Source organism: Tyto alba, unplaced genomic scaffold (assembly GCF_018691265.1).
Source record: "Tyto alba isolate M040663 unplaced genomic scaffold, T.alba_DEE_v4.0 Super-Scaffold_28, whole genome shotgun sequence".
In the NCBI taxonomy this organism is placed as follows: domain Eukaryota; kingdom Metazoa; phylum Chordata; class Aves; order Strigiformes; family Tytonidae; genus Tyto; species Tyto alba.
In genome coordinates, this window is record NW_024881302.1 from 1,184,799 (window position 1) to 1,428,591 (window position 243,793).

The 243,793-nt window shown below is 54.3% G+C and overlaps 4 protein-coding genes across 9 annotated transcripts; all 4 read right to left on the minus strand.

Moving 5' to 3' along the window:
• Positions 1 to 6,781: 6,781 nt before the first annotated feature.
• RBBP6 (RB binding protein 6, ubiquitin ligase) lies at positions 6,782 to 37,973 on the minus strand. 4 transcript variants are annotated; one of them, XM_042798315.1, is made up of 18 exons: positions 37,371 to 37,973; positions 30,509 to 30,608; positions 28,504 to 28,542; positions 27,803 to 27,839; positions 22,853 to 22,897; positions 20,387 to 20,475; positions 20,170 to 20,266; positions 19,222 to 19,361; positions 18,156 to 18,328; positions 17,323 to 17,426; positions 16,514 to 16,878; positions 15,328 to 15,424; positions 15,169 to 15,247; positions 15,009 to 15,066; positions 13,526 to 13,891; positions 13,066 to 13,167; positions 9,915 to 11,663; positions 6,782 to 8,774 (listed from the first exon to the last, which is right to left on the minus strand). In XM_042798315.1, exons 1-18 carry the CDS (start codon positions 37,534 to 37,536, stop codon positions 7,205 to 7,207), a joined length of 5,376 nt encoding a protein of 1,791 aa, XP_042654249.1. In that variant the 5' UTR covers positions 37,537 to 37,973; the 3' UTR covers positions 6,782 to 7,204. The 4 variants fall into 4 exon arrangements, with proteins under 4 accessions (XP_042654249.1, XP_042654250.1, XP_042654251.1 ...); XM_042798316.1 differs by lacking the exon at positions 28,504 to 28,542; XM_042798317.1 differs by lacking the exon at positions 13,066 to 13,167.
• Positions 37,974 to 70,432: 32,459 nt separating this feature from the next.
• On the minus strand, positions 70,433 to 102,014 carry CACNG3 (calcium voltage-gated channel auxiliary subunit gamma 3). Of its 2 annotated transcripts, XM_042798651.1 has the most exons (5): positions 101,672 to 102,014; positions 75,297 to 75,380; positions 73,153 to 73,293; positions 71,671 to 71,917; positions 70,433 to 71,547 (listed from the first exon to the last, which is right to left on the minus strand). In XM_042798651.1, the coding sequence occupies exons 1-5, from the start codon at positions 101,880 to 101,882 to the stop codon at positions 71,406 to 71,408; spliced, it is 825 nt and encodes a 274-aa protein (XP_042654585.1). In that variant the 5' UTR covers positions 101,883 to 102,014; the 3' UTR covers positions 70,433 to 71,405. The 2 variants fall into 2 exon arrangements, with proteins under 2 accessions (XP_042654585.1, XP_042654584.1); XM_042798650.1 differs by having other exon boundaries at positions 70,433 to 71,917.
• A 9,358-nt stretch (positions 102,015 to 111,372) lies between these two features.
• PRKCB (protein kinase C beta) lies at positions 111,373 to 241,804 on the minus strand. 2 transcript variants are annotated; one of them, XM_042798552.1, is made up of 17 exons: positions 241,457 to 241,803; positions 241,171 to 241,202; positions 191,153 to 191,235; positions 177,670 to 177,781; positions 175,726 to 175,854; positions 161,236 to 161,392; positions 160,718 to 160,852; positions 158,697 to 158,793; positions 152,567 to 152,713; positions 146,415 to 146,588; positions 142,217 to 142,308; positions 141,382 to 141,444; positions 139,315 to 139,453; positions 135,468 to 135,548; positions 135,105 to 135,212; positions 128,967 to 129,107; positions 111,373 to 112,661 (listed from the first exon to the last, which is right to left on the minus strand). In XM_042798552.1, the coding sequence occupies exons 1-17, from the start codon at positions 241,624 to 241,626 to the stop codon at positions 112,509 to 112,511; spliced, it is 2,013 nt and encodes a 670-aa protein (XP_042654486.1). In that variant the 5' UTR covers positions 241,627 to 241,803; the 3' UTR covers positions 111,373 to 112,508. The 2 variants fall into 2 exon arrangements, with proteins under 2 accessions (XP_042654486.1, XP_042654485.1); XM_042798551.1 differs by lacking the exon at positions 111,373 to 112,661 and adding an exon at positions 117,874 to 119,247 and having other exon boundaries at positions 241,457 to 241,804.
• On the minus strand, positions 113,076 to 117,064 carry LOC122153969. Its single transcript, XM_042798553.1, has 3 exons — positions 116,806 to 117,064; positions 116,096 to 116,183; positions 113,076 to 115,815 (listed from the first exon to the last, which is right to left on the minus strand). Exons 1-3 carry the CDS (start codon positions 116,938 to 116,940, stop codon positions 115,169 to 115,171), a joined length of 870 nt encoding a protein of 289 aa, XP_042654487.1. The 5' UTR covers positions 116,941 to 117,064; the 3' UTR covers positions 113,076 to 115,168.
• Positions 241,805 to 243,793: the final 1,989 nt, after the last annotated feature.

Below are 243,793 nucleotides of genomic sequence, written 5' to 3' on the forward strand. Positions count from 1 at the left end.
CTGGTCAAACGAAAGGGCAAGAAGAAGTGCAGAGGCAGGGGATGCAGGGACAGGAATCCCGGGAAGAGTGTAGGGACAGTGCCCGGTTGTGTAGGGGTGGGGTCAGGAAGGCCGAGGTGCAGCTGGAGCTGAACTTGGCAAGGGATGCAAAGAACAATAAAAAGGGCTTCTACAGGTCCGTCGGCCAGGAAAGGAAGGTCAGAGAGAGCATACCTCCCAGATGAGCAAGACGGGCAAGCTGGTAACAACAGATGAGGAGTAGGCTGAGGTACTCAACAACTTTTTTGCCTCAGTCTTCACTATCAACCTCTCTTCCCACACCTCTCAAGTGGCTGGACCACGGGATGGGGACTGGGGGAGCAAAGTCCCTCCCACAGTAAGAGAAGATCAGGTTCGTGACCACCTGGGGAACCTGAACATCCATAAGTCTATGGGACCTGGCGAGATGCCTCCCTGAGTCCTGAGGGAATTGCCAAGCCACTCTCCAGGATATCTGAAAGGTCGTGGCAGTCAGGTGAAGTCCCTGGCGACTGGAAAAGGGGAAAAATTGCGCCCGTTTTTAAAAAGGCCAGGCTGGATGGGGCTTGGAGCACCCTGGTCTAGTGGAAGGTGTCCCTGCCTGGGGCAGGGTGGTTGGGACTAGATGGTCTTTAAGGCCCCTTTCACCAGAACCATTCTATGATTATTTTATTCCGTCCTCACGTGTAATGTATTTTTCAGTTAGGGAGGAACTGATAAATGCACATTTCTGGTGTAAGAGCACATTGTACAGACCGCAGCCCGTCTGCAAGGACCACAGCTGCGGTAGAAAATAAACAGATAAGGAAGAGGTGTTATCTTCATCAAATATTTCCTATCAGATTATATTTACAAATAATTTGAGCACACTGATGGTGGTTGTAGGGGAGGATGGTCTGGACAATAGAAACAGATATATGAAATAGAAAACAAGATGTGACAGTCATAATTGGAAGTAAAGATCACGTTCTGTCTGAAGTTACAGGCTAACACACATTCAATACCTGCCCCTCTCGGGGCAGCGTGGGAATGGGAAAGTCTGAGCTGTTTCCCCTGTTTTTCATGTATTTGATTCTCTGAGATTATCACAAAGATTTAATCAATATTGTTGCTGAAAATTGTATTACAAACAAAATATTCAAAACCAGCTCAGCAATATTTTGTCCAGGTTCATAAAAACAATTTAAAGTACTGGCTTAGATTCCAATTGAAATGTAAATTGCAACAAAAATCCTAACTTAATCATTTGCAAAGCAAGATTTACAAGAAAATAAGGATCTTACACGCTCCCTCTCTAGGCATAAGCATTTCAGGGACTGGCTCTGCCTGGGCAGATTAGAGCAGCGTTCACAAAACCACAGATTTCTGTTGTTACCTCCACAGAGGAATTCTGCAAACCCATTAATCGCTCACACAATGCAATTACACGGCTGTAAATGGGGCTAAATAACTTCAAAATTAAACAGCAAATGGAAAAAAGCCCTAAGATTTCCCAAACACAGAACTGTTTGCAATTTTTAACTTTGGTTCAGAATCACTAACTTCTTCCCATGAATTTTCCCTCCTCCCGAGACTGATCGCAGGTAATTTCAGCAGAATAACTCATTTGTGAGTGCGGGCAGAGCTGCTGCCCGGCGGGGTGGGTGAAGGCTGCGGGTGGCTCTGCCTGGACGGGCGAGATCGGCGCTCGGGCCGGCAGAACCAACACCTTCCCTTTGCCAAACCCGCCGCACCGCACGCTCGCAAGCTTTCTGTGATTTTGGAGGCACTCGGGGCCAGGGCAAGCACCCGGAGACGGGGAGGGAGCAGAGGGACCCCCCATGCCCCCCAGCTCCGCGCTGGCCATGGCTGGGGGGGCTGCTTCCCCAGCCAGAAACGGGGCCCGTGCCGGGGTGGGTCACCTCTTGCACCACGGGCTGTAACGAGGAGCTGAGCAGCACGACGAGGTGGCCCTGTGGCTTTTGCGCCCCAGCCTCGTCCCCGGGGGCAGAGGGGCCCCAGAAACAAGCCAGGGCGAGGGGGGTCAGGGCTGCCACATCCCCGCCAGCCCTCCCTCCGGGGCTGGGACAAGAGCTTTGCCCCTTCTCTGTGCCTCCATACACCAGCTGCCCCCCTTGGTGCCAGCCCAGCCGGGGCCCCCCTTGGGGCTGGTACCCCGGCACCCCCCGCCAGAGCCCAGCTTCCCGGCACCAGCCCTGGATTAATCATCTCGGCGCTGGAGAGCGGGTGCCTCTGTCCTCCCAGCTGGGCACGAGCTCTACTGCCCGTTTCTCGAATGAGTTAATTACTCATCAATCCCGGGCAGGAGTCCAGCTCCAACCCCGCTGCCATCACGCAGCGGAGCAGCTCGGCGAGAGCCACGTCCCCAAAGCCGGCAGAGCCCGATAGCCGCCACCAGCCCCCGCGTGCTGCTCTCCCTTTTTTAATTAGGGAGCCTCCTTCCCCTGAAAGGTGCACTCCCCCACCGGCTCACCCAGCATCCCCCAGCCCAGCGGGACTCCTGAAAGCTCCAGGCCTTGATTAGCTCTTCCTTTTAATTAGTCTCATTCAGAGGTGGTGCCTCTTTCAACCTTGGGCTGCCTTTGCTTTCTCTTCTGACCCGTTAACTGAACCCGGGGGGCAGCAGCTGCCTCCCCCCGCCGTGGGCTGGTGCCCATGACAAGGTGACCTTCCCTGCCAGGTCCCCTCCTCACCAGCCACCGACCCTACAGCGAAACCCTGGGGTGCAATCGCTGCCCAGAGCCGGCCCCGCTCCCCGGCCAGCCTGCTCCCGAGCCCTCGCGCCCCAGAGCTGCCCCACCGCCAGCCCCACGTCCTGCTCCAGCTGGCTTTGCAGACAGAATGGCTCGATGACTGCTCTATTCATGCAGGATCCCTGCCAAGTGGACAGCTAAGCTCACAATATGATTGTTTTATATTAAAATTCTTCCCAGGGAACCCAATTCCAGGGCAACGATGCAAAACCCAAATCTCAGTTGATCCCATTTCAATATAAAACCCAGCATCTAAAAAACAAGCCCCTCAGCTCGCCAGGCCAGAACACAAGCAGCAATTTGGCAACCACTTCTTTAAAAGCTGTGCTTTCTGCTTGGCATTTGGGCTCAGTCAGGAACTTAAAGTTCAGTAACAAACGCTCCAGTCTTGGCAGATACCAGGCTCCACACAGAAATTAATCTCCACTTCCCTCCTTCCACAGAAAGCAGTATTTGATCGAAGCTGATGAGCAGGGTTAGCTGCACATCTAACCCCGCCAGGGCGGAGATCGTTACCCAGACAGGATGGGCGTGCGCCGCTTTTGCTATTTAAGAGCACTTAAGGGATGCTAAGGAATACACAGCAATGCCTTTAACTCCGGTGGCCTCGCCATGGGGTGACGTGCCACAGGGGACTGAGGTACCTCAACCCCCGACAGCCAGACACCTCTCACCCCGTGTAAACGTGGAGATTTTGTGGACTCAGACCCGGTTGTGACTGGTTCCCAGTGCGGGGTCTGCCTTGGCACCGAGGACCAACAGCAAACCCGGGATCCTTCTGGTCTGTCAGTTACTCACACTGCAGCGCAGGCAGCGTGGAGCCTCTCCCTTAGTTTGTGCTAACCGCAGCAGTTTGGGATTTCGCACGGTCCGTTATTTTTCAGAGAATCTGCCAGTCGTAGACTCAAAGTGCCCTTCTCATTCCTTGTTCTGGGGCCGATCAGATGCCGGGCGCATTGCCCTCCATCCCCTGGCAGGTGCTTCCCGCAGCGTCTCCCCGAACCCGGTTTACTTCTTCCGCTGCTTCCCCGTCGGACAACACACCCTACGCCAACGACTGACAAAACCGCTGCCACCCTCTTCATCGTCACCCCTACAAACCCCGTTTTGAATCAGAAGCAGCAGCCGCCCCAGCCCTCGGCCACCCCCGGACGCCCCCGCAGTGTCCCCCGGGGCCCGGCCCCCGGCTAGCGCGACGAGGCGAAACCACGGGCACCGGCCCTATATACGGGTATAGAATATTCAGCCGCATTTGGATCGGTATCACAACAAATCCACAAATACATTCCCATCCTCTCCCCCTTCGGAGGAAGGCAGAGGTTCTGCTCTGCAGCCGCCCGAGGTGGAACGCCATCCCCCGGGTTAAAGGCAGCGCTCCGGCAGCACCCCGGCACCCCCGTTCCAGCAGCTGTTCCATCGGAACCTTGCTTAACGCGCTATTTTCTTTAGCCCACGATCCTTGTATTTTACTAAACTGAATCTCCCTAAAGCTGGCTACAATCAACCTTTTCTGGTGAAAACCGAGCAAAAGAGTATTCGCCTCTATTGTTCCTTCTCTCTCATTAAACGAGTGGAAGCTTCTCCTTCCTGGCCTTTACTTCTAAAATGCAAAACAATTATTAGGGGTTCCAACTAAAACTCATTTTCTGTTCCAGGTTTCTTATTTTCACCTCTACCCATTATTATCCCGTGCCTTCCGCCCCCACCTTCTCACACACTCCTCGATTTCTGAGTTGTGGATGACAACCCACACGTCTGTTGCTCGCTTTGGGGTACCTTTCTGCTTGGTCACTTCCACTTCAGATCTTCAAACCACCGCCTCTCCTGAGCGTTTCCAGTTTAAGAGTTGCTGCCTCTCTGTGTTCAGACCCCTCCTGCCCAGCCGACGAGGGGGGATGAGGTCTGCTGGCCCGAGGCTCCCCTGCAGACAGCCCTGCGATCGTTTCGGCAGCACGGACCACGCTCACCTTCAGCAGACGACCAAAGAGTCGTGTTCCAGAAGGAACATATGAAATCTGCTCACCAACATCTGTTCCTTATGTCCGAACGAGAGTCAACACGTACTCTGCTCTGCCAGCGTGCTTTCCTTCGCTGCAGCTAAACCCACATTCCCTGTTCCACCAGCTGAGGCCAAACGTCTCCCAGGAGCTTCCACCCTCACCCAGGGAGCCGCCTTCGGCCCGTCCCTTCACACCTCCACAGGCACTGCCCAACAGGCAGAAATTCAGCCAGACGACTTCTAACCACGACTGCAAGTAAAAACCACCTATTCAGGCCTGCACGTAACTGTGTTCCAGGTGTCTTCAGCTCAGAGAACTCGGAAAAAAAAAGTAATCATAAACACCATGTGCAGTGTAAACTAAACTCAGGGGAGACTGAAAAGTCATCAGTAATGCTGCTGCGGTGCTCTGGAAACAGGAGAGTTTGAGCATTAACAGGCACTGACTACAGCTTTGTCAGCACAAGGTTATATAAAAACATGCGTTTTGGCTCTTTTTATAGAGCTACTCCATAAAGAAACTTCCAAAATTTTACTTCCATGCAAGTTTACTAATTATTCTGAACCTTGCTAACAAAGCACGCTTAACACATTCCAACTCGAGTAAGAACCCCGTTTCACCAAGCCCTAAGTTTTCTGTTTCATCAGGCTGAAGAATGCTCAGAGAGAACGGAGCAAAATAAGCGGCCGGGTTCCCACGGCGGATCCCGAGGAGCACAGCCGAGGCAAAGGCAGGGCCCGAGGCTGCTGCACCTCCCACAGCCCCGGGGCAGGACGAGCACATTTAACCACCACTACCGACACGACACGTGGGTTTTGATTCTGGGAGGGAAGAACGTGAGCGGCTTCATTAGAAAGCCTGCTTTACTTTGTGCAGGGAACACCTGAAATCCACCCAGAACGCCCTGACGTGAAAAGGCACAGAGTTGCAAGTGCAAACCAGGACTAATTCTGGCTTGTTGTTGTTTTAGCCGTCAGGAGTGCAGGATGCTGCCTCTAACCCGACACTTAAAATGTGAGAGTCACCCCCACCAAAAAGCAAGACGAATTATTATTTTCCTATTCCTGTACTGCTAAATACCCCAGTAACAGCACCTACGTACACAGCGACACTTTTTGAACAAAATAGTCTCCGCAAGCAGGAAGCCCTGAAATGCTGCTTTAATTTATAGTACTTTCAAACAGAACTCTTTTGGGGTAAATCCCACAGCCAAACAGTCGAGGGCTTTCACTACCGAGCTCGGTTGTTACCGGGATGTTACACCCTTAACGCACAACGAGGAGTATTTCCTACCACACTGGCTTTCTGGCAGTTGAGCAACATCCACCACTGCCATTTCTTTTTTTTTTGTTTTAAATTACATCTGTCTTAAAATTATCATGCTAATTAAATTCACATTTTCTAGATTTCCTATCACTGTTCAAAGCAGAAGCCTGCCTTTCTAGTGGGCCTTCTTCTGCCAAACTTTTTTGCTGAACCCCACATTTAATGGGTTAGTCCTGTACCTGCTGGCACCACCATATGAAAATACTACTAATAAAGCTTCTATTTAAAAAAAACACAAACATCTTGCTGATCAGCATTGTTGAGAGAAAATACAGGTTACAGGGCATCTCAAAGTGTACATGTAAATGTTCGCTGGCAAACGACAACAGCTTTCTAAACAAACTAGAACAATGTTGAAATGTGACAGCTTCCTATGTAACATTATTTTAAAAGTCAGTACCAGCTGTTAATAACGGCTGTATTTTTGGGGCCATACACTACCTTTTACAGTATAAAAACAAGTCTACTTGGCACATGAAAAAAGTGCACCTCTTGGCAGTACCTCCCCACATTGCACCAGTTCAAAAGATTTAAAGTCCGACCAGTCTTTCCAAAATTAAACCCACTGATATGTTATTTTTCATACATGTCAGCCACCAGCAGGCATTTATGGGGAGCTTTTTTCTGCCACTGGCCTCTTCTCTGCTAAAGTTCGGCTATCGCTGGAAATCTCATCACATGGGATCGTTTACTGAAAATTTTTTATTGTAATCAAAAAGTGACATAACAGGGCTGTAATGTATTCTGCAAATCATTCTGCTGATATTTTATAACTGATACCAGCTTCTTCTGCCAGGCAATTAAAAAAAAATTCAAATGTGAAAATTTTCACAGTACAGTAAACTCCACCCAAACTAATTAATGGTGGTTAAAAATAAGATGCCCCAGCAAAACCTTTCATGTTACATGGTCACAACTCACAATTCTGTACAAAATGTTCACTTTTATAAAGCTCTGATGTAAAAATCAAATAATCAAGCAGCAATATTTTAAGTGCAGCACAGGGTCTTTCATGTCATTATTTACAACGCTTGAATTGGTTTACATTTTAACAAAATTTAATACAGATGACTTAGGAATTAAGTCATTTTCTTATTATCTGTCATTCTATGTAGTGACAGATTTCACTTTTTGGTCATCTTTCTCTTTATCTTTGCTCTTCTTCGATTTTTTCTTCTTGTGTTTGTGTTTTTGGCTCTTTTCCAATTCCGTTTCGTTTCCAACGTGTTTCTTATGCTTCTTATGTTTCTTATGCTTCTTGTGCTTCTTCTTCTCTTTCTTCTTTTTCTTTTTCTTGCTGTCTTGACTCTCTCCTGAGCTGGCACTGCTGCTGTGGCTTCGAGTCTGACTCTCAGAGGGGCTCTGACTACGGCTGCGGCTAACGCTGGGGCTGCTTTGACTCTGGCTTCGGCTCGCTTCAGGCTGGTCAGCCGCAGCCGGCGCTGCCGGGTCCTCCTTCACCTTATCACCAGCCTTTTCTTTGGGCTCCTTCGGATTTTTTCCCGCAGCTTCCTCATCTTTTGCAGATACATTACTCTCACTGTCACTTTCGTTGTAGTCTGGTACAAACGCAGCCTCATCAGTCTCTCGAGTTAGGTCGGAAGACAGCCGTGAGGAGCTGCTTACCTGAGGCTTGGGCTTGACGACATTTTTATCGTTTTGTCCAGTCACGTTCTCTTTCTCACTTTTTACTTCCGGTGATTCTTGTTTCAAAGGTGGTTTATTACCACCTGGCTCTTTCTCTTTATTGCTCTTTGCTTCCGGCACGTGCTTCTCTTTCTCTTTTCCTGAATTTTTGTCTGGAGGTTTGTGTTCCTCCAGCGCACGCTTGGAGTCGTGAGCAGCTTTGTGATCAGACTGCTTCCGCTCCCGCGGAGGACTGTAGCTGCTCCTTTTGGCATCTCCCGCGCCCTTTTTGGAGGGCTCTGCTCGTTCATCCCTCGGCTTGCTTTTCTGTACCGACGCAGATTCTCTGTTTCGAGAAGGGGAGTCTTTTCTCCTTGCTAATTCACTCTTTTCATCTCTACGCTTGGAACTAGAATGATCTCTGCTGCCATCATGGTCAGACTTTTTGTCTCTGTTGGGAGTAAAGTCTTTAGCAGTCGATCCACGGCCAGTATCGTGTTTCTCTGAAGATCTGCTGTCTTTGGAAGATTGAGAAATATTTTTTCCATTTCCTTGCTCAGCTGCACGTTCTGAGTGGTCTTTTTCTGGCTGAACACTGCTCTTTCTCTTCTCAGAAGAGTCCTTGTCTGACAATGAATGATCTCGATCTTTGGTTTTTCCTTTTTCATTCGACATAGAACTTTTTGAACTTTTTGCATCATGCTGGGAGCTTTCATAACTCACCTCTTTTGTAGTTTTCTGTGTTTTCTCCAAAGGCTCCATTTCTTTTTCATTGTGTTTTACGGGGTTTGGTGGCTTAGCACTCACATTTTTTATAACACTAGCAGGTTTTCCTACGTTTGCAGGCACCTGGGTAGATTTAATGTCTTCCTCTTCAGACTCAAAGTCATCTTTATCCCACTTTGACTGAGGGACCTGGATCATAATAATGACATCTTCAGCAGGGGCTGTAATATCATTATTATATTCCTCCATGGTCTTAATGACAGTTCGTTTTGTATCTGGCTTTTCTTCAGTCTTTCTAACGGGGCTTCCTCCAGTAGAACTAGTGCTAAAAGTAAAAAAAAAGCATACATTAGTAACGGGTGAGATACACACACTGCCATCTTTTGTAACATTTTATAAAATGACTTTTGTTTCAGTGCCAAATCTTCGGCATTTTTTCAAAAGATGTTCCATTAAGGGAACAGATGAGAGAAAGGATGAGTCCACTAGCTGAGCTTATGAGCAATCAATTAATTTGGTATCTTGCCACTCTGCATTTAATGAACAAAGACATGAGATTATCAGATTGGGGACTGTCTGATCTGGTAATTCCTTCATGTCCTATTTCTACCAATGGCAGATAAATTAGATAGTCTTGTTTCAACATGTAAGCAAGCAATTACGGAGAGGTATACACAACCAAAGTTTTATCCTCATGTCCCAGTCTTGTTCTTAAGAATTACGTACATTTTAAAAAACCTAAGATATTGTCTTGATATTCTAAAGTCTCTAGCAGGGTCTTAAATGTTTTGAGTTTGCTTAGTCTTGCTTCTTTAGACACTGAAATATAAGTAGTAACAGCTCCACAACAGATCACTTTTTTTTTTTTTTCCCAGATGTCACACAATGGAATATAGAAGACACACCTCCAAGGTAAGTGCCAAAAAAAGCTGGCACTCAGCTGGAAGCAGCGTACCTGTGTCAACATGGCACTGTGCTCAAAGCTGGAATCAGTACAATATATTGGCAACCAAGCTGCTATTTCTGCGAGGTATAATTGCATGTCATACTGACAAAAGTAATCATTACAGTACCTTGAAATTTTTAAAATGCAAAATATTACATGGTATAGACACGTCTGTTACCCTTGCCTTTAGCAATAAGCTGGATTTGAAGGAAGACAGAGAGAGGACACCTCAGAGAGTCACCGTGTAATGGATAAGAAGAGGGGGAAAAACGTCCCAGAAGTAAGGGTCAAACAACATGTTACCAATGATTTGACCTTATTAGCTTTCTGTGCAGTACAGACTGCTTGTTTTAACAAAATGTGATTTTGACTCTAGTACAGTTTAACAGGAGAGATCACATATAATTCACTCATTTAGCACAGTTTTCACCGTTCCTTTCATCAGTCACCATGAAGTTTACATTTTGAGGGGGAGGGGAAAGGAGGAAAGGAAGAATAGGAAAAGAACTGTTGAGGTACCTGGTGTAATCTACAAGAGTTGAACTAGATCCATCAGCTGCTGTGACTTTTCTTCTCACTTTTCCCTTTGCTTTTTCTTGTTTAACTTTGCTGCTGCTCGGCTCAGGTTTCTCAACAGGTTCTTTTGCAGGTGGCACATTTTCTCCACTCACAATCTTTTTGCCAGTTTCTCGGTTAAGTTTAATTTTTTTTGCAGGGTTGTTAAGAAAAGCAGATTTATCCTTTTCTGGAGTTCGCTCTCCTTTTTCACCATCAGGCTCAGTCTTCCCCTTCGGCGATGTTTTTGATTCAGCAGTTTCTGGTTTAGAGGTCTTCACTGAAGTGGCTTCATGTTCTTTATCAACCTTTTCATCTGCTTTTCTTTTTCTCTTTTCAGGCTTTGCATCAGGAGGTTTGCTTTTTTCAGCAGGTTTTTTTGACTTGTCCTCTTTGTTGGAGGGCTTCTCTGACTTGGCTTCTTTTGGATGGTCTTTCTTTGCCTTTTCCTCCTTGGCTGGTCTGGTTTCTGGGTGATCTTTTGTCACTTTTGGGTGAACTTTCCGCGGGGTACCAAGAGCCTTCTCATCCTTTTGAGAGGAAGATGTTTTAACACTGTCTGTCTTTGGCAGCTCCTCCTTCACTTTTTTCACAGGAGGTTCTGTTCGAGGAGATTTTTCACGATCAGTGTCCACCTTCTCTTGGGAAGCTTTAGCTGGTTTTATTATCGTGTCTTTCTTAGGAGGAACAGCCACTTCCACTTTCCGCTTGGTCTTGTCGATTTTTGCTTTTGGCTTATCCTTCTCTTTTTTCTCCTTTTCAGACACTGGTTTGAAAGCAATAGAATCTGCTTCCATAGGCTCGTCTCTCACAGGGGTGGCATCATCTCTGCTTGGGACCATGAACAGAGAGTCCGTTTTAACGTCTTCTGCTGCAACTGGCTCTCTTGGTTTCCTCACGCCTTCTAACAAGTCAGCATTGGGAAATCCTTCACTCTCATCCCCTTTTCTTCTCTTCCGGTGTTTTTTATGTTTATTTCCTTTGCCATCTCCCAGTGGATTTTCCACCTCCTTCTCTTTTGACTTTGTAGGATCTTTGACGCCATGGCTCTCTCTTCCAGAAGGTTTTTCAGGGTAATTTCCAGCTAGATTACGATTTCGGTGGCTCTGCCCACCAGGATAATCCTCCCTACGTCCCCGAGCATATGGCGAATTCTCTCTTCTGGTCCCAGGTGGACCAAACCTATCCGGAGAAAAGTTCTCTCTGTTTACTGGAGGTCGGGGCTGAGTGCCAACAGGATAGCCCTTGTAAAACTTTTCATACCATTCTCTGTAGTTCCTTTCCCATTCTCTGTATCTTTCCTTTTCAAAGGGATCTCTAAAGTCAACAGATCGGCCGTAGTAAGCCTTCATATCATATGGTGGCACTTCTCTGTATCTGTTAAAATACTCCCTTTCTCCTTCTGTTTGAGGTATAGTCCGTTTAGTGGGAGACTGGCCTCTAAATACAGGAGACCTTGACCGTGAATGGTACCTTCTGTATGGGGGTGACCTTGACCTTGACCGGTGATAACCATGTGACCTTGACCTAGAACGATAGTTACGACTCTTCCCTTTGCCTCTTCTTGGATACGGCGGTGATCGTGAGTAGGAACGAGAATGGGAACGACTGAACGACCGAGAATAGGAGCGAGAGCGGGAAGAACCTGATCTTGACTTGGAGTAGGTGTATGAACTTCTAGAGTAAGATGAAGCACTATAGGGAGACTTGGACCTTGAAAAAAAAAAACACAACACAAAAAAAAAATAAATGAAGTTAATTCAAAACAGCTACTCTCCCCAATTTTTTTCCTCTCCATATGCTTATGTCAAAGCTTCTTTCAGCTGCTGACATAATGCTACTGCAAATTGAAGAACCTGATAACATGTAAAAGTTTCTGCTTACAAGACAGAACAGCTGCTGCTTTGTTAGTGTAAAAACATACAGGAAGGGTGAGTCTATTTCCACTCACTTCTATCACATGAACTACCACAGCTATTGACTGATTTAAGGTGGGGTATACTGGCCTCTACTGGTACGTGAACAAGCACATTTTTCACTACTCAGCAACTACATGCAGTGCAAGTCATTTTTGTTGCAGTATGATGTAAAAAGAGCAGGTCTTAATGGCTACAATGCAGTTTCAAACATCAAGAAAACACGATTTAGCCTGAAGACTGTAAAGCTCAATTTCAGAATGCCAGCTTAGCCTATTTAACTTCACTACTAATTTGGCAATTTGTACAGGATGCAAAACACTTGTACTGCAATCTTACATGCAGGCCTATTTAGTCCACTTCTGGCCACACGTCCTAGAAAAATTTTGCACATATGTCTAGCTCCAACCAAGCCCAGTGACTGCATTTCAAGAAAAATCATATCTAAAAGCTTCTAAACTCAGCCTCTAGTAATGTGACTCAATGTCGTTACTCTAGGAAAGATGCTGACACAAACAGCTTATTCAGACTCCTGCCCAAGTGATTTGTGGAGATAGGAAACATCTGCTAGCCTGAGTTTTTTCTTCCTAAGTTTTGACTTTATTATTTTTTAAAGAACCATTTCACATTATTCTGCATATGTTCATTAGCATCATTGCTCCTTCTCAAAGTCCTTCACCAATTTAAGATTTCATTAAAAACAAGTCTGATCTTTTAACACCTAAGAAAAATTTAACAATGCCAACAAAATACTAGCAAGAGTCACCACTCTGCAGTCCAGGTTAAAATCTCTCCGTGTATCCACATGAGATAAACAACAGAGGAAATGAAGACAATTTCTCTCCCCTATCTCCTTCGAAGTGCTTTGAGGTAATGGTTACAATCAGAATAGGGAGACGCAGAAAATCCAGCAACTGCACCTATTCAGGCTCTAGCCCCCTCACGGCTGTCAGGGGAAGGATGTTATTGGAGAGTTGTTTTAGTAAGAGAGACACCTGCTCCTTAGCAACTGCTGCCAAATTATCACTCTCAGTCAACTGTAATCTCTGCCATATTCGAGCTAGTAACCTACACATGAAACTCCTCTCACTGCTAATCCCTTGGATCATCCAATCCAGCTAACAATAGAGGTGGAGTGGAACTCCTCCTGATTCTTCTAGACAATCTGCTTCTCCATTACGGACATGTAAAGCAGTTACCTGGAAAACGAACGCCTACGCTCCTTTTGAATCTTTTTATATTCCATCAATTCCTTAGCAAAATCATTTGTAAACTCATCAAGTTTGGACTTTTTCTTTTCCCTGTTAAAATAAGTTTGACCTTTATTACAATTATAGTTTGACCTTTATTACAAAAAAGACATAAAGAAACAAAACATGGCCAATATGAGAAAATGTATACTGCATGCAAATGCAAAAGGTGAACATCCTATTTAAGCAAAAACAGTTTAGAATTCCTACAAGTTTTAGGGAAAGTTTTAGAATTACATTTGTCTCGTTTTAGCTTTGTATGTTTACCATCTGCAACGAAAAAGTATATTGAAAAAAACACTACGTCATTTTTGCTTATGTCAGATGTACTTTAGCGTAACTGCAGTCCGATATGCTATTGAAATACAAAAATGAAAAACAATGCGACTTCATTGAGCCAAATACTTACTCCTCTTTAAGTCTCCGCTGTTCTCTGTAAAACTCCTCCCTAGATAAGGGAGGTGCTTGTGTCGTTGGGATGGTATTTGAATGAGCCGCTGGTACTGCTGTTGGCACCCAAGCTGATGACATGTTTGCAGGAGCTGGGGGATATCCTGGAGGGGGGACAGTGTACCCAGCCGACGGAGGCTGACCAGGTGGAAACTGAGGAGGAAACTGTGGTGGTGGTACCCCCGGCGGAAGAGGAAGTGCGTGGGGTGGTGGAGGGTACAAGGGAGGTGGAGGCACAGGCACAAAGACCGGGGTCGACGCTGGTAGAGTTGGGGCCTGAGTCCTTTGGGCACGTTCACTGTGCGGGCGTCCTCGATTTGTACTTCTGAAGAAACCCAAAACCACATGTCACCGTTTGTTACGTGTGTAACGTTTCAGCACGGCGGCGAGCACTCCTTGTTCTCAGCTGAACCGTTTTTCTCCCTGCTTTCTGTTTGTTTGAGACTACACTCATTTCTCGACCCTCATACTTGCCCTCCACACCCTCACCCCCAACAGGTCCCTCAGTCTTCTCTCCTCACACTCAGCTTTGTGGCTGTGGATGGAGGCCGCCCGTGCCCGAAAGACTCCCCCCTCCCACGTGCCACGTGCGCACTGTTCCTCTGCCACTCCTGGATATGCTTAATACTTCACACTCCTGATCTTTGAAGTCCTGCAGATATTAACTCATCTTCTCTCAAATTTCTCCTAACTTCTCCCATATACACTTCCTACGTTGTTGCCTCATGACGATGTACTTGGCCTGTTCTTGCCCCTGAATTTCTATTTCCTTGCTTGATGAATTTGAGATTTTATATAATCTGTGGGATGGATCCTGCTTTTTGGTTTGATTTATCATTAAGATTTTATAAACACAATACACTCTCTTACATCTATCTGTAACAAATATATACCAAATCAAAGGACTAACTTGACACTGCAGTAATAGATAAAGCAGACTCTTCTCTAACTGAAAGCAGCTTGGCTGTCCCAGATGACTAAATTAAGGAAATTCAAAATTGTCATAAAGTAACAATGTTGACTTTTCCAGTAATTTGCTCAATCAATATCAACTAAGTTGTTAAAGAATGCTTGAGACTGATTTCTATTGGGAAATCAGTGTATTCAGCCAGTAACCAAAAGGGTAGCTTTCCATCTGATCTTCTAATTGTATGTGATTTTTACATGTAATTATGGTTTTCTCAAAAAGCGTTCATTTTTCACAGTCCTCTTTTCAATTATGTACTGGAGTTTTGTTTTAAATACTCTTACTGCAAGCACAGATCCTCTTTGTTAAAGCTAATTCAAATTAAGCCACTTAAAAATTAATTATCACTTGTATTCTCCACGACTATATACGCATACTTATTTCATTATAAATAGGCTGTTGCATAAGTTACGTGTTATGGCCTAATGTAACAGGTTACAAGTAGTGATATACTGAATTTCTGTAGAATACTTACAGTTCCCAGCCTGGTCTGCCACCTGCTGAGCGAATGGTACCGGCTCTCATTGGATGACCTTTTGGAAGCGTGGAGAGGAAAAATAAAAAAAAAAAACAAATCATTCAGTTTATCTGAAGATCATTTTTTTAGAAGAAACTCTAAAGTTACAGTTACTTACCAGTTGTGGGTATTGATTGTCCTTGAGGGCCCAGAAGACTTGGTAATGCTGGTTGTCTTAGCACAGGAACCTGATAGCCCTGGTGAGTAAATGCAAACAGTTAAAAAATAAGCTCTACTGAAACAGAAGAATCATTGAGTATGTTGAAATAAAATTTACCTTCTCTTCCAACAAACTACTGATTGACAGAGAGGAAGATTTAGAAAGTTCAGCAGCAGTCACCAGAGCAGCAGGAGGTATAACAGTGTCGGCATCACTACGACAAAAAAATTATATTTTTATTATTCAAACGTTGTTTTGAAGTGCTACTTTACATTTCAAGACCAAAGTGAGAAAAGGCTGACTACTGTACATGGAAAAACAAAACAATAACCTTCACCAGATTTACAACTGTGAAGTTGGCCGATTCCAAATGAAGCACTGAAGAGAAGTCAATTTGGACTACTGGCATTTCAAGAGGAAGCTCTCTGGAAAAATATTTTATTAAGCTAGCTGCACATGAAAGGATTAGAGCACGTATGACTTACACACCACACCTCAGTTCTGGAAGATTCAAGAACTGAAGTTCTATTAGGAAATGTTTATGTGCTAGTTCAGTGGCTGCCTTAGAGGCTCTTTTGAATTGTGATCCTTTGTATTCAGTGGTACAGCTGAGCCTGACAGTCTTCTGGACAGAGCGGCTGTTTGCATTCAAGGCACAAAGTTGAAAGGATATAAGCCCTAAACAATAGTACAGATTTTAAATGTATTTTCATATGACTTCACTGTGTTGTGAACTCAGACTTTCATGTTTGCAAATACTTCAAATTGACAGTGTTTCAGTGTTTATTATGCAACACTGACTACACCGTGTATTACCAAGGATGACTGATTTATCATAATATTGATGAAAGAAATACCGTAGAAAAAAGTAACGTGAAAGCACTTGGTCAATTTTACCTCTAATTGTGTTTTTACACTTTTCACGAAAATATTATTTCCTCAGAACTAAAGAGAAATTAATGCGGCTCAAGAAGGTTTGACGTAACTAAATGGTTACTTTAGGAGCTGCTAACCACGTAAAATCAAAGGGCTCCTAGGGAAAAAAAAGCTCCTCTTTCGGGGTAAACATGTACTGAATGACTGATAAGGGAACCAAACAAGAAACACCTCTGAGAAAACTCTTGCATGAGGCACACTTTTAACTTATTGAAGTATCCTCAAAGCAAAATCAAAACCCAGAACTTCCACGATTATCTGGAAATGTCACTCATGATACATAAATCGCTAGCTGAGGAGCTCAAGAAGAATCTAAGTTAAGCATTTCGGTGTCTGTTATATTTATGCTACCTACAGATTTACTCACCGAAAAGGCCCATCTGGCTTCTCACCACGGAGAGACAGGGACACTGCTGGAGGGAGATCAGAGACCACGACAGAAGACGGATTTACTGGCAGCCCAGCTGCCACAGGTGACTGACCAGGGGCCAACGACGACAAAGCAGCCGCAGAACGAGAGGCCAGAGAAGCCAACGGAATCATCAGCGGGTCCTGCTGCCTGGAAATTGCTGGCCGGAGTAGAGGCTGCAGGTTGCGCGTTATCGTCTGTCTCATTAGGGGTGGTGGAGGTGGTGGCGGTGGCGGCGGCTGCTGCTGCTGCTGCTGCTGCTGCTGAATCTGCTTACGGAGCCTTTTTGTATAGCCGGTTTCATTTTTGAAGTTGTTCACAGCCTAGAAGCAGAAGAACATTTACAAAAAGGTACTCTGAAACTTCAGTAGATCCACGAACAAAAGCCTCCACAGAGTAAAATTACTTGCGCATTCCTGTAAATGCTATTCATCCTCAAATAAATCAACATACAGATATATGAACATATCACATTAAACACTGATAGCAATGACTGGTATCTCAGAGTATCTGTATTTAAAGCATTTCAGTGCCAACACTAATTTCAAAAGTAAGGGAATCACATTAAACAAAAGTGTGACCTGAATTTGCCAGATTGTCTCTAAAGAGTTGTAAGCTCCTGTAACAGTTAATGTTTCTGAAAAGTAAACTTAGCCTTATTCAATTTAGCCTTGCTTAAACAGATGTAAATTTCTATTTTCTTCCTTTACAGCTTTTTACAAACAGACTTTTCTTACAAATAGTTTATGTAAAAGTAATCATGTTACCTGGCGTAGGAACTTGTTGGCAATTAAAGCATCAGGAGAAACATCTGTCTGATGACACGTTGGGCACGTGTGTTCCTCAGATTCCAGTAATGCTGTTCTAATACCTGTGAATAATTAGAAACATCGAAATACTCAGTAGCTAAACTATGGAATTTTGGGGGTTCTAATTAATTATAAAAACATGTATATGAATAATGGGTGAATATGGTCTTGAATTGAGAGCATGAAGCTATAAACGTTCAAGAGTGTAAAAAATTTATAGTATTCAGCAAATAACTATACAGTTTTGATATTTCACTACTGTAATATCTGAGAATGTAGAGTAGGCTGTTTTGACTAGTCTTGTTTTGTGATGTTCTGACTAGTCTTTTTTCTACCATCTAGTACAGTGAGAAGTTACCAACCTCAAGGTTAATGAATAAAACACCAGTAGAAGCTCTGAGTTCTGAAGGTTTTAACCAAATGCCTAACTAGTCGTTTGTTGCGGACCACAGTAAGTCACCAGAGTTGGCCACAGAATTTTGTACAAGGGCTGTGGACAAACTAAATGCATTCAGTTTCCAATGCTGTCATCACCTGCACAGATTACACACTTTTCCCATACTCATCCTTCTGTATGTGAAGAAGACTCAACTAGATAAGTAAAAAGGGAAAAAAACCTTTTTTTTTTTTGTTTGTTTTGTTTTTTCCTTTCTACAAGAAGAGTGCTTTCTTATTCAGGGTATACTTAAGTATTAAATAGAGCTGGTAAAGTAATTCCATTATCTCCTATTCCTGCTTTCAGAAGACCGGATTTGATGTTTTGAATTAACAAACACGGGAGGCACACTTACATTCGTCACAGTAACTGTTTCCACAGCAGGGAATAACTACTGCATCAGTCATTATATCTTTACAAATGAGACATAACAACTCATCTGGAATAGGATCGTCTTCTTCTGAGGAGGACGACGGCTCCTCTGGTAAAAAGGGAGGCTTTTCCTTCTTTCCTATAGCGTAAGCTTCCCTGCAGGGGGTTGGGGAAAGAAAAAGAGAAACGTTAAAGATGGCTAAAGGAAATTTTTCCAAGTTTTTGGATTTTAGCAAAGAAATATAATAGATGGAATACTTATTGCTCCACATCAGCCTTCTAAAACACAGTCATTTAGTTTAAACAACTTTTCTATAGCCACAACACTAGAAGAGTGAAGAGGGAACAATCTTTCTTCTGCAGAACTCTCCCAATGATTGGATCAACTAAGAAATCAGCTCAGATGAGAAAAATATTTTTCTGACAGCTGGAAATCAGATGAAATTAATCCTCTCTCTCCTTTGCCAGAGGGTAAATGTAAATTGCAGGCTCAGCATAAAGCTAGTCCCCAAGTAATTGCATTTTATAAATGAAAGAAGTCTATGGTACACCTTCTACAAAAGGAGATCCATGACACAAAACCAGAAGTGCTACCAAGTGCATTTTAAAACAGCCACTGTTCTCAGCACACAGGAGTATTTTCTTAGTTTACAGCAACAGGAAAACTTCAGTCTGTTTCCCACATGGGATCTGACAGAAGTCAGAGGGGGAAGAAATCTCAGCCTGACAGCTATTTGTTAAATTTTGCAAGAAGCCTTTGAAACACGAAACAGATACAAAACAAGCTTTCAAAGAGAAAGATTCCAAGGATAACCACTACTGAAATGTTTTGCAGAAATACAGGTTTTTAGCATACCACAAGTTTAACTAACTTCCAGGGGTATGAGCAGTAGGGCCATCCTATTTTAACATTAGACTGGATCACAGATTTGAAGGTTTTTAATCCTGTAATTACAGGTGCTGGCCAGCTTGGCTGCACTGCCACTCAGGCATTTAGGCATACTTTTTCTCGTTCACTTTTTGGTCAGTCCCATTCATTCCATACTTACGCATCAATAGTTGGTATTGCATATTTTCCAGTGTTTGTCAGCATAGCACCCTTTGTATTGGGATCTTTCACCTCCATCATGAAACTCCTTGGAATTCCTGTGCTCTTTTTAATTCTGGGAACAGACTCAAAATTTTTGTCCTGTTAAGGAAAGAATTGCAGACATATCTAAAGACCCATACTTCAAATGAGATTTCAATGATTAAGCAGCAAAAGCCTTTAATCCTCTCTTTTTACCTAGCATAAGGGTTACTTGACTAAAATAGTTATTTTCCTAAATGAATATAGCCAGAATGCTCCAAAGGCTTGAGCAGTGTTTTGAAATTCTTTGGCTTAACTTCAGGTTCCTTAAGGGTGAAATATCCCTTAGCTCACCATCCGCTCTGGGAAGACACAAACCCGCCCCTCCTCCAAAGCACAATTCAGACGGAGAGCTTAATTCGGTGCTCGGAATCAGTCACTGGGGAAACTTACATTCACCATCTATATACAAAGGTTGAATTCATACCTTGTGCATACACATCCCGTGACTAAAGTTACATAGCACGAACACTTAACCAGAGACTTGTATAATTAAAACATACAAACATTCAACAGATGGGGTCAACAGAAACATCATCTTTTATATGAAATACTAAAAATTGTGAACTATCGCCAAAAAAAAAGTTACAAACCGAAAAATTTCCACTAATATTGAAATATATCAAAATATACATGAAAGCTTAGAGAAAAATCCATAGGCCTATTTAAAGCCTATGGCCTAGAAAAAAAGAAAATTTCACATTTATAATTCCACGTTCCCATTGAAGGGCTTTGCAACACTGCCATATAACTGCTGCACTTCACCCCAAGAGACACAACTTTTAATATGAATATTCATGTATTTAAGTAAATGCTACAGTAAAAAAATTAGAAACCAAGCAACACCAAACATCCCCCACAATCTTACCCCATTTGTTGGGCAGTTCTTTATATAGTGGCCAGGTTTTCCGCAACGAAAACAAGTATATGATGGTGGAGGTGGACCCAAGGGTTTCTTCATGTAACTAAAAGGTTTTTTTGGGGGAAAAAAAAAAAAGTATGCATGTGTGTTTCCTGTTAAAACAAACAGCTCTACAATATTTTCATAATCTTCAAAGAACAGATCTGATGCTATCAACACTTACTTGATTGGATCATATTCATGGCCAGACTGTGTCATCATAGCTTTTATTTTATCTTCTTCAGAAGCATTGGCTTCAGCCAGATTGGCAGTCTGTTTAACAGGTAATTATTTGACACACACATTAGAAACACATTTAAGCCCACACAGCCAAAGACAACACCACTCATCCAATCCTGTAAAGAGCAGCACAACACTAGCTGAGGTTGCATGAAAACAGCTGCTTATTTAAAATATATTTGTCCTGAAGATGTTCTGGGGAGTCCTTACGCCATTACATGATGTTTATGTGCCTGTTAACCTACTTGAAAAGAGCATTCTTGGGCACTCAAAACCTTAGGCTCTGTTTGTACCTTACATAAAGACTTGTGTAACCAATCCAATTTTCTTCAAAGTGGACTGAAGCTATGTGTAAAAAAAAACATACACTATCCGGTATTTTTAAACTGATTTTTAAGCTCCAGACTATTTGAAGGAGAAGATATCCACTATACATTTAATTGAGAAAGATGTATGCAAGTATTATTTACATTTTGCAGCATTAAAAGGACACACAAGAGTCAGGGAAGTTGTTTTTGCTTGCTGAAATTCAGCTTCTGACACAGAAGCATTAAAAGGAATCTTTTTATAATCCCTCAGCAAGACAAAAGATTCTTTTCAGTAGAAATTTGACCATCGTGTGCTGTAGGCAGCCCAAACTGCAGGTTCCCACTCTAATAACTTCTTAATATTAAGTGATTTAACTACGGTAAGCAAAACATGCAGTTTTTCCCAGTTGACTGTGTCCTTTTAACATACAAATTGTAATATAAACCCTATGCAGAACTAGATCTTCAAATTATTGAAGCCAGCTGATTAAGCAGTATTTGTTAAAATATTTTTATTACACACTAGTCCAGATACAAGCAGGGTCTAAGGGAGTGACTGTAAATGACTTGGACCTTCAAGCACCTATCATTCAGATCAACCACTCATGTTTTTGTTTTTATATGCATTCATTCACAAAAGCAACCAACTAGTTTCAACATTTTATTAAATGGTTGTTTCATATACACAGTTTTTTCTCAACAGTAACATAATCCAGATCAACAGCTATGAAATCATTTCCATTAACATTTACATAAAACTTTACAGATACTTGACTAATTTGTTTGAACCCAAACGGTTTACAAAACACATCCAAAAACCACAAAACATTATTAGGAATAGACCAAAATTCAAATATGGCATTTAATACATAGTAATAATAAAACAGAAAACTGTTAACACATTGCCTCCATGCTAAGCCAAGTCTGCACTAGTGAGGTTATAACAGTTTTGAGCTGCTTTATTGTTTTGTTCCTCTATTTTTCTGGAATATTTAAATTTTCTCAAAAGCTTAAATGTGTACACCACTTGGACAGTTTTTCACATTTTAGAGTAAAACTTCACATGAGTTTACAGAACCAAGGACATGTTTAGGGACAGCACTAATGGAGACCAATTTCTTTTGGTGGCTACCTTCCAAACTCTTTTTTTCCCCCCAAACGTACACAATTTAATTTCTGCAGTGGGAGAGGGAAGAAGTTAACAGTGGGAAGATATTTTGCTTTCTTGGAAATGAACTGCAGCCTTTATTTCAGAAGAAAGATCTAGCTACTCTGCATTAGACCCTGCCTTCTCTAATCTTTGTAACTTTAAAGACTAGTAATTTCCCTGGCTAACACTACACCTTTCCACAAAGTGCAATCACTAGTGCTTTCCCAGACAAAGTTACACATTGTTGAGCAAAAAATGCAAGCAGTTCCATAGCAAACCATGGCATTACAACAGTTTCAGAAGGTCACATCTGCTAATATGCCACACATACACATTGGTATATTCCTATAAACAATTAGGTACATTTACACAATTTACACAGTCTGCGTTCAAACAAATTAGATCATGTTGTCCACTGTATATATATATATATACCACAATTTATGAAATTGTGCAGCATTCAAAGAATGGATCTGTAACTGTAATGACTAGAAATTCAAAAATAGCCATGCAATTGTCCATGTTACAGAAACGCTTCTATTTTGGCTGTTGCAAACCCCCTTGGAATGTCCATAACTTACAGCCAATTAAATTCTTCTGTAAAAATTGTTAGTTTCCAACGCAAAATTAACAAAACGTATGAAAAAACGGTAAACAGCTTCTGAAGTGCTTCTTCTTTGTGTCTTGAAGATGAGTAATACTGCAACATTATGTTGAGGCTGATAAGGTACTCCCCTTCTATCTTCCCAAACTGGGAACTACTCTTTACAGGATAGTATCAAAATATACACACATTTTAAAGTTAAAATAAATACTTTAAATTATTAAAAATTAAATTAAAAGTTTTGTTCAAATTACAACAGTTATCCAGCTATAGATCACAGCAGAAATTTAAAAATAGGAAGCAAACACTTTTTTTTTTTTAAAGTATTTGACAAGAATATATATATACCTTAGTAAGCTGGGCCAGAGAAATAGATGCAGAAGAGTCATCAATCTGTTCACAAAAAATTAAACACATATTCAAGTTCTACAGTCAAAACATAGCAATAGTTAACCTCTACTGTAGCCTGAACATCTGCACTATATCTTGAGTGTTACTGAAAGAAGCATTTCCAACCTAGTGTAATTTGTATTTATTCAAAACAAAGTCCAAACGTACGACAGCTTGAGAGTGCCTATGTGGTTAATGAAAAGACACTAAAATAACCAAAAGCACTTGAGATCAACTTATTGCACCAGAATATGTCAGAGAGGGACCCTCATCAAATGCTCATAAGTGCTTAAAAACTGAAGGGGTAAGGAAGCCATCAATTTTCAGCTAAAAGGGATTAAAAAAAAAAAAAAAAAAAAAGGTTTATTTGAGAAGGAAGCATTGCTATAGGAAACTTATTTTCAGTGTAGCTTGTAAATTAATCAGTTACTGTTTCATAATTTCTAAATGCACACAGTTATGCTTTTATGAACACAGCAGCTGCCTGTCAGCATAAAGCACAGGCATATGAGCCCTGAAACATGAACTCTGCCCCCCCGTCAGCAAGTTTAAAAATGCCAAACTCACCATACCCCAAAAACCCAAATAAAAACACCAATCTAAAATATCAGCCATAGAAGTAACCCACCACTTTGTCTATGAAAAAAACCCAAACTGCTTAAATTATTTAAATAAATGTGTTTGTCATGACAGAGTAGCCTACAAAAACTGAGAAAACTGATTTCTTCTATATTATGAGACCACAGGCCACACTATCCAAATTAGCTGCAGAAGTGTGAGAATTTAATATTTTCCTTGCTATCAGACCAAAACCATTTTTCAGTAGCAGCCTGGTACTAAGTGAACAAAAGCAAGAAAGTGTAAAGCATACTCTTGATGATGAAAACATGGATTCAGAGCACAATCCCTTTATCTTTTTCTCCACTGCAACCATATTCCTCCCCCCAAGCTCCCTGCAGGAGCAGCTTGCAGGAACAAAGCCTCCAGACCACCAGTCAGTAATGGACTTCAGTGTTTACTGAGAACTAATACTGAAGTGCAGTTTTTCCACAAGTAAAAAGGGCAACTTCTATCTAGTTCCTTTTCCATTATATTGAATTATATTATGCCATGAGCAGCAGTTACGTTTAGACTAGCAAAACATTATCAGAAAGACAGTTAAATCACTGCTTATTAGGTCTTAAATTGTTCAAAAACAGAATAAAATTTCACAATGTAAACTGAACAGCTGTAGTCAAGAGGTCACTAAATTTATCAGAAAAGATATTAAAACTCTTCCTTGATTTATCCCCCAATGTAGTGGAAGAATTCAAGGGAGCAGTTTTAGCAGACTCTAGGGAAAAAAGGTATCTGCATGCAGAAAAGAATTCCTCGATTCAGTTATCATTCCTTCTCTATGTGTTTAGGAAAGCACACACAACATTACTGTATTACTACCTAAAAAGTTATTGAAAGTGTGCTTTTGGAGAGGAACACCCATATCTGGAAAGGGAGACCATCTTTCCATTGCAAGTCTTACCAGAGCCTCAACTTTCCTTCTTTTAAGAACATTTTGTACCTAGTTACGTTAGCAAGGAAGTCTGATCGAATATTTTGAAGCTTCATGCTCCATATGCCACTCTCTCACATGTGGAAAACCAGGCCTGTGTTCTCTCACGGCAGGCACAACCACTACCACTCAGTGGTTTTTCAGAAGCAAACAAAAAATTAGGAAAGCTCTCTACGGGAGTCTAGCCTTAAGTAGTCTAGTATTGACCAGCAGCTGAACCATAACAGTTAATAAACTATTAATTAGCTCTTACATTTTTTTTAGGAAGCAGCTGTTATATGGCCTGCAGGTGGCAGTCTAATTTCTTAATGGAGGTGATAGCACTCCTCTCTACTGAACAGTTATCAAAAACAGCAAGTAGATATGTAATTTACTAATTAGGACACTTTCCCAATGGCCATCTTCCAATGACCCTACATTCTTGTGTCTTTTTTTTTTTTTTTCTCCCTTTAAATTTCTACTGAAGCATTTCCTGCCATTCCCTCAAATCAGTCAGGTAGAAACATCTCCATTAAGCTTGTATAAAATACTAAGACAATACTGCAGAAGAATAATAAACAAAACAAAACAAACAAAAAAATCAAAACCAAAAAAACCCAACCAAAAACCTAAACCCAAAACCCCACTCAAAACAAAAACAACCCCCCCAAAAATAGAATCAACAGTCAATATATTCACTCCCATTTCATGCAGAAGACTAAACAGAAACTAACAAAGCAAGTGGGAAAGGCGACAGTATATAAGAGGAAAAGACTAATCTCAGTGCTGGAGTGCTACATTTAACTGACAGTGGTTCCTAAAACCTGACAGCTTGGCTAAACGACAAATTCAGCCAGGAAGGATCACAGCTGTGCTTGACAGCACTGAAAGAATGGACATGACTTTCTGCAGCCTCTGAGGACAAATGCCAACTAGGGATCCTTGCAATTACTGAAATAGTAACACTAATCCAAAAAAGATCCACTTTCTTGCTTTGGCTGTAGGAACAGTAAGACAGCATCACAAATTTGCAAGTGTAGAATGACCACCAACAAAAAACAAGACAATGAAAAAATATTTGAAGCATAAGCTTTTGTGCATCCTTTCAAAAAAATCTTAACTAATTTTAATTTTGCTGCTTACTGTTTTATGCTGCTTTACTGTTCAACAATAACTGCCAATTGGATTGATTTATTCCTCCTACACTAAGATCCAGATTCTGCTTTGAAATATATACATAAATATGTATACTTAAAAACAAAATAACAACAACAAAAAAACCCCACACTTTAGACCAAGACCTGAGTTTACTTTAAGAATAAAATGAAATGTGTCTCCAACATTGGAAGCACTGGAGGCTGCTGTGCTTTTCCAGCAAGAGGGAGGGCTTTTACAGAGATGCGAGGCTTCCACCCTCCCTATGGCTCCCCACAACCCAAATCAGGCACAGTCAGAACAAACAAGAAGGGAATGCTTTTGCTTTGCCTTTCATTTAATTAGTTCTAACTAACACTAAGTCTTCCCTCCCACTCCAGGATTTCTCTTTTTTTTTTTTAATTTCTTTTTAATTTTATTTTTTGAGACATCTATGTTAGCTTATGGTAAGATGCTACTTAGAAACATAATACAGACATGCCAGGGAACACACGAGGCTAAAAGAATGTTAACTTTATTTATGAACATGTGATTTGTGTTTATACACATGCTAGTAAACAAAAAGAAAAATAACTGTTTTCAAGAAATAAAAACCCATCTGAATTAGATCAAATACTATAAACGTGGTTTACATAAATGCATTACATTAACTACTAGGGTCACTGGGCCAGTTAAACTAACTCAGACTCAATGAGAGGCATTCATGTCCAAAAAAGAATCCGAACCAATCAGTGATAGAATTATGGATGCAGATTTAGACTTAGTGTTTTTAGACCTACACACAGAAAGTTTTCAATTTTAAGTTAATTGTATACCATTTCACGAGATTAGAGGCTGTATTCTTCACTGAACACAGACCCAGAGTTCATGAATTTCTAGATCAAGTTATCCTAACAGCTTATCAGTGATCAGATCCAATGATCCAGGGTTAGTGTAATGCCTCATACCATTCTAGTGAAGAAAAAGCAGTTATACTTAAAATAAAGATGAAAAATAAAAAGCACCACATAGTAATTTTTATACTATAAGGACTATTTTGAAATGCGTAGTTACACATAGTATTTGACCCAAGCGGCAAATCAAGATCTAGACCATTACCAGTCAAGTATTTCTGTGTGTCACTTATATTTTTAGCAGCAGAACGACAGTGATTTCAAACCTGAAGAAAAATGCTGCCCCTTTTCCAAATGTAAAGTCAAAGTGGTGGTATACTAAAGAAAGGCTTAACCTTTGAGAAATTAAAGCAGCATCTAACCCTGAAGTCACTCAGATCCAAAAATATACTGCAGGCAGAAGTTAAGAAAAATGACAGGGATTTTACCCACAAAGGCACCAGGCTCTGACCTTTTGCCAAAATTTGTATTATTTTCATTTGCAGACAAGCTATTAAACTAAACTGCTTCATCAGATAAAGTGGAAAGATCAAATGCAGAACTTTAGAATACCACTTTGTGTAGAACGATATTTAAATTCACGGCGATCTATTAAAGACATTTCTGTACTCAGAGGGGCCCAAACAATATCACTTCAATTATACAGTTTTATGAACAAATACCCAAGTATTTAAGGACATGAAAAGTAATCATTTAGCTGCACAGAACTGTCCTCAAAACATACGGGATATGTTGGTTTTGGTATTTGTTTGAACCCCCAAGTCAAAAGTAAGAAACAGTACCAAGTTTAACAATAATGGTTTCTCAGTGGTTTTTGATAACATTTTCAAAAACCATTAGGCAAAAAAAAAAAGTATTTAAAAACAAAAGCTAAGTGATACAATGTGAAAATGGCAAAAAATACACTCCAAACAATTTTTATTGCAAGAAACAAAAAGCACACAACAACCTATACAAACATACATATTACTAGCTATAGACAGACAGATGTAGAACATGGCACCATGTTCAATTGTGCAAACCTTGAACCTACATGATCTAAAAACGATCATACATTATCTGTACAACACAAAGTCATACAGGAAATATTCTAGTGTATTCAATATGAAGTACAATGCATTACTAGGCACAAATACCAATATTCACATTAGAACTGTGCAAATAATGGCATTATTCAGTTTTTACTATGCTCAAATACATTATATTTACAACATATACTACGTTTTAATGGAAAATATATTATGTTAACGTTTGGAAAATTAATAAAAGGCTACATTGTTTAGAATTAAGTGCAGTGTGTAGAAAAAAGTGTGAGATTGTGTTTTTACATACTGCTTTTGATGTTCCACTCACTGGCTCAGTTCGACTTCTAGAAGAAGAAATAAAGGTGATCAGAATTTAAAATAAAGCACCTGTACCCAACATAAAGCAATGAAAACAGATTATAAAACCTGAACATCAAAATATTACGTTCCAACAGTCTAGTGGATGTGGAAATTAATTAATATACATAAACTGTTCTCTTGATACATTCTGTACCACTAAAAAAAAACCCCCAAAATCACATTTCTACTTTGTCACAAATTACTCTAAAACTTAACAGATATAGAACACAACAGTGCAAGAAGAAGTCCTCAGATATTTTATCTTTGCTATGTAAGTATCAAAAATATCAAGTCTGTACTACAGTTCTGTGCTCTTAAATAATCAACCATCAAAACATGAAGGCAGCTTTAGCCAATCTGTATATCCCTAGTATTACAAACAGAAATTAGAGTACTGTGTCTGGTACCTAAGAATGAACAGTCATAGTCTAGACACTTTGAAGTGCAAGTTTACTTAAGTGAAAAAAGATCAGTCATCTGACAAAGGAATAACATAAAAATGTCAGCAGCACAGTCTTTAGAACAGTGTTTCTTTGTGGAAGCCCAAGCACTGTGTTCAGATATCTACTATATTTAGCCATGAAAGTGCCAAAATACTAAACGTGTTACATATGCAATATTGACTAAAAATAGTAGTAGAAATGTCACCTGAAAGCAGTTTCTAGGATTTTGTGCGATTTAGGAGTCCTGTGACAAAAAAAAAGGTCTTAATTGCCAGAATTTTCTTTAAAATAATCTTGAAAATGCGACAATATTTTAGGAAATATTTATTACATTTGAAAACTTGCTGAGATTCCACATACTCATTGATCTGCATCTGCATGCTACTCGTCATGAATCAGACATGCAACCCCGATATTGTTAACAAACAATTCATACATCATCCAAAGTGTCCCATGAGCAAAGGCAACTCAAAGGCTGCTGTGGAATTTACGTATAAATAGAAGGGCTCATGCTTCCTGCTACTGCTAGAGCACCACCAGCCTCACAAGCACAGCCACGTACCTCCCGAAGACCAGGAAGTACAAGGAAATACTTTAGATTACCACACAATGGTTTCTTCATCCATCTACCTTGAAGAACATACTACAAGGCAAGTAATGCATTTTTGAAGGCCTCTCCACCATCACAGCACACATTCATCATTCCCAAACATTAACGACTATCGGCTGTCTTTGCAATGTTTCCAGGTGAAGGAATGGAAAGCTAATCAGCCTAGTTAATTTTCAGAGCTAGAACAGCAGTGCCATTCTTTCCATACGGGTATTGATTTGATCTCTAATGCTAGCAGCATCTCTCCTCTCATTTTAGGGCAGCATTACAACACCAGGAGAGGGTGCCATCCAACCAGAAACGGACGATGTGTTGACAAGACAGCACTAAGCATACATATTTCAATTCATCCCCCAAACAAGGCCATGTTTAGAAGCACAGCACTGCGGTGTCCAGAATTACCAGGCAGTGCCTGAAGGCACTGCAACAACTACTGCAGTATTAGGCCCAAAGTTTACATGCAGAGCCACATAAATCCAGCTTGTTTTTTTTCCCTTGGAAATGCTTCATGGGTACCAGGATGATGCTGTACTGTTTGTTTGAGAGACACTAACTCATCAGTATACTTTTTTTTTACTGAGAACCAACATGAGAAAGAAATGGTAAAACCACTACCTAATAACATCTACTAACTGTGGTAGAGAGGCATATCTTTAAGAGGGCTGGAAAACATGACCATTCACACAGTGCTAATGTAGCTGATGCAAATTGCACTTGCATGACTACATAATGACAGCAATAATCCTGTAGACAGGATTGCATTTGAATATCTAATTTTAATCAATACATCCGATTTTCTGTCCTCCGTAAATCTTAGGAATACAGAATTAAAGCCTGGAGAACAGATACCAGCTTAGAGTAAAAACAGACTTGGAAAGATAACTAGTAACATAATGTGCTAAACTGCTTACTGAGTTTTCAGTTTGGAAAGGATTAACTATTCCTTCATCATACTCACACAGAAGGCAATACACTTAAGGACATTGTTCTTTTTCTCTTGCCTGACACAGACATTGTCTTTAGGAAACTAACAGGACTCACTTAGGAAATGAAACTTCTTGTTTGCACGGTTCGCCAGCTGGCAACCCTTGGTCTTTTCTCTACACCTAGTATGCAAAACCCCCAGATTTGGGGCATAGGAATACCTGCCATACATCATTCCCCATCCCCCAAATGCAAGAAATAGTAAAACACTGAGCATCAGACTCTTCCAAGATGGGAACAAGTAAGTTTACACTACAATACGTATCTGTTTTTACTGTAAAAGCAATAAAAGCAAACATATATAATAAGGAATCTCCCCACATAGAGGAAATAGGATCTACAACATGTATCTCAGAAAAATCAACCCCAAGAACAAACTCAACAGAATCACCCTAAAAGTCACCATTGTTGGAGTCTGAACTCCATGCCCCAGCAGGACTAAAAATTTAAGTCTCCTTTGGGACAGATATATTAAAAACTACCCCATTACAACAAAAATTAACAGCAGCTTTAACAACAAAGATACAACCTGAATGCTTCTGTAAACTAAGATCAATTTAAGAGGTAAACACCCTGGAACCCCTCCCTAAGAATATGATGCATTATGGATACTCACATAACATATGTTTTGCTGGTAGCTTTAACTCCTCCAATAGGGATTCTTCTAACAATTACTGATGAGTTCTTCGGAATCAGGGCGGTATCATCGGTGTATTCTGAAAACAGCATAAATACAGAAAAAACATTAGCCAATTCATAAGAATGTGTATTACGATGTAATTACATAGCACTTCACAGAATACCTTTACAGATCTAAAAGCAAAATTTTTTATGTAACACCGTGCTTTTATTGTCTCAACATTCAGTACATTTCAAGAAAGCTTCAGGTTTGATAATCAGAAACAGCGAAATTTTTTTTTTTTTTAAATAGCTTGAATGCCAACAGCAAAATGGCCTCAAAGGTCACTAAAGGACAGTCTGCTAATGCATGAGGTTCTTTCCTGATCGAGCTTAAGTTGCTTTTGCTTCTGTTAAGCTACAAAACCAATAGATCTTTGGAGAAAACCAAACCACAGCAAAGTCTCACCTACATAAACCAGATTCTAAAGCCTGACTATCTTGCCCTGCAACAAAACCAGCACTTGGCTGAAGCACGAGAAGTCTGTGCCATTGCTTTCAGAACTGTTAACTAAAAAACGATTCCCCTATGCTGAGAATGCTCAAGACTGACAGAACACAGAAGACAGCTCACATCTCTATTTCTTGGAGCTTCATCCATCAACAACCACACTTCTCAGCTGCTCAGTGCTTTACATTTAAATGGAAATGAAACTGGCAGTGCTAGAATTTGGATCACAGAAATTTGGGGGGTTTTTTGAGCTCCATTTCACAAGTAGGGCAGAATTGGCTCAAAATGAAGCGGTATCTCCCCACTTAAGGTAATTGTCTAGTTTGAATTAACCAAGGGGATGTGAATTCTTTCAATTCACTTTTTGCAGAGCAGAGAGACTCAAACAAAATTACTTATGAAGACAGCTTTGAAAAGCTTTTTGAAAACAGTGTGTGCCTGAAGCTATCCATGCTTTGCCTTGGCTTATACCACCTTAGTCTTCTGAAGAGGAGGAAAACCTTCTGACCTTTTACATAAGGCCTAAACAAAAAACCTAACTACCCGAGACACTTTGACTGAATAAGCTTCAAATGCAAAGATCTCTCCATGACAATGGCTTTTATATTGTACTTATACAAGCTGGCTATGACTAAGTAATTTAAAGCGCTATCAGCAGCCATTCCCTGTAATCTGCCTTCAGTTTTAATATTTAAAACTCCTTACCTTTGCAGACCAAATCAGAACAATGGTCTGAAAAACAAAGATGCTGTATATCTAGTCAAGCTCTGCCAGGGTGGTTTTGCCCAGTGATCTCATACAAAATATGAGTATTTCGCAATTTATGCTCCATTGTTCAGTATAATATTCCTACAGACAGGAACCTCCCTTAGACCAAAACATACCTACCAGAAGGCATCACTTCAACTATGAAAAGAAAATTTTACTTCTATTTCCACATGACAGAATGATGCTTCAGAAAACTGAGAAATCATTTAGCTGAAATTAACTTCCGATCTCCCCTCTCCCCCAGGAAACCTAACAGCGAGGTTCCTCTGGACTTCAGAGTAGCTTAGAATTGTAGGAGAAAGGACTACTAATGAGGAAAATAGAAACTTTTACAGAAGTCATATCCTGAAACCAATCCCTAGAGCTCCTCACAAAAGGCACATCTAACCCTTACACTGCCACCTGCCAAGAAAGGCCTGCGCTAGGACCTTCTGATGGTGAGGCAGCTCAAGCAGCACCGAGGCCCAGACAAACAGGGAGATCATGCCAGCTGCAGCTCTAGAAGCCCAAAGCAGCTGTTTCTACCTGCTGAGCAGAGTCATACAGAGTGTTTGTTCTGGTCCAGATCACAAACAACTGGACTGAGACTTCAGAGATACAGCATAAGCAACACTGGCTCCACAAAGGGCAGGAGCTTGCTACACCTGAGCTGAACTGAGGACTGTGGTAGGTCTGCAGATTACAAGTAGCAGCACCTCTCCTAGAAAGAGACTGTATATATGAGGATAGCAGCCAGTTCATTTATTCACAAATTATGTAAGCCTGCAGAGGTCAAATGGAACATGCACAACAGGTGTATGATCCAAAAAAACAAGTCCTCTCTTAATATTCTGTGACAATTCACTGACCATTAGAAGAGAAGCACTGTCTTCTGAAGAGCCTATCCTTGCACATATACACATACATGTGTGTTTTCAATCCACTTGTTAAGCACACAGTGAGGAGAGTTCTAGCCATCTAATAACAGATTGATATAAAAATTAATTCACTCGAGCTACTGTCAATCTGGCCTGTGATTAAAAATAAGGATTCAATTAACTCAGAAAGCTTGCGAAAGCAAAGGAAGATTTGGATGTTACATTAACGTCAAGAGCTGGAGAGATATAACAGTCTAAAACTTCCTATCTATTCTGCAAGAAAACAGTAAGTTTGAAAGAGTCAAGGGAAAGAAGTATTTCAAGGAATTAATGGAGGCAGACAAGTTAAACAATAGCTACTTTAACTGCTGCCTCTCGCTGACTTAGAAATCTTAAATCAATAATTGCATTAGTGTCCACAACCTTCTTCCTGCAAAAAAGTACAAACAACTCAAGTTACGCTCTGAAGTTTATACTGCTTTGCATTTAATGTACAATTTAAAAATCCCACTTTTAAATCTGCTAGTTTTAATAATTTGTGCCATATGTATGCTATAAATGAGTTACTGAAAAACGTTACTACTTTATGGCTTGTTTTAATCCACCATTTTGAGTCTGACAGTGCTCAGAGGTGCTTTTGCCGTGCTATCTAGAGAAGTATTCTCACCCAGATAAAGTACAGAATCTTACTGCAACAGAAGCTCATCAGAAGGGAAGCCTGTATGTGAAATGACAAAGAAAAGCCTTCATTAGCCTTAGATGCCTTGCTACCAGCTATTACGCTACTGGGGGAAGGATCTGCAGAGTAGTGACTACTAACGTGCCAGACTGTCTCTACCAGAAAAGGGTGTAACTCCCAAGAACACATTTCTCCCTAGCGCTTAAAAATGTACTTTCTCATTATGTGAATTTTTTTTTTTAAATAAACTCTATTCTAATCAACACCACGTGCACACTTTGCAACAAACAGTTCATCTATGTAGCTGGCACTGAAAGCACTGCCTCAAAACACCCTGATTAACAGATTGGACTGCTATTTCTGGATTTTCAGCTTCCACCAAAATAGGTATCAGTGATCTCATCTACAAGCAGTATACTATATTTCAGTAGGTCAAACAGTTCATGGAACTTTCATTTGCATTACTATTATACAGTACTGTGCTCCAAGAGTCCCTCTATTGCTCTGAAAGGATGTCAATAACATCTAACATACTTTTAACAATTAATCTGATTATACAGACCGTCCGATGCCTTAACGTCTTAGGACATTATCATATAAATAATATAATATATAAATAACATTTAAAACATTAATATTCAACAGCACTGCTTGTCATTTCAGAGTGTGACTGGGAAAGCAAAAGCAATGCTGGAGACAATGTGGTGATGAGCCAAGGGCAGCCTGGCCTAAGCGCCCAGCCAAGGGACATAACCCGAGCTGACAGCGCACCCCGGAGGGGTCCCAAACCTGCTGGTGACAGAGCCAGAGCAGCCCACTCCCAGACAGGGATTGCCTGAGCTCCACCCTAACACCGTGTTTTTGTGAATGGGTATGTGACTTACCCTCCACTCGACCAGAGCAAGAGGGAACTCCCTATGCTTTCTGAAAGCCCCACACAATAATGCTGTGTGACAGCCTAAGAATTCACTGCACTCTGAGGTGTGACCAAAGTAATCCCCCATACTAGCACTGCAACACAAAATGGCACAGTGAAGGGCAAGGTTTGAAAGTTGCTTAAATTTCTTCTCTAAAAGGCTACGTTTGCAGAGTGTTGAAGACATTCCAGTAGACAGACATCAGCTGTGAGGCCAAATGACATCATTCAGCATTAGCATGAGTCTGTTTTGAAGACATCACATCCTGGCATTACTAAAACTGTCATGTGCATGCTGTGACACTGAACTTGACCAAGTTCCGAGTTTCAGACAGTCTTGTAAGAGCACTATTCTTCCTTAAAACTATTAAATGAAGACCAGTTCAGAGTCCCGTTTTTGGTTTTATTTTTTTCTGTATTTTGCCTGATAAGCAGAATAACACATTGTCCAAGTGTTTCGAGTCAGAATCTTAGAGGGCAGGAAAGAATACTCAAGAAACCAGAGTTCTGGAGTTTGCAGTTCTTCCACAATATCGTGAGAACATCTCTTACAAGAGACAGGACAAAGAATTCAGATCAGACTAAAAGGAGGCAAGTTTAAATGCATCATTCTTGGATATAGGCTTTTTGAAGGGAATTTTGCCCTTAGAGAACATGCCTCTATAGTAAGCACAGAAGAAGATGCGCACACTCCCTTTAAAAACAGGTCCCAACAATCCGGTTTGCCTTCCCAGCATCTTAAAGAGAGTCCATAGCATTTTTTTCCACTGATAACTAAAATTCTGTTTACTTTTAGCTTATATTAGCATGGCTTTTATTACTAGATTTCCATTATGAAAAGTTACAGTTACTGAACTGTAAAAGGTTAGAGTACTCTGGGAAATCCGAACAAGTAGGCCATCTTCACTCCGGGTTCACTTTGTTCTTTCCAAGATCATTTCGACACTTAGTCAGGACTCCTGCACAGACAGTTATAAAAATAAAAAACCCCAAACCCCAGTACTTTATGTGTATATGTAAGAATTTCAAACATTCCACTTAAGCAGAATATCCTGGTCTAGTTTTTTTGTTTATCTTCTGAAGGTGTGTTTAAGCATCTTCATCTGATTAATAAAAACTGAAATTCACGGTTATGCAGATCAACCAAAAATATACATACTGTACTGAAATGTCTTCCCTAGCTTTGCTCTGAAAACCACTGGGGGTTTTTTGTGTTTTCACATGGAAGAACACCCTTACAAAAACTTCAATAAGCATCTGTGCCACTAACATATAATTTAACATTTCATACTCATTTTACAAAGTGCAACACAACCTACCTAGAGGAGGATCTTGTCACTGTTAAACAAATGTCATGCTCTTTAAAGTATGAAAGACAGTACTTTTTTAACTCTGCCTTTACGCAACACCATATTTAACATAATCTAGTTAAGGAGATTTTTTTTTCTTCACTGGTTTCTGATTATGTACAAAACGAAAGCGACACGCTTTTAAAAATCAGTATTATGTATATTACAGTAATGCTCTATGGGGTAACATATTTATGAGCACAATTTTTTCTTCTAAAAATCTTTGCTTTCCGTTCCTCACCTACTACAACAGAATCCACGTGTTTGGCCAACTTCAAAACATTTTTTCCTTATGGTGAAAATAGTTGGGCTCCATCACAGTTTATTACCATCCAACATTATGGTTTTAAGACTGTTTTACACAGACCCAACTATTATAGGAGCAGCATCAGCCAGCTGGCCACTCAGTGTGCTAGCATTTGTGAAGCTGAAAGTACATTTGCAAATGAAGACAAAATTCAATGACCCTTCTGCAGCAAAGCCATTAAAGCAAATCAAACATTTTCCAAAAGCTTTTGACAATTTTATTCAATGCTACTAGAAAATTCAAGACATCTGAAATGTATCTCTACCTACGTATGTCATGCAATCCAACTGCAACCCTAAGACCCCTGATATTGTGCAGTTATGCCTTTTTACATTCTCCTGAAAATAGTTTAAATATCTTTAGATAAACAGCTGTAGGATCCACCACTTTAAAGGCTAGTGGTGAAGTTACAGCTACTGCAGCATACACATCATTGTTTAAGTTTTAAAAGAAAAAAACACTAGTATACATTGTAATAAAAAAACTGTTGTAAGAGTGTCATAAGACCACGGGGGGGGGGGGGGGGGAAAAAAAAGTTAATGCTTAAGGAATGGAAACACTTTCCAATTCCTTTACTTCTGAAAATTCACATCCCAAAGTCTAATCGCATTCAAACCTATCAAAATGTCAGATTACCAAACAGAAATATCATACTAATTAATAAAAACCCATTAGCATCTCTGACAAGCAAGCACCGTTTATTACACTTAAAAGAATTTATGACTTCTCTTAAGGACATTTCTTACATATATTCACTATAAACGTTCTGCTATAAAACTGCAGTATTGCCCTGATATGGTTTAACACGTAGTACCAGGACAAAAAAAAAATTATAAATGAATGGTGAAATTATGCACAATAGCATCTGAATGACAATGTGTTTCGCGTAGAAAAGAAGTTACATTAACAAGAAATTCCAAAGTCTAACTTAGATACAGAGAACACTCATGTGCAAGATGGCTTTAAAGGGCCTGCGTAAATTCTAACTCAGACACGCTCTTGATCCAAACGGTTGCCAGCGAGCAACTTCTGCAACGGGCACAAACCCAGTTCTTCCAATTAAGTGGGACAAAAGATGGCAAAAATCAAGCCATCAAAGCCACTTTCTTCAAATTAGCCCCCTAGTCCGCATCTACCACTTTCCGCTCTCTCCGCCAGATTTCAGAAGAAATCCGGCAGATTCGTTATTATAGTAACGTGTCCTGCCCGTTTTGTTATCACTTTGCCTAGAAGACTGGCAGGAAACCGAAACTCCTGTAAGGACTGTACGCCGCGCATCAACCGCGCAGCCTGCGCCCGCCGCGCGGACCCGCAGGCAGTTGCCAGCGCACCAACGAGCGCAGCGCAGGGCCCCCCCCCCCGGTCACCGCTCCCGCCTCCCGCCCCGCCGCACGCCGCTCGCCCGCCCCGGGCTGACTCACGCCACGCGGGGCCGAGCCCCGGCGCGCAGGCCGCGGCGGGGCCCCCACGCACCTTCTTTGGTCTGGGCGTTAGTGATCTGAAGGTCGCAGTCGGCCGCCTTCAGCTTCTCACGGCCCATGATCTGGCGCTTGAGGTCGCACAGGGAGATGTGGAGGCCGTCGAAGGTGACCGTATCATAGTTGAGCTTGGAGGAGAACTTGTAGTGGACGCACGACATGGTCGGGGCCGGGCGGTGCCTGCTCCGCGCCGGCGCCTACCGCGGCAGACGGTGTGGTGGCCTCGGGCCCAGCGAGGGGGCCGGGGCGAGCGGCGCGGGCTGCGCTGGGGCGGGCCGGCGGCGCTCAGAGCCCGCGGCGCGCCGCCATGGCCAGGCCCCGCGGCCTCAGGCGGACTCAGCTGGCGGAGGCCTCAGGGATTCATCGCGGCCGCGGCGAGGCCGCCCCCCCCGCCCCCCGGCCCCCGCCCCCGCGACGACTCCCGGCCCGCGGCCCCTCGGCGATCGGCGGCCCGGGCGGACGACGGGGAGAGGCCCCCGCGGCCGCGGCTCGGCCCCCGCCCGCGCTGCAGGCCCCGCCGCTGGCGATGGCGACCGGGCGCCGCGGCCTCCGCGCTCCGCCGAGGGGTTTCCCGGCCGCCAACCGCACGGGCCGCCGCGAGCCGCCCCACTGCGCACGCGCCGCGCCGCGCCCACGCCCGCCTCTCCTCCCCTCCCTCCGGCCTCACGTGACCCTGCGCATTATGACAAAAGGCCCGCGTCACGTGGGCGCGCTGCGGCCCCGCCCTCTCCGTCCCTAACGCCGACCGCCCCCTAGCGGACAGCCGTGACCGGGCCGCGGCACCGCCCGCCGACCCCGGGCCCGTGTCACCCCCCCGGGGGCCCGTCACCCCCCGCCGGTCCCTCCTGCCCCCCCCCCCCCCCCCCCACCGGTCACTGCTCGGTGTCCCGTCACCCCCCCGGCTGTCACCCCCCATGTCCCTCCTGTCACCCCCCAGGTTGTCAACCCCAGTGTCCCGTCCCCCCCACACTGTCTTACCCCTCAACGTTGTCACACCCGGTGTCCTGTCCCCTCCGACTGTCACCCCCGGCATCCCTCCTGTCACCCCCCCCCGGCTGTCATCCCCGGTGTCCTGTCCCGCCATCCCTCTGGCTGTCACCTCCCATGTCCCTCCTGTCACCCCCAGGTTGTCACTCCTGGTGTCCTGTCACCCCACAGGCTGTCACCTCCCGTGTCCCTCCTGTCACCCCTCAGCCTGTCACCCCCAGTGTCCTGTCCCCCCCAGCTGTCACCCCTGGCATCCCTCCTGTCACCCCCCAGCTTGTCACCCCCAGTGTCCCATCCCCCCTACCCTGTCACCCTGGTGTCCTGTCACCCCCCCAGCTTGTCACCCTCACTGTCCCGTCCCCCCCACCCTGTCACCCCGGTGACCTGTCACCCCCCCCGGCTGTCACCCCCGGTGTCCCCCCCTGCCAGCAGCGGGCTGTGCCGTGTGGCGCTGGGCTGCCCGCGAAGGGAGGGGACATCCCCCCCTGGCACTGCACGAGCTTTGGGGGGCTTTGACCTCCCATCCCCCCCGGACTCAGCAGCTTCCCCTCATTCCCTCCAGCAGCAAGGGGCGCTGGGTTTCCCTTTCTGCTCGGGGGGGCCACACCAGAGCTGCAGTTGGGTAAAGCCCCCACTGCCCAACACCCCACAGCACCCACAGCACCCACAGCACCCGGGGCGGGAGCGTGTTGGTACTCGTGAACAGAGCACAGAGGACAAAAACGCCAGGAGAAATTAATACCGTCATATCTTTGTGTCAGCCTCTCAAAATGTCCTGTGAAAACATAAATGACTGAATTTACAAAGCAGTTATGCTAGTGACACGCAGCCGAGCATCACCCCCGTATCAAAGGCATGTCTGATGGGGCGCCTGATAAAAGAAATAAGAGCAGATTTCAAACGGACTAGATATGTTCTCTTTTTCAAAGGGAAGAATGGTTAGTCTGGGCTAGAAATGAGAAAGAAATTAACTGAACAGGGAACAGAACTTGAGGAGCAGGAATAAGGAAATTAAATACTGTGTATAAACAGCAAAATAAACTGCACGAGGACAGAAAAAATCATTATCATAGTTTGCAGGCAATGACTGCAACTTAAAATATCTATTAATGTTTTATTATGCAGATTATTGCTTTTTAGTAAAGGAGCTATTTGTTATTTCCACAAATCTATGACGCATACTTTACTTGCTTTCCAAGCATGTAAGCTTTTTACAAGATCAAGTAATTTATACCATGCACGCTTCTGTATGAAACCTCATTTCTCCTTTACCAGTTATTTGCCCATGAATATGCTGCAGAAAATTTAATTACTCAATTAATACTAGTCATCTTCTTGTGGATTTCAAATTTTTATTAACGTCATGATTAAACCCCCAACTGTTTAAAGTTAGGTACTGGTTGCACGTCCAACCAATTTATTCAAACTTCCAAAGTACAATCTTTCACTTTAAAAATATTTATTTTCTAATCCTCTGGCCACAAATCCTTACGGAGAAAAACCTTCTGAACATCAGCTGGCACAGTGATATCTCAAACAAATCAACCCCAAAACAAGCACATTTTTAAAGTAAAAATAGTGAAGGCTTGGAAAAAACGCTCCTCCTCTAAAATTTTAGTCTAGCAGACTTCTGATAGCGGAACCCTACAACTAACATTTAGGGATTTCCTCCACTCCAGGGGAAAAAGGATCTGTGTGAACAAGGGGACTGTCAGGTATAGAGGGTCTCCAAATTACATTGGGTCTGTGTAAAAGAATTTGCCTCCATGAGAAAGGGGGGAGTGGGTTGTCTCTGGTTCAGTTTCCAACAATTAGAGAACGCCAGCATCCCCGTGCCTTTTGCTGCCCGCCGGCAGGCAGGTGGTCCCTGAGCTGGATGAAGTCTGCTGGGACAGAATTGACTCTCCGATGAAGTCCTGGAGCCGTCCGTATCAGCAGTTTGTGCCAGGTCGGCACACTGCGCCGTGCGGTCCCAGCCCTTCTGGGCTGGTACGAGCTGTCGGCAGCGGCTGAGGCGGCCGGGCCGAGGGTCTGCTCGCACAGCCGGGACAGGCTGCACCCCAGCCGGCCGATGGCCTGACACCCCCCCCCCGCGCTCCACCGCCCTGCCCAGCCCTGCCCGGCCCCAGGTCAATCCCCCTCCAGAGTCCAGCAGAACCTGCTTGGTTGCTCCTCCGAGCGTTTCAGCCCAAATGGCCTGAGCTTGGTGGTGACGCCGCCGCTCATTTGGTCCGCAGCAGGGGAAGGGATTGCTCCCACGAGCTGCGAGGTCGGAGGGGTAACCTCTGGCAGGAGGGTGGTGAGAGCGGTTGGAGAGGGTAACCTGGGCAGCAGGCACCCAGCTGCACCCAGAGGAGGATGTGCCTGGGAATGCTGCCGTAATCTTCACTTGCACAAACTCATCTTGCACGAAAGGTTTGACGTGCCTGTGAAGCAAGGTTTACCACACTCAACAGAAATGCTCATGTCATAACAAACAATTAGCTTGCTGTTGCAGCGCACAAGAAAGTATTCTCGGTTACTCACATTTATAACTCTAAAAAACAATTTGGGAACCTGCGAGGGGGGCAAGGAAATACCCCCGTGGCTTTCTGAGGGAGCTGGGCTGTGTTCTGAAAGTAATTCAAAAACAAGAGCAGCATTACGGCTTGGTTTTCTTTGCACACCTGGTAGCATCAAGACTGTTTTTGTAGCTTTAAGTCAGTTCTGTAGCTTTTAACTCTTTTGCTTTCAAATGCATTCAGTAGTAAAATGTTCTGTAAGTTCTGCAAAACAATCTAAAACGTAAGTTACCCAAGTTGTTTTGTCACTTTTTTAAGTCATAACCATTAGTTTAAAAAGAGCAGTAAAGAGAAACTATTTGCTTTAAAATGTAGTTTCAGTGGATTACTATTACAGATTATTAGGAGCTGTGTAGGGAACTTCATCTCATTTAGCACCTCACTGATTTAGAAACAGCTTATTTATGTACAGTTCTGCTGTGCTGAACTGAGCACCTTGTGCTGAGCGCAGTTGTCTGTGCTGCTTTAATTCTGAAATACAGAAGCGCTTGGACTAAGGGCTGAGACAGAATTGTTCCTGAGTGCATGCAGAGGAACGTCGTGAATGTTGTACAACTGAGCGACACAAAAAGAAACAAAAATCCCCTCCTCAGAACCAGGAAGGACAAATTATTTCTGATAGCTTCCGAGCCACATGAGCAAGTCTGTCGGAAAAGGACATGCAAATAAGCAGGTTGGCACAGTGGGAAGGTATGTATTTGCATTTCCTTCTTCAGTTTGTTTTGTCAGGAGCAAAGACTCTTTTTTTTTTTTTTTTTTTTTTTTTTTTTTTCACTCCAGCTGTGTTCTGTGCCAGAGAAGAAGACGTTGCATTGCCATGAGCACCCGTGGCTGGAGCGATCCGAGAGCCCAGATCACTGCCTGCCGAGCCGAGGGCCCACGGGGCCCGTTTTGCTGGAATATCCACATTGCTCTGTAAGTCACAGTTCCACAGCTCGGTGTCATCAGTCCAGCTTCTGAGGTAGCACAGCTTCTGTGGGCAGGCACTGGTTAAAGCTAAGCTTTAATTAAGAATGACAGTGTCACTAACACACTTAAAAAACCAAAACCAAACCAAACCCAAAACTCCGATTCTTATCTGCTCCTGCTCTCTTCTACTTATCTCCTCTGTGCTTCATGTACAGACACACCAAACCACGTTGCACCACCACATCACACCAACTTATTGCCAGTGATAAATTACTGTATTTTGAGCACAATAATCAAAACTTGGAGCCTAGGGGGTGCTAAATGAAGGCATCTAATTAGACAAGATGAATATAATGCAAATGTCTGCACTTTTGCATTGCTGAATAAAGGAAGAAAGCAGATCTTGGAACCAGCCAACATCTGTACACAGTCAGTAAGCACATTAGGAACGGCAACGCATCACAGTCACCAAATTTCCATCTTAGTCTTCATATTCACAGACAATTTATGCTTATTGCCATAAACTAATATATTTCCCAAGTGTGGCACATCCACAGTTGCTTGAACTCTGGCTGTCGTTGCTCAAATGATCACAGACCTTAAGAACAAGTAGCAAATCATTATAATTTTGTATAATCCTCTGCATACTGCATTAAACCCCTGAGCAGCGGATGAATCACTCATGATCTTGACCATATTCCTCCACCTCTAAGTCTTGTCCTTTGGGCACGATGAGGACACTTCAGAGGCTGCGAGAGGTTTCGGTGCTACTCCTTTTTGGAACCAAAACCAGCACTTGGGTATGGTGTTGTGGTCTTCTGTGAGAAGGTCCTCACTTGAGCTGCATCTACCCTTTGCTGGTTCCACTTCTCGACTGTAGCTATGGGATTTAATTTTGGGACAATTCTGTTGATTTTCCTCTCATCTGCAAGCTTAAACCTCCGATCATGCTGCATCCGAGCCAGCCTCACGCAGCCAGGACCTCCCCTCCACGGTGGGAGCCCCCAGCTCTGCGCAGCACACCTTTCCAGCTACAAAGCAGAAAAGCAGAGTTGGGTCTTTCTGGTTTTGTCTAGGACTTTTAAAAGCCATTTTTGCAAGGGAGAAAAGGAAGGGGATTTTGTCAAATAAAAGACAAAGAACAATTAGCATTAGGTCATGCTCTGCTGATGAGAACAGGAGAAATGATAATCTATTTGCAGAGGGAGTAGAGACCCCACTTGCTCTGAGCACTGCAGAGCTCCCACCACCTGCTTGCATCTCCTTCGGGCACCTTTCTGGGTTAGAAAGGAGGCTGGGATTCCCAATGGGGCATTTTTTAATCCCTGAGATGTTTTCCAGGGGGAGTCGCTGAAGCTTTCTAACTTCTGGCTTCATGATTCCCAAGAGAGAAATGCCTTTGCAAGGGCAGAGGGAGAACCTCAAATGCCAGCGCAGCACGAAGGAGGGGAGGAGCATGCCTTGCCAGAGCACCCCGGGGCCACCCACCCCTCCAGATTTCTTTCCCAAGACAATAGCATCAGCTGAGAAAGAAATCCAAACTTTTCCTTGTATTTGCCACTGTAACTAGAAGGAACTTTGTCAGAAACAGACCAAAGCTAATCAGAACACATCCTCTTGTTTTTACTAGCTGTCCTGTGTCATTGCTCTGATTCAATACTGAAGAATGGTGTTTTGGGCACTGCCTGGCGAATACATGTGAAATGTGCTGGCCTTATAGCCCAGCTGGGGAGCTGTGAATCCTCCAGTTATTCTCAGAACAATACAGAATAATTACTGGATGAAGAAGTAGAATTCTCCTGTGTTGTGCCCTGCCAACATTCCTAATTGAATCATCGGCCCTTCTGCTGGGAGAGTGAAGGAGCTCGGCTGACATTTGTACCCATGCCTGGGAGCTGGAGAAAGCCTGCAAGCTCCTTTTACCCCGGAGTGGTAGTACCCTACGGTTGCCCTGTGGGTGCCCAGCTTGGCCGTTACCTACTTGTCTGAATTCAAACAAATTACCCAGATGTGGAAGCTGGTTTTGTTAAAGCTCCTCAGAGCCCTCTCACCCCCCAGTATCTGCCTGCCCTCCTGTAAACTGTCCAGTTTCTTTCTCAGGAAAAAATCCATTACAGTTCCAGGACAATCCATTAAAGATTAGGATCTGTCTGACTCGTTCGTGATGGTCAGGGCTGCACCACCAGCCAGCCATCTCTACCCGGAGCCGTAGCCCTGCACGGAGCACTGCACCAGGGTGCCAGTGCTCGGGTGATGCACCAGCATCGTACATCATCACGCTGCCATTGCTCTGCTGATGGGTGGCTCCTGGGGTGGCACTGGCCGGGCCAAATGGGCCCACGGGCCCAAGAAAGGTGTTATTTATTATTTTAAATGCTAGTATATTTTACAGATATCGAAAAGGAACTGTTGTTCAGTTTCTGAAGCAAAAGGGAGAAGAAATAATTAGCAGGCAAAGGAGAAGGACCTAGAGATCCTAAGACACTGAATAGCAGTTTGATTTCACCGGACCATCTTTGGTCTTTTTGGCAATGCCATGTGTATTTCTTGAGATTAACGGGGGACTTAACTCTCCCCACAGATTTAGTACTGCTCTCACAGATCACCAGAAACGCTCAGATGTTTCTGGGAATCACTTGTGCCTACAACTCCTCTGCATTGTAGCACATGAACAAAAATACAATGCCTCTGCTGAAATCTGGCATGCCAGGCAGAGGGGAAGAGTATTTCGTGTTGATTTTGTCCTGTTACTGCACAGAGGCAGATGGGAGCTGGAGGGGAGCAGACACTCATTTTGGCCAGGCTGTGCTTGCATGGGCAGACTATCAGCAAACATCTAGCAAAGCATCATCACGGGTCAGGCCTCTTCCTGACCAACCTGTTTATTGGCATTGTTACATGTTTGTGCTTTTCATCTGTAAATTGCTTCTCAAACGTTAATTAAGCCTTGAAGTGCAGTAGGAGACAGGACAGCCTGTAACTCCGGCACTGCTGAGAGGCACGGGTGGATGGTGGCAGTGCCGGACAGCTTCACAGGGTTCCCAGGCTCTGCATCGTGCCTCCCTCAGCCTGTAAATTTGGGCTCGTGAGTCCTTGCCACCCTGCATGGCACCGGTACTTCATACCTGTGCGAAACAGCCCCTGGATGCAGAGAAAACGACAGCTTCCATCCCCGCGCTGCTCCTGCTTGGCTTCCCCAGGAAGCGCCTCTGCAGCCTCTCGCTTCCCAGTCCCTGCTCCGTTCACCCAGGCAGCTTTACCGGCTGAAATAAAATCCAGGTTTTTGTCTCGGCCTCCTCAGGTGGAGGATTCAGCGAGCAAGTGGCCCGGTCTCCATCCCCAGCTGGGCACCAGTTGCTCTCCAGTGGCTGGGAAGCCTCCGAGCCCCAGGAAGCAGCGGTGCCCCAGCCGGGGAGTATCGTGCTGGTGGTGTGCCCAGACCTCAGAGCTGATTGCTCCCCCAAACTTTCAGGGATACCCGTCCCCTCCCAGGTGCCCTGCTCAGAAAATACTTTGGATTTTCTTAAGATAGTGTCCTTTACCGTGGTTAGTGTCCTGCCCTGGCTGAAGATGCTCGTGGGCTCTTGTTTGCAAGAGGTCCATGGGGTGGGGGGGTGGACTCAGACACCTTGGTGGCACTGTGTCACCCTGGAACGGTCTCCGTGGAGTCAGGATCTTCTGGTGAGCATGGAGAGCCTCCTGTCACCGTGGCACATTCCCAGGAGCCCCACGGCCGGGTGAGACCTGGGCTCACAAAGACCCCCCCAACCAGCCCACAGGCGAGACCAGAGCTCGCTGCCCCGCAGGCTGCTCTCAGGGTAGCACCGTGCAAAGGGTTTGATTTTTAATTTCTTTTTTTTTTTTTTTTTTAAACATGTTTTGTCATGTTTTAAGTTAATAATTAAACATCAGACCATGTCATTGTGACAGAGACAGGCATGTATTACATCTCTTTGCAAAAATGTCACCTAAATACCAGAGGATTATAGGAGGCAGAAGAGGCGAGGAGCCTCTCAGCAATTCAGATGTGATACCAAGATGAAGTGAGGTTCCACTACGGTGCCAAGCCAGCAGCACACCCCGACAGCCCCTGAACAGGGTGGGCATTGCCCAACACAGGGCTTACGCAGCCGGGCTGCCTTTTCCTCCTTTGTTCTGTTTGTAAAATTTTGACACCTTAATAAAACCCATGGTTTATGCATTGTTCCTGCCTATCGTCACCACAGGTGTTTGAACCCCAAATGACAGAAGTGTGGGGAGAAAACCAACACTGCTGCACGCTGCCAGCCCCATCACCCTGCCACAACCAGGCAGGGAAGAAGGGAGGCCCACTGTCATGAGGAAAAATCCTAGAAATACGTGGAAACACTGAACCAACGTTTGACCAGCAGTGGAAACCTGACCACAGCAGCCATCCCTTTGGGCAGAGCATGCCTGGGTGCTAGTGTCCTGGAAAACAGGGAAATTCTTTCAGCACAAGCCTGCAAGCGCAGGCACAGCCCATCTGCTCTGTTTCCTCAGTCGTTTTCCAAAGTCCTCTCGCAATTTGCAATCCACTTCAAGTTCCTGATGTTTGCCAGCTCCCTCAGGCTCGAGGGACTCAGAGCCGAGGGAAACTGCCAACGCTGTGCCGAAACACGGCAGACAAATCCAGAAACCTGCTTTTATGTCATGGGAAGCAAACAGACAAGGAAGTAAACAAGCAAAGCCCCAGCCTGTAATTATGAGGAGAGCCTGCAGGTCCTGGGAGCTGCTCCCTCCGCAGCTCCGCTTACACCCTCCAGCACGCCGGTGCAGAAGAGCCTTGGAGCTGGGCTGTGCCGGTGGTGGGTGGCTCTCGGCTCTGGGCAGTCCCGCTGCAGCGGGAGCAGCGGTGCCACAGGGGCCCACAGTGCCATGGCTCAGTGCCGGGGGCCCACGGTGCCATGGCTCAGTGCCGGGGGCCCACGGTGCCATGGCTCAGTGCTGGGGGCCCACGGTGCCGTGGCTCAGTCCCGGGGGCCCACAGTGCCATGGCTCAGTGCCGGGGGCCCACGGTGCCATGGCTCAGTCCCGGGGGCCCACGGTGCCATGGCTCAGTCCCGGGGGCCCACGGTGCCATGGCTCAGTCCCGGGGGCCCACGGTGCCATGGCTCAGTGCCGGGGGCCCACGGTGCCATGGCTCAGTGCCGGGGGCCCACGGTGCCGTGGCTCAGTCCCGGGGGCCCACGGTGCCGTGGCTCAGTGCCGGGGGCCCACGGTGCCGTGGCTCAGTCCCGGGGGCCCACGGTGCCATGGCTCAGTGCCGGGGGCCCACGGTGCCATGGCTCAGTCCCGGGGGCCCACGGTGCCATGGCTCAGTGCCGGGGGCCCACGGTGCCATGGCTCAGTCCCGGGGGCCCACGGTGCCATGGCTCAGTGCCGGGGGCCCACGGTGCCATGGCTCAGTCCCGGGGGCCCACGGTGCCATGGCTCAGTGCCGGGGGCCCACGGTGCCATGGCTCAGTCCCTGGGGCCCACGGTGCCATGGCTCAGTGCCGGGGGCCCACGGTGCCATGGCTCAGTGCTGGGGGCCCACGGTGCCATGGCTCAGTGCCGGGGGCCCACGGTGCCATGGCTCAGTCCCGGGGGCCCACAGTGCCATGGCTCAGTGCCAGGCACCACCGCAGCCCCGCTCCCCTGCACCCGCCAGCTCAGGGCCAAGCCCGGCCGAGCCCCGGGTGCACCACGCTGTGTGTTCACGGGAATATAAAAACATAAAAGCCCTGGAGGCAAACCACGACAGGTAGAAGTAAAACAGTGCATCTCTCTGGTGCAAGGGCCAGCAATTCTCAGTCTGGGCATCCTTTGCCATGAATTTACATGGATGTCTGAATTTATCACCCTTTGTACTGAGGAGAAGAAAACTGACCCAATCCACTAGTCAGAGGGAAGATGAGAGCTCATTCCTTGGCAGGGGTTTGCCATCCCCACAAAGTGAACCAGGAGAGGTATAGCAGGACAAACAATTCCTCCCTGCATGAACAGTATTCTGGAGTAAAAGTAACTTTTTCCAGAATAATCAGAGCTAATTCATCCAAGAGGTCATACAAGCCATATAAAGAATTTCATCAGTGAGTTTCTCCCTAAGGAGCCTGCCCTGGGACCACTGCTGCTCACGCCTGAAGCATGCAAGCCTCACAGTCCCAGCACCGCGCAGCCCAGGAGGGGGCCTGTCCTCCTGGGGACGGTGCTCTCCCTGGGTCACGATCCCACCTTAGAGCGAGATCTCCTCTGCAGAGGTTTCTCCTTTGATCCTATCCCAAAATGATGCCACGAGATGAGCCCACCGCTGGGCCGGGCATTGCAGCACAGACCTCCGCGACCCGACACAAACAGAGCAGCGCTTCTTCCCAGCTTGGCAGAACTCAGCCCTCCCGCCAGCTCGTTGGGCTCGGAATTTTGGGTGCAAAGAGGGATCACACTGCTGGCAGGGACATCTCCCCTTCCTCCGGGGATTCCACTGGCGCTGGGGAGACACCAGCTCATTACCTCGCCCTCACCGACACCGCTCAGCACCACCCCTGAACCTCGTCCCGGCTCTCAGCGTGGAGAATGCCAGGGGTGACCTTGCTGCTCAATGAATCCCGTCACTAATTATTCTGCCCAGTGAAAGAAAAGTCAAAACTAACTCACCATTGCCACCTCGTGAAAGAAGGAGCCTAACGCTTCTCAGCGACAGCAGCAGCAGAAAATGGCTCTAGCGGCTTCCAGCCCCACCGAGCCCGGAGAGCGGTGGCCCACGGCCAGGAGGACAGGACCCTCACTGGGGTCTGCCCCTGCTCCAAAAGCTGTCAGCAGCAGAGGGGGGAATGTCTTGCTTAGAGTTTTGCCTACCTAAATCCTTTGTTCCTGTTCCCCTGCACGCAGAGCTTTGCCATGGCCCTGCTGGGGGGCAGCCCGCCGGGTGGAATTGGGTGAGCCAGTGAAGGGCTCTCCTGGGGGTGGAGGAGCCTAATGGCCCAGAGTAGAAGTTCCTTGGTTTCTCCTGAAAAGGGCGAATGTTCAGAAGGTGGAGATGACCCGGTGTCCTCAGCGTGAGCTGACCAGACCAGCCATTAACCCCGTGGCCATGGTGGCGAGGCTGCTGCGGTGTTGGGAAGAGGGACAGGCAAAGGTCTTGGCACTTGGACAGCAGTCATGAAGTAATGCAAGCTATCTGTCACCCCTCGGTTCAGAGGCTGCACTCTCGAGCGGGGCTCTTTCCTGCCTCCTGCGTGGACAGGGTCACTTCTGCACCCAGCCAAGGATGGAGGTGGAGGCACCGGAGGGAGGATGGAGCCGTGCCTCTCATCACGCTCTTGTGGGACTTGTGCCTGAGCTGGGACGTGTGGCAGCTCTTCAGAATTCACTGCCACTGCAACACTCCTGGGGAAGGACTTTTGCAAGTGCCCGAAGCCAAGTCTGGGGAGTACCGGGCAGGTCCTGGAGGAGATGGTGCCTGTCCACCTCCTCCTCCTGCCCCTCTGCCTGCCAGGAGGGAACTGGGCAGGCTTACCCAGCACAGGGTGATGCTACTCGAGCAGATAAACTTATTCCAAAACGCTCCACAGCAAAGCAACCAACAGTCAGCCCCACTGCTGATAGCGCCGTCAGTAGGCTCCAGAGTCACCACGGCACTGGGGCGAACGAAGAGGAGCCACGGTTCATGGAGTTGGTGTTTCTGCAGGCTCCCAAGCCTGGGCAGCAGGTTTGGCACCCGGACAGCAACGGCGAGGGGGTCGCACTTCGCACCACCCTCCTCCCCCTCTTTTTTTTTTAAGATAACGACCCTTCTTCCCCCGCCGCCTCAGCCCCCTCTCCGGGCCCGCTGGCCGCCGGCCGGGCCCCGTCCCCGCCTGCCACTAGAGGTCATTTTAGCACCGGGATAACGACCGGCGGCAGCCCCGGGGTCCAGCCCTGCTGCGGGGGCTCGGGGGCTCGGGGGCTCCGGGGCTCTGCATCCAGGGAAGAGCCGTTTCCACCTGCAGAAGCCCCCAGACTCCGGGTGGGAGTTTGCCCCTGGGTGACCCGGGGGTTCTGTTTGCTGGAGACCCGCGTCCCCCCACCCAGCTCCCGAGCCCGCCGCAGGCGCGGGGCCCGGGGTGGTGGGGTGGCAGCCACCGGCGGTCCCTGCGAGCTCCTGCCCCAGCAATCACTGCTGGGAAAGGTGCCGGTGCCCGTTACGGGTGGTCCTTTCGGTTCGGAAGGGCTGAAAACATCCCCCTCGGTAGCAGACAGTCACGCCTAGCAGCAGAACCACGGCGGGTTTCTGCAGAAGGCAGCCCCGCGCGCGTGGCCGTTCCCCGGGGCCCTCGTTCAGGCGAGCACAGGGAACACGGGAGTCCCCTTGGGATGGGGCAGACGTGGCTTTGCTGCAAATTGCTCCCCAGTGCCACCGCGCTCCTCCCGGGCTCCCCTTGGGAGCACCAAGGGCTCTGTCCCCACCGGTGCTCATCAGCCCCTTCTGCTCCCAGCTCCTCGCTCCAACCCCTCCTGCCTCCCCTAATCTCTGCCCTCTGTGCAGCCTCTTGGCCGCATCCTCCCACGCACATCAAAGCAACCCCAGCTTCCCTCTTAATTCAAAGCTTCATAATACATTTTAAATCAGAGTTAATTAGCGGGATCAAAGGCCCCTTCTCTCTATCCTCTCGAGCCCGCCTTTCCCAGCCCCGGCCAGGCCTGGCTGGCTGTGCATGGCAGCTATCACAAGATACAGACGCCAAGTTTTAGGAGATGGAGAGCCAAACTGGAGCGCTTTTCCTCTGCAACCCCCCTGTGCGGTTGTGCTAATCACTCAGGAGATGGTGCTGAGTTTGTGGAATTGGCTGATGATGGGACTGTGGTGGTTGACTTTATCCCTTGGATGCTGCCTTTCTTTGAGTCATCTTAGTTCTGAGTCACCACCAGCCATAATCCCTTAGAGATAACGGCCTCATCCAGCTCTTTCTGTGCAGGTACTTTTCCCTCTGTGCTTACACTTCAAAAAAGGGAATAAGCATGTGTGAGCTGAGGTCCTGGTGGGAGCACTCCAGGACACGCTGCAGGGTCACTCATCACTCCAGCACTCGTGTCACCTTGCAGAGCCAGCACTGCTGGGCCAGGGCTCTCAGCCACCCCTGCTCCAGGGGCTCGGGGGGCTCCTGCCCCCCGGGAGCTGCTGCTTGTGTGGGATCACCCTGGGGGTAAACGCTGCCTGTCCCCGTCCCCCCCGAGGCACTGGTCTCCTCTCCCCCCAGCACAGCTCTGCACACCAGAAGCAGGACCTCACCACGCAGCCCCCCGAGCCTCCCCTGCGATCGCCACACCACCTTCCGTAAGCTGAAATCGAGCATTAGTTGTAGCCTGCATTTTAAAACCTTCCACGCATCCTGCGGTAAATGGTTCCCAGATTAATTTCACAAGTGCTTTACTTCCAGCTTAAATCTGTCTCAGTTAAACAACTTGTTGTGCCACCCATTATCAAAAACTTCCACACACAGGTGCTTGGAGACCACGATCAAGTGATCTTTTAACCCACTTTTCAACAAGATACGTAGGCTCACCTCTTTAATCTTTCACTCTGTGGCAGATTTTCACACCTCGAGCAGCTCTTGCAGCTCCTGCCAGGACTCTGCAGTTTCTTAACACCTTGCTGGGAGCACGGACACCAGCACTGGCCACTGGACGTTACTGGTCTGATGGACGGTGTACAGAGATAACATCCTCTCCGTGGATATTGCTTTGGTATTTCCCTGTTGGTACCCAGGAGCCACACTGCACCCAGCATGGGTGCAGGGGTCCACTACTTTTTTTTTTTTATTATTATTTTTACTACCTACAGTTATACACGAAGCATCTGCTGTTTCCAGGAGAAGTATCTCTCTTTCCAATCTCATCCGAGACCCAGATGCAGAAGGCTGCATCCTCTGCTGCAATAAGGCACAGCTGAGCATCAGCTCTGCCTGCTCTGGTCCCAGCCCATCTGCGCTCCCCTCAGCACCCGCCCCCGGCAGTGGGCTCAGCACCCCAGGGATGCTGCTCTGCCAGTCCCCAGCCTTCCCAGTCAGCCTGCAGGGTGGGAAATCCTCCTTTGCTGGGGCTGCCCTGCAGTGGGCTCCCTGGAGCTCAGCTGGACTGCGTCGGCCTCACCCATCTCCGAGGGATGGCTTTCTCCTCCTGTGTCATGCTCTGTAATCCAGGGAGCAGAAGCCACATTTGTATGCAGAGTTTAAGAGCTACCGGGCAATTAAATTGAATTTTAATTATTGTATATCACATATTAGCAATTTCTACCATGCTAATACTAATTGCTAACAAGGTGATAAGGCATATCAGACAGTCATGATGGAGCATGCTGTTGCTTGCTTGGGAAGCTGAGTGTCTGCAGTGAGATGCAGAAATCACTGCAGACGTGGCTATCCCACAGCTGGAAGCCGTTGCCTGGCCTGGGAATGCTGGAGTTTGTCAAAAGGCTTCAGCCTTCCCAGGGCTGGAGTTCAAGCAGGCTGGAATTTCCAGTTCTCAGGCTTGACTTCCTCAAGAAACAGGAACATTTACAAGGTCACACCGTACACAACTACGAACTGGTTGTGTTGGAGATGCGCACGAGCTCTCCTCCCCATCTCACGCTGTTGGAGTGTACCTTGTGGCATTTATGGAAAGCTCAGTGCAAGAAGCCCATGACTGTTTGGTTCTCAAGATGCGGCTCCCTCTCCCCTGCCCTGAACTTCTCTCCCAAACCCCCCCGAGATGTTCTTCCAGACAGTGACAGGGAGACGGCAGGATGGCTGTGGGGCAGGAGACCCATCTTTTTGTCCCAATGCCATCACGCCTGCCACATCTGAGGCAGTTGCTGTAGCGACCTTCACCTCTGCCAGGCTGGTATCACGATTAAAATGCTACCAGTGCCTGTGGGGATGGATACTGGTGGCTGAGGGGATGGACATGGATGTCCAGCTTCAGCCGAGCGGTTGGGCTGCTGCTCTGGTTTAGCAGGACCTGCTCTGGGCTCACCAGAGATGCTCTGGCAGGCGCTGGGCTGCCAGAAAGTCCTTGCCCTGTCACAGCCATGCTGAACAGCCTTACACCACATGGGGAAAAGCAAAGAGACCAAAGCTCCGGCAGCTGGGGCAGCCCCTGTGGATGAGCACATCCCTCTGGAGAGTTACTCAAGGACAGAATGAGCCCCGGCAGCTGTGAACTTAACCCAGCCAGAAGTCTGGAAAGGGCCTGTGGGACCTGAGAGCTGTTGGCCTGGAAGGAAACCCTTCCCGAGGAGACGGGCTCGGCGGCTGCTGCTGCGAGCGCCCGTCCCTCGGTGCCCCCGGGCAGCGGCTGGCCCCGGGGCCGAGCTCGTGGGGGCTTCAGGGAGGAAAGCCGGCCAGCCAGGAGCACGGGGACATCCCCGATGGCCGCAGCGGCAGCTGTGATGGTAAAATCCACAGCACGTTTCTGTGCCAGGAGGGAGGAGCGGCTCTGGAGGCAGACGGAGAGGGCGGTCGTGCAGGGGAGGCCGCCGGCACGTGGGCAGAGCTGGGGCGAAGCTCGGCGGGCGGCGGAAGGGCACAGGCTCCTCCGAGCATCCCCTCCAGGACCTGCATCTCCACGTCACTCAGCCTGGGCCCCTCCTGCCTCGGCTGCGGGCAGCTGCCCTGAGGGGGCTGCCCAGAGCAGGCTCTGTTCACCTGGAACAATAATGATTTAGTATCAGTTTCCTTTCAATGAGGTAATTTTGTCCCAAGGGTTATTTATCTGTCTATTGAAAAAAAAAAATAAAAATAAATAGCCCTGTGTGAGTCAGACAGTCTGCACTACAAACCCATGATAAATTATATTTGGACATATGCTAAATGACATTTACCAATAAATTTATGCAGATTTCTCCTGTAATGCTTCTCCTCCATCAAAAGTAGTAATACTTTCTCTAATGCAAATGCACTGCTAGAGCCTTGCCACATCAAACAGGAGCTGTACTGAATTGTTAAGAATTCTAAATGATAATCTTCATTGTGCTCATGAATAATCATTTCCTATAGAAGATTATTTAACAATGCCTTGGAAGAGCCTGACAGCCCACGCCTGAGCCTCCGTCAAGGTACGGCTGTTCCGGCTGCCCAGGTCCATCAGCTCTGATGAACCTTGCAATCAGATTCCGTGCTCATTTCCCTTCTTGCTTCACGCATTACTTGTGTAGCGTGAGATTTAATGGGCTCCACTAATGAGCCCGGAGAGGGAGCGGAGCAGCGCGCTCCGCGCTGCTGCAGCAGATTCGCCGTCGCGCGGGGTCCCTGGCCGCCTCGTCTCCGCCACCAAACCCTTCCCTCGCAACCCCAGGCCAGCTCGCAGGGCTCCGTGCCGGCTCCACCACGGGATCACACAGTAATTAAGACAGGGAGAGTCCAACACATGGCTCAAACCATAACCACGGCACGCATCCACATTCTTGACCCAAACTTCCGACTTCTTCTGAAGACCCCGCAAAACTGTGTCAGCAGCTGCTTCTTCAGCTTCTAATTCAGTTGTGTGCTCATCGGCTGTGTTACGAGGAAAGGCTCCGGCTCTCCGGTCCCTTCTCGGGGCTGATTTCCAGCAGCGGGTGGGAGAAAGCAGATGGAAATGTGGGGACGCCGGAGCTGGAGGCTCGGTGACACCTCAGGCATCCAGCGCTGGAAGCAATTACCCCATAAATTTGCAGGGTGTCTGCAGGTTGGACAGAGCAAAGATCACAGTCAAAACCCCAGGGTGCGGGTGGGTGGCACGCTGGGAGTGCAAAACCCTTTGCCACTTCTTATCAGTGGGGTTTATATTTTTAATCATTTTTAAAGATGATTACATTTTGAGCAGCAATGATCTAAGCTAATGAGCAGCCTGCCACTTTGTGGCTCGGCAGGAAAAGTTATATTGCTGGAGTTGTGGGTTTTTTCCTTCAATCCAAAACACAGACATTATGGAAATAAATGATTTCTTTTCGCAGTTGTTTAATAGAATTTTCTCTGTGCTGGGTTTTATGAGATGCTGCAGCTCATTAAAATAATGATCAGACCTAGGAATAGGACGCAGGCAATGAGCAGCAGCTGCAGCAAGCGCTCAGTGTGTCACGTAGGTTTTACAGAAAGGCTTTGGCTCTGCTGGTGCTCGGTGCTGGTGCTGCCAGAGCCCTCCTGCCCCTGGCAGCGGGATGCTGGGCTGGGCACCGAGGCATCCCCGGCTCCGGCAGCAGCGTGGGGCCCCGGGGGAGCAGCCCCTGACCCGGAGCGGGGTTTGGGGGGGACCAGCCTCCTCGCACGCCCCAGTGCGTGTGGCTGTGAGTCCTCTGTCCTGCTGTCAGTCCTCAGCTCGTGCTCCTGCCCGGAGGACTGATGCCAATTAGCCGGCGACTTGGCTCTCCGAGAGCGAAGGATCAGAATAAGCTGCTGATCTGCAGTTCTGGTGGTGGAAGGAACCAGGACTCCCGTGTTTCTTTGGTCTCCTTCTTGTCTTGTTTCCCTGAGAGTTCAGGGCCCCACGAGCACCAGTGTGCCAGGCAGAGGTGTGCCCACACCTTGGGAAAACACTCTAACAGAGCTACTTGAATAAAACCACAAAAAACATCCAGGCTGCAGCACAGCAGTTGGAGACACCTATCTCAGGCAAGAGACACCAATTGCGGGCCACAAGGTCGCAGTTCATTATTATCCACAAATTTTTGGAGCCACTATCTGCTGCCAGAATGGCTTAAGGAGCACTGTGGGCTGGGTGCTGCCGGGGGCCTGGACTCACCCACTCGGGAAGCTCCTCCTGGGCCCCCCTGTGCAACCCCACCGCTCCCCACGGGGCCGGGCAGCCTCCGTTCCCATTCTCTGCCAGTTTTGCCTCAAGCTGCGCAGGCAGGCGGTTCTCCCTGCAGAGTTTGAGAACCACAGTTATCTCGGGCTTCCATTGCGGCAGCTCTTCATCGCTTTGCACCCCAGCACCTTCAGCCAAACAAACCCCCGTGCCCCTCCGGCGCGTGTCACGGGGAGCTGCTGTTGCACCCCTCCGGGATCCCGCTGGGACTCCAGCCGGGGGGCCCGGGGGAGAGCAGGTGCTGGGCAGTGTTCAGCAGGACCCCGCTATCGCCCCTCAGGGCAGGGGCCGGGGGAGGCTCTGCCACCTCGGACCAGCGGGTTTTCTCATCAGAGCCATGAGAATAAATCTTCCCAAATTTGCCTTTTTCACTGAAGAAACAGCCTAAATACGCCCAGGCCGGGAAATCAATCCCATGCTTTAGGGGCGAGCGAGGTAAGGACATGACAGGATTTGCAAAAAGCACCTTCCCCCTCCCACTGCAGGCAAAGCGAGGCTGCTGCCTGCTCTGCACAGCTCCCTGCCTGCTCGCTGCCCCGGTGCCCGGCCGACCCGGTGCCCCTGGATCGCTGCTGGCACCGTCGCGGCATGTCGTAACCGTCCGGGCACCCGGGGGGTCTCGGTGAACCCAGGGCAAGGGGCAGCTCCTGCGCCCCAGGGAGCTCCCTGCTGCCCGAATCAGCGGCGAGGAACGGGGGGAAGAGCTGCAGTTGTCCCCGGGTGCTGGAGGGGGTGGCCGGGTCACGGGCCGCGGTGCTGGCTGTGCTCCGGGGACGGGCAGGGTGGGCGCAGCCTCGCCGGGGGGGCTCGCACTCCCTGTCTCCTTCCTCGGCGAGGAAAAACTGCCCCCAAAGCGCCTTTCTGAGCTCAGCAGCACAGGCTGCAGATCTGACCTGCTGCTCAAAGTCCGCTCCCGTTTGTAGGAGAACTGGGATTTCTGCCTTCCTTGCTGCCTAAAAAGATCACGCTTTGTAAAACGCATTTGATCGCCCCTTTGAGGATGTTTAACCAGTGCTGAAGGTGATCCTGTATCCCCCAGGCAGCCTCCACCGAGGGCTTGCAGCCTGGGTTTGGGCTGTGAGACACTTAAAGACCTCACGGTGGCCAGACAAAGAGTTCCTGGCAGGCTTCCGTGATCTGAGAGGTTAAAAGGCACTTGAACCCCAAGGTGAGAGCCTCTGGGATGCACTCTGAGAGTGATTTATAGCTTCTCCACCTGCCTAGAGCCAGCTTGCTTCCCTTCTTCTGCTGCTTTTTTTTTTTTTTTTTTTTTTTTTTGTTATTCCTGTGAAACAAATATGAAGAGGATTTAAAATTCAGACTCTTGCCCCAGATCCTCCTGCTGCAGGGAAAGCCACAAAGCACGAGCAGGCTTGGGGGCCCCTGATTTTACAAATCAGAAGATATTTTTGTATTATCTGCTCTGCAAAGTAAGTTCTTACCTGCCATAGTTGGATGAAAAATAAGCTTGGAAATGTGCAAAAACACCCCAGGAGGTCTGGGGAAAGGGAGAGCCCAGCAGGTACTTGCATTTTCTCAAGGGAGGAGCACGCTGCTGCGGGGGAGAGTGAACCCCCAAGGGCTGGGGCCGAGCTGGGGAGGGGGTGGGGGTGTCTGTCCTGGCCCCACGGGCAGTGGGATGCCAGCGCCTGCGGGGCACCGGGAAAAGCCAGCAGCAAACCTCAACAGCAGCAAAAGCAGATTTAAAAAAAAAAAAAAACACACACACAAAAAAACCCAAAAAAACAAAAAAAACCAAAAACAACAACCACCCCCAACAAACTATGAAAGCAGGAAGACGAATGGGCGGTGTGGGGGAGCCGTGCTGCCGTGCCCTTGCAGAGGAGCAGAGCCGGTACAAATCACAGCAGCCCTCGAAGCACTTTGAACTGACTTGAGTTCACAGCTCCACAGTTCAGCCGAGCCGCGCTCCCCCTGACGATCTCCCACTGCAGATTTACTGCTGCTCCTGCAAGAGACCATCCCCAGTGTCCCCAGAGCCCCCGTGGGGTGGGAACCCCCCAGTTCCGAGCCCGCAGCCCAGGGCCAAGCCGCTGGGACACACTGGCCGCCCTTGGGGGCAGCTCCAGAGGCCTCTCACCTCCGGAGGAGCGTTTGGAGACGTCCCCAGACCCGCAGAGGTGGAAGCAAATGTCCAAGTGCCAACAGAGCCGAGCTGGGGCACATCCCAGCATCACGCCGGGGCTGGGTTATCCCTGCCTTGTGCGGCGGCCGCGGAAGCCCGGGCAGCCTGGGCTGGGACCCTGGCAGGAGCTGCATCGCCTGACCGCTGTCCTGCACCCTCCGGGCACGAGGGCTGGGCGAGGGCTTTCGTGCTACGAAGCTCCTGGGGCTGCTCCAGCCTCCCAGGAGCTGCTCTGACACCCTGGACCATGGTGCCCCACCGTCCTGGGCTCCCAGTACCACCCAGAGAGCCACAGCCAGCATCTACCCAGTGACAACTTAACCTGGGCTGCTGATGTCTTCAGCAGGGAGGTTTCTAAGGACGCAGGCTGTGAAATCTTGGCCTTTGTATAAACATTTTAATTACAAGTTTCTGGGACTTCTTTCCCAAGATAAACACATTTTAATTGCAAATTACTTCTGCTGTCTTTACCCATCCCCTAATACTGTGAGCAGCTGTTTTTAATGTTTAATGAAATTGTCTTTGGGACGGGCTGGGATGTGGTGGCAGCCCCGCTCCACCGGCGTGGGGGGTGGGCTCCTCCGCACGCACTAGGGGTGCTGGGTGACACCGGAGAGCCCTGGGCTTGCACGGGGTCACCCCAGTGACAGTCCGGGAGGGGGGCAGCTCCCCTCGTCCTGCCGAGCCACCCGCAGCCGGGGGGGGGTGACCCTGGCACAAGACACCCGGCTCTCCGCGCGCAGTAGCTGCGCCACGTACCCCTGCCAAAAGGGACGGGGTCACCTGCGGCGAGACACAGCCCACCCAGCCGGGCTCGGGGGGGCTCCCCTGCTTGCAAAACCCGCCGGCAGCGCTTCTGCCCCCCGGCCTCGCCCAGCAGGACCTCGTACGCCCCGTGCCCCTCCCGCCCTGGGAAGGTCCTTCCAGACTGGTGTGTGCGTGGACGCGGGCTGGGCTCGGCCGCCTCCCACCGAGCGGCATCGATGCAGCCGTGGGCAGGGGCACCGCGTCCCCCCTGCCACTGCTGCCCGCTCCAGGGGCCGCCCGGCGACGAGGAAACGCAATTAGCTGTTAACATGTGGCATCCCGGGTGCTGCCACTTGTAGGTCAGGTCTCTCAGCGATCAGATTAGCACAGAAAATTGCTGCGGCGGTGGCGGTGACGGGGGCTGCGCTGGCTCGGCCGGGAGAGCCGCGAGGGCTGGGGGCTGCCAGACACTGAATTTCACTTGTAAACCTCGCAGGGCTGAGCAGCCTGCGTGGGAGAGGGGCAGGGTGCTCCTCCCCGCCTGTGCCAGCACCGGTGCCATGGGTGCGGGTCCCCATCCCCGTCCCCATCCCATCCTCTCCTGGCCAGCACTGCAGCTGCTCGTCCCCTCTCCGAGCCGCCCCAGCCTGCAGCCCACCAGCACCCAGCCCCCCGCCCCCAGAGCCCGGACACCCGGAGGGTGGGGGGGCTGCAAACACATGGAGGTGATGCCACCACCTTGCCCCTGCAGCTCAGTTTTGGGGGGGGGGGGCAACACCCCGCTGCCTCCCACAGCCCCGTCGCACCAGCAGCCACCGGCTTTGCCCGCACTGGGGTGACACCAAACCTCACCCCAAATCCCTGGAGCTGTGGGGTGCCGGGACGGGGATGGGGTCTCACGACCGGAGCGGGACGTGTTGGGGCTGTTCCCATGATGAGGACAGGGTTTGTCACTGGCCAGAGCTACAGACAGCAAAGGACAGGAGGAAGGTGCTGCCTTTGCAGTGACACCCGGGCAGAGAGGTGACAGCAATAAAAAGTAATTAGCTGGCTGTGTATTGCTGGCAAGGGGCAGGACAGAGAGGCTGATTAAGAGTGGGAAGCAAAAGGAAATCACCTACCTGCTTTGAGCTCCAGAAATAAAGCACAAGAAATAAAGCCCCCCTGTTAAAAAAAAAAAAGGTTAAAAAAAAAAAAGAGCCTGCAGTTTTAAATATTTGCTATTTACTTGGAGGTTAGAGAACGCTTGTTAGCCTTTTCAGTTATTTTTGCTGGTTTGCTGCTAGGTTAACTGGCTTGAAATTCTCTGTGAAGATATATGATGCATTTAAAGAGTCTCTGAAAAGCTCGATTCGGCTCCCCGGGGCGCTGGGCAGAGCACGCTCCTCATTCATCCCGGCTGGTGAAAGCGCTGCTCATTGTGCTCGCGCGTTCCCCCTGGTTTTATAGGTTCAAACAGCAACCCTTTACCTGCTGCCAGGCTCTTGCTTTTCTGTCTGCTGGAAGCCTGGGCCAGTTAAACTGGCGCTTTCCGCTCAGCCGCATCCCCGATACCGGCAGTGCTGGCAGAGCTCTCAGCGGAGCGGGGTGACCTGGGGCGAGGGGTGCCCCGAAGGTGCGGGGGCACCCAAGGGGATGCAGCAAGCTGGATTCCACCTCAGCCTCAGCTGTGTTTGCTCGGGCTGCACCCCCCCGCCCCGCCCCAGCTGCCCCCACCCCTGGGGGCAGCTGCAGCCACTGCTGCCCCGATTATCCCCCACAGCCTGATGCTGCTGTGCTGGGGGTCCGTGGAGAGCCCCTTGCAGTGTCGGGGTGGTGGTGCCAGGCCGGGGGGGGGCACCCATACGGTGACCTTAGGATGGGCTCCTGCTGTGCTTTAGCTGCTGGGACGTCTCGTCCACAGCCTGTCCCAGGGGACTGGGACACAGCCCTGCTCCCCACATCCCCCCTGAGTGATGGGACACCCTGCAGCCCCCCCAGAGCAGCACCCTTGGGTCACCCTGACCCCCAATCCTGGCTGCTGCCTTGTCCCAGGACCAGGCTGTGAGGCTGGAAACTGCCTGTCAGTGACTGGTGTGCTTTTGCCTGGCCGCCCCCGGGGGACAGCCCTCCCCAGGGCTGCTGGGACAAACATTAGGATGGTCTTTACTGTGACCCCCACCTGCCCGCTGGAACCCCCATCTGCCCAGCTGCTGGAGTCAGGCATTTCCCCCACACCATCACCCCTCGGCGCTGGCTGCCCGTCCCCGGGGATCTCACGGGCTGCGGGATTGCTGCTCAACTCCCATTCAGCTGCAGAATTTATATGTCGGGTGTCGGTTTCTCCTGCCAAGTTTCATGGCTACATATGCTCTTTTTTAAGGCTGGTAATAAACCACAGCGGTCACGGTTTACATCGATATGCAGGGGACATCCCCAGCACACGGATCTGGGCTCCTGGGGAGGCTCTTCTCAGCTGCTTTCTCTGTCCCTCCGTGCTGTTAACAGGGACCTGCAGCTGGAGCCGGCAGGATTGCTCCGGCAGAGCAGAGGGACGTGCAGCATCGACACACTCAGCAGCACCGTGCTCCCGCAGGGAACGGGCCACAGGCGCTCACCATCCCCCCGGGCCTTGGCAAGGAATAGATGAGGCTTTAAAGTCTCATTGGAGTATTGCCGATTGTTTTTAATTGGTGAAAATGGATGAGCTGAAATACAGAGCTCCGATGGCATTTATTGCCAGCCTACTAACTCTGCAGGGATTGCTAGGCGTCACTGGGACAGAGCCAGTGATTAAAGGGTAATAACCACGTTCACGTTTGTAAATCGTGCCCTTGATATAGAAGAGGAATATTTTTAAGTTGGAAGTTGGTGCTGAGAGCTCCGGTGCGGGAACATCCCCCTTTGCCAGCACACGGGGGAGCCCCCCCCGGCTCTGCGAGGGGCTGGTGGCTGCTGCTGTGGCACCGGGCGCTCGGGCTGCCCTCCTTGGCCATCTGTGCAGCTCCGGAGTCAGACACCCCCACGGCTTCGCCCTCCGCCCCGCCGAGCGTCAGAACCCCGCAAGGCTCCCGCAGCAGGTCCCGGGGGGGGGGACATGTGGGGGTTATCACCGGTAAGATGGCAATACGGTTTGTCCGGTGACCCCCAGGCTGGGCAGAGCTCGGGGCGTGCGTCGGCAAGGGGGAGCGCAGGGCCAGCCCCCCGCACACGCAGCCCCCCGGACGGCGCAGCCCCTCGGAGCAGCTCCCGGGTCGGACACGGGCACGGCGTGCTCTGCCCGGGGGGTGCACGGCCAGCCCCCTGCCCCGCTCCGGCCGCACAGGTCCTTTACTGGGTTATTTTGCTTTAAACCCAATTTCCGCAGCCCTGCAGGCACCGGGATCTCGTGTAGGAAACCAGCTGAGCGCTCCCAACTGCTCTGCTCAGAAGGCGGTGACAGCGTGCTGCCTTTTTTTCCTTTGCTTTTCTTTTTTTTCCCTTTCTCTCTTCAAATCTTCCTTTGAAACCAAAACTTCCTGTAGTTTGAAATGGACAATCAGGCCACTCCGGCAGCTGCAGCCCGAGAGCTTCAGCTCTTGGCAAGAGGATCAGAACTACAAAACTATTTCTTTGAAGCAAATTATGCATTCATCTAGCTCATTTGAAACAAAATATGATTTGCAATTTAACTTTCCATAATGAGCTCCTGCTATTATACCGTTTCCATAATGGCTGGTTTCATTGGAACAGATTGTTGGTGCACATGGTTTACAAAACATTTTCAATGCAAGCCCCGTTTTTTCTTATTTTAAATAGCAACAGCTGCTAAGCATGATAATTATTGTATTTCATCAAAATAAACTTACCAAGTTGCTTCTTAATGCTACTCATTGCAGTTTTCCAACGGACCTACGGGTTATTAAAGAAGCAGCAACTTCAGTTCTCCAAAGGGAGAGTGGCCCCGCAGACGTGAGCTGGTCTCCCGGAGGGTGGGGGCTGGCAGGGGCCAAGTCCTCCCGTGGGAACGGTGAGCTCCCGCTCCTCCGCCCCTGTCCCCCCGTGCCTCCGGCTGCCCCTCTCTGCCAGGCCAGCGGGACCTGTCCCTGCAGTGTCACCTGCAGCCTCCAGACACAAGAACTGCTGTCCTTGCCTTTGTGGCACCAGTGATGCTCCCACGCTGGCCTCGCCCGCTCTCGCCGCCTGCTTGACCTGGCACCGCGTCCCGAGCCCCCGCTACCATCCCCGCGCTTGGTGTTTCGTCCCCAAGCGGCGGCCACGGCCACCTTCCCTGCAGAGGCCGGCGGGGCGTGAGATGTCACCTTGTCACCTCCCGGCGCTGCCCCGAGGCTGCTCATCCCCTCGACCCCGGATCACACGGCTCAGCCCCTGCTCACCCGCCCAGGCTGCTCCCGCCCCACCCGTGTGCCTGTCCCCAGGGCTGGGCACCGGGGGGGGTCCCGCGGCTGCTGCCTTTCCTCCTCCACTTCCAAACGGCTTCTCGGCTCCCAGAGGAGCCGCAATCCCCCCCGCCCAAAGTGCCATCACAGGCCAGAGAGCCAGAAACCTTTTAATGAGCCGCGGGTTGCCGGCTGGTTGCTGGAGCCAACAGCGCAATGCCAGGGTGACGGAGGCGCGAAGGGCCCGGAGGGTCCCCCCGGGAGCACGGGGGCAGCCCCCCAGCCCTGCCCCCCCCGCTTTGCAGGTGGCAACCCACAGAAAAGCAGCAGCACCGTTTGCTACGGGGCGAAGCGGTGCCAGCCCCGAGCGCTTCCCCCGGGCAGCTCCAGGCACCGCCGCTCTCGCCGAGGGAGAAGCACACAACCCACGGCGGCCGAGGCTTTTGCAAAACCGGCGCCGCTGCAGCGCTCCAGAACCACAGCTGGGCAAGAGCCCTCCGGATCCCCCGGCTCCTCCTGGAGCCGTTACAGCCCCCGGGGTAGTTCTGCACCCCGGCAGCGGGGGGCTGTGCACGCCGGGCCCCCCGGCACCTCGAGGGGACGTGCCGGGCTGGCGGTGGCCGTCCCTGCGGGGTCCGGCTCTCCCGCCCACGGCGACCGACCGTCCCCGCCCAAGTCTCTGATGGAGCAGGAGACAGCCAATGCTGTGACAGTGGTGTGAATGCTAATGAGGCTGGAAGGAACGAGAGTAACTAAGGAAACCAAAAAGGATGGAAGGAAAGTTGCTTAATAGGAGAGCCAAAACCCACTGCAAGTGGATAAAAAGAGAGCAGGAAGGTGCAGCCGGTTGGCCTGGGGGAGGAGGCTCACGCGAGCGAGGACATGGAATCTTCCACTCGCTTCAGTTACTGGTAAATCTGATCCTCTGTTCATTTAGACACAAACTTTGCAAATCAGATCATCTGTACTGCATGTAATGCAAACTCCTGTCCTTCCCTGCACCTACGGCTTGGTCTGTGGTTGCCTCAGGCCGATGCCCCTGGATGCCACCGAGCCTGGTGCCAGGAGGCTGCTGAGCCAACAGAGACCGTCCAAGAATTATAATGACAAACCCCCCAAAAGACAGAAAGGGAGGATGGTTTGTGCAACCCTGGCACTATTTATTGTCAGCCTTGTCCTGCACTGGGCAGGCTTGAGAGTAAGCCTGGAATAATTTATATCCTTGGCAGGCTTCTTCTGACCAGTGACAGAAACTGGCCTATCGATTAAAAGGAAAGACTGCTCAATCAAAAAACAAAAACTCAGTGGCATCTACGCAAGGTGGCACCTCGGAGAAGCATCACGTACAAACGCTCCCATAACGCTGCTCCCTCTGATGCTGTCTGGGCACTTGTCACCAGGGACCCCAACACCAGTAACTCCCACGCGTTGTCACCGGTTTGCAGCATCGCCTGCACCGGGGTCCCGGCAGGGTGAGATGGGGTCGGGCAGGTCCCCACCACTGACACCAGCCGACACGCAACCGGACGGTTTTTCCCCTCTGCGAGCGCACGCCCACACCCGTGGGACCCCACGGGGGCTCCTGCAGCAGCGCGGGTGCCTGTGGGCTGCCCAGCAGCCTGCGATAGCCACGGGTGCTTTATTTGGGGCTGTTTCCTGAAAGATTCAACCTCCTGGAAGCCCCCAATACCCCAAACAATGCGCATGAGGGATGTAGCAGAGGCTGCAGCGAGAGCTCGGGCGCGAGCCCAGGCCCCGTGTTAGGCTTGGCCATAGCTGCGGACCTACAACAGATGTCAGCAGAGGGGCTGCCAGCTCACCCGGGGGCAGGCAACGAGAACCAGCAGTTATTAATTCCCCATTGCACTTACCTGCGTCACTCTTGCCCATGGCATCCCCAGGGTACCCATGAGGCAGCACCGCGGGGGCTCCTCTGCCTCGGGGGAAGCTCCAGAGGTGCAGCCGCAGGCACGCAGCACCCGTCCCCCCCCCTCCGAAAACACCCCCAGCTCCTCATGACCTTCTCTAACACAAACCCAGGTGGGCCAGGGAGGCTTTTCTCCTCTAGTGACTAGAGAGAGGTTAATGACAGAGGGACAAGTCTGTTAGCAAAGAGACTTTACAGTGCGAGCAGGTGAAATCTTATTTGTTGAAAATTTTCTGGGGAAATTTTAAGAGCTGGTTTTAGTGGCTGTGGTCAGCTGAAGATCTATGGGTGTGCAGGCACTCGCAGTGGATGATAATGATGCCGGAGAAGCTATTCCAGCCCCTGAATGAAAGGCTGCCCTTTAAAGCATCTCAGTGCTTGGATTTAGATGACATACAGTAATGGCACCACGGAAGCCATTACTGTCCATCAAGTAAATAATAAACATGCAATATAAATTGCTTGGACTTACCTAGGCTTTCATGAGCTATTGCAAACAGTAAAAAAACCCCAACAAATCAAAGCAAGAAAGGACAAAGGACAATGTTGAGAAATGAACAGCCAGAGAAGCGGCTGCTCTGCAGGAACATGGACGGAAGCAGCTTCCCTTGCAGCAAACCGTGGGGAAGTCTGCACGTTTATGCTGAGGTAGACTTGGGCTTGGGTTAAAAAAAGGGCAAAAAGAAAAGCTATCTGCTGCAGACACGACCCTGCTGGCATCTCCCCTCCACGGCTCCCTGTGCGGGAGCCAGCTTCTGCGGGCTGACAGCAGGCGGGTCGCCGCTGGGTTGCCGTCTATTCCAGCACCAACGCAGCAATTAAAAACCTCCCCCGAGAGGTAAACGGGAAGGGAGGCCCGGGACGCCCAGCAAGTGAAAGCCCCAGCGATGACTGGAAAGCCATCTCCAGTTCCCCTCGCGACAGCCGGGCCCCCCCAGCTGTGTGCACAGCCCCCACGATGCGGGGTCCCCTTTTCCCCCCCGGTGAGCTGCGAGCGGCCCGTGGCGACAGCCCCGATTACATCTGACACTGAAACAACAGGCACTGGCCTCGGCGGACACGCTCGCTGTAGTACCATCACTGGAGAGATGGTCTCTGCTTTTCCCATCCAGCGAGACTGTTCCAAGGGCAATGGCTACATTACCCAAGGGCTTTTGCTCCGGCCAGACGAGCCTACAAGCTTTGCGCTCACTTTGCACTATTTACAGCAAAACAGCATAAAGGCATTGCAGGATAAATACGGAGCCCTGCAGCACCCTTAAATCAAGCTGCTCAGAAGCAAGTGTAGGAGAGGGCTTGTTTGTGCGATGTGGGTCTGCTGGCACTCGGAGAAGGGGGGAGCGGGTGCGTCCGCGCGTGGCGCCCGGCCCCCCCATCACCGCCCGGGATGCCGTGCCCGTGGTGGAGGTGGCTTAGGGCACTGGCACAGGGATCCGTGCCCCGGCACAGGGATCCGTGCCCTGGCACAGGGATCCGTGCCCCGGCTCGGCCTCGCTCGCGCCTCGGCACGGGATGGCACGGCTTGTGTCGGGCACGGCGCTGGGCACGGCGCCGGGAGCCACGCGCTGACGGTGGGCTATCGTACTGTTTATCAAGGTCTGGCGGAAAGAAAACAACGTAATGGGGCATTTGCTGATTCAATTCGTTGAATTTGAACAAATCTCTTTAATCTTCCTCCCTGAAGGATTGGAAAGGTCAGGAAATAGGCAGAATGTGCACTTTCAGGTATTGAAATTAAACTTGTTAAGAAATCCATATTGATTTGCACTTCTCTGAAAAATATTGCAGCCTCCAGATTTAGCCCGGGTATTGATTTTCTCTTCCAGGGGAAAGACATCGGCACGAAGGAAAGATATTACACGTGGCAGTAAACACCTTCAATCACCGCCCGCCTGCTCTCCCTTCACAAACAAACGGCCCCAGTTTGCCGGGGGAGGCTGCGGACCGCTCCCCGCACCGCGGCACCAAGCTGCTCAGCCAGTTCCAGAGCTGCTGCTGCCCGGGGGGGGGGGGGGGGCTGCGGAGCTGCCACCCCCGGGGCACGAGCCCCCACCACTGCTCCCTCCCCTCTCCCCAAACCGGCGTTGGATGCTTCGCCCGGCTCGGCTACGTGCCAGCGTGGAACAATCCGATGCCGAGCGCCGCGGTCCCCTCCGTGCGTGGGCCCGTCGCGCTCTGCAGCTCCCTGGGGAGGGGCCGTGGAGAGGGAGGTGCTGAGCTCTTCTCCCTGGGACCCAGGGACGGGACGCCCGGGAATGGTGCAAAGCTGCGCCAGGGGAGGTTTCAACCAGACGTGCAGAAACATTTGTGTACTGAGAGGGTGGTCAGACCCTGGCACCGGCTTCCTGTAGAAGGGCTCGATGCCCCAAGCCTGCCTAAATTAAGAGGCATTTAGATAATGCTCTTAATACCCCGCTTTAGCTCTTGGCCAGCCCTGAAGTGGTCAGACAGTTGGAATAGATTAATACCCACTGTAAGTCCCTTCCAGCTGAACTAAACCTATTCTATTCATTCTATTCTATTCTATTCTATTCTATTCTATTCTATTCTATTCTATTCTATTCTATTCTGTTCTATTCTATTCTATTCTATTCTATTCTATTCTATTCTATTCTATTCTACTCTACTCTACTCTACTCTACTCTATTCTTTCTATTCCATTCCATTCCATTCCATTCCATTCCATTCCATTCCATTCCATTCCGCTCTGTCCAGGAGCATCTCACACAGATGCTGCACAGGGACCCCAGCACCAAAGGCACCACTGATGCAGCAGCTCCCCGCTCATTTATCCACCCCAGAGGTGTTTTTACGCCGCCAGCCCCACAGCGAGCCAGCCGCGGCACCCAGCTGAGCCGTGGAGGTTGGGAGCAAAGGGCAAAGGCACTAGAAGGAGCCGCGGCCGGAGTTGATGCTGCCTCAGAAACAGTCATAAATTTAGCCTCAAGTGAGAGAAAACTGTCCGCCGCCTGACTCTCCGGCACCCACCTGCCTCGTGGCACCCGGCACGGCGCAGGGGAAGGTGCCAGCCAGCACACAGCCTGGGACACCTCCTGCTTCTTTTCAGTTACTTAGGGGAGAACTTGGTTAACTGCAGAAAATCAATCCTCTCTTGGAAATGGAGCAAAATCCTTCCCTAACCAATCTCCCGCCTCACTGGCCCTCAAGAAAAACACCAGCACCCCGAATTGCCCTGAATTTGGCTTTAACAGCACCCGAAGGCACCGAGTGTCCCGTGTGTGCGCAGGACACGGCACGGCAGCATCCCGGCCCCTGACAAAGGGTTGCTCTGATTTGCTGCCACAATAGCAATGACTATAGAATGACGGCAGTATCGATAATGACAAAAGCACTTTCAGCTATTTTATCAACACTTGCCATGCTGCAGGAATTACTTTACCAGCAGCTGGCCAGGCATCTTCCTGGGCAACATCTGCACCCCGATGCCAGGAACCAGCCCTGTCCGGGGATGGGGACAGCTGCTCAAACTGCCAGGGAGGGCTCAAACGGCGCTGGGCTGCTCCGGGACGAAGCCCACTGGGGCTCTGCTGCTGCTGTTGGGGGGTTTGGTTTTAATTAGGAAATGTAGCCTGTTCACACGCTCTGCTTTGCCTGATTGAGACAAACAGGGTTCCTTACCTGCAGCAGTCAGTGACTCAGCCCAAGCCCGCTTTCTGGAGATTTAATTCTGAAAAAAAAAAATGCATCTTTCCTTTAAGCCGTGAAGTGTGCACGCATATAAAGATCTAGAGGTTGGCGATGCCTCTGCAGTGGGGCAGGGCTGTTGTGCCACCACGGCAGGCGGGCTGCGGGCAGGGGCTGCTCGGCGCGGTGTCGGAGCAGCCGGAGCTCCCGCCTGCGGCACCGCGTCCACTCCCGGGGCTGGCACCGGGACAGTAAACGAAGGTCTTGGTGTGGCTTTTGTGGTCAGAGCCTCTCATGTTCTGCATGAAAGCGCTGCCCCGCGTGCATCGATCCCGGCAGTCAGCCCACCTGAGCTTCCCCTCCGAGCATCCCTCGTTGGGAACCGCCAGTCCCAGCCCGGGCTCCCACCGCTCCCCTCCGGCCGAGCTGCGGGCGCACGGACTCCCCAGCAAGATTGCTGGCTTAATTTATCAGTAAGGGTTTAATTTCAGGTCTTTGCCAAGGACAGGCAGAGCTCCAGGGTGCATTAATAGGTTAATAAAGCAAACCCTGCGCTTGCTCAGAGGCTGTTTTCACAGGGCCAGCCCCTGGTGACAGCGGGGAGCTGGGCAGGAGCCCCGGCCACACACCAGGTATGTTAAAATGCAACTTATTCCGTATTTTACACTACCAGTCTTTTCACTACTTTGTTTTTAAATATTTCCCTAAGATCGGAGCACTACACTTCCTCAACTGTTTTTAATACATGCAACCTAGCAACTATGGCAATTAAGAGGCCTAATCAGCATCTGGATCTGTCTTCTCACACAAGCCCCTTCACCGTAGTAGCAAATAAACAGTAACAGAGATGAAGACCCTGTACAGAGTCTGCACCCCGGTGCAGCAGGGACCTGCCGAGGAGCAGACGATCCTTGTTGGGATCTTTGAGGGGCTCTAGGAGGGATTTCTCTTCGGCACAGCTCCCACGCTGGGTTTCCCACAGCCCGTTATTCCCGGGAAGCGTTAGGCCATGCCCCATGACCGGCCACGCTCCGGTTTTGGGTGGGAGAGCCGGGGCAAGGCTGCTCCAAGCAGCGCCCACCAGGCACCAGATGTTTCCCTTCCGCAGCGAGCGTGAGCAAATGAGAGCTGCGCCGGCCGCGCATCGTTACCTGCGGCCGCCTAATGAGCCCCCCCAGGGCCTCCGTGGGAATCCATCACTTTTGTCAGGAGGTTAAATAAGATTTCAATTAAGCGACACATCAAATCGTAAGGGCCAGCTGCCTGGAAACCGCCTCCCTTTAGACAAGCTCTGGCACAGAGGAGGCGGCTCAGCCTTCAAAGCCAAACCTCCAGCTGCACACCTACGGCCGGGCTTTTAGAGTGGCCTCCCCGCTGCCAGCCCGGCCGGTGCCCAGGCTGGGACACCCCCCGGGCAACTGGCACGGCCCCTCCGAGCAGCTGGGGGGGGACGACAGGCCCCCACTGGCACCCAACAGCCCGGAGAGGTGCTCCCCCAGGTCTTGCAGGCTTTGACCTTGGCCCTTTTCCCCAGGAGAGGGGTCTCGCCGCGGCTGCCCCAGGATGCCTGGCTGCCCCCCGGGCGGGGACACACACACACGTCACCCCACTGCAGCACTTTTTTTGGGGGGGGAAATGGCTTTCTGAGCCGCCCTCTCGCAGCGCTCGCCCTGCCAGCGCCTGGGCTCAGGGGGGCTGCACGTGCACCCACACCTTGCCCCCACCCCATGCACCCCCCACCCCGTGCACCCCGGCTGAGCACCAACCCCCCCGGCCATGCAAACCAAAGCAGCACCGCAAAGGGCAGGAGAGCAGGGGGGAGGGCTACGGGGGGGGCTGCTCCCCCAGCCCCCCTGACCCCAGGCACCCCGCACAGCCGTGGGAGAGGTCGAGGCTGCCGCGAACCACCCCTGGGACACAGCGCGCGGTTTTCCAGCCACCCGCAGCAGGGTCAGTGCGACCTATTCAGCCAAGTAACTTGCCAAACTGGACGATTTTATTGTTATTTTTCTCATCGATCTCCCAGCCATTATAGAATCATACACCACCCGCACGCAGCCCGCGGCCGGCGGCCCCAGCCATCAACCCAGCTTCTCCTTCAGTACTACCAGGTCAAGCGTTGCCTCCTTGGTTGTGCCCAGACAGTAATTTGTGACTGTGTGTGTATTAATTTTAGGGAATTAATTAATTTTCTTGCAACATTAGAGGTTAATTAAATGCTGGCTAACTGCTACCAGTCATTGGAGGAATTCTGCTCCTGAGTCCTTTCATGGCCTGAATGCACCAAAGGAAGAAAAAAAGAAGGAAAGAAAGAAGCCCTTTCAAGACCACAGAAAATTGCAAAAGGATGTTTCTTCCAACCCGACATGACAAAATTGAATTCCAAGCTATTTAATGCATGCACGAAACGCCATAGAGAAACCCAGCCCGAGCACTCCGTCCATCACGACAGGGAAAGGGGGTTCGTAACACGAGCACTCGCTACGGCACCGACTCAGTGCTCCAAACTCCGGACTTCCAGGCAATTTCGCTTAAATGTAACTACCAGATTAAGGATTCTCACAGACAGGGCTATCGCCAGCATTTCCATGGGACATACAGCTAAGGTAACACTGCGGTTATGATCAACATTAACGATGGAGACCTCGGGAAGCCACTGTCCCGGGTGGTGTTGGAAGCCCCGCTCAGTCCGCAGGGGCACCACGGCCAGGGTCACAGCACAGCCCCCGTCCCCTCCCCGCCGGGGGGGGAGGGAAGGGCGCGGGGGTCCCCGTCCCACCGCGGGCACAGTGGCCTGGCCCGGCCAGTGGCATTTCGGGAGTGAAAAAACAGCCCCGCGGGTAGGGGCACGGGGAGCCATCTGGGTCTGTCCTTAAAAACGGGATTTCACGGGTTACACCGTCACGAGGATGATGTCATGCAGCCTGACAAGACGCCCCTGCCCGCCTCAGACCGGCGTGGTTCGTCTGTTGGCCGGGTTGTTGTGCAAAGACTCCTTGAACTCTTTGGGGATGGAGTTATGGACCTGTAAAAAACCGTGGTCCCGCTCCGAGTTGAGCAGCGTCCCCATGGTGACCTTGGAGGGATCCCTGGAGAGGGTGAACATGGAGATGTCGGTGGAGGGGATGGTGCTGAAGCCCTTGCTGACGGGTGACATGTCCCGGGAGCGGGGCTCGGTGGAGCGGGAGCTGGACCGCCGGCGGAAGCGGTACCTGTAGGGGGGGAGGCGGGTGAAGGCCGACTTCTTCAGCAGCTCCGAGTGGGACTTGGCGCGGATCTGGCGGTGCTTCTCGATGTACATGTGCACGGCGATCACCCCCACCATCTCGGCGATGATGAAGGACAGGGCTCCGAAGTAGAAGGACCAGCCGTAGGAGTAGCTCTTCTTGGAGTCGCTCTGCCCCGGGTCCCCCGCGTTGGCCGAGATGTAGACTATAATCCCAATGATGTTGCTGAGACCTTTGGGGAGGAGGGGAGGGAGGGGCAGTCATTTGAGCAGCAGGGGAGGGAAGGGGGACAGCAGCACCCCGACCCCCTCCCAGCAGCGGAGGGGCGCAGGCTGGGGGAGCCCCTGCCCACCCGCGGGGAGCCCGGCAGGCGGGGAGGGTGCCAGGGGCTGTGGCTGCGTCCCCGTGGGGCACCAACCCCTCTGCCAGCCCACCAGCACCAAACCCCCGCACAGACCTCTGCCGCTGGCCCCAGTATACATACATATTCCCATCCACCCAGAATACAGGTATATTCACATATATTACAGGGGAAGGAGGGAAAAAACCACTGCTTTGTTTAGAAAATGAACATTTCAAGAGCGGGGTTTGCTTTGCAGAGCTGCTTGGACCGCAGGAGCCCGGCCGGAGTCAAACCCCGGGGCACGGAGGGGATCCCTCCAGCACCAACCCCGGCTCGCCGTGGCCCCGGCAGCACAGGGGATCGGGAATGGCTCCATCTCTTTTCATTTCTGGTGGAGCCTGGAGGCGTAATTTGGGATCTGGGCAGTTTTTGCACCGCCAGCAGCGCCGCGGGGCTGTGCCGCAGGGCCGGGGAGTGGCTGATGTATTCCTGGATTTACTTAATGAATCGATTATGTTCTTTCTGTTGTTTTCTCATCTGCATCAGCAGCTCCTGCCAGCTGAAGGAGGGAGAGTAATTTGTCTCATTGTGGGGAGAAGAAAAAACACAAAATAGAGCAGTTCCTCGAGACAAAGACATTGTCATACGAGAATCAGTGGAAGCGTTGGGGAGCAGTGCACAGAGAAATGAGTAATCCAGAAGGAACGGCCTCGAGAGAGAGTGATTTTCCTGGCAGGACTGCGGCAGCCCCTCTGCCTGGTCCCGGCTGCTGCCAGCGCCGCGCCTGCCCTCACCTGGTCCTGCGACCCACTGCCTGGAGGTGATGGAGGGCAGAGCCCCCCAAAACCTGCCCCGGGGCTGGGTGCTCACCCCCCCCCCCCCGGGCTGCAGCACCCGCACGGAGGCCGCTCAGGGTGGATGCTTAAGGTGCCGTCCAGCGCGGTGACCGCTTGCCAGAAACCGCTGCTGTTTTTTTTTCCCTGCTGTGAGGATTTTTCCACCGGGTCGGGACAGCTCACGAATCCCAGGAGGACCCACAGCCCAGTCTCTGGCTCCCCCGTATCCTCCCACACCTCTACACCAAGAGAGCCGCCCCGCTCCAGCCCCCGCCGGGCAGCTCCTACCTGCAGAGACGAAGAAGATGCCGGCGCTGAGGATGACGTTGTGTTTGCTCTTGTAGAACTCGCTGGCCGCCACGCACAGCCCCCCGAAGAACAGCAGACCCACGCTGAGGATGGGGAAGATGCTGGACGCTCTCACCGCACCTGCAGGACAGGGAGCGGGGCAGGGTCGGCCCCCGGCATCGCTCCTGCCGCGGGGGCTGCCGGCACCTCCCGCGCCAAGCCCGGAAGGCACTGCTGCGGTGCCACGCTCGGTTGCTGCCCGAGGAATGGGGGAGACCCAGCACCGGTGCCCCCCCGAGCATCCTCTGCTCCGAGCTTGCTCCGGGGCCCAGCATCAGCCCTGCAAACCCCGTGACTCAGGCCTCCTGCCACAAAACCAGCTTAAACCCTGAGTCTCTTTTTTTCTTTTTCTCCTCCTAGGCTATCTCTTCCAGCCTCGTCACAGTCAGCTGCAGCAATTTACCTTCCCATTACCAAAGGCCCCACTCATGGGTTTTGGCTGTGGACGTCACTCTGGAGTCAGGGGTTGCAGAACCCCCCCAGATCTCCCCGGGCTGGCGAGGGGCAGCGCTGCCAACCGCAAGGTCAGGAACCTGTCCCTCGGGTCCCCGAGCTGTCACGGCTGCTTCGAAAGCCAAGAACTTACAAACAAACACCCCTGAAGCTCAATAAAAAGTTGTTTTCTGATGCAGGGGAGGAACAGTATCAATATGAACAAAAAGCCCGAGCCCCCCGTGCGTGGCGCTGTGACCCTGGCGCTGGGTTCCATCCCAAGGGGATCAGCTCCAGCAGTGCCCGTCTCTGCATGGTCGGGAGTCACTGACCGAGAGCCACACAAAGAAGGGTCTTTTCTACATGGCCTAGCAGAAGTTCAGTTTCCAAAATGGCAGTGAAGAGTAATTAATGCAGCAAATCACTACCTGCTGCACCGAAAATACACTGTGCCTTGGTTTGGGCTCTCATCCCTCTATTAGAGCCTTTATTAAAAGCACAGAAATGCAGAGAAGCCCCATTAAAATGCCATTCTGGGGGCTTTAAAATAGACTTTTTATTTTAAATGTGGGAGGGGGTGGGAGAAGAACTTAAACGCTCATCTACTAAAATTGCAAACCAATTCCATTAAAGACGTTCCCCTCTTCGATGGGTGAGCAGAGCTGATGGCTCCCTACAGAGCTAGAAAACGGCCTGTTCACAGCAACATCTGGATGAGCAGCAGCTGCATCAGGCAGGAGCCGCTGCCGGGCCCGGGGGTCCCAGGGCGGTGGGGGCTGGGGGTCACTTTGCCCCCGGGGATTCCTCCCAGCTGCAGCAGCTCAGAGCCCAGCGATGCCAACACTTCCGAGGCCGCCACGTGCCCCCGCTGCCTCATGTTCTTGCTTGTTTGGGAACGCGGGTGCTCACACGAACCTCGGGCCGTGCAGGCTGCGCAGCCCGTTGCTCACGCGTGCGTTTGCCACCATGCCCGTGTTGCTTTGCGTGTCGGGGCGTGTGTCATTTGTGCCCAGCCTCTGCCCACGTGCACCTCGCTGCCCCAGCGCCGTGGCTGCAAAGTGCTCAGGGGGTGGTGCCGCTTCTCTGCAGGGTCTCACCCCGCACCCAGGCTCCCCCATGCAAAAAAATAACCCGCAGGTCCTGCGCCGAGGCTCTGCCGCCCCCGAGACAGGACCCCGCTTTTCCCAGGGGAGCTGCCAGCTCCACCTCCCCTCCGTCCCCCTGCCCTCGGCCGCTCCGGCAGAGCGCACGGCCGATGCTCATCGCGCTCTCCCGGCGAGCACCAGCAAACCCAGCCTGGCTGCTGAGACTCAGGGAACGGGGAGACCAGCACGAACACCCCCACGGTGCCACGCCAGGGTCCTGTGGGGTCCCGGTCCCCCGTGGCCCTTGAGCCCCAACAAGCTCGGGCTGCACGGCAGCACCAGACAAACGTGCCAAATCTGCTGCGGCGTGACGCGGTCGCACTCGGGTAACGCGGGGGGGGGTCACCGCTGCTGCGCAGGGATGCTGGGGGGCTGCGACCCATCAGCCTCCTGCCAGCGGTGGGGGGAACCGCTGGGTGAAGCCCCGGGTGCTGGGGGACCGGGGGGGGGGGAGGTCCCCAGGGAGCACGCGCGCAGCTCCGCCACGCCACGGGAAAGCAGACTCACGGAGGAGATACTCGGCCGTGTCTTGCTCGTAATCCGCATCCTCGGGGAAGTGGTCGATTTTCTTGCACACTCCTCGGAAGGTTCCTGGGGAGAGACAAGGCAGGAAACCTTTGAACCTGCCCTGCGCTGGCAGGAGTGCTGCTGCACGGGGCTGGTACAGCAGCACCCTGGGAGGCGTGTGGGCACTGCTCAGTGTGGGGCTGTCAGGGACCCCAAACGCTGCCCTTGATCCCGGGGGACAGTTTGGTCCCCGGCTGCTCCGGGCACTGCCAGTCCCCTGCGGAGGGGCTGCGCGTTTCTCTCTCAAACTAAGTCCCACGACTCACGTGGAGGAGATGCCCAAGCTGCTCCTTGGCTGCGCCCACGGGCACGGCGAGGCTGGCCTGGCCCCCGGCTCCTCCGGCGAAGCAGGGCAGGCACCCGCTGGCTCCCAGCACCCACCCACCCAGGCGAACCCCTCATCGGTTTGGACAGAGAATCGATGCAGCTGTAAATAAACCTCTGGGCCGCCGGGTCTGAGCAACCCCGTGCTGAGATGCCCGAGGGAACGCGCTCCCGCTGGGTTGGCGGGGTCATCCCCTTCCACATCAAATTCCTGCTGGGGGGGCGGGGATGACATTGCCACGGGGGATCAGAGAGACTGCTTGAGCAGAGCCCCCAGCCCAGGACTCCGCAGCACCAAGAGACCAGCCCAGTGCTCCCAGTTGGCCCCAGCCCCTCAGCTGTATGAAAGCTTTGATTTACTGCTGCACCGACAAGGACCTGCTCAGCACATTCGCTAAAGTAACACCTGGGCCTCAGCTTAACTTCTGAGACGTGATTTTTCTTGGAGGCACAGATAAGTTAATTTAAATGACTACAAAAAGTTTCCAGCCTGCTCACCCGTTCCTGCAGCTTCACAGCCCTGCTCCGTGCCTGCGGCACAGCAGCTGGGGTACTGGAGGAAGCACGGAGCTGCCAGACGACCCGTCCGTGCCCCCTTTCCAGCCCACCTGTGCGTGTCCCCCACGGCACACACACACACGCATGTGAATACCCACACCTGACCATGGATAAGCATCCAGTGCCACGGGTGGGCACCGCAGATGAGCTTGGCATGGGCAGCAGAGCCACTCGCCCCATGGCACGGTCCTGCTGGGAGCCCCCGGCCACCCCCATGGGCCATCCTCCCCCTCCCACTCGTGGGTCCCCCCCCACAGCACGACTCAGGAGCGGGGGTGAGAGCAGCCCCACTGCCTGGAAGGCCCAGGGAAAGAGGCAGATGCTCCGGCATCTGCTGGCCTCCCACTTAGCATTTGGGAAAAAAAAAAAAAAAGACTCTTTTTCGCCTTTAAATGCCTGACTGTTTGCTTTGCCTTTCTCCTCGCTGCGCTTTCGGGCTCAGTGCTCTCCTGTGCCAAAGCCCTGCAACTGTGTCGTGAGAGGAAAGAGCCAAGGACGAGTCAGGCTCGGGCAGGTGACACACTGGGGACTCAGTGACACACTGCACGGCGTGGACGTGGGCTGAGAAGGGGGCAGGGTGAGAGCCCCGTGGCTCAGACACGTTTACGGGACAGCCCGGGGGAGGGACCGGCTGCCAACGGGCTCTCGCCTCTTCTGCCCACCCAGCCCTCAGCCCCGTCCGTGTGCTACCGGTGGACACGGAGAGGGAAGTTAAAAGGCCTTAAAAAGTAAGATAATAATAAAAAATAGTGCTGGCTGTGCCCAGTTGCGCTTATGGATTTGTGGTGATGGATGCAGCCCGTCACCTCCCGCGAGCCTGCTCCCCGGGGCAGCCCGCCAGGACACTGGTGCTGAGCGCGGCTCGTCCCACGGGGCTGGGTGGGAACGCGGCTGCTGCTGCCCACGGGATTGACAGAGCCGTCTCCTCCGGAGCAAGCAGCAAACTCTAACGCAAGAGTATGCACGGAGCTTCTTCCATGGGGCTGACAAATGGTGTCCTTGATGTTATAAACGGGGAAACTGAGGCACAGCCTGTGACTTCTCTGGAGTGGCAAGGGGCAGGGCAAGGTGGGGGGGGAATTCCCACGGCGTTTCCCTCAGGAAGGGCAGCCCCCTCGTGACAGTGCTTGGGTCACGCTGGCTCTGTCCCCTCTCCCGTGGGACCAGAAAGGACATGCTGCCAGGGGACGGGGCTCAAGGCAAGAGGAGCCAACCCGCCTGGCGGCACGCTGTCAGCCTGCGCTCCGGCTACGGGCTCGGGGGAGCTGAGCATCGTGACAGGCATCAATTAAAGCCTGGAGCTGAAGCTCTGGAGGTGGCAAGCTGTCATCCAAGCGGGAGACGCGGCATCCGAGGGAGAACCGCCTGCTCCTGTTGCTTTGGGAACTGCGGGCGAAGGGGGGGCTGAAAACGGGAGCCACGAACGGGGCTGGGGAGGCACCGGGCACGGCAAGGACGGCAGCTGCACGGCACAGCCCCCACCCTCCTCCTCCTCTCAGCTTTCGGGTTTCCACCCACCTTCTCCCCATACCTCCCAGCAGGGCTCTGCCCCACGCACCCCAGAGCCGCCCCCCGTATCTGTCCCTTCGCTCTCCAGCCATCAGCACACGCTGCCAGAGCGGGACCGCGCCGACCCGCAGCACCCCAAAACCAACCCCCCGACAGACCCAGGAGGACGTGCAGAGCCATCGTGGGCCTGGACGTGCCAGGTCCCCCCCCCCGGGCACATCTCCAGCCTCACCCAGGGCAGGGGTGTCACCCCTGGGACAGCACCGAGGTTTCTGTTTCCAGTGGGTCTCCAAACACCCCGGTCCTCGCTCTGCCACAGAGCCCTGACCCGCTTGGGAGGGACAGAGCTGCCCTTTTAACGGCTGCAAAGCTGCTGCCACAGCAGGGGACACCCATGCAGAGCTTCTCCAGAGGCACCGTGACAGCACAAGAACATCCTGCTCCGCAGCCACCGCCCGGGTAGGGTCATGGGGCCGGTGTTTGTCGTCTGATTAGCCAGGAGGAAACTTTCCCTCGGTGCCATGTGGGACAGGAGTTTAGAGACTGAGTCAGCTCATCCGCACAGCGTGCAAATGAGAATGCTAATTTCCTTGGGCTCGATCTCTTTGAAATGCTCAGAGGCTCCTTGTGCTGCTGAGCCCCCACACCAGGGCCGGCACCCCCCTGCCCCCAGCAGCAGCTGGACGAGCCAGGACCCCCAGGGGCTTTGCTTCTGGCGTACACAAGGCTTAAGGTAAATCCGTGACCACGAGGGACGAGGACAAGCCTTGGAGTGGGAGGCACCTGCGGGGGATGCCCTGTTTGGATGCAAACAGCCCCCCTCCCGCTGGCTGTGGGCTGGCAGGGCCGGGGCGTGGGGCTCACCCCTCCATCCCTCCCTCCATCCCGCTGCAGCCGCCTGGGCTGCACCCAGCTGCGCTGCATTTGCTCTCCCCCACCAGGATCTGTAACCTCTCTCCTCAGCCCTGCCCATCCCACCCAAACGCCTCCTTTGCAACAGAAATGGGATGAAAAAAAAAAAAAAATAAATGGGATTTACAAAAAAAAAAAAAAGAAAAAAAAAAAAAGTGACTTTCTGAGGGCAGGGGCAGAGCATTGCTGCTGCAGGACCCAACACCAGCTCCCTCCTGCTGCCCGTGGCCGAGCCGGGTGGCATTGCTGATATTTGCGGATGGCTCTGGTGCTGCAGCAGGCGTAGGGCAGCAGGTCCCTGCGGGCAGAGGGTCCCTGGAGCCAGGGGACAGGGGGGGGCAACCTGCCCACGGCTTGGCGGGGCCAGGGGCTGCACGGTTAAGAGGCAGAAGAGCCATGGCTTGCCATGCTCCTCGCTCACCAGCCTTCGCCCTGCACCTTGCCAGTGGTTTAACAAAATCTGTCACACCCGCCCCCCCCCCCGCCCCCTCAAGGCAAAGGGGGTCCCAGCCCGATGGGGGACAGGCAGGAGGGGGCAGCCCCACTGCCCCCCGGCTTCACCGCATCTATTTCACGCTCCGACATTTATTTTGGCTCCTTTACTCCCTCTGTTCATTAACCGATGCTCGTCACCATGGCAACCGCTGAGTCACCTGACACAACTTCCCAGCCTCCAAACAAATACCACCACAAGGCTTAAATCGCAAAATAAGCCCCCTCTGATCCCCAAAACGCTCCCTGGGGATGGAGCCCTGCCCGGGGAGCTGGGGAAGGATGGGGGGGCGGCTCCGGGCCCTGGCCGGGTCCCCGTCCCCCCGTGATGGCAGACGCAGCGGTGGGCTTTCCTCTCCTGGCGTTACAGCAAGCCCCTGGTAAAGGCAAACAACCAACACCACGGGCATAAAGTCCTCAAACTCCGGAGCCTCCCTTCCTCTGCCCACGTTTTCTTCGCAAGGACCCGAGGCAGAGGCGATGCCGGGTTGCTGCCCCCCCCCGGCTGTCCCTGACCCCCTGCCAGGTCTGAGGCCGCTGCGCTGAGCCCAGGCACGAGATGCCTCCCACCCCAAAAAATCAGAAATCAGCAGGGAAGGACCAGCCAGCACGGGACTCCCTGGGACGCTGCCCTGGCGCGGGCAGCACCGTGCCCCTCGCCAGCACCCCGCTGCGAGCCCTTGGCGTGCAGGGACGGGCTGGCCGGGGGGCTGCTGCCTCCCCCCACGCTCACCGCTCCCGGCCGGGCTCCTCTCCCTTCGCAGGAGGAAGGGCAGAGCTCCCACCGGCCGGCAGCACATCCCAGCCTGCTCGCGAGTAATTTCCCCAGCTGATGCCCGTGCCAGCGATGCAACTCTGCGCTGCGTGCGTGAGTCACCCCACCTCGGGTTTAATTCATCTGCGGGCCGGGAGAGTGCCGGCAGTGCTGCTGTGGTTATTCACTCCCCGCTCAGCTGTCTCCGTGGTAGAGCTGGGTAATTTTCTCTCCCTATTAGTGTGAATCCTGATTAGCCAACTTAGCTTATTACCGCACTTCCCTGCCCGGAGCCCAACGCGGCAGCAAGCAGCTTTGCTCGTGGCAGCTCAGCCCCGCTCCGGCGGCTGTGCCGAGGAGCCCCGGCCGGCCGGCACCACCTCCCCCTGCCCGGGACAGCTTCTCCCTTCACCTTTTTCTGTATCGAGGGACCAGACCTGCCTGTCCCCTGCTCGAGAACGCACGGGACTCATCCAGCACGCAGGGCTGCCGGCGAGCCCAGCCGCCCCACGCGAGCCCACGCAGATGCACAGTCAGGCAGGGATGGTGCTCAGCCACGGAAACAGCAGTGCGAAGCTGCCGCACGGGTGCCAGCCGCAAAGCCTGGGAAGGGTTGTGACCCTCTGCCACGTTACACAGCCCTCCCACCTCGCTTTCCTCCTCTCTTCCCCGCAGCAGCATCTGCAGCTGCACAACCCGGTGCTCTCCCGCGGCCGACACTGCTGCCAGCGCCTGGAGCAGGGAATTCCGACCCCCCCACGGCTGTGGGTGCAGCCCCGGCACCTTCCACACCCACGGCTGAGCTGCTCCCTTGCAGAGCAGCGGCTGGAAGAGCCCAGCCAGGAGCTGAGCCATCCAAGCCCCTCTCCCTGGCCCTCCTGCCTTTGGGGGTGCCGGGGGGCACCCTGCCATGCCTGGGTCAACGCGGGCAACCCCAGCTCTGCCACCAGTCAGGTGCCACCTCTCTCCTACTCCTTCGCAGCCGCCACAAGCTCTTGGCCAGCAGCAGAGCAGCATCCATCTGTGCTCTGCACCGGTCTCCGCGAGCTTCGGTTCAAGCTCTCGATTGAACGGTCCCGATTTAATCCCGGGGCACCCCGAGCGTCCCCAGGCACTGCAGGGAAGCCTGCTCCAGCTGGCAAATCTTCCAGGGCATTCTCCCCGTGTAAGCGCCGTACGTGGCAATGGGACCATCCCTGCCCAACGGCTCCAGGCTCGCTGCAGCGAGCCCTGCCTTTTAGGTAACACCAGATTTAATTTGGAAGAGATGAACTCATAAAACGCAGTTTGCATTCGCTGGTTTTGTAAAGGCATCCCTTCCCCTCCCCTCCCGCAGGGCTGCTTTCCATCCCGCGCACCGCGTGATTCTTCGATCCGTCTCATGCCCACCAGATCAGAGCATCCCCGAGCCGCACGTTCAATAACGTGACTAACGCCCGCCGCCTCCGAGTCACCCCCTCTCCCCCAGCCGAGGGCTGCCTTACACAGGGTAACGTTTCCTTTCAGCAGGGTTTTGTCGCTGCTGCTTTAGTTCATTCGTGTTTCGATGTACGCACTCTCTGCACAGCATTTACTGGAGAATGCAAAGGCAATTAATTGATTTGATCTCAGGTCTTTTTCCTCTCAAAGCCGTTTCCCCCAGGGAGGGCGAGGGGGAGCAGGGAGGGGTTGTGAGGGAAGCGCGAGTCTCTTGATGGTGGAAATATGGCTAAGAATATTGATCCTAACCCAGAGCGCCAGAAGACTAAAGAGGTCTAGTTATGGTTTTAAAATCTCATTACTCTTCATCCAGTGGAACAGTTTTCCAGGGACTATTCTCGTTGTTACTGCTCTGTGTGCAAACCAAGACTCAGGCTTGGGAAGATGAGCTAACGCTGTTCTGAAATGAGAACAGAATTCCTCTCTCCCCTCGTGGTGGTTGGCTCAGCCAGAAGTCCCAGGGCAAGGTCACATTCCAGCCCCCAGCTCCCCGCACCTCCTGATGAATTCAAAGGAGTTAGCTCTCAAGTTGTGGTTTACAGTAATGGCTTTCCTAAAGACACCTTGCCACGCCAAATCCATTTGGAGGAAGTGGTAGGGTCATTATGGTTTAAGTTCTCTGAAAATTAATATTCACTGGAGAATCAGAGGTCCAAGCTAAGCTGGCAAGTTCCTGGGTACGAGCCTGCAGCACATCAGACACTCTCAGGCTCTGCGCTCCCTTGAGTAACAAGAGCAAGTTACCTAAATATCTCCAACGAAATAAAACTTCAGGGCTCATCTTTTTTTACCTCCCACCCACCTCCCAGATGCTTGGAGAGATGGAAAGAAATTCATCCTTACTCCCTCCCTTCCCCAGCTTCACGCTCTGCGAGGGATCCCGAGGCTCTTTGCACGAGGTCCCCGGTGCGAGATTGCAAAGCTCCGGGGTCTCAGGTCCATGTTAGACCCGGCCACCACCCAGAGACCCCTGGCCACCACCCAGAGACCCCTGGCCACCACGCAGGGCTCGGCTCAGCTGCCCCAGGCTGGCACCAAGCAGCAGCTCTGTCCCGTGTCCCTGGGAAGGGCCGCTGGGGTCCCAGCCACCCCCCAGCATCTCGCTCGCCTCCCACATCCCAAAGTCTTCGACGCAGCCCGGTTTCAAAGACAACACAAGCAGCTCAGAGAAGCGTCAGGAAGGGCCAGCGGGACGGCTATGGACCCCCAGACCCACAGCGTGGGGCAACCCCGCCGGGAGAGCTGCTCGAGCCGAGGACAGGGCCCAGCTTAAACTCCACCGGAGAGCGGCTAAGCTAAGGCAAAACTCGTGTGCTGGCTTAAACCCCTCCCTGCACCGTGTTACTCTCTGTAGCCAGCAGCTCTCCCCCTGTTGGGATGGATGCTGGGCTCCCCACCACCTGCCAGTGGGACAAATCCTGCTCCCCAGGACCCAGTTCTCCTCCCCAGCACATCCCCATCGCCCCAGCAGCCCCACGCCAGCTTCCCACCAGGGTACTGCCGTAATCTGGCTCCAGCTCTACTTCACACTCTCTCCCCCTCTCTGCGGTGGTGGTTTGTGTCTGAGCAGAGTCACCTACACAGATATGCCTTTTCTGAAGGATTTTTTTTTTTCCTGTTGTAAAAAAAAAAAAAAAAGCCACCAAAAAAAAAAAAACCAGTGGAAAAAACCCAAGTCAAACGAAACAGGCACAAGAGCGAGGAGGCAGCAGAGGTGGGCTCTGCGGTGCTGGCTGGACGCTGAAGCCACCGCAAACACACGCACGGCAGCACAAGAGCTGAGCCCCCCCCACCCCCCCCGGCACGTCCCCAACAGCTCAGCGGGGTTTGGGGAGCAGCACCCAGCTCCACCCTGCCCGTGACGGGCATCCCCACGGGGGACACGTCGCGGCGGTCGTGGGCACAGCCCAGGCACTCGCGCCCAGGGGTGGACTGGGAGCTTCTGCCAGTTTTAGCCTGTGAGGTGATGGTGCTCAGCATGTGTCGCAGAGATTTTACTCCCTCAGCATTGCTAAAAGGAAAAAAAAAAAAAAAAAAAAAAAAAAAGGAAAAAAAAAATCTACATTTTGACAGTGACTCATCATCTCCCATTCTGGAATCTGTGGGGTTTTTGCAACCCACACAAGGCAGTTCAGCAAAGCAAAACAATTCTGAATAATAGAGGAGGAAAAAAAGTTTGAAAATGATGGGTAATTTCTAGCACTCTGCTTCCAGGGTTTAGCTTTGTTTTTCCTCATTATAAAAGTAATCAAGTAATGCACTGGAGCTGCCTTCCAGGGTCTCCCCCCGTGCTCTCCTGCATTTCCTTCCTCCCTCCATCCTTCCACATCAGCGGAGCTCCCGGCACAGAAACGCCCCGCTGCCAACCCCGCTGCCAGGAGGAGGCCGGGCTTTCCCAGCCGGGCTGGGGTGGGAAGGGGCAGGGGGCCCAGGGTGGCCCCTTCCCTGCACGCTGCTGCCGTCCCCACCGTGGCACGCCGGCAGCGATGGGCACCCAACCACCAGCGCCGGGAGCCCTCGGGTTGGGCTGGGGAGGAGAGCCCCTCCTCGGCATGTCTAAGGAAACCGTTTCATGTTTTATCTTGAACAGTGAATAAACATTGATTTTTATTTTATAAGGTAATTGACATTCCTGTGATAGCGAAATGAGTGCTGGAGCAGCCAGAATGAGCGTAAATAAGCCATGTGCTAGAAATTAATGAGCTTCACTGATTGAGTTTATCTGTTTAAATTAATACAATTCTAGCAATTAAAAAAAAAATAATAATCCGGTTTGTTTGCCTGCTCAGCGATGTTGAGGGTAAGACATGGGGCAGGAGCGGGAGCCCTGGCCCCGGCTGAACATCCCCGTGCCCGAGGTGCTGGGACCTCCCTCCGCACAGACAGTCAGGGCAGGATCCCGCTCTCATGAAAGGAACATTTTAGATTCCCTCGGGTTAACCGCTGAGCTGCTGGGAAGGGTTTGCCTCCCCGCCTCGCCTTTGGCTCTCGGTAACAGGGGCAACAGCTCAGTGCCGGGCGATTCCTGGATCACAAAGCCTCTGACCAACAGGACCTGGGGAAAGCGGGTCTGTCCCCTGCCTGCCAGACACCCGCCCTACGGCAGCTGGGGATGTGTTTGAGAGTAAAGATTTTATTATTTCTTTTTATGCCTTCAGTGAGTTGTTCTTCATGACCATTTCTGCCTGCCTTACAATGGCTCTTCATTTAACTTGTCAAAATTCATGCCCTCTTCTGCTCCTCTTATTTGGACGCAACTTCCACGTGTCAAACGGTGCCTTTCTCTCTCCTTTGCTCTTTCACTATAATGTTTTTTTCAGTCTTCTTCACTGTTGCTGTACCTGCAGCCCAGCCCCTTGGCATCTGCAGCCATCGCGCCCATCAGCCCGACTAACCCGAGACTCGTGGCCCAGCACCTCCAGAAACAGCAAAATCCACAGCGCCCGCGACTCCCATCTCCCTGCACACCTGCGCGGAGTAACAGAAGTTTCCCGGTGAGCACGGTCCCTTCTCCAGCACCGCGCCGTGCCTCCTGTCAGCGAACCACCAGCGGGGACCTGAAGCTCCCCAATCCGCCCCAAAAAGGCTCCCGCGATAGCGGCCTCGCCGGCAGCGATGCCGAGGAGTTAAACCAGCAGAGAAAGAGGAAGGAGGAACCGGGGGACAACCGAGCCCTCCTCCAGCACGACATCGAGATGGTGAGAACAGAACTCACCAAGAAAGCAAAGCGCAGCCCCTCAGGCGCCTGCGCATCCCGGCCGGGAGCCGGGATAATGAGCGGAAGGATGAGGGATCCCAACCCGCTCGTTTGTTGGAGTGAGTTTGACCCGAGCGGCATTTGAGCCCTATGAAGATCCATATGGCCAGAACACTAAAAATCGGTGATAAAACTTGCTCAGAAGGGACCAGGTGGGAAAAACAAGGGTTAAGAGTGTGAAAACCTGGGACCTTCTGGTTAAGCAAGTTGCCAGTATTTCCGACAAAGACAATCTACAGATACAGGGTGCTCTGGTGTTGGCTTCACACCCCGAGCTGTGCCAGAGGCCAGGTGGTACGAGAGGCTGCTTAAGCACCTATTTATAATAAGTAGGAGAGAAAGCTGCATTAGGATGGGAAGCTGGAGGTTTCACTTTGCCAGTATTAAAATGTCCTCTGAATTTCTAAAAAACTATAAATGATAATTTCATAGCTCTGAAGCGTGGCATCTAGCACAGGGGAGTGCTATTTTAGACTCTGTGTTGACAGCTGAAGGGGAATGGATCACAGAATTAAAAACTAGTTGCTGCTCAAGTCCAAGCAATCATGACTTGATTACACTTCTTATGGGCAAACAGAGGCAAGTCCAAGGCACTAGCATATATTCTTAGTGCTTTGAAAGGTCAATTCACAGAGCAGAAAACAATTATAAGCCAAGCCAGTTAGGAGAATGGATTTAAGCATAAAAGCACAGCTGTGAATAGAGGATGATTTAAGAGTGGTTTACCTCAAAACTCAGAACCGTGATAGGAGTTTGCATCAGTTTAAAAACTGCCTGGCTAATATGTAAACAGCTATAAAAATAAAAACATGCCCAACAAAAAGAAGAAAGGAGATATTCATAACTCCGAATATAAATCAGCAACTAGAAATTGTAGAGCACTGATAAAGGACACAAACAAACAGTAAAAAAACCATCAAAACATCCTTCCCCAAAGCATTAGGATGAACAACAACAGAAAGGAGCAATGCTATCGCCCGTTACCAAACACAAACGGCAGAAGCGTTAGTCACAGGACTGAGAAATGTTAAATAACTGTTATTACAACTGTGACATTTCATATTCAGCATATTCACATCCTGGAGCTTAAAGAGACGCGCTGAAGGGGCTGACGGAGCAATTAACAGCGAAGCTCAGTGCCTCGCTGGGCAGCTCGAGGCCCGTGAGGACGGAGATGCTCCCAGAGGGCAGCTGCGGTGCCCGACGGCACGAGCGGGGACTCGGCGCCGGAGGGGGAAGGTCCTGGCCACCCAATTTCCTTCGGTGCAACCGGCGGCCGAGCGTGGGAATGCCGGCGGCGGGAGCCCCGAGCTTGGCAGGCAAGCAGGGGACAACAAGCCCGATGGCCAAAAGAGCTGACCTGGTGCTCTGATGCACAGCAGCCAGGAGCAACAGCTTCAAAAGTTTTATTCCCTATTTCAAGGTGAAGCAGCTGCTCAAACTTGTGACTAGTACCACGGTCCGTTTTTGAAGGAGGAAGTTAATAAACCCAGGGAGCGTTCAAAGAGCCAAGGTGGGTTGTAAAGAGCCCGACAGGCGAGCGAGCAAATCCCTCCGTGTCCTCTGCACAGCCTGATCTCAGCCCAGCGCTGCAGATGCCGAATTGCATTGAGGGCTGTGAAAAGCAAATCATTTTCCAAAGGAGCCCCACAGTGCAGAATATCAAGGCTAAAAATATGTAAATCGCCACGGAAAGCACTGTCAGAGCTTCAGCAAGACTCGCAAGTTGCTAAAAGGCAATTTCAAATTTCCGAGCTTGCTGCACAAGGCATTAAAAAGGTCACTATTTCTGAAATAAGGATCTTTACAAATAAACACATTTGCTGAGGACTCTGTGAGTCATGCTGGAGCGGAGCACCGAGCATTTCCAACCTAATGCTTTTGACAGGCCACGAGCAGGGCGATCTTTTCATGTTTACAGTTCATCAATAGTTTTTACAGCTGCACAGTCAATCTTTAAAGCACATTTAGCCTGGAAGGAGGCTCAGCAGGTTGTTTTCCTTGCAAAAGTGATATTAAATTTATTTTATTTCTTCTTCTTTTATAGCATTGATTTGAAGGTAAGTATTTGAACTTCAAATACGTGACTGCCACCCAAGCACCTGTCTTGTCTTTTATATATATACACTTCTGTCACATCTCCCTAATGATATAAATATTTGAAGTTTTCAGCTGATGCGCTAAAAGGGACTCGATCTGTCAGAGCCTATTTATTCCAGGGAACCCGGCGGGCATCGTGCTGCACACCCGCTGGGGCGGGAGCGGGGGCGCAGGCTCCCCGCGGGCGCGGGGCTTGTTCGGCTCGGTGCAGCCCAGGGTCGGGGTCCGGCGCTGCCCCGCTCGAGCGCAGGTACCGGGGAGCAGCCAGCACCGACGGATTTAGCTCGCTGCCTGCTGGAGGCAGAGCCGCCTCCTCACCATCTGCGGGAGGGGAAGAGAGCCCCGGGAAGCCGGTTCCAACGCCCCAGATGGGGGAAAAGCGATATTCAGGAGTAGCACCATAGTTTCACTCTTGGCTTTTTTTGGAGAACAAGAAGGGACTATCCTTTAGACTGAGCATTAGGAGAGGATTTTGCTGGTGAACGAGCGATGCCAACCTTGCCTTCCCCCTCCAAGAAATAAAAAAAGCCTACCTAGACCCTGGTAAGCTTTCCAGAAATTCAGAGCAATTTCCACCGCACAGCGCTCGCTCTGCCCCGCTGCCTCCGGGAGGGCTTTGCCACGGGAAACTCCTCGACGGTGCCGTACGGGCAGCGTGCTGGGCTGAGGATGGCTGCAGGAGGATGGAGCGTCCTGTCCAGCACCCATCCCTTTGGGATGTCACAGCACCGAGAGACCCCAGCGCATCGCAACCGGCTTCCCTGGGCCCTCGAAACGCTCCCCTGCCCACCAGCAGCGTGTGCGACTCCTCTGTTTAAGGTTCTCCCTCCCGCTGCCCGCGCCGCAGCCCCAGCACCGCAGGCTCTGGGTCCGGCCACCCCAGGGCCACAGCCCTGGCTACCAGCCTGCTCCGCTTTGACACGGGTCAGACCCGGGCAGACTGCCCCACGGGTCCCCGAGCTGCTCGCACCTTGGCCATAAACCAGCCTCCCCCAGCTTCCCAAATCTGACTCAAAGCACAAACCGCTCTGCCAGAATAACTACCCGGGCTTTGAAACAACCCCAGCTCCCACGTGGCTCTGCCCTTCCAGGCGGCAGCAGAACCCAAATGGGGATTTGTAGGGGGAGAGAAATAAAAGGTGCCAAGACCCCGAGACGGGAGTGTAAGCAAACAGCTTCACAGCTCACACCAGTGCTTTCCATCTCCTTCCTATTTTGCGTTAAATCCTGCAGAAGAGCCCATCCCACCGCTGTTGGGGCCAGGTGACATTTTCCTATCAGCTTCAAGGACAGCAGGACCAAGCCCCACGGCACAGCACAGGGAGCCGGAGGGCTTGTGCCTGCCAGAGGCACAAGATCCCCCCGAGCACAGGGAAATCCTCCTGGGACACACGTGGCCACCTCCGCGCTGGCACAGGTCCCCCCAGCCCTACCTCCCCCCCACTGCTCACCCGGGGCTGCGCCGGTGGGTTCACTCCCCCATTTCCAGCTCCGGCTCGGTGCCAGGGTCCATCCTCTCACCCTCGGCTCTGCTCAGCCCCCACTGCCCATCCCTGGGGGGGGGGAACTGGGGCCCCGTGCAGCCCTTTTAACGGGTCTGGCCCAGCTGCAGCCCAGCAGCTCCAGCCTGGCTAATGCTCAGGACACGCACCTGCGTGGCTCCTGGCGATGGTTTGGCTCAAGGAGCCCATGAAAGCTGTGCTGGGGGCTGAGCTGCGGGGCCGGGGCAGCTGGGGACCAGCCCCCAGGTGTGTTGGGTTACCGGTATTTGCTGCTTTATCGCCCTCCCCCCTCGCCTGCTCCCAGCTCCCTCAGTGATTTCTGCTGGAGCTGTGGCTGTTGCCTGTCCGCAGCGTCCAGCCCCCGGCCCCACTCACCCCACGGCTGCCAAAAGGGAGCTGATCCCACGCCGGGAGCATCTCTGAGGCTCCTCCAGCTCCCGCGCTGAGCTGGGGCAGGTGATTTTCTCCCCAGTTTACAGAGGGGTAGTAGAGGACTGGAGAGGTGCAGCTCGCAAGCAGCGGTGTGGTTTGGGTGCTTGGCTGGAGCTGCGCAGAGCCTGGGATTTCACAGCCCAGGAAAGGGGCTCCGATGTGTGCGGGGCTGACTATGATGAAACCCGGACCCCGAGGAGCAAAGCTCCTGGGTGCCAACGGGACATTCTGCTTCTCCTCTTTTCTGGAAGACTTTTCCTCATCCTGGGGGGGAGATCAGTCCAATATTGACAATGCAAACAGCTTCTAAACAAGTGACTGAACTTGCATATCCCGAAAAGCCGTTGCTTAAGACGCAGGGCTGCTTCCGAGATCCTCCAGTGCTCAGCACAGACGTGATACCCGACGCGCACCGAGGTGCTGCGGTTCCACATGCGCGGCACGTGCGCTGCGCTGCAGGCGCTGGAGACCCGCTCGCACCTTCCAAACGCCCGTGGCAGACGTGGCCGCCGCGCGTCTGAACGGGCGGAGAGGGCCAGTCTGCTGCAGGGGCCCTGTGCTGCACCGCGCTGCACCTCACCGCACTGCACCGCACTGCACCGCACTGTGCCTCACTGCACCGTCCCACACCATCCCGCCCTGCACCGCACTGCGCTGTACCATGTCACTGCACCTCAATGTACTGCACCGTACCCCACTGCACTGCACTGTACCATACTGCACCGTACCTCACTGCACTGCACCGTACCTCACTGCACTGCACCGTACCCCACTGCACTGCACTGCACTACACTGCACAGTACCACACCGCACTGCACTGTACCCCACTGCACTGCACTGCACTGCACCGCACTGCATCGTGCCTCACTGCACTGCACCAAACTGCACAGTACCTCACTGCACTGCACTGATCCACACTGCACCATACCGCACTGCACTGCACCACACTGCACCATACAGCACTGCACTGCACCGCACTGCACCGTACCTCACTGCACAGCACCACACTGCACCGTACCTCACTGCACTGCACCGTACTGCACAGTACCACACTGCACTGCACCACACTGCACCATACCTCACTGCACTGTACCTCACCGCACCATACCACACCACGTTGCACCGTACCGCACTGCACCGTACCGCACCATACCGCACAGTACCACACCGCACTGCACCGTACCGCACTGCACCGTACCACACCGCACTGCACCACACCGCACCGTACCATCCCGCACCGCACCGTACCTCCCACTGGACCGCACTGCACCTCCCTGTGCCGCACCGCACGTCCCCGGGGCCGAGCGCTCGCTGCCTGCAGACGGGCTGCGCGGCGGGAGCGCGGCTCAGGGGCGGAGGCGCTGACACGTCTGTCTCTCACTTCAGCCGCGAGCGAGCTGGGACAAGCAGGGAAGCCAAACGGCACATGCCTAGAGGGATGCACCGGAGCTCAGCCCCGAGGGTGGCTCTGCCCCGAGGGGACGCGCTGGCGGCCCGGAGCGGGGACCTGCCCTCCTCCTGCCGCCGGCTGAGGCTGGCGGGCAGCAGCAGCTCTCGTGCTTCCCGCAGCAGCAGTGGGAATCGGGGCAGGTTTGGGGCAATATGCAGAGCAGATATTATTTAAAAACCGATGATTACTATTTAAAACGTGCACGCCACCTCCCCCTGGCCTCAGCGCTGTCCCCGTGCCCTCGCTGGAGCACACTTCCACTGCTCGGTGGCAGAAGCAGGAGACCCAGTTCCCGCTTCTCCCCCAGCTGAGGTCTCACACCTCGGGCTGCAGCTTCCCCACTTCCTATGAAAGGCGCAATCACTCTTGTCTTTCTTCAGCTTTTCACATCGGAGGGAAGGCCAAAGATTAATGTATAGAAAATACTTTCATCCTTGGCTGAGTGTGCTGAGGAATGACAAGAGATTCTCCCGGCATGAAGAGATGGAACCGTGGGGCTGCAAGAGGCTTCCAGACACCTACGCCGGGGGCTGGCAGGGGGGAGCGGCAGGTCCCCATCCGGGGGGACCCTGCCCCGCTGCCTCCCGGGGTCCCCGTTTCCCCAGCCCGCTCTGCAGCCGAGCTGCTGCGCCACGATAAGGTTTGCTCGGCTGAGCCAGGCTGCCGAGGCAAATGGAGGATTTGGCACGGATGCCGGGTAGCCTGGCAGAAACGCCTGCCTTGGCTGGCTGGTAAGGCAAAGCCCGAGCTGCTGCGGGCTCCGGGCGGCAGGGAAGGTCACTGTGAGATCACAGCCTGTCTCACAAAGTGACAATGACCTTCCCCGGCCGGGCGAGCAGCCCCGGGGTCGGGCTCGGGCAGGAGGCAGCCCAGAGGGAAGGCAGCCGCTGCCTTGCAGCCCCTCGCAGCTGCTCATGCAATGACGTCGTGCGATGCCATCGATGATGCTGAGGCATCAAAGTGCTCTGCGGGTTGCAAAAAATAATTGTCAGTTGGTCTTTTAACATCCAGTTGAGCATCAGCCAGCCTGTCCCGAGGGGCTTCTGCTCCCGTGTCAGGGGGGAGCCCAGCCTCTCCCGGGGGCTGGAGGTGCCATCCCTGGGACCAGGGGTAGTTCTGCAGGACAGGAGCAGCTCGACAAAGGTGCCAGCAGCATAATCCAACCCTGATTTTAAGAAGTTAAAATCAAGAATACTTTAAAAGGGTAGTTGCTTGTTGGTAGCCTCTTTGGAGCTTGCTTTCCCCTCCCCTTGTGATTCCAGGCACGAACTGAGAGTAAAGGTCTAACTAGGGGACAATTACCAAATCACCAATGAAATTGGAAAAGCGAGCATTCGAGAGGCACAAACACAAATGTCACCCTCAAATGCTGCCTTTTGTCACTGCTTTCCACCGCCCGAGTCCCACAGGGTGTATTGCCAATGCCAACACCCTCGCGGGCTCCCAGCGACCCCCCAGAAAGGCCGGGGGGTCCCACATCCCCCTCCACTCCCTGCACCCACCCCGGGGCTCCTGGCCCAGCCCAGTTCTCCTCCTTCAATACAAACCGGTTGGCAAAAAGCAAAGGCAGAAAGCCCCCAGCGAGGGCGGTGGGATGGCAGCGAGGTGCTGCTCCTGCTCCCACGCCTGCCCTCTGCCTGCCTTATCATTTCTTGATGACTCTGTCTGTCTCGGTATGATAAAACAACACAGTTCCTAATAACCTGACGTGGGAACGGCCAAGCCATCCTCTGCAGCCCGACAGCGCCAGGTTTGTCTATAGATTGTGGTGTCAGGAGATAAGAAACAGGCAGTATCTGGGAAAATCATCATGCAATATCAGCCGTCCAGCAGCCACAATCATTTCTCCTGCCTCTCCCCATGATGACTGTGAAAAACCCTGATGTTTTCAAGCCTGTCAAACGCAGTCACTCGCCCAGTGTGCGAGTGATTTTTGCAAGGGCTGGGGAGCCAACAAAAGCCCAGGTGTCCTGCCACACATTTCAAAAGGGAGTAAAAATCCTGTTGTGAGAAGACCTTTCCATCCCTTCTCCTTTGGGCAAGTGAGCCGTGGGGCAGCAGCAAGAGCACGGCCAAGGCAGCAGGGAAAGGTGGGGTGGAGGAACAGACCGCAGCAGTTTTAGCACTAACATCCTTTTAAACCCTTGGAACTGAGCTGGCGGTGAAACGATGGCGAATCAGCCCTGCTGCCGAGGCTGCCTGCCACGGGGCGCGGTGAGGATGGGAAACCCACCTCTGGGAGCCTGATTACCAACGACGTGCAAACAAATGCAAGACATCAAGTTGCCATAAGGGCAACTCCATTGCAAATCTGGCCCTTTTGCCGGCGCTGGCCCAGAGGCCGGTTGGCTTTTCGGGTCCTCCCAAAGGCAGCTGGCTCCCCGCCGGCTGTGGAGCAGGAGCTAACCCCAGCGCAGAAGCCCCACGTTGTCCTCATGTTTCTCCAGAGACCGCCGAGCGAGCAGACCCTCGCTTGTGCCAGCTGCTCTGCATCCCTCCCTATCTCGGGCGAGCGAGGGACCGGACCAGGCAAGCGAAGCCGTCGCTCGGCAGCTTCAGCGGGGAGGGCCCGTGGGTGGGCTGTGCCTCCGGCCCAGCACCACCGTGAGAAGTCGGCGTGTTTCTGCCTCTGAGAGAATCACCCCAAAGGACACGGGACGGTTTAGAGCACGAGGCACGCCCTGGCCTGACTGAACTCTTCGTTTTGAAGACACTGTTAAATACCTGCTGCAAGCCGAGGGCTAAAAGATAACACGGATATAAAATGGGAAAGTTTTGGAAAGCATCCCCAAGCCCCCCGATGACACGAGCAGTGCACGCTGGGTGTTGTGCAAGATGCGGGGTGCAGTGCTGCAGCCCGCTGCTCCTCCTCGGCGCAGGCTGCCGGCCCTCCCCTCGCCGGAGCCGCTGCGGAGCCGTCACGAGCCGAGGGAGAAGACACCAGTTGTCACCCGGCACTGTCATCCTTTATCTCAGCAGGTGTCTTCTTAATCAACGACGTATCTCGAGCTGCCCGCCGCCGCGGTCCCCCCGAGCGAGCCGCGGCTCATTACAGCCCAGCGGTGGGACCGCGCAGAGGGAGCAGCGACGGATGCAATTCCCGGGGTGCCTCACCCCAGAGAAAGGCTACAGAAAAACTCTGGTGCTGAGCTGGAGGTGTCTGCCAAAGCAAAGCCGCCCATGAACCCTCAGGAAGGGGCGTGAGACCACCCCCTCCACGCCAAGCGCTAACCCAAAACGCAGCCAAACACCGGCTTCAAGGACTCTGCTTCCAAGCGTGATGTGAAAAAACTGAAGTGAGTTTCAGATGTTGCAGCACCGCTGCAGCCCCTACCAAGGGGGGAGCAGGGCAGCGGGCGGGCAGGAGCCCCCCCCGGTTCCTCCAACGTTGCAGGCGTGTGGAGAAAACCCTCGTGGAGAAGCTCCCGGCTGCGCTTCCCTGCTCACTCCCCGAATCCCTGCGGGCGCTTGGGAGTGACTCAGTAAACGGGGTGGGCACCTTTCCCCTCCGATGCCTTCGACTAACTCACCCTCGGCACCTATCAGCGCTGCTGTGCATTAATGATAGTGGATACGTTACATCTGCATCCTGCCAGTGCACGGCTGTGAGTCAGCCAGAGGCACTTGTCGGCGAGGGGAGCCAGTGATTAACGCCCCCCAACCCCCCCCAAGCGGGACCCCTGGGCAGCGGCTGAGCAACCCCCCTTATACTGATGGCTTAGCGCATTTATATAATTGTAAGAGCAATTTTGACTTTTCCTAAAAAAGGAGGTTATCGCCTACTTATGAAGCGCACGCTGCGTTCATTAAAAACCCCACGGTGAAATCCATGTGGAAAGTAACCACCGGGACGCCAGAAGCTCGGAGCACGTTTCAAACTGCGGCCGTCTCGCCTCATCTCATCCCAAACAGCACGGGCAACCGAAGAGCGTCCCGGGTCTCCACACCGGGACCGTTGCTCCGAGCCGCCGTGCCCGAGGGTCCCCACGGGCGGGTGGGCTGTGCCGGCGAGCAGGGCAGGGTCCTGCCCCCACAGCCCAGCGGGAACGGTGCTCTGGGCCGCTCCAGGAGCCGTGTGAGAAGCCAACGGGTCCCGCCGGCCCCGCGCCGCGAGAGGCAGGACTCGCGCAGAGAGAAGGGAGGTGATTTACCAAAGGCCACGGATCCCCCCCGGCAGCGGAGCCAAGCATCTCTCGCCCGTTCCCTGGCTGCTCGCAGCAAACATCATCCGCTGGCACCTCCCGGCCAGCCCGCGCCAGCCTCCCACCCCCCCCGGGGACCGGAGGATCCCGCATCAATCCGTGGGGCGTCCTCCCCCAAACCACGGCCACGCTCCCAGCCGCCAGCCCAGCACCGCGGCTCTCAGCCTTCATTAGCCATCCCTAATTATTTACAGCCATAATGGCGATAGTGACCTTGCATAGGGGAAAAAAAAAAACCCACTTGAGCCTCATTCAAATTCAGACTTCCACCTCTATTAAACAGTAACAGCTCTTGAGATGACAGACTCTGCACCACGCCTATGCAGCAATAAAATGCCTGTTTCTGAGCTGTTCACAGCATACATTTTACTCATCACGTGCTGCTCGCAGGCAATGTGGGAACCAGCTCTCTACGCCACCCCAGAAGACAGAATTTTTGTCCAGCTAAATGCTGCAGCATCCCAGGAGGGTAAATTCTGCACCCCCTGTTTAAAGCGACAGTTTCTGAGAGCAGAGCTGGCGGCGGCGAGCCGAAGCACGGCTCCTCTCCGGACACGTTCCGACCGGCAGCAAGATCCGAAGGCACGGCTGGCAGCGGCCGGGGCCCTCGCTGGCCAGAACCATTTTTATGGCTCTTGGCATTTGGCCACGTGCCACAGGAACGTGGGTCTGGAGCAGACCGAGGGTCCAGCCAGCCTAATTTCCATCTCTATTAGAAGACAGTAATTAATGCTTATTCAATACCTCCTCCACCAAGCCAAGGTTCAGGGATTCCCTAAGCCAGAGGTTAGGCCCGGGGCATCGTACGTGGCACTTTGCAGAGCCCCCTGCTCGAAGCGTTCATTAGATCCTGTTTTGACCCCGGTGACACAACTGGCCCCAGTGTGGGGCGCGGGGCCTGCCCCCCCTCAGTGCTGTCCTGCTGGAACGGCTTGTCAAGGGCGGAGGGGAAGGGCTCTTAAACCTGCCGTGTGGTAATTTCGTCGGATATTCTCCCGTGAGTTGCTGGTCCCTCTTCACCCATCGCTAGCATCTCAGGTGCCTCCGCCGTCTGCTTTCCATCACACGAGTTAAGCTGCTGCCTCCGAGCGCTCCTATGACGAAGAGCAGACAACCCCCCCCCTCCCCACGCATCTCCCCACGCTGCCGCAGACCTGTCCTGGCTCCCCCAGCCCACGCCGGTGGGCGCCCATCGGCACGGCCGTCGTCCCAGGGCTGGCGGGGGTCCCCGGGGCAGAGCCGGGGCCGTGCCGGGTCAGGGGGCCGGAGCGGCCGCACCGGGACACCGGCACCAGCGCTGGCACCGCCGGCAGCCCCGCGGGGCTGGACCACCAGCAACGTGGAGAAGCGTTCAACTGCAAAACGGGCTGTTGATGAGAATCTATTACAGACACCAACCAGACAGAGGAACAGGATGAGCAGCTCCTTAAATACCTACCTATAATGAGTAGCGAGAAAAAGTGCTCTATCATGGATGATTGCAATCTCAGGGACATTTGCTTGGCGCTTTTAAAAATTAAAGATAATAACTTTCTAACAGAAACAATATTGCTGTCACCTTGGGGAAATTCTCTGCTTGGCCTCACTCAGAAGGACTGAGAGGAGCTGAAAGCAGGGGAAAAGCTGGTGGCAGTCCAGGGGCAGCTGCTTCCAGCCCAATTTAACGCCTCCGGTGCGAACCAGCTCAGCGCAGCAGAGCCAGAAGCAGCCACAGACGAAACCAACTGGGGGAAAAGCGTAAATGCAGAAGCAGGACTGCTACAAGGGCGGAGCGCTTCCCTGGAGCCTCACGCTTCTTTCTGCTGGGCCTGCTGAAAGGGGAACTGAAAATTGCAATTAAAAAATTAAAAATCAGAGCGCTTGCTATTGGAAGTAGCAGTTAGGACATGCACGTGGCTGGTGAGAGAAGCAAACGGGCTCAGTTAAAATAAATCTGCAACCAAAAGGCTGAAGCAAAGGAAGGAGGCATTCTTGTAGTCATGTTAGAAGAAAGGAGCTTCACCGCCGATGTAAATCACTACTGGATCATGACGGTGCAACTGTCAGTCATGAAGCAGAAGTGACACACAATTATTTATTCATCAGATACTCCTGTTCTGTACTAGGAGACAAATAGGCTCCTGTATTCCACCCGGAGTTCGGGAGGATGCCAAACAGCGACTGTTAAGTGTAAACATGAAACTGGAAGGACTAGAGAACTTTCTCCCAAGAGCGTTCAGAGAACAGGCTGAGAAGTTTTCTGAAGATCTAAAATGGTTTTTAATAAACCCTGGCATTCTGTTGAGTTTCTAGGAGACAGGAAAAGCTGGTTTAATGCCACGAGTGATGGTGATGGTGGGAGCTGCATCCCCAGCATCGCCCGTGGGTTAGCTGAGGTGGGCAGCAGCAGGGAGGAACCAGGGGGGTGAGATAAATGTCAAAAAGCCTTGCGGAAAATAGATTTATCAAACTTCATAAATTTTTCTTGATATGGTTACAAATTCGGTTGATAAAGGAAATCAGTAACATAATACATTTAGAGTTCCACAGGGTATTTGATTCAGCTCTCCTGAAAAAGACGGGTGTTATGCAGAATCAACAGCGCTTTATTAAAGGGACTGGGAGGCAGATTGCAGAGACTGTACATTGTCATCTGAAGGGATATTTCTACAGAGGATCGCCTGTTACCAGAACAGTGTTGAGCTAGTACAATGTCTTTATCAAGAGTATTAAAGTATTAAAGAAAACATGAAATAATTGTGGGTAAAAGAGGCAAACGGCAGAGCAAAGACTGGCTGCAACGTTCATGGATGATGGAGGTGGGTCAGGCGGATTTGGGCAGCTCGGGACCGTGGACTCCGTTAGCAACGGCCGTTTTCATATGGCCAAGTCCAAGGGTTTACAGTTAGGAACTAGGAGAGCAAGTCAGAGTCTGGGTGTAGCAGATGCCACCCTGACACTCAGCAGCACCGAAGGGGCTGGGGGTCGTGGGGGGACCACCACGCGCGGGACCTCGCTGTGGGATGCTGCAGCTGAGAGGGCCAGACTAACAACACGCAGAAATAAGGAAAAGCAGCTCGCAGGGCTACGTGAGACCTAAGTATCAGAGATTATTTATGCTCAAAGGAAGTTTGAGGGGTTCATTTCTCTTCCCAGTGCAAGAGCTGCCTAGGGACAGGGCAGGTTGACCCTCAGCTGCAGCCTCCAGGGCCGACCAGCGATGTAAAGCGCACCAGGAGCCAAGCAGGAGCTGCAGCTCAGCTGCAGAAACAGCTCGGCAGGGGCCGGTGGGCTGGAGGGGGGGGGGGGGGTCACAGCTGAGAACCCCCACAATACTATGTTTTAATCTAGACAGGATCCCCCCCCCAGAAAAGGCCAAAACCCAAGCAAAGCTCTCCGGGTTTGGCAGGGAGGAATTGCTGGCTTGGCAAAGGCTGCACTGATGCTGCTGCGGGGGGCACTGGGGGGGACTGGGACATGTCTGAGCGGGACAGCTCGGCCGAGGAACCGCTCTGAGCCCCCGCGTCCTCACACGGTCACGGGCAGACACGTCCCCTGCAACACGGCCCATGTCCCCTGCAAACCATCCCGTGCCCCCTGCAAACTGTCCCGCGCCCCTGCAAACTGTTCTGTGCCCCCTGCAAACCATCCTGTGCCCCCCCCGCCCCCCCCACAACCCCCCCGCGCCCCAGCCCAGCCCTGGGGGGCAGCAGGACACTGTGCATCCCCCGGCGGGGAGGCAGGCAGAGCAACGCTCACGGTCCTCCAGAAATGACAGAGCACTTTGATGAGGGAAATGAAGGAGGAAAGGAAAAGTACCACAGCGCCTTAAAATACGGTATTTCAAGCAGCCTTGGCCAAATCCTCCTGCTACTCCTGCCTGTTTCAGATCCACACGACACCACGGAGCCAGTCCCAATCTATACCACGCAGCAGGGAGGACAAGGAGGCTCCCTGCGTTTAACGATGCTGAATTTAATTAAGTTTGATGAAAACCAAAGTTCTTTTATGCTCCTAAAAACAACACAAGCCCGAGCAGCTATTTCTCATCTTCAGCTTTCTCCCTAAAGTGCCGTGCACTTCCTTACCTTTTATATTAGCAAGGAAGTCACAGAGGAAAACAACTGACGGTAAACAGCCACGGGGGACGCACACCGACAAACGCCGGTCACGTTTGAGCGGGAAGTACAAGAAGACACCTACTAAGTATTCACATATTGTAAAAGCGATAATTAGAATTCAAACGCTGCAGTTTCAAAGAGAGGCTGTCCTAGCACAGCAGCCTGGGAACGCCTGCCTGGGCTCCAGATATTGAGTCAACCACTAATTTGTGTTTTCCAGTGTGGGTGTCTCTACATGGGTCTGCGGCGGCTTCATTCAAGATTTATCCGCTCTCGCCTTTGGGCTTTTGCCGCTCACGTGGTGCGAGCGGCTCCCACGCAGGCGCTGCGCCTGTGACTGACACGGATTTAAAGAGCAGCTGCGACGGAGCGTGCACCCCGCGCTCACGTCGGCCGTTTTAATAATCTGCCGCGCACACTCCAGCCGGGCGAGCGACTGGGGCCGGCCACTTCGTTCCCCCGTCCTTCCACTCAATAAACCCCCCCCGTTAGCAGCGGAAAGTTCAAGGCCGAGGCGCTTCCCGCCGGGCAGAGAGCGCTGCTCAGCGCCGAAAGCACCTTCTGCACCACAGAACCGGCCCTTTCGACCGGGCACGTTCGCTCCTAACGCAAGATGATAAAGCGCGACCGTGGGCCGTTTTTCAAGCCAGATACCGTGAGTGCACGGAAATTAGAGACGCAGCGAGGCCCCGTCCGCTGGAGTGAGCGGGACCTGCTGCGCGCAGAAGCACTGGCTGCAGGGGCTCAGCACCCAGCGCTCCCCCGGCGCGGGGTGCGGGCAGAGAGAGCGGCCGAGCGGCTGCAGGGCGATCCTGGGCCCCGGGGGGACCTCAGCCCCCGCTGCGGCACCGTCCTTCCTCGCGGGGAACGTGCGGGAGCTCGGCACGGTTCGGCTTGGGGGGGGGAAGTTTCCCCTTCCCAGCATCGCATCAGTTAACAGCCTGTGAGACACCAGAGCTCCAGCAAAATCCAGGCGGGCGACGAGCAGCCCCGCCACGTCCCCCCAGCCCCACATGCTCACCCCAAGCACTGGCTGGGATCCCCCCCCCCCCATGTCACCCACCCGTGCAGTCACACGTGTGCAAGGGGTGCCGGAGCCCGTGCCCAGCGCGAGGCCTCGACTGCGCCACGGGCACGGCCGAGCAGCACCGGCACGGCTCTGCGCAGAGCTGCCCCACTCCCACTCCCACCCCGGCAGCTGGGGGAGCACCGGCCGGGGGGGGGGGTGGGGGGGAAGGTGCAGTGGGGAGCGAGGAGCCCCACAGGGAGCCCGGGGCCCCGCTGCTCCCAACCCCGTGTCCAGGCGCAGGGCGATGGGCTGTGATTCAGCTCTGAGCTCTGCCACGGCACCGTTAAGCCCTTTCCTGAGTGTGCTGTGCCCAGGAGACCGCGGCCTCACCGGCTCTTTCCACAGCAGTGATTTATCGCAGTGAGGGAAACATAAAGCATTCGCTGGGAAAAAAAAAAAAAAAATACGGCCAGCAAAACCAAGAATTTTGGAAATTACTCATGCCTCCAGCGATCCCATCTTTCACAGCCCTGGCTGCTGCCTCCTTGGCTCCTTCAGCCCAAGAGGGGAGACAGATTATCTCAAATTATTTATTATGGAATTAGAGCATGATCCAAACCCTCCTTGAATCAATAAGAAAGCTCCGACTGACTTCACCGGGTTTAGGACCGAGCACCAGGAACAGACAGGGTATTTCTGCATCCGTGGCCGTGACTCACCGAGAACTTTCCAACGTGGAGGGAGCAGCTCGGCCACCACGGCTCGCTTGCCCCCACCGTCGGAGGCATCGCTCCCGGGCTGGGGGACCCTGACGGCCCCGGGGCCCCGCAGGGCAGCGGGGCAGGTCCCCCCACATACACAGCTCACCAACTGCTGTCTCTAATTTTAAAAGTTACGGCCCAGTGCAATTCCATCAGCCATTTTTTGCTGCGCAGGTACCAGCACCTGGCTCCGCTCAAGCTCACGTTTCAGCACAGCCTGTTGTTGCTCGTATAAATCTCAACCAGTAGCTTGGGGTCAAAATTGCCCCCAGAGCGTGGCCTGTGCTGGGGGGGAGCAATGGGGCATGAGCCCGGCCGTGGGGCGCAGTCCCCGCGGGACAAGCTGCGGTGGGGCAGCAGCAGCGCCCCTTGCCCCACTCGGCTGGGCAGAGGGGAAGGGCTGGCCCTGGCCGTGGGGCTCGGCTCAAAAAACACCGGGTGAGGTGGGATTCCCCGTGACAGGGACACGGAGCGGGGAGAGGCCGAGGGGCTTTGCTCGCCGAGCTCTTCCCATTAGAGGAGCCCCCGGGGCCGGTGTCCCTCAGCCTGGAGCTCGCCGGGGGGGATGCTGAGCGCGGCTGTGCCCCCCGCCGCCGCAGCTCCCCGGGCTCAGGGGGGACCCCGGCACCCCGCAGCCGGGGCCCGGCTCCCCGCGGACCCCGCATCCTGCGTGTAGGACCCACCCGCGAGGTCTCCCCCTCGCCCGCGGCGGTGCCACGGCAAAGCGCCGTCTCCGTGCCCGGGGAGGGCGGCAGCCTGGGGCGGGGGGGAGGGTGGTGGGCAGCGGGGAGGGCTGCTCCGCTCGGGTGCCGGGGGGCCCGGCTCTGGGCGCGGGGGGCGGTGGATCCCGGGGTGCCCCTGCCCTCCCCCGAACTTTTGGGCAGGCCCCCCCCCCCGCGGGGCCGGAGCGGGGGGGGGGGGGGGGGGTCGGGGTGGGGTGGTGGTGGGGTGCACCCCGGCGGGGCGGTCGGTACCTTCCAGGCAGCACGTCCTCCAGAGCCCCGAGTGGGTCATCACCTCCTCGTTCTTGCGGCTCGTGTCGTTGTCGCTCGTGGACTTAGTCCTGCACACGCCGCGCGAGTAGAGCCAGTAGTCGGTGCCCACGGCGATGGTCATCAGGCTGAAGGCTGCGAAGGCTCCCACCGTGGTGATGAGCATCTGGACGCCTCTGTCACACATCCTCATGCTGCTTCATCCTACGGCGGCGGCTCGCAGGGGAAGGGCCGGCGCCGCCGCCCGCCGCCGCGCTCCGCGCTCCGCGCCTCATGCCCCCGCGGCCCGCGGAGAGCCGGGCCCCACCGGCGGCGGAGCGCGGGGCCGCCGAGCCCCCCGGCGCCCGGCCGGCATGGCCCCACCGGCGGGGCGGCGCGGAGCGGGGCGCGGAGCGGGGCGCGGAGCGGCTCCGCCGTGCGCCCGCGGCGGGAGCGCGGCTCCTCTCCCGGCGCCTCCCCCGCGCCGCCCGGCCAAAGCATCGGCGGGGGGCGGCGGGGGCGGGGGGCAGCGGAGGGCGGGACGCGGAGGGGGGACACACAGACACACACACACGGGTGGGGGGGACGCGCCACCAGGAAACCGCCCCCCCCCCCCCCCCCCGCCCGGCCGGCGGTGGGGGCACCGCCCGGGGATGGGGACACAGACACACGCACGGGGAGCCCACCCCGGGGTGCCGGGCCCGCGCGGGGGAGCACACCTCGGGGGTGCTGCCACCGGGACCGGGCGGGGGACCCCACCCCGGGATGCGGGCACCGCCCCCAGCCCCCCGGCACGGGGCAGCTCGGCTGCCCGGCCCCCCCTTTTTCCACCCCCCCCCCCTCCCCCGGTACCGGGCGCCGAGCCCCGGCCACCCGCAGACCCGGGACACACACACACACACACACACAGCAGCAGCGGCTCCGGGGGCTGCCGGTGCCCCCAGCCCGCGGGCACTGCCCGCCCCGGGGACACCAGCTTTTGTCACCTGCCCGAGCGCCGTCAGGGAGCAGAACCAACGCGGGCGGCAGCAAACAGACGCTGTACCTTGGGGGGGGTTCCACATCACGCTCCTTAATTGTTTGCCACCAGTTAAAGCCCTCACTCGCGCTCTCTGCACCTCTCGGCTGTCTCCTCATCTCTCTCAAACATTTTTACAGCCAGCTGGATGAGCTTATGACTCATGCGACCTTTCAAATAAGCCCTATAATATACCCACCTCTTAAATTAATAGTCTTTTAAGGGCTACAGATGAGACAGGAAAGCATATGATTTACCTGATAGTGTGTACTTCCACAGTTCTCCTTCCTATGCGCTCACATGTAAATACTAGTGATTTACTCCCAAAATGCAAACAGAAAATTATGAAGGTTACCAAAAACCCAAGCAATGAGTGCGAAAATTAAGTAGCCTCCTCAACCTTAAATCACTTTCTCTGTGCGCACTCGTTATGCAGGGCGTGCTGACGGCAGTGCCACAGGCTGCCCAGCACCCCGCCACGGGCACTGTGCCCCGCGGGACCGGCCGTGGGTCACCCCGGTTTGCTCCCCCTGCTCCGTTACGGGCCCTCGGCTCGGCTCACCGCCTCCGGTCGGAGCCCAGGCTGGAGGCAGAGGCAGGTCTGCCCAGGCTGTCCCGCCTGCACAGCACTGGTCCTGCTTTTCCAGCGTTTCCACCCGGAGAGCTGCAGTGCTGGGCGGGCTGGGGGACCCGCTGGTGAGGGTGAGGATGGAGACTCAGGGACTGTGGTCCAAAGCATCCAACAAAGCTGTATCACAGGGCGTTTGTCTGAGTATTTTTTGAGGAGGGGTTATAGTTGCCTGGTTTCTGTGACTGGTGCTGGCCACGGCTCACGACGGCCACAGGTCTCACCTTGGTATCACAGGCTGGATGACGAGATGAGCCCCACGCGTGGCTGCACCGGGATGCTGGTCCCGAGTGACCAGGCGGGTACCACGAGTGCAGCTCGGGGCAAGGTGCAGGGGCAGACTGTGCTTCCCCGGGCCGGCTGCCTCGGTCACGCTCCCTCGTCCTGCCACCCCCACGGCTCCCACCGCCCGTCCCCCAGCCCCTGTGGTGCGTGGGGCAGAGCCTGACACCAGCACCCTGCCCGGCCCCCATCCTGCGCACAGGCAGGCGTCCCGGGGAGGAGGCAGCAAAGATATCTCACACCTACAGCGAAGGGGCTGCAAATTGCATTCCGAGTGGGGGATTTTGCAGCCTTAATTGTGTTATTTTAACATAGTGTGTGTAGGTGTGTGCAGAGTGCACATGTACCGTTTCCTAGGCTTTTAACAAAGCACGCTCAAACAGAAGCAAAGTCCACGGCAGATCATGTTGGCCCTTGCAGAGGTTGGCGGCAGGGGCCAAGCCCTGCACCCCTCTTACCTCTCGTTGTATGGAGCACCCCATCCCAGGAGCGAGCCCGGAGCTCTGCCCAGGGCAGCCACCCCAGGGGACACGCAGGGGATTCACTAAGATTTGCAGCCAGTGAGAATTCGGGGACCTTGCCATCCCGCTTTGCAGCTCAGGCTCTGGAGGGGCAGCATGCTCCGGCGGTCGCAGCCAGGCACCCTGCCCCACACAGCCTGGGCACCCCCCAGCTCCGGCCCCCGTCACCCCTTGCTCTTCACTGCCTAATCCATCACCATCTGCCCGCTCACAGATCCCAACCCTTTTGAGTTGGGCAAAGTGGGAACAAATGACAGAAACCAGCTCGTGCTGCAAAGATCATACAACTTGTCCAAAAAAAAAGCAGTCCTTGCAGGCAAAAACGTCCTAAACTGAGCTCTGTTAGGCTTTGTCCTTCCAAATCCAGTGATGAAAGCTCTGCTGCATTTAAATTGGCAAAGCGACAGAAAGTAAGTAGTCAGAAATAATCCCTAGCTGGATTAGGTTTTTTCCTTGAAGGAAGAGAGGCTCTGATACAAGGCGAGTTTAGGTCATTAGCAATGCAGCGAGATGCTGAGCTCCAGCCTTGCCTAGTCCTCACTTCATTTCCCCGCTCCCGGGGGCTGCAAGGGGGATAAGGACTCCGGAGCCTTTGGCACACGTGTTCATCCTTCCCCACTCCTACGAGGGGATTATTTATATCTGCACATGCTTTGGAAACGCTGGTTGCAAGCTACTGGCTCTAAGAGGACGCCAGTGGCGAGGCCGCTGTGCCCTCACGCGATGCGCTACCGAGTTCGGGGAGGGTCTCCTCGACGGGACACGAGCGAGCGGTGCCACCCGTGCCACCAGCCCCAGCGCACGTGGCACGAGCTGGCTCCCTCCGTGCGAGCTCGTGCCGTTGCCTCCCAGCTCTGCAGCTCCCCGCTGGACTTCGGCAGCTCGGTAGCCATAAAAATAGCAGGGGAGAGAATCAGAAATCCATTCTTGGGGAGGCTCTTTACTGTGGGAAACGCAAAGGGAGGGCGGGAGCGGCGGCGCACGGGCCAGCGCGCAGCCTCCCGGGGGAGCCCGGTGAGCGCGTTCGCAGCAGCCGCACGCTGCAGCCCACCTCCCTGTGCTCGCCCTCTGCTCCCGCACACACCAGCTGCACACGCTGGCACGCCCCTCCAGTCCATCTGCTTTTTTTTTTATTTTTTATTTTTTTTAGAATTATTTTTTTCCCCTGTACCAATACCCTGGGTAGACAAAACAAGCCCAGGAGAAGGAAGGGGATGGCAGGGGCCAGCAAACGTCCCCCCCGGCAGCCCCGAGGGCGCGGGGTGCTGTGCGCAGGCCAGCAGGTCCCCACCCCAGCAGCCCTGCCAGGGCCACCCCCTCCCAGTCCCGGGCTGCGGGAGGGAAGCCGAGGGAATCCCTTCCCCAAGGTCATACAAAGACCAGCCTCTACACGGGGCGTGTCTGCATGGGATGGGTGGGAGAGGAGAAAGGTTATCAAAGGGGCTCTACGAGGCAGTGGTACCCCAGAAGTAATAAAAGAACAAATAGCAGGAGATTAAAAGATATTTTGTAGTCTGAGTCCAGCCGGACCATGCTGAGCCACCATAAAAGGTTTGCTGCTGCTCCGATCCACCGCAATTTAATTGATTTGATTTAAATTCTTTGAAGAAGAAGTGGATAACGAATAATGAGGCAAACAGGATTGTAATGCAAATGAAAGAGATGAAAGATGGCTTCAGGGAGACGGCTCTTGAAGGTCAGAGCCTAACGCAAAGCTGCTTCTGGTCACTCATTCAAACATTAATGAGGCTGTGTTCCTCCTGATGCCTCTGATGGATGGAGGGATGGCTCGGGAGACAAACGCTCTGCTGATGTCTGGCCTTTATTCTCCTCGCTCCAAGCCGATCATCCCCTCGCAGCGGTGGGAAGGATTTTACCTGGCGTGTTACAGGGACTTGGGTTTCTGCTGCCCGTGTTACACTGGATAAGCAGACTTCTTAATCGGGTTTTTCCAGATACTCCGATGGAGACTCTAACTTCAGAATTAATTAACTTCACTAGCAAAAGCTGAGTCATTTGTCACAATGGTTTTGTCATTAGCTCCCGTAATTAAGGAAAGTGTCACAAAACCAAATGTTTCACTTACACAAGCCAGGATAACTGAAGCTCAGAAGCATTTCCGACACGCTGGGAACAGGCAGGTCAGCGAAGCTGGGGAGGGGCTCGAGGGGCCACCCCAAAACCCGGGGCTGGGAGGGACCCTCCTGGGCCGGCCCCGCAGACCACCCTGTCCTGCAGCTCATGCTGCCCCACGGCTGGGGGCTGGGGGGCGCAGAGGGGCAGCGGGGGTGGCAGCAGGGGCGGCTGCTCGGGGAGCGGGGCCACTGTCAGGACTGTCCAGCCCGGGGGGAAACGCGCCGGGGGTAGGAGGGCAGAGCCGGGGCTGGCAGAGCCGGGGCTGGCCGAGCCCCACGCAAACCAGGGTGGTCCCCCACCAGCCAGGCCAAGTGGGAGAGCCGAGGCCATCTGCTTGGCTGAAGCCCCCGGGGGGGGGCAAGGAAGAAATGCCCTTCCAGACACACTCACCAGCTCTCGCAAGGGCGCTTCCGAAAAAAGCCGAATTTCCTCGATGGAGGAAAGCGGGTACGCGGCGTGCTGCCCTCCACCTGAGCGAGGGGAGAGCGGTGTAGGGGCCGGGAGACCCTCCGCAGGCTGAAGAGCCCGAGGGGACACCGGGGAGTCACAGAGCTCCCCCTGCCTGGCACCCACCCCCTGCACCGGCCAGCTCACCCCCCAGCCCACCCTGAGTTACCGGGCCTGGGAGTCAGTGTTCCTGGAGTGGAGGGAAGAGCATCTGCAGTGATGTTAATTAACTCATCTTAATTAGCAATTCACTGAAGATACAAACAACCTGCGCCTTCCCTCCCCATTGGTCCATACGTAGCTTTAAGTGCAGCCACAGCTGCAGGTCCCCAGTCTGGGGCCTCCGTTTGCTAATACTCTCTAGCTGTACAGATATGCAGCAAAGCTGCAACATCTCGGCATTTGCTGCAGTAGCAGGGCTCGGCGGGGCCCCTTCCGTGGCCACGCAGGTGGACAACGGCCAGGACCAGATTCCCGGGGATCCCTCAGCGCAGAGAGCCTGCCTGCTCCCCCCCTGCACCCCACTGGAGCCTCACAGGCAAGAGAAGTCAAGCTCTCAGGGTTTCTTTAAAATTATATATTTTATTTTTTCATACATGCAGCAAATAGAATAAAGAGTATATGCCCATCTAAAAGGAGGTCTTTATGAGAATCTTTTGACAACACATAGCAGGTAGTCTAGGATGTAGAAAAGTCATCAAATACTTGCAGGTGAAATCAAATTCACAAACACAAACTGTTCAACAATAAACATTTTTTTTTTTTTTTTTTCTCCTTGTTTTCATTGCCACTTTGAACGTGATCAGAAATAAACAGCTTGGATGACACTTCCATGCACGGAGCAAGATGCTTGTTGCTTCTTTTGCTGTTGCAGGCTCAGTGGCTCACCTGCTTCTGCAAAAGCAGAGAAGCTGCAGCACTTGTTAGTACGAGTTAGTTCCGCCCTCCAGATGTAAGTCCTGCCTTTTGACCAGCTGGATCATGCACTCTGTGCCAGAACCCACCCCAGGCCTTCACTTGTACTAGAGCTCCTGGGATTTAGAGACATCAGAGCACATCTACTGCCCCGAGCGCTCGCTCATCTTCCCATCCCTGAGACTACCTACGTGGGTTGGCCACTATGCAGACTTGCATTTATTTATTAAATGGATTCAATGGATCAGTAACTCCTCTGGTGACGGCTCTCCTACCAAGAGAAGGCTGCTCCGATGTCCAGCCGGGGGACACAAGAGCAGCACCAGTAGGTCCCCGTGCCGATGCCACCGCGCTGGGGACAGTCCCCCCGCACACTCTGGCTGGGGAGCAGCCCTGGCCGGACCCCAAACGGCCCCACGCAGCTGCAGGACAGCCGGGTCGGGGCAGCTCAGGGTTTCCAACACCACCACCCCCTGCCAAGTCCTGCCCACAGCCCCCAGCAGAGCCCTGAGCCCAAGCAGCCAGCCCTGGCTCTGCCCTTCACAGGTCCCTGCCAGGACTCCCCTCCGCTCCCTTCCCTCTGCCACTGTCCCCCCAGGCCACGCAAGCTCTCTGCCACTGCGGGCACCCGGCAGCCTCCCCACCGCTCCCCAGCTCAAGCTGGGCTGTGCTCTGGGCCAGGAACACGGACAAACAGCCCCAGCCTCTCTTCTTTTCTTTGGCAAAACATCCAAGTGAAAGATCAGGGCATGCCCAGGGAGCATCAGCATGTGCAGCCCTAACATCCCTGCGGACAGGAGTGGGGATCTGCTCCTGCACCAAGGCAATCCTGGAGTATTTCCAAATGCCAGTGTTGGGAAAGAAATCCTTAGCCAGTGGGTAAACAAAAGCAGTTATTTCGCCTCTGGGAGCCTCAGCCCTCCTGCCCCGTGTCTCCACGCAGCACGTGTTCTCCTTTGCAGAGCCCCGGCTGGGTGCAGGATCTGGGCAGGTTCTGCTGCCCGGAGCAGCCACCGACCAGCAGCAAAGGGGCCAGCACAGCCCCTGGGGGGGGGCATCTAATCCATCCCATCCCACGGGGAACCCCCTGAGGAGTCTGAACCCCACTCACCTGCAGCGCCCAAGCAAATCTAGCCTGCGAGAAAGAGCCAGGACTTGCCATCCCTCGCGAGGGGGGGGTGGGTGACCATACGACCTGGCTCCTCTGTCCCTCCTCTGCCCCCCCCTGGGGATGTGCAGGGCTCTGGGGCCCACCCTGTCATCACCGGACCCTGCTGCCAGCCCCACCACGGCCAGGCTGCTCAGCATGGGACGCTGCACCTGCAGCCAACTCTCCCCCCGAGCACGCAGGCGAGGGGTCAGGGTGCACCCCAAAACCGCCGGGGGATTTCCCTCTCCTCTGCAGCTGCAGGCTGCGAAGCCTCCTCTGTCCCCCGGAGCATCCTTCTCCTGCCTCACCCGCTGCTCACTCGCACTGTCCCCGTGTCCCCCGGCCACACGCAGCACTGGGTGCACTGGGCGCTGGCAGTGCACACACGTATCGTTTTACTGGTTTTACCCACGCGACAGAGCACCCGGGGACCGGCTAACGGGGCTCTCCTGAAGCCTCTCAGCTCCGAGCACCTTCCTGAAGCACTGTTTTTCCCGTCCGATAGTGAATATTAAATCATCAAATTACAGCAAACAGTGAGTCAACCCCTGTCACTCTGCCCTTCCCTGGAAGGGTTCGTATGAACCTTGGCGTTTGTGCAGGGCCAGGCAAATCCCATTTTACATTTTTCCACAGAAGAAACAGGTCATCTGGAAATAAGAGTTTGGCAAGTAGTAGAACGGACAACATCAGAAATACTCAAGGTAGGAGTCCTGCAGGCGGGACTGAGCCCTCGCTAAGCTCTCCCTGGAGCAGGGATTTTAACCCTGCGGATCCCGGAGCTGCCCGGCAGCACGGCCGTGTGCCAGCCCGGCTTCCCCGTGGGGCCCTGTCCCGGGCTGCCCGGCTCGCCCACGGGTCAGCAGCGCCTGCTCCATGCAGAAGTGTCACCCCAACACACACACACAAGTCCCAAACAAAAAAGACATAAACCCCCCCCCCCCAAGCAGCCCTGGGTGTAACCATGGCCCCGGGGTGCCCCTCGGCCCGGGAGACCTTACAGCAGCATCCTGGACAGACCCTGGGAGCGGCTTCAGAGCTGAGGATACAGAAATTAAAAACACTCACCACTGAAGGAATACTAATTCTGCAGCAACAGGTTTGAAAGTTACAGTAACGTACATGCTCTGAACATCGACTGTGGTCTGCAGAGGATGGCGAGACGTCTTCTGAAACGTGCACCGGAGCTACGAGAACCCTCACCAGAAAGGAGCCCGCGCGCGGCTTCCCCGGGCTTCGTCTGATGCAGGGTGTCTCATACGCCCTCTCGTCAATCTGGCACAATTTGCAGTTTTTTTCTGGGTTTGGTTTGGTTTCCTCCAGCCCAGGTCAGGACCCGAGGCCACGGCCTCACAGCTCGCACCCCCAGCACGCACAGGGCGCTGCCGGCAATTTAACGACGGGGCGAGGACACCCGGCCGGCCGCTCCCTGCCAGGCAGGACAGCAGCCTTAGCTTCTAGCAGCAGTTTTTCCTCAATGAATCATTAAAAGAAGAAGAAAATAATTTCAAAAGGTAGAGTTTGATGTTTATAAAAGGTCTACAAACCATAATTTCCTTTATAGGATTCCTTGTGATTCATAAAATTCCACCCCCATTTTCCCCTATAGGCATGGAGTAATGTGTATTTACATTAGAATTAGTAGTGGTTTAGAAAATATACATATGGGTTTGAATTTTTTTTTTTTTTTTTTTTTTTGCAAACCAACTGAACTGGTGTGTAATAAGAGAGGGCTGACAGCCAGCGACTCAAAGGATTCTCAAACCCAGGGCTCACCCTGCTGCGAACCCAACAGTGAGTGAGCTGCTGGCTGGCCGCCGACGGGCAGCTCCTGCCTGTCCTTGCCTGATGTCCCTGCCTGTTCCTGCCTGTTCCTGCCCGTCCCTGCCTGTTCCTGCCCATTCCTGCCTGTCCCTGCCCATCCCTGCCCGTCCCTGCCTGTTCCTGCCCATCCCTGCCCGTCCCTGCCTGTTCCTGCCCATCCCTGCCTGTTCCTGCCCATCCCTGACTGTTCCTGCCTGTTCCTGCCTGTTCCTGCCCATCCCTGCCTGTCCTTGCCCGTCCCTGCCCATACCTGCCTGTTCCTGCCCATCCCTACCTGTTCCTGCCTCTCCCTGCCCGTCCCTGCCTGTTCCTGCCTGTCCCTGCCCATCCCTGCCTGTTCCTGCCCATCACTGCCCGTCCCTGCCTGTCCCTGCCCATCCCTGCCTGTTCCTGCCCATCACTGCCCGTCCCTGCCTGTTCCTGCCTGTCCCTGCCCATCCCTGCCTGTTCCTGCCCATCACTGCCCGTCCCTGCCTGTCCCTGCCTGTTCCTGCCCATCCCTGCCTGCTCCTGCCTCTCCCTGCCCGCTCCTGCCTCTCCCTGCCCATCCCTGCCTGTTCCTGCCTGTTCCTGCCCATACCTGCCTGTTCCTGCCTCTCCCTGCCCATCCCTGCCCGTCCCTGCCTGTTCCTGCCCGTCCCTGCCCATCCCTGCTTATCCCTGCCTGTCCCTGCCTGTCCCTGCCTGTTCCTGCCCGTCCCTGCCCATCCCTGCCTGTTCCTGCCCATCCCTGCCTGTCCCTGCCCATCCCTGCCTGTCCCTGCCTGTCCCTGCCTGTCCCTGCCCGTCCCTGCCCGTCCCTGCCCGTCCCTGCCGCTGCCCGCACGGCGCGGCTCTGCCTTACAACCAGCTGCCGGAATTGTCTCTTCTGATTCAGTAATTTTTAAATGATGCAGAAGGCCCTGGATTACTGAATAAAACCCCCAGGAATTTTGGCTGAAGTCAGGTAAATCAAGATGTCTGTAAAATTCATGGGTTGTGAGCCTTTAAGATAATAGCAGAGGGTGTAAAGTAGAAAAGTTACCTTTATAAATAGCCCTCGGTACAGCCCTTTTGTAGCGGGCATATTTTCAGTTGGTAAATTGTAAACTGAGAATATAAATCTGTTTTGTTTTGGTAGAATATTAATATCCTTTACAGAGCTGTTAAATTTTGACAGTGTCTGTGAAAAAACAGGAGAAAGATTTATGAGAGTGCTGACAGAGTGTATCAAAACTGCAAACTGTTCCAGATGTTAAAAAAAAAAAATCCCACCTTTCACTTAGAAAAAGATTTGCTCTGATTTACAAGAACTGGCATGGAATTCGTTTGGAGTCTTAATGCCTGAGTGTAGGAAAGGCCGTATGGCGAGGCGCAGGCTTGCGGGAGGCGAGGGAGGAAGACGGCTTCGGTGAGCCAGGCTGACGGTATATACAATGCATTTAAAAATATATGTCTATAAGCAGACTTTTCCACACTGATCAAATGTATCCATGTCTTGAACAAAAGGCTCCTCTAAGACAAGCTCACAGTCATCGCAAGCTTCAGCACAACGGTTTAAGATATCAACCATGCTTAGCATTCAACAGAAACGATTTGTGAGTAGCTAGGGTCACTGGAATCTCAGCATCCGATTTCAAAAATTACAAAGACTGTAGCAATTTGGTATATTTCTGTTCAAAAACTCTATTAGTCACCACCAACTATAGTTCCTAGAAGTATTACTGACTGTTAACTCGAACCCCAAACATCTCCAGCTAGGGAAACCAAGCTAGCAAGTGACACAGACATGGAAAGGCCTCCTAAACCAAGCGGTCGGCGTGTTTCGCGTGAGGGTATGTATGTCTGCACTGCTAATCCCGGAAGACTAGTGTCGGTATGTACAAGGCGATCTGGAGTTTCGGACTGCGAGGAGAGGGCGGGCGGCGGCGGCGCCGCGACTACACGTTAATGACAAACTCGGGGTTAGTGTAGGAGAATCCAGCAAACTCGTTCTGGTCCAAGTTCATGATGAAGAGTTTGTCCGTGGGCGTGAGCTCCACCGGCTGCCGGGTGAACTCTTTGTCGAAGTTGGAAGTGTCTCGTTTGTCCTTCTGTTAAACGGAAAGCAGAGAGTTAAACGGGGGGAAAGGGGGGAGCGCGAGCGAGGGACTGGCGCACGGCTGGGAGAACCGAGCTGTCCCCAGGGGAGCCGAGCTGTCCCCACGAGAGCCGAGCTGTCCCCAACAGAGCTGAGCTGTCCCCAAGAGAGCCGAGCTGTCCCCAAGAGAGCTGAGCTGTCCCCAGGGGAGCCGAGCTGCCCCCAAGAGAGCCAAGCTGTCCCCAACAGAGCCGAGCTGTCCCCAAGAGAGCTGAACTGTCCCCAAGAGAGCCGAGCTGTCCCCAACAGAGCTGAGCTGTCCCCAAGAGAGCCGAGCTGCCCCCAAAAGAGCTGAGCTGCCCCCAAGAGAGCCAAGCTGTCCCCAAGAGAGCCGAGCTGCCCTCAAAAGAGCTGAGCTGCCCCCAAGAGAGCTGAGCTGTCCCCAACAGAGCCGAGCTGTCCCCAAGAGAGCCAAGCTGTCCCCAAGAGAGCTGAACTGTCCCCAAGAGAGCCGAGCTGTCCCCAACAGAGCCGAGCTGTCCCCAAGAGAGCCGAACTGTCCCCAAGAGAGCTGAGCTGTCCCCAAGAGAGCCGAGCTGTCCCCAAGAGAGCCGAGCTGTCCCCAAGAGAGCCAAGCTGTCCCCACGAGAGCCGAGCTGTCCCCAAGAGAGCCGAGCTGTTCCCAACAGAGCTGAGCTGTCCCCAAGAGAGCCGAGCTGCCCCCAAGAGAGCCGAGCTGTCCCCAACAGAGCCGAGCTGTCCCCAAGAGAGCCGAGCTGTCCCCAACAGAGCCGAGCTGTCCCCAAGAGAGCCGAGCTGCCCCCAAGAGAGCCGAGCTGTCCCCAAGAGAGCTGAGCTGTCCCCGGGCCTCACGCCCGGCACTCGAGGTCTCCACACCAGTTTCCAAAGTGGCCGCCAGTGAGGGGCACACCCCCCGCCAGGCAGCGGCAGCCCCTGTACAACAGAAGCAACCCCACACCGCAGGGAAGAACAGAAAAACACCAGTTTAACGCCTTAAAACACACAACGAGATCATAAAGGGAGATGATGAGAGCAGGGGGCGTCGGGGAGGGCTGCGGTGCTCCCAGGCTGAGCATCCCTCCTCTCCTGGCCGCTGCAAGAAAGAGCAACAGAGCAGATCCTCAGCATGCAAAACCATCACTGCAAACACAAGAGTCGCAATACACAGGAGGAAGGAGCCTGGAGGAAGTAACGTGCCTCAAAATGGAAGGAAGCGTTCCATACAATTTCAAAATTTGCACAAAATTATCAGCTGCAAGAGCTCCTTTTGCTTTAAGCTTGGTTTGGTTTTTTTTTGTTTTTTTTTTTTTTTTTTTTTTTGTTTTTTGTTTTTTAAATTATGCTATGATATGGTATTGACCAAGGCAGTGTTTTATTGATTTGAGGATTTGATTTGCTCCAGGGTTGATATATAGAAAATACACAGCAGTTCAAAACCTCAAAGAATGAAAATTCCACATACGCAACCTTTTATCATTTTAATTTCGTAAGAAGAATGACTTTGCGGCTACATCCAACCCAAAAAAGAAAAAAAAAAAAAAAGTTAGTCATGATTAGCGCTGGTAACCTGCTCTTGGCACCGCAGAGCTCATCGGTCGGGATCGTTTGGGCCATTTTTATAAATGGGTGTGCAGCAGAGATTGCCCAGTTTCTGGCTGCGGGAGGTTCCGGGGCCTCGGCTGGCTGGGAAGTGGAGCGCTGGAGATACCACACGAGCAGCCAGGAGCCTTCACCAGCACAGCCAGCCCGTGCAGGGACATCCCGCTCCCCGCAGAGGCGTCACCAGCCGGGACCCCGCTCTGCTTCATCGCATCACGGACGAGGCAGGGACAGGGGACATTCCCCGGCTCTTCTCCCGAGGCTGCAGGGGGCCGGGACGCTGCCGGGGGGTGACGGTGGGTGTCTCCCCGCGTCGCCCCGTGCCCGGCCCAGCCTCACCCGAGGGCACGGCACCTTCCACCGCTTCTCCATCCCCACCGGCAGGCGCAGCCACCCCTCTGCCCGGGCTCCGTGCTGGGGGTGACCCTCCCCTGGCGTCACAGCGGCAGGACCCTCTCGCAAATTTGGTGCCTTGCAGAAATCTGCAAAACGTTGGGGCTTTCTGTGGTTTGTTTTGTTTTCTTTTCCCAGATTCTGTCTTTGAACCGAGGCCCTCGCACCGCCAGGAGCTCGACTGCAGATTTCATGGGGACGCCGGGGCAGAGCCATTGGCACCTTCCTGCCTCAAGCAGGAGCACGGCCAGGACGCGGCCGAGAGCTGGGGCCTCCCTGTCCCCCTCCTGCCAGCCCGGCACACCAGAGCCGCAGCCCAGCCCAGCCTCTGGAGACGAGCACCGGTGGCACCAGTGGTCCAGGACCCCCACGGCCACTCAGAGACTGCATGCCACGGGAGACATCCCATCAGGACAGCTTCAGCCTCGTTGGGAGGAAGAGGAGAGAGCGAAGAGAGCCAAAGGCGGCTGAGAGGAGACGAGGTGGGAAGAAAAACGGGGCTGGAGCTCAAGGAACAAAGAGAAAAGCCAGAAGAGCCAGGATGTGGCCGTGCCGTCGAGCCAGCGAGGATTCCAACGTGCAGCGGTGCTCAGGGCACTGGCGGCCGCAGGTCCCAGCCTGTCCCTGAGCACCAGCCGGGTCTCTGCCTTCACTTTCGGACAAGTGACACTCGGGAGCCGGCACCGTCCCTGCAGGGCTGCGCTCCCCAGCACAGAGAGGAAGAAGAGGCAGATTTGGGGGGGGCACGGAGCGGGGGAAAGGCAGATGGGGTGAAGGAGCCGAGTTCAGGTGCAGAGTTCTGCCAGGCAAAGGGCGAAGCGGTTGAAATGCGAGTGTAAGCCCACCTCGATGGAAGGCAGCATCCTCCCTCGGACGAGAGGGGCCGGCGTGGAGCAGCGGCACTGCCCGTCGCGGCGAAGAGGCCGTTTCGAAGCGGCTGCACGGGGTGTGGGGGGGGGCGTTTCTCTCTTGCAGCCCCAGCACGTGCAGGAGGAAGGAGCTGACGGTGGCACCAGGTTCCTGCCCCGCTCCCGGAGGGATGCTGAGCCGACCAGGTGGTTCCCAAAGGCCACATCCACCCGAACCAACGTGTGCCGAGACAACATCGTCCCAGCAAGCCAGGAGCCCCTCCCGAGCGGGAATGCTGTGGGATGCTGCAAAGGGGAATGAAACGTCCGTATCTGCCGCTGGTGGGAACTGCCACCGCGGTCCCCAGCCCTTCGCAGTGGCCTCTGCTGAGGGCACCAGAGAGGGCGAGCGCAACCTCCTGCTGCTTTTCGGCAGCAGAAAGCCCTGGCAAAGGCTGTGACGTGCCTGGGAAGGGGCTCAGGGCAGCCCACCTCCCCCCGCACGGCTCCCCCTCCTCCAGGGGCTCGGCGTCACGGGGAGGCCCTCGCTCTGAGCGCAGCAAAGCGGGGTCTGCTGATTTCTTACCTTGAATTTTTTCTGAAATTGGTGGCAATTTGGCCTCTGTCAAAGATGACGAATAGCCTGGGAGCAGGTAGGGAACGGCTACGTGGATCTGGTAAACAGAGAGAGGGGAAGGGCGGGGGAAATTCAAGGCTGAAAATCCCTCCAGCCAAGGGCTCACTGACTCTGGGAGGTGATGAGGAGCACCGGAGGGATGGTGTGGCAGAGGCACCCCGGGCTCTCGACCGGCCGGGGCAGCGTGCCCGCAGGGCACATCTGGCCCAGAACAGCGTTTGTGCCTGGAGCGCGGGGGCCAGGAACCCCCCCGGCCACTGCCCCCCAGCCCCCTCCCCACGGCAGAGCTCCGCTCCGGGGCTGCACGGGCGCAGGAAGCCGGGGAGCAGCTCCTGCCGGCGCTGCCCGTCGGGGCCTTTCAGAACGATCCTGCAGGGTTCAGAACTGCAGCGATTCAGCAGAAGTGGGTTTCCAAAGACAGAAGGGAAATTCTGCGTGCACTCAGGAGGGAGGTTAACAGGAACCTGTAATCCCTCTTTAGCTGAAACTGCCAATTGCTTTTAACAACTGCTCCTCAGAGAGGGCGATGAGTCACCGACACACGGCACTGCCTCGCCGAGAGCCTTGCCTCTGCAGTCCCCAGCAATCTGAAGCGCATACCGCAGTCGTCTCTGATCGAGGCATTCAAAGAGATCCCCAAGCGGCAGAGCTCCGCTCACCTCAGCAGCGCCGTCCCGACGCCTCAAATCATCCTTCCTCCGAGGGACGCCGGCGAGAAACTCCTTTCCCATCCACGTTTGAGCGAGCGGGGCCCCGGCTGCGCAGCGCGGCTGGGGCAGAGGACGTGCAGGCATCTGCTCTCGGCGTCCCGCGCGTCGCACCTCGCTCCGGGGCCAAACGCTGCAGCGGAGAACGGGCCGGGGCTCCGCCGGCGGCGCAGGAGGCTGCGCTGGGATGTGGGCTGCTGCCTGCACTGCTGCCTGCACTGATGCTGCCTGCACTGCTGCCTGCACTGCTGCTGCCTGCACTGCTGCCTGCACTGCTGCCTGCACTGCTGCTGCCTGCACGGCTGCTGCCTGCACGGCTGCTGCCTGCACTGCTGCTGCCTGCACTGCTGCCTGCACTGCTGCTGACTGCACTGCTGCCTGCATTCCTGCCTGCACTGCTGCCTGCACTGCTGCCTGCACTGCTGCCTGCACTGCTGCCTGCACTGCTGCTGCCTGCACTGCTGCCTGCACGGCTGCTGCCTGCACGGCTGCTGCCTGCACGGCTGCTGCCTGCACTGCTGCCTGCACGGCTGCTGCCTGCACTGCTGCCTGCACTGCTGCTGCCTGCACTGCTGCTGCCTGCACTGCTGCCTGCACTGCTGCTGCCTGCACTGCTGCCTGCATTCCTGCCTGCACTGCTGCCTGCACTGCTGCCTGCACTGCTGCTGCCTGCACTGCTGCTGCCTGCATGGCTGCCGCCTGCACTGCTGCCTGCACTGCTGCCTGCACGGCTGCTGCCTGCACTGCTGCCTGCACTCCTGTCTGCATTCCTGCCTGTGCTGCTGCTGCTGCCTGCACTGCTGCCTCTCCTCCTGCCTGCACTCCTGCCTGCACTCCTGCCTGCACTGCTGCCTGCGCTGCTGCCTGCGCTGCTCCCCCACAGCCCTGGGGTCCCGCCATGCCCCGAGCCGGCCCCCCCTGAGCAGCCGGGGCGGCTCTCAGCCCGGGGCGCTCCTGGCATCTCTGAGCCCAGAACTGCAGAAACTCATTATTGCCAAACAAATGCAGGTTTCTTTGACATTATTTCTCACTTTTTATTTCATAATCAGTATTGGAAAAAAAAAAAAATGGCACGTTACAACTTAAAGCAGATTGATACAGTGACAGCCCACGAACATCTGCAGATTAGTATAAAAGGAAGCTGCATGACTGTTATTGTTTCAAGAGAAATTCATCCTTCCTGAAACCTTTCCTTTGATGCCAGAAACCAAACTTAGGTCATTTAAATATCTAGCGGCATTTTTTAAAAGTAGGACTATTAGTTGAAACAAGTTTCTTTACAAGCTTCGTATCCGAATTCACAATACTGTTCAAAGTTAAATAGCATCCCATTTGTGTTAATACCATTTTTTGACACATTTAAAGCGCAGGTAACAAACTCAATCGATTACTTTGGCATTTGAAAAAAAAAAAAAAAAGAAGTTTTACTACGAGAACTGATGTTGTGTGGTATTTACTAGGGTGACCATGGATTCGAAAGCATCTGCAACAGCTCTTTCCAATTTCCCGTTTGCAACTGGCTATGGTTCTTTTCATCTTAAAAACGCACAATCAGGAGAAATCTTTGCAAACAGCAGACCCGGCTTGCCTAACGCCTCATCGGCGCTGCTGGAGCCGCATGCAGGAGCCTACGGCGGCACGGGCCCGGCGAGGGCCGAGGGCTCCGGCGAGGGGCCCCGCGGTGGCTTTGCTGCACGCAGCAGGACAGAGCTACAAAAGCAGCCAGAGTCGGCACTTCAGCTCCCCGGAGCGACCGCTCGGCTTTGGGAGGAGCTGAGGGGCTCAGCCGGCAGCACCCGCACTGCGGGCGGCTGTTCACACCAGGAAAGGATTTGTTAAAAACACTGGTCACTAAGGCTAAGAAGGCTCAGTAGTGAATTTTCATTGTTATATTAAAAGACTGGAAAAAGGGAAGAGCGGGAATCAAAGCAAATGCCGAAGAGATTTCTCCTAATTGTCACAGCTTACACCTCTCCATTTTACCTCCAATGAACCGTTTTCATTTTCTACAAATCAAATGTCATAAAAGCATATTTGCAGTGCTCACGGCACATCACCCGCCCTTCAGGCACGCCCCAAATCATGTGAAGACACTTCTGGCTTTGAAATATGGTCACTCTAGTAGTAGTAGTACTAAAGAAAAGCCATGAATGCAAGTTTTGCAATGGAAAATGTCACCACAACAGCAGTTGGGACCGGATGATAGAGAGGCAGGAATGAGATCTACACAGCTACTTAGCTCTTGGCTTCAGGCTTAAAAAACTCAGAGTTAACAAAGGAAAATCCTTCGAATTCTGACTGGTCAATGTTCCTGATGACTTCCTGGTCAGGAGGTGTTAAGACGGGTGGATGGCGAGTGAAAAACCGGTCGAAGTTTTCAGCATTGCGTCCACACTATGAGAGGGGGAGAAAAGAACGTACGGTGGGTGGAGAAAGCAGCGTGGGGGCCGCGGCGGCAGCCACCCGCCCAGCCTCAGCGTGCCGCTTAGCTCGGTGCAGCAACGGCAGGAAAGAAAAAGGCGCAAGGTGTGTATGAGCTTTGTTAGTCGCAAGGCGATGCTACCTCATGGCACGGAGACCGGCAAACACCCCCCCCCCCCCCCCCGGCCGTGCCATGGCAAGTAATCGCAGGAGAGCGATGAGATGGGAGTGCAATTACTTGCTGTCGCTCCCTGCCCACACGCAGCACTGTGCCTTCTCGCAGGCTGCGCCACGCGCGGGGCAGCTTCTTCCGAGAGCGGTTTCGCCTGCTCGGTCAGCCCTCTCTTCCCGGGAGCAGGACGTTTTCGTCAGGCCCGGGCTGCTCAGCGGCTTCTCCTCGCCCCCGCTCACGGAGAGAGCTCCTCGCCTTCCGCCGGGCTCCCGGCAGCCGCCGCCGGCCCAAGGCTCAGTGCAGGCACCGGTGCCTGGGAACAGCCGGGGCTGCCCCGTCCCTCCCCGCCGCGCCCGTCGGTCCCGGCCGCTGCACGGGGTGCTGCTCGGCCGAGGCAGGTGGGAGCTGGGGCGCCGGGGGTGCTCCCGGCCACCAGCTGTTGGAGAATGGCTCAGAGACAAGGGTCCTGAGCCCACCGAGCAATTGTATGATCAGAGCCTGCTCCAGCTGCTGATGCTGGGCCTCACCAGGGTTTGCCTGCAGCTGCTCGCAGCTGCTGATACAGGAGGAATGTCAAGGACGCTTCAGCCCTGTGTACCGTGGTGTGTCGAAAACAGGTTAAGGGGAATTAGGAATAGGGGTCTGAGAAACCCAGTGTTATGGTACCGGTGGTCTGAGAAACATTGTGTTACGGTACTGTCGTGTATCGAAAACAAGTCAACAGGAATCAGAAATAGTAGCATGAGAAACTTAGTGTTATGAGAAGCTTGTGCTGTAAGCTAACTGCAAGTAGGTGGACCGTGCGAATACGACCTTTAGAGCTTAAGCCAATCAGCTAGTGACTAGTAGGCATAATAATTATCATTGTCTGGATAAATATATGTACCCTGGACCAATAAACACACACGTTGATTGATGCTCTATCACCCACACTGAACCCGTCTCGGCGTGTCGCTCGTCCGCAGCTCCGCAACCAGCCTCCTGCTTGCGCGGCAGCCGGGCGATCCGCACGGCGTCCCCCGGAGCGCTCGGCTGCGGCCGGGCAAGGCTGCCTATCCCGAAAAACCCTGCTCACAGCGGCGTTTTTCTCGCTTGCCCCCCAAGGCAGGCAACGACAAGCCCTACGTCAGGCGGGGCAGGAGGCCACGAGCACCGGCGAGCTCTCTGCAGCCGGCAAAGCCAGAGGAGAGAGGAGACCAAAAGCTCTGGGGTCTGGTCGGGGCACCACCCTGGCTGGCACGGCAGGAAAACACGGGGCCTGGAGAGCCCCCGGGAGCCCCCGAGGAGCCGGAGCCCCGGGCGGCATCCGAGGACCCGGCCGGCTGCAGGCTCCGCAGAGAAAGGCGGGGTTGGGCGCAGGAGGCATGCCAAACGCCTTATTTAATTTTCTCAGCAATCAAAACAAGGGTCCTGTAACTTCCCGTGCTGCAAGTGATGATTTAATATAATAATTGCAATAGGGAGTAACAGGTGGATACGGGGTCACTGCAGCAGCTACGTGCTGTGCTCAATTACTGCCTATCACACGCGTGTCACCTCCCAGGAACTGCGTGTGATGACTTTGCTCTAAGGGCGGGCGAACCCGCCCCGCTGCCAGAGCCGCCACACAACCGATGCTTCCCTTCTCCAGAGAGCTGCAGAGGCCATCACCTCTCGGTCCTCCCCTTCTACTTCCCCATACATACGCCTCAAGTGCTGGGACAATCTTTCCTGGTATATAACTTCCATTTGCTAAGGAAACAGATTTACATTTTTAATAAATGTCAGACTAAATATAATAAAATATTAAAGACAAACGCTTGTAAACTTCAACATTTCCCAGTTCCTTCCTCTGAAAGAGAGGAGGTTTCAGGGAAGACAACGCGAACATCCATCAGCCTCCAATGGCATGTTCCTCTGGCAGCTCTTCTATGTTCTTATAGTGCCAAGTGAGACACTTATTATCCCCAAGTCTCTAGAAAAAGTTCAACCGGCAACATCTGAGTTGATCTAACTCCAGTTACCGCTGAGCCGAAGCCTCTGAGCCCATCCTTCCACGCCACTGTACCTCTCCTATTTTGTAAGGCCATGTCTCAACCTACAGCACATTTCTAGTCTGGATTTGTCAAGCTGCTGCTCCCAAGCGCATCTCCTGTCCATCACCGTGAGCTCCGCGCAGTTTCTAACTCCACACTCAAACTCACTCACAGGCCTCGGGGGCAGTTTTTCCCCCCCTGCATCTCTCCTCGGCTGCCGGGGCCGCACGGCATCGGCCCCTGTGAACACAGCTCCTGCCTCCGGCCCCACGGCCGGGCCCACAGCTGAGCCCAGGCAAGAGCAGAAGCTGCTCCCGGTGCGGTAGGTTGCCATGTGGTTTGCTGTTTTTTAAGTATTTTGATGCAAAAATGACTTGGTGCCGCCCAAGGGAGGCGTTAAGCAAAAAAAAAAAAAAAAAACCAAACAAACCAACAAACCAAACAGAACCAACCCAAAAAAAAACAACCAACAAAAAAAAAAAATCCAAACCCAAGCAAAATCCCCCCGAACCAGACTTGCAAGCACAGTGCAAAGCAGTTCACCAGGAGGGCACCGAAGATGAGGGCTTCCCAAAATGGGCCTGAGAAGCCTTTTCCTGCAGCCGATGAAGAGCATCGTGCTGGTGGGGGAGAACCTGCCATCTGCGTCGTGGCCCTCCAGGAACAACCTTTTGGAAATCCCTGGTTTCTAGCCCAGAGACCCAAATGGAAAACGACCTCTCCAAAGACAGGGTGAGGGTCCCTGCGCCAGAAAACACGGAGCCCAGGTCCAATTAACAGAAAGCCAGTGAGGGGGTGGAGGATGAAGACACAAGCACAGCGAGCAGACCGGCAGCGACCCTCTGTGAAAAGCCCAAGTTCTTGTACCTTGCTGATCCCCGACCGCCGTACGGGTCGCATCCTGCAGCCATTCTCCCCGTTTCGGCTTCTCTCTGAGCACTCTGCTCCCGAGAGCAGCAGGCGGGCGCAAACTGTCGGGGCTGTGCTCATCTCCTGGGCGGGGGGAGGCTCTGCAGCACATCAAGAAGTGGCCAAACAGGGACCTTCTGGGTCCCTTCCCCGCGGTTCCCCCGGGGGCACTGCGCTCCCCGGCTGCCGCTCCGGTCTGACCCCAGCCCGCGGCCCCTGCTGAGGCCGGGGCAGTTGGGGAGCAGCCCCCCAGCCGCGCACGGGGACCCCAGACCCTCCGGCTTAGAGCAGGCACCGGCTCACCGGAGGGCTCCAGGGCCGGCAGATACCGGCTCTCCAGGGACAGCAGCGAGGCCCAGGGGTGTCCAGGAATGAATAGCGAGGTTATCTCCGGGGGAGCTGACAATTCCCACCGTAAGGAATTTGACCAAAACCTGTCACAGCTCCAGTTTGTTTGGGAAGAGCTCCGGACCACACAATCAAGTGCAGCTTTAGAGTCTTGCAAGAGCATGCTTTAGATGCTTGACAAGTCATCAACAGTCAAATGCCTTCCTGAAAGCCGTCACAGTAACATCAAAATAGAAAATAAATTCCCTGAATTGAAGTTGCCAGTTCCACGAAGCCTGGAAGCTAAAGTCATGAAACAAGGAGACGGGCTTTTCGAGGCCACGTTGTCACCAGTCTTTCCCCTCAGCGCCGAGATAAAACAAACTATGAGCAAGATTACCGGGAAAGTCTGCAGGGCTTAAGGGTAGCGGTGCAGTGCCACAGAACATAGCAGGGTTCACCTGCTAATAAGCCGCTCACCTGCAGATTCTATCAACTCCCCATGTACAGTGAAAGCCCCACAGTGCTTTGAATATAAGCTGTCACTGCCTATTAGCCTCATGAGATCTTGGTGGAGCCATGCAAGGCGGTTCCTGTGAAATGTCTGACAGCACTAGCCTTTTTGCTATAAAGAAATGTGCTGTCTCTTAAAAAAAAAAAAAAAAATCAAACAACCCCAAAGATTTTAAAACTAATCCTTGTGAAATGCTTTCAGTTATTGGAATAGAAGATACAATTATATTTTAAATAGGTATATTGGCAAGGAATAATTCTCCTCATAATGCAATAAGGCAAGAATATGCAGACGGAAAATTTTAAGTGTCGCATCTATCCATAGTATTCCATGCCCAGGTTTGTGAAGTTTGCAGACTTTCTGTTCGGACGCGTAAGAACTTGTCCTGGTCGGCAAAGCAACCAGCACATCCTCTTCTCTGGGAACTTCCACGTGGATGAAATATACACTTCAAGGCTGGAAACTGGGTTTACAGGAGCCCCAGCCCAGCCCTGAGCCGAGGTCTGCAGGCCGCGGCCGTGCGCCTGCGCTGCCCTGCTCGCCCCGGGCCCCGCGGCCGGGCGCTGCCCCCCGGGCACGGGCCAGGGCTCGTGCAGTGGCCAGGGCCCGGCACTGCTGGAGTTTCACACAAGGTCTGGCCCACGTGTGTGAAAAGAGAGGGCGGGAAGGATCCGAGCCGCTCCGGGCAGCCAGTGGCCACTATCTGCAGGAGCACCATCTTCAGAGCTCCCGAAGTTACCTTCCTCGTTAAAGGACAGGAGACATGCTGTATAAATTTTTTACATTTATCTAAAGCCACGTTGTGAAAAATCTGCCTCATTTTAGTACTATATTAATGTACAGGCATCACTCCGTCCTGAATGGAGAAAGAGGGAGGGTGGGAATTTATCTTACATAAATCCCCAATGTGTCCTGTCTAATATTTATAGCCAGCACAGAATGACTTTTTTTTCGAGCTGCAGAAATAAAACTGTCAGCTTAGAAGATAGCCTTTTTATTTTATCAGTTTCTAGCTTGATTTCAAATAGAGAAAAAAGGCATAATAAAATATTTTCCATTGATCCCTGAGATGCAATCAAAGATCATAAAAAGCCAAGGATGGCTCTTCTCCTGCTGCGACGAAGCCCTCGTTCCCAGCGCCAAGGAGAAGGGGTGGGCTGAACAGACTCTCAATTTCCCAGTTTTTTGGCCCAAACCAGCGGCACAACCATGATCCCACTGGCCTCACAGGCACCTCGTGGCCAAGTCTGACCTTCCCTGGTGCTGCTTTGGGTCAGAAACCTGGCTCCTTGGCACCCGAGGGGGGATGAGGGCTCTGGGACGCTGCGGGAAGCAGACGCACTGCGCTGGGCGGAATTTGGCTCGCAGCAGGAACCTGGGGCCACACCACGGGCCCCCTCCCACTGCCCGGGGAAAGGGGAACGAAGCTGCTTTTCATTCACGGGCGTCTGGCCACCGATGCCAGATCCCAGCTCCGGATGCCCCAGCACCTTCATCCTTGCTCCAGGCAAAGGCTGGGAGCGTTCGCTGGGAGGGTTCTGCAAGGCAGGACCCCGGCTTCCACCTCCCTCCCATGAACAAAGGCAAGTTTCTGCTCAATATACTGAAAACACTGGCTGAAAAATCAGAGGGGAATCTCAAAGAAAGTCTTTGCGGGACCCTGAGGCTACCAGAGCAAATCTTGACTCGATTACGAGAGGAGATGTTTAACCTCAACACATTCAGCCACCTCCCCACGGCACGCTCCTGCCCGCTGTTGGCCCTTTCAATCCTTAAATCTCATCTAATTAGGAAATTACTTATGCAGACATCTGAACTCACCTTGTAAAGACTGAAACCAAGGCTACAAAAATGCACATGAAGGAGAACTGGAGCTTCTACACATTGAGGCCCACAAATGGCATTTTAATATTAATTAATTTAAAGCAGTTAGAAGAAAATTAATTTATGCAATTAAAAATTATTAGATTAAAAGCAATTTTTTTAAACCACTGTCCTGTTGTGAGTAATCCTGCGCTCTGCTGTATGATTTCAACGCTTTCAAAATGAGGAGACTTTTCAAATCACTAGGCTTTATGTAAAGTAAAGGAGTAATTAGATACCAAAAACAATAATTATCTCAATGAGAGAGAGAAAGGAGGCAAGTGTAAACACGCTTCCCAGGGTAAATGCAGACCCACGAAAGGAATTGTTATGCACAAGCCAAACCGCGGAGCAGCCAAGCACAGCTCCATGTCAAAACCGCCGAGTTTCTGCACACCAAAGACAACCCGGACCCTGATCTGTCTCGTTACCGTCTCTGTGATAAAGGTTAATCAAGCACAAAGCAGGAAGCAACACACGAACTCTTGAGAAGTTATTTTCAGCTCTGGGTGCGTAACACCCACGCTGGGCAGAGGGCTGAGCGTCCGTTTTCCCGTCGGCGTAGAAGGGGGCAGGTTTGGGGGCTTGGCCCCACACTCCCCCCCCCTCCAACGTCACGGAAACCCGGCCAAAAAAATTGCAGGTGCTACAGAAGAGAAAACGAGCCAAGATGCTCCGGCGGAGGCCGGGTGCGGACGGGACCTCCCCAGCGGGGAGAGCTGCGGGGGCCGCGCCGGCACGGGACCTTCCCGCCTCAGCCGCCTGGCCGCTGCGCTCCCGGCCGCAAGAGGAGGTTCTGTGCTCCCTCAGCCAGGAGCTGACATCAGTTAACGGCACCTGCCGACGAGCAGAATTTGTTGCCGTGATGCTGAAGACAATTTGGCCGGGGCCCTGCTCAGCCCTGACTTGCGTTCACGGGGCTGAAGCGCTCGGGCACCGCGGGAGGGCTGGGGGCGTCAGGGGGGGCAGACACCGAGCCCAAACTTGCGTATTATTCCGTATTTCGAAACTTTGGCTTGCGGACATTCTCTGTAACCTTATCTTTATAGAAGGTAATTAAAAAAAAAAAAAAATTAAAAAAAATAGACTTAAGCCAAAGTAAAGAGCCAGGCTAGCACAAATCCCTCACCCCAGCAGGCGCCCGAGCCCGGCAGGAACGGCTGAAGGTCAGAAGCAGTAAGCAACGTCTTTCCTCGTGACCCACCCAAGCACGTTGTAAAGTTGCCCAAACCCAGGTTTTTGTTTCCGTGCTGCTCTGATCTGCACACACAGCTGGCATGAAAGGAGCAGCGTTCTCCAGCACAGATGCACTGCTGTTGAAATACCAGCTATCAGCAGGTACCTGTGTTGTCTTAATCCTACCTAAATCCCGAATCAGCTGCGCCTAGCTTTCTGTTAATCTTCTTGTCCTATCAAATGTGAATTTTCCCCAGTGCCAGCCATTAGGCAAAACACAATGGATGGCAGCTTACTATCCTCTTTCCGAGGTCCAGCATCAAAAGGATTTTTAAAGAAATAAGATGCTTAAAGCAGGACAAAATTTGCACATTTTAAAACGTAAAAACAGTAAGAAAGCGCTTCTGACAGAATTCGATTGGTTTTGACGGCAAACCACCAAACAATAATGCTATGCCACAGACCAAGGCAAACAGCATCGCTGGGGATCTGCTGGGGAAGAAAGGGCAGGCGTAGAGGAGGGAGGCAGCGACAGCTTCATTAGCGAACGAACCGCGGTGGGAGACAGCAGGAGCTACGGGCTGCGGGGAAACGGGCTCTGGCAGGACCCCCCCCCCCCCCCCCAAATGTGCTGTGCCTCTGACGGGCTGTGGAGCAGCCTCCTCCCCCCCCAGCCCTCACAGACCACCCGCCTCGCGTCTCAGCATCCCGCGCACAAAGGTGGGACCCCCCCCGCTCGGCCGACAAATCGCGGGGTGTTCAAACACCCCCGGACACTTCTGCACCGTTACGCTTGGATACCAGAGTTACCGCCTTCCCCGCAACGCCCTTCCTGCCCGGTCTAACGGCTCGCAGGTCCCACTCCTCCCGAGGGAAGGGAAAGCAGGCAGCAATTCCGATCCCTGTGCCGGCAGCCCCAGGTGCTGCCCAGCAACCTGGACCTCCACATTTCGGAGACGGGCAAGGAGAATGGGACGTTCTTCTCTTTGCTGACGCAGAGGGCGGCCCGCGATCGCGCTGCACAGAAGCGGCTCTCGGCCGCGGAAGCGAGGGGCTCTGAGGACAGTACAAAGGCATCGCTGCGCAGGAGTGAACTTCGCAAAACCTTTTGTCTGCCATCAAAATACGCGGCGCCAAGCACACGCAGGGCACCGCTGGCAGACCTGGGGCGAGGAGCAGACCTCCCGGTCGGCAGCCGCTCCCCCGTCAGTACTGCATGGCGGGGGGGCAGCCCAGGCCGCGGAGGCTCCTGCCAGGCCCAGCTAATGGGGGCTTTATTCATATTTGATCAGCCAAGCAAGGAGCTGTAGAAGGGAAAAGGCTGCTAGAGCAGAGAGGCATTGGGAGGGAGGAGAGCTAAAGGAGCCGAGCACCCTGCACCAAATGGACTCCCACTCCATGTTTTCCCTGAAAGCGGAGTTTTTCCAAGCACTGAAGGGCTCCTTTCAAAAGAACAAGTTTACTGTAAAGCAGAGGAAAAGCAGACATTTCCCACGTTTTGAAGGGCAGCGAGGCAGGGGAACGCTCAGTTGAACACACGGAGCATCTCTGGACTCCAAGCCGCGATCCAGGATGAGGGATTAAGAGAGCGTGCAATGTCCCCACCGTGATCACTGGACAAAAATATCAGCTCGTATCAGCCATGTAAACCAGATTTAACTTTGGAGTCACGCTTTCCTGTAAAACACCAGTGCCCAACTAGGACACAGCAGCTAACAGGCACGCAGGAGGTGGAACATGTGAACAAGTCCATGCCTTAAGCACCTGGACCTCCACAGAGAGACTCAGACATAGCTGTGGCCCTGCCGGTCCCAACAGTGGCAAAGAGAGAACTCCAGGGAGAGGTGGCCCTGTCCCCGAGTCTACGTGGTCGCTGCTGCCTGAGCACCCTCTCTTGGGAAGGGCAGAGAGATGCAGCCAGCCAACACAAAACCTCAGCTCGCCGGCTCGTGCCCCCGCGCTGCCTCAGCCCGGCCCCCGTACCCAGCAGGCGATGGCACCGGCTTTGCGGCGTCCCCCGGGCAGATGTCACCGCAGAGATGGCCGGCCCGAGGAGCAAGTCGGGTAGTCTCATCTGTTTTGACAAACAGCTCTGAGATCACTCGTGCTTCCAGCTCGGCTTCGCCACTGGCAGCTTATCTCCCCCTCCAGCCTCGCGCTCCCGGCGCACGCAGCAGCCCTCCCGCTAGCGGAGCCCCCAGGGCCGGGAGAGCAGCCCCGGTCCGGCTCGCCGCCCGCCAGCCAGGCTCCCGCCTTCCACCGCTTCACCCTGGAGAGAAACTGCGGAGTGAAACACGGCTCCACGGCCGATTCAGACAGGCTACGGCGCTGAGCTGGAGGTTGAAAGAAAGTCCGGATTAAAAAGAAGAGAGACCTGTTCAGCTTAAGAGGAAAGGAGGGAAAAAAAAAGCAACAGACCCCTGGGATAACAGACAGGCAGCGCTGCAACGCAATGAAATCCGTGAGCCGGGCGTGTGGTGTTTCTACCCCTGCAAGTCAGAGCGAGACAAGGCGTCCGAGTTCCCCTGCCGCAGCAGTGCTCTGGCATCTGCCACACCTGAGGGGACGCGAGGCTTTAAGCAGAGAAACGGCGCCGGCGCGCCGCGGGCAGGACGAGCAGCGCCTGGACGCGAGCCCGGGCGAGAGCACCCGCGGGCACGGGTGGGAGAGGCTGCGCAGGAGAGGGGAGAAACACGCTTAGCGCAGCCACACTTACAGCCTTTGGCTTGAAGGGAGGCTGGATCTCCTTGCGCTCCAGCTTATCCCAGTCGATGTAGCGGAAGAACGCGTGCTCCTTGATGTCCCGCTCCCCTTCTGGGCCGCATCCCAGTCGCTTGGCAGGGTGTTTGGTCATCAGCTTGGGGAGAGGAAGAGAAGAAAGAGTCACTCACGGGGTGCCCGGCTGCTTCCCAAAACCTCCCCTTCGGGAAGTCCCCAGGGCGCTGCGATACCCAGCACCACGCGGCCGCCGCTGCCGGGCACCCCCTGGGGTCTGGACCCCGAGAGGGACTCCCACCTCCTCTGCCGGCTTCTGGAGCCCGAAACAGAGGACAGAGGGGGAGGCTGGAGCAGCTCCAGGGACAGGGAAGGTTGGCAATGGCTTCCAACAGCAGGCTAAGTGGATCGCAGCGCTGCGTGGGATGAGCACAACCCCTTTTCCTCCGGGAATGAAACTGGTTCACCAAGCAGCAATGTCGGGGTGCTGGCAGAGCTCCCCGTACTGCTGCAGTCTCACCAGCCTGCTGCAGCGCGGGGAGCAGGAGGCATGCAAAGCTGCTTAGCGGTCCCTTTGCTTGGCAGCAAACTTCTCAGCATCTGCATAATTAATTTTAAAGGCCACTACCCATTTAAGATGAACAATCTGCCCTCAGAAACTGTCATTAGCCCTAGCAGCAGAAGCCCCACTTCTCTGGAGCCACGGCTGCAAAGACAAGAGCCCCGTTTCTAATGAAAGGGTCAATTTGGAGAAAAAAAGCGCAAACAGTCCATTAATGTCGCTTATCATTTAAACTTCTCCTCTTCCCTGGCTCAATAAGAAAAGTGAAATGGGCCATGGGAATTAAGGGCGGCTGTAGAAACATTAATATCCTGGGGGCATTGTGTGAGCTGTGTTCAGAGATCAGATGGAGATTCCAGAGATTTAGAAGACGTTGATAAGCAGGGAGAATATGAGCCGTACACCTGCAACAAAAGGACTACTTTATTAAAAGCAGGGCAGTTCAAACCGATCCCAGAGCCGTGCAGAGGTTGCGGCAAGCCTGACCCTGTGTCCCAGGGCCATGGGTCTGCAGGAGCCCCCGCTGCCCTCCTGCCAGCCCCCGGGAGGGACCCGCGGCTCTGCGGGAGGTGCTGACACTCCGGCCGGAGAGCTGAGAAACCTCCCGACCCCCGAAAGACAAGGTTTTTGTAAGCGAGCATCTTCTGCCACCAACAAACCCAGCAGCCCAAGCACCTGCGTCCAGGCAGAGCTCCGCTGCCCCAGGCTGTAAGTGTTTTGACACAAGTCAGCCCTGCCATCCATGACCGCACAAAAACCCGCTCAGGGGAGCTGGTCTTTAAAAGTAATGCTACAACAGGGAGCTGAAAGCAAGGAAAGCCTGCCAAAAAAAAAACAAACCAAAAAAACAAACAACCTTAAAAGAAAAACAAAAAACCCCACAACAAATGTGAAGGAAGAGTGGAGCTGCTAACTGCTTGCTAGCAAAGAGCACCACATCCATGGCCAGCCAGCTGCGAGGGCAGCCGCCAGCCGAGAGATGGATGGAGCGAGGCTTCTTCAACCCCTTCACCCCCCAAAACCCATCTGCAAACAGCAAGGGCCCCCCAGCTCCGCAAGCTGGACGGGGGATTTTCCAGATGGTGAGACCTGCCTCTCCCCAGGGCAGGGATGTGACCGGCATCAGCGTCAGTCCTGCCGCCCATCCCCACGTGAAGAGATGTGCTGGGCCGCTGGTTCTGGGCCACGGGGGACCCAGGCGGCAGCAAAAACTAAAGCAAGATTTTTTTTTTTTTTCCCTACCTCATGTTTTACTTTTTTTTGGTAAATAACAGTTTCCCTTGGTATTGCAGCATATTTTTTTATAAAAAAATATGAAGATAAATCCCAGCGTAAAAAGCCTGGCAGGGCGGAAGATGTTTCATGTCTTGGTCTCCTGAATGAGGCGGCAGCGGCACGGACAAGCAGGTGAGGCTGGATGCGGCCGCGGTCCCTGCCGGGGGGGGGTGTCACCCTGGCAAGCAGGGACCCCCCCCCTCCCCAGGGATCCCCGCTGTGCCGGGCAGCTTCCGCATCGCCCTCGGCACACGGACAGGCGTCTGTCCGCTCCGGCTGCCGTCCGTCCGCCGGCAGCCCGAACCTCGCCGCCCCGGGGCTTTCACTACACCCGCTCCAAGCTGACTCGGGCTCAGCTGAACAAGAGGATCTTGGCAGCTCCTCGGCGGGCTCCAGAGAGCGTCCTGACAGTGCAGTCGGGTCCCGCTTAGCCGTGCTAAAGCAGGAGGATAAAAAGCATCCTGTGACCCCGACACCAATGCCAGAGCCTGAAACGCGCTCAGCAACTGGTTCGGTGATTTGGCCGTCGCGGCAAATGGCTTCGTTTGCTTTCAGCAAACGTGAAACCCGTTCGTGGGTCTTTCCTGCTAAGTGCTGACCCTGAGCACGCTGACACACCTCTAGATTTTACTGCCCGGGACCACCCGGGGCAAGGTGGGAAAGCAGGTCTGGGTCTGCAGGATCTGCGCCCCCGTCGACACTGTGGCTCACAGGCTCCTGTGCCTAAAATCCAGCTGTGGAATCGCCTGCGAGCGCTGGACAGATGTGAGGTCCCTCGGCAAGGCCGTGCAGAATCCCACTAAATCCAGTTTACGCTCTTTTTACTAATTCACTTTTCCAGCCGGAGCCCAGGTTCGTACCTGCTGCCCTGTGCTGGAAACCGTTTGACACACACCCGCCCCCCGAACTGCAGTGTCGTGGTTAACCCCCCCACTTCCTCGGTGTAACACAAATGCACACCAAATTCAGAGCAGCTCGGCCAGCTAATGAATCGTAAAAGATTTTCTACTTCATGTACCTGTCTGTAAAGCTGAACAGAGATGTACTACAGTGCGGTTATTCAGTATTTTCAATATACGCACTCAGAAATTAAATTTTCTTGTTTTCCTATTGTGCTTTTATGCGTGTGAGCATGAAGGCGCCATCTGTTATTGATATATAGGACCCCATAAACATGCAGATTGATTCTCCTGGCTTACATAGGATAATCACTTCGCTTTGTTTGTATTAAACAGGAACAAGTTGATTTAATCCCCACACTGACACAGTAAAAAACCTTCAGGCTTCTGCAGATAAGGAAGGATGCTTTAGACCAAACCACCTGTAATGGCAGGTCTGATGTTTGGAGCTCGGGAACAGGGAAGTCCAAGCCTGGACTCCACCACTTTGCTAAACCGCAGCTTTATTCTTTGTCTCGGGAAGACAAGCGGCCGCCGCGTGTTCGCGGGCTTCGTTTCACGTTTTGCACCCAGAAGAGGTAGAGCTGATCCCGATGATCTTTGTCCACGTTTGATGAGACCACGTGGCTTACGGGCACAACCCCCCCGGGACCTTCCCGTCCAGGCACTGGTGCCCCCATCGTCCCCCGCCACGGCCTGGGCCCGATTCTGCTCGGCAGAGCCGTGCCCCCCCCCCCCCCCCCCCCGCAGCCGCGCTGCCCGGCCCCCTCCCGCCCACAGCCCGGCGTGTCAGCCAGAGCCAGCAAACCCCTCGGCACCCCGGGGGCTCGGCCCCAAGTGCCCCCCACCTCCCAGGAGCCCTTTGCACACCCGCGGCCACCCAGACACGGGCAGCCCCGCACCCGGGGGGCTGCGGCACGTGGCAGCCGTTACCTGCTTCTCCCAGGCAGCCGTACCACTGGGAATACCCGCGCGCTTCACGGCAGAAAAACATGCCACTCTGTGCCTTTGCTGCCGGGCAGAGATTAAAGAGGGAGCTTGTATTTGCAGGCAGCCTGTTCGCCCGGCCAAAGGGCTGCTCTGCCCGGGCCCCTCCGTGTGGGATGGGAGTGGTGGGTGGTTTGTGCCCGGGCGCACGCACACGCGTGCGGCTCCACAGGTCGGGCCCAGGAGCCTGGATCCCGGAGCCCAAACCCAAGCTCCAGGGAGCAAAGCGAAGCTACCTGCACCGCAGAAAGAGCAGCTCCAAAGAAACCCGAGATGACAGCGGAGGAGGGAAATGTTCCATTTGATCTACTAATTGATGCCGGCTGTCGACTCAAGGAGCTGTGCTCTGGTTAACTCTCCATTTTGCTTCCCAGCCAACGATCTCTGATTAACGCTTGTTTCTTGGCTCGGGCCGATACAAGGCTTTCAGGATCAAATGCTTTTCATCTCTGAGCTGTGCAACTGCAAGCGATGACTGGCGCCGGCACGCTGGAGTGAAACCGCGTGGGAATGACAAAATTGTTTGGGAGAGCATGGCAGTGCAACACCAAACCCTTCACATTTAGGAGCAGAGGTTCCCCCAATTGCTTGTTCTCTGCACTGGTATAAGGCTGAGTTTGTGCCCTCCTGGAAGTCTGATCATGTACCAACACAACCAGCACGGACTCAATGCCCCTGCATTTAACTGAGACATATTCCACTGTGTTCCAGGGGAAAATGTAAATGCTTTGTTTCCAGCTTACTGACAGTTCTTAAATGCCACACATATGTCTAATTAAACTTTCCGGTGTAGCAGTTTGGTGGCAGCAAAGAATGTAATGAGTTTTTGTGCACCTCCCCGAAGCAACAGATGTACAAATGGAAACACCACTTCGCTGCAAAAAAAATACAAGAATTTATAAGGGACCGAGATCTCCATCCATGGCTAAATGTCCTCCCATGCAGCCTCACATTTCCACAAGTGAGAAAAGCCATTACAGCTACACCCAGCGCACGTCTCAGTCATGGTCTCCTCCTGTCTATTTACAGCATCCACATTTTGACTGATGCAAAAGCAAACAACGCCGACAGTGAGATTCGTCCCTGTTCCAGCCTCCGCTCCCGTGGGCACGGTGGGGTAACGCTGTTCAGCATCACCAAGCACCTTCCCTCCCTGCTGCACCGGCCAGGGACACAGTGGACCTTCCCCTTACGTCCCAGCCACCAACAGCAAGAGGAATAAGAGAGGGTGGGACAGTTTGTGGACATTCCCCCTTCGATCACCGGTGTGGTTTCTGAGTTAAGGATGCAATTTTCCCACATTCTGCTGAAGGCGAGTGCCAGGTGGCCCAGAGAGCATCCTCCCCCCGCACCCCACTCTGGGCAGGGAACACCTCCAGCAGCTTCTCCCCCGGGACAAGCCCATACTCCTCTTTAACACCAGCTCTGAATCCTGGCAACACTGGGAAGAGGCTTTGAAATGCCGCAGTGGGAGCGTTAAGCACAAGATGTGTCATTTGTAGATGGAAACACTATTTCGAGATAGAGAACATTCAGATATTTTGAATATTAACTATTAAAAGCAAACATTTTTTAAATTCCTACACAAACACGTATTTATAGTCCTGTTTGACACTGGCTGGCTGAGATGAGGCTCAGTCCCAAGCAATAACCATACACATAATAACATCAGGACCCAGCCAACCTTTATTCATCCCAAGCCAAATTAATTCAGATTGCATTTAAGTCTTGCCTAGAGCCACAGAGAGCTCAGGACACTGGGCAATGCAGAGCTGCACTGCAAATTAAGAGATATGATAATGAAAATACTGCCCTGACCCAACCGAGAGGCACACCAGCACCGAACCTCAGGTGGTCCTAAAGGGCGACGCGTTGTAGCTACACGGGATAAAGGCTTTGTATCTGATCTTAGGAAAACCATTCAGAAATCCCATTCATTTTCTCTAGGCATCTTTTTTCTTCTCAGGCGAAGATGCGGAAAGCTCAGGGACCATGCCCTCAGCTCCCACATCCCATCCAAGACTCCAGTTTTCTCCTGACCTTCACCTGACCAAAGGCAGGCCAGCCCTCAAGACCCACCTGCGTTTCTGCTCAGCACCGCGTAGCGGCACGGAAAGGATCTAGGTGTTATTTTTACCTGGTTTTAGTGCATATACACGAAGCAGTGCACACCGTAGCTCTCGGAGCAGAGCGCACGGGCACCAGTAGGCAACCGAGTTCCGTCAGATTCCCGTCGTGCCGGGCGCCTGCGGGCTGGCCCCGGGCAAGGGGGGCAACGGGGGCAAGGGGGGCAACGGGGGCAAGGGGGGCCTGGGCCCCCCCCCCGCGCACGTAGGACTGCCGGAGGTGCTGGGACAGCACCGTGCCCGCCGGCCCCGCTCCTCCCCGCTCCCAGAAACCGCAGGCCAGCCCTTACCCCTTTGCAGATTGCCACTGCCTCCTTGGACATGGACTTGGGGTAGGCCACGTTGTGCTCCATGATGGACTGGAAGAGCTCGTCTTCATCCTCCCCCTCAAAGGGCGCCTAGAGCAAAGCAGACAGAGGCTCAGCGGCACTTCTCCATCTCTGAGCTGCCGGCGGCTGCCCCGATCCTCAGGCGCGAAGCCAGCCCCCCCCTGCGCTGCGCAGGGACTCGTGTCTCAGCATCGTGGCTCCCTCTCCAGCACCGAGGAGATGCCCCCCCCCGCCGTGTGCCAGCAACAAAACAAATTACACGTCAGCATATGCTCGCAACGGAATTTAACACGATCCCATAGGAATCAATTAAAATTCAATTACCTGGCCAGCTAACATTTCATAGAGCAGGACTCCGAATGCCCACCAATCCACAGACTTCCCATAGGGCTGATAAGCAATTATCTGAAAACAACACAAACAGCAGGATTACACTCCCGTTTTTAACCTGTTGGCACAACGCAAACTAATTTCAAGCTGTAGACCACACCAAAAGGGCAAGGTTATTTAATGAGACACCGGTCCCTGAAATGGTGGGAAACTGCAATTATAAATGAACACACAATAGGCAAAAGAATTAAAAAAAATCATCAGCCCTCAAACGTGCATTAAATATTAGAAAGAATCCCCAGAATATTCACTACGATTTGAGACAGATTCATTCTGCTTCAGATGAAACTTTAGCATATTTGTTGTGCTCTTGCAGACTCGTCACAGCCAGGCACGTTGGAGCAGGAGCAGCAGACGTTCTTGCTTACCCTGATGCACTTTGGGATTTTTTTTCCGCTGACTTCAGTGCAGCTGGTTTGAAAGAACACAGAGCGTGGCCCTCCATGGATGGTACGTGGCCCTTTAGAAGAGACTTGCAGCATATTTGTAGTCAAAACTCTCTGCATTCCAGGCTGCCAGTTTGCTTTTTATTATTTATTGCAGAGCTTCCCTCACAAGATAACCCAATAACCGATGGCCCTACCCTTACCCAAGCAGTGTGGTTGTTTTGGTGTTAGGATGTAACTTTGGCTCTTTGGGTTTTTTTAAATTTTAAAATACCAACATTTATTTTGGATATGATGAATTTTTGTATTTTTCCGTGATTTACTCTGCAAAATCCAAAATACCCGGAATTTCATAGTCTTATGACCCTGCAGCAAAGCCACCCAGCTGACCTGCCTCCGTGGAGCAAGCGGTGGCACCCGTGCGTGCCGGTGGTTGGGGTACTGTCCTGGGTTTGAGTGAGCGGTGGGGTTTTTTGGTAGCAGGGGAGGGGGCTATAGGGGTGGCCCCCTGTGTACCTACAGCCGAACCCAGCCAGGGGTGGGTCCCTGCCAACAAGACCCCACGAACAAACATGACAAACGGACCCAGCCCTGGGAGAGCCCGATGGTGCCTCTGCCTTCGGCTCCCCAGATCCTGGGGATCCCCGGGCTCTGTGGGACTCCCGGGTCCCCGAGCTCTGTGGGGCTCCCGGGTCCCCGGGCTCTGCGGGGCTCCCCGGGTCCCTGGGCTCTGTGGGGCTCCCCGGGTCCCCGGGCTCTATGGGGCTCCCCGGGTCCCCAGGCTCTGTGGGGCTCCCCGGGTCCCTGACCTCTATGGGGCTCCCCGGGTCCCCGGGCTCTGCGGGGCTCCCCGGGTCCCTGAGCTCTGTGGGGCTCCCGGGTCCCTGAGCTCTGTGGGGCTCCCAGATCCCTGGGCTCTGTGGGGCTCCCCCGGCTCTCGCATGCAGCCAGCCAAGGCAACCCCCTCCTACCCCGCCTTTAGCACGGGGGGTCCCGCCGCCCCCCAGCACACCCTCCTCCTCAGCCACGCCTGGAGGGGAGCAGTGACAGCTCCGACCCAGGGACCGCAGACGGAGCCGGGCTCCCGCGGGTGCCTCTCTGCTTTGAAGGGTCTTTCAAGCTCCGGCTGATTTGCCGGGTTGCTGCCGATGGGCGTCATTTCAGCGTTTGGGGTTTGACAGGCCTTGGGCTTTGCCATCTGTTACTTAGTGCAAAACAATTACGCAATTTATTCATCCTAATTACAGAATTCTATTCTGCAAAGATTCCTCTACTCAAGCGCAAATGCAAATCGGATGCTCATCACAGGAGAGCGTACACAGCCATCCGGCCCCAGAGGCCGGCTCCTGCCGTCGCTACCCCTGCTCCCGAGCAAGGCTCCGGTCCCGCGGCTCCGGACAACGCCGGCAGCCCCCGGGGTCTGTTCGGCTGCCCCTGCCCCTGCAAAAGGCCCCGGCAGTCCTGCGGGACGTGAGCAGGAGGCAGGCCAAGGTGCTGCCCCACCTAAGAAGAGACGAGTCCCGCCCCGCGGAAGCGTCAGCACCGAGGCGCGGTTAGAGAACACGGCGGACACCAATCCGCTGTCCCGGTCCGGGTCCAAACGCGGCGGCACGACTGTGCCCCCCAGCGCGCCCCACGGCCAGCCGCCGGCGTTCCTGCCTGCGGGGAGGGGACGCTGAGCTTCGGCTCCCAAACCCCTCCACCCGGCGCACCCGAGGTTCCTCCCACTTGTTCTTTAGGTGATTTGGGCGTGCTCTGGGAAATCGAGGTGTGAACTGTTCACGCCAGAAAGGCCTTTAGAAGAAAACAGTACTTAGGAGAAATCCTTGCAGAAAAGCACTCTCTGTACATTGAAGTCGTCAGCTGCACGTTGGGGAAGGTCAAAGCCCAACAGCTGAAGAACAGGCTTTGGTCAGAGGAAATTACACAGGCGGGGTCATTTGCACTCAGTCCCTGTCACCTTGGCACGCAGAGCTGTACCTTAGAATAGAAAAAGTCCTAAAAATGGGTCAAGCAAATCACAGGACATTTTTACCCTGAAGTCATGTTGGTTTGAGAACACCGCGGCTTCCGAACAGGAGGAAGCACAGCCCAGCAGAAGGGCCCTGGAGCGGAGCTACACGCAGGGACCCCGGTTCTGCCGCGGGCTTGGCCACCTGCATCCCCCCTTTCCCTATTTACAAAGTAGGGGATGTGTATATTCCCTTTTGGAGACCCACTGGCAGCAGGCTTTAATACCATTCCTGGGTACTGTAGTGATTTGCATCCTCATTTCCCATTTTCTGTTTTATTTTGGTGGAAAATAAAAAAAATAGGCCAAGCAGAAGAAAAGAAGAGTTTAAGCGATGATGATCAGCCAAATACCAAGAGAACTGGTCATCTGTTCTGCTCTGGAAGAGTATTAACCACACGCAGCAACTGAGCTACGTACCAACAGGACACCAGTATTAATCCTGGTATGCTGAGGGTATGTAACACACATTTGAGTGAATAGTTAAAAAACTCTCTGGCTGCAGCAAAACACAACGTAGTTTAGCACAGAAGCGCATCTAACTATGTCCTAGCAAAGAGAATCTCTTTCTCTAAAATATTTAAATGAATAAATATTAATCTCATCATTGAAAATTCAGCAGGGTGAGAAGATTTTAGAGGGATATTTTTATGTTAAGGGAACAGAGATTTGGGAATAATTACCTACCTGAACTTCACAGGTCTGACATTAAATTGCACCCATACAGCACTTTATGTAAGTGTCAAATGTGACTCCATCTCATAAGTAATAACCAAATGCAAAGTAATTTTGGAGTGATCTAGAGCTGTAGATAGGGAGCCTCTCCTCATCAGACACACAGCCCTTCGCTGCAAGTAGCAAGCTGGAGAGATCTAAAGATTTCCACATCACATGGAAATACCATTCACTGATAATTCCATTTTTCCCACCGGTCATGTTGCGCTGGAAGCGGCTGTCACACGTGGCGAGGGGGCTCATCTTTCCCGGGAGCAAGGAAGCGTGCGAGGAGCAGCCCGTGGAGGGTCTGAGCGTGCCAAGGATCGGGCAGGCACGGTGATGCCAGCGGGGCCGGCATGGGAAAAACACCCAGAGAGGGAAAACACACTGCGGAGAGGGAGCCCAGCACGGAGGATTTTCCGTGCTTTGAGGCAGAAGCAGGGCACGCCGCCAGAGAGGCAGATCCAGCATCGCTGCTTCCTTAAAGGCAGCACTGGGGGGGATGCACAGGGCCGAGGGGATGAATTTTCCAGGCCGACGGTGAATTCACTGACGTCCCTGTTTCAGTCAGAAAGCTGCCCAAAACAAGGGTCGTCCTATGGAAAAGAGCCCCGGGCTGGCTGCCGAAAGGCGGCCGGAGCGTCTACCGCCCTCGTGCATCCCCTACCTCAGGTGCAATGTAGTCCGGAGTGCCGCAGAAGGTCTTGGTAGTCACCCCGTCCCAGATGTTCTCCTTGCACATGCCAAAGTCTGCGATCTTTATGTGCCCCTCGCTGTCCAGCATCACGTTGTCCAGCTTTAGGTCTCTACAAAGTGAAAGCAAAACAGTGACACAAAAGACCTCGCGGGAAGCCACCAGCAAAGACCCACGTTTCCTGGCTCCACGTGCTCTCCTGCGAGTGAGCTCTCACACCCGGACTCTTCGTCGGATAACGTTTGGGGAAATGAGTAAAGATAAGTCAGAGATCTGGCGGGATGAAGTGTTTATTTTACTTTTAACCCAGAGGAACACCATGCTGGGCAAATTGCTTTTAAGTGTATGATGGAAAACACTCTCATCTAGCAGGGAGACAGATTTAATAGATTTTTTTTTTTTTTTTTTTTTGTGCCTATGAAAATCTAAGTGTACTTAAAGCTTACTAGCAGTGAGGAAGTACCAACTCAGCAGAAGCCCCTGCATCACCCATGCTACGCTCCCCCATGAAAATCCAAATCAACCATGTTTCCCTCTGATCCTCACCCACAGAGTATCTGTTAGCTATACCCAACCCCGCAGGAGCTTTGCCCTTCAGCACAAATTGTGGAGGCAGTTCCAAGCTGCTGAGCTCCGGATCCGACCCTCAGCCCTGACCAGTCCCTCCAGAGGTGGGTGCTGCACCCTGAAGGACAGTTTTGCAACAAGCACCCAGTATTTCAGGTGCAATTTATACCATGTAATTACCACGCAGTTCTCCGACCCGTGCATTGCCTGCCTTGTGCTCTATACAGTAAACCATTACTCAGAGGTTTCCGTTTCAACAGCGGAGCAGGTCTGCAAGATTTCCCTCGCCCGAGGGTGACATGAGGTGACCCAAGCTGTGCCCTGCCCGCCCACCAGCTCAGCCAGCCGGGGCTCTGCAGCTCTGCCCACCTCGGCTGCAGGAGACGAGCAAAAAACGCAGCTCACCTGGCCTGGAGCTGGGGTGGAGGGCACAGCACCCGCACCCTGTCTGGGCGACCCCCCTTCTTAGAGACCCCCGGCTGACCCACCCGGCTGGGAACAGCCTGCTCAGCAGAGCCCTGGGGCTGCACGGCACTTAACTGTGCTAAGTAAGAGCTCAGTTAGAGGAACAGCGTTAATTTACAACTTCTTGTTGTTCTCTAAGGCTGTTTTCATTTATTGTGTCAGTGCTTGGAACCCTGACGGGCCAAAGGCAGACGGACACAAGCCTGGATTCGGATTCGGAGGAGGGAAGGGAGAAGGGGCACTGGGGACCGGCAGACCTAGAATCTCTCTGTAGCAGCTGATGGCAAAAAACCACCCCTCACATCAGGCTTGCTCCGCTTCTTTCATCTTTGGAACAGTCTTCAGCATCTCATAACTTCAATAGCACAGCCGGCGTTCCTTTTTGCAAAGCAGTTAATGGTATCTGACACTCATTAGGATGCTCCGCTCTACCCCGGGCTCTGGGAATACTCCCGAGCAGGGAAGCGCGGCGGCACGCTCGCTGCAGCGCTCAACCAGCAGCCTGAGAGCCCGGCCTGGCGCTCGGCAGGAACCCGGCTCCCTCCGGACGCTGCAGTCGTACCGTGAACGGGACAGGAGTTTTAGCGGCTGAACCAGAAGTGACAAGGCTTGCACTGCAGATCTCAGAATACGCCATTCCTAAGCACTTACTCTAGTGTCAATGGTAATAAAATAGTGCCCCGCAGCAAAATACGTGGCTCAGAGTCGGTCCGTGCTGCCAGCGAGCATTTGTGTCATACGAAGAGAAAGGCATGAAATAGAGGCAAGGGAGGAGCCAAGGCTGCCTTCCCACGAAACGGGGACACAGGCAAGAACCTTCGCCGACGCCAGCGACGCTCCGAGGCTCCCGGCTCCGCCTCGGGCGCCCGTGGCCGGCGGGCAGCGGCCAAAGCCGACCCGTGGGCCTGGCAGGGAGCGGAGCCCCGCAGAGCATCGCGGCGGGTCCACCGCCCCGGCTGGGGCTGGGGCTCTCTGGGGAAGAGAGGAAGGAGGAGCTGGCTCACCTACCGATAAATGATGCCTTTGCTCTGCAGGAAGAAGAGGCCGATGGCGATTTCTGCTGCGTAGAATCTGAAACGAAAGATTTAAAGGGAAAACCGATAATGAAAGGAGATGAATCAAAAGGAAAGCCTCTCAAATCCCATCCGCGCTAAATGGGCGTATGTGACCAAAGGATAAAGAGAGCCACAACATAAAAACATGAGACGAGTATCACACGAGAATAACAGAGCCCACCCTCCGCTCGTGTCGGGTGGGGACGCGATCGGGTCGCTGATGGCTGGCAGGGGGCTGCCACTTCTTGTTACACAAAGTGTCATGAAGCGAGAGCCGGGATCCGTGGCCGTTCGTTACCGTGGCTTGCAAAGTTACCCGCTAGCTCGGGGAGGCCGAGGAGATAACACGCACAGCCACCGCTTTCTTTAAAGAATATTCTGGGTCTCAGAGGACTCTGCCAGAGTGCGAAACACCGGTTCAAACCCACCTAGCCTCTGCTCACTGTTTGTGGTTTTTATTTAGGCACACGAAAGCTCTCCCAAACACATTCTGCTCTGTCCAGATTACAGGGAGCAGGAGCCAAAAGCCAGCAGTTAGCACTCGGGTTGGCGACCCCCAATAGAGGAACCAAAGACCCAACGTCCCTCTGACATCCTGGGGAAGGACACGGGGCACCAGGCGAAGAATCATCCTGCATCTGCTGATTCCTGCTGTGCTTCCTTTCCCGCCCTTTCTGCCCAGGACTTGCACCATAGAAGCCTGTGGCTTGGACTATATTTCCAGCTGTATGACAAAGGTACATCAAATACCTACCCTGAGGGCGCCAAACTAGGGCTACTGAACTTACACAGCATGTGGCTCTTTAAACCTCCCAACCTGCTGGATCTGGTACATTAAGTCCCCACCATTCACGTATTCCATCACAAAATACAAGCGATCCTAAAGAAAAAAAAAAAAAAAAGTAAATAATTAGCAGGATTATTAGAGCATAGAGCAGGGAATCTGCAGGGGTCAGAAGTAAGGACCACGGCATCTGACAGCTCCAGTCTGTATTTTTCATGGCAACACAGTTATCAGCACTGCCCTCCCCGAGGGCTGCGGGCAGAGCTCGTGTTCACACGGAGCCCGTAAGAAAGATGTACTAATTCCTTTGCAGCGCCCTGGACTTAAGCTCTGCACCTCTGCAGAGAGACCCGATGGAGAAGGCGAGTGGAGAAATTCCTAAACCAGAGGTTTCTCACTTCCCACAATAAATTTTCTCTCTTTCCTCACCGCAGCCATTCTGCAGGGTGCCTGATCGCCCAGCTCCTTGCTGGTGCTTCCCCCGCTGCCGCCGGGATGCACGAGGGACGTGAGCGGTTCCTCTGGGGAGGTTTGGCCAAGCACCAGGAGGGGCTGGGTGACATTCCCAGCTCCCCAGCCTCGCCCCCCCGGGAGCAGCCTGCGGCAGTGCCGGGGATGCACCCACCTGCACCAGCGACCAGCAGCCCCCAGTCAAGCCAGGGAGGCAGGGGGAGGCTGCATCCTCACTCCTCCCAGCCCGGCCTGAGGGCACACCTGATGTTCGCACACGGCTAATTAATTAATTAATTGTTAAGAGTAGAACAAACAGGTCAATGGGTGACTTTGAATCAAGGAAAACACTTGCCAGTAGGTGCAATCACAGCCACCTATAAGCACACGCTGACTTTGCCTCTAAGGTGTAAAACGCACTTTGCTTTCATTAATTACGGCTCTCCAGATCAAAGCACCCCTCCCGGCCCCACAGTGGGGCAGCCCCGTAGGTGTGGACCCGAGAAACTCCCCAGTGGGCTTCTGAAGCGACCTGGTTTTTTTGGGGGGGGGCAGGCTGGGGCTGGCACCGTGCCCTGCCCCGGAGCCGCGGCGGGTGCCGTGAGCGGGCGCCCGGCCCCGCGCGCGCCGCGGCCCCCGCGCTCCCCGCCAGCCCCAGTCCCGCTGGGTGGAAGCCCACTCCTCTGAACGCTGCTAGGAATTTCAGAAAGCGCGGGCCGTGATCAACCCCGCGGAGAGCAACAGGGCAAGAAGCAAGACCCAAGTATGCCCACCAAGCTCAGAACCGTGGATGAATAAAAGAAAAGCAGCTGGATCTCAGCAAGGCGTGTCCTGAAGAGCTCTGGCATGAGCCCTGCAGGTCTGGGGAGACACTGGGTGTGAGCGAGCGGGAGGTCTGCATCAGACACCTTTAACCCGGGGAATCCGTGCCCTTGAAATGCCACTTTCCTCTCACGTTTCACAGCTCTTTCCTTTAATGGGAAATGGCTGTGAAGAAAATCGTGCAAGACTGCCAAACCCACCAACCTAAACCCTTGCAGGGCGTTTCTCAGGGAGGGAGAAGCAAGGGCTTCGGAGCAGCGGGGTGCAGGCACGAGCGGGACACCGGCTGCCGTCCGAGTGGGTCTGCCCTGCCAGCAGACGCCGGCGCTCCGACCCCTGCGCGTCGCTTCTGGGGGAGAACGGCAAAGCGCTGCGTAACATCAGGCCCGAGTCGCCCTTCTTGCAACAAGCAACTTTCTCCAGCCTTCAAAAGCCAGTTGGGGGGCCTCAACGGCTCAAAGGCACCCCCGGGCTCGCCCAGCCCTAGGCCACAGCGACACCAAGGCTGGAGCACTGCCAGAGCTCCAGGTTTGCAGCATTACATAATAACTCATAATATTTCCCATTCCTCATTTCCTCTTTAAATAAACCTTGCCCTGCTTTTAAGACAGTAAGGACAAGGAGCCCAGAAGATATGCAAATGTGAGCATTATCATAATAAGGGCTATGGAGTAATTCGGGTAATCACCTCCTGCACCCTGGGTGGTGCACAGCCCACCCTGACCGCGGGCAGCCTCAAAGGTCACTAAATACGGTACCTAAGGGGCCATCAGGCTGTGTAAAGCACGTGGCACTGATGGGATAGAGAAGAGATTTCGGCTTGTCAGATGGCTGGGAATTTCGGAGCGCACCCCTCTGTACGTGACTGCCTCTGCCAAGGCAGTAAGGCACAGGGCAGGCAAAGTCACCTTCAGCAGCCACCGTCACGCTAGTCATCCTGTGGCAGTAACTGGAAGGCAAAGCAATATTGTGCTCGTTTGCAGCTGTTTCCTAAATATATCGATCAACTTCAAGAAGGAAGAATATTAAAAAGATGGTCTCTTGAAACAGCCAGCTGAGCTCTAAAAGCAGGATCTGAGCTTTCCTCATTTGGGTGGAGGACAGAATGCTGGTGCTTCAGAGAAAAAAAAAAAAAACATCGTGAATAAAGCAGCCAGATGGCTGGCCAGCCCACGGGCTGGGTACAGAAAGCTGTCCTGGCTCCTGCCCGTGGCAGAAAAGGACGGGGCCTGTCTAAGCCCGGAGCATCCCAACGCACTGAGCAACAGCAAGCTGCAGATGCGTCAATCCCCCCGCAGAGATGTGCACGGAGCTGGTCAAACATGCCCGCCCCTTCCTTGGGCAGCCACGGCGCGACTCCTGGGGCTCCTTCCGACGCCCCCCTCCTCCTAATTCACCACTGGACGGGTCTCCCTCCTGCCTGACTCCCCCCTGCCACCAAGAGCCCAAGCCAGCAGCCCAGTTCCCCACCCAGCCGTTATTTACCACTGCCCAGTGCCGCGGCTGCCGCTGTGCCCCTCGCTGCCGAGCCCCCGAGGAAAGGGCACAGCCCACCCAGGGATGCCCAGCTCGCCCACCCTCCCAGGAGCCCAGGCTCTGATCAGGCTGGTTTTGGGGCAGAGCACCCCAAAATCCTTCAGCCAGACCAGCGCGGGGTTTCTCGTCCTTCAGGCCCACGCAGGAGCTGTCTCATTGCTCATCTTCACTTACTCTTTAAAATGCAGATTTTGGGCTTTTCTCTCTCTCCCACCAGTAGCTGAACTAACAGCCCCGGTTGAGAAGTGCGCTCTGGACTGTGCTCCCAGAAATCAAAGTGCTTTGTGCCAGCATTTGATAATACACCCTGCTATACATTTTGATTACATTACAAATACGATTACTATTAAGCTACTATAGGTCTGCCAGGAATAATCCTGCGCTGACTCACTTCAGATGCCAGAGAGATGCTGTGTGAAATAGCTTCTCCTGCCACATTTTGATTACTGTGCTGCAAAGCCGGTCTGCAGGCTTTAAATACACTAAATGTGTTTGGTAAATGAAATTTCTGGGACAATATTAAAATGTAATCCTCCTGGATGGCATTGTCATCGTTCTAAAGGACTCTGCTGATTCCCTCTCCCTGCTCCCACTGACACGTACCTGGATGTTTTCATTCACAGGTTGCTCAACGGCTGGGCAGAAATTGCTTTAAAAAGCTTTAAAGCAATAAAGGGCACCCCTGTCCCCATCCCGACACCCCCTCCCTGCTTCCGATTTGTACAAACCCAATCACATGCCCATTTCAAACTGAATCCCTGCGGTTTAAATTGGGTTTTGCTCTCTACTCAGGTTTTTTGACCACAACAGTGAATCCGGAGAAAAAGCACAGCACTTTGCTATGGAATTGTAACAGACATCACCGGCTGAGGGGCCACCCAAGGGGCTGGGAAATCACATCTAACACCATCCAACAACTCCCCGATGAAACAATCTCAGGGCTGCCGATACCGTGCGTTACTGCCGCCAGTTTAACACACACACGCGTTGCTCCCAGAGGCATTTTTGCAAGCAAATTGGACAAGTCGTGAGGTTGCCAAGGCAGAAAATACATGGTCGCTTTCGCAAGTGTAATGATGTATATCCAGAAAAGAAACACAGAATAAAAGCAAAGGTATGCTTTGCAGAAGTTAAAATGTGTGACCAGGGCAGAAGTCCCTATGGCTCCATCCACACAGCTCCCAGCACCCTGCAGCCCCCCAGGCAGGCACTGGGCCTGGATAACTGGTGACACTGGGTCACCAGAAGAGGGTTTGTGCCCACCAACTCGCCACTGAAGGCAAGCGACTCAAATGCATTCTGCCAAGTGTCAGACTCCCCCCGCTCGACGTTCAGGGTCCGGGCAGGCCCCCAGCCCACTCTGCGCGGGGCCAGGCTGCGGCTCGGGCACTTACCATCGTCTGAAAGCAGGAGTGGAGCTGGGTCAGGAACGGCGGCTTCCCGGAGAGAGCCAGGACGCGTTTTTCAACCATCGTGCACTCTACGTCGTCGTCCTGGATAACCACGTCCTTCTTCAAGATCTTAACGGCGTAGAGCTCGTCCGTGCCCTTCCTCTCCGCCAGCATCACCTGCACGGGGGAGAGGACACGCGTGGGATAAAGGAAAACGTGGCTCTGCAATGCTTCCACCTTGCTATGGCCAACAGTTAAAAACAATAGCTTGCTTCTTATCCTGTGGCTCCCATTATAAACCTGGAAAGAGATTCGGGTGCCAAATGATGCAGAAAGCCACCAGTGGCATTTCCAAAAGCATTTAGGAACCTTAAATCTAACAAGTAACACATCTACTTCTTTATTACTTTATCGCCTCGAGGAACCCAGACCAAGGGGCTTGCTGACGTCTGAGCTACAGATCACACTTCACCACCTCCCACCCCTGAGCCGGGCCCCGGGTCAGCACCCTCCAGGTGCAGGCAGCATCGCAGGAGGACGTTGAGAATCCGAACACAGAGTCCATCAAATTAGGAAGTGGTAAAAACTTAAAGTGGGGAAGAGTCAGTATACAGCCAATAGTAAGAAAGAACCAGCAAGATTTCTCTGCCTCGCACACCCCTCCAGAACACGAGCAGTGACCAAAACCCAATTACGTGCCCGTCCATCACCCAGCCAAAGCCTCTCTCATGCAGAAGAATCCATTCAACCTCCCATTTTAAACCAGTTTCACCCGTTTGCAGGTTTATTTATTACAATAAATGGGATATGCTGCTCCTGCTGGTACGAATTTCCCTCATTAATCGCCTCAGCCCCAGTGAGGATCCCCAGACTGATCCACCATGCTCCATCAGCCTAAGCTGCTCCTCGGGCTGCTGGCAAAATAAATGGACTCTGAAACCACACTTTGCTTTCCATTTCCCCTCCTCGCACTCTCTCATCACGTTAGATCTCAGCGCTCAGTAGAAATGAATTGCTTTCCCTTTGAAAGAGTCTGCGGAAATCCTCCAGTCACATCAGGAGCAGGAGCTCGGATGTTTTGAAATAAATTATGAGAAGTCAACATCAATAGGGTGGAACCGAAATGCATTTCATAAGGTAGCAGACTGGCAGAGGAAACGCGGGCAGATGACTTCAGAGACACTAAGGACAGCAGAATTCACCCTCGTTGGCCCCAGGCAGACGACACGAGGCTGGAGCCCACCACAACATGCCCGGGTCCCCCGCGGAAGCCCCGAGCCCCCCTGGGGAGCTGGGGCAGAGCAGATCTCTTGGGGCTCGGGGAGAGGGCAGCGGCGTGCCAGCCCCTGGGGTGGCAAGGCAGCCCGAGGCCTGGGGACAAAGCAGGGGACCCAGCCCGAGGACTCGGGTCTTCGGTGCCCACCCACTTGTTAGAGTGAAAATAACAGCACAACCGGGAGGAGCGCTTTCTGAAAGCATATGGCTCTGGCTCATCTCAGGCACTTGGCTGCGGCCCTGGAGAAGCTGGCTGTCCTTGACACGCTGCTTGTCAGGATTAGCCGGGAAAGGCAGCGGGGCTCCTCGCGCCAAGTGCTTTGGAGAAGCCACTGACACTTACATTTTCATCAGCGGGGCCGGAATTGCAGCGGCCACACGCCGCACTCCTCCGCTGGCAGGGCTAAAAAGCAGACTGACAGCACGTCAGGGACTTCGGGAACTGATTTCTGTACTCGCTGATATTTGAAGAAAGTTGAGAACCAGGAGCGCAGAGCGGCTCAGCGTGCTGCTGTGATGCAGCCCAGCAAGGCACAGGCACTGGCACCAGATTTGCGCTTCACCCTTTCCTGCTACCACTCCCCGAGGGGTCTTGCGACAGCCCTTTGCAGGGAGCTGAGCTCGAGCTCGAGCAGGAGTGCCCGTGGGCACGGAGGGAGCGATGCCCTGCCTGCACCCGTGGGCACGGACGGGGCAATGCGGACACAGCGGCTTCACGTGGAGCCCGCACCCCTGCCCTCCCGTGTGAGCCTGCAAAACCTGAACCCCTTCAGCTCATTGCCTCAATTTATCTTCACCCTTTTTGCGTGGGCTGAGCTTTACAAGCCACCACGCACAGGTGCTAAAGGGCTGATTTTTAAGTGGTAAGAGCAGACGGGCTTTGGCCATTCAGAGTCTGTGGAAAAAGAGAAGCGACCACCCCAGGAACACAGTTTGTGGGCAGATGAAACCTGTTACCTGGGAGTAAGTGCGTTACATGCAATATCAATTATTTACAGACCTACCTTGCTACCTGTAACCCTTTCAGAGAAAAAGTAATTAAACCAGGGAATCTCTGAGCCCGGCATCTGCTACTGCCCCGGATGGGACCATGCCAGGGCTGGGGGTGGCAGCAGGGGCCCCCTTGGGAGCAGCGAGCGCGGTGCCAGGCAGGGCTTGGGAAACATCCCGGTGCTTTTCGAGACATTTTGCTTGGAGAGTCTCGGGGCAGAGCGCGTTGCTGTTGGTAACGCAGCGTGTGCAGAGGGATAAACGCCCCAGGAGCCTTCCCTGGGGGCACAACCGAGATCAAACGCAAAGGTGAAACCGGCTGCTGGGGAACGGGAATCAGCCGTTGTAAATGACTCTGCCGGGGCGATCGGAGCCCGTCCTGCACGGGAGGAAACCCCAGAGAGAGCGGTGGGTGCCACCGAGACGGTGCACGATTCCCACCCGACGGGGGCTGCAGGCACCACCACTCCAGCACGCTCGGTCCCTGCAGCGCAGCGAGAGGCAGCCCTCAGCCGGTGTCCCACATTAAATGCACAAAAAAAAAAAAAAAAAATCTGCTCTAGGGCATATATGGACTGTGAATGTTTCATGCAGGAGCTTCCCAATGACACGGCAATCCCGAGCCACAGCTGAGCCAACCAGCCCTGCTTTGCTGAAATGTAAAAGGCAAAAGGACTCTGCAGCTGCCTAAAAATCAGCTGCAGTACACCACAGCAAAGAGGCCAAGCGTGAGAGCGTGTCTGGGCGAGCGCGGAGGGATGCTGCAAACCACACGTTGCTATATTTTTCTCTCACATCTGGGCTGGCGAGAGCGAGCAGCTCCAGAAGTGCACAGTGAGCCTAACGCTGTTCAGGATGTTGTAATCACTGTGAATTTGCATATGCAGAAGAGATTGCAGGCTCTGGTCGGCGGCCAATCGCGAAAATACCTTCTGCAGCCTGAGTGACAGGCACGAAATCTGCGCAGGCATTAGCAGGCTTGGCCTGTTCTCCGAGCAGAAGACGGGGCTGCTCGCAGCCTGGGGAGGGGGGGGGGGGGTTCTGCGACTGGCTCCGGCGCCGTCTTGCTCCGACCCTGCCCGCGGCAGCTCGGTGCCAGCGCGACAGCTTGCAGAGGAGCTCGGGGCTCTCGCTGTGCCAGGGGCTGGCTCGGAGCTGGCTCCGGCACGCTGGCATCGCAGCTCCTACGGGGACTGCGGCACGGCCCCGGCCAAGAGCTCAGGAGAAGGACAGCCACTGACGAGCCGGCTTCAGCAGCGGCGGGTAACGACACAGAAAAAAGAGTGGGACCCGTTGCACTGCAAATACAAAAAAAGATTCATTCAAAGGAGCGAGCGCACCCAGCGCGGTTTGGCACAAGGTGCACCCTGGCGAAGGAGGGAGCGTGCACCCGAAGCTCAGCCCGGCCCCAGGGGCCAGGGCTCAGCTCTCCAAGTCAGAGACAGAGTGTGCCAGCTGCCAGCCCTGCTGCCACGCTTCACACCAAGAGAAGAGAGGAAAGCGTTTTACGGCTTCAAGATTATCATAGGACATGAAAATTGCCTCCCATTGCACTGTAATCCATTAACCGCAGAGGCAAAAGAATCAGCCCCGCTCAGAAAAACACCATAAAACCCCCAGAAGAGATTGACAGCTTGATAGCATAACAGATTGATTAACTGCAAAAATATGAGCAAGCCACATAATTTAACTTTCCTCTATTATATTACAGCCAAGCAAACCCAGGGTGGGCTGTGCCAAGTGCTGCTGCCTTCAGTCAGGGACATCTCCCTTCCCCTTGCCAGCCCAGCCCAGGGCTGTCACCGGGGGCACGAGGGACCCCGCGGCGGGGACCAGCCCAAGGAGAGCCAAGACCACCGAGGAGCACCGCGGGTCGCCCGGGGCTGAAGATGCTGAGCCAGGATCACACACACCCGAGCTCCTGCCCCTGAGCTGTTTCCCAAACCAGAGCAGTTTTCCATCCCCTAAACCTTGATGCCTGGCTCTGTGGGGACCTCCATCTGCCAGCTTGCTCTCCGGAAAGTAGACTGCATTCTTTTTTTAATTTTTTGTTGTTGTTGTTGTTGCAGAAAAAGCTGATGTTTAATTTGATTTATTCCTGTAATATAGAGTATTTGTTTGGGAATGCTCCAGCATAATAACCGGAGATATTCTGAATGTAGAGAAAGCAAGTTTATTAAACTGCACCCAGGCCAGCACGTAGGTACTCCTGACCCTGGATAGCTGTAGTGGTGGAGAGAGAACAATACTAAGCAGTAAATCAGAGCTACTGATGCCAAAGGGTTAATGAGTTTATGCATGAGACTCACTGGAACAGTTTGGTGAGGCTGGAAGAGCTCGGGCAGCCTGCCTGCCCCCCAGCACCGGGCTTGGCAGGGGGGAGGCAGGCGCTGGCAGCCCCGGGGAAGGACACACTCGGCCCAGGGAGCCCCCCCCCCCCCCCCCCTCGGGGCCTCTGCCCGGCTCCTGCCAAAACCTCGGGCACCCCGTGGCCAGCGCAAAGCCAGCGGGCAGCAAAGCCCCCGCCACGGGTGGGCCCCCTCGGGCGGGTCACCCCGGTGTCCCCGTGGCGGGGGGACGGGCAGCGGGGAGGCGGGAGGGGAGCCGCGGGGGGAGCGGGCACGCGGGAGGGTGAGCCTGCATCTAACCGTAGAAACCAACGTGCTGTTTTAATAAGCGCTAATTAGCATATTTATAACATTCTGTTCCAGGGAACAGTTTCTGTCACACATTCCCTTATATAAGCCGTGATGCCGACTGAAGAGTTTGCTAATGTTTCTCAAATTAAAAGAAAGAAGGAGGGGGGTGTGGGGGGGAACACAACTACCGAGTTTCCAGATGCCAGGCACAGACTTTAAAAGGGATTAGGTGTTGGGAGGGAGAGAGGAGGGGGCAAAAGCGGTGCAGAAACGGGGATATTTATACATTATTGAGCGAGAGCAGGACGGGCATGAGGCACGGGGCTGCCCTGCTCCCCCAGGCTGCCACCCTGCAGCAAAGATGCGACCCCCAGAGCAAAAGCAGCTCCCCCCCGCCCGGCAGCGGGAACCGCAGGCTGATGCTCTGGGTGCTGGGGACCATCAAGACCCCCCCGCTCTCCTCCTGTCGCAGATGTTTCAGTGGATCTCTCAGCCCTCCACCTCCAGAAAGGCAGCAAACACCCGTCTAGAGAGGCTGGGACCCCCCCCTCCGAGCTCCAAAAGGGGGGAGGGCACAGGGACCAGCTGTGAAAGGCGGGTTCGTCCCTTGGCGCTCAGCAGGCGATGGGTGAGCGCCGCTCCCCCCGGCACTCCCCGCTTGCCTCGGCTGCCCGCCCAGCCCACAGACCTGCCCGAGAGCAGAGCAACCTTCCCCGCAATTAAGGCGATTCACTAATCAGGGCGGTGTGGGGCCGCCCCTCACACCAGCGCAGCCGGCGCCCACCCAGCAGCCCCCGAGGACTGGAGTTTCTAATGGAAAATCATCACCAAGCTGGCAAGGCCCCAAGAAAAACGAAGGCTCCAAGTCACATAATCACTGGAAGAATGAAATTCTGTTACTACTCATAACCAGTCTGGAAAGTTAATTAAAACATTCACATACATGTGTAATTATCAGAGAAAAAAAAGTGGCCACATCAAAAAAGGGCTTTAAAGACGCAGCACACCCCCTGCTTCCCCAGAAGAGGCCATCTGGTTTTTGTGACGGTCTGCTCAGACATCTCAGGTCTCCGCCACTGTGACCCAGCAGTCTCACAGTCCGGAAGGGAGCCAACAAACCGGGCTCCCATCCCTGGGACACCAGTGCTCCCAGGACAGGTCACACTGGGGTAGCCACGCGGCCGCAGCTCAGACATGCTAGAAACACGCGTGTTGAACACAGAAAGTGCAAAGGCATATGCGGTACCACACCTTCCCAAAGCTTCCTTTTCCCAGCACCATCAGGAAATTGAAATCTGAAAGTTTCATCCGATCTCTGCTCCCATTGTTGTCGAATTTGGAAATGGCATTTGTTGTCTTCTCGTCCGCAGCCTTCGACCCTGTTCCAATCTTGGCTCTCTGCAAAGATGGAGATGGGACGGGGAGAAAAGAGAAAAAATTACTGAAACCAGTGTGGAGGAAGGTCGTTATAAAACCAGCCAGTGCTCCTGAAACCCGCCGTTAACCAGCTCTTTTCCGGGGCAAACCCCACCCTCAGCCACGGGAACCTTTCCCATGGAGTGCCGGGGAGAGCGCCGAGAGGGGCACTGGGGACACCACCACCCCAACACATTGCCCTGCTCGGCTGGGCACCAGTCGCTCCCGCAGAGGTTACCTGGGAGCCACATCTGCCCATTAACCCCTTACCCCCCGCCCCGCAGCCTGCGTGCCCGGGGAGCGGCCCGTAACATGCCCTCGGTCACCCCAAGTATAACACGGAGGCTTAAATAAGCTTCGTCTTCTCAAAGCTGACTTCTGTCTCTCACCTCACCAGGAAAGTACTGGTGAATATAAATATATTAAGGTAAAATACAGAACTTTTTATCCAGCTCCACCTCCATTACTATCTGATATTGAAGAGAATTGCACTCCCGTGCCAGTTCAGGCTGAACGTAGGAAGCTACAAATCCATTTTGAACAAACCAGAATAGAAAGCACTCCTCCTGCATCCCCAAGCAATCGCGCAAGCTGCTGCAATCACAATTGCTTATTAAGGAGCCTCACAAAACCCCCACATTTTTAAACACAAAATCTCATCAGCAGCTCGGCACCTCCTCATTGGTCCAGGGGCTATCTAATTTGCTGAACCACAGTTTGTAAAAGCTATCTCACAATTTATTCGGTTTTAATTTTTAGAAATATGCGACAGTGTAAGGCTTGCACTGAGCTCAGTCTAGCGTGAAATTCCATTAACCCGATTCCAGCAGTTCAATTTGGCTGCTGCTCACAGCTCCTCCAGATAGGAGCTTCACAAGTAATCTCCAAGCCTTTGCTGCTGCTAATTGGTTCTTGCAAGGTTCTCCGTGCTGTAAAATCCTCCATTCAAGGTCACCTGCAGCACCTACAAACATCTGAAAAACTCCTGCACTGGAAACTAAAGGGATGGTCTCCAGGATTTGCAAACATCACAGTTGCCACCGCAGCGCTGCCCCGGGGAGGGGGCTGGAATCACCCGGCAGCCACCGGCCCCTGGCACTGCCGCGAGCGGAGCCGCGCGTGCGGCACGCCGGCTGTCCGACGGGGAAAACGCGCAAACACGGAGAAGGAAACAAAGCCACCTCCCCCGGAGTACGAGGGGTTTCCCTCGTTGCACTCTTCAGGCGTTTGCAATGTCCCCCCAAAGACAGGGGTGCCCAGCCCGAGCATTTCAGTACGAAGCAGCTCGGGTGATGAGCAGCAGAGGCCTGGCTGGTCTGATGCTCACCCCCCTGCCCCCGAGGAGCTCCACTGGGCACATCGTGGTGCACCAAGGGTGAAGCGGTGACCGCACCGCGTGGCTCAGCTTGGCAATCTCCAAAAGTTCACCCAAGTAAAAGGTATTATCATCTCCGGTCAGAAGAGTGCACAGCCTCGGGCGCTCCGCGCTTGACCCTTCGCCATTCGTGAAGCCGAAGCCTTCAGCTCTGGCACCGACCGAAGCTGCTCATTGAACTTGGCCAAAGAGGGATCCGAACGTGAGCAACCAAACAAGAGCAGCCTCTGCATCCCCACCAAGCCAGCCCTGCGCTGTGTGACTTTGCCTTCAGCAATCCCCACCCCACTGCATTCCAAAAGAAACGTGTACTTATCAGCAGGCAAAACAGTGATATTCTGTGAAAGCTTCCTAAATACTCTACCACAGATGGAAAACAGTCTTGTCAGATCAGATTTGACACTAAATCAACCTCTGTGAAAACAAGATGTAATAAAATTCAAGGGCAATATTATGCTTCTATTAAGCGACACCCAAAAGCACGGCTCTGCATTTCAGATGAGCCCGCATCCTCCGCGGCCAGGGGGCACCGGGCTCGGCCACGGGACGCTGCGCAACACGGACCAAAGCGGGGGGAGGTTTCCAGTCCTAAGCAGAGCGGGAAAGAGCAACACAAAGAGCGGGGGAGGAAGAGGATTTTCATTTGCTTCATCGCAGCGAGCCGGCAGCTGCAGGCAGAGCGTTACCAGCAGCGCTGGCTGACACCCGGGCGAGCACCCAGCACCCAGCACCCAAGTGTGAGAGCGACTTCAGGTCCCTCCCGTTGCCTACAGCTGCTCCCGGGCCTGTGTCTGAAGAGGGGCTGCTTCAGTCACAGTCGCTCGTGCACTTGACCTGAATTTGCAGCATCACCGTACGTTCACAGGAGACGAGATGAGGAATTGAACACAACGCGACTTCCCCGATGAAACAGGCTCAGCATGCAGCTCGGCCAAGGCGGGGAAAGGTCTTCCCAGAAAAGAGCCCAAAATAAGAGTCGGGGAGATGGAGGGATTGTCACTCCCCAGTGGGGTGTCTTTGAGTGTCCCCAGTGTCTAAGCGAGTACCAAAGTCCTTTAACTTGTTTTTAATGCATTCCTGATGCTCACACAGTCTCAAGACCTCTAAGCTTTACAACTGCAGCCTGCCAAGTACCGCTCACAAAATTTTTCCGAAAAGCACTTGACCTTCGTTATCCAGCTCCATTTGTCACAGCTAATCTGCTACGTCTGAATTTATGCAACAGCAGCTGCCGTTCGCACACCTACCAAGCCGTCCCGGCGAGCGGCTGACGAGGCCCCAGCAGGTCGGGCGGGCGAGGCAGCGCAAGGCTTCGCGCCCGGTGCTTTTCCCCGGGACGCGCTCCGCGAGGTGCCGCGGCGGGCGTTCGGCTGCAGGACGGCGGCCGGGAGCGTTGCTGGGGGCAGCCCCTCGGCCCCTTCACGGGGCGCTCTGGCGGAGCCCACCCCCGACACAAACCCGCTTCTCGGCTTCGTGCTGGCTGAGCCGCGGTGCCCAGGAACCGGCAGGACCGAGCGGCACTAACGCAGGTCGAGTGAAGGGTTCTTTTTTTTTTTTAGCCCTCATCATCCAAAACACCGTGAGAGCGCTCCTCGCCCCCCCGGGCCGCCAGCACCCAGCCCTCGCCGCCGGCCGGGGCTTCCTCCCTGCCAACGCCGGGGGCTCCCCAAGGGGGGTGCGATGGGGGAAGAGGCGGGAAGGTGGGGGTACAGATGTGCAGAGGGAAGTGGCACCTCTGGGCGATGTATGCTCCGATGTGTCGACAACTCATCATCTGACGTCCAACAGGCATGAAGTGTTAACACCGCCGGAACATCACGAAATACGACAAAAGCAGGCAGTCAGTTCTTTACAGAGCTGACAACCGTTGGTTGTATGCCAACTGTTGTATTAAAACTGTCTTCTTTTCTTGGCTATTTTGGGAAGTTATATATAAATGAGATAAACATGAGATTAAAAAAAAGAAAGGAGGAAAATGAACTAACTCTCCAGTGCTGTGCTACAATTACGGAGTTCACGCTGACAACCATACGGGCAACTCTTTTATTTTATGTATGGCTCATTTCACGTAAGCCTCCAGATGTGCCACATTCATTCTTGGGGTTCTGCGAAGACTTTAGCTCTACTGAAAAACGGCAAAGACTTACTAATTCAGTAATAACCGGATCAATCATTTGGCAAGATCTTCCGTGGCTTATTGAGCAGTAAATAGACATTTCTCCTTGAAGCCTCTTGGGGAGTTGGGCCCAAGCATCACTGAAATCTCTCAGGCACTGGCAGGGAAAAATCCCTCAGTTTTGCAAAAGCCCTGGTGCTGCTCTCGGATGCTGACAGCAGCTTAGCTGGGCCAGCTCCTCGGGGAAGCCCAGGTGTGATGACGCCCTGCAGAACCTTTCTGGCTGCCTGAAATCCCCTACCCGCAGTCACTCAGAAAAGCCCATCGCTCTTACGTCCCCGGCTTTTCACAAGCACCACCAGCGCTCTCCCCGAGCGACTGCCCTGAGCTCCCACCCGCACGGGCCGGAGCTGGCAGCAACATCAAGCCCTGCTCTCCATCTCCGCCCACCTCGGGCGTTAACCCGGCAGCACGGATTCCACATGCAAAAACCAGGAACGGGCAAGCGCTCTGGATACGCCAGATGAAAAGGGCCGAGTCCACACTGAGCCCCCCGGGGGGGGCTGCCCGCCCCGCTGCTCCCCTGAGCACGCTGGCTGGTGCTGCCGGCTGTCCCCTCCAAGTTACGGGCTGGCTTCAGACACGGCACTGTCACCCGCCCCACCTTGCTGTCGCTCGGCCGTATCAATTAGCCCGGAGGCCAGTTAGCACAGGCTGCACCCCTGGACTGCCCGCTCCCCGGGCCGAGAGCAGCGCCGCGGGAAGGGTGGATTACTTCGGTCCTTGAAAACGAAATCACCGGCTCGCACGTGTCGCCGGAGCGTCCCAGGCTGGCGCCTCCAGCAGCGCCCGCGGCGGTGCTGCCGGCAACGCCTCGGGAAAAAAACACCCGGGAAAAAGCACTGGTGGGAAAAACACCCACTGGTGCCACGTGCCAGCTCGCCCAGCCGTCACCCGCTTAAACACCCAGCCCCAGGGCACCAGGCAAGGTACAGAGGCCGCCACGACATTTAACGGCTAAGAAAGGGTTTCCTTCTGAGATTAGCTCCCAATCCAATTATATTAATATCTTAAATTATCTTAATTATATTAATGCATAATCAGCAGCATGACAGAAAGACCGGATGAACAAACCCTATTACGTGGCACCTCGGAACGAGGGTAGAACTGCTGCCCCAACAACACGGGCACGTGCTGACATCGGGAGCACGGTTCCATCGGGTCATCCCGGGACAGCCAGGATCCTCACGGTGGAACACATCAACTGGAGTATCTCCTCTTCCAGCTACGCTATGCTCATTTTGGCAAGCCCAAACTGCGAATTATGTCCCCGTGACAGAAAGACAGACGTCTGAAACAACGCAAACGGAAGGGGGATGTTTGCTATGCTGGTTTCTTTGCAGTAAGAAGAAACAACTTCTTAGAAACAACGGGATTTCAGAGTCCTTCCAACCCGCAGGTAGCAGGGACACGGGAGCAAGCAGGCTCTTAGTGGAGCACAAGGCGCCAAGCAAGCATTACACAAAACTCTGCATTGTGCAATATTCTCTGTTGTATTTTCACGCTGACGTAAGTGCCAAAGATTCATTTAATCTCTCTCAGCTCCTCATCCACCAGAAACGACTGTTCCCTTTCCCAGCTAATCCACAGCCTGCTTCTGCCGCACACCGTCAGGCACACACATGTGCAGGGAGGTGACTGCGTTTTCAAATCAGAAGAATATTCCAGAAGGGCCAGATGGATGGCTCATTCCGTGTCCTACAATTAAAAACCACCCTGCCAATCCCATCAGAAAACTCCATCTGAATGAGCCCTACAGTTCCCACCCCTGGTGTACCCGAATCCTTTTGCCTGAACTTGCTCCTCTGCAAACCTCTACCAAACGATGCTCTCTGGCCAGCCGGCCCAGCTCCCCGCCGCTCCTCGGACCCTGCACAGTTGCTCCCGGCCCCCCGTGTGCTTCGTGCTGGGGTGGCCACGAGGCTGCAGCGACCCAAGGAGTGACCAGATCCCTGCTTGAGGCCCCCGCGGTCTCCCCTGCCCTGGAAGCACCAGCCTGGCGCAGTGACACGACCCGGGGCTGCAGGAACCGCCTGTGGATGCACCACAAACTTCCCGTTCCCCTGTGGTCCTTGTGAATTATTTAACGTAGCCAAACCATTGCTGGAAAGCTTCACATCTTCGGAGTGACCTTTTTTTTTTTGTTCAATGTAACTGCACAACTTCCCTTCTGGAAGCACCACTGGAAGCTCGTGCTCCCGAACCAGGAGTGCCAGGGAGAGGCTCGGGGAGGAGCGGCTGAGGGCAGGGGTCCCCGGCAGTGGGGGCTAAGCAGGGAGAGTGAGGAGTGATGGGCTGTGCCCTGCTCCGTGCTCCCCGTGCTAGGAAAGCCCCTTGCCAAGGACAGGGCAGGCAAGCAGCGCGGAAAAACCCCTGAGTTCCCAAGAAAAAAAAAAAAAAAAAAATCAATTCACCTCAAATTTCTGCCTCAGTTCCTCGTTTCCTTCTTCTCCCTCGGGAGGCACCGGGACGTTGAAATACTCACCCTCCTCCTGGCTCAGCAGCTTAAACCTGGAGGGACACAGTGAGAACATCAGGGTGGGGTGGCCGGCAGGGCCACACTGCAAGCACAGCTCTGCCTCCCCCGGACCCAGGGTCGGACACCCCCCGAACCTCGCCCCCCCCAAACCGGCCCGCTCAGCAAGCTCCCAGCCGCGCGCCCGAGCGGAGGGTTGTTTCTGGGGACCCCAGCCCCCACAACCCAGCAGGCACAGCCGCTACCCGCTGTGGCAGACACCACGAAGCACTGACGCCTCTTCCAAAACTCCAGCCCGACCCAGAAACCCAGAGGAAAAGCACATCTTCCTCGCGACGGCCACGGGCACGCGGGGGGGGGGGGGCGAGCTCCAGCCCCGTCAGCCGCCCAGGTGCCAAGGGGAGAGCACGCAGAGCCGGCTGGTGCCGACAGCCCCCCCGGCACAAAGCCAAGATGCTCATCAAAAAAAAAAAAAAAAAAAAAAAAAAAGGGAAAAAAGTTTAAGCGACAATTATCGTAAATCATGGAAATGTCATTCAGATCTGAGGCGTTTCACAGAGCTGCAGCAAAGCCCTGGCTCCATCGGCGAACCCCCCCGGCAGCCGGAGGACAGTTATCAGCTGGGTGTTATCTACAGAGGCTGCGCTGAAGGAACAAAGCACTGTTTGCATAATACAGGGCCAGACTCTTCCTTTGAGCTTGTTTCCTCCATTAACTGAAGTTGTTTAGATATAAAATATACATCAGAGCTCCTTCTAGAGTTTATTCGAGCCAAATGCTGTGACAAGGAAAATGACTTAGATCTCCACTTACATGATTTCTAAAAGGCTGGAAAAACGATCAGGCTTTGGGCTGCGTCAGAAGCCGGCAGCGCACCAGCCCCAGCCGACACACACGCGTCCTTACAGGTGACTGGAAATTTGGGGGGGAAGTGGCAGTTTTCGTCTTTTTCCCAGCAGAGGAGCCGTGTCTCAGCCAGGGTCTGGGTTGTGAGCGGTGAGGCTCGCAGGCTGAGCCCTGCCACACGGCTCTGCCTGCACCCCCCAGCTCTGCCCCCAGCCCTGGCTGTGCCGGGGGGGGCGGTGGGTGCCCCGCAGGGTGCCAGCCCTCCAGCCCCCCTCCCCGTGCAAGGGACACGCGGCCCGGGCCACCCAGCCCGCCTGCCAATTCCTCCTCCTCTCCGCTGTCCGCTTGAAGCGAGACACGGACAGCTCCCAGGGTGGAAAAGACGGAGTCCGGGGGGTTTGCTCAACCCGCGGAATGCAAATTAATAGCACGCAGGTTTTGGTTTCCAAAAGACATATAATATCTATTTTCAATTATTACACTTGACATGGAAAAGTAACACAGCTCTCAGGCATCAGTGGCTGTGGAGAAAAAAATGGGAAATAAGGCAGCATGTGTCCTGCTGGGGGAGATAAAATGGAAATGAAGAGACGCATTCAGTGCAGGTGTTAGGGACCCACCGTGCTCATCTTTCGTATGGTAACGAGCGACGGTAATTACACACTTTGGTGGCATTCCTCCTTTTACTGAACAGGGCCCCTCAGCACCCGCTCTGCTGGTCTGCTGCCCCAAAACAGCTGCCCCCGCCCCAAACCACGAGCCAAAGCGCGTCCCCCCCCCCCCCACCCCTCCACCCCCTCAGCGCCTTGCCCTCCCGCACGCCTGCCGAAGCCACGCTGCCTCCCCTGCACAGAAACCGAGGGACACGCGTCCGCGCGGGCCCCCGGCAGGGAACAGCCCCCCCCCCCCCCCCGGCCACCCCTGGGTGTCCCGTGGGTCACCCCACAGCACCAGCCGGTGTCACCGGCCCGTGGGGCAGCCCGCCCGGGGGGCCACAGCGAGCAGAAGGATGCTGGCGAGGTACGGCAGGCTGCCGCACCTTCCATCGCGTACCAAAGGGTCAGGACTGCTTTTTGCCCGCGGTGTTTTTAAAACAACCGCAACTCCTCTTACCATCCGTCGACTCCCGACTTCTGCAGCTCGGAAATCCCAAAGGACAAGGAGCCCATGAAATCATTCCTGCTGGTCAGATCCCAGTCCCAAATCTCCACAGACAACCGCCTGTCTTTGTCCGTCTCTTTCAGTTGGCTGGAAAAGAGGAAAGAAAAAGGGATGGTTTTATTCGGGAAGCCACTGCTACACCACCATGTCCCTCCACGCTCCTTAAGAACACGGATGCAAACTGAAGAAATGGTCTTCGACGACATTCAGCTCTTTAATATTAAATTTCCTGACCACATCCATTTCAAATGGAGAAGGCAGAGTTCCTGCCCTGAAATCCTCAGCTTTGATCCGGGTCAGGGCAGAGGTTTGAGTGTTTCTGAGTCACACTTACAGGAGTGAAAAGAATTATTTCTCAGCTGAATCAGCTTAATGTCTCTGAATAATTAAATCAGAGCAAATACAATCAAATTAATTACGAGGGGTGAGAAAAATTAGTTTACAAGTTAAAACATCTTTCTTGTACTTACAATTTAAATGTCTCGTTCCACTCAGGATTCAGGGAGCACTTGATAGTTTTGGTCTTCTGCTTGCTTTCATTTTTGGGGTCGGGGATTAGTTTAAGCTTCACATAGGGATCTGACAAGCCATTAGGATCCATAGGAACTAGGTTTTTAGCATCTCTTACTGAGGAAAAGAAAAAGGATTAAATTCAGTATTCAGACTATAAAAGTACCAAATAATTGATAACTTCCCTGTCTGCCAAGAGTAAGTGTGAAAATAGTGATTAAAAACAGAATTAAAACTGATTACGTGCAGACACAGACGTTACAGGAGAAACGACATACAGATAGTTATCAGTGCAAAGCGAATACAGCTCTGGTGGACAAGGGAGGCTGCAGGATCAGCTCAAGACATTATGTTCGCTTTAGTAAGATGATTTGTGGTCGGCTCTCTGATTTAAACAGTTTAAAGCTGTGTTGGTTCCTCTTGCACCTTGGTGAGCAGAGCGGCCCTGATTTGCACCGTTCCTTCGGGAGAGGTGGGAGCACGGGCACGGTGCTTTCCACGGCGAGTGGAAATAGCAACGCAGCAGCCGCGAGCAGGGGAGGGAGGCACCAGGCAGCACCGGCACAGCCGCCGGACCCGGCGCCGAGCTCTCCTTTCGGGGCTGCTCGGGATATGGGGGGCTGCCCGCGGGGACCATCACCCCGCTCCGGGAGCCGGAGCAGAACAAGGAGCCGGAGATGGGGGAGCAAACCTGCGGGCGAGCTCGACTGCTTGTAACTGGATTGCAGCTTTGACAAATTAAACACAACCAGGCTGATCTAAGCCTCTTCCCCCAGATTGAGTCAAAAAGGGTCTGTCTTCTGGGAGAAGAGGCTTGGTCTTCCGTCCAGCCCGAGCAAAGGGATCAGAGGTGGAAGGTTGTCCTGGGTTGAGTGAGTGGTGGAGTTTTTTGGTGGCAGGGGAGGGGGCTATCGGGGCGGCCCCCTGTGAGAAGCTTCTCGAAGCTCCCCCAGCTCCACGTCAGCTCCACTTCTGTTTGGGAAATTGAGCCAATCGGCTGCGCCTCTGCGATAACGTATTTAAGAAGGGACGTGGTGACGGGCAGGGGGACTTGTGAGGAGGAGTTGTGGCAGCTGCGTGAACACCAAGGTCAGTGGAGGAACGGAGGAAGAAAGGAGGGGGGAGGTGTGCTGGAGCAGAGACCCCCCTGTATCCTGTGGTGAGACGGCAGGGCGGCCCCCCCCTGCCACCCATGGAGATCTACGGTAGAGCAGACATTGATTTATGGCCTGTTGTTCCTGCTCGGATGATCAAGGTTCTGTGCCCAAAGAAGGCCAGGGTCTCGTGGGAAAAGGCAGCCCTGCTGCTGTAATTCAGCGCTGGGAGGACTGCAGCATGCGGGGGAGTCCCACGCCGGAGCAGCTCGGGAAGGGCTGCAGCCATGGGAGGGAATCCAGTCGGAGGAAGTTAGTGACCCATGACGGAGCAGTGTGGGGAACGCTGCGGCCCGTGGGAGGGACTCATGTCAGAGAAAGTTTGTGGAGGACTGTCTCCTGTGAGAGGGGGACCACGATGGAGCAGGGGAGAACAAGTTTTGGACACTCCCCTCACCGAAGATAAGGGAAGTGGCAGCGCTGACTGCACCCCCCATTCCCTGCCCCTGCGCCACTGGGGGAGGAGGCAGAGATATCGGGAGCAGAGCTGAGCCCGGGAAGAAGGGAGGGGTGGGGGGAAGGTGTTCTCAAGATGTGGCAATGCTTCTCACTGTCCTACTCTGTTAGGTGTTGTTAGTGTCTGTAATAAATGTATGTTCTTTTTTTTCTTCCCCTAACGAGTCTGCCTTTTGCTCGTGATCATAAAAGGGGAATTTTTCCCCATCCCAGTCCTATCTTGAACCCCAAGCCTGGCTCTCTGTCCCTTCTCATTGCCGGAGGGGAAGGGAGAGAGAGGTGCTGCATTGGGGTTGGCTGCCAATCAGGCCTAAACCACGACAAAGGTCTGCTGGGACATGATGGAGCACAGCTGTAACCAGGGGAAAAGCTGCTTGCAAGAAAGCCCAGAGCAGAGCCCCGCCGCTGCGTGCAGCCAGCAGACACAGCTCCAGCGGGTGCTTTCGCAGGCCTTCCCCCCCCCAAACCGCCCAGCGCTGCCCCAGCAGCGGCGGGGGCTTCCCTCCTGCCAAGGCACGGCGGTTACCGAGCCCCCAGCCCCCCCCGGGCACGGCACGGTGCCCGCCGGCAGCCCCCCGGCACGGCACGCCGTCACCTCCCCGGGCCCAGGAGCTCGGCGCTGCCTGAAATCCCGCTGGCTCGCACCAGCAGCTCTGCCGCCAGGCTCCCGGGGGCACAGCCTCACCCCATACACCCCCGACCCCGAGGAGGAGAGGAGCCTTGCTGCACTGGAAGAGATTTTCAGAGCGTCAGCAAGAGTAAAAACAATTGCTCACTTCCCACATCCCCAGTAACGTGTTTCTGATGCAAGGTTGGGAGCCAGATAGTTTTGAAAAGCAAAATTAACGCTCCAAAATCTGCGATCTACTGCTGTCCTCCTGAATCATCGCCCAATTTCCGGCTCCACAGAACACAACTTGTAGCCAAAACTCAAATCGGCATTTATAAACTAGCTCATTTATCAAACGTGACACCCTTGACAGCCGCTCGCGAGACGGAGCGGGGCAAGCCTGCCGGGAATCGCCTGCTGCCCGGCTACAGGTGCCGGGGCAGCCCCAGTGAATTCGGCAGCCCCAGATACTCCTCAGACTCCTGGGACGAGGCGGGCACGGGAGCCCGAGCCGCCTCCTGCCCTTCCAGCAGAAGGGGAAGGAATGATTTCATCCCGCATGCCGTCACGGCCCCGACAGGTCGGATCTCTCCGCCGGGAGGTCGAGGGGGGGGGGTCAGGGATGCAGCCGCTGCTCGGCATCGGCGCTCCCCAAGAGCTTTCTGTGCCCGTGCGCTGTCTGGCCGCGGGGGAGGACACGCGGCGGGGCTCCGGTCCCTGGGGCAGGCCCGCTCCCGCAAGCTGTTTTAGACAGCAGCCATCTCGTTTTCTCAGCAAACTCCCTGCTGGGACCTGGGGACCCCGGGCACCGCTCCGAAACCTGCCGCCGTCCCCCAGGAGGGTGCTGAGCACACCGGAGCATCCCCAAAGCACTCGGGAGAGGAGGAGGGACTCGCCCTCCCTGCGCCAGAGAGGACCGAGCCTCAAAATCTCTTTAAAAGCACAACAGGTACCTCCAGAAGACAGTAACACACCAGACCCGAGCTGCTTTCAGCTAATTGCCCACTCGTTACGTGTTGCACAGGCTGTCGCTGCCGCAACAGCCGCATCCACACCCGGAACACGCGCAGCCCCGCGCCTCCCGCCTGCGACTGCTGTGACACAAGCAGCATGACTTCATTTCTATAGCGTCCTAACAATTACTTTCATGTGTCAGTTAATACATCTTTTTTTTTTTTTTTTTTAAGTTTGTATATAAATGCCAGCTCTGCACTTCAGAGGATACACAGTAGATATTCTGTGGCTTAATTTGGACTCTCTGTCAAAATATTCTGTGGAAAGCTCTGTACTATCCAAGCACAAAGGCTTGTGCTCTGCCGTGTGAAATCTTTAAGTAATGAGTTTAATTTCCAAGGGCCCCGCCAAGGCTCTGCACTGACACAGCCAGAATGCCTTCCTCTCCCTCAGCCCTTATCAGAGGAGAACACATATTTTCTCATCACCGTTATAAGCTTTTATCTGTGCCTTTTTGATAGGAAAAAAGGCAATCTTTACAAGCACGTTCTTGAATTATAAAACACAAAAGTGTATTAGAGAGAAGTCCCACAATAGGTCCTGCCAAGGCACTACCCGACTGGCAGCGAGCCCGCCGGGGAAGCAGTCTTCATAGGCTTTGTAAATAAAAAACCGGTAAATAAACCGCTTTTGCTGTTCGCAGACGTGGGAAGTGCCTCGCAGGGGGATCCCCCGCCCCCAGCCCCGCCACACGCCCCCCCGTCCCCCCGTCCCGCGGCCTCTGCACAGCTCCGTCCTGAACCCCTCGCTCGGCCCGACCCCGGGGCCCAACCACAGGCGACGGTCCCACTCAGGATGCTCCCCAGCCGCTCCCGCCCGACCCAGGCTTTTCACTGCCTTTTACCCCCTTCCTGGCTCTAAAATTATTATGAAAACATATTCTCAGTGACCCTGGGAGGCGTCAGGGCCTGGGGGGAAGATCTCTCCACGCCGAAAGCGGACAGCCCGGGTGCGGCACCACGCGCCCGGGGCCGTGGCTCTCCATCGCCCCGGGGGCTCGGCGGGACTCCCCCCACCCCGGGACTGCCGCCAGCAGCCGCCCCGGGAGCGGCAGAACTACCCCAAGAGGTGGAAGAAGCCGCTCACTCTCGGGGCTCTGCCCGGGCCGTGCCCCCTTACAGAGAGAAGATGCCAAATTATGTCACAGGGAATGAGCGCTCCGACTCTGCTTCACGCTCCACCGTCCCAACGGCCAGCGGAACCTCCTCTGGAGACAAACAAATAAGCCTTTGTCATTTATCAGGCCATTGTTCACTTCTTTAAGGAACAGGAAAAGTAATTCCTGACCCTCACAGTCAATCAGTTTATGCCCTGAAGCATGAGATTTGATTACCTCATGTTATTATCTCAGCATGCAGACCTAAAAATTTCATTAATGGGAATAATTTTATCTATTCATTTAAAAAAAACAAAATGCTTCTGCTTGACCTGAAGTAACTTTCTGACTTTTCAAGCAGAAATCAGCAGTTAAGTGGAAGTAAAATAAAAACCTCAAGAAGCGCAGTAGTGATACCTCACGTCGGGAGAAATGTGCTCCCCTCCAAATGAGATTTCTCTGACAGTTAAATTTGATGTAAAATAGTTTTACATCTGTCATATTCTGACAGTTTTGTGCATCATTAAGAAGTAGTAACATCATTATTAATAGTGATGAGTAAGAATATTGCAATACCATTTAAAGCAGCTGCTCTTAAATCACTTTGGGTACCAAGCCCAGCTGCGGCTGAGGAGAAGCCGCCCCGGGCTCAGGCTGTGCTCAGGGAGAGGCGGCGGCGAAGTCCTGGAATTCCCTGGATCTGGGGGGATCCGGGGAGGGGGGCACATCCTCCTCCTCCTCCTCCACACGCTCACGCTGGGAGGGGACACGTGGGTGTGCACACGCGTGTGCAAGCGAGCGCGCGGCGCAGGCTGCGGCTGGGCGGGTGCGGGGAGCATCGTGGCACCAACGGCCGGGCTGGCCCGTGCACCCCGGACACCTAACCCTGATTTTACACCAATTCCTTCCCCCGCTCCCCCTCCGGCTGCCTTTGCAGATGCTCAGGGGGATTTCTGGGAGGAAGAGCCTCTCCCCTGCCCGGGGGGGGGACACTGCAGTGCTGGCCTGGGGACACGGCTCCACTGCCATGGGAAGATGTCACCCGTTCCGCCAGGTAGGGCCAGGGCAAGTAGAGCTGCCTGAATGACACTTGAATAATTTATTCTCCAAACTTTTGCAATAGTTTTCAAATAAATTATTCAGACAACATCTTTTAATTGCTCAGCCAGCCGTAACTGCAGGAACAGGCCTGGGAAGAGAGGCTTCAGACACCCACATCTCTGATAAAAAAACACGGGGAGCAATATCAGCCCAGGGCCCGGGGGGGAGCAGCGGCAGCTTGTTCGGGGAAGGCAGCGGCTGATGCCGACCACAGCCCAGCTGCAGGTCTGCTCCCCCTCTCCGGGGTAGGTTCCCAGGGCCACCCCGCTGCCCAGGCAGCCCACCCTGCCCCAAAGGGCTGCGCTGGCCTCACACCCGGGGCCACGGGGGGATGCGCCGCAGCCCTGCCCGAAACTGCCATCCCCGGCCCCGACACCTGCCTGCCGCCGCGAGCGGCTGGGACCCAGGCTCCCATGGGAAGGCAAAATTAACGTGCTGGATAAATAAAGACCAGAAAGTTCTTTGCTGAACACGCAGTGCCATATGGGGGTTCGCTTTTATGTTAAAAAGGAAAAAAAAAAAAAAAAAAACCCACACTCTTAAAGACAGCTTACACTGGCTGCCAAATCCTTTACCTTCGTCTCTGAGTAAGCAAGGCCGTTAGGACACAGGCAGCGTGGACAGTTCTGCCTCCCATTGCCCATCGAATTAAAACACCCTCCTGAGCGCCCTGCGCAATGCGAGGAGGGGCCAGAGCTCAGCCACCCCAGCCCAGCCCAATCGCCTCTCCGGGGCCTTGGCCAGCAAAACGCTGTGCTGGGCGGGTGGCACCCCCCACGTCACACCCCTTGGAGAGGATTTGGGAGAGGGGAAGGCCCTTGGGGCTGACCTGCAGTGCTCACCTTCCCCCCTCCAGCAGCACGCACCACCCCCGGCCGGGAGCAGCTGCACCCAGCGAGCACCCGGCGCTCCGATTAACACCCTCGTGCGTTAAAACATTTAATTAATTTTCTGCAGAAGAATATATTTGCACATGCTTATACAATAGAAAAAGCACAGGACTCATTATGGCTGCATCTTCCTGGGCCGGTGATTATTAATTAATGCACTTCCAGCTCGTTTATCTAATCACAGCATAATTGGTTTCAGTTTTGGTCAATGTTTTACTTCATCAGCTCGGTAAATAGCAAGGCTGCGGTCTCGGCAGCCTCTGCCAACGCTGCAGCCACAACGGGGGTATCGGCTGGAACCCCGAGCCGGTGCTGCCGCCCTCGGGTCCTAACGGGGGTCTCGGCTCTGCAGGAGCCACCACGGGCATCAGCACGTTGCCGAGACTCCCAGGAGAGAAGGGGGAACCCGACATGGTCCCCCCGCTCCAGCAGCCCTCGCACGAGGACAGGGCACGCTCCGCTTTCACAAGCGCCTAGGTCAAAGTCACCTAAACACGCTGAGCAGCCTCCGCCTCCCACAGGTACCCAGTAACTTCCAGCACAGCCCTATCGCAGGGGGGTTTCTGCATTTTAGTCCCCGTAGGCCACTGCTTCCCTAAGTGACAAACTGCCCGACCCCCAGCTTGGTGCAGGGAGCTCCCCGCCGGGACACACGGACACACGCCGGGACACACCTCCCGCCCGAAGAGAGCCAAATACCACCCGCCGGAGAGCAGCGATGCACAAACAGAGTCCTCCATGCAACCCACTGCCTCACCTTCTCGGAGAAGCGACAGATTTAATGGGCTCCGAGCCTGGCCTTCCTATTCTCTCACTCCTCCATTTCCCAAACTCAAATATTCATGTCTCTTAATATGACAGGTCCAGAATAATCTGCATCAGGAAGCTCTTCTATTATGGAAGCAAAAATGTGCAACGCCTTGACGACATTTTAATTTGCCACAATTTCCCACTTTATTCAGCAGTCTTTTCCCGCTAATCAGATACTTGATCAAAGCCTAGGCCAGAACACAGGCTGTGCATATCCATTTGCTCTTGCCCAACACCAGCCAGCCGATGCCCCACGTCTGCCTCCCACGCGGGGCGGTTCAGACACCCACCCCACGCCGGTCCCACCCCGCACGCCCCGACACCACATCTCAGCCAGACCCCGCACGCCGGCCGGTGCAGACGTGTCATCCCACGCGAACCCAGAAAAAACTGTGCGTTATCGTTGGCTCTGGGGTCAGGGGAGAGCAGCACCTTCCTTGCTGCCCTCGGAGCCGGCGGGATCACAGGCAAACTGACACCGACCGGCTCCAGGGAACCCTCTGTGTATTTAAGGCAAAGCCAAGAGTCGTAACAATCTTGGAGCCTGGAATGATGATGACGAGTATCTGCAGACTTGTTGGGCCTAAAGGACCAGATTCCCCGAGAGACCGGCGTAAAGACCATGCAAGTCAATTCAGCAACTTTAAGTAGCATCCAAAGGGAATAAACTTGTTTTGGCAATTTGACACATCTCGGAGCACTGCTAGGTACCCAAATTTTTTTTTACCAGGCCCAAAAGATGACTTGTCTTTCGGCAAGCAGCTCATGCTCAGTGAACCCAGCCCACGCCACCTACTAAGACAAAGCCGGGAGCGGGAGTTTGCCGTGGCTTGCGCGGTGGGTGAGCCACGCTGAGCTCTCGTTGGCCACGCGAGGAGAAGCAGCGGAGCCGTCCCGGGGCCGGGCTGCCCCGGCTCCCCCGCCCACGGCTGCATCCTGCACCGGCCGGCTCCCTGCGCAGCGATGCTCAGCTCTGACAGCCGCCCCGGCTGGAAAACGCCGCGCAATTTGCACCCGCCTTTCCAAAAGTAAAAGAGAACCCCCCAATACCGTGTTCTGAAAAATCACGATATTGATGTAAGGAAGCCCGAGAGCTGGAGAGAGCCCTCCCCGGGGGCCCCCCCCAGGAGCCGCTCGCTCCCGACGACGCTGCTGGGACCCGCTCCCGGCGGTGCTGTGCACGGCACCGACCGCAACGATGCTTTATCGCGATTTAAACCAACGCATTTAGCTAATGCCATCAGCCACTTCCAGCCAGCTGCTCGAGGTCTGCCAGCCTCCTGCGCCCATGCCCCGGGCCCGGGGCGCTCAGCGCTGAAGAGAAGCGCTTGGAACACCAGCCAGCCCGAAGGCGCAGGAGTGCCGGACATCCGAACGCATTCCTCCCGCTGCTCAAATCCATCTTGGCTAATTAGGCTCTGAGCCAAAGCCTGCCTCCTACCAGGACGCTACACAGGATGCCCAGCACAGCCGGAGCCGGTCTGTGCCAGGCACCGGCAGCCAAAGCAAGCCCACCGAAGGAGCGTGCCCGAGCCAGGGCTGTCACCTGCAGCTGCCCCCCCCCCCCCCCCCCTCAACCTTGCACAAAGCAAAACCCCCCGGTGTCCCCGAGGGGAGGCAGCGAGGGGGGTCGGGGCCATCCTGATGGGCTCCACCTCGGGGGCCTTGCTCATGCCCCGGGGATGCTGATCACACAGTCCCCACGCCGCTCGCGCTGATGCTTCTAAAGAGAAGAAGTGCCGGCCAAGAGCGGGCATCTACGCGCTTTGCTGGATGAGATGCAGATTGGTTTGTGCCCTAATTAACAAGGCCCTTGGAAACCTCCTGTATTTGGGAAACCGCCGCTGGCTGGGGGAGCTGCGAGCCCCAGCACGGAGCCGGGGGGACACGCTCCACAGCCTCCTCACCCCACCAAGGGCACAAACCCACAGGCATTGGGAAGGTGCCGCTTGTTTGTCCAGGTATCTCATCATCAAAGCCATGCATTTTTAACCACTGGGAACCCCAGTAAATCCCAGTGCTTCAGCAGCCTCCAAGCAGCAGCAAAGGCAACACAGGGCTCTAACTGCAGCGCGCAAGGCTGCGCTCCCGGGTGCACCCCTGACACAATTACACTCAATGCACAGCATGAAGGGAACTGTCGTGGAGCCACAGACCAAGAGCTGGGAGGCTAATTAGGAGGGGCAGCTCCGCAGGTTCCCACTGGTGCTGCTCTGGGCACGGCCCTGCAGACTGGCAAAGCTGCGGCTGCACTGGCCCCCCTGCCCCATGGCTGCAGGGGGGCACCAGGGCCGGTCCCCACTGCCCCCCCCCAGCAGGCATCAGCCAGGGACAACACTGCTGGCTTATGAAATCACACGCAGCTGATGGCAGTCAGCCTCATCAGGAGCCAGCCAGGGCTGCCTTGTGCATATTTTGTGGATTTTGAGAAACCTGGGGGTTTGGCTACTGAATTTCAGTCCCCTGCCCTGCACTGCCTGAAGCCTCACCGACCTCCCCAGGAACCAATACAGATGCTCTCTCCAGTTTCCTACCCTACAGCTTTGAGGTTTATCTTGGTTCTTCAGAGCTAAGAATGGGTTAAAAATATTGACATTTGGATCTTTTTCATATTATTATTATAATTTTTACAATCTCAGTATCTGGCAGACCGTGCCGTGGGCAGGCACGCACTGTGCCAAGTGCTGTAAAAAAGCAAAGTGGGAGCACAGCCCTTGCTGAAGGGAAGCACAACAGCCTAGGGCTGACCCCGGGACCGCTCCTTCCCTGCAAACCACCCCCTCCCTCCCCGCACCGCCGAGTGGTCTGGGGTGAAATCACAGTGCCAGTTTGTGTCACGTTTAAACACGTCTCCTCCTTTATTGATCTTCGTTCTGCGAGCTGGAGACGGGGAGCAGTCACTGTGCTGGAAGCAGCACCGTCTCCTACCATCACGCAGAGATAACAGAGCAGGAGCGGGGAGAAACACTGCTGGGGCAAGTCACGGTCATCTGCAAAAAGGGGGATGTAAGTAGATGCAGTTTTTCAGGCTGCTAGCTAACCAAACAAGTCATTCCAAGTCAAACACCATGCTGTTTAACCAAACAGCTGTGTTTTCCCTTGGGAGGAAAAGGTTAGCTTTACAAAGGAAAAAAAAAAAAAAAAAATCTAAAAAAATCAGAGAAGAGAAAAACACATATGGCAAATTCCTGTCCAATTTGTTGAGTCGATGAAAAAATAAAAGTGCTGAGCCCGTCGGCTCCCTTGGCTGTGCCTGTGCTGCCACCTGCAGGCACTCGTCCCTGCCCGGCCCATGCTTGGGGACCTTGCACACTTAAACCTACAGCTGTGACGCCCTTTGCCGCGGGAAAACTCACCACAATTCCAGGCAAGGGTCCCCACGCCCGGCGGGACAAAGAGGTGGCCTTGCCTCAACACCAGAACCTGCATTTTACCGTGCAGCTGGGACCAAAGGCGCCCGGGCACCACGGAAAGCCCCTCAAAACCAGAGCCCTGCCCTCCATCACCCCAACAGCTCAGCAGAGAGGGGTAGGTAGGAAAAACACCGAAATCCCGCTGTCTGGGGTGGCTGAACTCTGCCCGCCACGGCGGGCGATGCTGCCCGCGCTCGGCTGCCGAGCCCTGCCCGCTCCGTGCTGAGGTGGGGACGAACCTGGCACGGGGAGAGCATGTCCAACAGCCGAGGAGGCTGACGAGGATTTGGGATTGGCCGCAGGGGTGGCGGGAGCAACGGCTCATCCGTCCCTTAGTGCCACCGGGCCACGGAACCCCGGCCACAAGCTGGACGGGGTCCATCTTTAAGTTGGTTTCTGGTCCCGCGGCTCACACCGGATCTCCGCGCTTTGTAAAAACCTCTTCCCGCCAGTCTCTGTGCTCACTTCTGCTTTGACAATTAGTTGCCCCAGGTCTCCATCCTGAACAGCTTCCAGCCCCACGGCACCCCTGGAAGGGCGGACGGGCGAGCAGCCGGGCTTCCAGCCGCAGCCCCAAACCCCCCAGCCCACGCACCCCAGCGGCGGGGCTCCCCCCCAGCCAGCCCTGCCCACTGCCAGGCTCGGGGTGCTCCGCTGCCCACCCGCCCGTCGCCACGCTGCCGCTCCCGTCCTCGACAGAAATCCACCCCCCTGCCCGCCCCAAACCGAAATTTCTGCAGGAGACGTGTAAAGGGCATTTCCCACCAGAAATCCGTTCCCAGCAGAAGCCTGCCTGCTAGCTCAGCCCGCTGCCTCCCCGGGCCAGGCTGCGTCCCCACGGGGTGGCTGAGGTGGGTCCTGTGGGAAGAGACCCGGGTGGTTTTGTGGCACAGACCCCTGCGGGCAGCTCAACACCGTGTCCACGGCTGTGTCTGAGGAGCAGCTGCCTCCAGGAGCAGCCTCCAGCCAGGCCACAGCTCTTCCACCCAGCCAGACCCCCCGTGCCGCTCTGCCCACGAAGCCCCCGGACGCTCGCAAACCCAGATCCCCCCCTCCGCCGTGCTCTCCGCCACCACTGCAACAAGCCCTGGCCGCACCTTGAAAGCCAATTTTTCAGGATCTAGCCTCTCCCTGTCGAAAACCTGGCAATACAACCCCAGCCACTTTGCCTTTTTGAAGCAAGCAGTCGCCGGGGGGAATGGAAATCCCTGCTGACCCACCAGCAAGGCGCCAAAGCGGCTCCAAGCACAGCACCCAGGCTGCGGTCTGCCCCGCACACGGCTCCCACCGGCTGGGTGCCCACGTTTGCTTCGGGTCCGAGCAGACCTTTCCACCTCCCCTCCAAGTTCTGGAGCGAGAATCCCAAGCCCCCAGCTGCCTGGAGGGGCAGGGGGGCAGGCAGGGCTCCCCACCTCGGCAGCCAGAGCAGCCTCTCCTCTCTCCAAGTGCTCCCACTCCTTCATTAGCTATGCGGCAGAGCTGGAGAGCACAGTACGTTTCCCTGCCTTTCTGGAAAAGCCAACAGATGACATGTTTTCACCAACACCTCCATAAAGGGCCAGAAATAAAACAGTCTTTCAAACCCAGCTGAAGAAAAGAAAATCCAGCTGCACAGAGAGGGGCCGGGGGAGTTTCTCCCCTGCCTTCGGCGCTGTGGGAACGCGGTGCTGGTGCCAGCGGGAGGGCGAGCTCTGCGCCCGTCGGCTTCCGACGGGAGGCTGGCTGGGAAGGGAAGCAGGACTTGTGAAAGGAAGTTCTGTGTGGTTCACTGAAGCTCTCCTTTAAGGATAAATAAACCAAAAAATCGGTTAAAAACCCCACACACACAACGTTTTTTTGATTTTTCATTAATATTTTCAGTTACTTGGCGGCTTCCTTGAAAACATTTCTGAGGGCTCTCTTGGGCAGAAAGGATGCTGGCTCTCCTCCACACGCCCAGATCACGCCTCAGTGTTTCCTCACCCACACCACCGCCTGCCCACCCTCAGGCACCTCACGGACCAACACTCCCCTTGGTCCCCCCTCACCCTGGGGGGACCGGCTCGGGCTACCCCTCGCCGGAGGAGAGAAGGGGCAGGCGGGGCTGGCTTGGGGGGCTGCAGCCCCCCGCCGGGACCACACACGGTGTAACTGTCTCTGTTGGGACGCGCTCTGCCGAGCTGTCCCCCCGAGCCAGGAGGAGCCAGCCCTGAGCAGCAAGATCCTGGAGAGCCCCCCCCCCCCCCAGCCTCCGGCTCTACCTGGGGGGGATCAGGCGCCTGGGAGAGCGGCGACGAGCACAGCGGGGACCCCCAGCCCCCCCGCAGCAAACCCCGGGGCTGTCACGATGCTGCCTGCCACAGGCTGCGGCAGGAGGAGCCAGCTGAAGATGGGGGGGACGACAGAGCAGGAGCTGGTCCTTGTTATGGGTGCCAGCGGGCTGGAACCCGCTCGGAGGGGCGGCTGCCCTTGGCAGCGTGGGCAGGTAAGTGGCATTTTACACCCCGGCGGTCTTAACTCATCCTGTGAATAACCCTGAAGAGCTCGGCAGCCCCCTGCAGCGACCGTACCCGCCCGGAGCTGCCTGGTTACCCAGCGTGGGCAGAAACCTCCTTCCCCAGAGCAGCACGGGGCTCAGCCTTCGCGAGGCAAACGGCAGCTCTTCCGCAAGCTGCCCGCCTGCCTCGCCCGCCGAGAGCTCTCCCTGCCTCCCACCCCTGCCAGCACCCGCCCCACGAGAGGCCGGTCACCGGCACGCAGAGAGTCACATCTTCGGTCTGATCTCTCCAGGCAGGGGACAAGAGGCTTGGCAAGGACACGGCTTACGTTTCACGAGATGCTTACAGGCCGTGGGGGAAGCAGGATCGTCTGGGGAGTCAAAATCCGGGCGGCAGAAGCCATTAGAGACGGGATAATCCTGTTTCCTGCCCCAAACTGAGAACAGAGGAGTTCCAGGACAGAGGAGACGGGGATGGGGGACAAGGGGCTCCCCTGCGGGTGGCTGCCGGGTCCCTGGGACGCCCGGATGCCTGCAGCTCCCCCGGCCCCGTCTCCCACCGCCTTGGCACATCCCCGGCGGCGGATGCCGCGAGATGGCACTGCCACTCCGTGCCTCCCCTGGGGACGTGCCCACGCGGGACGGCTCCTGCCTGCCCACCACCCATCGCCGGGGCGGTCGGATCCATGCCAGACCCGCCCCCCCCCCCCCCCCGCCACCCCGGCCCCGGGGTGTCCTGTGAGCACCAGGCCACACTCCAGCTCTCCGTCGGGGCTGGGAAACTGCAAGGAAATGTGGAGAGCGACGGTTGCCTTCGCCAGGGGAGTGCGGAGGGGCTGATGTCCCGGTGTGCCCCGTAGCGTGTGTGGGGGGGGGTCCGACGTCCCCATGCCACAGGGACAGCCTGCCCCAGCAGCCCCCGAGCACCACGCGGGAAGGCAGCACCCGCCCCAGAGTCCCCAAAATCGGTGGGAGAAGGTTGCAAAAGCTCTAGTCAGATAAAAGGACCATCCAAGACACCCGTCGAGACCTGAACGGGCCCAGGTAGCACCGAGGGCATGGGAAGAGCAGCAGGAAATGGCCGGTCACCCTCACACAGACAGCCCGACACGAGCAACATTTTCACACGGCGTAGCTGAACGGAGGAACTTTGCCACCCCCCTTCCCGGGGTGCTGTGGATGCTGAAATTTCACATGATTCAAAAAGCAGTTTGAAAAGCCCGTAACAAAAAGCTCCTTAGAACAGATGGCCCCTGGAGCCCCAGCCAGTGCTTGCCAGCGGGCAGGAGCGCGCCTGGAGCCTTGTCCTGCCCTGCCAGGCGCTCGCTCCTGACCCCCCCCTGCGCCCCCCGCCCCCGCTGCGGCCAGCACAGCCCACACCAGCCCCGAGGGGCAAGCGGGGCGTCCCCGGCGCGGGGGTTTGCACCTACCTACGACGGTGAGCACGTCCTTCTCGATGTCGGCCCTGATGTATATCCGTCCCCGGCGCTCGGTGTGGTCCGTCCCGCAGAGGCTGGGGACGTTCATCACGCAGCGCTTGTGCACGTTCATCATACAGGCTGCGGGGCGGAGAGGAAGGAAGGAAGGAAGGGACACTGGCACTCCCGTCACCTCTGCCAAAGCCCACGGGGCGTTCAGAGGGGATGGCAGGGGCGGGGAAGAACCCGTCCTCATTTTAACTGGCGATGTGTCTGAGGGATTCGGGGATGAACACGCAGCAAACTGGACCTTCAAACACAGCCGGAGACTCCGGCAGAGCCCTGCCCGCACGCAGGGACCCACCGCCACCGGCAGATCTGGGCCCTGCCTACACAGATCAGGGCTTTTAGCCCTTACTCTAATTACAGGAGGTTTGCTGATTTATCAAACTCCCCTTCCGTCACACGCGTGGTGCAACGCTGGATTCACCAGGAGCTGATAAGGGGCACTAAAAATGACCTGTGTGTGTGTAGATATATACACATATAAAAATTTATATAATAAAATATATAAATATATATATAAAAATGTATATTGTAAAGAAATCCATTTCCACTTGCTAACATTTTAAAGGTGATAATGAATACACTGTTCCCACAACAGTCAGCAAGCTTCTATATTTATGAGAAAGCCAGCACATGGTGAACAGCAGAGTATGCTGTTCCCCGCAGGCAGCGCTGTATATTCACAGTCCTTTTAAAAAGCAATGTACAAGATTAACTTGGAAAATAACGGATCTCTCCCCGCGTCCTCTCCCTCTTCTCCCATCCTCCATTTTCTCCTCTCCGAGCAGAAATTCCCCAGGTGCTCCCGCGCCCCAGCGCCAGCGTGCGCGGAGCCCAGCGCCCTGTGCCGCCGCGGCAGGGACGGCCACGGCCACGGGGTGTCAGCCGGAGCCGGCGCTGCCGAGAGCGGGAGCGAGATGATGCTGCTGGGGGGGTGGGGGGGACACACACACACAAGGAGGATGATGAGGGGGGACGGTGCAGGGAGGGACAAAGGTGATGCTGCAGGGGGGACATGGAGGACGCTGCTGGGGGGGAGAAGGGGGATGCTGGGGGGGTGGGCGAGGGGGATGCTGCAGGGGGCACGCTGGAAGGGGGGACAAGGGGGATGAGGGGGGACAATGGCAATGAGGGGGACAGTAAAGAGGGGACAAGAGGATGAGGGGGACACTGCAGGGGGGACAAGGGGATGAGGGGGACGCTAAAGAGGGGACAAGGGGATGATGGGGACACTGCAGGGGGAACAAGGGGATGAGGGGGACACTGCAGGGGGGACAAGGGGATGAGGGGGACGCTAAAGAGGGGACAAAGGGATGAGGGGGACGCTAAAGAGGGGACAAGGGGATGATGGGGACACTGCAGGGGGAACAAGGGGATGAGGAGGACACTGCAGGGGGGACAATGGCAATGAGCAGGGACACTACAGAGGGGATAAGGGGGATGTAGGGGACACTGCAGGGGGTACAAGGGGGATGATGGGGACACTGCAGGGGGGACAAAGAGGATGCTGTGAGGGGGACAAGGGAGATGAGGGAGACACTGCAGAGTGGACAAGGGGGACACTGCAGGGGGGACAAGGGCAATGCTGCGGGGGGGACAATGGCAATGAGGGGGACGCTGCAGGGGGGACAAGGGGGATGCTGCAGCGGGGAGGCAGGCAGGATCCCCCCCCCAGCCAGACGCCCTTCCCTCCCCTCTCCCTGCAGCACTCGGGGGGCTCCCCACAAGAGGAGAGGAGGTGCCCACTCGTGCCCAGCCCCTCGGGTGCCAGCAGCGTGCTCCGCACTGGTGGCAGAGGGGACAGGCTCTGGGCTGCAGCCCCTGCCCAGGCCCTCGGGGGGCCAGAGTCCTCCCCCCCACTGCAACCGCAGCCACCGGCACGTCACTTACTGTCACATTTCATCCCCTGGTGAATGAGCCCGTACAGCAACGACCCGCAGTGGTCACAGAAGGTGGGGCTGGAGTACGTGTGGATTTTAAATTTGTGTTTGCTCCGGGGATCCTAGGAGGAAAATAAAAGATAAAGATTATAAACTTGCATCAAATATTGGCAAGACACCACCGCTCTCCGCGTTTCAGCTGCCAGCTGGCTTCGGAGGTGCTGTTAATGGACTTCAGTCAACTGCCACCGACTGATGTGGACCTTTTCCAACAGTCGCCAAGATCCAGCTTTATTACTCTTTATATGTGTTGCCATAACAATGAAAAAGCAATGCATGGGCTTGTCTGGGGATTTATTGTTTTAAAATAACTTGGGTCTTAGCGTAGAAAACACCAGGTGAAATTGGTACGTAAGAGCCAACATAAGGGCTGGACACTACTCAGCTTCCACGTCAACCCAGTGGGGTAAAGCAGAAAAAACCACCCATGGTTTCCATCTATATTAAGACTACCCAGTAAACATCTCTGTGCTCTGGTGCCAACCCCTCCGCAGCACACTCCTAGGGAATCAAGCTGCTCAGGGTATACTTTAATATTTTGAGCTTTCTTAAAACCAACGGCAGACATTTCTGTGGCAGCAGAGCATGCAAAACCAGGAGCGCTCAGTTTATCCCAGACGCTGCTCACAGTCTCGCACAGGCACTTTGCAGACGGGGCTCCTGGACTCCACAAGTTAAAGCCAAACAAATTCAAATGAGAAACAACTTCTCAACAGGGAGACAAGGTTGACCCCTGAAGCGAGTGACTGAGGCAGCCCAAGGATTTGGTATTTCTCGGTACCTTCCGTGCAAGACAAGATAATGCTGGAAGCCCTGACCAAACCTCAGTTATTCAGCCCAACGCAGAGGAACTTTAAGACAACGTGAAGTTATACAGGAGGGAGGACAAGGGAACGTCTGCTGCTGGCCCCAAAGCAGCATGGCCGTGAACAGCGGGGGTTTACGTGGCCGGGGTCACTGGGGAAGCTGGAGAAGCCCCAGCACAGGGCGGGGAGGTCCCGGGGGGACCGTGGGGCAGAGCCAGGGCCGCCGGCGGGGTGGGCAGCACGGCTCGGGGGGCAAGGAGTGGGGCAGCCCACAGCACCCACCCGGGCACGGCCGGGACACGCCGGCAGGCAGCTGCTGGCTTCAATTCATCTCAGGTTAATTGTTTGAGGGTTAGGGATGAGGCACAGCCCCCAGCTCGGTCATTTGAGCTGACTGGCTGTTTAATGGCCTGGAAAGGTGCCCGGGTATTAGCAAAGACACCTTTTCAGGGCACTGTAAGCTAAGTAAATTAATAAAGAGTGGAGTCAGAACTGAGCTAAAACGTAGCTGCCAATACCCTACCTCCCCCTGAAATTAGTTTTCCTACTGCTATTGCACTGATGCTTTCAGTTGCATTAATCACTAATATTCTGCACTATTTCACAGCACCACAGATAACTTGAGTGATACCAGAAAGGTGGAAGCGTAATGGAGCTTCATTTAATTCAATCTGTTAAATGCAAGGGATTAGGTACATGCTTCAGTAAATGTATTGTACTTGAAATTGAAAATATCTCGCATTTTACCCTAAGCAAATCGCTTCTAGATACAGACTGCAACGTGCCGCTGGCGGCAGTGTCGCAGGAAGGCTGACAGGACGAGGGTTCACCACTAACCTGCCTCCTGGACACCCCCAGCTACCAAAGAGACAGTTCTTTAAGTCACAGTGTACGTCTGACAGCCTTTTGCATTCCCCGGAGATAGCAGAGAGCATGGGAAACTTAAACCTGGGGTTTAGGCCAGAGGAGGAGGCCGGGGGAGAAGCTCCCCCCCGAAAGCTTCGGGCAGGCTGCTGGGGTTGGAGCCGGGCAGCCGATGGCGAGCGCGGTGCCGCCGGGGGGGGAACACCGGGCACAACCCGACACCAGGGCAGACCCCAAACACCTTCCGAAGAGGCTTACGGGCTTAGTCAGATCCGTCCGCTGGACGTGTTGTAAGCCCTTGAAAACTCGCCCTGCACGATTTGATAACCTGAGCTCCGTCCGTAGGGCAGCTCAGGACCATCCCCGTGAGCAGCTTTGCCCGTACAACACAGAAAATCGGCGTGAACCTGCTCCCAACAGCTCCCGGTGCCTGCGGGCGCGGGGGCAGCGCTCACAGGTCCACCCACACACAGGCAGGAACGGCTCAGGACCCCTCCCCGGAGATGAGGCGCCTCAGAAAACACAAAGCTTTCTTTTGGCACCATCCCGGGAGAAATGAGGTCTCTGCCCAGCCTGTCGCGACGCTGAACCCTGCATCCCGCAGAGCCCCCCCCCCGGGCACAGCACCAGCTCCCCTCAATGCAGAGGAGGGCGACCCCGGGACGCCGGGCACCGGCCCAGCACCGCTGACCCTCCGTGGGCAGCAGGATGAGGGCGGTGGCGGCCGGGCCCGGGGGCAGCTCCAGCAGAAGCCACGTGCCAGCCAAACCCCAGCGTGTGACACGGGGAGGAATCGCCCCCGAGTGCTCCAGTTTCTGTGTTCCCTTCTAGAAACAGATATTCCTGGTTCAGGCAAATGAAAGCTTTAGTCATTCATAAAAAACACAAGCTTAATGCAAAATGAGACAATTTCCACTTCATGCGAAGGATGCTAAATTCCCACTGGAACTGAGACTCAAAAAAAGCCAGAGCTAGAAGAGAAAAGCGTGCGCCGAGCAGCGCTGCGGTGGCAAGAGTGTGCTGGCAGGAGCGGCCGCAGGGCTCTAAACCGCTCCCCCGGCACCCCAGCCCCAGGAGCAGGGACCCCCCCTGTCGCTCACGGGGGTGGCTCAGGCTTCACCTTCTGCCCCCACCCCCCAGGGGCTGTTTTGGAGAGACGCAGCACCCAGAGGGGCCAGAGCCCCAAGGGTGTGAGGGTGCTGGAGGCAGCCGGGCGTGGGGAGGCAGAGCTGCTTCTCCGGCGGCCAGGGCGCGGGGTGGGGGCCCGTTTCACCTTGACTGGTGCTTTAGAAGGTGCCAGAAACTGGAAATTCGAGATATCATTTTCGAACAAGGCTGAAGTCATTTTACAAAGAGACTATTTTTGTACCACAGAGACAAGGATGACGAGATCACTGCATATGCAGATGCTGAGAAACTTAAAACAAGAATGGTTAAAAAGAAGTTTGCCAAGAAAAGGCACTCCTCCTCCACCCTGCCAGTGCAGAGCCATCCTTGAAGAAAAGGGCAGAAAAAGCTTTATTTGGAGCAGAACTGGAAAATGCCATTAGGAGTGTTTTACTGCATTGAGACGCTCTGACCTTTCTAATCAGCACTGCCACAGATCTGTCATCCTCCGAGCAGAGGGACGTGTCCGTGTCCTGAGGATGTGAGCCCCAACGAAGGAGCCAGAACGAGAGCCAGGGAAGGAGAGGAGCTGCTGTTGACTTTGACCTGGTACCCTGCAAGCACCGACCCATCAGAGGCTTCTGCTTCTCAACCTGACAGCAGGTTTTGGATTTGAAGTGAGCCAGTGCAATACTGCATCCCTGACTTACTGCATCCCTGACGTGCAGAGCAAACCTCACAGCCCCCGGCTTCCCCCAGAACCACACACACCCCCCTAAGTTCCTCCTACCCGAGCCGTCCCCGGCCATCCCACCGCGGGCAGCCTGCGGCTCTGCGGGCCAGGGCTGAAGCAGCCCGAGCTCTCCCGCTCTGCCAGGAACGCAAGAAATTTGATGCGTGAGTGAGTAACCAGCTTGTGGCCTTCAAGGCACTCTGAGCACAGCCCAGCCAGACCCTTACTGAGGCTCAGCAGTCGCCTGTGCCTTTCTTCAGGGTCATACCCACCACCCTGCTTGCCGAATGCCTGTAAGGCACGCTCTCCTGCTGAGCCCTGATGGAGATGCTGATGCAGGAGCCACCGCTCGCCAATTACGGGCGGGCGGGCAGCTGGTGGCACGGATCAGGTTGACAATTTATTCACAGCCCGCGGTAGCCAGGAATCCGTTTGCTCTTTTGCGGCAGTGTCAGAGGCGCGTCGGGCAGCAGCGAGCCAAGGCGTGAGCGCGGAGCGGGGCGAGCAGGGCAGCGCAGCACTGGCAGCGAGCAAGGGCGTTTTGCTTCAGCTACTTCTCACTCAAAGCCCGTGCCCTGGCAAGGGCAGCAGCCCTCTGTCCTAGCCACAGCTGTGGGCACTGCGCTGGATGCCGCCTGGGCTTTCATTTACTTCTGCACTAAATTCAGCTTCGCCCAGCGCCGCCGCAGCACAGGCATCGCCTCTGCCCGGGGCAGGGAGGAGGTGGGAGGCAGAGCAAGGACCAGATCCTTCCTCAGGCCCAGCAGTCTGAGCCGGAAAACATTTTTAAAATGGCCAGCGCTTTGGGGATCATCTCTAAAATTAGTCAGAGGTGAAGGGCACTGAAGTTTCTTGCTCCCCTGTGCAAATAATCCCCCAGACCCCGGCTCCCGCCGCTCTCTCGGAGCAGCGCTTGTCCTTCGGCCAGCCCAGACCCGCACCCACGGCTGATGCTGTTCTAACCCTGCGTGGTGACAGCCTCCGCTGCACGCTACACAACAGCCACGCAGGTTTGCTTCACGATTATGCGCCCCTGCTTCCCGCATCTCATTGCAGAGAAAGCTTTAAATGATCTCTTCTGAAGAAGATTTAACACAGTTCATGTGAAGAGACTTCTAAAGTGAGTTCCATAGCAATTTAAGCAGCAAAATCGCAGAGCTAATATAATACAGAAACAGCTCGCTGTCTGCACCTAATGAAACTCAGGCAATGGACATAAGCCCAAAAACCTCACAATCTGTTCCCACATTTACCATGGGGAAAATCCACACCCCCTCATTACACAGGGAACAATTCACAGCAGAGACAGAAGTGGCCTGACAGCAACTCTAAAGGTGACACTGGAGGGAAAAGCCTGTCCTTTCTTCCAGGTTTGTAAGAGGTTGGGCCAGGCACGCGAAGGAGGCAGCTCCAGGCAGCATCCCCTTCTTGCCAACATCTTACAGAAGCCAGGAGGTGGGGGGGAGATAAATGGAGGAAAAACGGTGGCCACCAGAGTCAGGGAACCCATGCTTTCGGCAGGGATGGGCTTTCAGCAGCACTCGCCCGTCCTGTCCAGGACCTGCAGCCAGGAGCTGCTGCCCTGGGGATGCACCTCCTGCATCTTCCCACCTTCTTGCCCAGGGCTGGAAAAACGCCTTTGGTGAGAACAGCTCCAAATCCCAGCAAAAACCAAGCAAATGAGTCATGGAACAAGTGCGATGGGTCTTTGTTTCAATGAAAAGAGCCATGACAACCCGTAGAGACTCCGCTGAAAAAAGGGTTACACACAGGAGGAAAACGCAGGTCCTGATCAAGGCAAGACAGCCAAGGCTTGGGCTATCTTTTCTATCGTAACTCGAGGAAGCCTCCTTCAGCATGCCACATTTTAAAGATGATTGACACTGCCACACCAGTAAGTGATACCAGAACTATTTTTCTATCATTTCTATCATGTACGGCCGCAGAAAACCTTGTACAGCACAGGGCCCCCGAGCCCGGCCAGCTGCAAGCGAGTCTGCAGGCACGAGCCTCGCGGCTTGGGCTGCCTCCGTCTCAAACATGCGGCCGCAGATAAAACCCACCCTTGACAGCTTCCAGCAAGTTAATACATTTTTATTGACAAAAGATCTCATCTGCTAGTCAGACAACTGCAGAGGGATATGGATGACAGTTATTCTTCTCTTGCTGCTGCCAACGCTGAATAAAATACACTCTTATCAAGCTGCAAAAAAAAAAAAAGCCAAACTCAGCTTTTTTTCCCTGAGCAGCATTAGCATCTCAAAATCATTTAGAAATGTTTGTTATCTTTCCTGTGCCTTGAGAGTCATTTTATTATAGTGTAAGCTCTCCATGAGCGCGGGGCTCCCACAGCGCTTTCCCTGCACCCTGCAGCCTCTGGATTGCCTGAAACAGCACAGAGACCCCTGAAACAGCACAGAGACCCCCAAAACAGCAGAGACCCCCTGAAACAGCACAGAGACCCCCGAAACAGCGCAGAGACCCCCTGAAACAGCACAGAGACCCCCGAAACAGCGCAGAGACCCCCCCAAAACAGCACAGAGACCCCCTGAAACAGCACAGAGACCCCCCAAAACAGCACAGAGACCCCCTGAAACAGCACAGAGACCCCCTGAAACACCTCCCATCTGCAGGATGCTTCCTTCTTAGACCCCGCCCCGATGCCACCGGGGTGGGCACAGGCTGCAGCACCCACCTCACTGCCCTCCCCATAGTTATGGCTCTGCATAAACCCAGTTCAGACCCAGCCACAGGGCCTCCGGACCCCCCCGCCCTCCCTGATCCCCTCCTTTACACCCGTTAAGATTGCAGCCTCTGGTTAACCAGACACGCGCACACACACACACACACATCCCCGAGAAAACAAGAGAAGAGCTTTTCAATTACAGGGCTGAAGCCATGTGCAGGCTGGCAGGAGAAAGAGCCGGGCTCCGGCAGAGCCAGGGAAGCACCAGAAGGTGCTGGGAGGGAGGAAGGCAGATACATCTTCATCCCACGGGAACTGTCACCGGCTGCCTGCACCGGCAGGAGCGTGTGCCCTCGCCCAAGGGGCAGATGGCACACACCACCGGAGCTGGAGAAGTTAATTAGCAAGCCAAAAGCAAGCAGCAAGTTGCAGCAAGGCTGTGAAGATCGGCTCATGCACCAGACCCGGGGCACCCCAGAGGTCTGCGAGGAGGGCTCGGGGTGCCGCTCTCCATGGCAGGACCTGGGCAAAAGGGTGCTTGGTGTCTTCGGGAAGGTCCTGAAGGGCACATCTGAGGGAAGGGAAGGCAGCCCCACATCTCACCTCGACGGGCAGAGCTCAGGGAGAACCCTCTGCCGCGGGACCACTCGGCAGCAGGCACCCCTTCCCATGGGAGATAATCCCACAACGGCAAAACTTGAAGGAGCTGCTAATTTTCAGGTAGTACAGACAGCATCTCCATTTGGTCTGCTGCTGACATCTCGCTGCTAATTAACGCCAGCCCACATTTGCCCGAATGCTCTAGAGGAGAAACTGAAGTCGGGGAAGGAGAAGCAACTCCCTTTGCACCCTGCTACAAGCGTCAGGTTGGGGCCCAGTGACACTGTGCCTGAAGGAATAACGACCACGTCCTGATGCTGCGAAGGCAGATCCTGACTCTAATAACACGTGTCTGACCCACAGCCTGTGGAGCGTCTCTCTCCTTCTAAGAGACGGTGGCAGAAACACTTTCTTCAGTACAAACACACAGCTCTGGAGCTTTTCGAGAAAGGAGGAGCCCAAGACACAGGAAAAATAATTCTACCTCCAGCAAACAGAGCGTGGAAAGACCAAAGGCGCCATGGTGATAACATTGCAGAAATCCCTCTCCTAAAGTTGCAGATGGTGGAAAAATTAAATGCAAAATTGAAACAAAGCTACAATGTCCTGTTACCTTCCTAGAGCAACTCTGATATTTATTAATGCACCCTGATTAGATGACCTCTAACAGGATAATGCAAAGAAGGTCATTTTAATGATTATTTTGTCTACAATTTAAATAATTATGCATTCCACTAATAGCTCCGACTATAATTAGGTTTGCCAACTGGATTACATTACACATGCCTGACTTCAGCTCCCGAAGACCTTGCCATATTCCCGAGAACTTCAGCTTGAGCGGTCACCGCCAGCTCTGCCTCCCGCGACGAGGCGCGGGCGGGAGTGCCGGAGCTGACCGGGAAAACCAGCAGAGCTGGGCCCTGGAAGGGCCCCTTGGGTCGGCCTCTCCCGAACCGCGCGCCAGCCTGCGCTCTGGGTCTGCTGGGCAGAGGCTGCAGCCCAACCGTGTCGCTGGGCGAGCTGGGGGGGGGCTCAGGCCCGCCGGAGGAATGCAGGCCTAGCTGGGCCCCCGGCCCGGCCTGCTGGGCCCAGCCTGGCCTGGCCCGCTGGGCCCAGCCCGGCCCGGCCCGCTGGGCCCAGCCCAGCCTGGCCCGGCCTAGCCCGGCCCACTGGGCCCAGCCCGGCCCGATGGGCCCAGCCCGGCCCGGCCCGCTGGGCCCAGCCCGGCCCACTGGGCCCAGCCCGGCCCGGCCCGGCCCGCTGGGCCCGGCTTTGAGGGGGACATGGTAAAAATGCCCCTGCCCTCCTCTAGCCAGCCCTGTGTGACAGAGCCATCGGCCCCAGCAATGCCGCTGCCCAAAACCCAGACCCACCATCACCTCCCCAGCCAGCCAAGCAGTATAAAAATACCCTGCCATGACTGAAGAGCAATCTAGCACAAAAGCAGCCCCGGTGCCTTCAGTACCAGCATTTATAGTTACAGCTTCATTCTCGACTGCAAGAAGCAATTAATTTTATTTTCTTTTTTCTTTACTTAGAGGCCCTATCATCTCTGTATAATTAGTCCTACTCTCCTAGATGGAAGATTCCTATTCAGTAGGCTTTGCAAGGTTAAACACACACACACTCTCGCTCCCCTCAAGGAGGTTCAAACACAACCAGCTCAAACAGAAAACTGCTCCAAAGTAGGACCAGTCAACAGTAACAGAAAGAGACTTTGACATTTCACTGCTCTCCAGTTATTCTGTTATGCTCCAAAAAGCGTAAAATGTCAGCGTCCCCCCAGGGTTATCTGCTTGATACAGGCACAAGCCACCACCCCACAAAGCACTTAGGCACATACTTAACTTCAAACAGATGAGTTTTATTTAAGTAACTAGTGTTTCTCAGGTGTTTAAAATTAAGCATCCATATATACCATAAGCACTTTACAGGATGCAAAATGTTTTTCTCCTTGATTCTCAAGTTATGAAGCACAACAAGACAGAGAGATCAAGGAGCAAAGTTTTTTTTTCTTTTAATACTCTTTTTTCCCCCACCCTGGGCTCCATGACTAGCATACTAAAACAGAGCAACTCTGGGGATGAGAATGAGCAGCCAGCTGGCACTAAAAGCTCCAGCCCAGGCTGGGATCTGGCTGGAACTGCAGCATCTCTCCTTTGCAGCCCCAGCCAGAGCCGCCTCTTCCAGCCGCCGCCGCTCTGCCCCTGCAGATGCCGAGCACGGGGATGCCATCTCACTGCACAAATCTCTTCCCTCTCCAGCCCAGCAGAATCACGTGGCCCGCTGTAACGACAAGCACACTGCAAGGTTTAAACAAACGCAATAAATCAAACTCACTCTTTCTGCAAGATTTCACCGGATAGTCGCATTTGTGAAAGACATTTAGCCAGATTGCTGCACTGACTGAAAAAATACAGAGTTATAACCATTACAACCTAGATGCTACCAGCATTTGACATAATTATAGGTCGCTCTGGATTCGTGCTGTGGTTATTAGCAACAGCAGAGCAGAGGAAAACTCAAGCTTTGCATCAGTTCAAAATGAAGTCCCTGTCCTCGGCCCATTCCCCAAGTAGACAGGACACTGCTGTTTGCTGAAGTAGTTTTCCATCTCCTGATTCAAAGCTCCTTAAGGATTATATTGCTGTAAGAAGCTTGACTGCCAGTGCAGAAGGGACCAGTTCTGCCCTCCATGCACCCCCAGTTACACCCCAACTGCCAGCTGTGCAGGGGAACAGATCAGAGGGTCTCCGAGAGGGCAAAAAAATCCGGCTACCAAAGGGCCGTTTTTGCTCCCTGCTTCAAGTCTCAAGCATCTGCATTCCTCTCTTCGTTTTCAAAAATAATGTATTAAAAATTAATTAACACAAACTGGACGGCTTTTACCCATCTGCTCGATGAGCCACAGTGGCAACTCCGATGCAGCAATAAGAGCAAGCAGCAGAGAATCCAATCAAGGGCCTTTACGCGTGTCCTGGTATCGAGTGGTGCCTCTTAAAATGTGACAACTTTGATTTAATTTCGACTTTTCCCTTCCCAGGCAGAGGCTGCCCACGGTAAGCTACAGCCCCAGGGTGGGAGGAGACACGCGTGTGCCAGACCTCCTGCTCGGGGAGCGGGACCAGCCTGCCCAAGGGCTTCTCGCTGCTCCTTGCTTGCCCCAGCTTGGACAGGGCTGGCGGGGAGAAAAAGCAAAGCATTGCATCCACCTTCAGCCAAAACTCTGCACAGAAAGAGGCAAAGCATCTCCCCGGTACCGGCTGCGAGCTGCCATCCAGATGATGAGCAAGGAGAGAGCGGCGCCCGGGCGGGCAGGCTGCCCGACGCCCAAGCAAAGCTCCGGAGGCGGCATCTGGATCACAGCCGTCCCCGCTCTCCCGCTGCCAAACTCATTTTCCTTCAGCAAGGTTAAGTGGTTTCAGCGTTTGCCATCTCCCTCTGCCCTGACCGCCTTCGCTGGCACCTTTTCTGCTGGATTTGCACCAAACCAGGAAGGGTTTCCAGCTCTGCCGCCCGAGAAGCGCCCCGGAGCACCCACCCAGCCGGGGGCCACGCACAGCTATGGGGCCAGCACCCCCCCGGGTGCCCACAGCCACCCAGCCCCAGCCAGGGGTGGGAGCCTGGGGGCTCTGCTCAGACAGCAGCTCCTTCTACCGTTATGTTACTTGTAAGGCTGCTTGAGGTGCAAGGTTTCATCTCTGCATGCACAGATATCTAAACACATACCCAAACATGTATATTTTTGGATATATGACATACACCTCTTGTAGCCTGGATTAGGTCTGCAGGGTGCCAGACCTGCAAGTGGGGTTTGCTGCCATTTTCTTCATGAGTTTTAGATGACAGAGAGCAGAGAAAGCCTGAATGTCAGAGCTAAATCCACGTGGCCAGAAGGAACCTCACTGCATGACAATCCTTAGCAGCAAAGGTTGTTGTCAAACCTCCAGCCCCACTGGCTGCACAAGGGAGGGAGCCCACCCTGAAAAAAACAGAGGCATGAAGGTGAGCGGTGCAAAGCCATCGCTTCCCTCGCCTGCAACTCCACCCGCGCCAGGTCCGGGCTCAGGAACAAACCCGGATGACTGCTTTGGGGTCAGGGTGCTCAAAGAGGACCCTGGCAGCCTCCCCTGACCTTCAGGTTCATAAAGACATATTACAGCCAACAGTCTGCAGAGCCAGAGTGCTCGTGGGTGTGTCAGTCTCTCTTGGGTTGGCATCTCTGCAGAATCTCCTTTTCCCCTCCACTAATTGTCACGGTTCAATAGCCACCAATATACCACAATTAGCAGTAGCCCCTACAGAGAAGAAAGTCCTCAGTGAGGAAAGTGATAGTCATATGCAAAGTGCCCAGGGAGGGGGGATTTAAAAACCCATGTAATATCTTGACTAATTGTCTGGTGGGAAGTGGAAATAAAACCGGGCTTATCAAACTGTGCACAAGCCCAAGCCTGAAAGCATCTGGTTTTGGGGCTACCCCAGCAGCACCCCCAGCAGCCACGTCGATGGCACACGGGGGCAGGACCCGGGCGAGCTGGAAGACACCTACCAGGGCAGCTCTGCCTGTGGGAAACGGCCAAAAAAAGCTTCATTATCCGCTCGTTACAGCAAACACCCTGCCAAGCATCCCCTTCCCGAGGAGGAGGAGTGCTGTCAGCACGCTTCTGCACGCCGGGGGCACCGCGCTGCGCAGCTGGGGCTGGGGGGCTGCGGGCGCATGTGCCCCGAGAAATCCAACATCGGGGGCTCGGGGTCGAAATAGGGTTTTGCACAGGCAGGTCCCTCGATCCGGCACAGACCAAGCTGGGCACCGGGATAAAGTCAGCTCCGTGCTAGAGCCCGAGCAGTGACCGGGTTCAGGGGCAGCTCTGGGGACATGGGGGGTGTCAGGGACCATCCCACCCCGTCCCCCAGCCCGGGGACCCCGGCAGCTCTGCCCAGCGGTTCTTTGGGCCCAGAGCCCAGCCGGTTTCTCAGATCCAAACCAGAAATGCCCCAAGCCCAGCACACTCACACAGCAGGAAAAAACAGAGAGCAGGGGAAGGCAGCAAGCCTGCCTCGGGTTTGGCTGGAACAGAATCGCAGTTTTGGGGAAGGATCCCAGACCGGGACCCAGGCTCAGCCCTTCCCCTCCACGTCCCCCCCAGCCCCTCCCTGGCTGACTCTGTACCCAAAGGGGCTGACCCCCCACTCTGCCCCTTTCCTGTGAGCCTCGCCCCCTCCCCGAAAGCTCCCATTTCTCATAATCACGGCACGCAGCCCCATTTTGGGCAGGGTGACTGACAACGTGTGTTTAGCCCCCACCTTCAGCTGCCTGTTACACTGCCTGCTCCCACTGGTTCTATTTTTAAGGGTGAGAGTTGTGGTGCACTGTCGTTTCCCCGATTCGATCTCTTTCCTCCTAGCAGTTCCCCAAATTAGCCAGTTTCCACAGTAAAACACAAAAACTGCCAGACAGACCTGAAAGGCGCTGGCAGAACCACGCCGAGGAGCCCAAGCCAGCTCCGCTCCGCTGCTCCAGCTCTCTCACGCGCCCCCAAAAGCCCGGGGATTCACCCGGAAATTAAGCCCTTGTGAAAATGAGGACAGGGACTTAGCGGGCATTTGGGTGGTTTTCTGGTTTTTAGAGAATGGCAATACTGTTTTCCAAACGTCACACCGAGACTGGTATTTCCCAGTCATTTTGTTGTCATTGATGCTGCCGTCCGGTCAGTTCTGTGTTTTCTGAGGGAGTCAAAGCAAACGCAGCAACACTGGCCGGGCAAATCACAAGCAGTAAAACCACGAAATGTCCCTTGAGAAGACGAAACACGTATATCAGTTTAATTAAACCTGCAAGATGATACACACCAGACTTGAAGAAACTGCTTGCTTTTAGTGAGGAGGAGGAGTAGGGATGCTGCCGGCCGGCGGCCGAGAGCCCCGACACCAGCAACGCCGAACAAGCGCGGGGCAATGCAGGACCGGCACGGAAACACCGATGTGGGGCAGAGACGCCTTCGGGAAAAGTGATGAGCTGAAGAGGAACAAGGGCAGGCACATTCCCCGGGGCTGACTCTAGTCCAGGCATCTGCTAAATGACAGCTAATTCTTTCAGGTATTTCGCTTGTGACAAAAGGAATTGATCATGACCTTGAAACAAACCCTGACAGAAGAGAGAGTCTTCTTCAGCTCAGGGCACACTGGCCAAAGGCTTAAAGCAGCTTTTTAACACTCAGTGCTTCATGCATGTTAATTAACCCCAAAACTAAAACCTTGGTTCAGGAGGCAGGCTCTAGAAATGTCATTTTACTGATGGGGAAACTGAGGCTGCGACTCCAGGGACTAAAGGGAGATGGGGCAAGGCTGCAGACTCGGGCCCGTACTGAAACGTCTCTGCGTTCCTGCACATTCTCCCTGCTCTGCTGAGAGCACGTTATTGGATGATCTGAAAGTGTTTTAAAGTGTCTCAAAAATATTCGAGAGCCTACACAACTATGAATACCAATGGATTAGAGACACCCGTGAAATAACGGCACAGAAGTGTCATCAGCCTCAAGAAAGCTGGAGGAGCATCATCTCCAAGTTGCTGTGAAGCAGGGCGATCCACAGAACACCGCGCTGTGCCTCCTCCCAGGGCGCTGGAGCGGGTACTTACATCCGAGGCAGGGCCTTTATCAGCGCCGGGGCAGGAGAAGGTGACGAACTCATGGCACCGCTTGTGCACGACGAAGCAGCAAACTGCAAAGAGAAGACAGTGACAGTGTCAGGGGTACGTTACGGGGTTGGCACCGCGGGAATCCAGAGCCGAAAAAAATAAATAGCTATTACGTCTGATTTACGAAAAGAGACATACAGGACTCTAAGCAGGTTTCTTTAAGTAAACCTGCGGCACATTTTTAAACCTTCTTGAATAGCATCAGCTGGACCAGGCATTTCAGTAAAACTAAGCAGAAGCAAAATGTTGAGCAAATGTCAGAGGAGGGCTGGGAACCCTTATGTTCGCTTTGAGCTCATTGTCACTCGCGGCACACGCTCTGAGGTCACCGCCGCGTATAAAAAGAGGGAGAATCTGGCATTCACGGGTATCTGAGCTGAAAAGTGCATGTGTCCAAAAATGGAAGATTGTACCAATGGGAACAGGTGGGCAATTTTCCTCCCACAGCTCCGCTTTTCTTCAGCAACTCCACAGCCTCCATTTGCCAGACCAGAAGACACGTACGTCTTCCTCTCCTCACGCACGCATGTCGATGACAAAGTCACCCTTCTGGGAACAGCGCAGGAAAATTAATCCCAACACGCCATTACCCAGACTTTCAAGCGTAAGTATCCAGAGCTAAACCCACATCCCTTAAACCACCAAACCCTTACAGCACACGCTAATCTGAAGCTGCCAGCAGTATTTTTGCAGCCTGCGCAGTCGAAGCGCTGTACCGAAAGGCTGGTTTTGTTCCCTAAACGCCAAATAAGCCCCTCACTTTCAGGGACAGACCTTGAGAAGGCCACTCAGCACCAGCGGTGACTTCAGCTGACAGCCCAGGTCCTCCTCAGGGGGTGTCAGCCCACCTCGCCCTGCAGCTGGAGGTGGCATTTGAGCAGCCGGGGTGCCCCAGGTCTGGGGAACAGAGGCACCGCCTCGCACCCCCCATCACCCCTGACACGGGTGCCAGCCCCCCCCCGGTCCAACCGCGCTCTGCACCATATCGGCACCGTGCTCCGTCCCAAGGGGCGAGACCCCAGCCCCGAGGCAATGCCGCGCACGAAGGGAGCCCGGGCAGGAATGGAGCGAACCCAAGAACTGCTGATTGTGGGACCAAAGCAAAGCTGTGCAAAGGCTGCGCTTCTCCTGGGGGAAACCCGGGCACCAAACGCGGCTCTGTCTCAGGGGTCCCTTCTTTGCCACATCCCCTTCCCAAGAGCCGCAGTTACGCTAAAGGGAAGAGCGACTGGAAGATGAGACGCACAGTCAACCAGGGTTCAGAGAAATCGAGCACGTAAAACAAACGGAGCAGTAAAAAAAACGAAGCAGGTTTCAATCACCTCACTACCAGACTTTTCCCAAGGAACAAGGAAAGGCGAGTGACATTTGCCATTAAACTCACAATCCCCTTATTGGGCCTTGCTACATCCACCTTCAAATTCATTTTCCTTTTTGCATTTTTCATTTTGAAAAAAACAAACCCATAAGGTTTGAGAGGCACAACAGCTGCCAAGAACTCTCTCCTCACAGGACCTCTCACTTGCTTTTCTGAGTCTAACAAATAAACATTTTTTTGAAAACATTGTCCGCCATTCCTGCCATTTGTATAGAGAGACAGAAGCATCTGGGAAGCAGGAAGGAAGAAATTAGAACTCTATTAGCAAAGATTTGTCCTGAAGTGTGTGTATAAACTCAATAAGGCTCCACGAGAGGCTGGAGCGCAGGCGCTGTCGGGAGGTTGCACGCTGATGCCAGCATCTAGGCTGCGGTGGGAGATTCCCAACGGAGCCGGAATAATTTCAGTTCAATAGAAGAAACAAGATTGCTACTAGGCTGAACTTCCTCATGCCATATATAAAAAGGCTGGTGGATGCAAACCCGACTCCGAAGAGTACCTAAAAGAAAGAACGTGCACTTTCCACGTGCACCTCCCCTGAAGAGGGCAAGGGCAGGCTGGCCTTACGGAGAGTCAGAAATCTGACCTTTCTATTTTTGCTCTCACAGAAAGACGCGGTGCTTTGGTTCCAAAAGCAACACCCCTGGGTCAGATAGGAGCGGGGCCCTGCTCTGCATTCCCAGGCACGCATCACTCCCGGGAGCGCGCACCAAGAATCTACAGTGGCTTTCCATACTCTGCTCATTACACATCTGCCAGGCAGAAGTTGGGTGAGAAGGAGAAAAAGGTAATGTGCAGGGGTAAGGGCAAGGAGGACACAGGACAGATGCTCAGAGCCGTGCGGGAGGACGACTGGAGCGAGCGAAGCGCAGGTGGGTGTGCACCGCGACCCTGGGCGAGCCGCTCGCTCCCGCCTTGCCACAGAACACATTTATTTTACATTTTCACTTGCATAAGCAGAAGAGGTGAAATGCCCATTTCTAGCGGCGAGAGGCTAGAAAGCCAATGTCTGAGAAGCTCAAAAACATCCCAGATTTTCATAGGAGCCTCTCCCCCGTATTCTTTTAAGGTTTCACTGAAGAGTTTTAATAATTAAAGATGGCATGAAATATATATGCACAGGTAACGCCTCCTGCCCTTCGAGCAGAGACCTAGAGAACACACCAGAAATGCAGTATTTCCTCTTCAATCGGCAAAATAATTGCCATGTGTTCAAAACATTCATATTACAGCTCAATTAAGCAAATGATACGCAAGTCATCTTTGTGGCAACTGAATATTTAGCAAGAGTAGCAGGTTCTCCGGCAATCGGTGTCAATACAGATCGCAAGGACAATCCGTTGGAGGACGGCGAAGCGTAACGCTTCCCTGTGCCATCCAGGGCTCTCTGCCGACTGCAGCAGCGTGGGCTTTGCAGCCAGCGCTTCGAAGGAAGCTCCGCGAGCCTTGGGAAGACCCACTCAAACATTTCACGCGTGCTTAGGTGAGTGCTCAGCCCGTGCGGGAAAACAGCGTTAAACAGAGTTAACAGGACCAGGGTCTTACACCAGCAATCCTGCCCGAACTCCTGAACGCGCATCCTACCCCACAGATGTGGGAAGATCTGATAGCTCCTTCCTCCCGTGACTAATCCGGTGCATCACTCCGGGGGGAGCTTGCTGGCTCCCCCCCAGCTCCCCACCGGCGCGGCAGCTACGGCAGGTCTGCGGGGACGAGCGCTGCCGAGCCGCGCCTGGTCTCGTCACACATCAGCATTTTAAGCCTGGATCTTTGTCGGTTTAGAAATGACAGTACAAGCAGCAGCTTTCCCAGGTTGCTAATTAGACAGTTAATTTGTAAATCTTATTACATGGATAATAAAGTTATCAAATCCTACTGGTGAGCTAGAAATGTCCTGAGTCATTTATATACAACAAAGAGGAAACATTAACCTTTGCCATTTGTTATTTCATAATGCAAGAATGTTTACTGGCCCTAAATTATTCTTCACAGCTATCTCCATTGCAGGCAGCTGGGGAGACATCTCTGTCCTGGGCGAAGCGAAGGATACAAAAACCTACAGAAGAGAAGAGGCAGAGCCCTCGAGCTCAGTGACTCTCCACAGGCCTACGAGACTTGCTGGAACCCACATTTTTCAGAGCAGCCCCAGCACAGTTTCCTGAGAAATCTGGGGAGACTTGCACCAAAGCATCTTGGCAAGATCACACACCTCCATTCCCTGTGATCCTGGCGCAGTTTGGGGAAGAGAGGTCTCCTAGAAGGTTGGTTTTCAGCGCTAAGAAACCACAATTGCAGCATGGCACCAGGGTATTTTCAAACCCTAGGAACTAGCGTTATTTTGAAGGATGGAAAGAGAGAAAATGTTAACAGTGTTGCTCAAAAAAATAGATATATGTACTTAAAGGCTTCTTGGCCTAAATCACTGCTCAGAAATCCTCGAGGAAAACCATAAAGCAGTTTCCCAAGCAGATCACAGAACCTGCCAACCAGAAAAACCTCATCAACACACATTCTAAGAGTACGAAGACTGCAGAGCCCGTGTCCAGCTGCACCTCCAGCATGGGCAGCGAGCTCCTGGGGAGGCGAGAGCTGCAGCTCAGCACCAGGCAGAGCATCCCTCGGCTCCAGGCTGCTGACAGCCGGCCAAACCAGGCTGCCAATGGCAGGGAGACAGGCCAGCAAATTCAAGCTTTGTTCAACAGCGTGCGGTCGGGAGCAGTTGGACATTTGCATGTTTTGGAACAATGCTGCAAATTACTGCAGCAGACAGAAGCCCCTGGTAAGTCCTTGGCCATGGCAGGAGGGACAGAGCCAGCACTTGACTGCACTGCATGAAAATATTGCTGCAGGAAGAGGGGTAGAAGTTCCCTAATTGCTAAGGACTTTTCTCACCTCAGCCCACGGCTGGTGACCAAGATGAGCTGCAGGCTGAACGCTGATCTTGGCAATGATTTCCCTGCAAGGTCTCGCCCCACGCCTGGAGCCCAGCAGTTGTCCTGTGAGGACAACAGGATAGAGCGGGTAACAAAATCCTCAGTGAAAGCAAAAAAGAAGAGAGAGGACAGACCAACAGACCTGCAATTAGAGAAAAGCAGGTGCTTCCAGCATTGTGAAACAGCTCTGGGAGCAGCCAGGCAGGTTTTAAGGTTCCTCCCCTTGGCATGGGGGGAGCTGATAGGAGGAGAATGGTTCTGTGCCTGGAGAGCTGCGCGGGGCTCTGGCCGGCCAAGTTATCGGCGCGGGGACCCGCCACGAGCATCCCAGTTTGCAAGGCAGAAGGCAGAGCCACCGATACGGGATTTCATTGCAGCCACTTCAGCTTCTCGCTGTGGTGCAGCCAGTCCCGTGGGAACGGGGAGTCCACTCATCCCTCCGACGCTCCCAGTAAAACCAGCAAAAAAACCCTCTTTGTCGGAGGGGACAGGGGAAGACGTTGCGGCATGACACGGCCAGCACCCTCGAGGCTTGCTGGGACAGGCTGGGCAGGGGGATGCCCCTCCTGCCCCCCACGCTCTCAGGGGATGTGAAGGAGCGGGGTCCCCCCTGTTCCTGCCCACCCCGTGCAGGGAGCAGCCCCAGCCCGCGAGGCTGAAGCCCACCTGGGCGAGGGGCTCCCACCGCCCATAGCCCGGGGCTCTGCTCTTCTCCCACACAGCAGCCCCGGCCCTGCCGCCTTCCCCCAGCGCGGGTATCGCTGCCTTTACCTCCCCAGGTTTGCTCCCAGCGAACAGAGCGCGGGCTCGCTGCGCATCGCCTGCACACGCACCTTCCTCCTCCTGCCGAATATTTTCTTTTATTCTGTTTACAAAATGTAAACAAATGCAAAAGAGCTTCCCCGCCATATGCACCATGGCTCACCTCGCATGCTCTGTCTCCATTCAGATGCTTTCCCAAGAGCAGACAGTTGGGCAGTTTGCCCAAAGATACAACAATGCTGAAAGATTTGCTCTTAGAATACAAAAACCTTCCCAGTCCAGTGGCTTCTGCCCAGGAAAAGCCTTTTATCGAAGCTTTAAGCTCCTTATATTGGCATCAGGCTACCCAGGGAGCCAGCGAACATGAGCACAGATATTCCCAGGAATATGAAAGCCCAGAAAAGTCTCAGTGTTAGCATTTCGTTTGCAAACTCCAAGCGTCTGAGGCTGCCGGGTCCATCCCAGACAGCAGCAGCAGCCGACCCAAGCGCTGGAGCTGCATCTCTACCCCTGCTGTTACTGCCAGGACACACATCTGTCCAACGCAGTGGCCAGTCCTGCTCAGAGCGGGTCTTCTGGGGCCTCATTTCTCCAGTATCCTTTGACCATGCTCCGGATCAGATTTTTGGGATGCTGGAAGCACCCTCGAGAGGGAAAACTGCCTCACCCTGTACCCTGGCCACGCTGCGTGGATCCACTCCATGCAAGGAGCTGGATGACGGCGAAGAGCCTGGGAAGCTGGAGGGAAAGCAGTGGCAACGTGCCCCCCAAAAGCACCACATCTCCACCCAGCCCAAAAAAGCCAGGAGAGCCCCAAAGCTGCCTCCAATCCCGACACGAGCTCTTGGCCACCTGCACGGGGCCCTGGCACCAGCCCACAGCCGAGGGCTTAAAAATGCCAGGAGAGCAGAAACCTGCAACGTCCCTGGCGAGCAGAGCAAGGCTGGCTCAGGGTGATAAATCATTTCCTGACCCCTGCACGCTATCGGCTCGGAGCCTGCCACATGAGATCCGATTAAGCCTCATCTCCCACACGAAACGTCGTTAGCTGGCAGGAAGGTATCCAGCCCTCCTCAAAAACCCAGACGCTGTGACAAATGACTTCCTGCAGGAATGAACCCTGCCTAGCAACTCCACGCTGCATAAAGCAGCGCTGCCTTTTATTTGATCTCCATTTGTTGCTCTAATTTCATTGCATGAACTCCTTGTCCTGATGTTCTGAAGAAGGGGCTAATCAATTTTCCCCCGAGTCCTTCTCAAGATGAATAATTCAGGGAAGCCACCTCTGATGCCTCCTCCCGAGTACATCTCTTCCCCAAATACACGTTCCCGCTGCAGGGGGGCCCGTTGTCCACCTCCACCAGGCACGGGAGAGGTCTGGAGGCACCAAGAACAGTCTCAGATGCGGTATATCAAATAAGGCAGGCAGATGGAGAGCTAAGGGAAACAGAAGAGGGTTCAAGCAAGATTCATCTGAAAATCAAACCCAGGGAGTAGCTAAAACCTCCTCCGAGAGCTGACGGAGCCACGATTTAGCAGATGGTTCTAATATCATAGAGCTCAAAGATTATTTCGAGCATATCTCAGTGCATAGCTGCTCCCTTACAACCCGTGGAAATTCTCATTTGGATAATGTTTCCACTTCCTAAATAACAAAAGAGTCAGGAAACAGCTTGGAATTTGGATTATCAAAACTGGAGAAAACAAAATAACAAAAAAAAAAATATTTAAAAAATAATTTTTAAAGGAGTTTGTGTTGATCCACCTACGCTGGGCAAACCCGCAGGGTCAGATGCACTGGCCTGGCTTTGCCCTGATGGTGTACTGAAATGCACCTCAGCCAGCAGTTGCCCACAATTTTCCATTCCCACGTTAAAAATAAGACTTGCTACATCAAAACAAGCCAGTGAAGCATAGTAATCATAAAATAAGGGGAAAGAAGGTTTCCAGGAGGGGAAGTCCTGAATTTCTGACAGCACTTTACAGCTTTTAATCACTTATGGCACATAGAGAGAAAACGAGCTAAAATTTGCCTTATTTGGATTTAATCCCCGGCTTTGGTTAAAAGCTTTCTGGAGTTCTTACAACACAACAAATATCTGCAGCTCCTCATCAGACTTCAGCGGTTTTCCCCTTGTCAGCTCCAGAGCCACTCAGTAAAAAACACCGTGCCCTGGGCTTTTTGGGACTGCAGCTCTCCCCAGAAACCTCCCGGTGTAGGAACCGCTCCGGGGCTGGGGATGACGGGGGGTTGCGGCGAGTCCGGGCCGCCGCGTCGGTCGCGCCTCTTCGTTTGCTCGTTGGACCCGGGGACGAAGCAGGAGAGGCAAAAAGCCCCGTCCCTGCTCCTTCGGGCCGTGCCTGCCTCCACCGCGGCACAGCCGCCCCGAGGAGCCCCGAGCAGCTTCCATCCCCTGGGAGTCAGCGGGGTCCGGCCGATTTGGGACCGCGGCAGCACTCCGCGCCGGGATGGGGAGCGGGGGCGGAGGGGGAGACCCCGCCGATCCCAGCAAAAGATAAAGAGGGGTGCGGGGGGGGGTCAGGAGTGCAAGAAGGCGTTTCTGTACGGTTTGGGTTTCTCACAGAAAAGGAGAGCTGTTCTTCTTCTAAAGAAGAAGAGGAAAGAGATAAAGAGCGAGTGAGACATCAGGCTTCTCTTCTGCGAGGCCTCGCCAGCTTTATTTCTCTACAAGACTCTGATCGCCTGAACAGCTACAAAGATTTTCAATCCAAGAAAACGATTCTGATTCAGACCAGTTAATTCTGCACTAACGGTATAAAGAAACCTTCATTACAGACTTGAAGAGGCCCAGCCTTGCAAATTAGTGCTGAGAAAGCTGTCATTCAGTGCCAGGAAGATAAAACTGCATTTCCTGGTATTTCTGAAGGAAAAGCAGCAGGGTAATTTTTTTTTTTTTCTTTTTTTTAAAGCTACACAATCTTCCAGCCATTAAAAAAACAATTGGCACTGTCCATTCTGCTCTCGGGCAGATCCCGCCAGCAGTTCCCAAAGCAGGGACCCTACCCCACATCGTTACCCACCCCAGGCTGGCTCCTGGAGGGGGATGGAGCGTGGACACAAACACGCGCCGGGTCAGGGCCTGACCCTCAGCTGATGCCATCTCCCCTTTTCGCAGGGAGAGGAGGATGCTCCTGCTCCTCCCGGCCCCCCAGGGCCCTTCCCCCGTGCCGTGGGAAGGACTGAGCCTTCCAGGCGAGGAGCTCAGCGATGGGGATTAACGTGCCTGAAGAGCATGAACCCTCTCTTTTGTGCAAATCCTTGTTGGGGAGCGGGCACACTGAAATGTCGTTTATTTAGGCTCCTCGTCTCCCAGTACCAGCTCTGGGCTTTTCGCTCATATCTCCCATTTACAAGGAGAGTTCCCAGTTTTCCAAGAAAACCAACCCCCTTGTTCTTCTGCCTGCTTGCTGTTCGGGAGGGGAAGAGAGGCAACGTCAGCTTTGGAACAAGGGTGTGTCTGAAGAGCTCCAGGATCCTGCGGGAACAGCCCCACTCGGGGGCCTGTCCCCCAACATCTGCGATGCCCGGCAATGCCCACCGCTCCGCACACCCACACCAGGGCCGGCAGCTATTTCCAGAGTCACGAAGACATTAATTTTACATCAGAGAGCCTCATCCCGGCTCAGACTTTAAATACTTCATCAGCATTTCTCCCATACTAAGCTGTAACAGAGATTCACTTTCAGACTGAATAATTTAGCCCCGTGCACGCTCCTGGCCAGCACAACGTGGAAGCGGCAGCAGTGGCTCTGCCAGCCCCCCAACCCTGCTGAGCCCCCCAGCCCCACTGAGCCCCCCAGCCCCGCCGAGCCCCCCAGCAGCAGCTTGGGCAGCTCACACCAGGCTCCGGCACACCCCATGCTGCAACCTGCAAAGCCGGGCAGGAGCCCGGGCTGTGCTAGCCTGGATTCCTCCAGGAATTACAAGTTTGAGGACTCCCCAGGAACATTCTGGCGTTACTGATGCCCTGGGATGGGGAGGAAAACGCATTCAGGTGCCGAGGGGTTTGCTGGGCAGGCTCAGGGGTGCTCCTCGGGCTGGGTATTTCGGAAGGCCCCAGCAGATGCCATCCTCTCCTCCTCCCCTCTCTCCTCCTGCAGTTTATGGATGACTGAGCCTTTCAGCTTGTGCTGTCTCCACGCTCCGCTGCTCCTCCGCATTTCCACAGCACCTCCCACCCATGGCTCAGCATGGCAGCACCCGCCTCATTCCCAAGACCCGGCTGGCTCCGATGCAGCCGCCGAGCCCTTCCCCACCTCCAGCTGATAAGACTCTCTCCGCTGCCCGTGCCCCTTGCCACGCCACGGGCAGGACACCCCCGGAAAGCTCTCGACACATCCAGGCAGCAGCGTAACTGCCCCCCATCCCTCCCCCGTGGCGCAGCTATCAGTTATCTGTGCCCTTTCCTTATGACTAGCCTGCTCTTTGAGCTCCTCCGGTTTCTCACGCTCAGGGGCCAGATGAACTCGGCTCGTCCCACCACCAGTTCTGCCCCCCCCCAGCAGTGGCACCCACGCTGCAGCCTCAGGAGGGAAAGGCCAGGGTGGGCAAAGCCGGACTCCACAGCGAGCCTGGCTGCCCACGGCCTTCCCCGCAATGGCACAAAGTGCCCCCCCCCCCGCTCCCAGCTCTGACCCCCAGCAAGGTCCGGGGATGGGCGCAACAGCACCCATCACTGCCCCCCAGGGAACTGCACGTGCACCCCCGGAGCCGCTGACTTTTCCTCGTGCTCCAGTTCCACCCCCCAAAAGCCGCTTGCGGTTCAGATCCCCCCAACCCAGAGCTGCAAAGCAAAAGCCCCCCCTCAGTGCAAGCCACACTTCTGGGCACTCATTTCCCCACAGAATTTAGGGACTTAAGGAAATACAGCCTCGCAGAACTGTAAAAGGAAACCTTGCTGCTCCCTTCGCAGCGGGAGGGCAGAGACCCTATAGGAGATGTAGGGTCCAATGCTGCCCAGGACTGGGCGATCCCAGCCCAGCCCCACGGCACGGCTGTGCTCAGGTGCTAGAGCTGGGGGTACAACCAGCACTTGTGGCTTCTGGGGGTGAGTCCTCATCAACAAAAATCAGGTGAATCCAGTGCCTGCAGCGTCCAACACAGCTCAGAGCAGTGGCGCTGAAGAGCAGAGGGAGGAAGAATACTCTGCTGTTCACTTCTAAGGGAGGTATCTTTAATAGTCCTCTTTTTTTTTTTAAAAAAAAAAGGGGTTAAATATTTTGAACCCAGCCGTGCACTTCTCGAAACATTTGAGTACATATGAACAAAATATTCAAAAAAGTCTGCAGCTTTTATGCGAAATACCAGTAGTGAATTGACAACATCCTCTGCATGACAATGAATGCATTGAAGTCAGGCGGGATGAGGAACATCAATCATCCACGGCGGTAGAATAGGTGTGGGTGGGGAAGGGGACGATGACAGTGTTAGAGCTTGGCTCAGGGAAGGATCTTCATTCTCCCACTGCGTGTACCAGAGGAACACCTAGAGCTGCATCTGGGCTGCAAGGGACGGGGGGGGCTGCAAGGGACGGGGGGGCTGCAAGGGACGGGGGGGCTGCAAGGGACGGGGGGGCTGCAGCTCTGGGAAGCGGGATGGGTAACGCGTGGTCCAGCTTCTGCAGCCCTCGCTGGCGTGGGGTTCACTGGACATAGCAGGGGGTGGTTCCCTCCACCCAGGACATTGCAAAAATCCAGCTCCTGTTCGCTCTCCAGATTGCTTGGGCCAAACGAGCCGCTTGGGCGCAGCGAGCGGAGCACCCCAGCAGCCAAAAACACCCCGTGGGAACGGCCCCTCGCCGGCACAGGCAGCGCTGGTCGCGCAGGTACACGGCCGAGTCCCAGCTCACCGTTCAGAGACCAACAAAAGCCGCCGGCAGAACGGCTGCCCTGCGGGAACCCTGACAGAGGCTGTTTGCAGCCCCCCCCCCCAGAGCCTGAAGCGGGGGGGGCCACGCAGACCAGGCAGAGTGCAGACCCCACGGAGAAGCCCTCGCCCGCTCCCCAAACCCAGCCGCCCGCCGGGACGCAGCCAGCGCCAGCAGCGAAGTTCGAAGCAACGAGGACGAAGCCGCCAACATATTTCCCTGCAGGAAGAGAACAGGAATCGCAGGCACCTTTCTTCTGTGCTCCTTTTCCCTGCGCCGGGTGCCGCTGCAGAGACCCACGCACAGAACCAGGGGGAACGGCACCAGCCCTGAATCTGCCCACGCGCCGGCCCCGGCATCAACGGGAGGGAAACGTGCCATTCCCTACTCTTTAATTAGAGCCAGGTGAGGCGTTGCAGAACCACTAACAGGTTGGAATTTGTTTCTTTCCATGCTAACATCCCCTCTAACCCCTTTCTTAAAAACCCAAATCACGGGCCTCGTGATACTCCGTGCTGAGGAGCCTCAGGCGGCGAGCAGGCTGGGGCTGGGCTGGAGCAGGATTGGCCCCAGCTCCCCGGCCACGAGCCTCCCCGCAGCGGTCGAGGCCAACGGGGACACTGACGTTTCCGCCGCTCCCCTGGGGATCGCAGGCGTTGGAGGAAAAGCACCCGGGTGCTGGCCGAGCCTACGCTGACGAGAGGCTTCTGGAGATGCAGGACTGATGGACAAACTCGGTTTCTACCTTGGACAAGCAGGGACAGGCAGCATCAGGGGAACTGCTGCAGCAGTCCGAGCCCGGTCCCTTTGCGAGGGGACAGGGTCCGGGTCCCTGGGGACATCCCTGGGGACACCCCGGTGCCAGCAGCCAGCTCTGCTCGCACACCCCCATGCAACAGCTTCAGGATCTGTCCCAGCCCCCCCCAACGACACCTTCAGCATCTCCACCAGCGAGAGATGAAAAATAAGTACTCTGTGATTAATCAAGGCCCCGAGGGACCGGATTAAACAGTCTTGGCAGTTAGTTCTGGATTTCTTAGGAAGACAGTAGAAAGCTGTGGCAGTCCCTGGAGGATGAACGCCGAGTCCTCTTAAAACCCTGCCTCGCCTGCACCAGTTACACAACTCACTGCTCGCTCGCTCCTTGGGCTCGCTGGTGTGATGTGTTAAATTACAGATGGTCTCAATTAAAAGTGCATAGATGGAAAGGAGGCTTGGAAAAAAAAAAACAACCCGCACATGACAAGAAAGAGAAGATCATTAGAAACTTGGCAGCCTACTTTAACGCTGGTGACCTGGTAATTTAATATTGTAATTGAAACTCTGGGTCAGCCTCTTGAGAGGAGGGAGAAATATGGAAAAGTGTCCCTGCAGGATCAGTCCAGCCCAGAGAACAAGTCAAACATTAAGGAGAAGGCAGTCCCAGGTGCAGCTAACCCACCATCATCCCAATTATACTTGCATCTCAGAGCCCTAGAAGATGGCTGCTAGCTTGCTTTGAAGCCATAACTTTTTATAACAGCGTATTAATCCTATTCAAGGAAGATAAAAACCCAGTCCCCAAAGTGGTAATAATGTAACTCAGTTAAAGCTGAATTTTGTCACTTATCTCCAGGACAGAGAGGAGAACTTCAGTCCCATTTTCTTCCTTACGTCCTCCCCTCCTTAAACTTTAATATTCTGAATATTGTCTTATTTCCAAAAGCAGAGACCGGGGTAATTATTGAGTCGCAACGCTCGGATAACACTGCCGTCCCCTCCAAACAAGCACGAAGGCTTCAGGGACGCTAACCAGGCTGGTGAAGGATCTTTCAGCATTTAAGCGGCTCGCGGTGCACACGCCATCACCCGCCGTCCCACCGCCACGTCCCGCCACGTCCCACTGCCACGTCCTGCCATGTCCCACCGCCACGTCCTGCCACGTCCCACTGCCACGTCCTGCCACGTCCCACCGCCACGTCCTGCCACGTCCCACTGCCACGTCCCGCCATGTCCCACCGCCACGTCCCGCCACGTCCCACTGCCACGTCCCGCCACGTCCCACTGCCATGTCCCACCGCCACGTCCCGCCACGTCCCACCGCCACGTCCCACCGCCACGTCCCACCGCCACGTCCCACCGCCACGTCCCGCCACGTCCCACCGCCACGTCCCGCCACGTCCCACTGCCACGTCCCACCGCCACGTCCCACCGCCACGTCCCGCCACGTCCCACCGCCACGTCCTGCCATGTCCCACTGCCACGTCCTGCCACGTCCCACCGCCACGTCCCGCCACGTCCCACTGCCACGTCCTGCCACGTCCCACTGCCACGTCCCACCGCCACGTCCCGCCACGTCCCACCATGTCCCACCGCCACGTCCCACCGCCACGTCCCGCCACGTCCCACCGCCACGTCCTGCCATGTCCCACTGCCACGTCCTGCCACGTCCCACCGCCACGTCCTGCCATGTCCCACCGCCACGTCCCGCCACGTCCCACCGCCACGTCCTGCCATGTCCCACTGCCATGTCCTGCCACGTCCCACCACCACGTCCCACCGCCACGTCCCGCCACGTCCCACCACGTCCCCAGCTCGTTCCACTTCTCCCCATTCCAGCTCTCCCAGCACCGGTGCTGCCCGGTGAGCAGCGGCCCCCAGGAAGCACCGTCACAACCTCCGCAGCATCGAGGGAAAAGCCGCTCCAACCCCTGTCCGTCAGCCTGGCCCCGGCCAAGCGGACGGCTGTTTTAACACCCCTGCCTCTGCCCCACCAGTGCTTGAAGACGCTCAGCCCAGCAGCAGCTCCGTCAGGCTTGTCTGACATAACTGGGGTAACCTCCAGGGAGGCTTGCGCAGATGGGATTTAAAATTAATGACAGTTTCTCAAAAGATGTCTTTCAAGCGCTACAGACCCAGGATTAGCCTGTGGGGAGTAACAGGGTGTCAGACTGTGCGGAGAGGATCGGGAGACTCCCACCGCTGCTGGCGGGAGACGTGGGCTGGTTTCTCCACGTTCCCTTCATGAACCTCAGCAGGATCTGCAGGGGCAGCTGCTACTCGGAGTCCCACGAGGATGACGGGATCCGCACGGAGCTGTCTCAGGGACGTTACGGTTTCATCTGCCTAAAAGCTGGTGCCGCACAAGCCTCGGTGGTGCACCAGAAGCCGTGGGCGAGCAGCCATTTAGGGCTCCAGCCTGGGAACAGGGACACCTCGCTAAGGCAAGCGCACTGGGGAGCCTTTTCTACAAATCGCAGAACAGTTTGGGCTGGAAGGGACCTCAAAGCCCCCCCAGTGCCCCCCCCTGCCCCGGGCAGGGCCCCCTTCCCCCAGCCCAGGGGGCTCCCAGCCCCGTCCAACCTGGCCTTGAACCCTTCCAGGGAGGGGGCAGCCACAGCTGCTCTGGGCACCCTGGGCTAGCGCCTCACCCCCCACACAGGGAACAATTTCTGCCTTAGATCTAACCCAAATCCACCCTCTTTCAGCTTAAAACCCTTACCCCTTGTCCCATCCCCACCCCCTGATCCAGAGTCCCCCCCCACCTTCCCTGTCCCCCCTTTAAGCCCTGGGAGGCCGCTCGAAGGTCCCCCCGGAGCCTTCTCTTCTCCAGGCTGAACCCCCCCAACTCTCTCAGCCCGGCCCCCCAGGGGAGCTGCTCCAGCCCCCCCAGCATCTCCGTGGCCTCCTCTGGCCCCGCTCGAGCAGCTCCGGGTCCTTCTGCTGTTGGGGGCCCCCGAGCTGGCCCCAGCACTGCAGGGGGGTCTCCCCAGAGCGGAGCAGAGGGGGACAATCCCCTCCCTGGTCCTGCTGCCCCCCCTGCTCTGGCTGCAAGCATTAAACCAGTTTCCTGTATAAATCATGGAGTTTGCATACATTCAGAGCAACTCAGGATGATGGGATCAGGGGTCAGCCATGTGCCTACGATGAAGTTTCAGCAGCTGACCTGTAACCATCCTCTCACTAATGTCCCTACCACATCAGCTGCCCAAGGCACCACAGCGTGCTCCAAACAGACCACGTCTTCCTCCAGAACCTGCAGCACACTGAAACCCGTGGGTGGAAGTCAAAGCAGAGCAAGAATTTCACTGTGCTCATAAGCCTCTGGCTTCATAATTCTAATATCAAAATTAATTTTCCATGGCACTGGAGATCTAGAGAGAGACTGAGTTGCTTTTCGTTCCTGAAGACTACAGCAAGAGAAATTTATGCTGAGCACACGTTGCAAGATAAAGCACTCATTTCCTTTAGATAGTCTATTTAGGGTACAGAGCTAAGCCCATACATGGGTGAGAAATTTCTCAAGCACCCTTGGCCAGAAGTGTAATTTCTTCTTTCGCAGTCACCCTCCAGGAGCACTCGTGAGCACTTGTGCTGCCTCCACAAACTTGTAACCAGGTGAGTCGAGGGCTGGAGTTCAAAACCGGCCCTACAAACGTGAAGAATTGAAGGTCTTTGACCAAGACAACATCAAGAGTAGACCACGAACACAGAGCTACTGCACAGTGAAGTTTGGGAGGTGTTTATATACCGCTAAAAAGGCAGCATGGTCTGTAATCTTGTTCCCCTCTGTCCCTGTGTACTTCTAAAAAAAAAAAATGGGCTCTAAATAAACCAGACTAATCCAAATCTAGGGAGATCTGTAAAGTAAATCTATTCAGCACACCAGAAGGGTGCAGGTGTTTATTTCTCACTTCATTTAAGGAGCTCATTCTCTAGGCATTAATCACATCCCCCACCTCGCACCAGCCAGGCTCACCCCCCAGCCCTGCAGCTTTGGGAGCTCTGTGGCGAGGCACCGGGTCACCCTCCTGACTCGTGCTGAAGCTCCAGAGCTGCTGCACAGTCCCTCTGCTTTTCAGGAAGCGCAGAAAAAAGAAGAAGAAAAAAAAAAAAAAAGAAAAGAAAAAAAGTCATGAATACAACAGCAACATTAGTTATTGGCCGATATGAAGAGTAATGACTTCCCTGCTGCTGCCTCTGGCTTATTTTGAGCAGGCTGCATTTTGGGAGTTTTTGTTCTCCGTATACAAAGCGATGTTTGAAGGGTTTCTTGAACACACAGAAACAGTAACAGATCAATTTAAGTACAGCTGAAATCAGCAGTTAGCCCGGGTCCTCCTAAGGTGAAGCTTCCTACGGAGGATTTATTAAATATTGCAATTGTGTCGTGTAATTGTGCCACAGTCCCGGGTTTCCTACAGCAAAATGCTGACCGTTTCTCTGCTCTGCAGCCTCGCCTCGAGCAAAGCCCTTCCCCAGATAACAGGGAGCTCGCCAACGCCAGCCCAGCGCAGCGGGCAGGAGCCCAGGGCACGACTTTGCCCCGCCAGCACCGTCAAACCCGGGCGCAAACGGCCCCCGACACGAACATCCCTCCCACGTGTGACCTATCAAAAAGCTAACGGGAGTGTTTCAAGACCATTTCAAGGCACTTTTCAGTTTCTCTCTGGCTCCCCACCAACTCAGCCCCACAAACATCAGCCACCGTGTCTCGGAGCTTGCAAGCCCATGAGATGGCCACAGGACCTGATGACGGGACCAGATGAAGCTCCATCCCTTCCCCCTGGGTGATGGGAAGCCAAAAAACCGCTCCTGCGAGCCCGACCTGCTCCCCCAGTGTGGCTGGCTGTGGCCAGGCAGGTCCCGGAGCCCCAGGGGGCTGGGGGATCGTGCTGCTAACCCCCACCCCGGCACCCCAACCAGAGGTGAGCAGCCGACTGGACTTTATCTTGTTATTTCAACCACTTCCTCATGCAACACGCCAGCAAAAAAAGGCAGGCTCATCTTCAGCAGCAGAGCAGGCGTTTCCTTTAGTTTTTGACTCTCCCATCAGAGGGGCGTGTGTCCCAAACCCTTGTGGCTGACGGCAAAGAGGGGGTTCAGGGGAGGGACCCGGGGGGCTGAAGTCCGAGCATGGCAGCACGCACTAACCTCTGCGCTGCCGAGCCCCCGTCAGCGTTAGCAAGGCAGCAGCTCCACCTGTACAGGCAGCTGCTGATTTATTTCCCCCCCCCCCCAACTCTGCACCCTCCCACCACCCCCCTCAAAGCACCAGCCAGGGAGGAGGGTCCGAGTGGGGTTTGCTGGTCACAGCCACCATCCGCGAGCGACAGACTTATCAAGAAGTTGTTCCACGTTCATTAAGTCTATTTTAAAAGGGGGGGGGGGGGGGGATAAAAATAAAACCCAATTGTTATTTGGTCCTCACTACGGATCTGCTTTAAAAATATCACTGCTACCGTGGGCAGGAGCATCAGATGCCCCAGGAAGCTGCGGGCCGGGCACCCTGCGGTAGCGGGGATGCTTCTCCAGCAGCAGCTCCCACTGATGGACCTCCCCAAATAGCCACCAGCAGCTATTCCCCCCCGCCCCCCCCCCCCCCCCCTCCCCAGCATCTTCAAACCCACAAATAAATGCCCATCATCAAGCGCAGGCAGCTCCAGGAGGCATTTGCTCCCCGGTAAGAAAGCAGCAGCCCAGGGCTTTGCTCCACGGGGAAGGCGGGGGGAGCGGCGGGTGGCCCCCGTGGGAGGACACGCCGTTGGTGCAAAGCTCGCCACGGTGACACTGGGGGGTGTCCCCAGCGAGGCGGCTCTCGGCACAGGCACCAGACCGAAGCGAGGTCGCAGACTGCCAACCCAAACCCGGAGGACGCTTGGCCCCCGCCAGGCTTTCGGCTGGCAGAGCCCACCGAGCCGCTGCGCAGCCGCCGGCAGCTCCGGTTGCCCATCAATTAGCGATCGGCTCATTAAGGCTAACCAGCAGGCCAGCCTGGAGCTAACTCCACCTTCAGCAAGCAAGCGAAAGCCACGCAGTGCACTGAGAGGACGCAGCAAGGGAAGAGCAAGACCCGAGCTCTGCAGCCCCATTTCACTTTCACTTGCTGTCACAGCGTACCCGCTCGCCCCAGTGGACCCCAATAATTTGATGAGCTTAAATCTCCAAGGCTGTTCTCAATCTTTCTCCTGTGCTGCAGCCGGAGGGGGGGGCAGAGAGTGCAAACCACCTTGCCCGGACTGCTGGACGAGGTGGCGGAGCGGGGAGCCCCTGCCCGGGTTCCTTGGGGCACAGCCACGTGCTGCAGGTCCCTACGGCACGTGGGCACCCACGTGCTCGAGAGGAGACCCCACTTCCACTCCTCTCACAGCCTCCACACCAGTGGGGGCTCAAACCTGTGGCCCAGCCCCTCTCCCACCCACCACCGTGCCGTGGAGCTTCTCCCCAGGGTGGGCAGTGGGGCCCTGGGGGTGCTCGTGGGATGGGTTATAATTGGCAAACGCAGCCCCGGAGCAACGGCCGGGCTCTCCAGCGGCAGTCACGGCCCTGCTGCACACACCAGGAGGTTGCTTGTCCTGTCGGTCTGCGCTGCCAGTGTCTGTCAGTCCGGAGACAGGACCTGTCCTGACCCACACATCAGGTCTGGGGCCAGGCAAGGGACAGAGCTCGGCTGTCCCGGTGCTGCGCCAGCCTGGCCAGACACCCTACACTCGCCATCCAGAATCTGCCAGGGAATGGTTCACGGGAAGCTCATTAGGTACAAGTTGTTTCTTATTTTCCAAATCCTGTTCAAACCGACAGCTGTCCCCAAAGCTGCCCACGGGGTTGGCTGCAGGCTTGTCCCGGCGATGCCCCCAATGCACCAGGCAGGCTCCGACCCCTCCGCAGCATCCCCTGTGCATCGCAGGGTCCACGCACCCCGCCAGCCCCATCCCACAAACATCACCCTGCGAGCCAGGAGGGGAGAGCAAAAAAAAAAAGACGTGGCCACCAGCCAGTGCCCCGGTGCTACTGAACTTCAGGCTCCTCTGAAGCAGCGAGCCATCTCCGACGTTACGCTACGGACACACAAATTGGACGTTAACAAGAAAAGACAACCTGGGGTATGAGACACTGTGGATGAGGCTCCCACAAAACAGTTGTGCCCGTACCGAACCCACTGGAGGCGCAGCCTGCCGTGGGACAGGACAGCATACCGTGAGCCACGGCCAGACCAGGGCAGTTTGCTGTTTCAGAAACACGTTGCCTGTGCCCAGCGCTGTTAATCCTGCTGCCCAGGGCTGATTCCCACACGCTGCCAGGGAAGAGGAGCGAGGGAAGGGACCCCCGGCTATTACCAGCCTCCTCCGAGAGCCCTGCCCAGCCACACGGACTTCTGACCCACTCCCTCATCCATGGGGGGAAATCCCACCAGAAGCACCGTTCCCGAAAAATATTTCATTCACTCGCCTACACGACATTCCCTTAATTTGCCCATAAAAATGGGAAACAAGACCATCCCAACCCCTTGCTGAAGTCGCAGCCTCTCCCCACCACTCCTCCCTCTCCCTTCTCCCCCAGCACTCCGAGCCTCATTCTGTACCGCAAAGTGAAGAGATTCCCACCAGGTTTGTTCTGGGACAGCAGATTTTCCTTGGAAAACCTCAAAGCGCTGCTGACATTAAACCCTGTCCTCCCACCAGGAGGCAAAAGGCAAGCTGGTGAGCAGGGCAGGCAAAAAAAAAACCCACACCACAAAAACCCCCTAAGAATCTGCAAAACTTCCAATTAAGGGAAAAAGCCATTTATGAAATACAGGCCTTTTCACACGAGAGCAGGCAGCAGTGCCGGGGGTGAAGGGCAGCCTGGGCAGAGCTAATGTTCAAGAGACAGACGGACAGACAGACAGGCGAGGGGGAGGCTGAGTTTGGTGGAGCGGGAGCTCTCAGGGGACCCAGTGGTACCGGGCAGCCTCCCAGACAGGTCTCACCCTAAAGAACAGAGAGATTTGCCAAATTCTGGCATAAATCAGGCATGGACAGAGCTGGGCACAGGGCTGCAAAACCCCAATTTCGGTCCAGCAACGGCCTCACCCTCCCTTCCCCAAAACAGCCCCTGACCGAGGGACGGAGCACCCGTGACCCGCTCCCCCACTTCGCGCAAAGCCTGCTCAGCCCCCAACTCCACGAGGGAATTTTTGGGCAGTCTCGCAGGCTTCCTGCTCTGCGCGCTGCCGATGAGGACGTGCTGATAAGAAATCCGGCCACTTCCTCGGCAGGAAAAAAGAAAAAAAAATAAAATAAAATCAAAACACTTTAGTGAACGGGAAGGCGAGAGCCCAGCAGCACACGGTGCCCGGGGGCAGAAAGACTTTTGCCACCCGGGGGGATGCTCAGCCCTGACTCCCACCTGGGCTTTGGCTCCCTTGGTACCGCTTGTGCCCGGCCGAGCTGGGGGAGCAGGGGCTGGCAGGGGGGCACGGGGCTAACGCCCACTGTTTGCCCACGGTGATTCAGGACCACATCCTCCCCACGGCGTGCAGCCCTTGCCTGGGCTGCAGCCGGGAGATGAACGCTCCCCGCTCGGGGGAGGCTTGCCAGCAGCACTGCGAACAGCAAACCCCCTCCGCGCTGACCCTCGCAAGACAAGCACTACCACACTCCAGCCCCCGCACGCCGCAGCTATGCTGCTGCAGGAAAGGATGTAGATGACACCGTTTTTTGTTGTTTTTCCCTCCCTTGAAAACAGGCCATTATCTCATGACAGTTTGGAGCACTATATGTTATTATACAGCAACATTACTGCCTTTAAGACATTCAAAGGGCTGCAGCTGGCAAGATCTCTAGTATACTTGGCACTCCTTTTGATGCTATACAGATAAGATATTAAAATAACATTTCCAACATGTAGATTTACTGTGTCTGCTCACTCCTCTCTCTCCAGCCAAAGCCGTTTAGAGGAAGATATTTATTGATGCTGCGAGACAGGCGGTGCGCGGCGCGGCGCGGGCTGGAGGAGTCACCTTGCGCCGGGAGGGAGGGGGGCAGCTCTGTCCCCGGGATGTGGCAGTCCCTGCCCCAGGTTCTCCCGAGGGAAGCTCCGGGATTCCGCAGCGGGCAGGACACGCTCGGAACCGCGGCGGCCGTGGCGAGCCGGCGGCAGAGGGGCAGCAGCGCTCGAGCAAGGTCAGCGGAGGAGGCGGGAATAAGGTGATGCTGCAGGCAGTGTCTAAGGGAAGCATCTCAAAACATGCTGGGGGCGAGAAAGAAGTCACACCCGCGTAGAATTTTACTTGTTTTTTTTCTAAAGCAATTACTGTTTCGGTCAATTTTGCTTCAGCTCTAAGCGGACAGTATGCTTGGCTTCTGCTTCACTAACAAAACTTCATCAAGCCATGAATTAAATTTGCTCTTCTTGGGCAACGGTCCCGTACAATTACATGCCCCTGTTCAATTGAAACATTATCTAGGCTTTCAGAGGAGGAGAAGAGAAAAAGCGAAGAGTCATTTTATTTACATGGAGCTCTGCAAAGAGCTTTCTTGGCTCACTTTTCACATCCATGTCCCTGCTGGCCAATATGACTTTATTAATGTTTATGATATGGCCTACTTTTTAATGCGACTCTGTCCCAGTGAAAGAATCCATTTGCATTTTTAAAGAAATTTGGATAAGCAATTTAGCCTATCCCCCAGCACATTGGCCTCCATAACCCCCACACAAAGCCTATGCACTGTCCTCTATGCAGACTGCTGCAGCTTGTCTCCTGGAAGTCCAGGTGTTTTACAGAGCAACCTCTTTGCTGAGAGGCGTCGTTTTATTCAGAGTTCGTGCTGCTGCAGCTGGCACAGCATCCGCACCGTCCTCGACACAATAAATGCTGGCCATCACCGGCTAGCCCAAAGGCAGCTTTACGTTCAGTTTATTTTAGTAAAGCTATAAAGGCAGAAGAGCCACCCATAAGATACTAAATAGAATGATAAAAATGTTTAAACTCGCCTGAAATTTCTCCCAGCTGTTACGTAGTATTTAGAGAAATGAAATGGGGCAAATTTCAGAAACACCAGCCTGAGTTTTGCTTGTGCACCCCCAGCAAGCCTCTCCAGTCCACACTGGCCTTTCGTCCCGTTTTCCCTTTACGATGCAGGATGGAGAGAGAGAAACCTCCGTTGGGCTGTAAGAAGTTGTCTGCTGAGCTGGGGGGACAATGAACCGAAGCTTCTAGTAACTCTCCGAAAGTTGGAGTCCCAGCACCCAGCGGACGCCTGCACGCCAAGATCCGACCTGCCGTCCCCCAGCTTGATTTTTTGGCATAAAACCCCCCAATCTTCAGCAGAAGAAGAGTCGCTCACCCTTCGCCCATGACAGGCTTTATAGGGCTGGGCCAGCTCTGCCAGGGCAGACAACTGATCAAACCTCCCAGCCCACCTCCAGGCCGTCTCCCCTTGACCATCGGACCTTTCCCCTTCCCCTTGCAGGAGCCCGGTGCAGCAGCACTGCGGCGTCACCCCCACCGAGCCACCTCAGGCATCCCGCGACGCCTCCCAGCACCTGCAGAGCCCACGGAAAGTCACACCAGTGTCCCCAGAACGGCTTCGTGCAGCCGCCTCTGGCTCACCCTTGCAGGCAGAATAACGTTCCTGCGAGCTTAAAGGCCGCCCAGAATCGCTGGTGCTGAACGAGGCGGCACATACCCAAAGCGCTGGCGTGGGTCAGGCTCGGGGCTGGTGGGGGACCCCCACCCCGGGGTGCTCTCCCACTGGGAGCCCTGCAGCAAGGGATGCTCTCCCACTGGGCTGCCTTCGAAGCTCCCTGCCAAGCCCCCCAAATGCTACTGCAAACACAAACTTGCGCCCGCCTGAAGAGTTTTTTGGGGGAGAAAACCCCTCAAAGAGGCGCCTTTCCAACCAGATCTCATTTTAAAGCCCTCTGCTTCTCGCTCCCCCCTCAAGCCCTGCCATGCCCGAGGGCCCTGAGCAGCCCACCCGGGGCAGCACCACCGGCTCCTGCCCTGCCCTGTCAACCGCATCTCAGATTCAGCTTCATTTAAGCTTGGCAGCTGCTTGGGGGCGGCTTTCCATTTCTGAATGCACCGCACCCGCTCCTCAGCACATGATAGAGTAATAAATATTTGGAAAGGTTTGTTATTTTTATATAAACAGTAACAACATATTGCAGAGACTCGGTTAAAGAGCCTGCTCCTCTCTGCCAAGCTCTCGCAGTGCTGCCCCGACCCCCACCAGCCCCGGGAGCCACCCACCGCCCCAGCACCCCCCCCGAGAGGGACACAGGGCTCATCCCAAGCTCCTGGTTCTTCACTCCGGATCTCCAAGCTGCAGAACAGCCTCCCTGAAGCCCCCCCCCGGCGTTTTGCCGCAGAGCCTGCCTCCCACCACCTCCCCCAGCTCCATTTCCCCAGCCCTCCCCTCGCCACCGGAGCCCCGTAACACGGGAAGCCTCAGGCGCATCTCACCTTCCTCCCACATCTCCTGGCTGCACCCATCCCCAACCACCCAGCAGCCTGTCAAACTTGGAAAAGACCCCAGAGACCCCACGCGAAGCTCTTCAAGCTAGAATAAACACGGTCCTTCTGTAAGACCCCGCATACCGCACAGGCTGTTTATCCTGGGATTACGGACACTGGAGCTACAGAAGCAGCAGCAGGTTCAGCCTAGGACAGCAAACCCATTTGCCAGCCGCCCCCAGGGAAGCACTTCTCTGCCCTTCAGACTCTGGGAACATCAAGCACACACCCACAAAAAGGTGTTTCCCCAAAAAATTCATCTGTTTTTACACTCTGCCAGGCTTCTAACTCATTGCAAACGTGGTTCTTAAATTGGGCGTATTTAGATGGCTGAATCTCCTTCTATATTGCATGCTTTTCTGCGTCACATCAGCCTCCCTCCTTTAGCAGCTCCAGGATCTTCCTCCCCTGCCATCGTCACTGGGGCACTGCTGCTCGGCCGTGGCCCAACATGACACTTGCCTGCCTGCAGCAGCCCTATTCTAACTTCAGTGCTATTAATAATAATTACATTATAATTCTATTTCATTATAATATTATTCTGGATGGCAAAGGCTTGAACCCAGCGTATTCATATCGCTAATGGAATTACCTCTGCTTCCACAGCCCCCAGCACCGACGGGGGTGCGAGGGGGGCCCCGACCTGCTGCACCCCAACCCGCACGGGCCCCGGGGGACAGGGGACCGGAGCTCGGGGGGGCTCTGTCCTTGCTCAGCCAGCAGCCAGTGCCGCCCACGCCAGCTCGCTCCAAACATCAACCCACAGACGGGGGCCCTCTCGTGCCACCCTCCCCTCGTGCGAGCGTCATGCACGGGCAAGCTCGCAGCAGCGGGCAGGCTAGAGCTCTAGAGAGCCACAGGCTTACACCACCACCCAGCAGTACCCAAAAGCCACAAGGAGACCACCAAAACAAGGCTTTCAATGCTGCCTGGGCTGGTTTTTGCCTCCAAGGTTGGTGCTCACACACGCACAGCCCCCATTCCCCACCAGACCCCCCCGGCTGCTCTCCTACTGCTGTCCCAGTTTGCATCCCGGGAGGCACCGCGAGGAAAACGTCAACGTGCAGGGACTGTCATATCAGAGAGGCTCTTTGCTATAAAGTTATAACTCAACAAAAATGTTTGGTTTTTTTTTTTAGTTTTTTTTTTTTTTTTTTGCTGCTGCTCTTTTCAGCACTGCAAGTTCCCAAACCAGCCAGAGCAAGAGGCCAAGTCCTGTCGAGTGCAGCAGGACTCGGAGCTGTGGTCCCAGCTCCCGTGTCACCTTCAGCCCCACCTAAACAAGCCACTACCGCTAAAACAGGGGGGTTTAGAAAGCAAGAGAGAGCAATCAAGCTCCCAAGGAGCAGAACAAAACAACTTCTCGGCACTGAAGGTTAACTGCCCTTACAGTATTGCTCCTCTAAAGTTGTAGTGCCCGCTCACGTGTGCCAAGTTTAAGAAGAGGCCAGATTATTTTCAGTTGCGCTGATGTTACCGAGGAACAATTCCTCTGAAGTTGCTTGTTCCATTAAAAGACCAGGATTTGGCCTACATAAAATCCCGTTACTCCTTGAGCAGGCTGCTGAAGCCCCTCTAGCAAGAAAGGAACATTCTGGACAATATTTGTTAAAAACAGCAAACAAAGAAATAGCTAGAGTTTTGATCATCACCTCCATCCTGCAAATTACAGGGCTTGCTGAAGCCCGCCCCTTCTGTACCTGCCACCGGTGCACCCCACAATGACAGCATTCCAGCTCTCGCAGTTTTAAAGAAAAATATCCCCAAAATCAATTGATGCAATATTGGAAGCCAAAATACTCTCTATGGCAACCTGAAAGGTCTTAATTATCCATGCAGGTGGCATCGCGAGCAGCCCCAAGGCACACGGAGCTTGTAAACTTTGCTTTTGATAGTAGGTATTGAGGAAAAAAAAAAAAAAAAAAAAAAATCTCATTCAATCCTTTGAAAGCTCAGGCAGCTCTTTCATTAGCGCAAGATATTCTTGAACTCCCTGCACAACCTGAAGGACTATTGTATTCTCAACTTAAAATCCATCTGAGTGTCTTAACTAGCAGGGAGCGGGGAGGAGAAGAACGAATTAAATCAGGTTTCTAACCCAAGAACGCCCGTTCCCGTAGCAACGGCGGCGTTTGCGATGGCTCTGGCGGAGCACGGGCGGATGGATATGCCGCATGCAGATTTCTGCTAATAACCCGTCACCCAGAGGGCCCCGAGAAGCCTCTCCCCCCCCGCAGCCCCTGCACGGGCAACGCTGCACCGGGGCCGGGGGGGTCGCGTGTTAGCAGGAGCCTCCAAGAAAAAACACAGCCCGGTCTCGCAGGAATGAGCTGGTTTATAAAGCTCAGCTCTGACGGCTCGGAATAAACAGAGAGGCCGGTGGCATCTGCGGAGAAAAGGTGTTGAACCACGGCCAAACTGGTAATTTTCTCCAGGGGACGAAGCATCCAGGTGGGCACACAGGAATCAAGAGTTACCAGCGTACAAACATTTCCTTCGGGGAATTATCAACTCTCCCGTGAATTCCTGACCAGCTGGTAAGATGGTGCTTAGGCATCATTATTTCTACAGATGCAAAGACCAGGGAAAAAAACAAAAAAAACAAAAAAACAAAAAAAAACCCTAAACAAACAAACAAAAAAACCCCACAAAAATCTTAATCTTCAGCAGAATGAGCCTGAAGTCAGCTTTCAGGTGAAATTTGGTAGGTGACACTGGAGCACAAAAAGCTCCTTTTTAATCCAAAAGTAACCGAGAGAATGAAATGCAATTTTTCAGTCGCACCGTTCCTCTTGGATTTAGGCATGCATTTTTCAACCAGCTCAATACCAAGAGTGACCCAACACCATCACACAGCAACACTGAGAAAAAACCAACAAATACGCTCCCACCACAGCCGCTCTTTCAAAGCCTGACACACGATTAAGCGATCCTGGCTGATTTCTCTCAGTCATAACAAAGCAGATCTGGTAAAACCGCCACAGAGTTTCTAAGAGAGTTCAGAACGCAGAGCTCGGCTGTTCCCGTATAACAAGGGCTGGGAGCTATACGGGCTTCCAGCAGCATCCTGATGGTACCGGGGAGCTCCGCGCGCCAGGAGCCAGGCTGCCGAACGTGCAGCGAGGGCAAGAGCTCGCCACGGTTTTAGCACACGCTCCTCAAACGCGGCCACGGGGGCTTCGTCTCCCCGCGGCTGCAGGGCAAGGACATCACCAGCAACCAGGGCCAGCGCCGTGCTGGGCCACCGCCACCCCAAACCCGCGCAGGAGGCACCGAGTGCCACTGGCAAGCTGATGCCAAAGGACTCGGCAGCCTCCCTTCCTGCAGCACCCCTCTTCCTTGCAAAAGCTTTCCACGCGATCACGGACGGAGCTCGTTAGAAGAGAGTCAAAGTTTGTGCCGTCGAGGTCTGAGCCCGAGCCTGTTTGAGTGCAGAGAGACAGGAGCACAGTTCTGCTGTGCCACCAGCAGCTCTGCAAAGTCAAGACACCTCAGGAGACAACATCTCACCGTCCACCTCCAGCTGCCAAAGAGGCCACGGAAACCTTGCTTGGAGGATCAGCTGTAGCAGATTCAGGTCTCCAGGTTCATACAAAAGCAGGCGAGTGCCGATGAGCCCAGCAGACAAGCCAGGAAAGACGAAGCAGAATTTAAGAGCTACAGGCAGGTTAGCTGATGCTGATCTTGAAAGGACTGACCCAGCTCCTGCATGCAAAGGCATCACCTTAATATTGGCACAACCTTCCGTCCCCTCGACGGAAGTTTTCCTCCTGCAGAGTGCCGGGGCACGGCGAGAGATGCGCCCACGGAGAGCCCCCACTCCATCCCACCCACCCCTGGGACCTGGCAAGCCTCAGCACGAGCAGAGTGCACCAGGGTTCGCACACTGTCACGCAGCGTCGTCACAAGGCATCCCCGAACACTTGCCTCGATGAAATCTGGGTTTCCACCTCGAAGCCCAGCCTCAGGACTGGGGTGCAAGAGGCTTTGTGCAACCCCAGACCACGTACAGCCACACACAGAGCTCAAGGAAGCTCTTCCTGCACACCCCCACACCTTCTATGAGAAAAACCTCCTGCAAATTTTATTACCAGATTCTAGTAGCAAGTCTGGAGCAAGGATTTATTTAAGCAAACAAACAAAAAAACCCACCAATACTTGAAAGAGGAAGCCGTAGTCAAAGCTGTCATCTTCACGGGGGCTGCAGCAAAAACTTCCCCTCAAGGGCAGCATTTTGACCTTCCTTGCCTAAAAAGGGCTCACCACAAACTAGTGCTGCTCAGCTGACATACAAAAGCTCTAGAAAATGAACCTCCCTCGCTCAGCATGGACAGTTCTCTCAGCACTCGAAACTTCGGCTGCTATGTCAGATTTTTGTTTGAGAAAGCGGAGCCTCGGGCGAGCGGGGACAGACACAGCGGCCGGAGCTCCCACCCCAGCCCAGGCGTGGAGCGGCGGCTGCAGGGCAGAGGGACCGAGTCCTGCTCCATCCCGCTGCTCACCAGCGCCGATGGGAACAGCCCCGAGCGCTCCTCACCCCTGCTCGGGGGTTTTCGCTACGGCCCCTGCCTCCTCCACCATCTCCAAAGGCAGATGGATCGCGCTCACGTCAAAGGAAAGACGGACCGAGTCAAACCAGAGAAGGATGCCTTCTTAAATTGACCGATTGCGGGGAGGGTCCCGGTGCAGCTGCTGGGGGATGACAGAACCAGGCAGCGTCCCCGGGGACGCAGCTCAAGGCAGCTCTTCGCTCACTCGAGTACAGAAGTGGGAAAGCAATTAGGAGGAACAGCAACGAGCTTCTCCCACTCGCGAACACCTTCCACCGCGCCGCAGTGCCGGAGAACGGCTCCCCGCCGCAGCACAGCCCCGGCCCTCCACACCAACCCCAGCTTGGGGGGGGGACGGGGGGACTTGCTCCCTTGAGCATCACGAGAGGCGACAGGCAAAGGCTTCACGAGGCTGCAGGAGGGCTGGGGATGGAGCTGCTGCCTGGTCTCACCCATGGTCAGACGTGAGCTACTGCAGAGCTCTTGCTGCCAGGGGAAAAGCAGCCCAGCGACACCAGCAAAGCAGCTCTCCAGCCCTGGCTGCAAGCTGGGGGTCAAGCACTGCGGTCAACATCTTGTTTTTAACCCGAGCAACCGCAGAGCAAAGAGGGAAGGCCGTACAGCAGCATGATGGGATGGCAGAAGAGTGTGGGACCGGGATGGCAGGGAGCTCTTGCAGGCTGCGCCTGGGGTACGGCCATCACCGGGCCCCTACGGAGATGTACAGACTTACAGACCCTGAACCTCTCTCGCAGGAAGCTTTATCACAACAGGCCAAGTCTAATTCAGCCGTGATGCCCCAGTTCGGAACGCAGAGGTGGAGAACCCCAGGATACCAACGGGGAGGATCCAGAACGATGCTGCAGCACGGGAGGAAGAGGACGGGCAGCTCAGAGCCAGAAACCGCCCGTGGCAGCAAGGAGATGCTGAGCATGGCACAGAGGTCCTCTGCAAAGGGAGGGATGCTGGCTGCTCGCCAGGGGAATAACCAGGGGCTTCAAACCTCTGTCAAAGAGCAAGCATATGCCAGCCACTTCCCTTTTACTGCAGGATTTCCAGGAGCAAGACCAGAGAGAAGCTGGGCACGGGGTGTCCAGGCTTCACCGTGCTCGCCGACTGCCACTTTTTGACACCTTGCCTGTGACCGCCAGCACAGCCACTGCTCCTGCCCCCAAACACTCCTCCTCGGAGCGAGGACCAGCGGGACCCTGCAAAGGACACGCCGTGCCAGACGCGAAGCAAGATTCTGAAGTTCAGGCTGGTTAGTGAGAACCTCCCGGCTTCAGAAATAGCTTTGGGGAAGCGATACCACAGACGACGCTTCGGGGCACACGCGGGGACTTCTCGGGGCGCAGCGCCCGGCACTGCTCTGCTGCAGAGGCTTCCTGCTCTCCCACGGGTGCCGGCAGGACCGCGGCCCCGGGGCCGGCAGCAGACACGCTCGACGGGCAGCTCGGCTCCCGAAGCCCCCGCCGAGCCCCGGGGACTGGCGGGGGAAAACCAAGAGCAAGCTGAGCACGGCACGTCGGGACCGGACGGGGACTGGAGGCCTTTCCTCCGGTGCTTTGCAAGGCTGGGGGGAGGATGGCTGCTGTGGCTGGATCTCCTGCACCTCCAGCCCGGTCCTGCCTGCCCCGAGCGCAGCCGGAGCGCGGCTTCCCCAAAACCCAGCGCACAGGAACAGCCTGCCCCAAGCCTGTGCGCTGCCATCTTCCCTTTTTTTTTCATTTCTGTTCTTCTGCCTTGATATGAAGTCATGTGTTGAAGTTATCAGAGAGCTGGAAGTGAGTCAGCACAGTAAACCACAGTCTAAGAATATAACTAATTAAAACTATTCACTCAAGCCAGCATGTTCCAACATACTCAGGACCCTAAACAACATACTCAGGACGCTGGCTCTCGTCTTCTGCAGCAGATTGTACAAAGAACAAGTCATATACCAACGCAAAAGTCAGGGCTTCGCTACCAGGGGCCGCGTTCCTCAACAGCGACCAGGAGGTGAGCGCTTCACTTCAGCCTCAGAGGCTGCCGAAGTCACTCTTCGGTTGAGGGAACACCTGAAGCCATTACCAACCCACCAAGGGCTGGAACGTTTGTGCAGGACCAAACAAATGGGTGACTTGGACGCAGCAAATCAAACCAGCAACAGAAATGAACTGTAACTCATCTCCAGCCCGCGCAGGATGAGCAAGGAGGAGTAGGTCAGTCAAACACCTTGCTGCGTTTAAGGTATTTATCCTCCCCCTTCTCTTTTTAAGGGGTAGGAGTGGAATTTGCTGACCAAGACTAAGAGACCCCAAGGTCACAGGCAGATTACAGAACAGGGATCTGAGCCCGCAGCGTTTCCCAGGTCCAAAAGCAATGCCTTAACCAGGTCTGCTGCAACTCCCAGAGACCAGGGAGGACCTGAACGCTCCGCTGTCACTGACCGGCGCTGCTGGTGTTATGGAAATGCTATGCAAACAGACGCTGGGACATCCATTTCCAGAGGGCTACCCACAGGGACAGGTCTGAAAAAGCTCAGAAGAGAAGAGGGCGTTGCTGTAAGCGTGGACGGGCATCCCACGTGCACAGCAGCTGGCAGGAACAGGGCTGCCTCGGTCCTCTCCCCGGTGGACACATAAATCAGGGAGACCCCCCCCCTGCAAATATCACCAGATGAGTGGAGAAGGCACCTCCCGCACGACCACGGGCACCCACGCAGGCTGCCGGGCCGGTCCAGTGCCTCCTTACACACCAAACCCACCCGTTAGGGAGCACGGGAGCAAGGCAGAGCAGAAGCATTTTAATCACTAGCTTACCTGAATAAAAAAGCATTTAGTTAAAGACCGCTCTGCTGCAGAGAACATTTCCTTTCTGCAATTGAGATGGAGTGTGAGAGCACGAAACCAAATCCAGTCAGTGCAGCGGCGAGGCGGGCAGCAGAGCCTGGCAGCCGGTGCGAGCTCCCCTGGCCAGCGATGCTCCGACCCCTCCGCACGCACAGGACTGATTTACGAGAACTCTGTAGCGTTTCTTCGGCATTAAAATGACACTAGGCGCTTTATCACACTGCTTGTCTCCCTCCCAACCAAGATAAAACATAAAGATCCAAGACCCTGTAACGTATCTCTTCTTTAATAAGTACAAGTATGCAATAAAACCTGGCATATGCTAACAAACTTTGAGAGGAGATAACTAACCACCCAGCTATAAGCACTGCAAGAATAACATCAGACAATTAAAAGACACTTCTAAAAATAGACCGCCTGACCTGCTACCACTTCTGACTATCAATCCAGCTTTCCCTGCAGAGAAGCTGCTGAAGTTGAGTCAAACCTCAAAAATACTACCTCAAAATAGTTGTTCTCGCATCTGAACCGGTGCTGTGTCTGTAAGTGATCCACCCCTTCCTCAATTTAGATCGCTCAGAAACCTTCACAGAAAGAAAAATCACTACGTGTCAAGGCAGAAGCAGAGAGAGACAGATATTGATTGCAGTAACAACAAAAGCTGTGCGAGAGGTTGCAAAAAAAAAAAAAAAAAAAAAAAAACAAAAAACAAACCAACCCCAGGGCTGCAGCCAGCTGGGGCTTTGCAGCCAGACTCGCTCGCACCTTGGGAAGGGGGTGATGGGGCAGGAGCAGCCGGCGCTCAGACACCGACACACGGGCCGAGCTCCAGCCGCAATTCAGGCGGTTTGTTAAGAAACGGGGAGTTGGGCGCCTTGGAACGTCGGCGCTTCTCCGTCGCTTTGTGGCAGGACACCGGGGCACCCGAACGCGGCACACACCCCCCCCCACCCAGCTCCCCCCCCCAGCTCCCCCCCGTTCCCAGCGCGGTGACCGGGGAGCCGTGCGTTCCACCGACGAGCTCGTGGCTCTGCAGGGCTGCCGAGGAGCGAGGCCGGCTCCGCGCCGCCACGCAACGGGCGCTCCCGGCGCGGGTTCCGCGGTTCCTGCACCCCGTTGCTTCAGGCGGGAGGCTGCGGGCACCCCCGCCCGCCTCCTGGCTTTCATGGAAAGGGAGGTGGAGGCTGTGCCTGAAGCAGCACGTGCGCTCCCGGCTTCGGACAGACGGACGGACGGACGGACGGCAGCACCGCGCGAAGGCGGGTACACGGTCACACCGGGCCAGCGCAGCCTGCCGTGGGCGTGGGGCAGTGCGTGCCAGCGAGCCAGCTACACTGGAAAGGTTTTTAATTGGGTATGACACCACCAGGCAGGCTGGATGTCACCTCCCCCGGCCATGCAGAGGAATCACCCCATGCCCCAGCTGGCCACCCAACAGATGAGGCCCCTGAATCAGTCACATATATGCAAATAAACTTTTTTAAAAAAAAAAAAAAAAAATTACCATTTCACACACGTAATATATAAACACCTAAACATGCGGTTCGAGTCTTCATTTAAATCTTTAGGTTTTTTTTTTTTTCTTCCCCGAGGCAGCTCTAAAAATATAAAAGGGTGAAGAACGAAAGCAAAAACTCGGGTTCTTGATGTGACTGAGAGCGTAAGGCCCCGGGAGCAGGGGCTGAGGCTCCAGCCAGCGCAGCCCAGGGACGGGGTTCGAGGGGTCCCCGGCCAGGCGCTGCACGGGGAGCACCCCGTGAGACAGAGGGTGCCCCGGGGCGCCCGGCACCGCGGCACAAGGCTCCGCTCAGCCTCCCGGCACGGCGCCGCCGCCTCTCCCGGTGTCGGCAGCTCCGGGATCCCATCCCAAACACGGGAATGCTGCTCACGGGGGGGGCCAGGGCTGGCCCCGCGTCCAAACTAGACCGGAGTTTTGCGGAGACGCTTTGAAGCGGCTCCCTCAAGGCTACTCCAGCACTCCCGAACCTGAAAGCTCTCTCAGGTCCTGTTCTTTCACCTTGCTGCTTACAATTTTCATTCCTCTGCCCAGGAGAGAAATTAATTGACAGGAAGTTACTCTACCATTTCCGTGTTACTTCAGCACGGCCCCACTTACGAAACCTCTGTCTGGGCCAGGGAGCTCGAAGATGTGCTCCAGGAAAGGACCAGCGCCGATAAAACTGTCCTGCCAGGATTTGCCGTCTCCCATCCAGCTCACCGGTGTCCCCACAAGCCCTGCACTGCAAACTCCCAGGCCTGCTCCCAGCCGTGGCCGCGCGGAAGAGCCCCCAGCCTGGTGCTGTCACCCCTGCCAGCCGGCTGCCCTACGGACAGAGCCTTCTAGGGGCCACAGCACAGACCAGGAAAATAAAGAGAAATGGGGGGACCATTTCCCTTGCAGGAGGTTGTGCTTCCCTGGCACGGCGTTATTAAGTTTTGGGGTGAGGGTACGGGCACCCCACGGCCGGGGGGAACAGGGCTGGCAGTTGCGAGAGGACGGGCAGTGTTACAGCAGCGCGGGAGCCAGAGGCTCCCGAGGAGAATGAAGCAGCATCCCAAACTGCTCCCACAGCTCCTCCACACGAAACAGGGTAATTACCACCCCCATCCTTCCCCACCGAAAACAGCTGTAAGGCAGCGGTGGGATGCTGTCTGACAGCACAGCTGAGCCCTGCTCCTCGGGAGGGGGGGACATCGCGGGAAGAACATCACCCAGGGTCAGCCAAGGAGCCCCGATTCGGCCACGCAGAGGCCGGACGTTCCAGCCAAGCTTTGCGATCACTGAATACAAAGCAAACACGGGGATTTTAGCTGTCTGAGCTACCCCACCGGGTCCAACTATCTCCGTGGTACATCAGCCCCGCTGCAGGCTCCCACCCGGCACTCATCCCCTCCACTATCTGCTTCCCCCCGCTGCTGCAGAGAGGGCTGCTAGCTGCATGCCCCAAACAAACATTAGCAGCTTCAATAACAAAGGAAAAGTGTTGGTTTGTTTTTGTTTTGGTTTGTTTGTTTGGGGTTGGGTTTTTTTTTGGTTTTTTTTTTTTTTTTTTTTCTTCTCAGGACAAACTGCCCCTTCCCTCAGCTGTCTTGTCATGAGTTTGTTACAGTCTCGCTGGGCACAAGCGCTGCTCCCCGGCGTAGCAGCAACGCCGATGCTCCCAGCCGGAGCTGGAGGATGCTCCCACCGACGCGATCAGCGATGCCGAGCCACAAGCCTCCGCAATTAAACCGCTCGTTTCAGCGTAATGGCTTGGCAGTTCACATACAGCAGGGCCTGGACAGCAAATAAAACCTGAACAGGACAAGACCTGAATGTGCAATAACCCGATCAAAGGGGAACAGCTGTCCTGACAGGCAGCCACCTCCAGAAGGCCACTGCAGAGCAATTAGGAATCCAATGGCCTCCGCAGCGGTGGAAAGATGAGATACGAGCTCTTTATGAGGCATCCATTGGCCCTCGCTCATTAGAGGAAAAGTACATCAAAACCAATAGCCAATAAACAGGAATTTAAATGCGAGCAGCAGGGATTCATTTACAGACACCTCTGTTACTAAAATACCAGACAATTACGCAGCAACTGCCCCGGCGTTTCCAGCACACAGGCACAGGCTCGTGAGTGCTTCCACGTTTCAGGGTCATGTACCTGTCCCAGACGTTTTATGAATAAAAGAACTTGTTTGACCCTAGCTCTCCAGAAAGTTCAGATTTAGCCTTGTAATAAGTGGACAGGTAGTAACAGCCCCTCAAAAACCATGGGATATTATTCTACCAGCTAGGAGATCCTGAGAGCAATCATCTCAAAGCAGGTGCCCTGCAAGGCCAAGACACACGCACCTCAGCTCTGGCTAAAGCCCACCAGCATTTTTGTTTGCTAACTGTCATTCCTAAAGCCAAAAGCTTTAGCACCCCGTACAAGTCAGCAGTGAGCTGACAGCTATTATTTTAGGAGTCTCCATATGGACCCACTGCAGCATCTTGCAGCTCTAATTTAGGGCACAGACTGACTTGGAGTGGATGGCTCCTTTCCCCCCCCCTCCCCCAGGTCTGCTGAACCACGGAGCATTTCCCAGCCAGCTCCAGCAGCGCCGTGCTGCGACAGCTCTGGACCCCGCTCGCCCCCTTCGTTACGTCCAAGTGGCTGCAGAAAGAAAAAGATGAAAAGATGCAGCACCTGAGCCCTCGGCTGGAGTCCCCCCCAAAACAGGCTTGCACCAGCCATCCTACACCGAGGACGTTGGCCACCGAGGGACAAGTGTCACCCGCCACTTGATATTGTGAAGGAATCTTGCTCCAAAGAGAGCAACGGCCACCCAGGCAGCCAAACAGCCCCGAGGAGGCCGGGCAGCTCTCGGCAGCAGCGCTGTCAAACCCGGGAGACATCTGACAGCACCGAGTGGTGCAAACTGGTCCCACTGCGATGCCACGGGGACCGAGCTCTGCTCCTGCTGTCACCCGCACCGGTCGGCGTGTCCGCGGGCTCCGTGGGGACACACCGGCCGCCGTCCCCCCTGCCCCAGCTCTGCTTTCCACACTACCCACCCGCAGCCAGCCCCACCAGCCAGCTGGGCCCACTGCGTTTTCTCGAGCGTCCCAGCGCAGGGGCGAGGACGGCAGCGCAGCCCGGCAGCCCTTTGCTTCCCCCTTCAGAAGGGACCAGATTGGCCGCGTTATTTTGAACCCTGGGAAGTGCTGACACACCACTGCTTACTCACATGATTTTCCTCTTGCTTTTTAAAGAAGTATTCTTGTTTCACTCTGACATGGTGGAAGAAAAATTACAGCCAAGCAGGCAGCGATAAGGGAGGAACTTGCAGCAGAGCTGCAGAGTCTGAAGCACCCAGCTGCCGAGACACCCGATTCAGGAATCAGATAAGGTGCTGCGCCCCACAGCCAGGAAGGGGCCCCCGGGGCTGCCAGTCCTGGGCTGCACTGGGGCCAAGGGGGATGCAGGGCAGCTTCTCCACCCGGATCAGGAAAGGCTTGCTGCCTTTGAATCCCCACGGAGCAAGACGACGTCTAGAAAAGGGCAAAATGATCAAAATAATAAAGTCGCTCGCTTGCACATGGGGAATGATCGAGTAGGCTGCAACCCCACAGCCTGGAGGTGGGACAGATGATGGAGGGCACCATAAAACCCACCGAATCCCAGCTGGCATTGCAGGGGTGAGGACCTGCTGTTCCGCCTCTCCCAGAAACCAGAGCTCGGGGCTGCAAACAAAGCCAGCAACAGCGAGGGCAAAAGCAAACCAGAGAGAGTGGTCGGCGAGGCCGCGGGCGAGCCGAGCTCGTGCAGGTCAGCCCTGCAGCCCTCGGGTCGGGTGAGCGGCAGGGTCACGGCACGAGCAGCACCAAGCCACCAAAGCACGAGCTGCACGCTGTAAAGTTCATTTCGGTAGCTCCGGAGTGGCGCATCTGAAAGGCAATTTGCAGGTAACCGCTGGGTTCGGTATTCCTTTACAAGAATCACAGCCTTATAATTTCTGCAATTAGACAGGGAGTTCTTCTACCGTGATCTAAAATAGAAGTTTTTGTCACAAATTACTAGCTTTCACTCCTCTCAAACCTGAGCTTAAACCAAAACTTAAATGGAAATTTACAGGAGAATGAGAAAGTGAGTCAGTCTGCCCTTCCCAACAGTCATTTATTTTCATCCTCTTGGACTCAGTTAATAGTAACACCAGAGAAATTAAGTTCCTTCCAAATTTACAAGACCCAGAACGGGGGAGGCAGTTTTGGAAGGGAACTCCGCCGTGCTGCGGACCATCGGCAGCACCGGGATGTGCGGCGGCCAGGGATGCCGTGCCGTGGTTTCTGTCCCCGTCCAGGCAGGGAGGGCTTCCCGCCCCATCCCACCCCCCGCAAGACCTGCCATCCCCCAGCAGCAAGGAGGTGCAGGCAGCACATTATGTCACAGTGCTATTATCCCATTTTTCCTACCCACACAAGCAAGCAGCTCTCATACCGGCTTGGGGAAATGGGTAACACCGACCTAAAAGATAAGCCTCTTGCCTGGTAATTTGCTGTTTGGCCAAACTGTAGCCAGGTGAAGGCTGAGGGAACTTTGCCTTTGGAAGCGTGGCACACCAAGGCCAAAACAGAGGGAGAATTCTCACTTGCATTTGGCAAAGGAACAGCAACCACTTGCAGCGAAGCCTTAGATCAAAGAAAAACCATCCTGCGGTGATGCAGACCGGCAAGATCTGTGCAGAAAAGCCTCCCTAGCAAGCTGAGGAGCTGCTCACGAGATAAAACCAGCCCCAGGTTCTCCACAGCCCAGCTGAGCAGGGGGCCCCGGGGACAGCCCGCGAGCCCCCTGCCCTCCCGAGAGCGAGCAGCAGGATGCCGGAGAGGTGGTGACAGACCCGCTGCCCTCGGAGAGCCACCCCGTCACGGCCCACCGCCGTCCCCCCGGTTGGGTAACGCAGATGCGGAGGGGCTGGAGCAACAGCCAGCCCATGGTTGCGGAGGTCCGTTTGCATTTCACGTTGGCAATGCTCAGCGTCGTCTTGTGCAAGCTGACAACGTGGGCAGAAACAAGTTTCCAGGATGTATTTCAAAGTGCCTTATTTTCAACTGAGCCGAGACTCAGAATCTATGCTGCAAGGCTTCCTACCCCAGTACATGGCTCCTGAGTATTTTCAGGTCAATAGAGGGACTGCTGTTAGAGGGGGGGGGGGGGGGGGGGGGAAAAAAAAAAAAATCCTTTTAGGTACATAATAAGGGAGAATTTAATTCTGCTCCAAGGTTGAGAAAGGCAAGCCATTTGTCATGCAGTATTTGATGACAGTACTTGTCCACAACCCAGACAGGCATCCGCTTCCCTTACAGCGGAGCGAGACCAGCAAACAAAGGAATGCAAACTCCAAACTGTTTGGCACCAAGACAGATATTCATACAGTTTCAGAGAAGGAAGGAATTTGAACCATAGTTTGAAGTTATTTTAGAAAAATTCTCTACCAGGGTATAGTACTCAACCAAAATGTAAATCACCACCATGGTTTCCTAAGCAAATGAGCTATTGTTACATTTTTTCCAGTCCAGCAACATCTTGCTCTGAAGATCTAATAGCAGCCCTACCGAGCAGCAGCTAATTAAAGCCTTTCCTCCTGCCAAAACCCCAGATTCAGAGTCTCTAAATGACCCAGTAAGTGAGACTTTTTCCACCTCAGAAGCCCTAGGAGACTCTAGGTCAGGAGCTACGCTCCTACCAACGCCGCGGCTGTACATCTGCCACCGCCAGCCCAGGGCAGGGGTACAAGGGGCTGACCTCCCCAGCTCCCCTCCCCACTGCCCCCGGCCACGCAGTGCAAGCTCACGGGTCCAGAGACACCTCCCCAGCCAGCATCCCCCCCCCCCTGCAGCTTTTCCTACAAGCCCAGTAAAGGCTGGGGACGGGGTGGGCACCTCCACAGCTCGCCCCGTGCCAAAACGGCACGGCTGGGGGTGGCCACTCACCCACCCTCCCTCATTGCCCGTGGGCCACCGCTGCCTGTCCCGCAGAGCCATCTCTCCTTCCCCAGCCATCCCCACAACCCCCGGCCCCCCGGCATCCTTCAGCCCACCCCACCCCACGCGTGGTGGCCCGGAGGAGCTCCGGGCGCCCGGAGGGACCCGGAGGACAAAGGGCAGCCCCGGGAGACCCGGCGGCAAAGCAAGAGCTTTGCCATTTCAGCACAAGTTCTGTTCCAGCAGGCAGCTGCCCTGGCACGGGGCTCCCCCTCCGACTGGGAGGGGAGATGGCATCAAGGAGGTGATGCGATGGTGGAAGGTTTCTGGGACAGAGAGCTGCCGGCCTCCGGAGGGGACAAGCTCACAGGACGAGCTGCCAGGCCACGAGCGTGTGGACACGGAGGTCCGAGTCAGGGAAAACCCCCAGAAGCAAACTCTGAAATCAGCTCCTCAGCTGCCACGAAGGTCACTTTGTTTTACCCAGGAGAATAACTCACTGCTGTTACGGACCTACAAGCCTCATTTCCAGAAGACTCTGGCCCTGAGGCACCTCTCCATCGAAGAGAAACGAGTAAGACAAATTTGGAAGTTAATGGACTGAGCTACTGGAGATGGTCCTTAGACGCATGATCACACAGATGTGAATTAGTTCAGTTTTACAGCCGTTCCTGGGGCAGCAAGCAGAGAGCAGCAGAATCTCCCAGGACAGGCTGGGGAGGAGGGGGCAGGACAGACAGACAGGCAGAGGTGTCCTGCTTGGCCCTTCTCTCCCCTTGGCACACAGGGGTGGCCCCTCTTGCCCACTCTGCCATCCTCAGAAACTCTCTCCACTGGCAGTCACAGCTATCGCACGAGAGGGCACTTTGCTCTGCTGAGTCTCCCCCAGAAAGCGAGCTATTCCACCAAACTCTTTAGAAACCGAGCGAACGTGGAAGATTTTAGTCTCTTCCTTAAAGGCTGTTTTCCCAAAGCAGCCCCTCGGGCAGTGAAAAGCGAAGCCTGGAACAAAGCTAATCTCCATCACGACGACACGGCAAAGGTTGCTCCACGGCGAAGACGGCGCCGAGCTCTGGAGCGCCTATAAATAACCGTTTGGGGGGGGGGGGGTGGGGATTATTTCAAGCTGTGCACGAATCTCCCGTCAGTACGGGGAAGGTGACAGTGCACCAACATCTCCTGAGCGATAGCGACTGCTGGGGCCGCGGCCCCGCACCGAGCTCCGGCCCGGCCCCCCCTTCTGCCGCTCGGCGGGGAAGGAGCACCCGTCCCAGGGACACCGGTTGCACCATTTTCATTGCCTAGGCAATCTTTCTCCTCTTGGCTACCCGAGGTTTAACGGCAAGTTATGGACTATTTCCAAATATTTTTTCCTAAGCCAAGCTAAAGCAGAAGTATTTAGCGTAATGAATTCAAAGAAAGAAAAAAAAAAAAAAAAAAAAAAAAAAAAAACTAAAAACAAATTACTCAGCCTCTTGGGGCATGCACAATATTAACAATCCTGACAAGCACCATCATTTTGCTTACAAGGCAAGTGTTAACAGTCCCCGCCAAGTAAAACACCAAGATGTAATGATCTCTGAATCAGCCTCCCTCCAAACCATTGCGCTGATAAAGGCAACAGATCTGGAGACATGGTAAATAATGACTTTGCACTGCGTCAGGAGCTAATCCACTCAGTGATGCAAATTAAATTCGTGGGCCACTTCCCCCTCACTCCAACTTCTTACTGATATTATAAAACAGTCTTCGTCCTGACTCCTGACTTCATAGCTATGTCACTGAGCAAAATTTCATGAAGCCATTCAGAAGAGCCACGACGACCTTCACTCCTCTTCACAACCTCACTTTCTCATTCTTCTGCTATAATTGGAAATCATGAAAATGCATTTGTTCATGAGCTAAGACTGTCAACTATTAAATGTGCTTGCTGTTCAGACCATCGGAATAAAGGTAACTCAACTGTTCTCTCCAAAGGTGAAGCTATTACTATTGCATCATTTCACATGGCAACAGAAGACCGGGAGGAGTCAACCGGCACGATCAGCTAAAACGCACCAGCGTCACAGCATGAGGAAGAGGAGTGGCTGAAGGCTGAGATTTAGACATCAGAATCTTTTTTAGCTTCCCTGCTGCTGACTCAATACTGAATGTAGGAAGACCAGAACTACAGGAGACCCAAGTTTTTAGACGTGACCCCCCCAGGCGACAGCAGCAGGGGTCCACCCCGAGCACCCAGCTACTGCCACCACCTTCGAGCCACAGATGCTCGCCTCGCCCTGCCCGCCCGACACAGCCCCCCCGAAGCCCTGATCCCAAAGACCCCCCTGCTGAGCCACCAATTATCATTTCTCCAACCACCCCAAAAAACATTCACCTGGGTTTTCTCCCACTTGGGCCCAGAAAGATTTTCTTGCTCGGCAGATTGCTTTGGGGAGTGAGCGCTCCCACCCAAAGGGGAAAGCTCAGACTAGACTGACTCTGGAAAAACACAGATTTAACTGGATGCAAAAGAGACAATTTAAGGGGAGTCATACAGTAATGAGTCTCGGGTTAGCGAATTCAGTAACTTGCATGTACTGGAGCTTATTAATATTGGGTCGTTTGGCAGGCGCTGCCTGTCCAGCTAGGATTAGCTATGAGTATATTCTGCTCGTCATATTTAAACAAGACATATAAATCTGGCACAAAAGCAAGTCCAAATATGGAAGCAAATTATTTAAGCTGACAAGATGTAACTCAAATGCATTAGATGCTCAGCAATCAATGCACTTCAGCTGGGGCAGGAAGACTTGTGACACTGTGCTTCAAAAGTTAAATTCTGAAAGCAAGAGGCTAATGAGGATAGGGGTGTTCACCCCAAAAACTTGCTGATTCAAGTATCATGCCAGAACTGGGTTGGCAATGGAGGGGGTTTCCACACAAGGGGAAGAGCAGGATGGGGGGGGTTTCCACACAAGGGGAAGAGCAGGACAGCTACAAACAGCTGAGGAAGTCAGCCCAAATCCCTCAAGAAAAAAAAAAACAAAACAAAACAAAAAAAACCAACCAACCAACCAAAAACAAACAAACACACACTAAAAAAACAAAAAAACAAACAAAAAAAACCAAACAAACAAAAAAAAAAAACAAAAAAAAACACAAACAGCTTGAGCAGAGCCACAATTATGCCTCGGGTCAACTATGAGCCACAAAGGGTTGGCCAGCCAACACGCCTGGCTCTTGCCTGCACACGCCATCCCCAGCAGCCCGCGAGCATCCCCCCTCGCCGCTGACACCCACCAGCACCTACACTGTGCAGGCAGCTCCGGCGGGCCGTGGCAGCCGCAAAGGAAAGAATCACATCTTCATCTAAACAGCATTTATCAGCACCTAACAGCAGAGCAACGATTGCCACAGCCCAGGTCTGCCCAGCCCTGGCCAGCTTCCAGCTAGAGAGGTGCTCTGTAAACAAGAAGAGCAAGTAACTGGCTTCCAGTAACCTCTTTGCAGGAAGATGGTAACGAGTCCTATTCCAGTTTGCAACGAGCATTAAAGCGCAGATGACACGGCTGCAGGGGACCCGTCCCAAAGCGATTTACACGCTGCAGAGCAGCATGCGGCCAGCAGACAGTGCCCAGCGCTGCCAGCAGATGCTGAGCTGAACAACAGTGGCAGCAGGCAGCTTCATCTGCGCCGGGATGCTGCCGGAGCAGAGCTGTCATCTCCCATGAAATGCATTTCCTTTTACAGGGAACCAGGATCGGCTGTCGGAAGCGATGGCAAGGGCTGACTTACTGCAAGAAGTGGGACCCTGTCAAGACTTGTCATGCTTCCTCCCGTATCAATGAACAGTTAAATACCCCTGAACAGGAAAAAAAAGGTCTGCTGCTTGCAAGTTATTGTTTTAATTATACAGAATTCAGGTGGCCTACTCATAAGGAGAACATTTTTTTTTTTTCCCACTGGTCTAAGAACAGGACCTGTAAATCACTCCCAGCCTCTATTAAGGTAATCAGAACAGATTAGCAAAACTAACACAAAACAGCTGAGAAGGGTGGAGATTCCCCATCCCCCTCCCCGAGGCACAGCCTGCATCAGCCCCTGCAGCACACCTGGGCTGTGCACCCATCCCAGCACTGCACCACGCCGGGCACCCCCAATTCCTGCGGCTCCCCGAGGAAGGGAAGGTGTTTGCTCACCCCCCCCTTCCCCTCACCAGCTACAAACCCCCAGAAGTGTTTCTCACGGGGCAGAAGCTGATGCAGGAGGCAAACGGCTGCCAACTATCTCTATGTGCGTGGCACTGGGGCCGCCCAGGGCTGAAGACAGAGAAGCCGAGCGATGCGGGCAGAGCCATCCCCCCGGCTGCTCCGTGGCGCCTTGGCCACGGGGAGCAGGACGGCGAGCAGGGGAGCGGGTGCTCAGCGTCCCAAATGCAGGCAGCAACCCGGGAGGCTGCTTGCCACCCCACAGCCCTCAGCTCCTCGGGATGAGACACACCGAGGGGGCAGAACGATCCCCTGGGAGAGACCCCAGGGCTGCTGCTCTGCGTGGTGCCTGCAGGAAGCCTTATCCCCCCCCCCCCAGCGAGAGCCAGCCAAGCGCTCGGCCACTTCTGCGCCGGCGCAGCATCGGGTGCAACTCTCAGCGGCAGCAGCTCGCGGCTGGGAACGCTGCCTTCCCGGGAAGAGTTACAGCCAGCACAGCTACTTCTGGGAATTGCTTCTGCTTAATATGAAGCATTTGGCTGCTACCGAGCACCGCACAACTGGAGCTTTCTTCTCGGCTCCCCCACCCCTCCTGTGGCTTTGGTGGAAAAACTGACTTCTCGGTGACGGCTGCTCCGGGCTGGCAGGACAGTCCAGCCAGGGTCAAGTCCTTCCCAGTGAGAGCCCCTTCTCTGCCGGAGAAATAGCCCCCGTGCTTGGGAAGCACCCCCTGGCACCAGCCCGGATGGGCTGAAAAGCTCTGGAGAGATTCTCACCTTCGCCTATGAGGATGCTGCCTGGAAGACTACAGCATTTACAGCCTCCATTTTACATCTCTGCTGGTACTATCGATAGCCCCTCTGCCTCAGGGCACTCCCGGCCAAGGCACAGTGGTCACCACCGACACCAGCCCAGCCCTGGCTGGTGGGGTTGGCTCGGAGCAGCCCACAGCTGTCCTCTCCCAGGGAAATACGAAACTCCAAAGGACAGCCCTCATTTCCTACTGCGCTCGGGTCCAGACACGCCAGCCCCACGTCTCTGCTGAGGCCCAAGATCTGAGCGCAGTGCCTCTCTCGGGGGAGTCCCTGCGGGGGTCCCGCCCCGAGGAGCGCAGTGGCTTCGGCTCCAGCAAGAGTTTCTGCTAAAACTCGAGGTACAGGACAACGCCAACCCAGGGACTGAACAAGTCCCTGGCCACGCTTTGTTTCCTACAGCATCATCTGAAAAGCCCGGAGAGTCTCTGGAGCGCTTTGCGGTCTCTTCTCCCTCCTCCCCTGGCCCAGCCATCACGGACAGCGCGCACATCGGTCAGCACCAGAGCGAAGGGTATTTGTGCTGGCAACACACAAGGCGACACCAGAACACGGCGATGGAAACCCAAGGCAGCACCTAGGATCACTGCACAAGGACTCCAGCTTTTCTGATTTCGTTTCTACTGCCTTTTTCTCAGGCTGCAACCCTTGAAGAACACGAGGAACACACTGCCCAAAAGACCTACAGTCACCCCCCTCTTACAGGGAGCTTGTTACTCACCTTCTCTAAATGGCTCTCATCTGTGGACTTTCAGAATAATGATTCATGCAGCCGTGCTAGAGGAATTAATCGCACAGCACTGCAAACGCCCTCCACCACTGCTCCATGCTGGAGCCTTACAACAGGCACAGAAAGGCAACCAGCCCACGGTCGGACCCTGGCAGATCCAGAGCTCTCTTTCTGTTAATGTACAGCACTAATCCTCTGCACAGCTGGCTCCTGCAGGAAAAATCCACCCAAACATCTCTCTTGGGCAAAATCCCATCCCACCTGCCTTTATAAGCATCCCCTCTCACTACTACACACATTTGACTCAGGCCAGGGGACAGCACTTGAACCTTCCCCTTCTGACTGTACCTTTATAATGTCATGTTCCAAGCAGCTCTGCCCTGAACCAAATTATGGACGCAGCTAGAAGTTAATTTCTTAGTCACTGGGCTCATGGAATTTATTTGCTGATAAATCCAAAGGGGGACTGGATGGCGTTGATGAGCATCTCGAGCATTTTTAGATTTTTGCCTTTTCAGGTGCAGTCGGAAGAATGAGGAGCCGCGCTTGCTGGCTGGGACGGCAGCAGCCCAGCAGAAGCGCTTGTGCAACTCTTCTAGCTTGAGCTTCTAGATAAAACCCCATCAGTTAACAGCATCCACACCAAGTTCTGAGATGATATTCAGTCCCACCTCCTGTTTTACACCAGATATCAAACCCTCAGGGTCTTGCTCTGTTTTGCAACCTCAGCATCCTCTGCTGGCACCAAGACAGGTGAGTGTCCGCCCACAACGTACTGCTGGTGCAAGGGTGCCCTACACACCCTTCCAGGAGCCCGTGTGCTGTAGGAATTTGTAGGATCACATGCACATGAGCTAGCAGACGTGGAGAAACGCCTGTACTGTTTGCCGAGAAGTCTCCTTAGAGACAGCCCAGGCATTAAATTCCCCTGGACGACTCGATACCCGGAGAGTAATCATGACCAGAGGCTCATATACCGGGGTCGTTTAAACTCTGCAGTGAAGTCACAGCTGACAGACACCAGCTAGACATGATGCAAACCCTCCTGCCACTCCCCAAGGCCCCCAAAGATCCCCGGGGACCAGCTCCAAGACTCTCTGCCCAGCTTCCTATTGCTGACACTGGTCAGTGACAGATACCCCAGGAAGGAAACAGATCACTTCATTATCAAAGTCTAAGATCCTTTTAGGATGACAGCTAGCTGGGGAGATAAGAAAGAAAAAAATCTACCACGCTAACTGCAAAGGGGGAGGAAAAAGAGAAACCACTTCCACTGAGAAACTCAAATGAACGCTCCCGCACTGTAAGGAGACACTAACAGGGCTGAACATATCGAGTGAGCCCCTCTGAACCCGACAGCCACAGACCCTGCGCTGCAAGAGGCTGCTGCAAGCCCAGATTTCCTTCCAAAACAGATCTGCTTCCCCAGCTGCTCGTCTGAGCCGCAGGTACCCGGCGCAGCAAGGAGCAGCCTTGGGGAGACCAGCTCAGGCTACGGGCTCTAAAACGCGTCTTTGAAGGAGCCTGGGTCCTTCGACCAAAACGCAAAGGGGCACATCTTCCCATTTTCCCTGTCAGCTCTGTCTGTGTTCGCAGTTCTGCAGAACCACAGACCATCTGGTGCAGCGCGGGGGACCAGACCGACTTCCCCTTTCTATTTCTACCTGCTCCAAGGCGCTGCCCCCGCGGCACCGGGCTCCCACGGCCCGGGGCTCCACGGCCACCGTGCCAAGAACTGTATTGCCACCGCAAGGCGCGCAAAAATCCCTCCAAAATTATGTTTCCAATTTCTGCAGCATTATATAATTAGCATCGTTTGTGTTGCAAAAGTAATTGCAGTAACATTTTTAATTAGTCTATTTGAACACTAACATTTCTCCAGTGTGCGTAATATGTTGACACGAAATTACTGGGTTTGAGGCAACTCTGAATGATTGGAGTTTGTTTTGCTTTTGTTTCTCACTTGCTTAATACAGTCAATAAAAGTACACACTGAATGCCTGCGTGAAGTTAATGGCGACAAACCAATAAGCGTAGCAGCAGCATGAGCTGCAGTTAAGACCAGAGCTGTTACGGGTTTCACTTCCGCCTGGAGGGCAGCGACGAGGTGGGGGAAGGAAGGGTGGGTTTTGAAGGCAGATAGCAAGAGAGAAATACTTGCTTGAAAGGTAAGGCCCGTCTGACATTTGCCAGCTGCTTAGTTTTGGTATCAGACATTCACTTGCAAAAACACAAAACCCAAGAGCATTGGATTTGAAGGACAGGGAGAAGAAAACCTGGAAGAATGAATTATGTTTGGTATGAAATTTGGAAAGAGATTAAATCTGAAGAGTGTCTTTGCTTCCTGAGTCATAAGCGGGGATGGGAAGTAAACATTTTCTCCAGAAAAGTTACTGCATGAGATCTAAGCATCCATTACCGAATGATGCTTTCTTTTTTTCCCTTCTCCTCTTAAGGAATCAAGATTCTTCTTTCCAAGATCTCTTCTACTTACTGTGTATACGTGAAAGCAGTAACAGATGCAGGTTATTTTTTGCTCCTAAGTGAGAATCATGTTACACGGCTCTTCACCTCTTCCCCTGCTCTTCCCCAGTTCCCAGGGTGGAAGCCCAGCCCAGCCGCTGCGACGGCGGCTCCAGGTTAAACAAACCCAGCTCCCAGTGAGGTGCCCCCCTCACAAAACCTCCAAGGCAGCCGGGCCCCCGATCTGCAGAGGCACCCAGAGCTGCCTGGACAACAGGAGAAAGAAACGCCAAGGATGGCAAAGAGGGAACACAAGCAGAAAAGACAATGAGAAAGCTACCAGTTCCCAGAAACGGCACATTTTGAGAATGAGACCAAGAATTTCACTCTCGACAGCTTTGAAACCAGTTCCCTTTCTTTTACTACCCTCAAAGCACTTCTTAAGTTAGGAGAACCGCGACAGCGAAGCCATCAGCTGTAACTCAGCCACACATCACTCCTTCACCAAGAGAGCCTGCAGATAACGAGATGCTGCGCTCTCCCTCCTCCCATACTCCCTGGTAATGGTATCGGACAGGTGGATCTCAAAACCTGGGGAGAACACGTACACCCCTTTCTCTTTGTTACAGATGAGCTCACGTGAGAGCTCACATACCTACCAGCTACAACAGATCACTGTAAGAGAGTCAGAAAGCCCCCTCCGTACCGCGGGCTGACACGCAGCCAGCGCACGTCGAGCTTCCCCCGGGAAGAGCTCGCCTTTCTGGCAGCTCCGGGCACATCCACAGCACTTCAGCCTTCCCACCCAACCCCTCCCAAAATTATTTTTCTTTAACCTGCAAGAACCAGCCCTGCTCCTCAGGCCGCCTGCGCACAGACCTCCTGCTGCCCAGCACACAAATGCTTTCTGGCTCTGAAGAAAGACGTTACCCCAGGAAGTCTTAAGATGCATACAAGGATAAGAAGGAGATTAGCAAGCAATTAAGTGGCATTTGTGGTATCCATTAGTATTTCGAGCTACAAAGAGTCAGTTTCTGCTAACTTCCTGCCAAAAGTCACAAGTAATGAGCTAATTAACAATCTAATTATTGCAAGTGCCCTAGAAAGAAATCAGGGCACAGGTGAAAACCTACTTAAAGCAAGCATGGCAGTAGGAAACAGCTCAGAAGTGACAGGCGTGTGCCTTAGCTTCGTTTCCAGCCATCCCTGCTGGACGGGATAAAATAGTTGGGGAAGTTGTTAAATTAAATCTGCATTCAACAAAGGGAGAGCTGAACACCCCAATCAAAGCTTACCGCAGGCCCTGCAGAGCTGAAGAAAGAGAACCCCTGAAGAAAAGCTAACCCTGCGTTTTTTTTTCCTTCCATGTAAATTACGACTTATTTGCCCAGTTCGAGAGCAGCTGCAGCACAACGCGAGGGGCACAAGCCCAGAGCCCCGTGCTTCTCGCCGACGGGAGCGGTACCAGCGCTACGCCGGCTCGGGGGGCAGGAGCGGTGCCAGCCCCGGCCCCCCCCCCGCCCCCCCAGAGCTCTCACCTCCCGCAGCCCCCCCCCCCCGGGGTAGCTGTGATTTCCAAGCAGATGGCAGGCGGCAGCTCGTGCTTGACTTCCCAACCTGGAAGCGTTCTACACGGAGACGCGGCGTGCCTTCCGCCGTGGGGTGCCAACCGCACGATGCTCGCGCTGTAGTGAGGAGCACGCCCACACCCCACCCCACGGGGACCCGCAGAAGGGGACGCATGTGAAAATCCACAGACGACCACTGATTTTAGGAAAGCATTTAGGGTCAAGATGCAATACAGCAATGCAGATTTCACGTCCGTAACACCAGAATAAGCTGGAAAGTGGTTTCTTAGGGCAGAAAGGTACATTATAGACCAGTCACGCACCTTTGGAGACGTCATTGAGCACAGCGTGCTACTGGCAGCCTGAAAAGGGCTCCAGCTCCGAGAACCACTGGCCAGGGTCTCCCCATCTGGAGGGCAACTGTGGCGCGTTAGCAAGTCCGAGACCACCTCCATGGGTCCCATTTACTGACCTCGCACCAAAGAGTGGTTTAACACTGGTTAAAAACATTTAAGGATAAAGCTTGAGACAAGGCACACAATTACATGTTTGGACAATAATTTCTAACAGCTGGAAGAGAGACTTGAAAAGGCTCCAATTATCTGATACTGAATGCTACGGTAAAACTGAGCAAAGCACTAGAAACGATACAGGAAAAGCCCTGCCCCACCAGCACATGATCCCCACCAGCTTTTCTAGCACACTTCAGATCTCAGGGGCGTTGTGTTTGCACAAATACGCCTGGCATGACACTGCCTGCACCATAAGGAAAGCCAGAGAATTAACAGCTGGGTAAACCTGGGAAGATGCACAGTAGGAGATACAAGCTGCACAAAACTCCTCTGAGTAACACGACTTGACTGCCCATGTATGAAACCTCAGGGACCAGGGGAAGCTGTGACCTTGAGTAACACCACTAGGACACGTTTCAGTCTCTACATCTGCTTGCCAACACCAGCCCAGGCCTTTAGGTGGAGGTTTGGGAGGCGGCAGGGAGATGCTTTTGCTATTGTAAAGGTTATACTCCTAAGAACGAGTAGCAGCACCATCTAGATCGGGCTGGACTTACACCGCTTCTACGGGCGTCTGCAGAGATGCTCCTGAGAGCACCCGAGGCAAAGCCCCCCGGCCCGCGGGCAGAGCTGCCCCCCGAGAGCCCCACACCGCCCCACCTCCAGCTCCGCCTGCGCGCCCCACCGCCACCCAGGGGGGCCTGCTCTCCCCTGCCAGATACAACCCGAGCCTGCCAAAACGAGCTGTTCTTGAGATCAGAGCTGTACAGCTGCTTCATTTTCATGCAAAACACCCCAACCTGCGACTCGGCCACCCGCCAAAATAAAAACTCTGCCCCAAATATTTGTAAGAGTAAAATCTCCCCGCCACTGACTGTGAGCACAAGCCCGGCTGGAAGCCCGAGACCCGAAGCTCGCGCAGGTGGGACCCATCACACCGCGGCCAGGGTGAGCCGGGCTGCCGGCGAGCATGTGCAGCCCGCAGCGAGCCTGGCTACAACAGCACCAGGCAACCAGATAAAGCTCAGTTAATTCATCCTAATGTCCTGAGGGGACATAATAAACCCCTGAAGAGCCCCTCCAGAATCCCAGCGTTATCAGAATGAACGATTCCGGCTGTAGTAACCCAGAAGCTACTGCAACATATTTTGTTATAAAGCCTTATTTTTCCCCAGCAACATAACTAAGCCATTCAAGTTCTTCCAGGCTGCGTGGTTACGGCACCGGACTGCCACCAAGCCGGCACGCAGCCCCTCTGCCATGAGCACACATGTTTTCATGTTAAGTACGTTAAAAATAATAAACTTCCCTCTGGCTTTTTTTTTTGGGGGGGGGGGGGGGGATTTATCTGAAGTCTTGGGTGCTTATCTCCGGTAACGAAACACAAGCAGCTTAAAAACACCGACCAGGCGCTTGGCTGATTTAAAAAAAAAAAAAAAAAAAAAAAAAACAAAACAAAAAAAAAAAATGACTAAGCTGCTTCCCCGGCCTGGGCACGGCGGTTCCCGCGGGGATGCTGCCCGCCAGCCCCGGCGATGCTCCGCGGCCGGTCCCCGGGGCGGGGGGGGGGGTGGAACGGACAGTGCTTGCCCCCCCCAGTCCCCCGAGCCCCCCCGGCAGCGCGACACTCACCTTGACACTGGAAGCCCTGCTTGCCGAAGCCCCTGCGGAGAGAGAAGCGGCGTGAGACACCGACCCTGCCCGGCGGGGGCCCGGGGGGCTGAGGGGAGCCGGGCCGGGGTGGGGAGGGGGTGTCCGGAGGAGGCTGAGGGGGGGGGTCCCGCCGGGCTGGGCGCCGCGGGGCCGGGTGAGGAGGGGTCCGGCGGGCTGGGGGTGCCGGAGAAAGAGGGGTGGGGGTATGGGGGGGGGGGGGGGGGGGGGGTGTCCGGCCGGGCCGGGGGTCCCGGGGTCGTCTCACCAGATGAAGTCGGTGCAGTGGCTGCAGAAGGTGGGCTGCTTGAAGAACCGCGCCGTGAACTTGTGGTTCTTCACTTCGTGCACGTTCTTCTGCCGCAGGGCGCCTTTGCGGGCGAAGCGCACCGGGCCCTCCTCGCCCTCGGGGCCCGGCGCTGCCGGCGGCTCGGCCATGCTCTGGGCGGGCTGCCGGCCGCCGGCTCGGCTCGGTTTGGCTCGCTTTGGCCCGGCCCGGCCCGGCTCGGCTCGGCTCGGCTCGCCCGCTGCAGCTGGGGCCGGGGCTCGGCTGCGCTCGGCAACCTCTGGCTGCAGCTGGCGGGAGGCACCGACACACACCCCGCCGCCGCCGCGGCCCCGCCCCCTCATCTACATAACGCTTCCGTCCCGCCCCCCCCTCATCTACATAGCGAGCCCCGCCTCCTCCCGCCGCTCCTCTGCATGGCAAACCCCGCCCCTCTGCTTTGCATGCTGATTTGCATAGCGCCGCGCGGTGGGGGGGGGGAGACACACGCAGTGGGTGGAGCCGGCAGAGGCCCCGCCCGCGCATCTCATTTGCATACAGCACCTGCATCCCAGCGCCGCGGGGGGACCCCCGGCCGGCGCCCCACGGGAGACCGGGGGGGCTGTGGGGGGCCCGGCAGTGGCACGGGCACATCGTCCTCTCCCGTCACCCCACTGCCCAGGCCAGTGGGCTGGGGGCACGAGTGGGAGTCGGGGGGGTGGGGAAGTCATAATGATGGTGGTGACGGTGACGGTGATAATAACAGTGAAAAAAACCAACCAAGCAGGGAAATCCTGTCTTCAGTCGCGGGGGGCGTCTGCGCCGGAGGGGAAATGCCCACTGCAGGCCCAGCCGCCAGAATAACACTTTTTTTTCCCAGACTCCCCCAGGAGTCCGAGGCTTCCCAGCGCCGAGGCTGGAATTATTTTGCTCTACCCTGCGCGACACAAGTTGGCAGCGGGAGCAGGAGGTTTAGGGGGGCCCCGGCTAGAGCTCCGGCGGGCGCAGGGGAGGGGTACGGCCCCGTGCCCGGCCGGGGGGCACCGGGCAGGGCCACCCACCCCGGGGCAGGACGGGGCTCACGCGCAGGCACGAGGGATGCGAAGCCAACCAGCTCGGCGGTCCCCTCGGAATGTTTTTTTTTTGCAAACTCACATTTCAAATAACGACCTCCTTTTACCCCACTCAGCGAAAACGCCTCAGCTGACTGGCACGGAGGAGTTTTCAAACCGCATTGGCCATTTGTCTTTCTTGCTACCTGCTGGCGTTCGCAGACACTGAAAACCAGACCTGCCAGCCTCCGAGGGCTGGGGCTGCCCGGTGCTGCACCCTGCCTGGCTCGGGAGCTGAGGCAATGAGAATTCGAATCGAAAGAGAAGATGGCTTTTAATTGAAACATAATCCTGAAAACGTTTCTGTGAACAAGAAGTCTTTCCAAATTCTCATTTGTGGGATTTCATTCTGTCTCTGCTGCCATGTGATCATTTCCCTTCTGTGGCCCACGAGCATCCCCGCTCCGCTGGGATCCAGCCCTCCATCCTACCAGCGCTTTCTCTGAAGAATGCCCCTCAAGCTCTGTGGAATTAAACGCCCAGGAGGCTTACCAGAAGTAGGCCCAGAGCTGTTATTATGCAGCTGCTTTAAAAGGTTCATTACAATAATAAAACATAACTGACCTGTCCTGCTGCTGTCGGCTTTCCGTAAGCAGACAGGCCTGTTAGTAACACCCAGCACCATGCGATTTTAATGCTAAGAAGGAGAAAGAAATTGCAGGCGTCCCTCCCCGTGCTGCGCTTGTGTCAGGAGGAAATGAAGGGGAACCTCCCCGAGGCCTCCCCGTCGTTGTGCTTTTTCTCGGGTGCTTTTTCTCCCCGTCACTGTGCCAGCCTGTGCTGCAGGGTGTCTTCTGCCTTGGGTGCGAGGCCCTATTCACTGCGGGTTTGCACATAGAAATCTTCGCAACAGAAATAACTCCTTCTGCATGCAAAGGAATGAGAGTAATAATGAAAATAATAACGGGTCATTTTGATTCCTTTCCTGTGTACTTTCACGAAGGAAAGTGGTATATTACGCTAAGTGCATGCCGCAGTTAACACATAGCCGTGCTAGGCTGAATTATTCTCATTTTAATTGTAAACTCTGGGCTTTGCCTGGTTCTTCTTTGTTGTTCTTTTACTGTATGTACCCATTTTCCAAACACAGCCCGCATAGCTGCAGCATATGAAACCCAGCGGCAGCAGAAACCTCTGAGAATAGGTCTTTAATTTTCCCCTATGAGTATTGATAATCATGTTAGTATTCATGCACAAGCTTTTTTAACTCTGCCGGGCCAAGAAGTAG

Excerpts from the sequence above, each read along its gene's own strand:
- RBBP6 (XM_042798315.1), bottom strand. The coding sequence starts at position 37,536 with ATGTCGTGCGTCCACTACAAGTTCTCCTCCAAGCTCAACTATGATACG. Across the intron at positions 19,362-20,169 it reads AGAACTGCCCAACAAATGGG|GACAAAAATTTTGAGTCTGT; the intron begins GTAAGATTGTGG and ends TTTCCTTAACAG. Across the intron at positions 15,425-16,513 it reads AAGCCAGATGGGCCTTTTCG|TGATGCCGACACTGTTATAC; the intron begins GTGAGTAAATCT and ends TTTTTGTCGTAG.
- CACNG3 (XM_042798650.1), bottom strand. The coding sequence starts at position 101,882 with ATGAGGATGTGTGACAGAGGCGTCCAGATGCTCATCACCACGGTGGGA. Across the intron at positions 73,294-75,296 it reads CACGGCCGAGTATCTCCTCC|GTGCGGTGAGAGCGTCCAGC; the intron begins GTGAGTCTGCTT and ends CCTGTCCTGCAG. Across the intron at positions 71,918-73,152 it reads CATCTTCTTCGTCTCTGCAG|GTCTCAGCAACATCATTGGG; the intron begins GTAGGAGCTGCC and ends TCCTCCCCAAAG.
- LOC122153969 (XM_042798553.1), bottom strand. The coding sequence starts at position 116,940 with ATGCCTGCACGTCCTCTGCCCCAGCCGCGCTGCGCAGCCGGGGCCCCG. Across the intron at positions 116,184-116,805 it reads GTCGGGACGGCGCTGCTGAG|ATCCACGTAGCCGTTCCCTA; the intron begins GTGAGCGGAGCT and ends TCTGTTTACCAG. Across the intron at positions 115,816-116,095 it reads AATTTCAGAAAAAATTCAAG|CATCCCACAGCATTCCCGCT; the intron begins GTAAGAAATCAG and ends TCCCCTTTGCAG.
- PRKCB (XM_042798551.1), bottom strand. The coding sequence starts at position 241,626 with ATGGCCGAGCCGCCGGCAGCGCCGGGCCCCGAGGGCGAGGAGGGCCCG. Across the intron at positions 241,203-241,456 it reads CACTGCACCGACTTCATCTG|GGGCTTCGGCAAGCAGGGCT; the intron begins GTGAGACGACCC and ends CTCTCTCCGCAG. Across the intron at positions 160,853-161,235 it reads TGGAACGAGACATTTAAATT|CCAACTGAAAGAGACGGACA; the intron begins GTAAGTACAAGA and ends CCTCTTTTCCAG.